The sequence below is a fragment of the Tenrec ecaudatus genome, chromosome 5 (assembly GCF_050624435.1).
Source record: "Tenrec ecaudatus isolate mTenEca1 chromosome 5, mTenEca1.hap1, whole genome shotgun sequence".
Classification (NCBI taxonomy): domain Eukaryota; kingdom Metazoa; phylum Chordata; class Mammalia; order Afrosoricida; family Tenrecidae; genus Tenrec; species Tenrec ecaudatus.
Window position 1 is genome coordinate 90,598,957 of NC_134534.1, and position 243,793 is coordinate 90,842,749.

General features: G+C 44.4%; 1 protein-coding gene, 1 non-coding gene and 1 pseudogene across 3 annotated transcripts; all 3 read right to left on the reverse strand.

Annotated features, from left to right (window-relative positions):
* Nucleotides 1-111,292: 111,292 nt before the first annotated feature.
* LOC142448845 (large ribosomal subunit protein uL13-like) lies at nucleotides 111,293-111,921 on the reverse strand (annotated as a pseudogene).
* Nucleotides 111,922-120,392: 8,471 nt separating this feature from the next.
* Nucleotides 120,393-234,399, reverse strand: PHF2 (PHD finger protein 2). 2 transcript variants are annotated; one of them, XM_075549739.1, is made up of 22 exons: nucleotides 234,122-234,399; nucleotides 161,585-161,670; nucleotides 159,839-159,953; nucleotides 154,711-154,871; nucleotides 148,285-148,426; nucleotides 147,327-147,513; nucleotides 146,297-146,459; nucleotides 145,135-145,222; nucleotides 144,570-144,676; nucleotides 143,198-143,289; nucleotides 142,018-142,107; nucleotides 141,421-141,786; nucleotides 140,708-140,827; nucleotides 139,899-140,017; nucleotides 137,561-137,739; nucleotides 137,350-137,420; nucleotides 135,788-135,948; nucleotides 126,935-127,206; nucleotides 124,825-124,920; nucleotides 124,173-124,282; nucleotides 123,070-123,463; nucleotides 120,393-122,348 (listed from the first exon to the last, which is right to left on the reverse strand). In XM_075549739.1, exons 1-22 carry the CDS (start codon nucleotides 234,217-234,219, stop codon nucleotides 122,260-122,262), a joined length of 3,306 nt encoding a protein of 1,101 aa, XP_075405854.1. In that variant the 5' UTR covers nucleotides 234,220-234,399; the 3' UTR covers nucleotides 120,393-122,259. The 2 variants fall into 2 exon arrangements, with proteins under 2 accessions (XP_075405854.1, XP_075405853.1); XM_075549738.1 differs by having other exon boundaries at nucleotides 135,788-135,951.
* LOC142449497 (U6 spliceosomal RNA) lies at nucleotides 207,629-207,733 on the reverse strand. Its single transcript, XR_012784657.1, has one exon. It is a non-coding gene; the product is annotated as a U6 spliceosomal RNA (small nuclear RNA).
* Nucleotides 234,400-243,793: the final 9,394 nt, after the last annotated feature.

The following is a 243,793-nucleotide window of genomic DNA, read 5'->3' on the forward strand; positions in this document are numbered from 1 at the left end:
TCTACAACACTCCCTCCACTTTCTCTATTGCCCCTCTGTCTCACCTCAAGAAATCCAGGGATGAGCTATACATCCTGTGACCATCTGCACCTGCGCCTCTACCTGGCCTCCTCCCACTGAAGCACATGGTGTTTCCAAGAAGGCCTTGCTCAGCAATGGTATCTCTGGGGCTGAACGCCATCCATCAAAGAGACTGGTCAACAATCAAGCACAATCAGGGGCTGCCCGGAAGGGATAAAAGCCCATGTCAATGAGGGTAACAGCTGGAAGCAGTCGGGCAGGGCCCCACCAGACAAGATAGATGGATCTCACTGGCCGCTTGACGTCCATGTTTACGGGACACCCAAATAGCCATCCATACCCCGAGACCATCACTCAGCCAAGCAAAGGTCCTTGACAAGTGCAGAGATTGTTTCACGGATGCAAGGCTGCAGCCCTTAGAGTGTTAGATTGTCAGGTAGGGAGGCCGTGCCCAAGCGGAATGACTAATGAGGTACCTAAGCCAAGGGAGGGTACAAGGCAGACATGACCCCCCGGCCAACAGGAAGGAAGAAGCGCTTGAATCCAGCGTTCCTCCAGCTGGGCCCTTCCAGACTTCCTGGGCTTCTTAGTACCTACACCTGACAGGTGGTTTTGCTAACAGGGGGTTCATCTGCCACTTAAAAAAAATAAAGTATTAAAAATATATATATATATATATATGGTTTGAGTGAAATTTTATATTTCCATTCAACAATTCATACACATTTTGTTTCATAACACCAGTTGTAAGTGCCTTAACGTAACAACATTCTTCTCCACTTCCTCTCTAGATGCTTGTGTGTGTGTGTGTGTGTGTGTGTGTGTGTGTGTTTCCTGCCCCTTCTTGTCTCCTGGGTTTGTCTCACTCTGTTTAAAGGCTCCCTCTGGCGCCCTCTGCCTTCATTCCCTTTCTCACCTCATGTTTTTCTGGGACTGGGGTTGTGGTGGCAGGGAAAACTCACTTTTATTTCTTTTATCTCCCTTTAATTGTCCTTCCTCCTTCCCTTCCTTCTTTTGTCATTCCTTCATTTTCCTTTTTCCTCCCTCTCTCTCTCGCCCCCTGTCTCTCATTCCCCTCTCTGCTCTTTACCCCTCTCTTATCTCCTTCTGCCCTTCCACCCACTTGACAGGTGAGTGTATTCCGTTGAGAAGCTGAGGTATGTGGAAAGGAGCCCTAAATCACTGTCTATGCGTAAAATAAAAAATTCAGAGGGGAAACATGAAAATGAAAACACATGCTCACATGACACCATGTTCATAGCACTATTCATAGTAGTAAAAAGTGACACAACTCAAACGGTTATCAATTCATGAAAAGATACCCACATTGTGTTATAGTCATGCCATGGACTATTATTAGGCAATTAAGAGGAAAGAGCTACTGAGTCCATACTGCAGTCTGGATAACCCTATACATTTTTTTTCTTTTTTAAAAACGTTTTATTAGGGGCTCATACAACTCTTATCACAGTCCATACATATACATACATCAATTGTATAAAGCACATCTGTACATTCTTTGCCCTAATCATTTTCTTTTCTTTCTTTCTTTTTTTTTCTTTTTCCCTTTTCTTTTTTTACATTTTATTAGGGACTCATACAACTCTTATCACAATCCATACATATACATACATCAATTGTATAAAGCACATCCATACATTCCCCGCCCCAATCATTCTCAAAGCATTTGCTCTCCCTCCACTTAAGCCCTTTGCATCAGGTCCTCTTTTTTTTCCCCCTCCCTCCCCGCTCCCCCCTCCCTCATGTGCCCTTTGTAATTTATACATCATTATTTTGTCATATCTTGCTCTATCCAGAGTCTCCCTTCCCCCCCTTCTCTGTCGTCCCTCTCCCAGGGAGGAGGTCACAAGTGGATCCCTGTAATCAGTTCCCCCTTTCCAACCCACTCACCCTACGCTCTCCCAGCATCACCCCTCACACCCTTGGTCCTGAAGGTATCGTCCACCCTGGGTTCCCTGTGCCTCCAGCCCTCATATGTACCAGTGTACAACCTCTGCCCTATCCAGCCCTGCAAGGTAGAATTCGTGTCATGGTAGTTGGGGGGAGGAAGCATCCAGGATCTGGGGGAAAGCTGTGCTCTTCGTCGGTACTACCTTGCACCCTGACTGACCCATCTCCTCTCCTAAGCCCCTCTATGAGGGGATCTCCAGTGGCCGACTCTTGGGCCTTGGGTCTCCACTCTGCACTTCCCCCTTCATTCAATGTGGTATATATATATACATATATATATGTATATATATATACACATACACACACATAATTTTTTTTGCATGATGCCTTATACCTGGTCCCTTTGACACCTCGTGATCGCACTGGCTGGTGTGCTTCTTCCATGTGGGCTTTTTTGCTTCTGAGCTAGATGGCCGCTTGTTTATCTTCAAGCCTTTAAAACGCCAGACACTATCTCTTTTGATAGCCGGGCACCATCCGCTTTCTTCGCCACATTTGCTTATGCACCCATTTGTCTTCAGCGGTCCTATCATGGAGGTGTGCAGCCAATCATATGATGATTTTTTGTTCTTTGGTGCCTGATAACTGATCCCTTTGGGACCACTTGCTCACTCAGGCTGGTGTGTTCTTCCATGTGGGCTTTGTTGCTTCTGAGCTAGATGGCCGCTTGTTTATCTTCAAGCCTTTAAGACCCCAGTGAAGAAAGCCACTCACAAAAATAATGTACGTTATACGATTCCACTTAAGTGAGACATCCACAATGAGAAAATCCATAAACATAGAAAATTGACTCCCGGTTACCAAAGACTGGAAGAGAAGGGCCTGATTGGGGTGATGAAAATGTTCCGGGGTTAGTGGTTGGTGATAGTCCTATGAATCCCCAAAGCCACTGAATGGTACAGTTTGAAAGGGCGATTTTCAGGATCTGTGAATTACGTCTCAGAGGTGTTCCAAAGAAAAAGCAATTGCTCAAGTTGACACTGGTCAGTGGCTCAAATAAGAGGCAGTGTCTTTCCTCCCTCAGGCCTGAAGTGGCCAGCAGGCAGGGTCCCGGGGGCAGTGCTGAGTCTTCTACCGTTTAGCTTCAAACTCTGCGGTCTTGGGGAATAATTAATGAGTGCTTGAAATTTGTAACAGAGGCTCCGCCCACTTGTGGTTAACAAATAAAGGGGGAATTACCAGCAGAACCTCGGATGAAAAGTGGAATTGGCATGCTTACTAATTGCAATGGAGACATTGAAACCAGCCCTCCGAGTGCTCATGTCCAAAAATTATTATGAAAGTACGAAGTAGTGTGCGTGGGGTGTGGCCGGCAGGGCTGCTTCATCTGGTGACACATCCTGAGGCGGCAGGGCCAATGGCCCCTTCCTATTTCCTCAGTCGGTTACCTAGGTGTAACACCAGCTTCGGCGCCACGATCTTCGTATCAAGAATACGCAGGAACAGGAGGAAGGCCAGGCCCCAGCACATCGGTCAGCCAAAGGTGGCCCCAGGAAGTGAAAACCACAGAGACTTCGAAACGGAGAGACAGACTGGAGAGACTTCAAAGCCCCTGGAAAGTTGCCCCTGGGGGCCCCTTGGCACCGGTTCCCCAAGTTCGCTGAGGCTGGGTGCTAGGGGGTGCTGAGGAGAAACGCAATTCTCTGTTCACAGAGTTTACTAGTCTGGCAACTTAAAGCTTGTCATGTATTTAGAATATCACCGGTTGTGACCGAGTCCATTTCCAATACCTGGTACCCTTGTGTGCCTGGACAGAACTGTGGTCCACGGCTTTCAATGCCTGCTTCTTCTTTTTTAAAATTAGAGTACTAGGGCGTTTTTCTGAGGTAGACTCGAATCTCTAACCTTCGGAGCTTTGCACGTTAACCCTGGATTTAGCCAAGAGGGGACTTGACCCAGAGAATTGTCTCCAAAAGTGATGGTGGAGTGAAGACAGGGGTGGGGTGGGGGGCAGGGGAGAGATCCCTTTGGGATGGGCCACAGCAAGAAGCCACCAACGACAAAGCTAGAGGAACAGAGAGGGGTGGCGGTGTTCCTAGAGCAAAGGGGCTGGGGCACCCCCAAAAGCTCCGCTATGCTGAGCAGAGGGTAAAGGGGGAAACATGTCGATTTTCCCTGCATGTTAGCTCCTGCCAATGCCTCTGGGCGGCTGATTCTGACAGCAAAGAAGAATGCAAAGGAGCCTAGGAAACCCCCGGACATCAGAGTGGGGCTCAAGGGATGGGCGACATGGCAGCCAGCTGAGGCAAGACAGGAGCAGCTTCTCAAATCACATCCCAAACGGAATGTGAACACACACGCACCCGCCTCGCCCTGGCATCTGTGTCCGGTGTGAGCGCACTGCCCCGACCCGTCTCTAACTTCACCCGCATGTTCTCAAACCACCAAGCCCTGGCAGTGTACTGTTTAAGAGCTCGGCTGCCAACCCAAAGGTTGGTGGTTCAAATCCACCAGTTGTTTTTGTCCCTGCAGCTGCGGCAAGCGGCTGCTCTGAAGAGTCACAGCATCCGAAAGCCTATGGAGGGTTTCTGCCCGGCCTTCGAGGCTCGCTGTGAGTTGGAATCCACTCAATGGCAGGGGTTTGGTTTGGTTCTGCTTACTTTTCAATAGGCAATGAATTCACTTCAAAGGAAACATCACCACCACAAGACCTTCCCATAAATCAATGGGGATCTAGGGAAATGAAGGCCAGAAAAACTAAACAATGGTATTGAGTTCAATCAGCTCCACTACAGGCTCCGAGGCTGAGGAACTGATGTGCGTCCCTGAGATGCTAAAGACCCGCACTGACAACAGCGGGCTCATCCTTGAGCGGCTGGGAAAGGAAATCTCTACGCCGCAGCCAGGTCCTCCCCACACAGTGTGACATATGCTGGGAGGCCTGTGAGAGAAGCGCTGGCATAGGGGAACAAGATCCGAGGAAGGTCACACAGAAGGTCATGGCCACTCAGGTCTGGGCTCCCAGAGGCCCCTCCAGGCTGCAGAGCAGCTTTGGATGTAAGCAACTTTTCTTTTTCTGCCTTTGGTCCACTCTCTGCTACCCTTCCTGAGAGTGTTAGCCTCTTGCAAGGGGACAAGGGTGTCCCTTGTGCAGTGGAATCTCAGTACTCTGTGCACACAGCTTCTATGGGGGCATTTTGTTGTGAAACCACCTTTGTTGTGAGTGTGCATTAACACCCCACCAGCAGCTGGGGGCTGGGGTGCTTTAAGCAGGTGTACCTTAATGTCAAGGGAGTCAAAAGTCTTTTCCAAAATAATCTCGCAGCTGTCAGTTTTGGGCCACCAGGCAGGCAGGCATTCCATTAGCAAAAGGCAGGTTATTTGCACTGATAGCTGCTGCTTGTATAAACAGAAGGCTTAAGGAGAGACGGGGCAGAGGACGAAGAAGCAGGAAGAAGGAGAATGAGGGGGCGAAGGAGGAGGAGGGGGAGGAGGCAAGCACCTTTCACACCTGGGCCCCGAGATTCCTCACAGGCAGTCACCTTAATGACCATTTTCATTCCAAAGATACACTCCAGGGTGTGTTCTGTGCTCTGCCCTGTGAGCACCTGGGCCATGAGGACCAAGGCCAGACCCCACTCGGAGTGTGGGCACAGGGAACATGCGTGTTGAGATGCTCAACTACTGTTGAGCTGTCAGTGCCCCAAGGCAGCCTCCTCTGGCCTTGGAGTGCCTCGAGCTTGGCAGCTTGGCCAGCCATGCCCTCAGTCTCCTTTCAACCCCCCCCACACACCTGCACCCCACTCTGGCCTCGAACGGGCTCCTACCCAGCCTGAGAACCCTTACCTTCTATCTCCTTACCAACCCCGTGGACAAAGATTTAGCTCAGTGGGTTCAGAAGGGGCAGCATCTCTGGACCCCCAATCTGGGCTCCCCCCCACACCTTCCTGGGAGTTTGTGTGATGCCTGTTTACCACCCTGTACTGCACACTTAATGAGGAGTGTCTTGAGGGCCTTTACGGATCTCTGCAACCCAAACATTGAGCGTGAATGCATCCTGAAAGGCTGTGAACCACTGTGAACTGTTTCAGTCATGGCCGAGCATGTTAAATGGGGATTGAGCCGAACAATAACCGAAATCAGGAAAAAAACAAAAACCTATGGGCCAAAGCCTTAGAATGAACGACAGAGACGAGCATAGTGAGTCCTTTAAGGAGCCTGATGTGAATGATGGGGTTCTCGCCAGAACTGCCGAGAGCAACACACATTCTAAGAGGCTCCGTCAGCTGCCATCTTTGAGTTCAAGACTGTCACTTCCAACTCTGCAAGAGCAAAGACTGGCTGCTGCCCTTGTTTTCTAAGAGGGGGAGAACCCGGTCTGGTTTTCACTGCAGTTCACTCACGTGCTTTCAGTTTGGGTCCATTCTGGGTTTGTTTCATCAGGTGTGACTGAAGCAGGAAAAGCAGAGAGCCCTGGTTTCTTGGACCAAGGAGTGGGCACAGGGGGCCTGCACCTGCCTCTTGGAGGAGCTCCTGGCTACTGTATCCCACTCGATTGCACAGGAAACCTGTGTCCATGGGGGCCTGCAAATTGCTCGTCCTGAGCAGGAAACAGAGGAATTTAGCATCCAGCTAAACTAATCCCTGCCCATCAGCCGCTTTGTAGTTATTTTCTGCCATGAGATGTTTGGTTTCTTCTCCAGCCACAATTAGGAGTCCAAAATAGTGCCTGGAGTCTTGCTTCCTTTTCCACTGGGTCCCCATCCGCTGGCCAGCCTGCACCTTATCTGACCGTGCTGCCCTGTGGAAGAAGAGCCCTGTGGCTCTCAGCAGTGGTTCCCCAAGGCAGGGAGCACTGGGAAAACACGAGTCAGTTCAGTTTGGGAAACACTTAAAAATCCCAGAAGAGCATGGAAATGGTCCCAAGAAGTCATTCTGCTAAGTTGCTCTAGCTTTGCTCACCCACTGTCTCCTGGTCCATTTAACGTGTGTGGCAGACCTTGGAGGCCAATCTCCAACAGCTAATCCTGTCCCTTCTACCCGATGACTGACCAAGAGCCAAGCCCTCGCTTGTAATTCAGTAGGGAACAGGGACAGTTCTAGTTAGGAGCTGAAAGAAAAACCTCCTGGGGAGGGAGTAGATGAAAGAGAGAAATAGAGAGACCTGTCCCAGGTGCAACCTCTGACTCTAGACACACACTCCACATCTCTGCCTTTGGATGTGGACCTATGCACACATGTCCAGCATGTTAGTGGCCACCTTGTAGCCATGTGGGCAAAGTACTGTATAGTCACTGGCCCAGCACCTCGACACGACATGGCCTCATAGTTTAAGCCAAGACTTGGTCATTTATAATATCTAAATGCACCCAAACTACCTCATTTATAAAATGGAAACCCTATGGAATGAGTCTTTGTTTTGGAAACCTTATGTTATGTGTCAGGCTCGTCTCTTTAGTTCACTTTGTCAACGTTTTTCGCTATGTGGCCCTATATAGACTCCCTTAACCCAGCACATCTGTGCACTCCCCCAAGATCCCCTCATTCCCTGACAAACCAGACTCCTACTACCCAGCCCACGGGGCCGATCAGATCACAGCGTAGGCTCAAATTCATAGCTCCCCCACAATGAGATGGAGATGTTTCAGGGGACCCACTAAGCTTTGGGTCTGGATCTTTGGAGAAAACAGCTGCATCCCTCCTAGTGCGCATCTCACATACCTCTGCCCCATGTCACCCATGTCAGCAAAGCCAGAACCCCCAAGGCCCACTCCTGTGGCCTGAGTTATTTTCCTCATAGCTCCGTTTCTTCTCTCTGAAATGAACCTGCTTGCCATTGAGATGCTTAGGTAGACTAGCAGCTCAGAGAGCCCCCTGCATGAGAAATGAGGGGTTCGCAGATAAATGTCAAACAATGCTGCTCCACCTCCGGTTCACTTCTCTGCCACCCCTTCCCCTCCCGAGAGAAGACAGAAAGGATTGGCGGGCTTTGAACACCTCTTGTGGATGAGACACTGACTGGCTTCATTTACAATTTGCAAGGCCCTCCCTGTATAAGAGCCCCTGACTCTCCAGGCTCTAGGTTACACAGCCTTGTTCAGGCACGTCATCTGCCAGAGCTGCTAGTGGGCCTACCCAGTCAGAACCAGCATCTGCCTACTGACACACTGGAGAGAAACAGCTATATCCTGGCAGCAGAGCTGACATGAGCTTTATCTCCAACATTCAGCATGAAGGAGACACAGAGGAAATCAGCATGGGACTTCACTTGTAAACTGTGCATCTCGCTATAGGAACGTGGAGGTGGAGGTGGAGGTGGGATGCCAGTGTTCATAAACTGAGCTGGAGAAGCCCGCCGTGGTCAGTGTGTGCTGTTAGCACCTTTCTGTGTCTGTGGAAGCTGGGGGTGGAGGCTCAGTGAGGCTTCTCAGTGTTAGCAGTGTCTCTTCTCTGGTCACCAAGGAGCAGAACAAAGTTGTTTCTTGGTGCCAGGCACCTTCGTGGTTGCAGGTGTCTGTAAGATGAGGCTGTCTGCCCCCTTCCCATTCCTTCCTTCCAGTTTCCATAAATGCAGCCTCCTTTCCACACCAAAAAGTTGAGTTTTAATCCCCCACTGGAGACAGCCTGGGCCAGCACTGCTATAAGCCCCACCTTTGGGACAAGGGTGGGGGAGAGTAGATGAGGCGCAGTCCCCTGCAGCGAGCAGAACAGCTACCTTCCTGAGGCACAGGACTGGGCAGTACCCATATTCCCTGTCCTCCCTAATCCCTACTCTGCTTTTCCCCACTCCTCGTGTCCCCTCTCCACTCCCTGCTCCCCGTGGCCCCTGCTTTGCAAATGGCTGTGCAGACTGCAGTGATGGATCGAAGCTCCATTAGCTGTGATTGCAGACATTCCTCCCTTCAGATAAGCAGAGGGCAGGCCTGGCCTGCCAGCCTGGTGGAGAAGGGCTCTTGACAGACAGGAGGTGAGAGGCCCGTGTGTGCAATAAAGAGAAAGAATGGCATGCCGACAGTTTTATGCTCTCCTCGAGGCCCCAGCTGCTCCGGGGTGGAAGAACCTGGTGTTTTTAATGAATGGCTCACGGAAGTAGATGATCTTAGGAGTTACCAAGGGGGAGAGGGAAGCAGGGCCTAGGGCAAAGCTCTTGAGCCCCTCTCTCCAGTGAGAGGGCAATCCCAAGCCTACTTTTAAAGGAGCTCTGGAGATAACTTTGACTAGTTGGTACCTGTCTGAGCCTTGTCTAAGGATGGGGTGGGGGTTGGGGGTGTTGAAGAGGCTGCCTGAGAAGTGGGGGGTCAGCTCTGGAGGCAAATTGGGGCCATCGGGCCAGCCCCAGCTTCCCATCTGAACTCCCCGCACAAGATGGTGGGTGACAACATGGGGCTACTCAGTTTGTCATAGAAATCAGCTTGTCCTCGGGGTTCTAGACTAGACCAATATGATGCACCCTTCTTACAGAGGCCCAGTGGCCAGGTGTGACTGACCTAGCTGTGACTAAAGAGATTCACACTTTGAAATGGTAGGCTCGGCAAATCCCCATTTGCCCTCAAAGGCTTTGGGATCAGTGAGGTCTCTCCCATCAGTTCTTCTAGCACATAGTAGGTACTCACTCAATTTCAGTTCTCTTCCTCGTCCTTTGTTCCTCCTCTCTCTTGTCAGGTCTACAGCATGACCAGGAATGGGATCTCCTCACCACAGACTGGAACAGGAATCTCAGAATGGCCTGAATTAAAACAAAACCAGGAAGAGGGAGAGGTGAATTAGAGTATAGAACTTCAACTTACAAAAGCCTGTGCAGATGCCTTTCTGCCAGGATACCGCATGTCTAGTCAGTACTTCCCCTTGGAGGAGTCACCCCTAATGTAAGGATTCTTCTTCAGAATTTTTTACCAAAACATTCGGTAATGGTAACGTTCACTCTCCTGGTCTCATGACAAAGGAGACGGTTTCTCATAAAGGCAATTAGCTGTGCATAAAGGCAATTAGCTGTGCATAAAGGCTATTTCTTCTTTCTCTTCCTGACTCCTTTGTTTCCCCATTGTTCCCAACAAACAGAGAATAATTTGTGTATCTTGGATAGCCACTTGCAAGCTTTGACTATCCCAGCACTACTGAGTTAGTTAGTTTATTGTGCCAACCTGGCCAATAAACACATGTGAGGTTAATTGAAGGGCAGAGGGATAAATGGCTCCGTGAGCCTCTCCTTTCTAGTTCTCGGGTCTCTTGCTTTCTGATGGTCTGACCGGGGTGCAGCTCCCTCAGCTGTTCCCAGCTTCAGCTTGCAAAGCTGACTTCCTGCAAGACATCCCCAAGGAGAAGCCACCTGGACCTACCCCGATGCAGCCCTGGGTGCTGGAGCACCTGTGTGGAGACCCCTGCCAGCACTGAGATGCTTACACATTCACTGACTCAGCCTTCCTCCTGCAGTCGGCATCATTGAGTCTGTTTTGTGAGATGGAGGGGGACTTTGTGGACTGGTGTCGGACATATGGGTTAATGTCGGACTTTTGGGCTTGGGCAGCACTGGGTTGGGATGTTTTCTTGATGCACATGTAACCTTTATATAAATCTCTCTCTTATATACGAGTTTCTGTGAATTTTTTTCTCTAAAATACCCAGACTAATATAACTACACAATGAACTTGGAAGTAGGACAGAAGCTCAACACATGTTATAATAGGCTCATTAACTAATGTCTTACAAACTCATCACCCTAAACTTACCACACCAAGAGATTCAAACTCTTAAGATTTGGGGTTTATATGTAAGCAAACAGTAATTGTTGTTATTATAAATATATTTATCCACAACTTTTGCCTGTTCAACTTTTTACAGTTATAATATAATATATAATAATTTATACACTAGCAGCACTAACAATAATCAGCTCTGCAATCCTACCCTTAATCAATGTGATTTTTTTCACTATCATAAACAAAAGGTCAGAAATACTGTATTTCCTGAATATAGTATGCCATACATATAATAAGAATTGTACACACAGGAAACTAATGCTGAGGGGGTTTGTAAGACCCCCCATATTATTAATATAAAATTATAGTGCCCTCCTCCCACTTTCTGTTTTCCCTTCCCCCTACTCATAGTAATCACTAATAAACTTTGATCGCTCTATATTTATCTTTCTATGTAGATGAAGGCATTTACCTATTTTATTCATCATAATGTTTTCAAACTTCATCCATATGATAGCATGTATCAAAATTATTTCTCTTACTGGCTGAATAGTCTCACATTGTATGTAAGTACAAAGTTTTGTCAATTCATCTGTTGATGGGAATTTAGATTGCTTCCGGCTTTGGGTTATTATGAATAATGCTACACTGAATATTGTTGTACAAATCTCTGAATCCCTAATTTCAAGTATTTTGGGTACACGGTTAGAGTGGACTTGCAGGGTCATAATATACTTCTGTCATTAGTGTTTTGAGAAACTGTTTCCACAATGGATAAGATACCACATTACATTAGCATGAAGAATGAATGCATAAAAGAAGACTTCAAAAAGTTTGTGGAAAAATATTAAAAGACTAAAATATAAGTGGCATTTCCCCACAAATTTATTGAAGCCCTTCGTTTTGCATTTTTGTTAGGTTCTGACTCATAGTCTCCCTATGTACAGCAGAAGGAAACTCTGCCTGGGGCTACACCAACTCATATTTGTTGCTGTGTTTTGCACCATTGTTGCTGACATGGTGTCAATCTACCGTCTTGACAATCTTCTTCTTTTTCCGTGACCTTCTATTTTACCAAGCATAACGTTCTCTTTCAGGGACTAGTCTCTCCTGATAACATGTCCAAAATATGTAAGATGCAGTCTTGCCAGCCTCACTTCTAAGGAGCATTCTGGCTATATTTTTTTCCAACTCGGATTTGTTCTGATAATCTATAGCACTTTTAATACAAGTGACCATTGGTGCGTAATGCACATGCATCGATTCTTCTTCAGTTTTCCGTATTCAATATCCAACTTTCACACGCATATGAGGTAATAAAAAACACCATGGCTTAAGATCAGGAGCACCTTCGTCTTGAAAGTGGAAACCTGCTCTTCAACACATTAAAGAGGGATTCTACAGCAGATTTGCTCAAGCAATCCTTTGATTTCTTGACTGCTGCTTCCATGAGCATTCATTGTGGATCCGAACAAGATGGAATCCTTGACAACCTCAAACTTTTCTCCATTTATTTTGATGCCTCGTGGTACAATAGTGAGAATTTTGGGTTTTTTACATTGAGTTGTAAGCCAGGATGAAGGCTACTGCCCATGGTCTTCATCAACAAGTGCTACAAGTCCTCCTCAGTTGCATCAAGCAAGGGTGTCTCACAAGGGTAGTCTTCCTCTAATCCTGATGTCACACGATTCTTCATATAGTCCAGCCTCTCTGATTATTTGCCCAGCACACAGATTAAATACGTGTGGTGAAAGGCCCAACCCTGACACACACCTTTCCTGATTTAACCTCACAGTATTTCGTTGTTCTAGTCACACGATTGATTGTCCCTTAGTCTAAGAGCAAATTCCACAACAACACAATCAAGTGTTCTGGTATTCCCATTGTTCTCAATGGTATTCGTTTTTGGTTATCCACACAGGTGAATGCTTTTGGCTAAACATGCAAGTAAACATTTTTCTAGTATTCTTTGCTTTCAGCCAAAGTCCATCTGATGTCAAGAATGATATCCCCCATTCCACAGCCTTTTCTGAATCTGGCTTGAATTTCGGGAAGCTCTGTGTCAATGTACTGCTTCAATTGTTATTTAAGTATCTTAAGCAAAATTTTACTTTCATGTGCACTTAATGATATTGTTCATTAATTTTTGCATTCGGTTAGGCCACTTTTCTCTGGAGTGAGTACAAATATGGATCTCTTTCCGTCAGTTAGCCAAGTAGCTGTCTGCTCAATTTCTCAACATAAATGAGTGAATATTTCCAGTGCTTCATCAGCTTGCTGAAACATTTCAATTGGTATTTTGTCAAATCTTAGAGCCGTGGGATAGTGGTTACACAGTGGGCAGCTAACCACAAGGTCAGCAGTTCAAAACTGCCAGACATTTAGTGGGAGAAAGACAGGGCTTTCTATTCACATGAAATACAGTCTGATAAATTCACCAGGGCTATTATACCCCATCCTATAGGCTCACTTTGGGTTGACATCAATTCAATGGCAGCGAGTTTTTATTTGTTTGTTTGTTTGTGGTTAATATCATTAGTGCAGCATGGACTTCTTCCTTCAGTATCATTGTTTCTTGATCTTAAATTGTTGAATGAAACTCAAAATAGACATGATTCCAAAAGGAAATCACCACAATGCATTATAATCAAACTTTCCAACATCAAAAAAAGGAAATAATCTTAAGACTAGCACAGGAAAAAAATCACATATAAAGGTAAACTGATTAGGATAAGTTCAGATATCTCTATTGAAACCATGCAGGCAAGAAGGCAATGTACTGATCTATTCAAAATTTTGAAAGAAAAAAACCTGCCACCCAAGAATCCTATATCCAGCAAAATTATCCCTCAAATATGACGGAGAAATAAAATCATTTTCAGATAAGGAAAAACTAAAGGAATTTGTAAAAACAAGCAAATTTACAAAAAACATAAAAAGGAGTTCTTTGGACAGAAAATCGATAACAATAGACAGTAAGCTAAAATTATTAGAAAGGACATTATTATGGAGAAACATATACTACTTAAGTAATACACAGGCAGAAACTGAAATATCCAAATTAAAATAAAGAATCGCAGATAACAATTCTGCAATGAGGGCCTCCCCTCAAGAACTCCCTCAATGCAGGAATACTTTCTTCTATTAAATTGGCATTCTATGATGCTCACCTTCCTGACACAACCGCTAAAGACAAAGCGGGTACATAAGCAAACATGGTGAAGAAAGCTGATGGTTCCTGGATATCAAAAGAAATAGCATCTGGGGTCTTAAAGGCTTGAAGGTAAACAAGTAGCCATCTAGCTCAGAAGCAACAAAGTTCACATGAAAGAAGCACACCAGCCTGTGTGATCACAAGGTGTCAATGGGATCAGTTATCAGGCATCAAAAGAACAAATAATCATATTGTGTGCTCACCTCCATGATACAATCACTGAAGACAAATGGGTACATAAGCAGATGTGGCCAAGAAAGCTGATGGTGCCTGGCTATCAAAATATATAGCATCTGCGGTCTTAAAGGTTTGAAGATAAACAAGCGACCATCTAGCTCAGAAGCAACAAAGCCCACGTGGAAGAAGCACACCAGCCTGTGTGATCATGAGGTATCAAAGGGATCAAGCATCAGGCATCATCAGAAGAAAAAAATTTTACAATAGTGAATGCGGGAGAGAGTGCGGAGTGGAGACCCAAAGCCCATTTGTAGGTCACTGGACATCCCCTTACAGAAGGGTCTCAGGGAGGAGACGAGCCAGTCAGGGTGTGATGTAGTAACGATGAAAAATACAACTTTCCTCTAGTTCCTAAATGCTTTCTCCACCCCCACCCCCACCCCCACTATCATGATCCGAATTCTACCTTGCAAGTCTGGCTAGACCAGAGGATGTACACTGGTACAGATAGGAACTGGAAAGCAGGGAATTCACAGAGGATGATCCCTTCAGGACCAGTGGTGTGAGTGGCGATACTGGGAGAGTAGAGGGAGGATGGGTCGGAAAGGGGGAACCGATTACAAGGATCTACATGTGACCTTCTCCCTGGGGGACAGACAACAGAAAAGTGGATGAAGGGAGACATCAGACAGGGCAAGATATGACAAAATAATAATTTATAAATTAACAAGGGTTCATGAGGGAAGGGGGAGCAGGGAGGGAGGGGAAAAAATGAGGAACTGATGCCAGGGGCTTAAGTGGAGAGCAAAAGTTTTGAGACTGATGAGGGCAAAGAATGTACAAATGTGCTTTACACAATTGATGGATGTATGGATTGTGATAAGAGTTGTATGAGCCTCTAATAAAATGATTAAAAAATAATACTTCTGCAATGAAGACCAAATAACCATCAGAGGGAGAAAATATATAATTAATAGTCAAATGGAGAAGCCATTGACCATTTGAAAAACACAATAAACTTTTGAATTTGGAAAGAAAAACACAAAAACAAATGATTCTCCAAAAAAAAAAAAGTTAAAAACTTAACGAAAAAAAATAAAGGAGAATCTCATAAGCAAGTTAACTAATAAGATAAAAACAAAACCAAAGTAAAGAAAGTATCAACAAGAATACATATCAACACAAGGAATACAACACAAAAAATGATCATGAAAGCAGAAACCAGTATTATGATAAAAATAGCCATATGCCAATAAAACCATACATATCAATAGCAACTGAAAGGAAATGGATTAACTTTATTAATTTATACCAATTAAGAGACAGACTAACAGATTGGATATGAAAACATGAACCTTTTATATGCTGCTTACAAAAAACAAACCTTAGCTATAAAGACAAACAGTCTAAAAATCAAAGGATGAAAAAAATATATATCAAGTTAATGACAGTCAAAAGAAAGGAAAATTTTAATTTCTGTCAAAATGGACATCTAAGTGAAAAAGTCAAAGAAAGTCACTATATAATTATGAAAGGTTTAATTGAACAAAAAGTATAACTATGATTAATATGTTTTAACCAAATGAAAGATATTCAAAGTACATTCATCAATTTTTTATAGAACTAATGAAGCAAATAGATCATAATGATAATATTAGAAAAATTCAACAGATAATTTTTGAGCAAAGATTGATCAGCTAGAAAGAAGATCAAAAAACATGCAGAAGAATTAATAACAGAATTAATCGACTTGATTTCTTAGATATTTACAGAGCACTTCACCCAAACAAAAGTACATTTTACATTCTTCTCTAGGTCATGTGGCACCTACTCCAGAATGGATCACAGTGTAGGCCATAAATCAAAATCAATAAATTAAAAAATTTTGAGATGCTGTAATCCATTTTTTCAGATCACGATGCCATAAAATTAAAAATCAACCATTGGGCCATCAACCCCCCAAAATCACAAACATGGGAATTGAATAACACTTTACTTAAAAAAAATTCACTTGGTAGTTGAAAGAATAATGAACACAATTTTTTAACATTTCTTGAAATAAATGAGACTGAAAATAAAACATATCAAAATATCTAGGAAGTGCCAAAAATTATAATCATAGGGCAGTTCATAACAATAACTGCATACATCAAAAGGGCAGAAAGAATTAAAATATAACCTTAACATGCCGTATGATTAGCATATCATCTACAACAATGGGGAAAAGACTGGCAAAATAAGCCTTCAGGCACTAGAAGAAAATAAATAATAAATATTAAGGGAAAAAAGAAATGAATCAAAAAATTAAAATTTATAGGAAAAATAAGACAAGAAGTTGATTCTTTGGAAATATTAACAAAATCAATAAACTACTGACAACCTAACAAAGAAAGAGAAAAAGCAAATTTTATGAGTAAGAAATGAAATGAGTGACAATGAAATAGAATCAACTTAGGTAAATAAAGCTACACGGTATTATGAAAACTTGTATTCCAACACACTTGAAAGACTAGAAGAAATGGATACATTTATAGAGACACATTATCTACCCAAATTACCACAGAGAGAAGTAGAAAATCTCAATAAGCTTATAACATGAGAAGAAATATCTGGTCATCAAATACAAAACAAAACCCAAAATCAAAAGGCCTGGGGCCAGATCATTGTCCTGGAGAATTTTACTAAACATTTAGGGAAAAGTTACCAATACTACATAAGCTATTTAGCAATATACAAACAGACAAGATAATACCAAACTCAAGCTATAAAGCAAGTATAACCCTGATATATAGGCCAGGTAAACACATCACCAGAATTAAAAATTATAAACCAATATTTCTGATGAATATAGATGCCAATGTTTTCAATAAAACTCTAGCTAACAGACTTCAACAATGCATCAAAAATAATACATCATGATTAAGTGGGATTCATACCAAATATGAAAATATTTTTAAAATCAATGCAATTCACTACATAAGCAAAATAAAGGATAAGAACTATATGAAGCATTAATTGATGCAAAAAAGGCCTTTGATAAAATTCAGCATCCAGTCTTGATAAAAACACTCATAAAAGAAGCATAGAAGGGAAATTACTCAACATAATAAAGGCATGTATGTGGAACCAGCAAACAACATCTCACTTAATGGAGAGAAATTGAAAGCATCCCCCCTCTAAATGGGAACCAGACAGGGATACCCTTTATAGACACTGTTAATATAGTCCTGAAAGTCTTAGCCAGCACTATGAGACATCAGAAAGATATTACAGAAGAAACAATACTTTATTTGCAGATAACATAGTCCTATGTATAGAAAATCTGAAAGATTCTATTAAAACCTTCTGGAACTAATTGAAAATGTTGGCATGGGCATATGTAAATATATTTTTATATAATGATAGGAAAATCGATCTATGGACATATATTTATATGTTGAGTATTAAGGTAGCAGATGGACAGTGGACCTCTACTCATGTACTCCCTCAACACAAGAACGCTTTGTTCTAATAACCCGGCATTCTGTGATGCTCACCTTCTCTAAACGATCGCTGAAGACAAAATGTGTGCATAAGCAAACGTGGTGAAGAAAGCTGATGGTGCCTGACTATCAGAATATATAACATCTGGGGTCTTAAAGTCTTGAAGATAAACAAGTAGCCATCTAGCAGAGAAGAAACAAGCCCACATGGAAGAAGCATATCAGCCTGTGTAATCAAGAGATATTGATTGGATCAGGTATTGGGCATCAAGGACCCAGAACAAAAAAACATATCAATGTGAATGAAGGGGAGTGAGGAGTGGAGACCCAATGCCCATCTGTATGGGACCTCCCCTTACAGAAGGGTCATAAGGAGGAGATAAGCCAGTCAGGGTGCAATATGGCACCATTGAAACATGCAACTTTCTTCTAGTTCTTTAAGGCTTCGTTCCCGGCAATTCTACCTTTCAAATATGACTAGACCAGAGCATGTACACTGGTTCAGATAAGAGCTCGTAACACAGGGATCAGGACAGACAAACCCCTCGGGACCAATAAAGAGAGTAGTGATACTAGGAGGGGAAGGGGAAGGTGTGGGGAGGAACGGGGAAATGATCACAATGATCTACATATAACCCCCTCCCGGGAGGGCAGACAGAGAAAAGGTGGGTGACGAGAGACAGCGGTCAGTGTAAGACATGAAAAAATGATCATTTATAAGTTATCGGGGGCTCATGTGGGAGGGAGGGTGGAAGAAGGGGCGAAACGAGTTGTTGCCAGGGGCTCAAGTAGAAAGAAAATGTTTTGAAGATGATGATGGCAACATATGTACAAGCGTTCTCGACACAATGGATGAATGGATGAATTGTGATAAGAGCTGTAACAGCCTCAAATAAAATGATTTTTTAAAGAAAAGAAAATATGACATTTATACACATCATAAGACTTCATCAAAAGAGTTCAAAGACAACTCACAGATTGGGGAAAAAAATTTTAGTACTGACACATCACATAAAGGGCTGATTTTTAAAATCTATAGAAAACTACAACACCTTAATAAGAAAAATTCAAATAACCCAACTAAAAGAGTGCCCAGTACATGAATATACAATTTACTCTAATGCACCCAATGGCCATGATGCCTAGGAAGATATGTTCACTTTCATTAGGAGTAAGAGAAACACACGTAAAAATGAGATATCACCTCATACCAACACCCGTGGGAAAATTAAGAGAAGAAAACAATAAATTCTGGAGAGGATGTAGAGAGGTTAGAACACATCCATTGTACAACCATTATGGAAATCAGTGTGGTGCTTCCCTAAACAAATGTAAATGCAATTACATTATGATCCTGCAATACTTCTTCTGAGTAGATACACTGAAGAAATAAAGACTACAACATGAACAGACCATACACACACCTAGGTTTATTGCAGCAATGTCCATAATAGCAAAAAATGGAAACAACCAAAAACTCTGAGAAATTACAGAGGAATGGATAACTAGATGCAGATACATTCATACAATAGATATTATTCATCAGTAAAAAGAGTGGCAACTCTCGAACTCTGCCAGGCATGGACAAAACTAGAGAACAATATGCTCAGCAAAGTTAGTCAACCTGACAAAGATAAATATTTAATAACACAATTATTATAATAAAAACTAAGAAAAAGAAAAGTGATTTGCACATCAAAGGCTAAGACTTTGGAGGCGATGAAGACACCAGGCAAAGCGACAGGGCAGAGGCAGGGGAAGAGATGGGGAAATTATGAGGGAGGGAGTACAGAAGGGAGGAGAAATATCGCACATTTATGGGGGTTTACCTGGATACTATATTTAATTGATTTGATGTCATGACCTGTACAATTACATAGAATATGTTTTTCTTTCAAATAAGTTAATAAAATAAATAGATAAATGAGCAAAGGTCAAAAAGAATCAGTGACGACTCACAGCCTTACTCACAGCCTCAAAAACACTCCCAACTCCTTAGGCTTCAGAGCTAATGGTCTGAGGGGCTATGAAAGCAGGAAAAGTAAACTGCAGTGGACTTGGATTCTTTAGTGACATAGGGATTGCACATTAAAGACTGGATTAATAAATGGGTAAATAAGATGGCTGAAAGTCGTCCAGTTCTTTGGGGCACAGTGACGCCGTGCCCTGCTTCTGTCATCTTTTTGATGCTTCCTGCGTCATTCAATGTTTTTACCTGGAGAACCTTTCATACTGCAACGCGAGACTTGAATTTTTATCAGGTCTTTCCTTCTGAGATATGCAGAGCATGTTTTTCCTGTTAAGCTTCTTAGCTCCATATTTCATTATGATATTTTGTCTTCTTGAGCTGCCCTTTGAAATTTTCCATTCAGCCCTTTCCATGATGGCTTACATTTACCTTAAAAGCAAATTTCACAATATCTTATCACATCCACTTTGATCTTGTCTTTCTTTCCTGGCTTTTTGCTTTCTTTATATACGATGTTGTTGATGTCATTTCACAACTTGCCAGGCCTTCTGCCATTAGTGCTCCATGAGTCAAATGCATCTTTGAGATGCTCTTGAAATTCAGGTGGGATATTCACAAGGTCATATTTTGGCTCTCATGGATTTGTTTTAAGTTCCTTCAACTTCAACCTGAACTTACATATGAGTAAGTTACATATATGGTCTGTTCCAGAGTTGACCCGAGCCTGGCTCTGGCTACTGACATTGAGCTTCCCCACCTCTTTCCCCATTCAGGCATCGGCAGTGCTTACTCCCAGCACCCGCCAGCCTGGGTCAGGTTTCCATCCGCCCATCATTAAGCAGATGTCAAACTCAATGGGGCAGTAGTAATTTGGACAATTACAGCCATTATTATTGCTTCCTTTCCTTAAACTGGAAACCCAAATTACTCACTTAAATACAACCACCGGTTGCTCCACACACCCTGGCACTGCAGGGGACATATGAAGGGAAGAATATGAGAGCCCGAGAGCCCATGTACGGTGGTCGTTTAGTGTTGAGCACCAACTGTGTGCCAAGTGCTGCGCTGAATTTAAGTTTTATAAAACTTCACTTATTCAGCTTATCAAGAACAACTGCTTGGGGTACCATTACAGTGACACTACTGCTACGACTGTCATTTTACAGAGGAAGAAACTGAAGTACAGAGATGCTAACTGACTTGAACAAGGTCACGGCACATCTATGGTGAGCTCAACCCTCCCAGGACCTTGCTGCAGCCAGAGCACACGGAAGGGCTGCCTTTTTGGTACTGGGAGTCCGAAATCTTTTCACTGATGACCACATTGTAAAGATGGGGAATGCAGGCTCAAGGAAGGCAGGGGGGAGGGGGTCAGCATTGCAATTCAATGCTGCAAGCATCAGGTGGGAGTTCAGATGATATGCTGAGGAGTCCAGGTGAGCTATAAAAAGTGAACAGGGGCCTGGGAGGGGATCATATATGAAGATGACCATATTGCAGCCTTGATAAATTAGAGGTGAATGTGGTGGAGGGTAGATAGCAGTTGTTGGTTGGACCTGGGATTCCGACAGGTGGGATTGAAGTCACATTCACCAGAGAGCAGCCCAACATTTTCCTCCTTGAAAGAGGTCCCCAGAGAGAATGCGAGAACCTCGGACTTTAATAACCTAGGCCGCATGCCGACCTCTTATGTGGGACCAGGGGACACTGGGAACTTCTCGGGGTCTGTAGTCCAGAAAAGAAGCTAAGGAGTGGAAAACATGTCACAAACACTAGCGCTGGTCACCATCGTCTGAGGGCCCGTGTCCCAAGTGCTATGCTGGGCAGTCCCTCTGCTAGCTCATCTAGCTGAGCCCCACACTGAGGCAGATGATAGATGCCTATTTTACAGCTGAGGAAAGCAAAAATCAGATAGTAATCATATTCTTAGAGTTCACACTGGAAATTTTCTCAAACAAAAGCATCTTTCTTTAATCCTAATTTGAATATTGTTGTAAACACGCGCGATTGATATTATTAATTACTTATATTTTTAGTGTTTAGTATTATTTGATAAACATCATTGCCTGTTTTTAATTCACTTGCCAAGCTTGAATTAACAAGCAGCATTAAATCAGGAAATCCACCGGGATCACCAACTCAATTATCTATCATGCACTTCACTGGAATGTGGCATGCTAGCAGAGAAAGCTTCAGAGGCCCAGAGCCTCAGTTTAAATCCTGGCTCTTCAATTACCAGTCATGTCATCCGGCTAGGTTTCTTTTATGACTCAGTTTTCTTCTTTATTAAATGACAATTATATTAATAGTACCTGCCTCAAAAAGTTATGAAATGAAAATGAAATTAGATATAGATGTATAAGTGGGCATAGATTAATAACACTTTGAACATAAAGGGAAATTATAACTCTTTGGATCATACAGGCCTGGATGTATTCCTGGTCCATCATTGGCCACATGTGTGACCCAAGGACCCATGGCACTTCTATGAAATAAATTACACACAGAAATAGCTCGTGATGCCCAGGCACTATGAATCCATGCATATCGTTATCCTCATTTACAGAAAAAGGAAACAGGGTGATAGGTGAGAAGTGACCGGACAAAGACTCAAAACTCATGGGTCTGAAACTTTCCATGTCATGGGTGGGAAACTAGTGCTGGGCTGAGAGTGGCAGCCTACAAGGTCAGTGAAGTCCTTACACATATTCCTACATCCTTCGTTGCCAACTGCACTGTACCGTGGACTCTCCCCAACACTTACGTATGAGGTCTGTTGTTGGTGTCCCGAGGGCCACCCCCAAGAGTACTTGTAATTAGACTCACAGGGGATATGGCCTGCAGGTAACAAGCACGGGGACATCTCGCAACTCCCAGAGGAGTTCCACCAGGAGGGAAGTGCTGCTCCCGCTGGAAGCCAGGGAAAAACAGCTTAAGAGTGAAACATACAAAATTTCTTAAAGATGGAGATGAGCAATGCCTGGTGACTGTTACTGACCATTGGCCAAAGGCCAGAGCCACTTCCGGGCACCCCTCCTCCCTGCCCAAGCTGTTCTTTCTCTGCTCCTGATCCAACATATCCAGCTAAGTATCTTGCTTCTCTGCCCTCTGGGGGCCCAGTATTGAGAGCAGAATACATGAGTGTGTCAGTTTACCCAAGTAATGTTTTTGTTGTTTTGTCATTTTCCTCCCTTCTTCCTTGTCAGGTGCCTCAAAGGACCAAGAATCTCCACCCTAAATGCAGTTTTATTTTATTTTAGGTTTCGTATTTTATTATGTTGGTTTCTGCCCCGCCCCCCGCACCCCCCCACCCCTCACACACTACGACTTTCCCTTCCCATGCAGCCCTGGTCCCTGCAGATGTACATGCTTCCCAGGCAGACATAGACATGACTGCAGATCTGGGTACACCCACCCAAAGCAGGCTTCACTTATTTTATAATCATGTTTTCTGTCTTTTCCCTGAGACCATAGACTGGACCACTTTCATGCTGCCATAGCAACAGAACTCACGAATATGTGTGTGTGTGTGTGTGTGTGTGTGTGTAAATCCTCTTTTTCTGGTTTGATTATTTGCTTACACTTTTCTCCTGACTCCAAACCATTATCTCTTTCTGTTCCTCCTCACACCTTTTCCTTGTGAGATATACTCCTAGGATACCTATTAATTATTATTACCCCCTTTTATATAGAATCACCATTTTTTTTTTTTTTTACAAATCTTTTGGTCTAGTCAAGCAGCCTATTGACTACTACTACTACTACTACTTTTATTTTTTTACTGTCTCTTTTTCTCTTCCTTCCCACTTACTCATCTCTCCTATTTTTCTCCATCTCCCCACCATAGGTTTCTGCCTCCTATTAGACCTCTCCCGCGTAACTTGATAGAGCCAACTATCCCTACACAAGCCAACAGCCCAATACCACTAATAGCTAGACCGTCATGTCACAGAAACATCAGTCAACTCCAGTACACCCCCAAAATTCAAGAAAAACAAACACAAACAACTGGAAATCATCCAAACCCAAAGGACTATGATCAAAAAGAGGCTCTGGAATTGCCTGAAATAGAATTCAGAAGAATGGTGTTTAAGCATCTTCAAGAGCTTTGAGGAATAATCATGAGAATACTGAAAGGAATTGAAATCCTAGAAGGCTTATTCCAAAGGAAATATCAGAAGATAAACAATAAATTGATACAATTAGACAACATAGTAAAAAACCTGAGTAACAGAATGTAAGAAAGGCAAAATCGAATCAGTAAGCTCATAGACAACTCTGATTTCAACAGATGAGAGAAACGATCATCAATAAAAGGAAAAGAATCCAAAGAAAATACGAGAATGATCTGCGTGATAGTTACGGGTTGGGTTTTTTTTTTTTTTAGTGCCAACAAGGCTCTTGTAGGAACATGTGGGCGGAGTTTAGCCTGTCAATTGGGGCTCAGCTTGATTGGAGGGTGACTGAGATAAACGGTTCTGCAAGACCAGCCTCTTCCTCTTTCTCTATGGTGATTGGACTAGTGTACTGCTACCTGAGTTAGCTGCTCTGCCTCAACCTATGGGTCAAGCCAACCTGTGGATCATGGTGGATCATGTCACTGTGCAGTGCATCCCTCCATCTAGAGGCTCCATCATGACCTGCGTGGCTGTGCTCTTGCTGTGCTACTGGCCTCTGCTATGCCTCAGCATCTCATCTTCCTGCTGTTACCTCCCCACCTCGCCATGCCTGCTGCCTGGGGGTCAACTCTGCTCATCTTGCCTGCAGGGATACTCTGTACCTCCTGCCAACCACTTCACTGTCTGCTTCCTTGACCTTGGACCAGCAGCTGGCCTGAGTAGGAAGAATTTTCAGTACATTAACTGTCCCATGAAACTGAGTTGGACTGAACTCTATACTGCTGTGTGGACTAATTAGTGGTTGTATTCCTTCTCACTATATAAACTTTATCTATCTATCTATATGCATATACATACACAGATCTATATAGATACACACACAGGTTTTTATATAAACTAAAAATCAAAAAATGGAGAAAATTAACCAAGTACTGGCAACATTAGGATAAACTTTAAGGCTAATAAAATTATAATAGATGAGAATGAACATTATACACTGATTAAAGAAACAGCAGAACAAGAAGACATAACCATAAAGTATATATATATATATATATATATATATATATATATATATATATATATATATACACATACAGACATGATCATAAGTGTCCTGGTTTTGTTTCTCTAGAGAACCCTGCCCAACACAATATGGAATAGTATCAAGAAAAACAATCTACATCTCATCAGTATCCTCGAACAAGAAGAAATAAAAATCTACAGAGAAAATAGTATGAGAATTCATGGGGGAAAAATTTCCCTATCATCACAAAGGAGGAGAAAATATTCAAGAAACCGAGAGAACTCCAAACAGGATAAATCTCTAAAGAAATTGACCCAACATACCATAGACAAACTTTCCTAATCAGAGAAAAGGAATAATATAGAAAGCAGCCAGGAGAAAAAAGAATCATCATCTACTAAGGAAAACTGTCAAAGGATAAGCTTATACTTCTAAGCACAAATTATACAGACACGAAGAAAATGTTTTTTTTAATATATCAATTATTGAAAGAAATTAAAAGGCCAACCATGAGCCTATATCCAGCAAAATTACCCTCAAATATGAATGAAAATAAAAGTATTTCCAGACAATGAATAACTAAAGGAATTCATAAAAACAAGACAAGCATTACCAAAAATATTAACAGGATCACAATGGATAGAGAATCAACAACAGCAAACAAACTTCAGAGGATCGTACAAGACAACACCATCGAGAAAACAATATAATGAAAGTAGCACACACCACAACTCGGGATAAGAGAATGAAGAAAGACACACACACACACACACACACACACACAGAAAAATGTGGAGAGGGGGAATGACACAACAAAATGACAGAACAACAAAACATAAAAAGTGGGAAAAAACAAATATGAATGCAACAAAATGACAGAAACCAACCTGCACATATCAATGGCTCTGAATGTACAGACTGGATAGGAAAACAACACCCATCAATATGCTGCCTATATGAGACACACCTTAAGCTCAAAGGCAAAAATAAACTAACAATCAAAGAATGGATAAAATTAATCAACTACTTGCAACATTAGGATAAACTTCAAGGCAAATAAAATGATGAGATGAGAATGAACATTATATAATGATTAAATAAACAACAGAACAAGAAGACATAACCATAATTATGAAAGACCCTCAAAATACATCAATCAAACCGACCACAATGATTGACACATAATCCCCCCCAGAGGGATAAACAACATAAATGTGGGTGAGGGGGAACAGCAGCCAGTGTAAGATATGAAATTAATAATAATTTATAATTTATCCATGGGTCACCAGGGTGGAAGTGGGAGGAGAGGGGGAAGGGGGGGGGGCTGGTATGAAGGGCTCAAAGAGAAAGTAAGTGTTTAGAAAATGATGATGGCAACATATGTACAAATATGCTTGATACAATAGATGTTTGCAATGTTATAAGAGCTGTAAGAGCCCCCCAAAATGCTTTTAAAAGCTACATCAATCAAACGCTTGCTGAAGAGATAGACAGCTTTATAATAATAATAGGATTATTATTCTGTTATACCAGAGTTGAAGAGATAAATAGATGGCTCTGCAATAATAACAATAAGATTATTATTCTAGTATATCACTTTAACATACCACTCTCAAAGAAAGGCATATCATCAAGAAAGAAATTCAATAAAAGAACAGAAAAGTTAAACACAATCAACTAGCTCAACCACCTAGAGATATACAGAACACTCAACATTACCATATGTTTTCTTCTCCGTTGTACATGGTATATACTATAGCCTATACCATAGGTTAGGCCACAAGCAAGCATTAATTTAAAAAAACACACATTGAGATCCTAAATAGACTTTCTAAGATCACAATACTATAAAACTGTAAAGCAATGAAAGAAAGAACAAGAACATAAACTCTTTGTTCTATTAAATTGGCATTCCATGATGCACACCTTCCCAACGTGATCGCTGAAGACAAATGTGTGCATAAGCAAATTTAGTGAAGAAAGCTGATGGAGCCCGGCTATCAAAAGATATAGCATCTGGGGTCTTAAAGGCTTTCAGGTAAACAAGCAGCCATTCAGCTTAGAAGCAACAAAGCTCACATGGAAGAAGCACACCAGCCTATGTGACCATGAAGTGTAGAAGGGACCAGGTATCAGGCATCAAAGAAAAAAAATCATATCAATGGGTGCCCACCTTCCTGATATCAATATGATCACTGAAGACAAATGGGTGCATAAGCAAATGTGGTGAAGAAAGCTGATGGTGCCAGGCTATCAAAAGATATAGCGTCTGGGGTCTTAAAGACTTAAAGTTAAACAAGCGGCCATCTAGCTCAGAAGCAGCAAAGCCCACATGAAAGAAGCACACCAGCCTGTGTGACCATAAGGTGTCAAAGGGATCAGGTATCAGGCATCAAAGAACAAAAAATTATATCATATCATATAATTGTAAAACAGAGTGGAGACCCAAAACCCATCTGTAGGCAACTGGACACCCCCTTACTGAAGGGTAGCGGGGAGGAGATGAGCCAGTCAGGGTGCAGTGTAGCATCAATGAAACATACAACTTTCCTTTAGTTCTGAAATGCTTCCTCTCCCCCCACTATCATGATCGCAATTCTACCTTACAAATCTGGCTAGACCAGAGGATATATATTGGTACAGATAGGAACTGGAAACACAGGGAATCCAGGACAGATGACCCCTTCAGGACCAATGGTAAGAGTGGTGATACCTGGAGGGTAGAGGGAAGGTGGGGTAGAAAGGGGAAACTGATTGCAAGGATCTACATATAACCTCATTCTTGGGGGATGGACAACAGAAAGTGGGTGAAGAGGGATATCATACAGTGTAAGATATGACAAAATAATAATAATTTATGAATTAGCAAAGGTTCATGAGTGAGGGTGGAGCTGGGAGGAAGGGGGAAATGAGGAGCTGATATTAAGAGCTCAAGTAGAAAGCAAATATTTTGAGAATGATGATGGCAGCAAATGTACAAATGTGCTTGACAAAATGAATGTATGTGTGGATTGTTATAAGAATTGTACGAGCCCCCCAAAACTGATTTTAAAAAAAGAAAGAACATAAACTCAAACAAATGGAGACTGGACAGTATGCTACTTAAAAGTGACAGAGTAATAGATTTAAAAAAGGAATAAAACTTTTGAATCCCATGAAAGAAACAAGAATGTTAGTACAACATACCCAAACCTTTGAGATACAGCAAAAGATCAGAGGGCAATTTATAGCAATCAATTCACACATGAACAAAGAGAAGAAATCTAAAATTAATACCTTAACCCAACACACCCAACAACTATAACAATACAAACTCTCCAACAACAGGAGAAAAGAAATGATGACAACTAGAGCAGAAAGAAATGAACTGGAAAACAGAAAACCAATGCGAAAAATAATGACAGAAACTTAGTTTTTGAAAGGATGAACAAAATTGACAAACTGCAGAAAACTTAACAAAGGAAAAGAGAAGATGGAGCATTTACAATAAGATGAAAATGGCAATATCACAACAGATACAAATGAAATAAAAAGAAAAATAACACACTACTATGCAGACTGTATTCCAATAAGTTTGATAATCTAGAAGACATAGACAAATACATGGAAATATACCATCTACCAAATTAACACAGATGGATATAGAAAGTCTTGGCATACACATGACCACTCTTAATCCACATCATGCTGGAAACCTTAGCCAGATCATAAGACAAAAAATAAAATAATAATTAAGGGAACACAAAGAAGTGAACTGCTCACTATTACAGATTATATATAGTTTTATCTGTAGAAAATGCTAAAGACTCCACAAAAAGACTACTAGAAATAATTGAAGTATTTGGTAATGTAGCAGGATATAAGAGTAACAAGCAGAAAGCAATTGGATTCCTGTATACCAGGGAAGAGAGCACTGATAGGGTATCAAGAAAACAATACTCTTTACAATTGCCACCCCAAAGGAATGAAATACTTAGAAATAAAGCTAACCAAATAAAAAAAAACTTCTGTACAAAGAAAACTACAGAACAATTATTATAAGATACCCACACAAATAGAAGAATATCCCATGACCATTTGTCTGTTAGTCTGCTTTACTGTGGTGACTTACATGTTGCTGTGATATTGGAAGCTATGTCATTGGTATTTCAAGTACCAAAATGAACAGTTTCAACAAAGCTTCCAGAATAAAAACAGACTATGAAGAAAGAATCGATTGTTCACTTCAGAGGAATTAGCCAATGAAAACCAACGGATAGCATCAAAACATTGACAGATACTAATAACCTCAATAAAAGAAGCAGAACAACGTTTAAAAAAAGGAGAGTCTAAAAAAGTCAATCAAATGAGAATTCAATTTATATATATTTGAAATTAAATTAATGAATCACATTAAATTGGAATTTATAAAATAGAAAAAAAATAGTGCCAGAAAATGAACCATTCAGGATGACTCTCTTGCACTGCCATCGAGTCAATGGTGGCTCAGAGAACTGTTCCTGTGAGTTTCTGAGATGGTAACTCTCCCCCCAATACATATCATTTTATCGGGGGCTCTTACAGCTCTTACACATTCCATATATCACTTGTATCAAGCATATTTGTACATATGTTGCCATCATCATTTCCAAGACAGTTTCTGCCTCTGTTAGTCTGGGTACATTAGAGAAACAAATCCACAGAAATTCATTTTATAAGAGAGAGTTTTATATAAAGGGTAAGTACAAATCATGAAAACATCCCAACCCAGTGCTGCCCAAGCCCACAAATCCAAAATTAACGCATTAACCCATATGCCCAACACCAATCCACAAAGTCCTCCTCCATCTTACGAAACACACATGCAGGAGGAAAGCCAAATCAGTGAATGTGTAAGCTTCTCAGCACTGGTAGGGGTCTCCACACGGGTGCTCCAGCACCCTGGGCTGCATTGGGGTAGGTCCATAACCTTGTGGCTTCTCCTTGGGGATGTCTTGCAGGAAGTGAGTCTTACCAGAGGAAGCAGGGAACTGACTAAAGCAGCTATGCCCTGGTCTGACCATCACAAAGCAAGAGACCCAAGAACTAGAAAGGCGAGGCTCACCTATCTCTCTGCCCTTCAATTAACCCCTTATGTGTTTATCAGCCAGGTTGGCACACTGCTTAAGCATTTGATATAAACTCCTCTTTTTTCCTCTCCCTCCCACACTCCTGCACACTTGATCAATTATATATTGTTATTTCATATCTTACACTGTCCTTTGTCTCCCTTCACCCACATTTCTGTTATTCATCCTCTTTGGAGCAGCAGGGGTGGGGTGGGGGTGGCAAGCACAATCTTCCTATGGGTTCCCCTTTTCTCACCTTTCTCCTTCTTTGACCCTCTCCCTACCCTCAGGATATTGCTACTCCCATTACTGTTCCTGAGGGATTTATCTCTCCTGAATTCCCTGTGTCTAGAGCTCTTATCTATATCAATGTAAGTTCTCCAGTCTAGCCAGATTTGTAAGTTAGAACTGGGTCATGGTAGTGGGAGGCAGGAAGTATTCAGGAACTAGAGGATTAATGTGTGACTTATCAGTGCTATACTACACCTTGGTTGATACCTGTTGCCTGATCCTGTTGACACTTCATGATCACACAGGCTGTGTGATCTTCCATGTGAGCTTATTTGCTTCTCTGTTAGATGGCTAACTGTAACTCTTTATGGGCATAGAAAAGCCTGATTTTCTCCCATGGAGCAGCTATGGTTTCAAATGACTGACCTTGCAGATCCGCCCAGTGCATAACCACTGTGCCACTAGAGCGCCTCTCAATTGGGATGGTACTGAAAATATACCTGAGGAAGAGCTACCTTCTCAAAGTAGAGTAAACCATACTGTGTGAGTGGAGTAAAGCCTTCAGAACCTTCATTTGCTGATGGGGCATGACTCAAAATGATAAGACACAGTTGCCAAAGTCAGTCAAAAAACAGAACTTGGAATGTATGAAATATGACTATATAAAAATTGAAAGTTGTAGAAAATTAAATGGAATCCATGAAATAATTCAATGGAATCCATGAAATTGTTATTCTAGTATCAGTGAACTGAAATGGACTGAATCAAAAAATCTTATGCTGGAATAAAGCAATCAAGAACAACTTTGCATTCATCATCAAAAGGTTAATTTTAGATCTATTTTGATGTTTTGAGAATGATGATGGCAACAAATGTACAAATGTGCTTGACACAGTGGATGTACGTATGGATTGTGATAAGAATTTTAAGAACCCCAAATAAAATAATTTTTTAAAAAAAGAAAATGTTTTTAAAATGATGATGGCCACATATGTAAAAATGTGCTTGACACAATGGATTGCAATAAGAACTGTAAGAACCCCCAATAAAATGATTATTTTAAAGAGAGAAAAAATATATATTTTGAAGTATAATGCTATCTATGAATAACTCTTTCCACATTCAAGGCAATCCAATCAAAACAATTTTACTCAAATTTATACACCAACCACCAAAGTCAGTAATGAAGTAGTTGAAGAACGCTACCAATTTCTTCCATCTAAATTGATCAAACATGTGATAAAGATGCATCGGTAATTATTGGAATTTGGAATGACAAAGTTGGAAACAAAGGGGAAGGAACAGTAGTTGGGAAATATGGCCTTGATAAAGCTGGACAAAGCTGGAGATCGCATGATAGAATTTTGCAAGAATGATGTCTTCATCACCAATACATTTTTTTCAACAAGAAAAAAGGTGACTATACACCTGAATTTCTCAAGATAGAAAACATAGAAATCAAATTGGCTATATCTTTGGGGAAAAACTATGTAGAAACTCAATATCAGCAGCTAAAACCAGAACAGCAGCTGATTGTGGAGCAGACCATCAATTGCTCATATGTAAGTACAGGTTGAAACTGAAAAAACTTTTTAAAAATCCACAGGAGCCAAAATACAACCTGGAATCTATCCAACCTAAATTGCGAGGACGTTTCAAGAAGAGATGTGACTCATTGAACACCAATAACAGAGTCCCTGATGAACTGTGGGACGTCATCAAGAACATCAGAAATGGACAACGTCATTAAAAAGACAAGAAAAAAATAAAGAGCAGGTGGATGTCAAAAGAAACTCTGAAACGTATCCTTGATCATAGTGTAGGTAAGGCATGTGGAGAAAAGTGTGGAGTAAAGGAGCTGAACAGAAAATATCAATGTGTAGCTTAAGAAAACCAATGCAAATCTTATAATGGAATGAGCAGTGACCTACAGTTAAAAAAACCAAAATGGCAGAACAAACTCAGCATATCTTAAACAAATAAGAAAACAAAAAGAAAGAATTCTATCCTCGAGTTACAACATTGGATGACTCAGGAAGTATCAAAAGAAGATTCCCTATACCTTAAAGAACAAGCCACCCTTCCGCCACTTCAAGGGGTAGAATATGACCAAGAACCAATGGTACTGAAGGATGAAAACTCAAGCTGAACCGAACCATTAGCCAAAAACAAGGCTCCAGGAATTGTTGGAATACCAATCCAAATGTTTCAATTAGCTGATGAAGCACTGGAAGCACTCACTCAGCTATGCCAGGAAATTCAGAAGACAGCTAGTTGGCCAACTGACTGGAGGAGAGTCATATCTATACCCATTATAAAGAAAGGTGACCCAACAGAATGTTCAAATTATAGAACAAGGTCAGTAATATCACATGCTTGTAAAATTTTGCTGAAGATCACCCAACAATAGCTGCAACAGTTCATTGACATGGAACTGCCAGAGGTTCAGGGAGGATGCAGAAGAGGATGTGAAACAGGGGGTATCATTGTTGATGTCAGATGGATCTTGGCTGAAAGTCAAGAATACCAGGAAGCAGAGAATACCAGAAAGATGTTTACTTTTGTTTTATTGACGATGCCAAGGCTCACATTGTGAGCATCATAACAAACTATGAATAGCCTTGAGAAAAATGGGAATCTCAGAGCACTACATTTTGCTCTTTCCAAACCTGTACATGGATCAAGAGGCAGTTGTGAGAACAGAATAAGAGAATATTGTGTAATTTTAAATCAATAAAAGTGTGCCTGGGTTGCATCTTCTCACCATACTTATTGTCTGTATGCTGAGCAAATCAACAGAGAAGCTGGATTATATGAAGGAGAATGTAGCATCAGGATTAGAGGGAGGCTTGCCTGAAATACACAGATGACACAACCTTGCTTCCTGAAATTGAAGAGGACTTGAAGCAAAGCACCTGTTGATGAATATCAAGGATTGCAACTCAATGTAAAGAAGACCAAAATCCTCACAACTGGACCAATAGGTAACTCCTGATAGATGGAGAAGAGTGACATTATCAAGGATTTTGTCTGGCTTGGATCCACAGTAAATGCTCATGGGAGCAGAAGTCAAGAGATAAAACAATGCATTATAGTGGGTAAACCTTATTTCATAGTGTTGAAAAGTGAGGATGTTACTTTGAGAACTAAAGTGCACCCGACCCAAGTCATGGTATTACGATTACCTCATATGCATGTGAAAGTTGGATATTGAACAATGAGGATTGAGGAAGAATTTATGAATTTGAATTATAGTGCTGGCAGAGAATATTTAAAGTACCATGGACTGCCAAAACCAAACAATTCTGTCATGGAAGAAGTACAGCCAGAATGCTCCTCAGAAGCAAGATGACGAGACTTTGTCTTACATACTTTGGACGGGTAGTTGTCAGGCTTCTGGTCTCTGGAAAAGGACACCATGCTTGGTAAATCAGTGGGGCAGTGAAATAGAGAAAACTCTTCAGCAAGATGGATTGACACAGCGGCTACACCGATGGGCTCAAACATAAGAACAATTGTGAGGATGGCACGGGACTGGGCAGTATCTCATTCTGTTGTACATAGGATTGCTGTGAGTAGGAAATGAGTCGATGACACCTAACAACAACATAGATAGGAAGACTTAACATTGTGAAAATTTAGATACTACCTAAAGCAATCTATACAATGCAATTCCAATCCAAATCCCAAGTTTCCTTAAAAGAATGTGAAAACTAATTACGAACTTCATATGTAGAATGAAAAGACCTAAGATAAGCAAGAAACTCATTTATAAAGACCAACAAAGTAGGAGATCTCACACTACTTGACCTCAAAACCTATTACAAAGCCACAGTAATCAATACAGCCCGGTACTCATACAATGATAGCTACATAGATCAGTGGAACAGGATAGAAAATCTAGAAATAAATGCATCTAGTGATAGGCAACTGATTTTCAACAAAGGACCAAAACATTAAACGGGAAAAGAATAGCCCCTACAACAAAGGGTGCTGGCAAAATTGACTGTCTTTCTGCAGAAGAATGAAACAGGCCCAGAACTCACTCCATATACAAAATCGATGGATCAAAGACATTCATGCAAACTCAGAGCTATAAGGATCATCAATTCAATAAGTGAGACAAACATAAGGGCCCTTCTAGACTGCACAGAAACACTAACAAATATAATAAAGGACTTGCATACAATAGAAGACAAAGTAGATGACTGGGACCTACTAAAAATACGATATTTATGTGCATTCAAAGACTTCATCAAAGAAGTAAAAAGAAAGCCTAGGAACTAAGGGAGGATATCTTTAGCAATAACACAAATGACAAGGGACTAGTTGCTAAATCTACAGGATTCTGCAACTCCTCAATTAGAAAAAAATCCAAATAATCCTCTTTAAAAGTGGGCAAAAGACACGAACAGACTTTCACCAAAAATAACACTGAAATGGCTAACAAACAGATGAAAACAATGTTCTTGGTTGCTATCCATTTGTGGTATGCAAATCAAAACAACTATAAGATATGGCATATCCCCAAGGATAGCCCAATTAAACAGAAGACAACAATAACAAATGCTGGACAAGGTGTGGCCGTGTAAACATGTACAACCACTGTGGAAAACACTATAAGTGGGAACAGAAATATCATACAACCCAGCAATACCTTGCTGGTTAATTACCCCAAAAGAGGTAAGAGATGCAATAGAAACAGACATATCCTCTTCCATTTTCATCATGGCACAGTCCACAATAGCAGGAAACTGTAAACAGCCCAAATGTCCATCAGGAGAAGATCCGATAAAGAAACTCTGCTACACACACACAGTGGAATACTATGATTTCCTAAAAAATACTAATGAAGTCACAAAGCACCTCATAACATGGGGCCTGAAAACTGCTATACTGCGTGAACTTCGTCAATCACACGAAGATCAATACTGCATGAGACCACTAATATAAGGATAAACAAGACGAAGGCAGGCTTCTGTTCTCAAGTCACGTAATCTTCACTGATCTTTCCTCCCATTGCCCAATGCTCATGATCCACAGAGCATCCCCTTCTCTGCACATCATCATAACCGCGTCAACAGAGCAGGCTTCACTCAGCCGGGGTCTGCTCTCATGTTGTGGGGAGAAGGAGAAGACAAATCAGTTCCTGCCATGTAACAGTGTTCTACAGTCAGCACAAATCGATACTCTTACAAGAGTGCTCCTGTGGGATCCAACAACCCTTGGTAGTTATACAATCTCAACTCAACTTGAGAGTATTATGAGTGAAGGGGTGGAGTTTAGCCTGTCAATCAGGTCATAGCCAATGATGCCTTTGTGTGGGCGTGGCCTCCCCCTGAGGATTTTGGGAACTTCCTCTTTTCTCCCTGGTGTTGGGCCAGACTCTTTCTCTGCCTTAGTCTTCCTGCTGACAAGCCACCTGGAGCCATGCTGATGGCAGCCAGAACACTGAAGGTACATCCACTGCCATTGGACCACAGGCTTTTCCACCCACCGGCCTGGGATCTTCCTGCATTTGGCATCATTGCATGTGCTGCGTGAGTCTGAAGAGGAGTGTATGGGCTAATATCAGACTTATGGGCTAACTTTTGGATCTGGACTGGGCTGGGATGATTTATTGATGCATAATTACCTCTTGATATAAAGTTCTCTCTTACATATATATTAGTGTCTCTAGATTTGTTTCTCTAGTCAACCCAGACTAACATATTAATGAAAACTCAAGTCCAGAAGTGAGGAGGGATGTATTTATCTCAGAGAAGATATATTCACTTTTGTTGGTGGGTAAACAAGATAGGGCATCCTGCCATTGGAAAAAAACACTTAACAATATTTATGTAGACCCCCAAGTGGAGATTATGCCCAGTATTATGTTCCAAATAGAGCATTTTTAACCTAGTTTCTACCCAACACTCAGTGACTCAGCCCATATGCTATAGACAACCATGACTTTAGACTGTTCTTTCAAGGTGTACAATATCCTTCAGAGGCCACACAGAAGGATCCAATTTGGAAACCCCACCAAGCAACTTGGACTTTACCTTAAACACACCTGTAGCAGATTAAAGGAATGAAATACTCCTTTGTACTCAAGGCAGAAACTCCCTATTGTGAGAAGAAGCAGATGACTACTATCTAAGATTATGGATTTGGAAGTTATTGGACTTTAGCTGAAATCTCTTGTTTTGAGAGTTTTCAATAAATGGCAACTCAAGACTACTAGTTACTTGCTATTTTCATACTTTCTTTACCTTTTTATATGTCCTAGTCTTGCAGAAATGGTACTACCATTGCGAATGAGCTTTATTGAAAGTTTTGCCCTGTCTCCAACCCAGATTTTCTTTGTAAATCAAGTCATCAAAGAAGTTTTTAATACATACAAGGTAGAAGTCTATGTATTTTAATCTGAAAAGGTGTCTTATACATGTACACTTTCCTTTTCTCAACAGTATTTTAAATTCCATACAATTGAGTAAATTAATACATACTATCCTAAATAGAATTACCATTTACTCCATAGGGAAGATTTTAATGTTACACAGTAAAATGATAACAATGTCTTTAATGTGGACCAGAATCATATATAAATTATAGATATATAATTATAATTTGAGCTCACATTCAGTCGTACCCCTAATTTAAGAATCATTAGTTCTTATGACACGACCCTACTCAATACTTGCCCTCATGAATACATAATGAATACATGAATACATAACTGACATATGGGTACTATATATAGCACAGTGTGGTGAAGAAACCAGATGGTGCCTGGTTACCAGAAAGAATAACATATGGCGTCTTAAAGACTTGTCTTAAACAAGTAAAACAGTCTAAGTGAGGTGTGAGCTAAATTCACTCGGTAGAAGCACATCAACCTGTGTGATCCAAGGATGGTGAATAATAAAATCCAAGACCATAGGAGGGAATCGTATAAGAGCTTAAATTTTGAGCAACCAGTTTTCAGAATGTATAGTTGACAGGGAAAGGTCCCAATGTGGGTTAACCCCACAGTAAATCCTCTCTGACCATGGACCAGGGGTGTAAATAACTGCTATCACATTGAGTGCATTGGAAAGTGAGTGCATCTGTAGTTATGTTAAAATCTAACACTGCCATTTGTTCTCCCTTTTGACACATTTTAAATTTGTTTTAGTTTGTATTATTCTCTGCTTTCTTTTCTATTGAGAATTTTCTTTGCTTTATTTTGTTATGGTTATTTTTTTCTTTTCATTTTTGCATGTTTTTATATGAAATTCATTACAGGTAAATACATAAAGGTAGTACATGAGTTAATGGTACCTGAATATATAAAGATAGCGATGAATTAATGGCAGGAGAGGTTGGAGGGAAATGAAGAACTAATAATAATGAGTACAAGGCAGAAGAAAATATTCTAAAATTTATTGTGTCTACTGGTTCTTTTTCGTATAGAGACCCCTGTGATATTTTGTTACTATCATTTAATATTTTGCCCATATTGCAACGTGAGACTTGAATTCTTTCCTTCAGTTTTTTCAGCTTCAGATATGGTGAGTATATTCTTCATTGTTGACCTTTAAATTCCAGGATTTTGTACATTTCATTATAATTCTTAACTTTGTCATCTCAAACTTCCCTTTGAGATATTCTATTCAGTTCTTTTACTACATCATTTTTCCATTTGCTCTGGCTAATCTATGTTCTCAAGCAAATTTCAGTCTTTTCGGACATCTACTTTGATCTTTTCTAGTTTCATATTTTTAAATTACTTTCTTCTGACTTCATGTAAGATTTCTTGATTTCATCCCACAGCACATCTTTAGTGTTCAATGAGTCAAATCTATTCTTGAGATGTTCTTGAAATTCAAGTGGAATATTCTGAAGGTCATATTTGACTCTGATGGATTTGTTTGAATTTTCTTACCTTCAATTTGAACTTACATATAAGAATTTATCTGTTTCACAGTCAGTCCTGACCTCAGTTTGCCTGAAAATACTGAATGTCATCATCTCTTTCCACAGATGTAATCAATTTTTTCCTGTGTATTCCATCTTGTGAGGTCCACGTGAATAGTCGCCAGTTATATTGTTGAAAGGGTATTTGCAGTGAAGAAGTCGTTGGTTTTGCAAAATTCTATCATGCGATCTCCAGTTTCATTTCTATCACCAAGGCTACATTTTCAACTACTGTTCCTTCCTCTTTGTTGCCAATTTTAACCATTATTCCAATTGCCAGTGAATATTAATGCATCCTGATTTTAAGTTTGATCAATTTCAGAATGAAGAAGTTGGCAGAATTCTTCAATTTCTTCATGTGCTTTCTGCATGAATTTGAATCATAGTTGTATTAACTGAATTTCCTTGCATGGGTATAGATATTATATAGATATTATCCTATCCCAGGCAGCATTGTACTTCAAGACAGATCTTGAAATATTCTTTCCATTTTTGATGATCTCCAATTCTCCTAGATTCGTACTTTGTGTATTCTACATTCTGATTATTAATAGATGTTGTAGCTGTTTTTTCTCATTTTGACTCATGCCCCATCAGGAAATGAAAGTCCTGAAGGCTTCACTTGATCTAGATGATTATGGTTGACTGCTTTGAGAAGGCAGCTCTTCCCCAATCATACTTTTGAGTGCCTTCCAATCTGTGGTGCTCGTCTTCAGGTACTATCTCTGACAATGTTCTGCTACTAATTCTAATGTTTTCAGTATATCTGATACAGTCCTCTGCTATTCATAAGGGTTTTCAGTGGCAAATTTCTCAGAATTGGACAGCTTATTCCTTCTCCGTATTTTGTTCTCCTTTTTTTTTTGGTTGCAATTCTTTTTATTGTAATTTATTCTTATTTGGGAGTTAATGCACATATCATATCATCCCATAGTTCAGTCATATCAAGCAAAATTGTGTAATTGCTACCACAATCAGTTTCCAAACATTCTTTTTCTTCCTGGACTCCTTGACCTCATCTCCCTTTACCTCCATAGTATGTTCTTAGTCTGGAAGCTCTCCTGAAACCTGTTGCCCTTGGGTGACCCTGATGGTATTTGTAACACCTGTAACATAGCTTCCAGCATCACAGCAGCCCAGAAGGTACCGCAAGGGAGTAAACTGGCAGTTAGTGGGGGCTGGGTTCTTTAGAGAAGGAAAGCCAATGAAGCTTATGCATGTGTGTCTTTGCAGACGTTTACATCGAGGCTCACACCACTGTAGAGGCAGGCAGGCAAGTTTCAAACTCATGGGTCACGTAGCATACTGGAGGCTTCTCCTGGTTTATGCAGAGCTGCAAGGATTAAGTCCAAGATCAGCACGTCAGAGAGCAGACTTCTGTCTACAGAGGAAAATGAATTTAAGGTTCATACATCAGATGGCAGGCTGCTGCTGACTGCCAGGATTGGCAGACACTATGGCAGGCTCAAGTCCCAAACACTGGAGGCCAGATGACAAGCCTGATGCAGGATCCAGAGTCAGCAAAAAACAAGCAAGGTTTTCCACGGCACCACATATATTGGAGACAGGCTATACCTCGAGGGAAAAATTACCCCTCATTATGGAGGTAATTATATTGTGTTAGAACTCATCATGGGGAAGTGCTAGATTTTAACAGCCAAAACACTGAGAATTTTAGCCCAGTCAAATTGACACAAAACCTTAATTATTAAAGGAATAAACATTTTGATTGATTTAGAGGTAAAAACATGCACTTTGGGGTTTCCTCAGAAGCATAAACAAAGCCAAAGATAACAGTGGAATTGTTTATTTGAGAGGTGATTCCAGAAAGCACCAAAAGGGAGGTAGGGAATTAAGGCAGGGAAGGGAAGATAGACAAAAAACATGTTGTCAAGCAAGTTACATTGTGGGAAATTGGCTTATTTCCAGTAGTGAACCTTGGAGCTAGTGTAGACCATGCTCCTTTGGTATCCAACCAATGGGCAAGAGAGTTGGGGTATTGCTCCACCAGTTGGCATCGGTCATTGTCAGCGACAGTCCTGAGATCCATTATTTCTCAGACACTTCGACCCTGCCTTGCACAGGCAGAACAAAGTACTTAGGCAGAGACACAGTGGCTGTAGTTGGTGTACCGTATATATTTGAGTATAAGCCGACCCGAATATTAGACGAGGTACCTAATTTTACCACAAAAACAAATAAAAAATGTGCTGAGAATCTTGGCTTATACCAGAGTACATACAGTATATACTAAAGTGGTAAGGTCTAAGGCAACGGAGGTAAACCTGAATGATGGGTTGGAGACAGACTGAAAGAGTTGAAAATGAAATAAAACATAAATATGATACTCTTCGCTTATTGGTGTTTATTTGGGAACTCCTCCTGAAGAGCAGACTAACTCTGCCCAGACTTTAATCGGCAGCAGAAGCAAAAGCCTCATTTTGAACCCCGACATCATCTACAGTATGAACTAAAAGCCCACAGAAAGCAGGTTAGCATCTCCATTTCATTTAATCCTCACAGAGACCTAGACACTGGTATCGTTTTCACCTTCTGTTCACAGATGAAGAAACAGAGGCTCAGAAAGCGGCAATGACGCATCTAGGTTTACACAGAGGACATGGGAGTCACACTTTGAAGACCATTCCACGTGCCACGAAAGCTTTTCCCCACTTGCCTCTGTCAACTCTCTCATCAGAGCAAACCCTCCATGCTGCCACTTTCCAAAAACGAATGTTAGAAAAGACTGTCGCTCCGATCCATTGGTATGTCTTATGAATTAACAACAATGTTCATGAGGTCGTGTCCATGGAGCTCTGAGGTTGGCTGTGTAAATATTTGGTCTTCGGGGCTCTCTTCGGCTGAGCTCCTCAGGGTGCTGATGTTAAACACACGCCTTCAGGAAAAATGCAATTGATTTCAGGAAGCCCCTAGATGCGGGCTCGCAGAGGGTGCCTGCTCAAGCTAATGTTTGACAACACAAAGCTCATTTTTCCTATGACTTTTTCTCATTTACAACAAGAAAGATCGCCCTGTGCTCAACAACACACATACTTGCCAATCATTAATATACAGGCATTTAAAAACATTTATGATCAGAAAGGTCTGTGTTTGCTCAGAGTTTTACGAAGTCAGGAGAGAGGGAGGGAGAGAGTGGGGACCGGGGGGCAGGAAATACCATGGGCAGAAGACAGAGGGCAGACTTGTTGCTGTGAGCTGTGGTGGTAATTCACCAATTAGCCTCACTCATAGTAACCCTCCTGGTGCCCAGAGGTGCAGACCCTGTCCACAGTTTGCCCATTCCAGGTCCAATATGAGGACTGTGGTCACCTTGGGTAAGTGCCTCCACCTCTCTAACTACAACTTGTGCACAAATAATACAGGGCATTAGATGAAGTTCTGATGGCAGGCACATGAGTAGTGGAGTGGAGTGGAATTTCTTCATGTGTCATTCTAGTTCCTGGGCCCACTCCATGTGTAGAACGATACACATAGGGTATGGGAAACAGCCACAGAAGGGATTGCTCCCTTTTCTTTACCACTTTCTTGCCTAGCTCATCAAAGGATGAGGCTTCTTTGAGGCAGAGCGGAGACAGAAAGCCCAGAATCATCAGAAGAATAGTTTCAAGATCAGTCTCAAGTAGTGGAGGGCAAGACGAGAGGTGCTAGATGCTCTGACAAGGTGACTCAGAGGAACAGCTCCCAAATAATGGGATATCTTCTCATCTGGATGGAGACTATGGGGCTGTGACACAGTGACAGGAAGACTTCCTGGTCCAATGACCACATGGCTAAATGGCTGCGGACTAAGAAAGGTGTATCTACTGGCATGACTGTGGAAAGGTGTTGCAGCGAATCAAAGACTATATTCTTACTGTTCACTGATCCTGGTTTGTCGTACGCTGTTAAGTCCTCTAAGAAACTCCTGGAGGACTATGTGTGAATTCTGTGCAGCCACTGCAACGAACTCTGAAACCCAGTATAGAAATAGAGTGCTCTGGGAAATGACTGGTATCAGAACAGGGTGAAGAAGGATCGAGGGGGAGGGGAGGTTTGACCCTGGCCTCAGGGCAATGGAGAACCCAGAGAAGGTAAGATATGGCCTCCTATGCTATTCACTGCAAGGATCAAGTGTCAACCTTACAAATAGCATCCGCTTATAATCACTTAAAAAAAAACCCTTGTGAGGCAGATGTCACCATTCTCTGTATGGAAAACTAAGCTCAGGGAGGCTTAGAAGCATGGCCAAGATCACACAGCTAGAAGGCAGCAACACTGGACTAGCCTTCAGTGGCACAATGACTACAGTATTCTGAAACCAGATCTGGTAGATAAGGGCAGCAATCTTCCTCTGTGGCAAACAGAGGGAACCCCAGCTGCATCTTGGGAAAAGGATGAAGCCACTCCTTCAATTAACCAATTGGACTTTGAGGAGAAGAGAGCTAGCGAGATGTGTACACATAAGAAGAAAAGTATGCCTATATGTCCCGGGATGGGAACTTAGACCATATTAGCATAAAAGGAAGAAAACTCCTGGAATTGGGAGCACTGGAAGACATTCCAGATTTTTCTCCTAAATTTATTTTTATTAATATCGACCTCATACAAACGGCACATGTTAGAAACCAAACCAAAATCATTGCTGTCAAATTGAATCTAACTCATGGCACCCCATCTGTTACAGAGTCACATCGGGCTACAGAAAGCTGTAGGGCTTTCCAAGGTGTGACCTTTCAGAAGCAGATTGATATGGCTTTCTTCCACAACATCATTGGGTAGATTCAAGCCACCAAGTCAAAGGCCAACCATTCATGCCACCCAGACAGTGGACATAAAAAATGGCCCAAAAGTTAAGCCCTGAGGCCCTACCCTTTAGCTTAAGCGTGAGACCTCTTAGGGCTTTCCTGGTCCCATCCCTGTCTTTTCACCCAGAGGAGTATCCTTTGTTTGGTAAATTCGAATATTCTGAAGAGTCTACACAGAAACTTCTGGAGCTAATCGAGAAATTTAGTAAAGTTTCAGGGTGTAAGGTCAGCAGACAAAAATAAACTGGGTTTCTATATATCAGCAATAAGAAGTTTGAAAGGGGGACTCGCAAAAACAATTCTATGTAAAATAGGGTCAAAGTGAAGAAAATGCTTAGGAATAAATCTAAACAGGAGCATGAAGACTTTTACAATAAAATTTATTAAACACTTATGGATGCTATTTAAGAAGATTTAAATATATGGAAAGGTGTCCCATTTTGTAGATTGTAAAACATAACATTGTTAAGATATCAATACTATACAAAGTATCATGTAACACAATCCTGATAGGTTTAACATGATAAACTTTAAACCAAAAATACCCCCGAAGTCTCTTAAAATCAAAAAATCCTTTTAGTTTAACCAGTAAAAAAAAAGTCTGCCTTGACATTACATTCTTTAAAGACTAATTATGCAGTATCAGATTAATAACAGCAACTCCAAAGACTAGAGTGGAACCTTGAAAGGCAGGGGATATTTGTTGATAGGGAGGAACAATCCGAGAAGGAGGGTGAGGAAAGTTGCATGACTAGAAGGACTTGGTCAGCGTCACTAAATGGCACAGGCAGAAACTGTAGAATTGGTGAAAACCAAGCCACGTGTCATATCATACAAGGAGCTAGATTACAACACAAGGTTAATTCTCAAACTAGAAATATATCTAATGTAAAAGTGAGAGCACTGATTGAAAAGAAGTAGAGCCTGAAACAAGATGGGGCATGATTGGTCCAACTGTGTGTGTTGATACTGCACTTGGGGTGGACCATTTTACAACCTGTTTAAAGTACGTAAGCAAAGTATGTAAGGTGCAGTCTCGCAATCCTGGCCCCTATGGAGCATTCTGGTAGTTCTTCTTCCAAGACATAGTGGTTTGTCCTTTTAGAAGTCAGTGGTATTTCCAATTGAGGTAGTTAGCTGATTGTGCCAACCTGGCCAATAAACACATGAGGGGTTAATTGAAGAGTGGAGGGATAAATGGCTGAGTGAGCCTTGCCTTTCTAGTTCTCGGGTCTCATGCTTTCTGATGGTCACACCAGGGTGCAGCTGCCTTAGCTAGTTCCCTGCTTCAGCTGGCAAGGCTCCCTTCCTGCAAGACATCCCTGAGGAGAAGCCACATGGACCTACCCCGATGCAGCCCTGGGTGCTGGAGCAGCCGTGTGGAGATCCCTGCCAGCGCTGAGATTCTTACACATTCACTGACTCAGCTTTCCTCCTGCAGTCGGCATCATTGCATCTGTTTTGTGAGATGGAGGAGGTCTTTGTGGATTGGTGTCAGACATATGGGTTAATAGGTTAATATTGGGCTTGTGGGCTTGGGCAGCACTGGGTTGGGATATTTTCTTGATGCGCACTTAATCTTTCTATAAAGCTCTCTCTTATACATGAGTTTCTGTGGATTTGTTTCTATAAAATATCCAGACTAACACACCAATATTCTTCTCCAGCACCTAAATTCGAAGGCATCGATTCTTCTTCAGTTTTTCTTATTCCACGTTCAACTTTCCCATGCATACGAAGCCAATGAAAATGCAATAACTTCAGTCAGGCACCTCTTAGTCCTCAAAGTAACATCCTTGCTTTGCTATACTCTGAGGTCTTATAAGGATAATTTACCTATAACTATACGTAAGAGTCCTCAAAGGTGAAGTCCAGATGGTGATCCAAGAAGAAGTGCACTACACTCCTAAAGAACTATTTTCTAATATTTACATACAGAAACCTGAAGAATACGTATGGGAATATTTACTAAGGGTGTGAGACAATGGTGCAAGGAACATAAGGTTGGATCTATCTGAGTTTAACAATATGGGTCCACTAAGTACAGATTCTTCATTCAGTGTTTCAGCTAGGCAGGTTAGGAGAAGACCTAATCATTCATTTGGTTGGTTTGCTGAAGCATGGGTTCTGAGATGGCCTATGCTAAGTCAAGTCGAAGCAGCTCGGTATACCATAAAAGAAAGCAACCAAAGGCTTACAGAAATTTACACGCTAGAGCGGATTTGTCAAGATAGACCCATAGACCCACAAATACAGTGTCTGAAGACACATCTTTCACCAAAACAGTTCGAATCAAACTTGTGAAGTGGGCCCCAGCATCTCTGAAGACTCCTGTGACTGCCATTTTATGTATCCGGGCTTGACAATGGGAACTGCCCTCGGTGAATTATGAAACCAGCGTGCTGCTGGGGCCCATGGGAGTAGGAAGCCAGTTGCAGCACTTGATTGACTGAGACAAGGTGCGTGTGGCTACTGTAATGGAGAGCAGAGTCAAGGTAGTAATCAGAAGAGCTTGACTTGCATGTGACTATTGGCACTGGCTGCTTAGGTAGGCTGTCCTAGTTGTGAAATAGATGGGAAGCCTACTACATATTTGCTTGACCTGTACAAGCAGAAAAATTCTAGATCCAGTGAATAACGGTCTGATTCAAGCCGCCAGAATCGTCACGGCCCCTCAATCAATTCCTAGACTTAAGCCAGTTTACAGACCCACACGTCCTTGAAGGAAGGGGCGGCTGGGCCCCTTTGAGGAAGGAATCCACTGCACTACCAGAGATTTATCTGTTTAGCTTTTCTCTTAGTATTTCCCAAAGGGATTTGTGACCTTTCACAAGAGTGACTGTTCATTGCAGAAAAGGAAATAATCAGACTTTCCAGGAGTATTAGACATTGGCATTAAACCCAGGCAACACAAAACATTTTGAAGGTCCACCCGTCAGAATAGAATAGACTTCGAAAGACACAATTACAGCACTGGAGAGATGGCAATACTTTGCAGATCCTTCAGGAAGTTGCATGTGCTCTAAGCCAGTAATTACTCCATGGTGCGGTGTTTCCACTAGGCAGGACTCATGGGTCCAGGAACCAAAGGATGGAAACAGGAAAGGTATCACTCACTATGATTCACAATGGCCCACCTGCAGCATTTGTATTTCCTTTCCCAATGACCTCATGCTCTTCAGGCTTATTTTACAGAACTGGCCGTCAAGACTTCCCTCTGGCCATGTTGGGCTCCTCGTCCTTTTGGACCACAGGTAAAGAAGGGTGTTATTGGATTGAGTGGTGTGATTGATCCTAAGTAGGAGGCCTGGTATTGCATTACAGAGGTAAATAGGAATAGGTCTGGTTCTCTCTTAGCACTACCGGATCATGTGATTAAAGTCAGTGGTAAAGTACCGCACACTAATTTGGGCAGGACTACTCATAGACCAGACTCTTCAGCAATGAAGGTTTGGGCCATCCTCCCAGGCAAAGAACCACAACCAACCAAGGTGCTCAGGGAGGGCAAGAGAAATGCAGAATGGGTAGTGGAAGAAGGCAGTTTTAAGGACCAGCTATTGCCAGGTGGCCAGCTGAAGATGTGAGGGCTGTACTTCTTATGAGTGCACCAGATATTTTTGTTTGGTTCACTTATAAAATAGGGTAATGTGGTTTTGCTTGTATGTGTTCTAGTTGTATCGTGTTAGCCATAAGCATGATTTTATTATTGTCTGTGGTTATTATGTATGGTAAAAACGTCATGTACAAGTGTCAAGTTGACAAGGGGTGGTCTGTGTTGGTTCAGCATTACCATATATACTCGAGTATAAGCTGATTCAAATAACAGCCAAGGCACCTAATTTTACCACAAATCCCGCATTAAAAATGTGCTGAAAAACTTGGCTTATACACGAGTATATTCGGTATGTCAACACTACACTCCTGGGTAAAGGTAGCGGCAGAGTTCAATCTATAAATTGGGTTGCAACCTAAGAGACCAAGCACAGTTGAATTCTCTTTGGCTCTTCTCCTTCTACTGGAGCTGAATCTTATGTTTGATTCCTTGATCTCTTATTGCATCACTTGCTGATCCCAGAAGCTGTCAGTTGATGACTAATGATGGATCCTTTTGACCAATTTCAGACCTCTGCATCCTCCAGCCTGTGCCCTCTGCTGTCTCTTAATAGTCATCTTGCTTCTTGTTCATCAGCTTACACAAGTCAAGGGAAGCCTGACTTGAACCAGACTGGACTTACTATTTCTACCCTTGTGGAAACCTTTTCTTGATATAAACATCTTTCTATATACAAATGCATACAAACATCACTGGCTTTGCTTCAGTAGAGAATCCAACCTAGCACATCAGGATACTGCTGATACATTATAAAACATAACTAGAGGATAAATGATAATTTATCACTTAAAATAAATGGGGGAGAAGGATGAAAATGGGAGAGAATTATTTAGAAAAATATGAGAAGGTGACCCTACTTGGAAATAGCTCATTCACTCATTCACTGCCATCCAGTAAATGCAGACTCATGGTGATCCTGTATGAGAGGGTAAAACTGCTCCCTGTGATTTTCCAAGATTGCGAATCTTTTCAAGGATAGAAGGCCTCGGGGGGATCCAATCTGACTGAGTAGTTGGAGTCCCTGTTAAACTCTCTCCAAAGAAACTTGCAAAAATAATGGGTAACTTTCTGCAGCCTGGGTTCTGGACCTCCTCTGAAGAATGAAAACCTCTAAGAGAGGAAGTCTCCCAAAGAATCCTACAAAACGCCTTGGGTTCTATACTACCTGACAGAATGCCTGCAGAGCCACCACTCTCCCGGCACTTCAGACTTCAGCAGTGAGTGCCTGGACTCCCTCCTCCTCACCCACTACTACTTAACACTTAATGGGGACTGGGGGTGGGTGGGGAACAGGTGTTACATCTCAACTTGGGCAAGAAGATTCAGAGACCTCCGTGCCCTGAGTCTAAGGGAGTCCAGAAACACTCATTGTATTCCAGCTGGATGGTGGAGATTTAGGTCAACTGTGGATTGGCTCCCAGCAGCTGGCTGGAACTCTTGGGGACTGGCCTGCAGAAGGCCTTCCCTGAAGCACCAGGGAGATGGGCAGACAGGTACAGAATTAGGTGGATGTAAGTTAGGGAGGAGAATCAGGACAATAGACACTGAGTGTTTCTCTGTGGACCTAGGATTCAAAATACTGACACATGTTTGCCTTTAGGCCCATACCCAAATAGAACCCGGGCCTTACTTTGATACAAGGGGTTACAAAAATAGCTCAGGGAAGGAGGCGTGCTGGTGGGGTTTTCAATCAGTCATTCCTCTCCCCCATCCTGTTGGTGCCTGGCACTCCCCGGAGACTTGAAAGCCCAGCTCTAAAGCAGGATTTTGATGGAGGCAATATTTCATAGTCTTCTGCCTTTGGCTCCTGTTGGGGGTAGGCTAATGCCAAACTGCTTGGCCACTGTGGTAGTTACATAATTTCATGTCAATTTAATAAATAAGTGTCGGATGGAGTCTAGCCTGTCAATCAGGTGACAGCTTGATGATGCTTCCTTTTGGGTGTGGCCTTCTCATAAGGATGCTGGGAACTTTCTCTTTCTCCATGGAGGTGGGCCACACTCTCTCTCTCTGCCTTTGTCTTTTTGTTGACAAGCATGCAGAGACTTGCTGAGCCCTGTGAGAGCCCCTCTCTCTGATTCACCTTCCTGCTGTGAGTCACTCAGAGAGCTGCCAGAGCCACACTGAAACCTGCAAGAGTCCTGGAGATGCTTCCACCACCACTGGATCCACAGGATTTTGCACCCATTGGCCTGTGATCTTCCTGCATTTTGCATCATTGCATGTGCTGCGTGAGTCTAAAGAGGACATATGGATGAGTATCAGACTTATGGACTTGGTCTGGACTGGGATGAGATATTTTTTAATATACAATAACTCTTTTATATAAAGTTCTTTCTCACACAAAAAATGTGTCCCTGGATTTGTTGTTATAGTTAATCAGGCACTGCCACCTTTCACTCTCTGAGTTCTACAATTAGTACATGAGAATTGGAGGAAAAAATTGATAGAAATACGGGGGGGGGGGCACAGAGGAGACTCTACAGGAGCTTAAGATGGCTCTACAAGACCAACCCAACAACATAAACAAAAAGCTAGAAATGATTCAACAATCAAGAGTCAGTTATCTCAAAGACAAATCTCTCAAGACCAAAATATAAGATAAAGCTAAAACAAAAAAAACCTGAAGAAAGTCTACACCTAAGGATTCCATGGGATGCTATCAAAAGGAATAACTTACATTTTATAGATATCACAGAACAGAAATAAATATTAACTGTAGAAAAATAGTTGATGAAGTATTAAAGAATTTTCTAATATAATGAAGAACACAAAATAACTATTCAAGAAGCCCAGAGATCTCCAAATGTAATTGATCCCCAAAGAAAATCACTGACACTTCAGAGTCAATCTTTCGTACATAAAAGAAAAGGAAACAATTCTGAGAACAGCATAGGGTGGTGTGATAGTCCGGGTAATTTAGAGAAACAAATCCACAGAAACACATGTATAAGAGAGAGTTTTATATAAAATGTAAGTGTGCATCAAGAAAACATCCCAACCCAGAGCTGCTCAAGCCCACAAGTCCAATATTAACCCGTTAACCCATATGTCTAACACCAATCCACAAAGTCCTCTTCCATCTCACAAAACAGATGCAATGATGCTGACTGCAGGAGGAAAGCCAATTCAGTGAATGCGTAAGCATCTAAGTGCTGGCAGGGGTCTCTACATGGCTGCTCCAGCACCCAGGGCTGCATCGAGGTAGGTCCATTAGGCTTCTTCTCAGAGATATCTTGTAGGAAGTGAGCCTTGCCAATTGAAGCAGGGGACTGGCTAAGGCAGCTGCACCCTGGTCCGACCATCAGAAAGCAAGAGACCTGAGAATTAGAAAGGTGAGGGGCTCACAGAGCCATTTATCTTTCTGCCCTTCAATTAACCCCACATGTGTTTATCGGCCAGGTTGGCACAATAAACTAACTACCTCAGGAGGGGGTGGGGGGAGAACAATCACATACAAAGGCCAACTAATAAGGGTAAGTCCAAATTTCTCTATCAAAACAATGCAAGCAACAGCTAATGTATTCAAATTTTGAAAGAAAAAAACTCCCAACCAAGAATCCTATACCCAGCAAAGTTTCCTTCAAATATGAAGGAGAAATGAAATCATTTTCAGGTAAGGAAAAAAATAATGTTATTTGTCAAAACAAGACCACCCTTACATAAAATAAATAAATAACAGGAGTTCTTTGCACAGAGAATCAATGAATTAAAATAAAAAGTCACAAATAAAATTTCTTCACTGAAGAGACACACACAAAACAAACAAACAAAACAAAAACAGAGGAAACAGAATACAAAATAAGTAGTCAAATGGATAAAATATCAAACTAGTCGCAAAAGACAAGCAACTTTTGAATTTGGAAAGAAAAGAAACGATCCTCAAAGAAAAAGTTAAAATATCTAAAAACAAAAAAGAAAGAAATCCTATAAGCAAGTTCAGCAGTAAGATAATGTGTTATACAAGGTTCTCTGGAGAAACAAACTAGGACACTTATGATTTTATAGATACATGATAGATAGATAGATAGATAGATAGATAGATAGATAGATAGATAGATAGATAGATAGTTAGATAGATAGCACAAAAGAATAGAGCAGTACAAAGGACTCAGTTCAACTCACTTCTGTAGAACAGTTAATATACGGGAAGTCCTTCAACTCGTGAGCACTTCTGGGTCCAAGGTCAAGGTATCAGAGAGCCGAGTCTTCCCCAAGGCAAGGCAGGCAGTTCAGCCACAGGCAGCACACAGCAGGATAGGTTACCAACAGTCAACAGCTCATGAGCTTAGTGAAGCAGGCCCAGATGGAATATCCAACTCAAACAATCAAGACGACAGGATCCAACAGCTTCAAGCTCAAGTGATGTATACCAGCATTATGGTGAAGTAGGTCTCGAAGGAACCTCAAGCTCTAGCTACACAATCCCTGGGTTGGCTGTCCCACAGGTAGTGTAGCTCGCAAGTTGAGGCAGAGAACTAGCTAAAGCAGCAGTACACTAGTCTGATCACCAGAGAACAAGAGAGAGGGGGGAGTGGGGTGGCGGGACTTACCAAGTCATTTATCTCTTTGCCTTCCAATAAAACTGTGACCTTATTCACCTCACATGTTCCTATGGACCAGGTTGGGACAATAAACCTATCTGTCATAGATAAAAACAAACAAAAAGCAATGGAAGTAATGACAAGAAAATCTATAAATAAGTGGACTACAACACAAAAAATGTCATAAATGATGACAATAAAATCATTCCTATAATAGTGTTGACTGTAAATGGATTGAATTCATCAGTTAAGAGACAAAGACTAACAGACAGGATAAGAAAACATGAGTCTTTAATATGCTGCTTACAGGAAATACACTGTAGTTATAAAGACAAATGTAGACTAAATACCAAAGGATGAAAACCAGGGGTCCTGACCCACTCATTGCATTCTAGTTGGATGGGGGAAATTTATGTCAAGCTACCAGCAGTCAAAAGGAAGCAGGAATAACAATATTACTCTCTGACAAAAAGATATAATAAGAGGCAAAGAATATCATTAGGTAATCACAAAAGTTTCAATTGAATAAGAAACTATAACCATAATAAAATATATTTGCCTTCAAAATGCATTAATCAATTTCTTACAGAAATGAAGAGACAAATAAATCATAAGACAATAGGAAATTAAACCACATCACCTATAGGCAAAGATTGATCAACTAGAAAGATCAACAAAGATCCAGAAGAACTAAACAGCAGAATTAATCACCTTGCTCTCACAGAACACTTCAACCAATAAAAAAATTTAACATTCTTTGCCCGTGCACAGGAACTTACGCCAGAATAGATCACATTTTATGCTACACAGCAAGCAGCGATAAGTCTTAAAACATTTAAATGCTACAAATCTTTATGTCACAATTCCTTAAAATTAGAAATCAATCATAACACAAACAACCCCAAATTGATCAACACTTTACTAAAGCAACACTGGGTAGTTGAGGAAAGAATACAATCAAGAAATTCCTGGAAACAAATGAGAATGAAAATACAACATTATCAAAATCTCTGGAACATGGCAAAAGCAGTGCTCAGAGGATAGTTTGTAGCAATAACTGCACACATCAAAAAAAGAAGAATCAATTGAAATACACACCTTAACACATCAACTACAACTGGAAAAAATACCAGAAACATAAACCATGAGACACTAGAAGAAAAGAAATAATAAAGATTAGATCAGATATAAATAGATAAAAAGAATTTTAAACTGTAGAAAAATTCAACAAAACAAGAAGCTGGTTCTTCAAAAAGATTAACAAAATTAACTATTGGCAAGCCTAATGAAAAGAATTTTTAAAGCAAATTTTACAAATGAGATATTAAATGGGTGATATTACAACTGAACCAATTGAGATAAAAAATAATCACACTGTATTATGAAAAATTGTATTGCAACAAAGTTGAAAATCTAGAAGTAATGAATAAATCTCTAGAGATACATTATCTACCTAAATTAGCACAGACTGATGCAGAAAATCTCCACAAGCCTATAACATGAAAATAAATAAATCTAGTCATTTTTTAAACACTCATCATCAAAAAGTCTGATCAAATGGTTTTACCAGCAAATTCTACCAAGCATTTAGAGAAGAATTAACACCAACCCTACATTAACTATCTCACAATATACAAACAGACAATGCCACCAAGTTCATTCTATGTAGCAAATATCACCCCCATACCTAAGCCAGGCAAAGATATCACCAGAATTGAAAATTATAGACTAATATCTCTGGAGAACATAGATGCCAGAACTTTCTACAAAACTCTATGCAAAGAATTCAACAAAACATAAAAATAAATAATAATAATGCATCATGATCAAGCGGGCTTTGTAGCAAATATGCAAAGATGGTTTAATAGTAGAAAAACAATGTAATCCACTAAATAAACAAAATGAAGGCCAAGAATCATAAGATTATATCAATTGATGCCAAAAAGACATTTAATAAAATTCAACATCCATTCTTGATTAAAAACACTCAAAAATAGGAATAAAAGGGCAGCATAATAAAGGGTAAATATGCAAAACCAATAGCCAGCATGGAGAGAAATTTAAAACACTCTCCCTTCAAAAAAGAATTAGACAAAGTCATCTTTATCACCACTCTTATTTAATATAGTATAGTCTTAGAAGTCTTAGCCACAGCTGTAAGACATCAGATAAATATATTAAAGAAGAAACAAATCTGTCTTTATTTGCAGATGATAACATCCTATATATAGAAAACCCCAAAGACTCAATTTAAAAATTACTAGAGTGAATTAAATATTTTGGCAGTGTAGTAGCCTATCAGATCAACATACAGAAATCAGTTGGATTCTTTTAAACTAAAACAGATGACACCAAAAGGAAATGAAAATAATAATACCGCTTACAACACCTACCCAAAAGATAAAATATCTATGAATAAATCTCTCCAGAGAAACAGAAACAAAAGACCTATACAAAGAAAATGATAAAACAATTCTATAAGAAACCAAACTAGACTTAACACAAATGGAACAATATCCCATATTCCTGGATAAGAAGACTACATATAGTGAAAATGTCACTATTGACAAAACACTTTATAAATTCATTGCAATCTGATCCAAATACAGCATAATTCTTCAAAGCAATGGAGAAATCCATCACAAAATGTATGTGGTCAAGAACAAAACCCAGGATAAACAAGATGCTCTTAAAAATAAAAATAAAACAAGAGATCTTCCATTCCCAGGCTTTAAAACCTATTATTTAGTCAAATGGTAATCAAAACATGGTACTAGTACAATGATAGACATGAAAACCAATGGGTTAGAATTGAGAATGGAGAAATACAACCATATCAGACACCTGATCTTTGGTAAAGGGCTAAAACACATTAATTGGGGACAGAGATAGCATTTCTAATAAATGTGGTTAGAAAATTTGGATCTTCACCTGCAAAAGAATGAAACAGGACCCATATCTCATATCATGTACAAACCAAACTTAAGATGGATAAAAGATATAGCACTGATGAAGAATACAGCTTTCCTCCAGTTCCTAAATGCTTCCTCCCCCCTCCCCCCACCCCCACCATGATCCAGATTCTACCTTGCAAGTCTGGATAGGGCAGAGGTTGTACACTGGTGCATATAGGAGCTGGAGGCACAGGGAATCCAGGGTGGATGATACCTTTAGGACCAGGGGTGTGAGGGGCGATACTGGGAAAGTAGAGGGTGAGTGGGTTGGAAAGGGGGAACCGATTACAAGGATCTACATGTAACCTCCTCCCTGGGGGACGGACAACAGAAAATGGGATGAAGGGAGATGCCGGATATGGCAAGATATGACAAAATAATAATTTATAAGTTATCAAGGGCTCATGAGGGAGGGGGGAGCAGGGAGGGAGGGGGAAAAAAGAGGACCTGATGCAAAGGGCTTAAGTGGAGAGCAAATGCTTCGAAAATTATGAGGGCAAAGAATGTACAGATGTGTTTTATACAATTGATGTATGCATATGTATGGATTGTGATAAGAGTTGTATGAGCCCCTAATAAAATGTTAAAAAAAAAAAAACAACAACAAAACTAAGGGAGGGCGGAAGTGGGAAGAAGGCCGATATATCTCTGGGAACACAGTCAATGTATGAATTGTTGAATTGAAAACCAATTTACTCTGTAATGTTTTAAATCATAAAAAAATGAAGACCTCATGCCTCATCAATGATTTCATGTAGGACAGTTACCATGTAGCTGTAATGTAACAAACTTTAACAAACTTAAAAAGAAGACTTAAACATAAACCCTAGAACAATAAAGATGATCAATAAAAAATAGGAACCAACATAAGATATAAATACACTGTTGAACATAATAAAAAAGATCCACACTATTGAAGACAAAATAGAGGATTGGGACCTCTATAAATACATCATTAATGGGCATTAAAAGACTTCAACAAATGAGTTCAAAGAAAACCCACAGATTGAGAAAAATAAACTTAGTAATGATATAGCAGATAAAGGGATAATTCAAAAATATAGAAAACTACAATACCTTTATAAGAAAAATATAAATAACCCAATTATAAGTGAATAATTTGGGGGAAATTTTGCTAAAGATGACACCAGGTAGCCATCAAACATAGAATAAATGTTTATTTTCATCAGTAATAAGAGAAATTCAAATGAAAGCAACAATGAGATACCACCTCACACTGATACTCTTAGAAAACCTAAAAAAAAATAAAGCACAAAATAATAAGTGTTGGTGAGAATGTGAATTGCTGGGGAGATTGCAAAATTATACAAGCACTGTGAAATCAGTGAGGTGCATTCTTAAGCAAATACAAATACCTTATGATCCTGAAATCTCTCTACTTGATATACACCCAAAGAAATAAAGAACAAAATATGAACAGACATATGAATACCTATGTTTATCTCAGCAAATTTTAAAATAGCAAAAAGGTAGATACAACCCAAAACTCCAACAATAGAGGAATGGATAAAACTCTAGTACATTCATACAGTGGGATATTATGCATCATTCAAAAACAATGGCAAGTCAGTTAAATATCCTAAGACATGGACAAACTTAGAGAACATTATGATCAGCAAAGTTAGTCAATCTCATAAAGATAAATATTTTATGATATCATTATTATTTTAAAAAGAAAGGAAGAAAAGTGATTTGCATGCCAAAGGATAAGAAGACTAAAGTGTGTGAGTTTGTCAGGGTGGGGGCAGGGAGAGGGAAATGGCAGGAAGCTATAGAGGTAGGAAGGAGAGTAGGTGGTGGTGAGTGGGAGGGGGGGGACGCGGGAGAATAGAAAGCCACATCTTTCTCCCACAGACCAGCTGACGGGTTTGAACTGCTGACCTTGTGCCCAACGTGTAACCCACTATTCCACCAGGGTTACTTGGAAGCAGCAGGTGTTCTAAATGGAGCCCTGCAATGGTACCATAAGCAGATCCAATCAAGTCATGGCAATGAGAAAACAAGGCTCTACTTTTCTTATTTTCTTTTTTGTAATAATCTAGGGTCGGAATGTTTTCTCTGGATCATGGCTTCATTCTTTGAAACCTTCTTTACATCCCAATCAAGCGGATACTTTGCTTCAAGCCTAGACTCTAAAGAGACCTGCATCTGATAGGCCCAGACTTCCTCATCACTACCGGCTTGCAGCAATGGCCTGAGTAGGTTCAGCTTTCCCAGAATCCCATCTTGCAAACAACGAATCTGAGTCTCAGTCATACAATAGCAATGGCTGGAGACTAGGCTATGACTTAACAGGCCACAGGGTGGAGTATTGGGGAGGTTTAGAGTGATCGCAGGAAGCTGAAATTGGGGTTCTGTGTCATTGTCTCCTGAAAGAGGCAGTGAGCATTGAACTCTCAGATCTCTGGTTGGTCCAAGTTCTGACTCAAAATATCACAACCCTCAAGTCAATACTGACTCACAGTTACCCCCTGTGGGGTTCTGAGACTGCAACTGTTTATGGGAGTAGAAAGCCCAATCTTTCTCCTGTGATCTTGAACTGCAGACCATAAGGATCGCATCCCAACACATAACCACTCCCCCACCAGGGATCCAGAAGTTCTGACTAAGTATTCAGTAAATATTGTTGGATCAGCAAGCAGATTTGTTTAATGTCTGTTTGGCGGTTGTCAGTATCTGGTTGTATGACATGAGAGTAGTCAGTAGCCCCCTGTGCCCTTAAGAGGGCTGCAGTTATGCAGTGAGGGTGACCTATGTGCTTCGGGGATGGGGTGACAGTGGAGGTCAGCCTCTTAATAGCTGGCATCCGTGGGAGTGCTCAGAGCATGACCTGAGCGTCACAGTGGGCAAGTAGCTAACTCATAGGGCTTGATCCCTACCCTTTCCAATGGAGGAGCCATCTGGTAGGTCTCCCGGCATCCAGGACAGGTATGTGGATCCGGTTATGAATCGCCTTGTGAAGGGGGAGCAGGAAGAAGAGCTATGGAGAGAAATCCTCTGGGGACTCAAGCATGAGGAGCCTGAAACTGGGGGGTCTGGAGACTTCGAGGAGCGAGGACTTCTGTGGAAACTGACAGGCCGTGCAAAAGGAGTGGTGACTGTGAGTAACTGAAGGGGACCAAGTGAAGCACAGGGTGTTCCCCACCCTGCCATCACCTGCCCCCCGCACCCTAAACACACACATGCTGCCGTCTGGTTGGAGCACCACTGTGCCAGGCTGTACTCAGGAAGGGTAGAGCCAGAAGTGCACAGAAATACCTGTCACAGCCAGGAGGAGGTGGGATGCCGTAAGGAGGGCTTCAGACCAGCACATGAATCTGACAGGTTGCCAAGGCCACAGGACACTGGGAAGGGGCCCTGACAGGGCACACATGGCCATAATCCTTATGGTGGGAGTGCCAGGAGAATGTAGCCAGACCAAAGCCTGCTCTGCCCTGAGGATGGCCATGGAAGCTTGGACCTGGCCATGGTACTGGCTCACTGGGCAACTCACCCTCACAGTGTTGTGAACTTGCCCAGGATTCCTGCCAGCCAGCCATGAAATCTTGAAGGGTTTAAAGCCTTAGCACAGAGGAGGTGCCCCTGCAGTAGTCATATCCCAACACAGGACTTACACTAGATCTTCAAAGCCATCGTCATCCTTCCCTGGACCTTAGAGTTGTCATATCAGGCACAGGTGACAAGACCCTCTGAGTGGGCCTACTGTGACAAGAATTAAAGCAGGTGATTGGTGTCCTGGTGATGGCACCATCACAAGGGCCTGCTGGGCTGCTCCCCAATTCCCAGTGCAATAACCCCCTGCCAGGTACTCCTAGGCCATTGGGGAACCCCTGAGTGCCCCACCTAGGGAATATCTTCATGCTCAGAGAAGAAGGCAGGGCTTGCAAGTGAGTCTGCTTTGGAGTCTCGATTCTGTAGCTCAGGCCACATGAGATTGCAACCACTGGATCTCTGAACATCATTTTCCAGAGGGATGTTTTCCTGGTTACAGGGAGGGCTGATCTCGGGTCCCATCTGCAGCCACTCTCATTTGCTTCCCCTGGACACGCACACCCACTAAGCCCTTCCCCCTGGTACCAGTCCGTGGTTCATGGTACAAATACTTTCTAACCTATCATTATTTCACAAGGCATTGTCCAGTATCCTGAGGCCAGAGAGATTATATCTTTGCACCAATCACCCAACCAGAATCTGGTCCTATCTTTGAACACTGGTCTTGGGAGTGGTTTTAGCAGTGTCTACGCTAGTTCTCTGAGACTGCAGCTGCAGGGGGACATCAGGGCAGCCTTGCCCAAGTCACACACATTCATCACATACCCCTAAATCAGCCTGAGTAGCCACCTTCTCCTCCAAGACTGGGTCCTTGGGCAGGACCATGAGTCATGGAAAGGAGGACCTTCCTAATTTCTATTCACGAGGGAAAGGGGAGCCTCAGGAGAAAGAGGGGCCTCTTGGGAGACAGAGACAGAAGAATGGACTGCTTTCTCTTGAGCTACAGGTCTAGGTGTGTATTCCCCAGGTGTTGGGACCAAATGCTACAAACAAGGGTTACTAAGACTCCCACCCAGAGGGGCACGGTGGGCTCCCCACAGCTGCTTCTCTCCATAGCAGTAAGCCTGGAATTTCAACTTCAGCATCATACCCAAGATGCCAAGACCCTTCCTTCTGGAGGAATCAGAGCTATGTGCATTGTTCTAGGGACTTACTTAGAGTGCAAGGTAGCATGGATGGAGGGGTTGGAAAGGAAGCAGGCATCCTTTCATCTCACCCACTGGATAACCATCACCAAACACTGCCTGTCTCTGCTCCTTTGTATTCTTAACAGGGCAGAGGATAACAAGACCCAATGCATTACAGGGGCCGTGCAAAAGCAGACTCACAAATAGGCATAATTCTGCCACCCATGCATGTGAACTCTTGGCACCAGCATGCTCTCTCCAGGTCTTTCCACCCAAATAGGTCTCTAAACCTCCGACTCCAAACTGATTATCCTTAACTTCGTGAAGAAGTCATAAAGCGTGGAGCATTCCCAATTATTTATTTTAGTTAGTAAAAATGCCTTGGAGCTTGCCAAGAACCATTTGACTTTAATTGGAAACTTTTGAGGCATTAAGAATGTGCTGAGGTTTAAAACGTGTATGAAGGATCTAGAATCATCGATCATGTGAGTGATGCTTTGGACCAGGTGGAACAGAGGCAACCTTTTAGTAAATCCACCTCCCTTAATAGGCTCATTTATAACTCTGTAGTGCTGAGCAGCATTTCTGTCCCAGAACTCTATGAGCACAACCAGACATTTAAAAGCAGCTAACATCTGGTGACTGTAAATGAGAAACCCAGGGGAGAAAAAAAACATGGTATAAACAGAAGGCAGCATGGGAAGGAGATTGGGACGTCCTTCATTTTGTGGTTAGGGCATGGGCAGGAAGCTAGAGGAGAGGCACCATCTGCAGTTTGTCTGAGAGAATCCATCCTAATAGCCTTATTCATAGAGGGCCTCTTGGGTGTCAGTTCTGGACAGGAAAGATCCCAGAAGAAAGCCACGCTCTCTGGCCCCATGTCATGATGTGGTCCCACTGGTCTCCACACAGACACTGTCCTCGCAATAGCTTTGCTTATGCTTTTCCGAAAGCTCATGGTGCCTGGCTATCAAAAGATATCGCATCTGGGGTCTTAAAGGCTTGAAGATAAACAAGCGGCCATCTAGCTGAGAAGCAACAAAGCCCACATGGAAGAAGCCCATCAGTCTGTGTGATCGTGAGGTGCTGAAGGGATCAGGTATCAGGCATCTAGGACACAGAACAAAATCATACCCAGACTCAAGATCCATCTGTGGACAATTAGACATTCCCTCACAGAGGGGTCACAGGGAAGAGATGAGCCAGTCAGGGTGCAGTAGAGCACTGATGAAACACACAACTTTCCTCTCATTCTTTGGTGCTTCCTTCCCCCCACTATCATGACCTCAATTCTACCCTACAAATCAGATTAGACCACAACATGCACACTGCTACAGATAAGAGATGGCAACACAGGGAATCCAGGATAGATTAACCTCTCGGATCCAACAAGGAGAGTAGAGATACAGGAGGATTAGGGGAGGGTGGGGGGAGAAACGGGAAATAGATCATAAGGATCAATCTTTATAAGCCCTTCCTAGGGGGGTGAATAACAGAAAAGTGGAGAGGGGCGACGGAGGATGATGTAAGATATGGAAATAATAATCTATAATTTATCAAGGGTTCGTGAGTGAGGACGGGCAGTACAGGGAAGGGGAAGAAATGAGGAGCTGATGATATCAGGGGCTCAAGTGGGAAAAGAATGCTTTGAAAATGATGATGGCAGCATATGTGCAAATGTGCTTGACATGCTGGATGAATGTATGGATTGTGATAAGAGATGTAAGAGCCCCCAATAAAAGTATTACAAAAGAAAAGAAAGCATACTCCATCTCTCTTTTTTAGTCTGTATTGGTTCTCCATTGCCGTGTAACAAGTTACCCCAAAACATAACAACTTGACATGACAGGCGTTTGTTACCATACCGTTTCTAGCCATCAGGATTCCCGGTGCAGCTTAGCTCAGATCACTCATGAAGTTGCAATTAATTGATCAGCTAGGGCTGCAGTTTCATCTGAAAGTTTAATTAGGACTGGAAAAACCGCTTCTACTCTCCCTCACACAGTTGCTGCAGGCCTGGGTTTATTGCCTGCTGTTAGCTGGAGACCTGCGCTCCTTCCAAGTGGCCTTCTCCATGGGCTGCCCGAGTGTCCTTCACAACATGGCAGCCGGCTTCCCTGGAGCAAAGCATCAAGAAGATGGAGGCAATCTTTTAGAACCTAATTTTGGAAGTAACCTGCCTCTGCCATATTCTGTAAGTCACACAGACAACTCTGGTACCTATGGGAGGAGACTGCACTAGAAAGGGAGGGGGTCATTGGGAACCATTTTATTGGTCCACGTTACTCTATTAAGGATGCAGTAAACAACAGAAAGTGGAAAGAGGGCTGTTACATTGTGGGGATTGCGATCAATACTATGAAGCAAGATGTATGTGAATTATTGAATGGAAAAACAATTTGCAAAAAAAAATGAAAAAAAAACCAATTTGCTCCGTAACCTTTCACCTAGATCACAATCCAAAATTGAAAAAGAAAACAATTGTAAGAGTAATCATGACAACCTAGATCTCAAGGACAGTGATCACTACCAATATGCACACAGATCTCTTTCAAGGAGTTTGAGAGAGAAACAGAAGTTGGATGATAGCCAAGTACAGTTAAAGCTAAGTAGACAGGGAAAAAGAAAACATAAGGGAAACAAATGGAGAGAGAGCAGATCATTTATGGACAAGGTCACTAGAGAATGCTTTCAGAGACAGGATCCACAGAAGAGTGTAATATCAGCCTGGTCAGGCAAAAAGGTCTACAACCCCTGACAGAATAAATGGAGACAACAACAACAAAAGCGGCCTGTTTTGTACAAGAAAGACTCTGGAATACACACTCTAGATCCTCTAAAGGAGAGGGTGGGATACACTTTTCTGAGAGTGAATAGTGAGCCATCTGGAGATAATTATAGATCAGGCGCAGACACCATAAACAATGTTATTGGGACACTAAAACTGTCAAAAACCAAACTCACTATCATTGATTCAATTCTGACTCAAAACAATCCTCCAGGACAGAGTAGAACTGCCCTTTGGGGTTTCCAGGATTGTGGACCTTTCTGGGAGAAGAACACTTCATCTTTCTCCCATCGAGCGGCTAGTGGGTTCCAAGGGCTGACCTTGCCTTTAGCAGTCAATGCATAACCCACCATGTCAACAGGGCTCCTTCACGGGACAATAACCCAAACATTAATAAAACATGTAAGGATGGCTGTAAAGGTTCCAGGTCAGAATTTCTGAACACAGATACATGCTGAGGTGGTGATGGGAGATGGGGGATAGGGAGTGGGGGTGAGGGGAGGAGATACTCAATCCAATTATTCTTTAGTGAGGGGAGGAGATACTCAATCCAATTATTCTTTAGGCCTCAGCAATTGTGGCTTCTTCAGGATTCATGTCTTTATATCCGGTCTAGGTCAGGTAACTCCAGTAGGCTCTTAGGCACCTGGAACTTCTTCCTGATACTATTCCATTTGTGATTAACTGCTCCCCCACCCGTCCCCACTCCCATATCTTTCTGCCTCACTTAATTGAAAGCTCTGTGAGACAGCTAAAGTTTATTGTGCCAACCTGGCCGATAAACACACGTGGGGTTAATTGAAGGGTGGAGCGATAAATGGCCAGGTGAGCCTCGCCTTTCGAGTTCTCGGGTCTCTTGCTTTGTGATGATCAGACCAAGCTGCAGCTGCCTTAGCCACTTTCCTGCTTCAGCTGGCAAGGTCATGTCTTGCAAGACATCCCCAAGGAGAAGTCGCATGTACCTACCCCGATGCAGCCCTGGGTGCTGGAGCAGCCGTGTGGAGACCCCTGCCAGTGCTGGGGTGCTTACACATTCACTGACTCAGCTTTCCTCTTGCAGTTGGTGTCATGGTGTGTGTTTTCTGAGGAGGAGGACTTTATGGATTGGTGTCAGACCTATGGGTTAATGTTGGACTTATGGGCTTGGGCAGCACTGGGTTAGAGTGTTTTCTTGATGTGCACTTAACCTTTATATAAAACTCTTTCTTGTACATGAGTTTCTGTGGATTTGTTTCTCTTAAGTCCCAGACTAACACACTCTGTAAGGTAAGGAAAGGCTTTCTCTTCTTTATCGCTTGCTTACTCTTCTCTCTGGTGACAAGCACTTGTCTGGCATAGAATCGGTGCTCAGTAATGCATGAGAGAACATACTACCTGTCTACTAGTTCCTAACACCTCTCCATTGCCAATAATTCTACTTGAGCTTTACAAATCATAAATTTTAGGCCCGGATAGCTGGTAGAATTCACCCAAGTAAGAATTCACAGTAACTGAGCAGCAGAACTGGAATTCCAACTCAGGTCTGTCACACTTCAAATGTGGGGCTTTTTCTGCAACACCACCGCTACCTGATAGAATGGGAATTCCGTTTCAGAAGTGTGTATAAGCCACGAGGAAGGCTCCGGAAAGGGGGATTTCTCACAGTAGAGTGTACGAGGGAGTGGTGACTGAGTCATGAGCCTTTATCCACGGGAATCCTTCACTAATCATGCCTGCCCCACCTGCTGAGCTCAGAGATCTAGTCCCTTTCTATCTATGTGGCTCAATCTTCAATTCAATAGAATTTTCTTTACTCCTCAAAACAGAAGACCAGGCCAGAAGAGAGACAATAAATTTTGTAGTTGTTCAGGAATGACAACAGAAACACAAATACAGAGACTCAACTTTACTCATAGATATGCGTTTACATTCAGTTGGGTGCATGAGCAGAGTAAACTTCCTAGTCTCTAGTGCAGCTAAGCAGGGCAACATAGAATGTCAGCAGACCTGTCATGTGAAATGACATGGAGGTGACTTAAGAGTATGAGCCATCCTTTGCCCCCTTGTACTAACTCCAGCTTGCTGGAATGCTAGAGATCAAAAAGCAATCTCTAACCAGGTCTAGTTGTGTGCTGTGCATGGCTGAGCAGAAAGAGCTAGAATCTCTGGTGGTCATGGTGCCGCCATACTCAACCCAAACTGGCTAGCTCTGAACTTTCCATATGAGCGAGATATATGCATCCATTGCTCTTAATCAATAGGGATTTGGGTATACCTGCCAATTGTAGATTTGTCTTTATCCAGTGATCTTTTATCAGATACCCACATCCTCACACTGCTCTGAACACTCTGCGAACTGTGTAGGAACCACTGACATGAAGCCTTAACTGTAGTTTTGATGCCCTCTCGCCGCCATTCTGGCTGGAAACAAGGACTGGACAGAGGGGGCTTGTGTCAGCCCTATTGGTTGGCTCCCATCTCATCTCTATCTCCTCTTCCCAGGATTCAGTGGCTCCTCTTACATCATGATTGTTATTGTTGCTTGGTGTCATGGAGTCATTTCTGATTGACAGGGGAAGGAAACAGTGCCCAGGTCTGTGCCGTCCTCACAATTGCACTTATGTTTGAGCCCATTGTTGAAGCCCCTGTGTCCGTCTGTCTTGCTGAGGGCCTTCCTCTTTTGCACTGCCCCTCTCTTCTGCCAAGCATGGTGTCCTTCTTCATAGACTGATCTCTCCTGAAAACATGTCCAAGTATGTGAGATGAAGTCTCACCATCCTTGCTTCTAAGGAGCATGCTGGCTTTACTTCTAAAAAAGATATTTTTGGTCATTTTGATAGTCTATGGTACTTTCACCAACACCGTAGTTCAAACATGTTGATTCTTCTTCGGTTTTCTTTATTGAGTGTGCCACTTTCACATGCATTTGGGGCCATGGTCTAGGTCAGGCGCACATTAGTGCTCAAAGCAACAGCCTTGCTTTTCAACACTTTAAAGGGGTTTCATGCAGAAGATTTACCAATGCAATACATAAATTGATCTCTCTCTCCCTCTTTTGGAATAGGATTACAGGGAAGCAAATATCATATTCTTTCAGAGTTGGCAGGCACAAATTGAAGTTAAGATAGGATGGGGGCAAGTAATTTATTAAGTCTAAGTGTTCAATGAGTAGTGGTTACAGATTGAGCTGCTAACTTCAAGGTGAGCAGTTCGAAACTGCTCCACAAGAGAAAGACAGGGCTTTCTACTCTCTAAAGAGTTAGTCCTGGAGTGCATAAGCTAATGGGGTGGGAAAAAAAACTGATGGTGCCCGGTTATTACAAGGTATAGTGTCTGGGGTCTGAAAGGCTTAAAGTTAAACAAGAGGCCATCTAGTAGGGAAGGAACAAAGCCCACATGGAAGAAGCACGCCAACCCATGTGATCACAAAGTGTGGAAGGGATCCAGTATCAGGCATCAGAAGACCCAAAACAAACAACCATGTTGATTCAAACAAGAGGGGTTGGAATGAAGATCCAAAGCCCATCTGTACACAATTAGATATTCCCTCACAGACAGGTCACAAAGAAGGGACGAGCCAGCCAGGGTGTAATAAAGCACCAACGAAGTGCACAACATTCGTCTACTTTTACTCCTCCCCTCCCACCCCATTCTAGCTTACAAATCTGGCTAGACAAGAGCATGTACACTGCTAGAGATAAGAGCTCTCGACACACAGAATGCAGGACCAATAATGAGAGCAGTGATACCATGAGGGTAGGAGGAAGGTGGGGGATGAAGGAGGAGGAACCGATCGCAATGATCGTACACCCCCCTACCCCAACCCAGGGGGACCAACAACTGAAACATGGGTGAGACAGTGGACGGTGTAAAATATGAAAATAAAAAGAATTTATAAATTATCAAAGGTGGGAGGAGGGAGGGAGGGAGGGGAGAAAATAGGGTTCAAGTAAAAGAAAATGTTTTGGAAATGAGGATGGCATCATATAGATAAATGTGCTTGACACAATGGATGTATGGATTGTTATAAGAGCTGTAAGAACCCCCAATAAAATGATTTATTAAAATAAAAATTTAAATAAATAAAATCTGGAAAAGAAAAAAAGAAAGAGTACTGGAAACCCACAGGGTCAATTCTAACCTGTCCTATAGGGTCGCTAAGACTCAACGGCAGGGTTTTTCAGGTGAAAATGAGGTCAGAAGTTCTTACAGCTTTTAGGTTGGGGTGGATTGAAGTAATACACATGAGGTACTTAGTATCCTAGTCAGTGCTACACTATATAATGTTGCTTCCTCAGTGCTTTCTTGTCTCAAAATACACCAAACCTGGGAAGGGGCTGGAGGGAGGCTGGGCCAGGAAAAAGCATGCCTTGAATGCTTTACACTTGAATGCCTTGAACCCTTGACAGAGAGCTTGTCTTTCCACTGGGAAGGCCACGGAACTGCAGGGCGTGGGGAGTGTTGGGGTGGGGGGGTCATCTGACCCCGTACTCGCTGGGAGCCCCAACTCGTGGTGTTCCCCTACTCCCTTCCCTGCATGTCCTCATGCCCCACCACCTCCAGCTTCTCCCCCCACACCTCCCCCAGCAACCTGGCACTACAGGCTCAAGGACATCAAGGTACCAAGACTCAACCAAGACAGCTGACAACAATCTAGAGAGCAGTCCACCCCAGGGGTCCCCTCCCCCGCGGCAGAGCATGTACCACAACTGCTCGATTGATCTCTTGGCTGCTGATTCCATGAGTATTGATTGTGAATCCAAGCAAGACAAACTCCGTGACAACTTTCTCCATTTATCATGATGTCACCTATTGGTCCAGGTGTGAGGACTTTGGTCCTCTTTACATGGCATTGTAATCCATTCTGAAGACTGTAATCTTTGATCTTCAGCAGAAATTGCTTCTAGTCCTTGTCTCTGTCAGCAAGCAAGGTTGTGCCATCTACATATTCCAAATTGTTAATAAGCCTTCTTCCAACCCTGCTGCCACATTCTTTTTTTTTTTTTTTAACAATTTATTGGGGCTGATACAATTCTTTACACAGTTCATACATATACATACATCAATTGTATAAAGCACATCTGTACAGTCTTTGCCCTAATCATTTTTTTTCTCTTTTCTTCTTTTACATTTTATTAGGGACTCCAACAACTCTTACCACAATCCATACATATACGTACATCAATTGTATAAAGCACATCCATACATTCCCTGCCCCAATCATTCTCAAGGCATTTGCTCTCCACTTAAGCCCCTTGCATCAGGTCCTCTTTTTTTCCCCTTCCTCCCCATTCCCCCCTCCCTCATATGCCCTTGGTAATTCATACCTCGTTATTTTGTCATATATTGCCCTATTCGGGGTCTCCCTTCCCCCCTTCTCTGCTGTCCCTCTCCCAGGGAAGAGGTCACATGTGGATCCTTGTAATCAGTTCCCCCTTTCCAACCCACTCACCCTCCACTCTCCCAGCATCGTCCCTCACACCCTTGGTCCTGAAGGTATCATCCACCCTGGATTCCCTGTACCTCCAACCCTCATATGTACCAGTGTACAGCCTCTGTCCTATCCAGCCCTGCAAGGTAGAATTCGGATCATGGTAGTTGGGGGGAGGAAGCATCCAGGATCTGGGGGAAAGCTGTGTTCTTCATCAATACTACCTCATACCCTAGTTAACCCACCTCCTCTCCTAAGCCCCTCTATGAGGGGATCTCCATTGGCCGACACTTGGGCCTTGGGTCTCCACTCTGCACTTCCCCCTTCATTTAATATAATATATATATACACATACATATATACATATACACATATATACACATACATACACACACATATCTTTTTTTTTTTTTGCATGATGCCTTATATCTGGTCCCTTGGGCACCTCGTGATCGCACTGGCCGGTGTGCTTCTTCCATGTGGGCTTATTTGTTTCTGAGCGAGATGGCCGCTTGTTCACCTTCAAGCCTTTAAGACCCCAGACACTATCTCTTTTGATAGCCGGGCACCATCAGCTTTCTTCACCACATTTGCTTGTGCACCCATTTGTCTTCAGCGATCCTATCATGGAGGTGTGCAGTCAATGATATGATTTTTTGTTCTTTGATGCCTGGTAACTGATCCCTTTGGGACCACTCGATCACACAGGCTGGTGTGTTCTTCCATGTGGACTTTGTTGCTTCTGAGCTAGATGGCCGCTTGTTTATCTTCAAGCCTTTAAGACCCCTGTCACTATCTCTTTTGATAGCCGGGCACCATCAGCTTTCTTCACCACATTTACTTGTTCACACACTTTGGCTCCAGCCGTTGTGTCGGGAGAGTGAGCATCATAGAGTTCCAATTTAATAAAAGAAGGTATTCATGCATAGAGGGAGTGTTTGAGTAGAGGCCCAAGGTCCTTCCGCCACCTTAATACTTGACCTATAAATATCGACACAAAGATCTATTTCCCCAACCTCCTATATATATATGCATGTACATGTCTTTGTCTAGACCTCCATGAATGCCCTTTGACTCCTAGCTCTTTCCTCCATCTCCCTTGACCTTCCTCCTGCCCTACTACCATGCTTCATCGCCCCCTGGGCTAGAGTATACCTCTTCTCTAAGCAACCTTACCCTTGATCATTTCCCATCAGGCCTGCCACTCCCCCTTCTCTACCCTTTGGGGTCCCATGTTTTTCCCTTGTCCCTGGGTTTGTTAACACCACTTCCTTACCCCCCCTACCCCCCACCCCAAGTCCCCCCGGAACTGTCGGTCCCGTTGTTTTTCATCCAGATAGTTCATCCAGCCTGTCCTATTCAGACAGACCTGTGGGGTCACTAACATGCACGAAAACTAGACAGAGGAACACAAAGCGACAGTATACAACCAGACAACAATACAACCAAAACAAACCACTGAAAAAGAACAGAACCAAAACAGTTCACAAGAGAAAAGCTTGTAGTTAGTTCAGGGATCTTTGCTGGCCCTTAGGAGCGTTTTCCAGTCCAGTCTGTTGGGGCACCACGCCCTGGCCCCAAAGTCCGCTTTCAGCATTCCCTGGGGACCTTGCCACTCCATTCCCTTGCTGTTCCGCTGCACTCCCCCAGTGCATTGCCTCGGTGTGGTGGGATCAGGTCAGGTGCAATTCCCACACTGTGTCTCCGGTGCTGTCCCCTGTATCGCCCTTAGTCACTGAGGGGCATCATGTCTCATAGTAGGGCCAGCCATGTTGTTCTCTCTGTGGACTGACTGCTCTACTCAGGAACATCATCATCACGGCCTGGTGGGCCAGGCTGTGCTCCACTCTCTCCTCCTGCCCCTTCATCTGCTCCCGTGTGCTCTGATCAAATATGTCCATCTCCCATAGCTGCAGGGTCAATGTCGTCCTTTGGAACAAGTTCTTTTCGGGGGAGGGGCAGGAATCCACTTAATTTATGGTGCTGGGGCCAGCCTCCCAGACCTCTCCACCGGTTCCGTCCTCCACGCTGGGATATTGCATTCACACCTTGCGACACTGGGTTGAAGTCTGGTCCCACTTTCCCTGTGGAGATATAAACCATACCCTCCCCTTGGGTGGATTAATGCCCCATTTCTGTCATGCTGATTGTACTTACCTCAGGGGACTCATGTTGTACCTGTCCCTTTGGGAGTGGCTTACCTCGCTTAACATAATTCCTTCCAGCTCTTCCCATGAAATAACGTGTTTCATGTGCTCATCGGTGCTTTTTAGTGCTGCATAATACTCCATTGTGTGTATGTGCCAAAGTTTGCTAATCCACTCGTCTATCGATGGAAACTTAGGCTGTTTCCAAGTCTTTGCTATTGTGAATTGTGCCGCAATAAACATTGGAGCGCATATGACTGGTCGTGTTTTATTTGCTGCTTCAACCGGGTATATGCCCAGTAGAGGGATGGCTGGGTCGTAAGGTAGATCAATTTCCATTTTCTTTAGGTATCGCCAGATTGCTTTCCACAGTGTCTGTACAAATCTGCACGACCACCAGCAGTGGAGGAGGGTTCCTATTTCACCACAGCCCCTCCAACACTTGTTGCTCTCTGATTTACTGATCTGAGCTATCCTGAGGGGTGTTAGGTGGTATCTCATGGTTGTTTTGATTTGCATTTCTCTTATGGCAAGGGACTTCGAGCACTTTCTCATATATTTATTGGCCATATTGATCTCCTCTCTAGTGAAAGTTCTTCTCATTTCTTTTGCCCACTTCCTTAGGGGGTTAACTGTTTTCCTCTTTTTGCAGGTCATGATGGTGTTGTAGATTTTAGTTATGAGCCCTTTGTCTGACGTGTCATTACTAAAAATCTTCTCCCAGTCTGTGGGTTGCCTTGTCACCCTCTTGGCAAAGTCTTTCGAGGTGCACAGATGTTTTATTCTTATTAGATCCCATTTGTCGATTTCCAGATCACCTGTGTGTGTCCCCTTCCCTGTTGCAGTGAGCCTATGTGCTCCCTGGGCCAGTGCTCTGAGGTTAGTCCCGATTCCCTCCTTAATGGTCCTGATGGTTTGGGGTTTGACTTCTAGATCTGTGATCCACCTTGAGTGTATTCTTGTGCATGGGGTGAGGTAGACGTCTTGTTTCAACTTTCTACATGTGGATATCCATTGTTTCCAGCACCACTTATTAAAGAGGGCATCTGCTTCCCACTTGACGTTTTTGGGACCCTTGTCGAAGATCAGTTGTCTATATGCTGATGATTTTACTCCTGGGCTTTCTATTCTTTTCCACTGGTCTGAGTGTCTATCATTGTGCCAGTACCATGCTGTTTTGACCACTGTAGCTGTGTAGTAGGCATTAAAATCAGGTAGGGCGAGTCCTCCAATTGTGTCCTTCTTCTTGAGGAGTTCTCTGCTAATTCTGGGTTTCTTCCCTCTCCATATGAAGTTGGTGGTCAGTTTTTCCAATTCTTTGAAGAAGGTTGATGGTAATTGGATTGGTATAGCATTGAACTTGTAGAGTGCTTTAGGAAGAACTGTCATCTTTACTATGTTCAGCCTACCTAACCATGAGCAGGGGAGCTTCATCCATTTGTGAAGGTCAGTTTTGGTTTCCTGTAATAGGGTTTTATAATTATGCTTATATAGGTCTTTAGTATTTTTTGTTAAGTATATTCCTAGGTATTTCAGTTTGTTCTTGGCTACTGTGAAGGGTACTTCCCTCTTAATCGCCTCTTCCATGGCCCTGTCCGATGTGTATAGAAACCCTACCGACTTCTGTTTATTGATCTTGTATCCTGCTACTCTTCCGTATTCCTCTATTGCTGTAAGTATTCCCACTGTGGAGTTTTGGGGGTCTTCAATGTATAGGATCATGTCATCTGCAAATAACGATAGTTTCACCTCCTCCTCTCCCAACTGGATCCCTTTGATGTCCTTCCGCTGTCTTATGTTGTTAGCCAGAACCTCCAAAACGATATTGAATAGAAGAGGGGACAAGGGGCATCCTTGTCTTGTACCCTTTTTCAATGGTATTGTTCTTGTCTTTTCTCCATTGACTATGATGTTGGCTGTTGGTCTTTCATAGATAGCTTGTATGAGCTTGAGGAACTTACCTTCCAATCCTATCTTCATGAGTGTTTTGATTAGGAATGGATGCTGGATGTTGTCAAATGCTTTTTCTGCATCTATGGATATTATCATATGGTTTTTATCCTTTTTCTTCTCGATGTGGTGAATGATATTGATGGATTTTCGGATGTTAAACCATCCCTGCATCGCTGGGATGAATCCTACTTGGTCGTGGTGAATGATATGTTTGATGTTCCTTTGTATTCTATTGGCCAATATTTTGTTAAGGATTTTTGCATCTATGTTCATTAGAGATATTGGTCTATAATTCTCTACGCTTGTGGGGTCTTTTCCCTGTTTGGGTATCAAAGTAATGCTGGCTTCGTAAAATGAGTTTGGGAGCTTGCCGTTCTTTTCTATGTTATGGAATACTTTGTGGAGGATCGGTGTCAGCTCTTCCCTGAATGTTTGGTAAAATTCTGCTGTGTAGCCATCTGGCCCTGGGGCCTTTTTCCTTGGTAGGTTTTTGATGACACTCTCTATTTCTTCCTTCGCTATGGGTTTGTTGAGGTTCTTGATCTCTGTCTCAGATAATCTAGGGATAGATTGTTTTTCTAAATATTTATCCATGTCTTCCAGGTTTCTGAATTCATTAGAATACAAACCTTCATAGTACTTTGTGATTATCCTTTTTATCTCATTGGGGTCTGTTGTTATTGCCCCCGATTCATCCCTCATCCTGGCTATTGATGATTGTTCCTTTCTATCTTTGGTAAGCTTTGCCAGGGGAGTGTCAATTTTATTAATTCGTTCATAAAACCAGCTTTTAGTTGCGTTAATCCTTTGCATTGTTCTTTTGTCTTCCCACTGGTTTAACTCCGCCCTGATTTTTATTATTTCTTTTCTCTTGCTATTGGAGGGGTAGTTCTGTTGACTCTGTTCTAGTTGTTGGAGGTTTTGTGTTAACATATCTGTCATACGCCTTTCTTCTTTTTTCATGTATGCATTCAGTGATATCAAGCTACCTCTGATAACTGCCTTTGCAGTGTCCCATAAGTTTTGATATGTTGTATGCTCGTTCTCATTAGTTTCTAGAAATTTCCTGATATCCTCTCTGATCTGGACCTTAACCCATTCATGTCGCAGGAGATCGTTGTTTATTCTCCAATTGGTGGCCCTTGCTTTTCTGGGTGCCCTTCTATTAATCTCCAGCTTTATGGCATGGTGGTCTGAGAAAGACGTCTGGATAATATCTATGTGTTTGAATTTACTCAGGCTGGCCTTGTGCCCCAGCATGTGATCTATTCTTGAGAAAGATCCGTGTGGATTGGAGAAGAATGTGAAACCTTTTGCTTTTGGATGAAAGGCTCTATAGATGTCTATCAGGCCCTGTTGCCTAATTACATTGTTTAGCTCTCTGGCCTCTTTGCTGAGCTTCTTTCCCTGTGACCTGTCTTTCTCTGATAGTGGAGTGTTGAAGTCCCCCACTATTATTGTTGTTTCCGTGATTTCTTCTGTCATTTTTTTAATAGTTTGTTTGACGAAATTTGCCGCACCATTATTAGGTGCGTAAATATTCAGTATGCTTATTGCTTCCTGGTTTACTGAGCCTTTGAGCATTATGTAATGTCCCTCTTTGTCTCTTTTTATGTTTTGGATCTTGAGATCCATTTTGTCGGAGATTAAGATAGCCACTCCTGCCTTCTTGGAGTTACCATTTGCTTGGTAAACTTTCTGCCAGCCCTTTATTCTCAGCATATGCTTGTCTGCTTGCTTAAGGTGTGTCTCTTGCAGGCAGCAGATTGATGGGTTATGTTTTCTAATCCAATCCTCCAGCCTCTTTCTTTTAACATATGAATTGAGCCCATTTGTATTCAAAGTGATTATTACAATCTCTGGCTTCATGGTTGCCATATTCTGTTTTGTGTTTTGGGTCTTTGCCTATCTTCCTTCATATCAGTGTACTGCGTTTGAGTGGAGGGTTTCTATCCTGTCCTCTTTTCCATCTGAGACCGTGTTGTCCTGGTACGTGTTGCTGGCATGTTGGCTTCTAGATGGAGATGGGATATATGGTGGTCTCCTGGAGGTTCTAGTTGGAGCTTGATCTTCTGGCCATAGTGAGTCAGCCAGTATGTTCTGCAGGGTCGGGTGACTTGCAGTATATTTTTTGAGTTCTTCCTTGTCCTGGAAGACCCTTATCTTACCCTCTATCTTAATGGATAACTTGGCAGGGTATAGGATTCTGGGGGAGGCATTTTTATCTTTCAGAATTTGGAAGATGCTACTCCATTCTCTCCTCCTCTTCATGGTTTCAGCTGATAAGTCTGAGCATACCCTTACCTGCGCTCCTTTGTATGTGACTGTCTTCCTTTCTCTTGATGCTCGTAGAATTTTCTCTTTTTCCTCTAAGTTGGATAATTTTACAATTATATGCCTTGGCGTGTTCTTCTTGGTGTTTAGCTTAGCCGGCGTCCTCTCTGCTTCCTGTATGAGAGTCGGATTCTCCTTTGTTAGGTTGGGGAAATTTTCTTCCAGGAATTCCTTTGCTATCTTGGCGGTCGATTTGTGTGTTATGTTGTGTTCCGGTAGACCAATTATTCGAATATTATTCCTCTTCATAGCATCTGTCATTGATCTCAGGCTGTCTTCTGTTTCTTTAATTTTCCTATCTGATTGTTTTTCTCGCTTGCTTCGTTTGTTTTGAGCGTCCTCGAGTTCACTGATACGGTTCTCAGCCTCCTCAAGCCTAGATATAGCTTCTGTGACCTTTTGTGTGGCCTCTGCTACCTCCTCTGTTAGTTTCTGCAGTTCCTTTTGGTGGATAGTATTCATCCCCTCTATTGTGGACTTCATCCCCTCTATTGTGCATTTCATCCCTTCTATCGTTGCATCCTTATTTTGGTTTTCTTCTCTTAGCTCCTGTATTACTGCAAGCAGAGTTCTGAAGATTTCCTTTTGTGGCTGATCTATATCTGTTTCTTCTATGAGTGACGTTAGGTCTGTTAAAGTGCCTCGTTTTTCTGATTTTTTTGTTGGGAGTGATGTGGTCTGTTGATTTTTCCTTGATCCTTTAATAGGCCCCATGCTTCTGGGAGACAGGAGTAACCTTATTGTGTGGAGGCTCAGGCCACTGTGCCGTCTCCTGGGGTGGCTGGGGCTGCGGCAGGCTTAGGGCTGGCACTGGGGACCCAACAGGGCCCCAGGTGGTGAGAGCTGGCTGGAGCTCACTGAGGGCTCCTCAGGGACTGCAAAGCCGAGACTGCAGGTGGAGTGTTTGATCTGCCCGGGCTGTGAGCGGGCCCCTTGGATAGCTGTGCAGGCAGCTGCGGGACACTGCAGGGAACAATGGTGTTCGCTCTCCGCCCTTTTGGCGCGAAACCGCAGGGGGTAATGGCGCCGGCAAAGGAGGCTTGGCGCGAAACCTCAGGGGGCAATGGCGCCCTTCCTCTGCTCAGGCTCAGAGTCGCGGCCGCCGGGGTCCCCGCAGCACCCTGGGGAGGGCACCTACTCTTGTGCCTTGCGCAGGGGGGGCCCTTGGTGGGCAGACTCAGCAGCGCGGGGCGCGGCGCTCCGCGGAAGCTCAGGGTCCGGGACAGGCGCGGGTTGGGCTATGGCTCCTGTTGGCGGGAAGTGCTCAGCGCAGGGTCCCCGCCAGGAGTGGAGCTGGCGCTAGGCTGCCAGGGGCTGGCGGGGGCGGGCGGGGGTGGGAGGCCAGCGCACGGAGGGCAGGTGGAGAGGTCCGCGGCAGCGGTGTGGGTGGATGGTCCCCCGTGGGGGTCGCCAGACAACCCGCGGGTCCGCTCCCCTGAGCTTGGATGAATGGAGGGAGGGACGTGGGCCCGAGGGCAGATCACTGCCCTGTGGGGAGAGGGGAACTGCGGGAGAGGAAAGCTTCTCTCCCAGTGGGGATCCGCGATAGGGAGTGGGGAGTGGGCCGCTGGAGTAGGCAGGGCAGGCAAGTGGCTCTGGGGTAGGCGCCGGGTTTGGGGATGGAGCCTAAGCCGGTCGCCAGTGAGCTCACGGCAGCTTAGTGGCCAGAGATGTCCCACTAGTCCGGTCCTCTTTCACCTAGACCCCTGCTCCGGACAAATACGTGGGGTAGGACTGGGGTGCTGACCCAGGGGGATATTTCACTCACCAGACTCTTACTATTCAGCTACCTGGTCGCCAATCCCGCTTTGTTTGGAGGAGCTCTCAGAGTATGCGGGTGTCCCTGTCGGCCATCTTCCCCCTCTCCCCGAGTCGCCACATTCTTCTTCATCTGATTCAACTTCTCCTATGATTTGCTCAGCACAGACTGAATAAGTATGGCGACAGACTACAACTCTTGTGTACACCTGTCCTGGTGTGAAAGCACGCAGTATTCCCTTGTTCTAGTCTCACAACTGCCTCTTGATCTCTGTACAAGTGCTGAATGAGCACAGTGAAGGATTCCAGGATTTCTATTCTTCTCAAGGTTACCCATAGTGTGGTATGGTCCACACAGTTGAATGCCTTTGTATAGTCAATAAAACACAAGTAAACATCTTTCTGGTATTCGCTGCTTTCAGTCAAGATCCATCTGACATAGCTCTTATTCCACATCATCTTGTGAATCCCACCTGTACTGCTGCAACCGTTGTTGGATCATCTTCAGCAAAATTTTACTTGCCTGTGATATCAATGATTTTGTTCTATAATATGAGTATTTGTTGGGTCACCTTTTGGGGAAGAATATAAACATGGATCTCTTCCAGTCAGTTGGCCAAGTGACTGACTTCCTAATTTCCTGGCATAGATGAGTGAGTGCTTCCAGTGCTTCATCGGCGTGTTGAAACATTTCAGTTGGTGTTCCATCAATTCCTGGAGCCTTGTTTTGGCTAATGCCTTCAGTGCAGCTTGAGCGTCTTCCTGCAGCGCCACTGGTTCCTGGTCATGTGCTCCCTCTTGAAATGGTTGACTGTTGGCTAGTTCTGTGTATTCTGTTAACCTCTTTTATGCTTCCTGCATCATTCAATACTTTACCTATAATCATTCTTGAATTTTTCTTGAGTTCCTTCAGTTTAAGATAGGCTAAACATGTTCTTCCTTTTTAAATTATCATCTACTTAATTCCCCCCAATGATTTTATTGCAATAAAATTCCCATATAATGCACTTCCATAGTTCAGTCGTATTTAAAAAGAGTTGTCTGTACATCATCATAATCAGTCCCAGTGCATCTTCCCTCTTCCGGTAGTCAACATTTGCTCCACCATTTCCCTAACCTCCCGCTCCCCAAATCCTTGACAAGCCATTAGATCAATTATTGTCTCTATGCCTCCACCACTCTGTGCTTTATATACTGGGAAACATAACAGGAATGAAAATATCACTGGCAATATTAATTGTGAAGAGAACATAAACTTTATGCTCAAGAAGCCAAAAACAACACTAAAAAAAGTATAGACCTATGTGCCTCATGCATATGAATGCAAAAATTCTTAACAAATTCCTAGCCACAATATATCTAAAAAAATAATACATCATGATCAAGTGGAATTCGTGTCAGTTATATAATACTAGAAACACTCATCATAATCCACCACACAAATAAAACAAAATAATAGTACCCCATGATCATACAGAAAAAATACTCAACAAAATAAGAATAGAAGGAAATTCCTCCTTGTAACTAAGGGCAGATACACAAAACCAATGGCCAGTACTGGAAGCCTTGCCCTTACTAATGAGAACCAGACAAGGATGCCTTTAAAAAAATCATTTTATTGGGGCTCATACAACTCTTATCGCAATCCATACATACATCAATTATGTAAAGCACCCTTACACATTTGTTGCCCTCATCATTCTCAAAATTCTCCTTCCACTTGGCTTCCTGTAATCAGCTCATTTTCCTTTTTCTCTCTCCCTCTCCCTCCCCGATCCCCCTCCCTTACGAACCCTTAATCATTTATAAATTATTATTTTATCTTATCTTACACTGCCCAGCATCTCCCTTCCCCCACTTTCCGGTTGCCCATCCCCCAGAGAGGAGGTTATATGTAGATCCCCGAGATTGGTTCCCCCTTTCTACCCTCCCTTCCCTCCTGGTATCGCTACTCTCACCATTGATCCTGAGGTGTTCATCTGTCCTAGATTCCCTGTTTCCAGATCCCAACTGTACCGCTGTGAGGATGCCTTTTTTTTTTTTATCACGTCTCTTATTTAATATTGTACTGGAAGCCTTAGACAAGAAAGGAACATTAAAAGCATACAAATGGGCAAAGATAAAGCAAAATTATTTGTGTGAACATATAAAATAGATCTATAAGTGAAAAAGGAAGCTCCATTGGCATCGTGAGTTATGCATTGGACTGCTAACTGCAACATCAGCAATTCAAGATGTTCTGTTATCATCCTTTTAAGTTTATTGTCCAGGATTTCATTTTACTTGGGTCCACAATCAATGTTCATGGAAGCAGCAGTCAAGAAATCATATTGGTCTGTTGCACTATGCAAAAGTGTTATAACAATCCAGCTACACACTCCCAGGGCTACTGAATACAGACTGAATGGGAAAAGCAGAACAGGAGCAACTTGCCATGGGGCATGGCGATAGTCCTCTGCTTGAACATGACTAGTCTAGATGCACCCTGGTGAGGGGGCATTGTTTCTGTTCTTGGTCAGAAAGGGGGATCAAATAATAATGTACTACAATTTAATATGCCCACATTTGTCACAGTCTACTTTAAAATGTTATCTGTCTGATAGCAACACTATTCACATCCCTCAACTATGGTCAGAGAAGACTTATTGGAAGTTTAATCCACATGGAGACCCTGAAAATGGATTTTAGACTTTTGTCTTCCATAACCTTCTGCAAACCGAGTGTTCACAATTTAAGTACTGATACCATGTCCCTCTTTCAGATTTGGATTTTATTATTTACAATCCTTGGATCACACAGACTTCTTCCATGTGGACTTAGTTCATGTCTCACTTAGATGGCTGCTTGTTTGACCACAAGTCTTTAAGACTCCAGGCCTGTTTCTTTATGATAGCTGGACATCATCTGCTTTCTTCATCACACTGTACTCTAGCACCCACATCTTTGGAGGTCTCTTCATAAGAGTTAGCATTGAGGGGGGCCTGGTTTAAGAACTGGTTGTCCTTAGATGGGGGCTGGAATTAAGTGCAAGCCCCAAATTCCTTTATATGTCTGTGGCTTATCTAGGTCTCTGGTTGACTTTGGAGACAGCATTATCATTTGGGGGCATAGGCAATTCTATTGGTAGTGTCATCAATTTAGCCAATAATATGGTATTTAAAACACTGTAGATAAAAAAGTTGTACAAGTATAGGCTGACTTTATATTGCAATAGCTTAATTGTTGACTTAAACAAATTAAAACTGCCATTTGAAAGAACTCAAGGGAAAATTTAAGCCTTGGGTTTCAATATTGAAAGATTCTAAGGGCAAAATATTGAATAATACAGGACGCATCAAAAGAAGATGGGGAAGAAATACACAGGTTCACTTTAACAAATACAAAGATTCACAAAAACAATTAGTTGGCATTTATTTCAAGAGTAGCATATGAGCAAATGCCAATGGTAATGAAAGAAGAAATCTAAGAGATACTGAAAGAATTAGGCAAAAAAGGCTTCAGAAATCAGTGACGAGCCAATCAAAATGTTTCAAAAAGTTGATAGAGCACTGAAAGTACTCATCTGTTTATGCTAGGAAATTAAGAATGCAGCTACTTCAACTTGCTGGAAGAGATCCATATTTGTGCCCTATCATAGAAAGTTCACCCAACAGAATTCTCCAATTAAAGAACAATATCACTGATATCACGTGCAAGTAAAATCTGCTGATGATTTCTAACAGTGTCGCAGGACATCGACAGGGACCTGCCAGAGGTTCAGAAGAGGATGTGGAACAAGGGATGTCCCTGCTGGTGTCAGAGCATCTTGACTGAAAACAAGGAGTACCTGAAAGATGTTTATTTACGTTTATTTGACTGTGCAAAGGCATTTGACTATGTGGATCCTAACAAACTACAGCTAGCCTTGAGCAGAATGGGAAGTCCAAAACACTTCATTGTACCCATGTGGAACTTGAACATTGGTCAAGATGCAGCTGTATGAACAGAGAAAGGGGATATCAAATGGTTTAAATTAAGAAAGGTGCACATTAGGGCTATATCCTCTCACCAAATTACTCAATCTGTATGCTGCGCAAATAATAAGAGAAGCCTGGATTATGTGAAGAAGAAAGCAGCATTAGGATAGAAGGAAGGCTTAGTAACAACCTGCGATAAGCAGATGACACACCTTGCTTGCTGAAAGTGAGGAGGACTTGAAGCACTTGCTGATGAAGATCAAGGATTGCAGCCTTCAGTATGGATTATAACTCAATGTAAATAAAACCAGAGTCCTCATAACTGGACCAGTAGGCAACATCCTGGTAAATGGAGAAAAGTTTGACGTGGTCAAGGGTTTTGTCTTGCTTGGATCCACAATCAATGCCCATGGAAGCAGCCGTCAAAAGAACAAGCTAAGCATTGCGATGGTAAATGTGCTGACGAAGACATCTTTACTGTGTTGAAAAGTAAAGAGTTACCTTGAGGATGAAGGTGCACCTGACCTAAGCCATGGTACTTTCAATTGCCTCGTCTACATGTGCAAGTTGGACATTGACTAAGGTAGACCAGATGATTATGGAACACCGATTTGAATTATGGTACTAATGAAGAATATTGAAAGCATTGTGGATTTCCAAAAGAACAAAAAAAATTCTGCCTTGGAAGGAGTACAGCTAGAATACTCCTTGGGTCAAAGGTGGTGACGCTTTGTCTTCCGTACTGTGGATATGCTGTTAGGAGAGACCAGTCTCTGCACAAGGACGTCATACTTGGTAACGTAGTGAGGCAGTGCGAAAGAGGAAGAAGATGGATTGACACAGTGGCTTCATCAATCAGCTGAATCATAAGAACAATTGTGGAACGTCACAGGACCAAACAGTGCTTTGTTCTGTCGCTATGAGGTAGATGAACTAACTGGACAACATCTAACAATAGCATCAACAACAAACACACAGATCAAAAGCATAAGTGACTACACAATTTACACAAATAATGGGGGTTGGTGATAAGGCCAAGCTTCGAATAACACTTTCACAAAGCCAGAACCATTCCTACCATATTAACACATATGATAAGAAAGTCACCAGGGCCTTGAAATAGTGAGTACATTGTGTCCCCAGACCACTATTCATTGGGCAGGAGCTCCAAACCAAAGTCTAGTGACTACCAATTCCACGTGCTTCTTCTTACACCGGAGCATGTCAGTCTTACGTCCCAGAGAGTTCTGTTAAAGTCTTTTACTTCATTGACTCCCTTTGCTTTAGCTACTCTACATTCACAGCACATTTTAGAGTCTCTTCTGATGTCCCCATTGGTCTTTGCCTTTTTCCTGTCTTTATCCTACTCGGTTCCTTAAATCTGCTGCAGGTGAGTGTGGGGAAACCCATTTCACTTAGTGGCATTTCTGCATGGAGTCATTCCGGTGTGGCCTGTGAAGGATGCTGTGCACCTCAAAAGGTAAGAGTCGAAAGGCCCAGTAGTCAGTAGCACATGTCCTAGGTCCCCAAGGACTGGGGAGCAACTAGGTCAAAAGTGTCCATGAGGAACATGGTACCAGGGATATTCTCCCTTCAGGTTCTCTGTTGGTACTGATAAGTGGTTTTGCTGTATTTTCTCATCGGAGGCTGCTCCTCTCCGTCCCCCTCCCCCCCCCCACACCAAACAGAAATGCAGTTGCCTTCTTTGAAACATACATACCCCCTCCTCCGCCTCCCCATTTGACTTGAATTCCCAGTAAGCTTCGCTCATGCCTCTTATCGGAGTTTCTGCTGATTTAGCGCAGTGCTGTCTGGCAGCAACGGAAAGCTCTTCTCTTCACCCCAGCTGAGGTGAAGTCTCCGCTGTTGAAGTGGTTTTCAAAATTTACACTTAAAGAGGGTGATATACAACTCATAGGCACTAGGCAGGCTGTCTACCTCATAGCCTGGTAGACTGGCTCAGATTATGTGGCCGGAGAGCAGAGGCCCGCTTTGGTGTTTGTCCTCAGAATAGTAGACTCATTCAATATTTGTCATTTTTGTAATTAACTAATTTCACTCAGCATGACTACATCTTCTGTCGATGCTTCCCACATCCTTCCATAGTTTACCTATAGAACTCTTCCCCATTGGGACTCCAGACTTGAATTGTTTTAGCAGTTAGCTTGAGAAATGCTTTGTGACTTTCCACCTCCAATTCCTTATGCGTTTCATTATGGCCCTTACTTAATCTTCGTGTGCTGCCCTTAGAAATTCTCCGTTAAACTCTTTTACTCCACTGACTCCCTTTGCTTTAGCTACTCTACATTAAACAGCAGGCTCTACAGTCTCTTCTGACATCCATCCACCTTGGTCTTTGCCTTTCCCCCCTGACTTTGTAATGTAGGATGTTCTTGGTGTCCTCTAATAACTCATCAGATCTTCGATCATTAGTGTTCAATGTGTCATGCCTGGTCTTGAGCTGGTCTCTGAATCCAGGTGGGACAGACTCAAGACCTTTTTTAGCTCTTGTGGACTTGTTTTCATTTTATTTTGCTTCTACCTGAACTTACATACCAGGCAATGGGCCCTGGCCTTGTTTTGGCTGATGATATTGAGCTTCTCCATTGTCTTTTCCAATAAATGTAGTCAATTTGATTTCTGCACATCTATCTGGTGAGATCAATGTGTATAGTGTCAATTTATGTTTTTGAAAAAGATATTTGCATTGAAGAAGTCACTGGTCTCGAAAAATTCTGCCTTGAGATCTCTAGCTGTATTGTTATCACTAAGAACATATTCCCCAACTATGGGTTTTTCCTCTTTGTTGCCAATGATGGTGGTCAGGTTTTTGTGTGTGTGTCAATATGGCACCTGAAAGAAGCTTTGGGTGGAGTCTAGCATACCAATCAGGTTTCAATCTGGCGATGTACCTTCGAAGTATCAGAAGATGCTGTGGAGGCCTATCCGCCCCTGTTTCTCTCTTTCCTTCTTGGCTGCACTGGTGTGCTGACTGATCCAGCCATATCACCTTGCCACACTGAGCTGATTGCCTATGGTCTGCCTCACATCGTCACACCATGAGGACTAGGCGATGCTTTGCCACCCACAGTACTTGTCTCCACGACACTTCTCCATACCTCACCCTACTACCTCCTGCTTTGGTCTTAAGTGCTAGTCGTTGAATAGTTGGAAAGACCTTCAGTATATTAACTGACCCACAAAAGTGAGTCAGGCGAAGCTTTTGGGGTTGCTTTGCTGTTATAATTCCCTTGCACAATATAAACATAAATGTATATATGTTTATAAACATATATGTATATATGTTAAACATATGTATATATGTTTATACACACACACACACATAAGTGTCCTGGTGTTGCTTCTCTAGAGAACCCAGCCTAATATACCCAATATCACATTCCAATCACCAGTAACTATCAATGCATCTGTATGGTATGCTTGATCCATTTCAGACTGAAAAAGTTGGTAGAATTCTTGCATTTCTTCATCGCTGGCTTTAGTCCTTGGGGGTGATTGTATTAACTGGACTTCCTGCAAATAATTTTTTAAAAACCTCCTGCCATAGAGTCCATTACAACACACACTGCTCCTGTAGTACACAGTACGACTGTCCCTCCGGTTAGCAGGGAGTAGCCACCTCATCCTTCTGCCACTGGGCCACCACTGGGTGCTACCCTCTGACTTTTCCACCAGTAGCTCCACTGTGCAGTGCACTGTGTCACCAGGGCTGCTCTTAAGCACACCGTTCGTATCCCATCACCAACAGCATTTGCCTTGGAGAGAGAGCGTTGTCATGTTAATGTTGACAACGAATGCGGCACCATACCTTTTCCACTTGTCATTCCTGGCATAAAAAACCAATTCAAAATAACCAATACCCGTCCACTTCAATCCACTCATTCTAGGATATCAATCGTTAGGCATTTCATTTCATTTTTGTCAAGTTTCCATTTTTCTACATTTATAGTTTACACAATCCACATTCCAATTTTTAGTGCATGCCTGCAGCTGTTTCTTATTATTTTGAGTGGTGCCATATCAGCAAGTGAAGGTCCACAGACTTTAGTCCATCCACATCTCTACTCTGAGGAGGCAGCTCTTCCCCCATCATACATACACTGAGTGCCAACCAGCATGAGGGACCCATCTCCCAGGACTTTACCGGATGTTCTGCTGATATGTGTGTACTTGTCGGTGGCTAGTCCCTCAGAAGCCAGAAGGCTATTACTGCTTCTTCCTAGTCTGTTTTTAGAAAGCTCCACTGAAACACGTTCACCATGAGTGACCCAACTGACATGTGAAGGACCAGTGGCACAGCTTCCAGCATCATGCCAACACCCAAGTCACATCAATACGACAGATGCGGTGGAGTAAAAACAATACCCAGGTCTACTGAGGGAACAATAAGACTAGGGAGGCATGCGTACCTTGGAATAATCAACTATTGTAGTAGTTCTCAACCTTCCTAATACAATGACCCTTTAATACAGTTCCTCATGTTGTGGTGACCCCCAACCAGAAAATCATTTTCATTGCTATGTCATAGCTGTAATTTTGATACTGTTATGAATTAGGTGACCCCTGTGAAAGGGCCGTTGGACCCCCAAAGGCGTCACGACCCACAGGTTGAGAACCGCTGAACTATTGAGGTAAAACGGGCAACATCGGTCCAATGGCAAAATTCAGATGCCATGAAGGGGCCGGAAAAAAGAGAAAAAAGACGGGAACTTGGAAGAAGTGAAATGAGTGAAATTATCTTGTGGGGATTGCAGTCAATGACATAAAAAATATATGTATGAATTATTGAATGAAAAATGGATTTACTCCGTAAGTCTTCATTCAATTAACAGTGATACATTTTGTTTTGTTTTTAAATAGAAGAAAATCTTCAGGATCTAGGATCCAGCAGAGTTCTTAAACTTAAGATTAAAATAATGATTCACACGTCAAATAGATGGATTAGAGCCCGTGAAATGAAAATATTATGCTCTTTGACAGATCCTGTTAAGAGAATTAAATGATAAGGGAATGGCTGGTAGAAAATATTTGAAAACCATATATTTGACAAAGGTTTGGTATCTCAAATATATAAAGAACTCTCCAAATTCAACTATTAAATCTAACAAAAAAATTAGAAAATGAGTGAAATAAATAAAGACATTTCACTGAATATAATATTTAGATGAAAAATTTAGCACATAGAAAGATACTCATCATCATTAGTCATCAGGAAAATGCATATGAAGACTGTAATTAAATCAATATGTACCTATCAAAATAGCTAAAGTAAAAAGTGCCAAGAGGAAATGATACCGAGGCTGGCAAGAAAGGGGTTACTTATACTTTGTTGGTGGTAATGCAAAGTAGTGTACATACTATGGAAAATGTTTTAGCAGTGTCTTTCAAGGTAAGCAGTTTGAATCTACTATCCACTTCATAAGAGAAAAATGAGGCTTTCTGCTCCCTTGAAGTCTTACAGCCCTGAAAACCCACAGGAGTAGTCCTACCCTGCCCCATAGGGTTCCTGTGAGTTTGGGGTGTTTTTTTAAATCATTTTATTGGGGGCTCGTACAACTCTTATTACAATCCATACGTACATCCATTGTGTCAAACACATTTGTTGCCCTCATCATTCCCCAAACATTTGCATTCTACTTGAGCCCTTGGCACTAGCTGCTCATTTTTCCCCTCCCTCCCAGCTCCCTCCTCCCTCATGAACCCTTGATGAATATAAATTATTATTATTTTGTCATATCTTACACTGTCCGACATCTCCCTTCACCCACTTTTCTGTTGTCTGTCCCCCAGGGAGGAGGTTATATGAAGATCCTTGTAATTGGTTCCTCTTTCTACCCCACCTTCACTCCACCCTCCCAGTATCACCACTCACACCACTGGTCCTGAAGGGATCATCTGTCCTGGATTCCCCGTGTTTCCAGTTCCTATCTGTACCAGTGTACATCCTCTGGTCTAGCCAGATTTGCAAGGTAGAATTGGGATCATGATAGTGGGTGGGGGGGGGGAGGAAGCATTTAGGAACTAGAGGAAGGTTATATGTTTCATCGTTGCTACACTGCACCCTGACTGGCTCATCTCCTCTCCTGGTCTTTCTTTCTTTTTTGAGTTTGGGTTTTCAAACATGCACTTGAATGTTCCTAACCGCTCTATTTGTAATAGACTTAAACTGGAAACATTGTAGACATTCTTCAGTAGGTGAATAGTTGAACAAACTGCTTATTCGTAAATACCATGGAATGGATGGATATGTTGCTAGGTGCCACCGACTTGGTGCCCACTGCCCAGTCCTGCACCATCCTAACAATTGTTATGCTTGAGCCTATCGCTGCTGCCACTGTGTCAATCCATCTCCTCCAGAGCCTTCCTCATTTTTCTGCCCTTCTCCTGAAAACATGTCTGTGGTTTAAAGTCAGCAAAGATGTGTATTAGGATTGTATCCTTTCACCAGAACCTGGATTATATGAAGAAAAATGTGTCATCAGGACTGTAAGACCAAAATAACACAACCTTGCTTCCTCAGAGTGAGGATTTGAACCATTGCTGATGCAGATTGTGATGGTTAGGAATCAGGTCAAGTAGACATTTCTGGGCAAGGTGGGGAGAGCTCAATCTATCAACTCTACTGCAGCATGATAACACCTCCTGCTGTCATTGGGAGGGTGTAGGAGGCGTGGTATGGCTTGATGAAGGGTAATGTAACTGAGAGGAATTACTGAAACCCCAATGAAGGCTGAGCATGAGAGTGGGACCAGAGGAAAGTAACAGGAAATAGAGGGAAGAACGAGAAGTGTACAGGTATGTGAATATATTTGTATATGATGTTGGGGAAATAGATCTATGTGCATACATTTATAGGTTTAGTATTAAGGTAGCAGATGGACATTGGGCTTCCATCCAAGTACTCCCTCAATGTAAGAACACTTTGTTCTATTAGACTGGCATTCCATGATGCTCACCTTCCCAACAGGATCGCTGAAGACACAGCAGGTGCATAAGCGAATGTGGTGAAGAAAGCTGATGGTACCCAGTTATCAAAAGATACAGCGTCTGGGGTCTTAAAGGCTTGAAGATAAACAAGTGGCCATGTAGCTCAGAAGCAACAATGCTCACATAGAAGAAGCACACCAGCCTGTGTTATCACAAGGTGTCAATGAGGTCAGGGATCAGGCATCAAAGAACAAAAAAATCATATCATCGTGAATGAGGGGGAGTGCAGAGTGGGGACCCAAAGCCATCTGTAGGCAACTGGGCATCCCCTTACAGAAGGGTCGCGGGGAGACGAGCCAGTCGGGGTGCAGTATAGAAATGATGAAACATACAACTTTCTTCTAGTTCCTAAATGCTTCTCCACACACACACACACACACACACACACACACACACACACACACCACACACACATATTATCATGATCCCAACTCTACCTTACAAGTCTGGCTAGACCAGAGGATGTACATTGGTACAGATAGGAACTGGAAACACAGGGAATCCAGGACAGATGAGCCCCTCAGGACCAGTGGTGAGAGTGGCAATATCAGGAGGGTGGAGGGAAGGTGGGATAGAATGGGGGAACTGATTACAAGGGTCTTCATATAACCCCTCCCTAGGGGACAGACAAAAGAAAAGTGGGTGAAGGGAGATGTCAGACAAAATAATAAACATTTATAATTATTATTTATAAGTTATAAATTTAAAAATTATAAATCATCAGGGGTTTGCAAGGGAGTGGGGGCGGGGAGGAAGGGGAAAAACAAGGAGCTGATATCAAGGGCTCAAGTAGAAAGCAAATGTTTTGAGAATGATGATGGCAACAAATGTACAAATGTGCTGGACACAATGGATGTATGTATGGATTGTGATAAGAGTTGTACAAGGCTCCAATAAAGTGATTTTTAAAAAGGAAAGAGAGAGAGAGAGACCAAGCTGTCATCTTCTCTTTGACCGTTTGCCTCTGCTGGAATGGAATCCTGCTACTGGTTCCTCCATCTCCTGTTGTGTTACCTGCCAATCCCAAGCAGGCACCAGTGGACTACTAACTGTGGGTTCACTCAGCTATCTTTGGACCTCTGCATCCATTATTAACCTGTGCCCCACTACGGCCTCCGCTTCATCATCTTGCTTCTTTTTTATCAGCTTTCTTGAGTCAGGAGAATCCTGACTTAAACCAGACTGGACTTACCTATTTCTACAACCATGTAAGCCATTTTGGGGGTATAAATCTCTTTCTATATACAACACATACAAGTGTCTGTGGTTTTGCTTCTCTAGAGAACCCAACCTAACAGAAAGATCAAGGACTGCAACCTTTAGAATGGATTACAACTCAACATAAAGAAAACCCAAATCCTCTCAATTGGACCAACAGACATCAGGATAGACAGAGTCCACAACCAACATGGATGGAAGCAGCAGCCAGGAAATCAAAGGATGTATTGCTTTGGGGAGATATGTTGCACAAGACCTCTATGAAGTGTTTAAGAGCAAGGGTTGTATTTCATGTATTTTTGAGGACTATGTTGCACTTGACCCAAGCTATGGTATTTTTATTTGCCTCATATGCAGATGATGGGAGAAAGGTGGGGCTTTCTACTCTGATAAAGAGTTACAGTCTCAGGGATCCATGGATAGTTCTACCCTGCTCGATCAGTGTCGCTCTGAGTAGGCAGTGAGTCTGTGAGCGTGTGAAAGCTGGACATTGAATAAGGAAGACCAAAGAAGAACGATGCATTTGAATCATGCTCTGAATTATTCTGCAATAGAAGAATACAGAAAATACCGTGGACTGCCAGAAGAGGGAATGGCTCTGTTTTGGAAGAGGTACATACTCCTTGCTTCCTTCATTTTTCAATATTTTGCCCATAGAATCCTTCAATATATCGACTCAAGCCTCGAATTTTTTCTTCATTTCTTTCAGCTTGAGATAGACTGAGCATGGTCTTCCTTTTTGTTCTCTAGGTCTTTGCGTATTTCATTACAATACTTTGTCTTCTCAAGCTGTCCTTTGAAATTTTCCATTTAACTCTTTTATTTTAACATTTGCTCTAGTTCATCTATGATCAAAATCAAGTTTCATAGTCTTATCTGACATCTACTTTGATTTTTTTCTTTTTCTTGCCTTTAACGGCCTTTTGCTTCTTTCATGTGTGATGATCTTGATGCCCTTCCACAGCTCATCAGGCCTCTGTCATTTGTGCTCAGTGAGTCCAATCTATTCCTGAGATGTTCCGGAAACTCAAGGAGGGTATATTCCAAGTTGCAGTTTTTAATGCTTAAAATTTTACTTCAATACAACTTTACATTATGTATTGTAACAACCAATTTTCAATATTTCATCATATTTCCCTTCATTTGACAAAATATTGTCAAATATCATTTCCAAGTCATATTTTAACTCTTGTGAACTTAAATTTTTTGTCTTAAACATTAACCTGGACTTACATACAAGCAATTGATGGTCTGTTCCACAGTCTGTCCCTGGCCTCATTTTTTACTGTTCATACCATGCTTCTCCATTGTATTTTCCCACTGATGTAGTCAATTTGATTCCTGTGTATTCCACTTAGTGAAATCCAGGTACATAGTTGTCATTTATGTTGAAAAGAGATATTTGCAATGAGGAAACCACTAGTCATACAAAATTCCGTCATGTCATCTCCAGCGCCATTTCCATCAGCAAGGCCATAGTTTCCAACTACAGTTCCTCTTTGGATGGACACTACACTCAGCAATAAAATGGGCCATGCTATGGATGCGCACATAAAAGGAGCTGTGGCTAAGTGGAAAAGGCCCATCCCGAAAGCTTGCACACAGTATTATCCCATTTAGGAAATGACAACATTAAGTAAATGGACACCGGGTTAGTGGTTGCCAGAGTCCGTGATGAGGTGGGGCGAGAGAATGTCTATAAAGCGTGAGGGATCTTCGTGGTGATGAAATTGTTCTCCATCAGTGTTTAACTCCTGCCCATGATATTTTAACAAGTTTTCCACAGCTGCTACTATTGGGGAAAACTTGGTGAAGGAGACATGAAATATTTTTGATGTTATTTATTTATTTTACAATTATGTGGGGACCCTGGTAGAAGAGTGGCTACGCGCCTGGTTGCTAACCACAAGGTCAGCCCACTGTTTGAACCCGCCAGTCGCTCCTCGGGAGAAAGAGTTGGCTTTCGAGTCCCAGAGTCTCAGAAACCCACCAGGGCAGTTCTACTCTGTCGTGTCTGGTCTCCGAGTCAGAACTGACTGCGTGGCAGGAAGTGAGAGCAGGAGATGTGAGCCTGTCTTATCTCAGAACTAACATGCTACCCTGACAGCTTCTTCCTGCAGGATGACAGCACGCGGCAGTGCCCTCCAGGGTTGGCTTGTTCTTCTCTTCCACCCTTTAGAGCCCAGAACAATCTTGGGGTGGGAGGAGCTCAAGCTTCTCAAGTCCCATGGCTGATGGCAGAGGATCCGAAGTTTGAACCCTGTCCATGTGCTGTGAGAGACCGGGCCCTTCCTTTCAGACCCATGATCCCCATTACAAATGGGCAGAGAATCCAGTCGGAATATCAGGTCTGGCTCTGAGCTGAAGCCAAAGTCCCCAGGGAAGCCACGTGGTGATGGCCATATTTGAGAGGCTGTGAGGTTGACAGTGGTGGTGTGGTTGCACGTTGTGCTGTTAACCCCAAGGTCAGCAGTTTGAAACCACCAGCTGTTTGGTGGGAGACAAATGGGGCTTTCTAATTCTGTAAAGAGTTATAGTCTCAGAAACCCACAGGAGCATTTGCTCTCAGTCCTATAGGGTCTCTATGAGTCAGAATAGACTCGATGGAGGGAGGAGAGGAAGAGGAGGAGCAGGAGAAGTAGGAGGAGGAAGAGATAGAGACAGAGCCAGAGAGAGAGAGAGAGAGAGAGAGAGAGAGAGAGAGAGAGAGAGAGAGAGAGAGAGAGAGAGAGAGAGAGAGAATGAGGTCAACTCAGCTTCAGGAAGGACAAAATTCCTCTGGCCAGCAGGCAGTAGAACACAGCCAAGACCCAGGCACCAAAAGCTTGTCATCCATGCAAGGTTTTTGATTTTCCTGGGAGCATGATTTAAGAGTGATGGGGAAACTCAGAGTGACCATAAAACCCATAGGCCCGAGATCCCCTCATAGAGGGGTTTAGGAGAGGAGATGGGTTAATTAGGGTGCGAGGTAGTACTGATGAAGAACACAGCTTTCCCCCAGATCCTGCATGCTTCCTCCCCCCAACTACCATGATCCAAATTCTACTTTGCAGGGCTGGATAGGGCAGAGGCTGTTCACTGGTACATATGAGGGCTGGAGGTACAGGGAATCCAGGGTGGATGATACCTTCAGGACCAAGGGTGTGAGGGGTGATGCTGGGAGAGTGGAGGGTGAGTGGGTTGGAAAGGGGGAACTGATTACAAGGATCCACATGTGACCTCTTCCCTGGGGGGGGGGGACAGCAGAGAAGGGGGGGAAGGGAGACTCCGGATAGGGCAAGATATGACAAAATAACAATGTATAAATTACCAAGGGCACATGAGGGAGGGGGGAAAGGGGAGGGAGGGGAAAAAAAAAGAGGACCTGATGCAAAGGGCTTAAGTGGAGAGCAAATGCTTTGAGAATGATTGGGGCAGGGAATGTATGAATGTGCTTTATACAATTGATGTATGTATATGTATGGATTGTGATAAGAGTTGTATGAGTCCCTAATAAAATGTGAAAAAAGAAAAGAGGAGAAAAAATGATTAGGGCAAAGACTGTACAGATGTGCTTTATACAATTGATGTATGTATATGTATGAACTGTGATAAGAATTGTATAAGCCCCAATAAATTGTTAAAAAAAAAAACAAAAACCCATAGGCCCCAGCAAATGCCAATGTCCACATAGCCAGAGTGAGCGCCTGAGTTCAGGAAGTGGCCCCAGCCTTTATAACCATTTGTTGCCACATGGAACTAGCGTGGCCAGACCTCCCAATGTTCAATAAAATCTAAAGATCTGGACGTTTGTGTGAAACCACCTGTATCAGTCAGACTCGTCTAGGTTATGCCACAGTAACAAACAACCTCCAGGCCTCAGCAGCTTAAAATAACAAAATGTTTTCCTTGCTTATGCATTCTATGCAAAGTGTTCAGCAGGGGATGTGTTGACCATCACAGCCATTCGCTGCGATTAAGGTTTTATGTCACTTATTTGAGGCAGGGACATTAACTGAAGGAACACTTCACATCTCAGGTGTCCCATGGCAAAAAGGAGAGCACTATCGAGGGCCGTTCCATGTTCCCTCTTGACAGGGACACAGCTGTCTGCTCACAAGAAGTTGTCAGGCTCTTCAGAGTCCCATGCATCCACGAGGGCAGCAAGTCCAATCTTGCAATGGCTGCTGAGGGAGGGATTCTCAACCTCGTTCACAAAAGTAACACCCTACCTCCTGATTTGTAAATGTTGGTAACTGATCTAAAAATATTTTAAATTCATCTGTAGGTTAAACAGAAGCTGGTGTAAGAACGATGTGGCCGAAGGGGGCAGTGTTTTGCTCTGGGAGGTAGCCTGGGTAACTAGACCTGATGAGCCAGGCACGATCAGAAAGAAAGGTAGGCAGATTCCGGCTCAAGGGCAGGTCTACTCTGATGTGGATACCTGGCCTTTTCTAGCCACTGTTCACCCCTCCCACACTGCTTGAGTTCAGGAAGCCCATGTGACCGGTCCTCCAGAGATCGGCAGGGTTCAACGTGCACGGCTCGATCACGTGTCCAGCCTATGGCATGCTGAGAACATCAGCTGGGACAGATGCTGGCATCAGTTAGCTCACCCACAGCCTCTGCAGGAACCCTTCAAGACCACAGGAGAGGGAGCCCAGGGGAAGCGAATCAAGCCCATGCCCCTTTTGTCCCTAGCTCCAGGCTTACTGCCCTTGACTTCCTTGCCACAGATCATGCAGAGCAGACAGACCTTAGATAGAGGTCCGATCCAGGGTTCTGCTAGGCTGAGGTGGCCAGAGACACCTCCTGGGCTAGACCCTGCCCTTAACTTAGCCCTTTGCAGTACTCGGACTTCCCCCACACCCTCGCTTCTGCCCGCCAACGTCCCATCATCATTGTGGGAAGTTGCCCTCTTCACGGAGCACTTCCTGGTCCCTGACCAGGTTGCACCCCCTCCGGATGCTCTCGGGCTCCTCAGTCCATCCTCAGTCCCTCTTGCTGGTGGCAGTTTGCCCTTTCTGCCGGTGGGAACTCCATTGTGTCTCTCTCCTCCCCTGCCATGAGGAGACACCTTACCCCGAGGACAGACACTCCGGAAATCATTTTTGGAAGAAACAAGTAAATGAGGACGTTTGATCCCAAGTTAGAGCTCACAGTAATTACCGTCAGCACTTACTGAACATTCAGCTCTTGCCAAGTACTGGCCAACACCTACTGTCTCCTTTTATGGCGTTTCCTGTATTCCAGAAATGACTCTTCCTCAAGCTTCACAACAGTCCTCTGAGGTAGGTATAATTGGCATCAACACTCCAATGTTATAGCTGGGGACTCTGAGGCACGGAAATGTAAGTGATGAACCTACCCAAAGGCCCCAGCCTGGTCCTGACCCTCACCTGTCTTCTTCCCCTTTCCAGGTGCACACACCGGGCTCTGGAGAAGCAGGGGCTTGGCCAAGGTTGCCTCTTTCCACAATGGACTAGTTCCTTGTCTTGGGGCCACATCCCTCCCCAGCTGTCCAGGCCTTTTCCTGATCATGGTCCAGAGTTCTCCCCGAGGCCTGGTGTCCTTCTGCCCTCTCTCCAAAGCTTCTGATGACCTGGGCCTCCCACTATTGTCTTGAGAAGTCCCACGTCTCCCTGCCTGTCCTATAGATTTCCATCGCACACTCCAGCACCTGAACAAAGGCTATGCTGGACACACTGCCTCCTTTCTTGTGCATCATGCCGAGAGAAGCCTCTGTCCCATTTTACCCAGTTGGGCCACTAGGGCCACAGAGCTGGGCCATGTGGAAGCCGCACTTAAACCAAGCCTCGGTGCTGAACTGCTGCCCAAAGAGTTGCTTGTCCAGCTCCCAGAAGTCCCAGTCCCCACACAGGATGGCTCACTGGACAGGAGAGGTGAGTACATACCTATTAGAGCTATTTTGCAAGTAATATTTTTATCAATCCAGAGTCGTTGTAGAAAGTACAGAAAATATCGTTAGTGAAACAAAAGGACAATGTTACCGGTTTTTTTTTTCAGAAAACGCCCACTGTTAACCAGCGTGTGATTCCTTGCTGGGACATCCACACTGTTCCTCCACCCTTGCAATTCACACTCCTGAGTCACAGCTTTCTTGATGAGGCCTACAAAGATGGAGCCAACCCTTCTGACGAACATCTAGCAAAGCTTCCTGGGGCCTTTTCTCAGACAAAGGACCCACGTGAACACTCCGACCAGACGGCAACTACTCCCCAGGGCTGCAAATGCAGAAGGCCCCATCCCAGCACTGTACCCCCAGTGCACGCCTGCCCCTCCACCCTCTCTATCTAGGCCAGCCGCCAGGTCCAGCTGCCCACGCAGGTGCCCAGGGTCACCCAGCCTGCTCCTCCAGTGGCTCCCAAGTCAACTCGAGGATGTGCGACCGGTTTGCGGGGCGGGGTGGGGTGGGGTGTTTGAATTTCACTTGGCAAACTCTAGCGAGACTGACAAAAACATTCACATCAAAATCTTTCTGGTGCAAAATGTCAAAGGCATTTGAATTTGGCCGGTGTGTTTTTTTTTTTCTTCTTCTTTTTCCCTTTCTCTACCCACAACCTTGTCCTGACTTAGGGGGTAGGGATGCGAGATAGAGTCCAGATGTTGGTGGGAATCAGGTTTAGGGAGGGGGGTTGTTTTGTTTCGTTTCATTTCCCTCCCCCAGGCCCCTCTGGCCGGAGAAGTGCAGGAATCAATGGCCGCTGTGTGCGCGCCTGAGCACAAAAGGCCTGGATGCCGGAGCGTCAGCCAGCAGCATCAGGCTCGAAGGAAGCACCCATGGCCTGGAGTCTGCCCCCTAACCCCAGGGTCTAGGGTAATTGCCTGCAGAGGTGGCCCATGGCCTGGTGGACCGTAATGATTTAGGCAGGATCTATTTCACTTCAAGCCTTCTCTGCAGTGAAGAGGCCTAATCGAAAGTAATCTGAAAATTAGAGAAAATAAAAACCATGCCCATCATTACATAAACACCCATTTCCTCACATCGCTGCTCGGAATCACCTCATGCCGAAGCCAGGTGACGCTTCTCTAATGGCCCTGCCGGAGCCCTGGGACCCTTTTGATCAGGCTTAAGCGGTCAAGGTCCCCCGTGGGTACAATCTCACCAACAAGGAAGAGAGGTGAGACAGGGAGGAGGAGGAGGAGGAAGAGACGGGCTAGCAGTGCCTGCCACCATGGGCCTGACCTTGGCCTTTACAGACGCTAGGTCTCTGTGAGGTCAAACTGCAGACCTCACCATGTGTCCTGAACGTGAATGTGCCCTGATGGAGACCCCGTCCGAAGGGGCTTTGAAGGGTCTCAGTGCATGGTTTGCTGCAACCTGCACGGCCCTAATGAGAGGCCCCTGAGGACCTGTCTGATGGCAGCCCTCTACTCCTACTTCCCCCAGACACTCCAAGCTGGGTCTCTCTCCAGGGCCTTTGCACATGCCACGGCCACTGGCTGGGATTGTCTGCCCTGGATCTGCACACGGCCCAGCTCGTCGCTCCACTGTGGTTTCTGGAGAAAAGTAACTTTTCCAGTGACACTTGCCCAGAGTCCCTCCTGGTTGGAGCACATCTCCACCTGCACCCCTTCCCTCACCCACCTGCAGACCTCGCGCTTCCCACTGGTTTCCTATCAGGGATACACCGACGGTGAGTTCAAGGACGCAGGAACCATGCCTATTGTGTGCTCTCAAAATAGATACGTATTCAACAGTAGAAAGCAATGGTTTAAAAGAGGCTTGGCTCCAGGGAGGCCTGGAGTCAGGTCTTGTCTGTAACAGCCACCTGGATGTGACCTGCAGCATATGTGGCTCCTGGCCTGGTGCTCCAGAGCAGTGCTCTCTGACTCACAGGTACCGCGCAGAGGCGGGAAGGAGTGAGCAAGGCTCTTATTACCCTGAATGTAGCGATCTTCAGCACGACTGCACGTGCTTTGATCTTGCTCCCATCGAGGCCTGGCACCTAGGCCGCATCCCGTTGAGCGTGGAGGGGCTGTGACTGTTTCGGTGCAATGTGGTTTCTGAATGAGGTCACAAAAGGGCGTGCGGCATGGGCTTTGTGCACCAGAACACTTATGGTACAGCACTGGGCCCCCGTGGAGAAAGGCCACCACCCTGAGACCACCTTACTGTGAGGGAGCACAACCCGCTTGGAGATGACATAACAGCCCAGTTGGGCCCAGCCTGGGAGTCATCTGAGCCCATTCACCTTGCTGGGCCAACCTAGTGCTGGAAACACGACGAGGACCAAGATTCCCACCTTAAGAAGATGACTCATTCACTGTGGGTCCGATAGCAGACATTGCAGGCACCCACTTCCGTCAGACTGCTCAGCACCCACAGATTCAACCAGCTCTGGCTTGACTTGCAGCCCCAGCACCTGGGATTTTGTACAGGAGGACCTCCTCCAGCGACCGGATCCCCTGGGATAGGCATGCCCTGGGAACAGCCTTGTTCCGGGACTGACAGCAGGGGTGGACACCCTCTAGCTCCCCCTCCCTCCTGAGACAACAGAGGTTGGCATTCCACAAGAACTCCCAGGTCCCCAGGGTGGTGACTGTCTTTCCAACAGCTCCTTTGCTCAGCGCTTCTCCTTCCTTTTTGCTCTCAATCTACCCATTGCGCCAGGGTCTGTTTCCAAGGAGGCCCATGCTCACTGGACTCCCTCCTCATAGGCCACTAGAGGTCCAGGAGGCTAGCTTGCTGCTTCCCAAGTCTTGTGTGGCTCAAACGACACGCACTCAAGTCTGTGCTTAACCAAGAGAGGGGCAGAGTGGAACAAAGAGCCAAACGCACCGCCATTGAGTCAGTACTGATTCACAGAGACCCGGGACAGGGAGCACTGCCCCTGAAGGTTGCTGAGACCATAACTCTTTACGGGAGGAGAAAGACCTGTTCTTTCTCCTGAGGAGCAGCAGATGGTTTTGAACTGCCAACCTCAGGCAAATTATACCCCAGCTCATTACCCTGACGCCACCCGGGCTAGTCATCCCATGTTTCTGCCACAGGGGTCCAAGAGCCCAATCTTCTTCCTCAACACTGATGGCTCATTTTCTGTCCCCAGAGAGTTATCTCTCTGCCTGTCCTCGGTCAATCCCACAGGAGCAAAAAGTACCCTGGAGGGGCAGGTTCTGTCCCTGGGTGTCTGGGAAGGAGAGGCAGGAGGACAGAGGAGCCCAGTGTGGTGGGGACCAATAAGGTGGCCCATGGTTCAGGTGAGTGCTCCCCAACTATGGAAACCCCCGAGCTGGGCTAGGGACTCCTCTGGGCTCTTCAGCCCTGGGCACTAAGTGGCCCCTGAATTTCTTGGTAAGCCCCCCATACCAGGCCAGGGACCAACTTTGTAACTGGTAAGCACGTCAACCCACTTAGGACCTGGCTCCCAGCAATTGCTGGGTTGAGTGAGGACATGGAAGAAAGAGGTGCTGCATCTCTGGATGCACTGCTTTGAATCAGGGCATGTGAATTCTTCTAGTACGCTACCAGTGGGACCATGTGGAGGACTGGGCCCCTAGGTGCCACCAGAGTACACCCATTCAGGTCGCCTCCATCCCTTTGAAATATCATCCATGGGAGCTCCCCTCCTCTGGCCCAGATGGGCATCTGACAGGCCCTTTCTGTCCTAGAGGACATGAGCCTGCCTACAGGACTCTCAGAGCCAGCTCAGGAGCCAGCGGTAGGCCTCCAGACAAAGGGCAGGGGTCGCTACCTCGAGGACAAGGTGGCAGGCCGTCCTGGCTCTCTACTTGCCCCTTGATGCTCTCAGCGGCTCAAGGGAGAGGTAACAGGGCCTCCACCTAGAGGGGCCGTAAGTGCTGATCCCCACGGTGTTCTATTTGCAGATGTTAACATTGCCGTCTGGGGCCTGGGCAATGTACTTTGCACACCCCAGGCTAGCAGACCAGGGCAGGGTGTGGGAGGACAGGCCTGGTCTGAGGACAAAATCGACACCCTGTGCCAGCCTCCAGGGGCCCTCTGAGCTCCCTCTCCTTCCCTCCACGGGGCTGACCTCCTAGCCCCAAAAGCAAGGTCCTGAGGTCCCTCCCAAGTTCCCACAGAGGGCCTCTCAGGGGGGTTGAAGCGAGGAGGTAACAACTTCCCAGTTCTCTTCAAGAAAAGGCTCCTCACAGACCCCCCTCCCTGCTAGACCCTTTCCCACGGACACGGCGGGCCTGAGCGTTCCGTGCACGTGGACAGGGCTCGTGTCCTTTCTGTCCACTCTCGATCTGGCTGTGGAATTTCCCATCGCGGGTGTCTGGCGACTTGGGTTAGAACGTCCACCTAAACATCCTGCTACGCAGGCAAATATTTCCCTTTCTTCCAAGATCACCTGTTGCGCGTACACACACACACACACACACACACACTCACACACACACACACACACACACAATGTGACAAAGCCTGGGGTTGGTGGGTGTCCTGGGAGGCTGCAGCATGTGCCCAGGGGCGGCCGAGGCAGCCTGGAGTGTGGCCGGGGAAGGATCCGGGCGGTGTGGCCTCGGGAAAGAGCGGCGGCAGGACAGAGACGGGAACAGTCAAGACTCTGGGGCTGCAGTGGGCAGTGGTGTGTGTGTGTGGGGGGAGGGGGGGGGCTCCAGGAGGGTCTGAACTGAGTCAGGAAACGTATCCCAAGGAAGACTGTTGAGGTCAGATTAAGGATGAAAAAGAATTAGCAGAAGGGATGAGAAAGGGTTTATGGGACAGGACAACCAAAGGCCTGCGCAGCCGGAAGGTAGCAGCCGGCTTCCTTTCCCCAGAGTGCAAGTCCCTTCCAGAAGCCTGGCCTGCTTGCTTGGTTTGGGAGCCTGGTTGGCAGCGTCAAGACCACTGAGGCTTTGGGTGGTGGGTGCCACACGACTGGGAGAGACTCCCCGGGCCATGCCCGTGTTTACCCGCAGTAGTCCAGGAGGAAATTGCATGTGAAAGCCTTGGAGTGGAGATGGTGTTTTGTTGCAATTATCCATAAGCCTAGTGTTTACATGGGGGTTTTACAGAGAATTCAAAGCATATCTTCCTGTTGCTTTGGCAGCAAAGGCATATCAAATGAGTGTTCAAAAGGACCGAACCACTTACGTAAAAATAAAAACCAAATGGCTGAGTAATTTCCACCAGAGAAAAACTTACTCTCACAATTGCATGGTCTATTTAGCATGCTTTCATAAAACCTTTTAACGAATCAGTCTTGAGCCCTTGTGAACAAGGCCTACTCCACCTGTCGGGCTTGGGTTTCCAAACATAGGTATAGCAGCTTCCAAGATTGGATGCAGGCTGCTTTATCCTGCTCAGAGCACAATCTAGAGCACCCTCACAGACAGGTTCTGGGGAAGTGATGGGCAGAGAGTCTTTTCCCTTGTGGAAACCCGAGAGGAGAAAGGTGTTTTCTAGAAAGAGAAGAGCAGGCCAGTTATGGAAGATGGGGCCCACAGGAGGCCCTACTTAGCTCGTGGTATCCGGAAAAGCTGGTAGTGGAAATGCCTCAGCGAGACACTGGAAGAGAAAAGTCCATCTAGACGAGAGGGGCAGGCAGGGCCTCTTGACTGGGGAGCTTGAGCAAAGGCCGGGCAGGAGTTGGCAGAGGGTCCATAGCAATGGGCATATTATCCAGAGAAGGAGAAAAAGAGGGAGCAATGCGCGTGCAGGGAAAAGATTCCGTTCTGGAAGATGGCTGCCTGGGTCACGCCATGCTATCACAGGTATTAATGGGGTTGGACTTTAGCCTTAGGTAAGGGGGAGGCTCAGCGTGTATTTTTGTTGTGTTTTAAGGTAAACTTATTGAGGTATGGTGTACATACCATGAAATTCACCCATCTTAAATGCATGGATTTATTTGGACTATCCCCACAGTGAACATATAGATCATTTCCATTATTCTGAAAATCTCCCTTCATGTGCCTTTTAGCAGATCCCCACACAGCCCTGCGCACTGCTCTTGGATAGAGAGTTTGTCGCTATTGGGTTGGTTTTGCCTGTTCAAGAACTTGACCTAAATGAAATAATCCCACACACACTGTTTATGTTGAGTTTCTTTCACTCTGCATAGTGATTTTGAGATCCATACCTATCACTGAATATATCATTCTTTCCTATTGTTCAGTAGTATTCCTAGGTGGCACAAACAGTTAAGCCCTGGACTACTAACCACGAGGTTGGTGGTTCAAACCCATCCAGTTATACCTCAGAGAAAAAGCCAGGTGGTCTGCTTCTGAAACCTGATGGAACACTGTTCTATTCTATGGCAGACTCAAGGGCAACTCTTTTGCTTAATTTTCATATTTCATGGTATGATTGCTCCAAGGTTTGTTATTCATTTCTTTATTCTTGTGTTTGGGATGTTTCCACTAAAGTATATTATACATCAAGCTGCTATTGACATTCAGTTGCAAGTTTTTGTGTGGACATGGGCTACCGTTTATTTTGAGTAAATAAGAGTGACTTGTCAGTATATGTTGAAGTTAAATGTTTTACAAAGTCGGGTCCTTTTTATACTACCATTTACAGTGTATGAGAATTCCAGCTACTCTGGAGTTTCTTCAATACGTGGTATTGTCAGTCATTTTAATCTTAGCTGCACTATAGATCCGCTGTTGCTGTTAGGTGCTATTGAGTTCGTTCCGATTCAGCAAGCGCATGCACGACAGCACAAAACACTGCCCAGTCCTGCACCATCCTCACCACTGTGGCATTTGAATCCGTTGTTGCAGCCGTTGTGTCGATCCATCTCATTGAGGGTCTTCTTGTTTTTCACTGCTCATCTACTTCATACATGCCCTTGTCTCAATTATTAACGGATATTTGCAGCTGTTTGCTCTCTTTTTTCCATTGTGTTCTATCAATAAGTGAGGGTCTTGAAAAGTTTAATCTATTGCTTTGCGCTGTCCTCAAGGAAGACTCTGCTTTGAGGAGGCAGCTCTTCCCCGGTCGCATTCTGACAGCCTTTTAACCCGAGGGACTTAGCTTCTGACACCGTAGCGGATGATGCTCTACGGCGATCCATACTGTTTTCAGTAATGAAATCCATACTGTTTTCAGAGGTGAACGCCTATTCCTTCTTCCTAGGCTATTCTTCATCTGGAAGCTATTTGGCATCCCTTCCAGCATCGCAACAACATGCAAGCCAAGAGAGTGAAACAAATTGACAGATGAATGGGATATGTAAGGAGTAGTATCTCATTTGGGTTCTACTTTGCAGTTTCTTCATAAATAACGTTAAGGATATTGTAATGCATCATTTGGCCATTTGGATCTATTCTTTACTGAAAAGCTCTTGCCCATTTCTATTGGGCTGTTTACTTTCTTCTTAAGGCAGAAGACTCTGGACGACAGGAGAACATAAACCCCACTCCCTCGAACGGCTTGTTTGACATGCCCCATAGCCTTATATTATTGTCCCGGCCGTCCCTTCCTTAACTACTGGCCAGAAGTAGATCAGATTGATTGAGACCATTTTCGCTGCTGTACCGGTAGTTTGCGTATCCTTATCTACTGTCCCACAGCTGGTTCTGAATCACAGGGTCCCTATCTAGAATTCCCCAGGCTGGGGCTCTTTAAGAGAGGAGCTAGCCTCCTTTTCTCCTGCAGAGCTGTTGGCGAATTAGCAGCCCCATCTCACTGAGCTGTGCCACCAGGCTGCTGTAGACATATTAAATCCTCATCCATATTAACCATCCTGTCTCTGGGCAGAGCTCAGCCCCCATGCTGCAAACATGGGACATATGACATCATCGAGGCTCCCGTTATTATGCCTGCTTGACACGCGTTATGAGTGAAGATGTTGTTGATTAAATAAGCATGGCCTCCTTGTTTGCAAACCCTTTAGGACCAGTTTTCCCCCTGGACACTCTTGAAGCCACAGTCCCCGCGGGGACCTTTTCTTGGACAACAAAATAAAGTCACTTTTTAATTCTCCCAGCTCGACCATTTGTTTACGGGCTGAGAGGAAGCACACTGAGCAAGACGTGGAGTTTTCAGCAATGAATGCTGGCCACCAGCCAGCTGTCACTCACTCAGTTCCGGAGGGACAGAGTAACCCATTGGTGCCTGACATCCGGCACTACTAGGAGATGTCTCCCAGAGTCCTTGGAGAAATCCTGGAGATCCCCTGTCTCTAACCCAAAGGTGACTCTGGGAAGACCCAGCAGAAAGCCACCTGGCTGGTCTGACAGATGAATCCCAGCCAACCAAGGTCAACCGCCCTTTTATGAAAATCCCAAGCCCTGAGCTCATAGGTCACTGCCAGACATCTAAGAAGGAGGGGGTGGTGGCGGTGAGACCTCAGGACTCCCACCTTTGCTGTGGTGTAGACCCCCCTGGGGGCCTGTCCCTCCTGTATCCTCATTGTCTGTCATAATAAACCTGCTGTGCAGCCTGCCACCTCCTCTACCTGTTCTTTGTGTCTTGGGGCTGCCGCCATGCCCTGCTCCTGAGGGCAAGCTGCCGGCGCCAGGATCAGAGGGAGATACAAAACAAGCTCGAGGTGTTTTCCAGGAAAGAGATTCAAACATCCTCAGCGAGGAGCAATTTAAATCCTATGTCATGCCTTCAAAGGGCTCCAAGAAACAGAAGCAATTAGGTTGGAGGTATTCGCTACACGCTTGCATCAATGTCAGCCGTTAGCGATCTGGGTATCCCACATGGGACTCCATCGTGCAGCCCATTAGGGTGCATTCTGAAGAACTGGCCTCACTTAGCAGCACCGGCGAGCCACCATACCCACTTGGGAGTGACAAAGGGTGGCCTAAAACCAGGACCCCACGCTTTCATGGTGTGGATTCCAGACAAAACTTGTAGAAACAGTGTAAACATTCAGTGCGAAACAAACCCGAGAGAGGGAAGTCAAAGTGCTGGTCTTACCCTCTAATCTGGAGGGGGACGACTCAGCTCCAGGGCTAAATGCGAACCGGCTGCAGTCTCACCACCCTGACGGCAACAGGGCAAAGAAGTTCCCCCCCCGCCTGCCCCCCCCTCCGCCTACCCCCTCTCCCCCGCGCACACATGTCCCCTCTGTTGCCTGAGGCCATTTCCACAGGCCCGTGGCCGCTGGCCTTATCCTCTGACTTATCCGACCCTTAATCACCAGTGTGCCTGCCATCCCACACACGCGGCAGAAGGGTTTTCAGAAACAACGGTTTGGCCAATATAACAAACATCAGACGGGGGAACACAGCTCTCAGAAAGCGTATGTTTCCGAGAAGAGTAGTCTGAGGCTTGATGTGCACCTGGCTCTCGCTGGAGACACCAGAATGGTCTGGGTGCACCAGCTGTTCACAGTCAGTGATCTTTACAGCTGGAAAAACAATAGCCCTGGATAGAGAGAGGATCCTAAGCAAGTGGAGAATCATTTCACTGCCATCCTCCACACTCCGCCCCAGCGGGCAGATTGCCAAGCTCTGAGTGATGGGTTTCTTACCGCAAAAGGACAAATGAACCTTCCCTATCATAAAGAATGCTTGGCAGAGGGCACAAGAGATGCCGCCTATGAAGTGCCTGACAACCACCAACAAAAAACTGAAGGAGCTGAGTAAAATATATAGACTAAATATGATGGGTTAAGTTTATGTCAACAAGGCACACCTGGGTGAAGGTAAACGTGGAAGCTAACCTGTCAATCAGCAGCCTGAGGACGCCTGCGTGGGAATGTGGCTTTGGGTATAAGAGAGAAATCTAGGCAGATCCAAGCTTGTGTTCCCCTTCGCCTTCAGTTAGATCTGGATCTTGGGTCTAGCTCGTAGATCTCCCATTGTGTTGCCTGCCACGCCCAGGAGCCATCGGCAGACTGCCAACCTTGAGCTCACTGGCACCACTGCATGCACAGCCTGCGCCCCTGCCGCTTCTTCATTCTGCTCCCTGTCCATCAGCTTCCCGAACTGCACAGGTCAGAGACGCCTTCAGCCTGCACTTGACATACAAACTCGAACCGGACTGCACATGCCCACTTTGACAACCGTGAATGCATTTCTTGATATATACATATATGTGCATATATACGTACATATGTTAAGAGCAATCAATGTCGTGTCAAAGACTCATAACAAACCTGTGTACAAGAAAATGAAACCCTGCCTGGCCCTGCACTATCCTCACGGCTGTGTTGTGTTTCGGCCCATGGTCGCAGCCTCTGTGTCTGGCCATCTCATCAAGGGCCCTCCTCTAGTTAGCTGCCCCTTCATTTGACCAAGCATGATGTCCTTCTCCAGGGACATGATGTCCTTCTCCCCTAATAACATGTCCAAAGTATGTGCATATCTCTACACACACAAATGTCACTGATTTTGCGTCTCTAGAGAACCCAACCTAACACAGTAAATACCGCAGAGTCAAATGCCGCTGTCAGTGTTTAGAGCACATTAATGTAGTCTTTGTGGATCTGGACCCAGAGAGCCCAAGACAATACCTAGATAATCAGCATGATCCTTACAGATCAAAACGCTGCGGATAATAGGAAAATAGCTCCTATAGGTAGATGCAGGAGCGGAGTTCAGAATTTCTCCACTGGTAGAACTAGCATCTCAAATCTACTCCAATCAAGAGAAAGAATAGAAGCAAACAAATAACTTACCATTGATGCCAGGCAACCTGCCTGGAGGGTGCCCTGCAGGCCAAAAGTTAACCTTTGAGAGACCAAGGGCGGAAGAGAAAACTGAAGTCACATGAACACGGCAGGTGTCATTCAAGCCCAGATAGAGATCCATGCACCTGGTGCAAAGAAAAAGGAATGGAAAAGGGACCATCCAAAGTTCCAGGCAAAAGAGTAGGAAAAGAGAGCAGCCACCTAGTGCCCAGTCAAGCCACTGGAAAATAAGCCAGGTTGAGGGAGACCAGAGGGCGGTCTTCCCCCAGCGCTTCTGACTGCAGTGAAGGGGGAAGGAAAGCCCGTGCCTTGTTTCCTCTGCACAGAAGTCACTCACTGCCATCCTCAGCTGCGCTGGCAATGCTAGGGGCTGGGTAGCCGAAGGATAAGCCCAAACCAGGCACAAGTCATCTGCTGGGGTTCAAAATCAAACCCTGGGAGTGTGTGACCCGCTGCCAGAAGGAAACGATGCCTTGTTCTGAACGGCTGCTCCCACGACAAGGAAGCAACCGAGGGGTTTCCTGGGGATGGCCAGCCGCGGGCACCTGTGGATCATAAACTGGACTCGGTGCCAAGCCCCTTTCCAGGGTATCAAAGGGAGAGACACGGGCCACTTGAGCTGGACAAGTCTTAGCTGAGCAGTCAGGGTCCACCAGAGAAAAGAAAAAAAGAATGACTGACCTGAGCATGGACGATTTTTATCCAATTAAAACGAATGCATCCCATCCATGGGCGTGCCTAGTCCAAAGAAAGATGGCCCCGGGGAAGGTGGAAATCATAAGAAAATCATTAATATTACATGCAAGTAATTGGATAATTACTGCTGAGGATAATTCTGAAAGTGTTGAAGCAGGACCTTGATAGGGTTGCTGTTAGGTGTCGCCCGTTCAGTTCCAAATGACAGGGGCACAAAGGGAAATTAAACACTACCTGATTGTGTGCCATCATTACAATGGTTATTTTGAACCCATTGTTGGAACCACTGTTTCAACAAATCCCACTGAGAGCCTTCCTCTTGACCACGGCACTAAAGACGGTCTACAGATAACAGGCTCTCCTTTGCTGAGGGATCCGCCCCTAAAAACCATATAAACAGCAGCAGAACGGGCTGAGATACCGTGCCAGAAGATGAACCCCTGGCTCCACGTCCTCTTCTGAACCAGGCTTGAGCCGCTGGCAGCTCCCTGAACATACTGCTGCCACCATTGTCGGATGATCTTCAGAAAAAAGCATACTTGCATACAATAGCAATGACTCTGTGCTATATAACGTGTGCATTCTGTTGGGTCACTTTTGATTGAAATGGATGCAAAGATGGGTATCTTCCAGTCGGTTGGCCAGGTGTCTGCCTTCCAAACGTCTTGTCATTAACTAGTGAGCGCTTCCAGTACTTCATGCGCTTATAGAACATTTCAACTGGAATTCCATCCAATGCTGGAGCCTTGTTTTTGTCTAATGCTTTCGGTGCAGCTTGGACTTCTTCCTTCGTGCCATTGGTTCTTGGTCAAATGCTATCTCTTGCAACGGTTGAATGTGGACTGGTTCTTTTTGGTACCGTGACTCTGTGCGTTCTTTCCCTCTTCTTTCGATGCTTCCTATATCATCCAGTATTTTGCCCACGGAGTCTTTCAACATTGCAGTTCGAGGTTTGAATTTTTCTTGAGTTCGTTCCATTTAAGACATGGTGAGCACGCTCTTCCATTTGGTTGTCTAACTGCAGGTTTTTTATAGCTCATTAAAATATTTTACTTTGTTTCTTGAAATGTGTGTTCAGTGTTTGCACTCCATCATTGCTCCCATTTGCCCTCGCTACTCTGTGATCAAGAGCACACTTCAGAGTTTCTTCTGACACCCATGTTGATCTTTGCTTTCTCTTCTGCCTCTTTAAAAAAAATTATTAGGGGCTCATACAACTCTTATCACAATCCATACATACATCAATTGTGTAAAGCACATTTGTGCATTCATTGCCCTCCTCATTCTCAAAACATTTGCTCTCCATCTCCCCTGCCTCTTAATGACCTTTCACTTTCTTTATGTATTATGTTCTTGTTGTCATCACCCAGCTCAGCATGTCTTCTGTCATTAGTGTTCAATGAGTCAAGTCTGATCTTGAGTTATTCTCAAAATTCAGGTGGGATAGGTCATATTTTGACTCTTATGAACTTATTTTAATTTTCTTCAGATTTATCCTAAACTCACATAGAAACAATCGATGGTCTGTTCCACAGCAGACCCTGGTCTGGTTTTAGTTGCTGAGAGGAAACGGCTCCACTGTATCTATCTTATCACGGATGTAGGCAATTTGGTTTCTCTGTATTCCATCTGGAGAAGTCAAAATGTATAGTTGACTTTTGTGTTGTTGAAAAAGCGGTATTTGCTATGAACAAGTCATGGGTTTTGCAAAATTCTGTCATGGGATCTCCTGCTGCATTTCTGTCACCAAGGCCATGTTTTCCAGCTACTGTGCCTTCCTCTTTGTTTCCCATTTTTCCATCCCAATCACAAATAATCATCATTGCATCTTGATTGTATATTTGATCAATGTTGGACTAAAGACATTAGAATTCTTCAATTTTGTCATTACTCACATTTGTGTTTGGTGCATACATTTGGATAATGGTGGTATTGCGTAGATTCTCTTGAAGGCAGAGAGATAGAATCTATCACAGGCAGCACTGTACTTCAAGACTGATCTTGAACTGTCCTTTTTGACAATGAATGTGCTGCCAATCTTCTTTACTGGGTCATTATGGCATCGTAACCATATGGTTTTCTGATTCAAAATGGCCAATAACAGTCAATTTCAGCCTGTCAGAATAGCAATCTTTATTATGCATTCCATTTTGGAAGACTTCCAATGTTCCTAGATTCATACTTCATAGATTCCAAGTTCTGGTTATCTGCAGGATTTGGCAGTTGTTTCTTCTTACCCTTGAGACGTGCCCCATCAGCACATGTAGATTCCAAAGACGCCACTCCCACAAGCTTTCCTCCATTCTTTTCACCGTGGTCAACTCTACTTTGAGAAATGCAGCATACATGAATTCACAGAACCAGCGGATTAATGGTTTCTGATGAGGACGGCAAGGGAGGTGGGAGGGAAATGGGGAGCCAATAACAAGGAGTGCAAAAACTAAGAACATGTTCTAAAATGGATGTGGTGATGATTTAACAACTGCTTTTTAGTATGACTGGAGTATGGAATTATATAATGTGTTGAATTATATGTCAATATAATTAAAATTAAAAAATTTTAAAAACTGTTTAATGTTTTTCAGCTTTATCATAGACTTACATAGAGGCAATTGATGGTCTGTTCCACATCAGACCCTGGCCTGGTTTAAGCTGCTGAGAGAAAACTTCTCCATTGTATCTTGTCACAGATGTAGTCAATTCAATTTCTCTGTTTAAAAGTTTGTGGAAAAAATGGAATAGAAAGATATTGGAATTTTTTCTCTCACAAACTTAGTAAGTTCTCTCATATAAGGACCATGTAATACTACATTTGTGTGTTTTTCTTGGCCAGTCAACTAGTTTCCATACATTTTAATTTCACATATAATATGACATTTACATTAAATGCCCTGCCATTATTTTAAACATTCTATTTTTTAAGAAATTTGAATAACATAAAAGGAAATTATGAAGAATACACAGAGTCGCTGTACCAAAAAGAACTAGTCCACCTTCAATCATTTCAGGAGGCTGCCCATGAGTAAGAACCAATGGCGCTGAAGGAAGAAGTCCAAGCTGCTCTGAAGGCATGAGCCAAAGACAAGGCTCCAGGAATTGATGGGACACCAACTGAAATGTTTCAACAACAGCAAATACTATGCATTAGCTGGAATTTACACTTGGTCTGGAGGGCACAGTCTAGCAGAAAAGAAAAATGAGCCAGCCAGACCTCAAAATGATATACAACTAACGTGCTGAGACAGAAACTAGTCTAAAGTTTTGATGATGGCCCTTCTGAAGCTAGACCAGTGTCCCAAGGGGGGAGAGAGAGAGAGAGAGAGAGAGAGAGAGAAAGAGAGATAGAGAGAGGAGCCTTTTTGACACAGGCACCCAATTTTGATTAACCTAGATATAAGTTTACATTTCAATCTGCATAACTCTGTCACCAGTGACTTACAAATGAGAAAGTCCGTGCAGTCTCTTGGCAACTTGATCTTGATCTTCTCTCCACAGATACCGCTTCAGCCAGAGCCTCCCTGAGCTAAAGGTTCCACTCCACCCTTTCCAGGCTGGTGCCTGGGTGCTGTCAAAGCCTGGAGACTGGAACCCCTTCAAGAAAAACGAACGGGAACATTAACAGCCTCGAGGTTTGATTCCCCACCCTCAAGTGACGATGCACTTGCTGGTGCTCAGAGACCCAACAGAATGGGGAGAACTGGATGTGGGAACCTGTCAAACACCTTAAATACTTGTTTTCTAGACTCGTTCTCCCATAGATGAGCCTCCCCAGGGAGTCTGGATTTTCCTCTGCATTCTCTTTTTCAGTTGCTCTCATCTTTCCATAGACAGGTTGGCTTCCAAAATGAGTGATTAACCTCAACAACAGCACCTCCTTTGTAAGAGCATATCTTCAAACAAGACAGAAGCAATGGCCCCTCGTTTTGTTAGCACATCTGCTTCTCACTAGGTAGGTCATTTGTTGCTGCTGTAGGTAAGTACCGGCAGCTTGTTGTTCCTAAGCACAGCAGAATGAATCACTGGTAAGCAAGGCCCAGCAGACTCCTAGAGTGTCCTAGACCACTGTTTAGTTTCAGAGATAAAGTGTTTGCAACAGCGAACACCTCCTGACGTGTGTACGTCAACACCTCTCAAAGCCGAGCAAACTTGACAAGTAATTGACAAAAGAGTAACTGGACAAGACCTAGACCTAGAAGCAGCAATTTCTCAGTGGGATGGATTATATCCATAATTTCCAGCTTCACTTGTCTTTGGCTTTTGGTAACTCGACTAATTTTTATTTTGCTACTGTGTTGATTTCTGTGTTAGACAGGGTTCTCTAGAGCAACAAAACCAGAATGCTAATAATTATATATATATTTATACAGATAGCTAGATGTATAACATAAGAAATAAACAGTTAATGAAATTATAAAGCAGTACAAATGGCTCAGGGCAACTCACCCCGTGAGACAGTTGTGAGACACTGGCAGTCCTTCAAGTCTTGAGGACCGCCCGGTAGTCCTCTGTAGAGCAATTCAGGCTCTCCGGGCACAGGCATCAAACAGCAAGGCAGGTCACCAACAGTCAGCCAGATGACAGGGTCCGACAGTCCCCAGCTCAAGAGATGTAAATTCCAATGGTGTGGCAAAGCAGGTCTTGAAGGAACCTCAAATTATAGTGACACAGGCCACGGGTTAGGTGTCCCACAGGTAGTGCAGCTTGCAAATGGAGGCACAGAACAAGCAAGGCAGCCGCACACTGGTCCGATGATCAAAGAGCAAGAGACAAGGGAGGTGAGGCTTGCTGAACCATTTATCTCTCCGCCCTTCAATTAATCCCACATGTGTTTATCGGCCAGGATGGCACAATAAACTTCCTCAATTCCTATTATACTTGCTTAAGTGTTAAATCAGATTTATATCTTCCCACCTTTCAGCTATTAATATGACGATAGGAAAGCTGAATTCTGATGGAGGGAAAAACCTCACTGCCTGCTGAGTCTGACGGCTAGTCACCAAAGCAGGCTGCTTTATAAAGCAATTCAAGCCTTAGTTTCCAAAGCACAGTGGTTTAGAGCAAACATTTAGCTATAATTGGCCAATGTTTAAAAAAAAGGAAGGAACCAGGCAGAAGGCTCTGGGTAGCAGGAAAAAATAAATTCCCCTACATCAGTATGTTTGACACACACCATAGCTTTATATTAATGCTCTGCCCCTCCTTTCCTTAACTGCTTCCCAGAACTAGATTAAATAAGCTGGGACTGGTTTAGGTGTCACCTTGACAGTCTGAACAACACAGCCCTCTAAATATTTCATACGTATTAATCACCTTGCTTCTGGGCAGAGTTCAGCCACCATTGTTCAATCATGTGATGCAAGAAATCGTACATCTCCATTTATTGCATCTGTGTAACATGCTCATACATTAAGATATTCAGAACAACCCCTGATCGGTCTTAGAGACACAGTCTCGGCCATTGCGTAACACCATGGCTGCAACAATGGGCTCAAGAAGGGTTGTGAGAATGGTGGGGGGTCAGATGGGGTTTCCTTTCACTGGACACAGTGTTGCTACGAGTAGGAGCCAGCTTGACAGCACCTAACAACAATGCCCCAGACCTAACCCTCACCCCGTGGACAGAAAATGAACTGATGATGGACTAAAGAGCTAAATGTACAACCCAGAATTTTTTTTCCCAGGATACATTATGTTTATTTATTTACAGGGTTTGTTTTTTTTTCATTTCTGCAGGTTCTGGAAAATAACATAAATCAGCTTTTTACTTTAAAAAAAAAAAGTCATCCCTGAGGAAGCAGGATGGGGAGGAAGGTGTGGTTAGGAGTTACTAAGAATTTTTTAAAAATCATTTTATTGTGGGCTCATACAACTCTTACCACAATCCATCCATCCATCCATTGTGTCTAGCATATTTGTACATTTGTTGCCCTCATCATTCTCAAAATATTTGCTGTCTACTTGAGTCCTTGGTATCAGCTGCTCATTTATTCCTCTCCCTCCCTGTTTCCCCCTCCCTCATGAACGCTTGATAATTTAGAAATTATTTTTTTTATCATAGCTTACACTGTCCGACATCTTCCTTCACCCACCTTTCTGTTGTCCATACCCCAGGGAGGACGTTATATGTAGATCCTTATAATTAGTTTCCCCTTTCTACCCCACCTTCCCTCTACTCTACTGGTATCACCACTCTCACCACTGGTCTTGAAGGGATCATCTGTCTTGGAGTCTCTGTGTTTCCAGTTCCTATCTGTACCAGTGTACATCCTCTGGTCTAGCCAGATTTGTAAGGTAGAATTGGGATCATGATAGCGGGGTTGTAGGGTTGTGGGAAGCTTTTAAGAACTGGAGGAAAGTTTTGTGTTTCATTGATGCTACACTGCACCCTGACTGGCTCTTCTCCTCCCCGTGACCGTTCTGGAAAGGGATGTCCAGTTGCCTACAGATGAGCCTTGGGTCCCCAATCTGCTTTCCCCCTCATTCACAATGATATGATTTTTTGTTCTTTGATGTCTGATACCTCATCCCTTCTACACCTCGTGATCACACAGGCTAGTGTGTATCTTCTATGTGGGCTTTGTTGCTTCTGGGCTACATGGTAACTTAGTTACTTTCAAGCCTTGAAGACTTCAAACGTTATATCTTTTGATGGCTGGGCACCATCAGCATTCTTCACCATATTTGCTTATGCACCCGCTTTGTCTTCAGCAATCGTATCGGGAAGGTGAGCATCATGGAATGTCAGTTTAATAGAACAAAGTGTTCTTGCATTGAGGGAGTACGTGAGTGGAGGCCCAATGTCCATCTGCTACCTTTATACTAAACCTATAGATATATGCACATAGATCTATTTCCCTATCATCATATATAAATTATTTACATATGTACATGCCTGTATTTAGACCTCTGTAAATGCCCTTTGCCTCCTTGTTCTTTCCTCTATTTCCTTTTTGTTGTTGTTGTTGAAGGACTGTCTTTATTGGGCTCAGACCAGGAGTCCATGGGTCTTTAGAACCTCTGTGTACTTGTTGCTCTTTGTCTCCAAGTTCTTCTCGGCCTGTTTCCTCAGCCTCATGAGCTGCTTCTTCTTCCTGTGATGGATCTTGGCCTTCTCTTTCCTCTTCTCCTCCGGGGTTGCTGTCACCGCCTGGTACTTCCAGCCCACCTCATGGGCTAGTCGGCCCAGGTAAGCAAACTTGCGTGTGGGCTTCAGTCCCACCACCTTGAGGGCAGCAGGGACCACCATCCGCTTTTTCTTTTCATAGGGGGGCGGGATCCCATCAAACACTTTGAGCCGGTCCAGGGCAGCCTGGCCCCGCTTGGTCTTGAGGGGCAGCATGCCTCGCACATTTCTCCAGAAGATGCGGCGTGGGGCCCGGCAGTGATAGGGGCCGCAGGAGGGGTTGGTGTCCATGCGTTTCCTGAGGAAAGCCATGTACTTCAATTTGTTTCTGTAGAAGTTTCCTGAAATGTTGATGCCCTCACAGCGCACCACCACCACCTTGCGGCCCAGCAGCACTTGCTTGGCCACAATGGCCGCCAGCCAGCCGGCCCAGGAGATGGCCACGGCCATCGAGCACCAGGACCTGCCCCTCCGCCATCTTCGGCAGTCGCCTGGGAAAAAGCTCCTCTATTTCCTTTTACTTTCCTCTTGTCCCACTATCATGCTCAGCCTTCATTTGGGTGTCAGTGATTCCTCTCAGTTACATTACACTTGATCAATCCCTACCAGGCCTCCCACACCCTCCTCACCACCAACTTTGGATCACTTGTTGTTCTCTTGTCCCTGGGTTGGTTAACATCACTTCCTTGCCCCCACATCCCACTCTCCCATGTCCCCCCTCCCCCAGAACCATCAGTCCCGTTGTTTTCTTCGCCCCTTTGTTTATCCAGCCTATCTTATCTAGATAGACCTGCAGAGATAATAATATGCACATAAAAGCAAGATAGCACTGCACAAAGCGATACAGAAAAACAAAACAATGACAGCAATAACAACAAAAAACTCAATGACACATAAAATGAAACACAAAAGCAAAACAAAACTAAAAAGAAAAGTCTGTAAATAGTTCAAGATCTGTTGGCCTTTAGGAGTGTTTTCCCGTCAGGTCTTATGGGGTACCATGCCCTGGCCCCAAAGTCTATTTTTGGTATTCCCTCGGGACTTCCTTGCTCTGCCCCCCTTGCTGTTCTGTTGCATGCTCAATTGGGTCGGGCACAGTTCCCACCATGTGTCTCCAGTGTTGTTGCCTGTAGGGCTATGGGTCAGTGAGAGAAGTTGTGTTTCATAGTGAGGCCGGTCAAATGGTCCTCTCTGTGTATTGGCTGCTCTGAGCGGGGCTATTGTCCTCAGGGTTTGGTGGGCCAGGGTGTGCTCCACTCCCTTCCTCCCCCTTCATTTGCGTCTGCTTCCATCTGGGGCTGGGAGGTCGGTTCCTTTCCCCCACCAGAAGGTCTCCTGTTGTTCTCTGAGGCACACCCTTCCAGGGTGGTGGGCAGGCTGGTTCTGGTTGGGGCCAGCCCTGTAGTCCAGTCTTTTCATGGAGTCCTCCATGTGTTACCTTGCCCTCCTGGTTTGGTGCGTCATGGTGGGGTCTGTATGCACGTTCCAATTCTGTGGAGACACAACCAATACTCTCCCTCTGGGTGGGTTAGTACTCTGTTCCCGCCATGTCATCATCTCAGTTTCTCCCCACCCCCACTCGCTTTCCTCCTTCCCTTTCCTCTTCTTCATGTTGGAGTCACATGGACCTCCCTGGGTTTGGTCTGACCTTCCCCCCCCCCCCCCCCCGTCTGCCTAGACTTCCACCCGTGTATTGTGAGATAAGTGTCTATTCTTCTAGTCCTGCCAGGCTGATTGTACCTATCTCAGGGGACTCAGACAACCCACAACTTTAAAGCCACCAATGAGAAACTTAAAGGCCCGGTTTCAGGGCATAGACATACTATCAAATGCGATGGAACCATGCATAGCATATGACAAAATAGATGACTAGGACCTACAGAATGCTCAAATTATAGAACAATATCATCGATCAACACACGAGTGTAAAATTTTGCTGAAGGTCATTCAGCAACACACTGATAGGGAGCAGCCAGAGGTCCAGGCTGGATTCAGAACCAAGGCTATCATTGCTGTCGTCAGATGGCTCTTGGCTGAAAGCAGAGAATACCAGAAAGATGTTTGCTTGCTCTTTATCGACTATGCCAAGACATTTGACTATGTGGATCTTAGCGGACTATGGATAACCTTGAGAAGACTGGGCATTGCAGAACACTCTAATGGGCTTATCCCAAACTTGTTTATGAATCAAGAGACGATTGTGAGAACAGAACACGGGAATGCCGCACGGGTTAAAATCAGGAGCGTTGTGCGTCAGATCTGTCTCCTCTCAGCATACTTACGCAGTCTGTACACTGAGCAAATCATCAGAGAAGCTGGATGATAAGAGGGAGAAGGTGGCGTCAGCATCAGAGGAAGGCTTATGAACAACCGGCAGGATGCAGATGACTGCATTCGGGTCGCCTTCCTTCGACACTGGCCTGAAGCTACGTGAGTCTGAGCTGGGCTGCGATGCCTTCCTGATGGAAAATCACGTCTTGGTCTAAAGTTCTTCCTTGTACATCTATGGCTGTCACTGTTTGTTGCTGTTGTTTTAAGACAACCCAGCCTAACACAGTCATGCTGGCAGTGCTACCAGGCAGGCAGGGGTGAGAGTATCACATGGCTTATTCCTGTCACCATCTCTACCCCAAGGAAGTTGTCCAAAACCATTTTAATCCATGCCAGGAGAATGTCCATCTTCCCTGCATGTGTTAGGCCCCGCCCTGCGGGCCACGGTTCCCCTACCACCCTCCAGGGGCAAGTTGAGGCTCAGCAGCACAGAGTCAGGAAAGGACCATGACAAGTTGCCCCTGCCCTAGCCATCAGTCCTTGGGGTTCCTTATCCAGCACTGGCTGCCCCACATTCAGAATGGGGCATACCCTCTCTCTTGATCCGCTGTTTGGTAAACACAGTTTGTAGGGGCAAGAAGTGATTCCAGCTTTGAAATAACACTGGCTGGGAGGTGGGGCCATGCTGGCTGGGCCGGCAGTGGACAATTAATGGCCAGGAGGCTGCTCTGGGGCTGGGCCAGGGCCCAGCCGTGGCCGAGTGTTTACATGCACACTAGTCTGTTTGGGGCCTGCAAATCCGTGTCAGATGTTAATGGAAAAGCATCATTTTTTCTGCTGCGGTGGCACCTCTGTCACTGTTTGGATGAGACAGCCAGTGGACTCAGTCTAGGAAGGGCCTCTTGTCTGGTGGCTGACAGGGCCAGAGCTTTATAGAGGCCATTTGTCAGGCTTCCTGAAAGCTTGGCCTATGCTCTCCTCTGCTAGCCCCTCTCCCGCTGGCCTCCGTCTGCCCAAGGTCCAATGACCATAACCGGGCTCTCCGGCTGCCCTGTCCACCAAGCTGGGAAAGTGTCACAGCTTGAGTTAGCCCGCTGATGTGGAAGTCTCTCTCTCTCTCTCTCTCTCTCTCTCTCTCTCTCTCTCTCTCTCTCTCTCTCTCTCTCTCTCTCTCACACACACACACACACACACACACACACACACACACGAGGATCTTCGTGAAACAATGAAGAAAAAAACCACACTGTAAGATTCATTACCTTCGGTGCAGTTGAACACATGCTGGGACACCTTGTGGGCACACCTGGCCACCCGCCTCAGATCAGGCCTCCATCCTCAGCCCTGAAGCCTGGCGGTAGCCCAGGAACATGTGGCCTGCCTGACACTGCGCCGGTGTCCTGAACCAACTGTACGCATGGGTGCGCCATTCTTTGCAGAGCGCCACAGCTCCGGCCCGGGATATATTTGAGATGACAGAGGGCAGAGCCCCGGGGTTGGAGCACATCTCACACCCCAGGGCCCTCGGAAGAAGTGACCAGAGGTGGGACAGATCACACATCAAACCAGGCCTCTGGGGAGGCTGGCGGGAGGGGAGAAGCCATCCAGACTTCGTGGTGCTCACCCAGCAGAAGGAGAGGCAACGAGGCCCAGGGGAGGAAGGGAGTAGGGGCCTTGCTTGGAACACCTGTGCAGAGTCTGGCCATCACCTGCCGAGATCACACAGGCAAGCTAGGCTAGGGACTGCCCAGGGCGTCTCTGGCCAGAGACCCATCTCCAGAAGTCAGATTACTTGGACTGAAGACCTGAGGGACAGGGCCTCACCTCAACCCTGGCCCTACCAGTCACACCCCATTACTCCCATCCTGCCTCCCAATGACCCCAGATACTCAGTGGTAGCTGCCGCCTCAGGACCTTTACTCTAGCTGTTCCTCTGTCTAGAACACCCTCCCCTCAGGCCTGTTCACAGCTCCTCACAGACCACTGCCTCAGACGCCTCCCAGCCCAGACTGGCCAATGGATACCCTCACTCACACTCCCAAACCCCACGGGCAGGTTTGAGACCAATAGAGTGACTTATATGTGAGCACACACAGTAGGTGCTCAGGAATGTGGAGGTGACAGCACCTTGTCTGAAGGCAGAGTGCAGAGTGGGTCCGATGGAATGTTTTGGATCATCATCCTGAATGGGAATGATTATGAAGGGGACAAGACTTTGTAAGAGCCAGGAAGCAGGCTGCATTTGTAAAGCAGTGACATCATTTTTGTTGGCCCTGCGTGTGAACCTCCTGATACTTTCTCTTTCCCCGTGCCTCCCTCCACAGTCCCTGTAGCAGCTCAGAGAGGCCAGAGACTCTATCGTCGGAGAAGGAAATGTCTGACCACGTCTTAACGTCTCACTTTCATCAATACTAGCTAACATCACAGCTCCTCACCACACATGAGGGGTGAGTCAGTTACATGGTTGACCAAAAACAGCAAGCTAATTTTAACTTGATAATTTTTTCTGGCTTGTGAATGATGTCAACACCCACGTGACCCCTGGCAGCAGACAGGTTCCCGGCCCTGCTCGACGGCCATATGTCCTAGAGAAAGGAGGCTTGTCCTGTCATGAACCCGCATCTTCTTACTAAGAGCTATGTGGTTGGATCTGGGCTGGCTCTAGTGCTTTTAAAGAAACTTGTAGTCTCCCTGTTGCCTGACCTGGCACTCTTGCCCAATTCCTGCTCCCCATTTTCTTCTCCTGTGTAGCTCCAGCCCCGCCCTAGATGTAAGGATACCGCTTCATATCCCATGGGCCTTCACATCTCCCCTCACCAGCTGTGACTCTATCACTGGCCTGTTTCAGGAGTGCTTGTGAAGCTCAATCGCCTGATGTGATCCTGCCGGTGCCTTCATTCTCAGCCCCAATGACATATGCATAACTGGTTTCTACCTGCGGTTATGTGCCCTTCATCCCTCAGCCACCGATCAGTCCATACTCTGATCAGTCCATACTCCGTGTGGTGCTCCCTCCCCGCCTCTAGCGCCCATCAATTGGCCAAGTACTGAACGGAGAGCTGCCCTGGGTTCTTGGGCATCTTGGTGTTCCTGGCCCTTGTCTGCCCCCTAGTGGTTACTCTGAGCATTGCCCTACTGACACATTAATATTCCAAGCCATGGAAATTAATCAGGTCCTTTTTCTACAACTGCAGGTTTGGACAGAAGAGTCTGAGCACCTAAACAGGAGTTGCTGTGGGAAGTGGATTCGAATTCTGAAGTTCTAATACCAAAACCATTGTGAGATGATGATAACAAAGATAATGGAGCGAAAGGCAAGGAACAGAGGGAGTGCTCAGGGGAGAGGCTTTGCCCCTCCACGCAAAATAACCACAGGCCCTGTCCTGAGCCAGTGCCAGCCACACCCAAAGCTGCTTCTGTGAGGCCTGGTCATCCCCCAGTCACTCTCAGTCTGGTTGTTGGCTTGTGCCTGGCCATTGGCTCAGTCCTGGGCCCGGGCACACCTGGAAGTGTGTCAATCCCTGCCAGTACCGTCTATGGTGGAAGGATCAGGTGGCAGGTGGTCCCCAAGCTGCCAGGCCTGTGCCTGAACCCGCCACTGCTGTACCAGCAAAGGGGCTCAAGGGGAGTCAGCCCCTCTTCAGAGCCTTGTTCTCAGCATGTGGATTGAAATGTCACCTTCCTCTTGAGTTGGATTTCGTCTTGGTGGGAGGTTCCACGGATGGTATTCAACCTCCGGCCCAACTCTGGAGTTCAGCTGAACGTCAGAGACCTGGGTAATAGATTGTGTTCACTTGTCCCGGGTTAATTGGACAGGCCCCTGACTGAACGTGCTGCGTTGTTAGGGACATTTCCAGAATCCAAGGCTTACCATAAAAGTCCACAGTATTTTGCTATTGCAAAGTCTGCTGCTGGTCAAGTCTAGGGCAGCATTCTTATTCAAGGGTTCAAGTTGTTGCTCCCAAGACTACCAGGGCTGTCACCTGGGGGAAGGTAGCACTGGATGGTGGTATACTAGCTCCTGAATGTCCCAGATTGTCACAGCTCATTGGTTACAACTAGCCATTACTATCTAAGGGCCAGCGCAGGGTTGAGCAATGATGGTGAATGTGGTGGTTAAGGCTGTATGTCAACTCGACAGAGCCGATTCTCAGTGGGTCGACATAGATCTCATATGATGGGATCACCTTCATGATGAGATCTGTTATGAGCAGCCAATCAATTGAGTTTCTCCCTAGGCAGGATCTGTCCTGCCTCCATTTTAATGTGAATGCTCTTCTTTTTGCTGGGACTGGAATCTAGCCCATCATCTGACTACTGGTTCTTTGGGCTTGAGCCAACTACTTGCCCTATTGCCTGCTGATCCTGGGAGTTATCAGCAGCCTGACATTTTACCTGCTAACCTCTGATTGATTTTCCTTTAAAGCCAGCAGCATGCCATCTGATTTGTCTATCTTGGGTTCATCAATCCTTGCAGTTATGTGTCAGGAGGCTTTCTCTCTCTCTCTCTCTCACACACACACACACACACTCCTAGAGGCCAGGCTTCCCTGGCACTGTGGTTAGAATGTCAGCTGGGGCCGTCTTGGAGCACTCCCGGGTACATCTTCTGCACCTTATGGGGTTGCCATAGCTTGAAATCTGGCCCCGAGACCCAGGAGGAGCCATTGGTGCTGTCCATCTGGAGCTGCCTCTGCTGGGCCGAGGGGAGGGGAGCGTGTCCCTGGTGCTTTAGGCACTAGAGGAGATGAAAGCACACAGAGGTTTGGGCTGAGACTATGATTGTCTAAAAAGCGAGCAGACTTCTGGTAGTGGGAACGAGGAGGCCAAGTCAAGCCAAGACATTCCTGCAGACCTCCCTTGTACCTGGCCCACCTGCTTGTCCTGAGCAGGGACGAGGAGCGTCGGCCTCCGTCTGTCCACCTACTGGTGAGGGTCAGGTCTTTGGGCCTGCTTCTGTGCCCTGGTCCTTTCTGCTAGGCCACTCACTGAGTGTGACTCAACATGGACGGCGGAGGGGCGAGGACTCCAGGAAGGAAGACTATTGGGAGGGTCCTGGGATCTTCGCCCTGGAGTCAGCTGGGACCTCTTACCACAGGTGGCCACCAGCTGCGCGGCACACCTCGTGGAGGCCTCACCCTAGAGGGCACAGCCCCAGCCCAACTGCAGGCACAGGACCCAGCTGGGGAGAGCAGGGCACACATTCAGGTCACCAATTTGCCAAGAGACACAAAAAGGCAGCAGAGCTAGCTCAGTAAGGGTGAGCCGGGCAGTGTCCGGGTTTTCCCTCCTGTCCTCGACTGGGCCCTCACCTCTGACATGTTCTTGAGGTCTCGGTTCTGACTGGGGATGGGGGTAGGTCTCAGTGAAGATCCTGACAACTTGGCTACAAGGACACTGAGCGCTCAGTAAGAGAGAGCATGGTGGGGGCTTGGAGGTCGTCTAGAGGGACTATTCTGGGGCTACCACTCTAGTGCATCCTGTGGACCTCAGGGTGGTGACCCCAGAAGAAAGCCCCTGGATAGATCTGAGTAGGCATAGATGCCTGTCCTGGGGAGCTGCGCACCACGGCAATGTCAGGGACACTGGGCAACCAGGGCAGCATGGACCCAGGACGCCCCCTCATGGCAACTGCCTCCTAGACAGGGAGCCGACCACATATAACCTCAGTTCCAGACCTGGAAGGGCCCCTCCTGGGGCTCAGTCTCATTGGAGGAGTATCCAACAGGGCAGCAAAGAAACTAATACTCAGAGAAAAAGAGGCCTGTCCACTGGCGTCCCATGGTGCGTTATGAATGACCATCCCAAAACCAGACCAGACTTCGGGTAGTGGAAGGCCAAGCCGAGCCGAAGCATTCCCAGAGGCCTCAGAACTCGCCCTCCCCCTCCCGCTTGCCCTCAGAAGGACGGGAACCTTGGGCAGCAGTCGGGGGCACTGCTCCCACAAGAGGTCTCCAGGTTTGATCACGTGTCCCCAGAAGGGCTCTACCCACGTCTGCTCCCAAACTGGATACCTCTGGGTCATTGCTTAGCAGCAGTGTCCTTGGGGAACTTTCAGCTCGAGATGACTGAGGAGCCACCCCTGCTTACCCCCACCCTCCCATCACATGACGGGCCAGTCTCCGTGGTGCTAACCTAATTAACAATCTTGTCTAGGCCCCGCTCTGCACCAAACGGCTGCTTTCAGCAGTGAACTAGTTGTCGGTGATGCCTGTTCCCACTCACCATGGACAGTCCGCGAGTCTGCGCTCAGTATCCCTCTTCACACCTTAGCGTCACCCCAGGACCTCTGTAAAAGGAGTTTGTTCTTGTTTTCGTGACCTCTACACTTGCTGAGTGACAAGTGTCTTCTCCATGCCAGCCTGCCCTGGGTGCACACAGGAGTGCCCACTGAGCCAGACCATACCTGTCAGTTAGGGGAGGCCTGTGGTCTCAATGTTCCCAGGTTCTGAACTCTGGGGCCGAATAAGTCTTCGTCTGTCCCTGCAGCCCGCGGGCTGCTCCAGCTTTAGGTGTGGGGTCCTGCATGCACTGGGGTAGCGTGGTGCCAGTGGGCAAGGCCGCACTTTGCCCATCATTCACCGATGGCCCTGGGGTGCCCATCAACTGAAGGTCGGTTCATTTACCCCTCCACCATTCTCACCTTCAGGGTGAATGACACAAATGACATAAACATGGTTCTGTACAAAACCTGAAATATTTTTACTTTTTTAAAACTTTGATCTAAAGTTGTCTTAGACCTCATGGACTCAATACAAGAGTAATATGAATTGGGAAATAAACCACTTGAACAGCCACAATAAACTTTGTTAGAAATGTACATGTTGCCAAAATAATAATAATAATAAAATTAAAATAAAAAAAGAGAGCGAACAGCTTGATGCCCAGGTTAAGTTATATAAATGTTCAACAAGGACAGGGGCAAAGGAACTTTAGAAATGTCGGTTCTGAGTAAGTCTAGGATCCCATGAGGCTCTTCCTCTCCCGGCCTCATGGCTCTTGGGACCATGTCCCTCATAACAGGACAAACAGGAGTTAATAAGGCCTCCACGAAGCTGTTTCTTGTGGATGTAACATCCAGGTAATGGGTATATAAACAAAGCTCTTAAGAAATGTACAAATATAAAAAGCTACAAACATTAATAAATTACATCATCACAAAACACAGAAACACTTCACAAGGTGCTAGTAAAATAATTGTATCCCCAACCCCCTCATCATACAAGAAGGAAAACAAAGAGCTGGTATTAAAGTTGAAGACTCATCTTCAAAATGTGTCTGCAATACATCTTTTGTGTGTGATTTGCTTCTGTGGAGACAGAGGATAAGGCTGCACAGATATTACTTGTTTTTCAGGCAATACCTTAGTTCCTAAAAGGAAAACTAATAAAAAGAAGGGGGGGAAAAAGCACTGGAACCCAATTGTTTTATAATACTTGGCAAAAAACTCGTATAAATGTTAATGAAGGAATCTATAGAAAGAAATTTCTAAAGATACTTTTACTCTTATAAAAAAGAAGTTATTTAAAAAGCTATTTACATGCTACATTCTATGAAAAATATGCTTCAGGAAATACATCTAAAATTAAAATTCAGGATTGCCTGAGAAACAAATCCAGCCTCTCTGCGCCAATGGGTGGACATACCTTTCAGGTATGGTCCGTGCACTTGACACCAGATGCCAGCACGCAGAGACAGAGCAGTATCTAGTCCTTTTGTCCTCAGCCCACCCTATCTGCCGTCCTGGCTATGCCAGCCCCAGGGTGGGGGTACCACGGCTGAGAAGTGCTTCTCCAGGAGTGCGCCTCACCAGGCTGGGTCAGGCCCACCCATGTGGCTTAGCCCGGGCCCCCTGGACCCCTAGAAATGGCTGAGCCCGTACCCTTCCTAAGACCTATACAGGCGCTCTTGACCACTAACACTGCAACCTGGCCACTGGTCCTGGTGCCCTTGTGCTTTCCCCGAGAAATGCTCCTGTGCATTCGGGCCAGGACTCCACTATCCTTCCTGCCCCACCTGCTGGGAGGATGCTGAGCCTCCACCCCACCCCCCATCAAGCCTAATTCTCTCTGGGCCTGTCTGAGAGTCACTCAGGAGGAGAAGGGGGCATCTTCACACGCCTCTCTCTGATGTCCTTTGTTGCATTTAAGCCTCTGGAGGCCACCAGGCTGTGGCCAGCCCAGACTCTGGGCCTGGGGAGCTTGGGCTCACACAGCCTTCTCGAAGGCCTCGTGCTTCTACACGGTTGCAGGAGCCCTGCAAGCACACCCTCACTCAAGGGGGGCCCAGAGACTGTTCTGAACCTGGAATGGCTCTCAAACCAACAGGTGTCTTTTGGGGAGCTGGTCACTGGATATAGGGTGCCTCTATTCAAAACAAGGGGCCGCTGTGCTCTGCAGACTCCTCCTGCTCCAGGTACAAACACTTTGTGTGTGGGGTGGTGGCCAAGAATAAGCGAGACCCTCCCTGGGTGAGGTGGTGCAGCCACAGTCCGAGGAGGGCGCTCCGGGGGAGTCCAGAGCGGAGCAGAAGAATCCTGGCTTTCCAAATTTTAAAGGAGCAGTTTTCCATTCCGATGGATTTTCAAAATTTTCCCAAGCCTTTGCTTGGCAGTGGCCATGCCTTTTTTTGTACGTTTACCTAAAATAAATGGGCAGGAGAAGGGACATTAAAAACAAGGTGAGTATGAGGCAGCATGCCAGGAGCATCTAACCCTGCCAAGGCCCTCGAGGGTCCCAGTCTGCCTCAGAAATCACACACCATTTACAAAGCATCTAGCTCATTGGCTAAACTGAATGGGGCAGTGGAGCTAGGGCCTGGCCGATAATGTGCACAAGCACAGGGGCCCCAGGGGCCCCAACCACAGGCCAGGGTTGCGGGCCAGGGTCCTGACTCCAGGACACCACCATCCTCGCGATGTGAGCCTGCCGTCCCACCTGCTGTAACAAAGCAGCACCTCAAGCCACTGCAAGTCAGCTGTCTGACCTCCCGCTTCATGTAGAACTATCCACCTTGCAGCCCAGTCGACAAGGCCCCTCTCAGCCTCACCCCACAGAATGCAATCATCCCCTGTCCCCGAGAGACCTGCCCGCATGCCAGGACCCATCGTGAAGAGAGGCTTCTGAGGAACTGGACCGAGGTCCATGGTGATCGGAAAAGCCCTTTCTCACGCCCAAGCCCAGTACTGCGTCTCGGTAGCTCCAGCAACAGGGTGCTGTCTACACACCAGCTGGTGGCACCCTGTGCGGGCTCCTCTAAAAGGCAGCAGTGGGGAAAGGGGGCCTTATCCCCCACTCTCCTGCCCCAACACTGTGACCTACGAACAGAACCCCATCTGAACCTGCACCCCGCAGGCACTCACCTTTGGCAGCAGTGTTGTTGGGAGACGAGGCGGAAGAGCGCCTCTGCGTGAGGAAGACCCCTGGGGCCATGGGCTGGGAGCCACGGCCAGCTGGGGCTCCTGCAAACGTACCCACGCCCACCGTGTACTCGTGGTCGGCCAGGCTGCTGCTGGGCACCTCTGGCAGGGGCTCAGGCGAGCTACTCTCTTGAGAGGCCTGGCTGCTAGCCGTGCTGGTACTGGCTGGTGTGGTGGAAACCAAAGAGGCCGAGGTGGAGGCTGAGGAGGTGGAGGCTGAGGTGGTGGAGGCTGAGGAGGTAGTGCTGGCAGGGGTGGTAGAGGAGGTGGAGTGGGCAGTGGTAGTTGGAGTCAGCTTCTTTTTGGTGCTCTTTTTCTTCCTGTTTTTCTGCTCCTCCTTTGAACAAAGCAGAGCTATGACCCATGCCCGCTGGATTCTCCGAGGCCACAGCCTCCAACGAGCCTCTGCTGTGGGGAGTTCCCCATGGGGAGCACAAGCAAGGGTGCTCCCTGGCTGAACAACAGCTCAGGGTCTCGTCCCAAGGCAGCACGGAGCTTGCAGACGACCGAAGGGGCTGGCACTCCTGTGTGCTCTTCCTATCTGCTCTGGGCACAAACGGTGCCACAACACAATGCTGTCATCACTTGACAATGGCAGGGCGGGGTTCGGGGGGGGGGGAGGTCACCATGAAGCTTACCCTAAAAGATGGGCATATAATACAGGTACTCCACCATTCTGTGCCCCTGTAACTCTCAAAGGAGATGTCCCCGCATGACTATTAGCGGCCTGAGATGTAAACAAGATACAGACCATTTGGGCCCCCAGGGGTCAGTGAGGACTAGAGGTGACATGGGATGGCCACTCTTCCACACCCTAAGTGGACAACACTTAACTGGGAGCAAATGGGTGTCTGCACAAAGGTACATTCCAGTACCCAGATACGGTTCCTGGCTTCCAAGCCACCCTTACAAGTGTTCACGGTGAAGAGTGCCATGCCACTGGCTGTGTTGGAGGACCTCAGCTCTTCCCATAAGGCTAGTGTGCCTGGCACGCTCCAAGCCCATGACCTCCAGGGACCCAGGGCTGACGGGCCTGCCCTCCTCACCTGCTGGGAAAGCTTGGCCGCAGCAGCCGCTAGTCCAGTCTCAATGGAGGCCACTCTGGTCCCCTCACGCACAGGTCTGTCCTGTCGTGGCACTGATGGGCCAACCCTGGCTGTATGGAGAGAAGGATCAGCCACCACAGGCCATCCCTGTTGGGCTGCCCAAGCTTGCTGGGGCGGAGCTCCTTCCCGGCCCTGCCCGAGTCGTCCGGGAGCCTCATGTTTCCTGGAGCTTAAGCCTCTTACAACAGGGGCTGTAAGGTGGCAACCTGAAGCAGGAAACAGAGATCCTAGGACTACCACCTCCCCCACCCCAAAATCAGAGGTCAAGTCTGGGTGGGGCGTTTATGTGGACTGAGGCCCCTGATCTGCTGCTTGCCCACCTGCCCTAGGCAGACCCTAAACAGTCAACAGGGACATGGAGAGAAACCAGACAAGGGGCACTGTCCCGACCCAGGGGAGAGGACCGGGGAGGATGAGACGAGGCCTCTTCCCCAGGGTTGGTTGAAAAGAGCCGCACGGCAACTGCACTCGAGGCCGCACAGGATGCTGCTCACGGGGTGGTCTACTGCAAGGCTTCCTTCTCAGAAATGCAGTTCCAGACTGGCTCCCCAGTGGCCCACTGACCTGTTTTAAAGGAGGAGGGCAGGCCTACCTGTGGGGCTATAAGGCGCGTCGTCTGAGCCTTTCCTTTTCTTCGACCGGGACTTGAAGACAGGGTTGTCTTCGTCCGACTCCAAGGAGGGATAAACTAAAGGGAGGAAAGGGAAGGAAAGGCCAGCAGAGCTCAGGGCAGGGCCAAGGGGGCGATCCCATCAGCAAGGAAAGTGGATAGACGGGTGCAACCTCTCAACCTGTGGTGAGGGGAGTGCAAGGGAGTCTCTTAAGGTGAAACGAAGTTCAGAGACAAGGATTTGCCAGACAGACTAGGCTCTAAGACTGTCTGAATCACTCAGTCTGACATTTGCCTGTAGAGACCATGAAGCCCTTGCTCTGGTCTACTCCACCAGAGCCTGGCTCGGGCTCTGGGCCCCAGTCTAGCCGTGGCACTGCTCTGGCTTCCTGCTCCCAGCCCAGATGCAGGTAAGGCTATTGAGCAAAGACTTCGCCAAGTGGTGTCCTCACCCACAGCTGCTCAGCACAGTCCAGGAGCCTGCAGGCCCCAGTGTAGCTGCAGCAGATAACCGCAGGACAGCAGGAGCCGGCCCCATCCAACAAGGGTATCTGGGCTCCCAGCAAGGTGAACAATCAATGACCCTTGGGAACATGTCTCAGAGAGCCCCATCCTGCAGACTGGCTGCCAGAAGAACCTGCTCCCAAACCCATCCCCACTCTGTGACCCAGCTCACTTGCTGGGCTGCTCCAACATCCCTCATCCGTGCTAGAGGGGAGGGGCACTGAATCTCTATGGGCTGCCAAAGCCCAAATCCCACAATCTACAGTTCTGGGGGAGCCTAGCAGGGACCAACATCCTGCCCCTAGGAAGCAGGGTCCTCCTGTACTGTTACTGTGCTTACAACCCTCAGAGCCCAAATCTGTCCTCCAGATGTGAGCAGCCAGCCCAGCCAGCACATCAGGGCCACAAGAACAGTAGCACACACGGTGCTCTCGATTACCGCCCTCCAGATCCCCACACAATTGCCCTTCATCATATAAAGCTACTATAAAGGAAAGCCTTCGTAAGTGCTTGCATGCACTGCAAAGAAAAGGACAGTGAGCCTGGGCCAGCACACATCTGGCCGCAGGTTGCATGAACGTCCCTGGGCAATGAGCCGAGTAGAGAGCGGACAGAGTCCTGCTCTCGGGACTGGAGAAAGGTCCCATGTTTAGATCCTCTCAATAGAACCCACCCAGTAGTTCCTTCAGTGCTCTGGCCTGAGCCTGAAACTGCTCAACTGGGAGAGGCTCTGGGCAGCAGGTGAGTTGAAAACTAGAAGCTGACCCAGTTATTAACTCACTGCCCGACTTCATAAGCTGGTTATAGAGTCCCCCTGGGTCTCAGTTTACCCATCCACAGAGACAGGGTAGATATAAGGATCTCAAAAGTCCCTGTTAGGACTATGGAAAATAGTGTACAGCTCCTCAAAGAGGTAAATACACATTACCTAGCAATTTCACTTCTAGGTACACATTAAAAAAACCCTGAAAATGTATAAGCACATAAGACCTGCACATAAATGTTCATAACGTTATCCAGAATCATCTTAAAATTGGGGGGAAATGTCTAAAAAGAGATATTGTATATATTCGAGTATAAGTCGACCTGAATATCAGCCAAGGCACCTATTTTATCACAGAAACTGCAAAAAAAATGTGCTGAAAAACTCGGCTTAGACATAAGTATACACGGTAACTAGATAAACATAAAATGGCCCATCCGTGTAAAGGAACATAACTCAGCCACAAAAGGACTGAGGTGCTGACGCAAGCCATGGCATGGGTAGACCTGGAAACATGACTCACTAAAGAACGCGAAAAATGGGCCAATTCATCAAAGTAGACCACAAGATTGGTGGGTTTCAAGTGGCTAGGGCAGACAACAGGAGTGACAGCTAATGTGCATGGGGTCTGCTTTAGGGGAGATGAAAAGGTGTAGGAACGAGACAGAGGTGATGGCTCTACAACCACATGACTACATACAATAAATCAAGTGCACATCAAACCCCTAACGTGATCCATTCCAGGAGAGGTCTCAGTGCGAGCTCTGGCCACGTGGAGGAGGCAAGGGGCAGGCAGAGGGCAGGCAGAGGGCAGGCGGCACTCACCATAGTCGGAGTCCTTAAAGCAGGCATCTAGGTGGTCTTGCTCCTCATACTCCTCCAGGTCCAAACTGTTCTTGGTGGCCCTCTTCAACAGCCGCTTTCCTGCACCTTTGCTGCTGCCCCCATTCTTTCGGGTACCGTGGGCCACTAGGGAGTTGCCCTTGGCCTGACCAGGGCCCCAGGCTGTCTGCAGGCAGGAGTCAGAGGCCTGCAGATTGGCCATAGACAGCATCCCCTGGATGGCTTCCTGCGTGCTGGGTGAGGCTGGGGGCTGGCTGGGGGCAGAGACAGGCATTAGGCTTGTGACTCCTGTAGGGGATCATGCTAACAACTGCCCGGGATATCCAGGCCACCTCCCCTACCACTGGGCTCAGGCCAGAGGCTAAAATTGGGTTGGGAGCCTGGGACAAAAAGAGTCACAGCCCCATATTGCTGGCCCACCACCTGGATGCCCAGTCACATCCGGTCCTACCCTGTGAAGTCTCTAGCTTTGAGTCTATCCCAAGTAGCCCTAGGCTGCTGCCCACACTCCACACAGCTCGTGGTGGCCCAAGCCATGTGCCCAGTACCACTCCCGTCTCACGACAGCTCACTAACACTTGCTGACATGTTACAAAACTCCCGAGGGAAAAAAATCTACCCAAACAAAGCCTTTAATAACCTATTTTTTTTCTTCCGAACTGCATTCTTTCCCCCTGTGTTATCCTCCCTGCCCGCCTTTCTCCTTCTTCCTCTTTTGTTTTGTGGCTTCTATCATTCCTTTTTGGCAGCACGTGACAGACTCACCCACCCCATCGTGGCCCAGCATCCCTCCCCACATGCACAGTGACCAGTTGCATCGCAATGTCAATCTGAGTACACATGGATAAACGAGAAAAACAGGCGCAACACCCCAACCCAAAGGAATTTTCTGAAGAAAAAAATTCTTGAACTATTAGGAAAAAATTCAGAAGAATGGTGTTCAGGTACTTTACTGAATAGAGAAAAAATATCAAGAGAGCAACTGAAAAAAAAGTATAAATTCAGAAGATGAAAACTATAATAATGGAATTAGGTAACACTTTAAAAGAGCACAGAAATAGGAATGAATGAATGGAAAGCTGAATTAATAAGCTGGAAGACAAATTGCTCCGCTCCAATCTACAAAAAGTGGATCAACAAAGGAGTAAAGGCTAACGAAGAATGCCTAAGAATTATGTGGCACACTATAAAAAGGAACAGTTTATGTCTTATTGGGATTTCAGAACAGGAAGGAAAAACACCATGTAAAATATCCACTGCTGGAATAAAACTCCCTTAATACCTTAAAATAGATTATTATCCAAACAGGACAGAGATCCCAAACGAAAACTATCATGACATAGTATAGCCAAGCTTCCCAATATCAAGGGCAAGGAGAAAATCCTGAGAGCTACTAGGGGAAGAGAACAGTTACCTACAAAAGAACAAAGAATAGCTTGAAATTTTCAGTAGAAAACATGAAGGTATGGGGGCAATGGAACGACAAGAAAGAAACAAACAAAAACTGCTAGGAATCTGATAGCTAGCAAAATCGATCCTAAAATATTGGGGGCGGGGCGAGAATAAGGTATTTTCATATAGAAAAATTAATATAACTGCACTCTGGCTCGTCCCCTCCCTGTGCCCCTTCTGTAAGAGGATGTCCAATTGTCTACAGATGGGCTCTGGGTCTCCACTCTGCATTCCCCCTCATTCATATTGACATGATTTTTTGTTCTGGGTCTTTGAGGCCTTATACCTGATCCCATAATCAGGCTGGTGTGCTTCTTCCATGTGGACATTGTTGCTTCTCACCTAGATGGCTGCTTGTTTATCTTCAAGCCTTTAAGACCCCAGACACTATATCTTTTGATAGCTGGACAACATCAGCTTTCTTCACCACATTTGCTATGCACACATTTTGTCTTCAGTGATCATGTCGGGAAGGTGAGCATCAAGGAATGCCAGGTTATTAGAACAAAGTGTTCTTGCGATGAGGGAGTACTTGAACGGAGAGAGACCCAATGTTTGCCTGCTACCTTGATACTTAACATATAAATACATGTACATAGATCTATTTCCCTATTGTTATATGTAAATATATTTACATATGTACATGCCTATATTCAGACTTCTAAATGCCTGTTGCTTCCTAGTTCTTTCCTCTATTTCTTTCCTCTTGTTCCACTGTCATGTCCGGCCTTCACTCGAGTGTCAGTGAAAAAGGCAAGATGGACGGACACAGCAGCTCCGACGATGGGTTCAAGCAGAAGAACGCGTGTGAGGGCGGCGCAGGGCGGGCGGAGCTCCTCTGTTAATGCAGGGTCCCAATGAGTCAGAAGGGGCCCAGTGGCACCACTCAGCAACACCACTGCCCGTTCTTGATAAAAATACTCAATAAAATAGGAGCAGATGGAAAATCTCTCAACCCAATAAAACCAACAGCCAACCTCTTGCTTACCAGGGAGAAATGGAAAGCATTTCTTTTGCAAGCAGGAAGCAGACAAGGATGCCTCTTATGCAATACTGTCCCAGAAGTGCTAACAAGAGCTATTAGACGACAACAAGAACTCAACAGCATCCAAATAGGCAAAGAAGTGAAACCCTCAAGACTCAAGGTAAAAAATGTTGGGAACAATCAAATGATTCAGCAACATGGCAAGATAAAAGACTGACATACAAACATATCAAATGAAAGAAGTACCATCAAAATGCTCCTTAGAGGCAAAGATGACAAGATTTCTTCTCACTAGCGAAGAGAATGCTGAAAAAGAAATCAAGGAAACAATACCATTTAAAACAACCACATAAAAAATTTAATACTTAGGAATGAGTCTAACCAGAGAAATAGAACACGTTACAAAGAAAACTACAAAACACTGCTATAAGAAATCAAAAGACACCTATGTTCATGGATAATTAATATTGTGAAATTGATGGTACTACTTAAATCAATCTGTGAATACAACACAATCTCCCCTGCCCCCCGCTCCCCACCACCATGAAATTCTGATCCAGATGCCAATAGCAGTTTAAAAGAAACGGAGAGACTAACTGCTAACTTTTTATGGAGAGGAAAGAGACTTGGGGTAAGGAGAACGCTACCGAGGGAGAAGAACAAAGTCGGAAGGTCCGCACTCCCTGCCAACCTTAGTATCTATTACACAGGCAAAGCAGGCTGTTTCCAAACAGCGGGACCCTGGTACAGTTACACAGGTCCACAGAACAGAGGAACCATATAGAAAAAAACTCATCTGCATACAAACAACTGGTGCTCGACAAAGGGCCACAAAGCATTACATGGGGGAAGAGATAGCCTCTTTAACAAATGTGCCTGGCAAAATCAGATCTCCATCTGCAGGAGAGTGAAACAGGCCCCATAGTCACCCCATATACAAAAGTCAACTCAGGATGGATCAAAGCCCTAAATGTAAATCCCAAAGCTATAAAAACGATCAGTGAGAAAATAGGAAAAAACGTAAGGACCCTATTGTAGGAAACAGATACATTATTAAATAACAAAGGAAACACACACAGTGGAAGACAAGCAAGATGACTGGCACTGACTGAAAATAAGATACTCATGTGCATCAAAAGACATCATCAAAAGAGTTAAAAGAAAACCCACTGAGTGGGATGAAAGTTTTGGCAATGACACAATGAACAAGATATCTTTAAAATCTACAGAAAACGGCAACACCTCAATAAGAAAAAAAGGAAATAATCCAATTAAAAATGGACAAAGGACATGAAAAGACAGTTCATCAAAGATGACATCCAAAAGCCAACAAACATATGAAGAAATGCTCATGATTCTTGGCCATCTGGGAGATGTAATCAAAGTAATGATGAGATAAACACCTTGCACTAACGATAGCCAAGTTACAAAAAACAAAACATAACAACAAATGCTAGAGAGCATGTGGAAAGATTGAACTCCTTGGATCCTGCTGGTGGGAATGTCAAAATGTGAAACCACTGTGGAAATCTCAAACATCCAAGAATAGAAATTCCATATGACCCATCAAACACCATCCTAAAGAAGTGCAAGGCATACCAGGAACAGCCACGGACACAGCCATGTTCACCGCAGCACTTCCACGCTAGCAAGAGGATGGAAAACAACCTAAATGCCGATCAGAAGAACAGACACACTCTGATACAGACACATACTCACATGGCACACACCACTGAAAAATAATCATGTGCCCATGAAGCACCTGGTAACCTGGATCGACTGTCAGTCACAAAAGGACAACTGTAATATGAGATCACTTCTATACAGGAAAGAGGGGAAAAAAACAACAAAAAACAAGACAAAGTCTTTCACACCCAAAGAAACAGACTTAGAAGGTTACCAAGTGGGGGAGGGCAAGAGAAGAGAAACCAAGAGGGGTGGGGTGTCTTATAAACTAAAGGGGGATTAGATAAGTAACATAAATTGTTGAATTCAAGATTGATGCTGTAGAATGTAAAACCCCACCTAATTCACAATTCTGAAAGGGGGTGGGGGAAGAGGGAGATGGAGTAGAGAAATACAAAGGCAGGAGGAGAGGGGAAAAGGGAAGGGGGGCCAGGGAAAGAAGAGGATGGCAGGGGGCAGGATTTACATCTCTCCTGCTTGAGAACCAAGAAATGAACTCAATCTGGAGGCACCTATTCCACGCGTTCTCACCTTCGACCATTCATCCCTCAGTGCTTCCCCCCATGCTGCCTTCCACTGGCCTCTCCCTCCTCCCAGTCCTGTTGGCAGAGGCTTCCAGGAAGCCCCTACCCTCTGCTCCATGGTCTGGCCTGGATGACCAGGTATAGCAGGACAGCAACACATTTCTCTGCAAAGCACAGATGCGCCGACTGAGAGTGAAAAGAGGGCTGGCGGACTGAGTGTCTGCATAATCAGTCCAGTCTTACTCTTGCCTAAGGCCCTAAGTCACACCTAACCCTGACGACAGGACAGCATTCACCCTGGTCCTTGCTTTCAAGTACTCCTTGGCCTGGGCTGGGGCCCCGAGTCCACTTCCTTCCTCCTCTACCTGATCACTGGAGGCAGGGCCTCCTCTTCATCAACAAGCCCTCCCAATCTTATCACTCTGCTAGTGTGGTTACCAGTTACCATGTGTTTGTGATGGTTTACAAATTTCTACCGTGCTCCATTCATCGAGAAAACATGCTTCTGTAAGTCCAAAGAAAGACTTCAGGGTGGTGGCTGCCATTATCCTGAAAGTTCTTTGAGCAGGGATACCCTCCCCTGCTTCCCCAAATACCAGAATGAGAGCAAAACACCTGCCCCTCTGGACAAAGCATTCCCAGGTGGCTCAGTCATCCCATACTCCTCCCTTACCCTCACCCTTGGCACAGACAGCTCTCTCCAAGTCAGCTGTCATCACACATAGCTTTCAAGGCCCGAGGAAGTGGGTATGTGCGAGTGCCTGCAGCCTGAGATCAGATGAAGTCTTAGGACTGCTGGTGGGCCAGCCCGGAGTTTGAGCGGAGGCCAGGATCCATGCGCCCGCAGGTTGGGTGGGTGAGCTTACACCAGGACCACATGGTTGGCTGAGGCACAGCTTCCTCAACTGCAGCAAGAAGGGTGGGGGTGGGGGTAATCTCTGAGGTCAGTATCCACAGGTTAACCAGTCAGCAAGGAAAGGAAAACTTTCACCCCCCAATTAGCATTCCAAATCTTCTCTTCCCTCCAGCAGTAAACTAAACCAACCATGTCCAAGAAATTAACAGCTTTTTCTCCAGGTTTTCATTTCAACTGTTTTGTTAACCAGTGAATCTTTGCAACAGTGCAAACGGACCATCAAAAAGCGACTGGCCTCCGTACCAGGTGGGAGGGGCACAGGAAGCAGTGGGGAGAGGGACAGTGAGTGTGAACGGCAGGCTCAAGGGTTTGCAGAGCCGCTCTGCCACCGACGCAGGAGCTGACGATTCCACGTGTCTCACTCTCGGGTGTCTTCCAGCCCTCCCCACTGAGAAACCTAAAACCAAATATATAGCCATCAAGTTGATTCTGACTAGCAACCCAATACTTAATCCACTGCAGCACGGGCCCCTCTCCACGGAGGGCAGGACCCAAGAGTGGGGCTACAAGTCACAACACCTCTGGGACCCCAGAATAAGTCTCCTTGCCATCCCTGGTTCTCAGTGGCCACCTGGCCAGTCCTCCAACCCACTTTCATGAGCTAAGGGCCCTAGGACCACCTGGTCCCTGACCGCGTCAAGGGGGTCCTTCAAGGGATTGAGCTACATAGGGAGTCATAAACAGTCAAAGGAGGTGTCAGCTACCACATAGTTCTTCCTATGACCTCTTTCCTGACCCACCTCTGGCTTCAAAAAAGAGCCCCAGTACCAGCAACAGCCCCCTCTGAAGAGGCTGGAGCAGGCAGGACTGGCGCATGCGGCACACCTCCATCTTGAGGAGGCCCAGTATAGACTACACCAGACCTGGGGAACAGTCAGTGAGCTGTGCCCTGTTCCCACAGTTCAACCCTACAGCTCTGCAAATGCTGCTGCATTTTACTCTTTAACAAGAAAGCACCACACTGCTGTCTGTGAATGCAACACTGCATACAAAATCGTCATTTATTGAAGGAAAGACAGTCATTGGGTCTGCCAAGGCTCTTTTCAATCAAGCTCTTAATTCTCCTGACAAAGCCCTACTTTTGAGTGGGCCTCTTTGGGGGCCCCCCATTGTCCCTGAGCACTACCATCTCCCTACCTCGACACCATGCCATCATAAACTGGGCTTCATGCTGTGCCATAGATGGTACTGGCCTTCAATTTTGAGTTTAGAAACCGTGGAGGCTTGGTAGGGGACAGAGGAGGACAGATCTGGAAGACAGAGCCATGACCAGACAAGGCCAAAGGGTCCTCTGCCCCCGCCCTTTCTAACACAATACACCGAGACTGAAGAGGCTGCTTCTGCCCACCCGGCAGCCTCCTGCAGCTTCCGACGAGAGACAGCCTGGTCAACTAGGTTCTCCCCTCTGCTGGGATGTCCTGCCTGGAAGCCTGCCACCTCCAGGGTCCCTCCTAGCTCAGTTCAGGCAGAGCCTCCTCCTGGAGCTCCCTCCTATTCTCCCACCCCAGGGCTAACCCCGTGACTTCACTAAGGGGATCTCATGCCCATGGGGCAGGGGCTCTCCCTCACAGCCCAGCCTCTGAGGGCTGCACCCCTTCATGGTCAGGGAATGCCTCTTTCAGAATCATGGGAAGGGGCCAATGGGGAGCATAGCAAAGCTCAGTCTCTGGGATCAGACACAGGGAGATTCTGGCCCTGGCTCTAGCACACTGTGGCCTTGGGCAAGGCACCCAAACAGATCATAGTCTCCCCATCTAAGCAGTGGGACTCTGTTCCAGTCAAAGGACTAGAGGAAATTGTGGCTAGGGTGAGAGAGCCGGAGGGATTGTCATTTCTCATCGGCACTGGTAGAGGGCAGGGAGGTCTTGCCCTACCCCCTCTGCTGTCAGAGTCATATGCATGTACAAAGCTTATCAAGGTTTCTTCTTGAAGGAAAAAAACTTATCCCATTGCTTAAAACAAAACTAAAAGCCTACAATTTAGAATTTAATCAAGGGCCCATCATGAGAGAAATGAGCAAAGCTCACACAGGCTTAACCCAGTTCTCTCAGAACAGATGACAGGGGCTGGGCAAGCTGGGGATGATCAGACCCACATCTTCAGTGCTCACCCACAGCGGAAGTCCCACTCACACTCCGAACCAGGGCTTCGAGGCAAAACAACAGCCACAGAGCAGAGGGCTTTCGTGACCAGTCTAATGGCGGTGTCGGTCCAAGGGCACAGGGCACTCTCCCTGGCCCCAAGCCCATGGTCGGTGCTCCCCTCTAGCTAGCTCAAAGCTGAGCGACACAGTCTATGTGAGGGCGAGGAGCGGCAGGCATTACTTCCCAGGACTGGGGTACTTGGAGTGATCACTCACAGAGGTCCGGTCACCTCTCCTCTCTCTCACAGCTTGGGCTTTGAACCCACAAATCTAGTCACAATTCCTTGGAACCAAAATAAAAAGGCCCTTTGAGGGCCACAGATCTTATTTCAAGGTATAGTCTAGCTTGGCTCCAAATGTCCCATATTTGGCTGTTGATTAGGGACATTCACAAGGAAGAGGCTTGATTCTGCACTCTCTGGAAGGCAGAGAAGCCACTCTTCATGGTCTGAGAGACCCTGAGCCCTCTGGGCCCCATCAGAACTAAACATTCTACTGTAGTAAGATGTAATTAACCCAGAACCCGAGCACACAGTGGGATGTTCCTCGTGTTGTTTTAAAGGAACCTAGTTAGTGAAGAGGAAGGAAGAACCCAGAGACACCTGCCAGGAACCCCTGCCCACCCTCCCTTCTACTGTGCCCTGCCTCAGACATGGCAACCCCTCGGGCTCCTTCCATTGCTCCGCAAGGAATTGCCCCTTAATCCTGCCCCTTTGGGCGCCACCTCTACATCCTGAGGCCCGGAGCACAACAGGGAAGAGCTTGGTGGAAGAGCAGGGTCACTCTTCCCAAACCCTCACCTGCTCAGGTCCAGCACTGAGTACAGGCTCGCTCTGCCCTTCACAGAGGACATGCCCATGTTCCAAGCCCAGCCACATGCTCCACTGGCAGGAGCCCCTAAACCTGTGCCCGCCTGCTGATAGCTGGTAGGAATTCCCTAACTTAGGAGGTACCCAGCAGCTCATGGCCTATCCTCAACATGCCCTCCCCTCCCCACACCTATGCCTACCTCAGCCAACAGTCACCTCTACTCATGCCACCCAGTGAAGGGAAAGACAGGCAAGAAGGGTGCCATGTGAAGGGCAGCAGCCTACCGAACCATGGAGCCAGGCTTCCATACGGGATCTACCTGTTGGGGTTGTACTCGAGCCCGCCGACCTCCTCGCTGGCCTGGAGCAGGTCAAGGATGCCTGTGGCTGAGCTCCCACTCTCCTCCCTGGCCTTTGCACTGCGGCTGGGCTTGGCGTCCGTGTCAATGTGCAGAGAATCTTCGTCTGAGGAGTCGTCACTCTGCTGGGGGCAGGGGGGGGAGGGGCAAACAGGTATTTGTGAATTTTTAAAGAAACACTGTTGGGTGCTGATGCTGAGTGTGGTGGGTCAGGCCATGGGCCAGAGGTGATCACAGGGATGGCCAAGGACGAGGCCAGAGAGAGCCACATTCTCACACCTGTGTTGTTCATAGCTGAGGGGCCCTGAGTTCAAAGAAGCGCTCACATTGTGTGTTGCTATTGTTGTTAGCCACTGCCTTGGTGATGCCCCAACACACAACACAACACAATGTTGCCCGGTCCTATGGCATTCCCATGATCAATGGTCTATCAGACCATTATCCATCAGGTTCTTCTTGTCTGATTGTTCTGGAAGTCAATCACATCTTACTTAATCTGGAAGCTCCAGTGAAACTGGTTCAATACCACTGCAGCATGCAAGCCTCCATGAGGTGCAGAGTCCCAATGAGTAACATAAACCAAGAGAAGCTGATGTGTGTGGGTGGAAAGGGAGCGGAATGTCCCCCAAGGCCCCTCAGAAAAGCCCTAAGGTCTGAAGATCTTCATTTGACAACCCCTCCTTCAAGAGCATCCACATATAGCCCCTTCCCTGGGGACGGACAGCCGAAAAGTGGGTGAAGGTAGACGTCGGACAGTTTAAGACATGATGAAATAATAATAATTTATAAATTATCAAGGTCTTATGAAGGAGGGAGGGAGTGGAGAGGGAGGGGGAAAATGAGCTGATACCAAGGGCTCAAGTAGAAAGCAAATGTTTTGAGAATGATGATGGCAACAAATATACAAATGTGCTTGACACAATGGATGGATGAATGGATGGATGGATTGTGCTAAGAGTTGTATGAGACCCTAATAAAATGATTTTTTAAAAAGAATCGCAGGTCATTTTCCTTCCAGGGCTTCTCAGGGAATGTGATCCCCAGACCAGGGACAGCAGTTTTTGCCCTGGCCTTCTGAAAGACAGACAGTCCCCAAGTCTCAGATCAGAAGTCAGGCCTCGATTGCAAGACCCCACCAATACGTCTAACCCCTGCTTTCCCTTTAGCCTCCATCCCGTGGGCAAGCTTTCTTACTACATCACAGACTGTGATGTTTGCATCTCCATGGACTCAGCAGCCTCAGTGGTGTCTGGTAGGCCTGCCACACTGTCCCAAGCACGCCCACCCCAGTTACCCAGGCTTGTAATGACGAAAACCCAAAGGGACACACAGGGTGACGAGGCTATCCATGCACAACCCAGAACTGTGTGCCGTGGCCCTCTCCCTCCCCCACCACATGACACATCAGTAACCCAGAACACCCAGCCAGAGATGCTGAGGCAAGGCCCCAGCCTGGGGAAGGCTGAGGGGTAGGTGCCTGGAGAGGCCTCGAGGAGCACTCCCCCCTGTGGACAGTGACCCACCTTGTAAAACATTGAGTCAAGCTTTGGCTTCTTAACGGGTACGTGGAACATCTCTTTCTTATCCAATAAAACTGAAACAAGAGCAGACAGAAACCTAGCGGCACTACACGGGAAAGTGCACGGGTGTGCCAGGAGCCTCACTGCCACACCGGCCCCCGCACTAATTCCTTTTCAATGGGCCGGGCACAACACCAACGGGGGCAAAACTCACAAGATAAGTCCCTCTTGGAAGTGGTCCTCTTCCTCCTGATGGGGAACTCATCGATCTTCAGCTCCCCGTCGTCGGACACATACTCGTACTCGTCCCGCACCGGCTTGGGCTTGTCCTCTTTGAAGTTCTGCAGGGCCCCAAACACGCCAGGGCTCGTCTGTGGTTTGAGGCCCTTGGAGCTAAGGCAGCAAAGGTCAGCTGGGGTCATTCAGATGTCATCTTGTCTGACCCTGGCTCATGAGGCCAGGCAATGTACCTCTCGGGGAGGGAAAGGCCATGGCCCGAGGCCGATGGGGAACCAGGGCAGGGTCCGGACTCCCCGAGGCTGAGATCCCCCTCTCCAGTACTGCAGCCCCAGGTGAGGACAAGATACAACTCAGGTAGAGCCTGCCTGTGCTGGCTAGGAGCGTGAGCAAGGGTCCTACCAACTGTTGGGGACCTGGGAGGCCCAGTGAGGCTAGGTGTGTGCTGACATCAGACCAAATGGCTAGAGTGAACATGCATGGGTTTTCCTGTAGTTATTCTGGAAAACCACATCCAGAACCAGTGCAGACAATCCTTCCTGAGGAAGAGCACGCCAGGGCTTGAAGGAGCCCCTCCTACACATGCTCCGGTCAGGAATGACAATGGGCCCTCCTGGGCAGCCTGTCACATGGCTTCCTTCTCTTCTCCAGAGGATGGCAGAGCACAGCGATATTCTGGGGTTTCAAATGGGGATGGCCCTAGAGCTGAACAAGAAATGAGGGACAAAGTCTGAAGAGGGTGCTGGGCTGAGCTGCCTCCAACACTCTCAAAGAGAAGGCCCAAGGCAGGTATTGCCACACTACAGTCATGAGAAATAGGAGTAACACATGACATGCACATGTATGTATATATTGCTAGACTGGCTTTCTTGCCTCTCCTCTCTTTTCTAGGCTCGCTACGGCACAGTGTTAACGGATACGGTTCACAGGCTCCTCAGCGCCTAGGCACTGAGATTCAGGGACATCCAGGCTAAACCTCTGAAGTCAGCAACAATAGCTATGGGTGCAATACAGGCCACTTGCCTCAGTCTACCGTCTGCTCAGGCAAATGGGGGTGGGTGTTCTCCACCTTTCACTCTCAACCAGGACACAGGTGCTCATCCAATCTTCTTAGAGAAGAGGACACTGAGACCCTGTCAGATCCATGCTTGTCCACTACAGAGAGGGGCTGTAATCTTCTACCTCTGGTGTGTCTGAGCACTAACCCCTTCCAAAGCATGGCGTCCTGATGCCTGCTTGGCGGGCTGCAGTGCCAGCCAGGTCTGCACTCCTCCTAGCCGGTAGCTGCAATGTACTTGTGAACAGACACAGGCCCATCCTATTGCTTCTCATCTTCTTGGAGGACTTGCCCACTCACAGGCCCTTCACAGCCCCTTCCTCTTTTTAGAGCCTAAGGCTGCTGGCCTTGCCAGGACTGCCAGACCACACATGCGTGCAAGAGCTCTCAGGCTAGGACCTCCAGCCCCGACACCTTTTACCCTTTCAATGTTTGACACCTCCTCTAGGAAACCCTTCCTGATTTCTAGATAAGTCAGTTATGGACACAGGTTCCAGGGGCTGAGGACACCTGCCATCAACACTTTACAGGGTGGGTGAGAGCAGTGGTTCAAAACCAGCCCTCCCCACTAACCATAGGACTCCAACCCCCACTCAGTTCATAACTCCAGAGTCCATGAATGCTTCACCCTCTCTCCTGGCCCCGGCTATACCATGCTTCATCCCCCAGGGTTTGTCCACACGCCTACACTCTCCAGACCATTTGCTTTACGAGGTCTACCTGATCTATGTGCCCAACACAGTGTAGCTTTCAGTGACTACCAGCTGACACAGGAATGGGGGATCTCATCAAAGAATGCCTCTATAAAGATGTGTGTCAACCAGTCGCTGTGTGTGTATGCACAGCACGTAGGTTTAATGTATGTGTGTGTGATATGTACAGACATTTGTGGGGAGAGGTGCGTACATATGGAGGATGTGTGTGTTGTATGTAGTATGTGCAGTGTGGTGTTCAGTTTGATATGTGAGATTAGCAAGGAGTGTGGTATGTAGACATGTGGACTATGTATGGGTGTGTGTGTGTGTGTGTGTGCAAATGGTGGTAAGGAGTACCTGTGATACATGCATGGAGTATGTGTGCATGATGTATAGGTGTGAGTATGGTAATGGTATGTGTGATATGTACACAGTATGAATGTGGTATTTGCATATACCATATGCATATATGCGGTATGTGGTATGTGTTCAAGGTGTATTTGAGGTATGAGTGTACAATGTATGTATAGTGTGCATCTTTCCTTAGGCACCCATTTACATACCCCAGGAGTTTCTTGTTACAGAAGGAAAAGGAAAATTTGTTGTCCTTGCTTCCTGACAGAGGAGACTTCTCCAGTTTCTGCTCCTCCTCCATCTTCAGCAAGGAGTCTGGCTTGCTGTTCTAAAAAGTAATAACAGGAACATCACTGAGCCCCACACTAGGAGGCCAGGTGGAGCCTTGGCTGGGGCTCAGAGAAACGCCAGGAGAGTATATGTGAGACTCAGACATACTCCCAAGCTTCCACCTCTCTCACACCCCCTTATTTCTCATGGGCAAAGGCAATGAGCCAGGCTACCCTGGATGCACCCAGAATACCTCTCAGGAAGGTTCCTATGAGGGGTCTGTGTATACCTACCTCCCCTCACCCAGTAGCCACACAACAGCCCCAGGAACTGTCACCCAACATAGTGTGAGCTTAGCCAGGGAGGCCGAGGTTTAAGGTAAGTTCCCATCAACTTAGCCGAATCGGCATGCTCAACATCTCAATGCTGTGATGCCTTCATGCAGAACCCAGGGTAAAGCACAACCCACCAGGAGGCATCCTGCCCCACACACACCATCACTGACCCACCTCACATGTATGTGAGATCCATACACACACTGGCACACTCCCAATCTTCCACCCCGCCCACCTCCCTTCCCACAGACTGCACACAGTCAGACACACCACCTCAAACCTACCTTTCCACCCTCCCTCACCCCTGCCTTCCCTCATCAATACCCCTTTCTAATGAGTGTGGAGTCATCTGCATGTGTGTACCCACAGATGCACAAGTGTGCATGAACACACACAGACATTGCACGCTTCACCTTGTACTTCCACTTGGCCTCCGACTTGCTTTTGGTTTGTTCTCGTATTTCCAACCTGTCCACGTCATTTTGCTTATTAGTCAGATCCTTATTTGGCACACTGAGGACACTCTTGGCCACCTAAAGAACACAGCAACCATAGCACAGAGGTGGACACAAGGAGCGTGGCTCTCTCCCATTCGAATATCATGTTCGGTCATTCACCCTCCTTGGCTTGAGAAACAGAAAGCAATATGCTCACTGCAGCCAGTCCCAGGGGAGGTGATAACAGCTTCCTCCCAGCAAGCTTCTATCTGGAGTATTGCAACCATCTTGGTTGTCTCAGCCCTGAGGCCTCTTCCAAAGTCACATGCTCTTTGTCCTTGACTACTGTGAAGACTAAGCTGAGTAACCCCTCCCAGACCACCACCCATCCACCTCCTACAGTGCTCTCCGGCCTGACGGTCCATGTTGGCCAAGTCACTTGTGTCTCTCCTCAGTACGCACTGCTTTGCAGCACACTGGAGCTAGAGAGGATCTCCCCTGAGATGGGTCTTGATGTAGGTTCATCTACAAAGGCAGGGTGAATCTCTGTAGGTAGAACGTATCCCCCAAAGTCTCTTCTGACTCCCACACCACCTCAAACCCTCTCACCCTATTTGCATTTCAGGGGGCTGCACCCAATTTCCTTCCCTGCTTGTCTTAAGCACCTGGAAGCCCCGCCTGGCACTCACCTTGCCCTTCTTGGGTGTCTCAATCTTGGTCAGGGCCTCCTTTGTGTGGGCCTCAAGCAAGTCCAAGTTGGGGATGGTGGGGGAGCCTGTTTCTCTGCACTTCTTCCCTTTCTTCTTGCTGCTGTCAATCCTCAGTGTCTTGGGGGGTTTTGAGGGCTTGGAGAGCTTTGGGGGCTTGGGGATCTTGGATGGTTTGGGCATCTTCACAGTTTTGGGAGTCTTTTTTTTAGATACTTTTTCCAAGAGAGACTGAGATGGGGTGGTCTCGATGGGAGATGGGGGCTCTTCTTTTTCTCTGTCCACTTCACAAACTTCATCTGAGGACACCACAGCAGTCACTTCGGGTCGGGCAGCTTTGGAGGTGTTCTGGGGGTGGGCAGAGAGTCAGCTCCTCTCTCTCTGCCCACCCGGCCTGGTCTCAGGCATAGCCCGTGCACACCTGTACTGTACACCACAGCTGGGAGATGCTGCTGAGGGCATGGTGGGAAGGGTTAGTCTTGGCAGTAGGGACTCCCTGAGCTGGGACAATGGGACACAGCAAGACCTTCCCCTCTCCCCCACCCCAATCCTGGGATTACCACCCAAGAAGGGCCCTACCTCGCTGAGCCTGATCTCTTTGGCAAGGTCTTTGATGAGCTGAGAAGGCTTGAAGTGCTCTGGGAGCTCATCCTCGTGCTCCGCCAAAGCCTGGAACACACCCAGTGCAGTGAACCCTGTGAGCCCATGTGAGTGCCCATGCCCGCCAGGCCACACCCTCCTGAGAGCCCATCATGCCTGCCCACGTACCCACTGCAGCGCCATCTCAGGAAGGACCAGAGCAGCCCTGGATAAGCCCTCAGAAAGCCCACTCCTCCTCAAACAGTCATGGGGCAGGCACTCGGATCACAGTGTCAAAGTGAGAAATGGAGCCAGAGAGCTTCCGAAACTAGCCCAAGGTCACACAGCTGGTGAGGATACAGCAGAATTCTAGCCTCAAAACTTGGCCTACCTGGGGCCTATATGTTCAGCTCCTGAGAAGGGACTCAGGACTTACTGGACTGTAAGTGGTTAAGGCCCAATCAACTTCAGCCCAGGCTGGGTTCTGTTTCTCATAGCAAGATAGAGACACCACAATCCTGGCCCAGGCTGCCAATGCTCTTCCATCTCCTCAGTGAAAGCATCCTTACACTGACTGTGAACATGGCCTGAGCTGCCCCTCTGTGCCACCCCCACCCCACCCCACAAGGAGCAGGGCCAGACACTGTGGAGAAGGTACTGCTGTGACTATGTGCTGTAATTGGGGAAACTGAGGCCCAGGGCATGAGGCTTATACCGCTCCCACAGAAAGGTGTGGAGCAGAGGTCAGCCCTGTGCCTTTTTATTAGGCATGAGCTCATTGCACCTGGCTATGTGGCTGAGATAAAACGGGATGGAACTTCGGGCTGCTTTAGGACATGGGCCCAGGAGAGGGATGGTGGCTGCAGGCACTCAGACCTAGGGGAGGAGGAGGCACTACCTGCCCTGCCCACCACAGAAGGGTAACCAGGTGTTTTCCTCTATCACGGCCCCTCAACCTGGTGACCAGGGATCCCTGGGCTGGCTCTTGTCCTTCGCCCACCCTTAACTAGAAAGGAAACCCACTCCCAATCTGGGGTGAATGGGCACCAGGTACATGCATTTCACCTGGGTAAAGAGGCCCTCTGCCAACTCCATGTAGCAGTAGTACCCATCCAATGGACTGACCCAGTCTCCAAACTCCTCAGTCCTCACTTCTCTGCCTTGCCGCCACTTCTCCTACCTGTTTCCTAGTCCATGCTCTGAAAGCACCATTGAGAATTTTAGCTCCTTGAATTAAATGAGGAGGCAGCTGCTTCCCAGATTTGTGAGAACCTAGGGAAAGAGGGAAAGGAATAGGTAACTTAGGGAACCTTGTCCACCTCCTAGCCCCACCCGTGTAGCCTGAGGCTACTTCACACCCAATCCAGCAGGCAGCCCAGCCCTTGGTGGCAGCTGTAGCAGCAGCCAGAGTCTCTACTGGCCTGGAGGCACCTGGCTTGTCAGCAACCCCAACAGACTTAAACCCAAGGAATTACCTGGCAGTGGGGCCTCAGTCCCCAAAAGGCACCACCCCCAGCCCCAGGCTCTCCTTTCAGGAGGACCTCCATGTAGCCCAGCTCCTCATCTACAGGCCAGGACCCAGCTCAGGGCTCCTGATTTTAAGGAGATGCAATGATCAATAAAAAACCTGGCCAGCTGGGATTATAGAACATTTTCAGCTTTCTCATCTCAAACTGGACTCGAAGCACATGATTCCCTATTTTAAAAGTCTCACTTTCTTATGTTTAATCAGGAATATAAAAGCAATTTTCATGGAAAGCCACCATGAAAAAAGAAATTAAAAATGAAAGCAGAAATCCTCTAGCCAGTTTCCTTCATGCTGCTGTGAAATATGTAAAGAGGAGCACCAGGCAACTGGGCCAAGCGCTGCTGACTGCCAACAGACTGGCCAGAGAAGCCAGCCAGGGCAGGGCCCGAGACACACTGCAAGCATCTCCTCCTGTGAGCCTTACAAGGAGACACCCTGGTACACGCACACAAGCACACCACACTGGCACATGTGTACTTATGCACCGTTGCAGGCATGAGACACACTCAAAGGTACAGACCTCTCTCCTCTTTCCTGTTCTACAGAGGGAGCATGAAGAGCGTGCTTTGGCTGGTTGTTACAGAGCCAACGTATACCCTAAATCTCTTAGCCTCAGAATGCCTGGCATTTGCTTTTCTGAGAGGGCAAAATGGACATCATTACTTAATTTCCACAGGCATAAGGCAGAAAGAAGATTTGGATGTCGTGACACTCAGCCCCTTTCCTTACTAAAACCCTAGACAGCCTCTTGATGCAAAAGAGGCCACTCAAACAAAGCCACACAAAGCGCAACCCACTGTCTGCCAGGCACCAACAGGTAAACAACGGTCCAGGCCGGGGGCAAGACCTTCTCAAGGTCTCACACTAGTAAAAGAAGGAGGTCCCACTCCAACTCCCGGCCAACCCTGCAGCAAAGGCAGAACTAGGATCCTCCCACCTGCAGAGTTCTAGTGCCCGCAGCATGCATGCGTGCACACGTGCACACACACACACACACACATACACACGTGCGGCTAACTGCTACCTTTGAACGTCTCGAGCAGATGCTTCCCCATGTACCAGCAGGCAGTTTCAAAGTTTGGAAACTGAGTCAGGCTGCCAAGTTTCAATCTTCTTTCCACTTCATATGCTCTGCAAGCCATAGCAAAGGATATTCAGTGCAATGATAAGTAGCCTAGCAAGGTCAGAGTAGCCCCGACCATGCTCAGGCGTCTGACTAGCAGAAGGGACCAGAGTCCTCTGGGGAAGGCCACTGAGGTCAGGACTCCAAGTCAACCTTTACTAGAGAGAAATGCCCATGCCTGGAAAAGGAGGGAAGCACCAGCTAATTTCCCCCCAATCCCTAAAGTACCACCCTGGCCATCCCAAAGCTAGGTCCCTCTAGGTAGTCAGTGGGCCTCCTGCAGTCAAGGGAGCCCAAATCCTTCTTTCCCCAAGGAGCACACTGAGGTTTCAAACCAATGGGCCACACCCAAGGCCACCCACGTGAGGCAGGGCAGGACTCGGGTGCAGGTGCCCATCACACTGACCCAGAGGGGGAGACCTGCCCAGCAGAGCCCAGGAAGCAGGTGTGGCACTGGCGGCACTACCTCATCTGCGTCTCCACGCTTAGGCTGTGGAGGAAGTGTCCTGCAAAGGCCAGGCAGTCAACAGGTGTGAGTGTGGCGTAGATCCAGCCTAGGAAAGAGAAATGCTGCTAGGTCCCAGCATTCCTTGGTGACCCTTGAGCAGGTGCCTAGGAGCTCTCAATCCCATCCTGCTCTCCGTACAAAGTGAGGTGGACCTTCCAGGCAGGAGAGGTCCTTAGAACAGGCACAGACTGTTCAATCCAGTTCCTGTAGGACATGGGCAGGGAAACTGAGGCCTGGGGAAGGGCGAGGATTAGGAGAAGAATGAGTCTTTGTCCTCAGTCTCTAGATAATCTGTCCTCCCTGACACAGGGTTGAGAAGAAGGACAAGGTAGCAGCAGCTGCATCTCCCAGGAAGGCTGCAATTCACCCTGGATTATCCACAGAGGAGGAGCCAGGGGCTCAGACTCTGGGACCTTCAGCTTTTCAAGGAGAAAGTTGTGGTTAAGAGAAAGGCAAAGGAAGGAAGAGAGAAGAAAGGAAGGAGGAAGGGGCTTGATTTCAAATGGAATACAACAGACATGATAATGAGAAAAGTCCAGGGGATTGCTATCCCTATGCCTGCTTTAAGGATGATGACGATATAGTAACTGTTACTTCAAAGGAGAAGCCTTGTGAAGTTAGACAGGGACATCTGTAGAAAGGAAGCAAATACAATGTCAAATTCATATCATCATTGGGGCAGTGGGATGTGGGCAAGTGGGAAGCTTCTATCACATTTTGTCATGCTTTCTTTCTCTGTGTCTAAAATACCCTTGCGTGAACATCCACACAGTGAGCACTCTTATCCCCTCTCTTGCCTCTGTGGCTCACAGGCACCTAAGCTCACTGCATACTTGGAATGGCGAGTGGACAACAGCGGTGTGCCCACATTATGGCAGAGCAGGGCAGCACCTAGAATGATTCTCTGCCAGATCTGGCCACGGGAGACTGAGCAGCAAGTTCCTGCCAAGCCCAGGCAAGTCAGGAAGCAAGCAGGTGGGGCAGGGGATCATCCTCAGGGCAGAGGCGAAAGGAGCCAGCTTCCAGGTGAGGGACACAGGAAGCCCCAGCACAAGCCTGTGGAGGACACGTGATATGGGGAAACAGAACAGCCAGAGATGGGAGGCTGAATCGTGCCCACCTGATGGGATGAAGAGTGTCTGGCCCTGTTTTAGGGTGCACTTGTAGCATTTGTCCACCTGGTCAGCAAAGAACATCTCACTGTGGTTGGAGGCTGACTGCCAACGCTCATATAGGGAGAGATTAGCCAAGGCTGGCTTGATGAGATAGAATATCTTCTCACCCTGTGAAGAAAGAGAGGCCACTGTGGGGGTAAGCAGAGCCTACCATACCCCAAAGGGGGTACAGAGTCAATCACATCATAGGAGTTGATGGGAGGTACAAAGTCTGCCATACCCCCGGGTCCTGAGGTACAGAGTCCATCATGTCCTGGGGACCCTGGGCACAAAGTCTACCACACCCAAGGGATCCTGAAGGTACAGAGCCCACCCTGCCCCTAAGATTGTGGAGGAAGGGCCTCGGGAAGGATTCCACCTTGTAATTTAGTCCTGGCCCTGGCCCAGGCCCATCTTTCCTTACATAAAATAGGGTCACATGTGCTATGCAATTCAGAAGTCTAGATACTAGGAAGGTTGTCAGTGGGATCTGGAGCCCAGCCTATCATCCCCCATAGCCATCTGTCTGCAGCACTACAAACAGACATTTGGAACAAGGGGAAAACTAGGCTGTTGAGTGGGTTACACATAGAACTCAACTTTTCTGACTGCTTAGGTCTCAGGCAAGGCTGGAATCACAGCCATTTCTTGACCCCACCTGGCCCCACATAGAGTTCTCTGCTTCAGGAAATCTCAACACCTCTACCACTGTGGGCATAAGTCACATGAACATGATGCATGAGGGCTTCCTCCAGGTTATTTGATGAGCTCTAATCTGACCAGGAAAAGGAAATGGTGTGCACATCACAGATCTAGGAGGCACCACCCCTCCACCCAGAAAAGGTCTTCACTGCCAGAATCTCACCCGGTCCCTCCTGTGGAAGGGTGGTATGTGGATTTGGGCCCATGCACTGTTTGGCAGACCTGGGGGCCCAGGGGCTCCAGGCTAGCTGGCTTGGCACTGTGGGCAAGGGAGAGCGAGCCACTGGCACCCACCTTGAGCACGTGGTACCAGGCAGAAGCACCCCCAGAGTCGATGTGAAAGTCGGTGTAGCTGTCCTTCACACAGATGAGACAGTACTTGGTCACTTTGGGTTTGGCCAGCAAGGCATCATCGGGCCAGTAGTTCTCTACCCAGGACAGCTTTTTCACAATGTCAGGTGGCTCCACAAAGCTGGACATTCTGGTGGCGGGGAGAGGAGCAGGATCAGTGCAGTCAGCGCCGTCACTTACTGGGTGAGAAAGTGGGGTGGGAGGTACTCCACAAGCCCCTCCTCAACTTAAGTCCACACTGGGAGGAGGTAATGTTGCTCCCAGTTTACAATTGGGCACTGACGTTAGAGGACGGGAATGCGCCAGGGACACTGCGGAATGGCAGCAGTAGTAGGTGTCCAATACTGGTTGCCACGCACAAAGGGGGGACAAGGAGAGGGCCAGGGTCCCTGACCCTGGGCCCCTCCCAGAATGAAATAGCCTTCCCTGGAGAATTAGAAACCGCGGTCCCAGTCGGCCCTCTTGATGAGGGAAATGAAGCAACAGGTGCTCAGTAGAGACATTTCTCCAGTGCCACCCAGACCTCCTAGTGTCCCCTGCTTTTTAGAGCCGCAGCAAGGAGCCTGCCATGCCCCATCATATCCCACCAATCCCAAGGATGATCAAAAGGAAAAGGCAGCCTTTGATCCAATTAAAATGCAAAGTCTAGGATTACATGCAAAATACTGCATCCAAACCGCCAAGCCCAGGCTCCCCTGTGGTGGCCACTCCGAAGTTCGACCCCAGGCAGGTGTGCTGGCACCTCAGCTGTCCCCTAAGAAGCTGCTGTCATGTCTACTTGGACAAGGAAGGTCCTATCTGTCCCCTGGTTTCAGGGTCTTACTCGCAGACCTTCTCTTTGTCCATGGCCTTCACCTGATCCCTCCCCTCCAGTGTATCCTAGTGCCCCTTGGCCACTCACCTAGTGTCAGAGAACTCAAGATTGGTGACATTGAGGACCCGCTTCCGGTTGGTGCTGTAATAGTAGTCCACAAACTCCTTCAGCTTCATCTTGCAATCCTTCTGCTTAGTGACATCCGTCACGTCCACGCTCCTCTCTGGGCCTGGAGAGGCCAGGCAGGAGGAGGTAAGCCTCACCTAGGGAGGAGTACCAGACCCCAGCAAGGCTGTGCCCCTGTCACCTGAGAACACGTGTGCACACTCATGTCCTCATGCCCTCCCACCATCACTCATACACTCATACTCATGCTCTCACCCCCTCACACTACACCCCCCCCCCCCAACACACACACATTCTCTCATGTCCTCACACACTCTCAGCTGTCCTCACATCGTGACAGCAATGCTGAGGGACTGGCCCAGAGTCTGAGGTTCTGGGTTCGACCCTCTGGTTCTTTACTCACTGATGCTTCCATGGGTTGGTAAGGTAAATATGACCTTCCTTGGATGATCCTGAGAGACTGGGACTTTATATCTGAGTCACCTGAGTCATGGGGCACTTAGGGATGATGCTCAGATGAAAACATAGGACTCTCATTTAACGTGAATTGCAGATAAACCAAGGATATTTTCATTAGTGTGTGTCTGCCTACAAGTTTCAGGATAACCAAATAAATGTGGAGGAAATTTCTAAGAGTTAAAGAATATAAAATTCACTTTGTTGTGATTTCCAATGGTTGGTCAGACTGTCAGGAGTAAGGCCGATAGGGAATGTTCTGTGTACAGAGAAGGTTGGACCAGCAGGGCCTCATGACAGTGACTACCACCAAATTTTAAATGTGGGCGCAACAACCTTGCTTCTGCAACAAATACAAAGGAAAAAAAAGGTAAAGGCAGGGAGACTGAAACAATAAAACAAACTGAAGACACAGAAAAGCCAAATGTACTGTATGGGTCTTGTTTAGATTCTGAATCAAACAGCCAAATGTACAAACATATTTTTGTAGCCATTGGGGAGAACCTGAGTGTGAGACGAGCTTAAGAAATCATTACTAATATTGTAGAGTGTAATGATGAAGTTTTATGCTCTGTAAAAACCATCTGGCTGGATGGTTTTTAGAGACTTTATGGGTAAGATCAGAGATTTATTGTAAAATACATTAGATGAGGAAAGTAGGGACCAACAGAGAGCAGATGAGCTGGGTGGAGGGCTGTAGAGGCCAGGCTGGGGCAAATAGGTCACTGTTTGTATCAGTGTGTGTGTGTGTGTGTGTGTGTGTGTGAAAGTGTTCACGGTTAAAAATTAAAAGTAGGCAGTAAAAGAGACTTCCAAGCCATATAAAAAATGAAACTATGCTGTATGATATTGTCAGCATAGATAACATTGTCAGCATAGATAACATTGTCAGCATAGATAACATTGTCAGCATAGATAACATAATAGATTTGTCAAAAATCAAAAGACTGTCCAACAGAAAGAGTGAACCTTAAATGGAAAACTACTCATCATTAAAGAATAATGAGGGCTATCCCCCCACAGAGGGGTCACAGGGAAGGGATGAGTCAACAAGAGTGCAGTAAAGCACCGATGAAACTCCCAATAGTCCTCTGGTTCTTTAAGGCTTCCTCATCCCCACCACCATGACTGAAGTGATGCCTCCCACTTTGGACTACAGCGGAGCATGTACACAGCCGTAGAGAAAGATAAGAGCTCAGAACATGTCAGCATGGAGTAGGGAACCAGTGGAGATGTCTGAGGGGCCGGTCCCAATTCCAACTCCATGGACAGCTGCCCCTCCCCCCAGAAGAATTTATTTCAGAGGACAGCACTAAAGCTGCAGCTCAAGGAGAGGGACTGTCTGATCAGAGCACACGAGAGCAAATGAAGGGGAGGAAGAGAGAGTGGAGCACAACCTGGCCCACCAAGCCTTGAAGATGATATTCCCGCTCAGAGCAGACAATCCACAGAGAAGACCATATGGCCTGGCCCCACTATGAGACACGATATCCCTCACTGACCAACAGGGGACAACACTGGAGCCACGGTGTGGGAACTGCACCCAGTCTGATCCCACCACACTAAGACAAAACAGTAAGGGTGTGGAACAGAACAGCAAGGGGAACAGAGCAACAAAGTCCCCAGGGAATAACAAAAACAGACTTTAGGGCCAGGGCTTGGTGCCCCATCAAACTCGACCAGAAAACACTCCTAAAGGCCAATAAACAGTCCTTGAACTAACTGTAAGCTTTTCTTTGTTGTTGTGTTATGGTTATTTTTTTTTTTGTCATTGGCTTTTTGTTTTTGTTGTTTTGTTTCTTTTGTTGCTTGGTTTTGCTCTGTCTTGTTTTGGTGCATGTTATTATCTCCGCAGATTTGTCTCAATAAGATAGGTTGGATGAACAATCTGGAGGAGAACACAATGGGACTAACAGTTCTGAGGGGACATGGGAGAGGGAGAGGTGGGGGGTAAGGAAGTGGTGTGAACAAATCCAGGGACAAGGGAACAACAAGTGATCCAAATTGCTGGTGAGGAGGGTGTAAGAGGTCTGCTAGGGCAGGATCAAGGGTAATGTAACCAAGAGGAATTACTGAAACCCAAATGAAGACTGAGCATGATAGTGGGACAAGAGGAAAGTCAAAGGAAAAAGAGGAAAGAGCTGGGAGGCAAAAGGCATTTATAGTGGTCTAAATAAAGTCATGTACATATGTAAATATATCTATATTTATATTTAATAAATTTATATATTACATTTAATAAATTTATCTATGTGCATAAATTTGTAGGTTTAGTATTAAGGTAGCAGATGGACATTGGGTCTCCACTCAAGTACTCCCTCAATGCAAGAATACTTTGCTCTATTAAATTGGCATTCCTGACACAATCGCTGAAAACAAAGCGGGTACATAAGCAAATGTGGTGAAGAAAGCTGATGGAGCCCGGGTATCAAAAGATATAGTGTCTAGGGTCATAAGGACTTGAAGGTAAAGAAGCAGCCATCTAGCTCAGAAGTAACAAAGCCCACATGGAAGAAGCACACCAGCTGTGTGATCACAAGGAATCAGTTATCAGGTATCAAAGAACAAAAAATCATTTCATTGTGCGCTCACCTCCCAGATATGATCACTGAAAACAAAGGGGTGAATAAGCAAATGTGGTGAAGAAAGCTAATGGTGCCCAGCTATCAAGAGTTATAACGTCTGGGGTCTTAAAGGCTTGAAGGTAAACAAGCAGCCCTCTAGCTCAGAAGCAACAAAGCCCACATGGAAGAAGCACACCAGCCTGTGTGATCACGAGGTGTCGAAGGCATGAGGTATTAGGCATCAAAGAACAAAAAATCGTATCAGTGTGAATGAGGGGGAATGCAGAATGGGCACCCAACCCCATCTGTCAGCAACTGGACATCCCCTTACGGAAGGGTCCCAGGGAGGAGTCAGGGTGCAGCACAGCAATGATGAAACATACAACTTTCCTCTAGTTCTTAAATGCTTCCTCCCCACCCCTTATCATGATCTCAATTCTACCTTATAAATCCGGCTAGACCAGAGGATGTACACTGGTACAGATAAGAACTGGAAACACAGGGAATCCAAAGAATGATCCTTGCAGGACCAGTGGTGAGAGTGGTGATACCAGGAGGGTGGAGGGAGAGTGGGGTAGAGAGGGGGAACTGATTATAGGGATCTACATATAACCTCCTCTCTGGAGGACAGACAACAGAAAAGTGGGTGAAGAGAGACATCGGACAGTGTAAGATATGACAAAATAATAATTTATAAATTTACAAGGGTTCATGAGGGAAGGGGAAGCGGGGAGGGGGGTTAAAAATGAGGAGCTGATGCCAGGGGCTTACGTGGAGAGCAAATGTTTTGAGAATGATGAGGGTAATGAATGTAAAATTTGCTTTATACAATTGATGTGTGTATGGATTATGATGAGTTGTATGAACCCCCAATAAAATGATTTTTTAAAAGAGATAAGAGCTCAGGATACACGCAACCCAGGAGCAGGAATGAGAAGAGAGATACCAGATGGGAAGGGTGAAGGGGGGGAGGAGGAGAAGAAGGGGAAACTGTTCGACACACAACCATACACTCTCCAGGAGAAAGAACAACAGAAACCATGGGGGAAGGGAGACAGTGGCTGGTGTGAGATATGGAAATAATAATTTTTAATCTATCAAGGGGTCATGAGGGTTGGGGGTGGGCGGAGGGGGGAAAAAAGAGGAGCTGATACCAAGGGCTCAATAGAAAGTAACTTTCTGGAAAAGAATGATGGCAACATATGTACAAATATGCTTATGCAATTGATGTACGGCTTGTAATAAGCATTGTAAATCAATAAAATGATTTTAAAAAATAATGAGGAGGGCATTAAAATAGCAATGCCTATTTTCTGAAAATCCTGGGTCAGCATTCACTGAACTGGGGGTTACCATATATTTTTATGCTCTCCTTGCTTTCTTATGACATGTATTAGCCTGGTAGGTGTGGTTCTGCCTTCGTGAATAAGTTTTATTGAAAGTTTTGGCCTATCATCAATCATATTGTTTGTGTAAATAGTAATTTACACAAATCGTCCAATAATTTGTCCAGATATTTAAAGTTTTATCTGTTCGAGCCAAAAATGATGATTTGATAATGTAAATACCCTCTGAATTCTCTCCCTCCCCCCCACACACATTTTACAAAGGAAAACCAAAAAAAGTAAAACAAAATTGAGGCTAAAAAAAGAAAAAGTGAGCCCCTATGCAAACTATGGACTTTATTTTAGTGCATCGATAATGGTTCCTTAATTAAAATCACTGTACCATGGAGACTTTCACATTAATAATGTAAGAAACCATGGGAGGATGGGCATCTGGGAGTTCTTTATTTTTGCACAATTTTTCAGTAAACTTAAAATTGCTCTAAAAAATTAAGTCTGTTATAAAGAAATATAAATAATTAAATTAATTAATCAAAATATTAGAAGCCTGGAGTTACCACTTCCTGTATGGAGAAAGTGAATTCCTTTCTATGGCCAAAGGTAGGGACAGGTCCTACCTGCTCCTCATAGATATGAGCCACATTTCTGAATATGATGCTGTTCATAAATAGTGTTTTATTTATTATGTTAATGAAGCTATGCCACTATAGGATGGACCCTAAACACTTCTGAGTTATTAAAAAGAGCAGAATGGACACAGGGACAGGCACAGGGAGAAGCGGGAGCGGAAGAGAGAAACAGAAAGATGCAAGTAGTCCTTGACTTATGATATATGCAAGTTATAATGTATATCTTATTGCTAGATGATATATACCATATACAATGTTTCAGTATACAATTTGCTTTTGCCATAATTCTCAAATGTTCACTCCTTGATGTTCAAAGACTGAATATAAGAAATTAATAATACAAGTCAATAATGAAAACTTTAAGAAAGGTATTCTACCGACATAAGTAAATTATTGACACCAGTCAATAATGTAAGCTGAAAGGAAAAAAAAAGGTATTCCACTTATATCAGAATCAATTTATGACATAGTCATTGGAGGGGAGCACCACGGTAAATTAGGATTTATTTAGGCTAGATTGAAATGGACAAGGAAACACACACACACACACACACACACACACACACACACACACGCACACACCTTTATAGCTGCACCCTGAATTCGGACACCTAGTCCCCTGAATGATGAGAATCTCTGCTCAACAGCACTAGGTAATAAAGCCTCCAATGTCAGTCGAGGCCGGCCTCCCCAGAGGCCCAGTTTGCTCCACTGTGAACATCAGCCTAGGGCGCGGGTCTGAGAGCCATCTTTGTAGACATTTTCCTCTCCCTCACAGCCTTGCAGACTTCTCCTGTGAGTACCTGATCGACAATGAGGGTGGCAGGGTAGACCAGATGGCCATTGGTCTACCTGTCACATGAGGCACCCTAGCACACAGGCCCTCTTCCTTCCAGAAATGCCCTGGGCCACATGGAGGCACAGGCAGGCATTGTCCCAGGCTTGCTCCTAGAATCCTGGTTGGCCCAGAAAGACTGTGCTCCAGAAAAGGTGCCTTGACATGGAGGAAGACAAGTTCCACTCGTCAGCCACAGGACAGATAGGGAGCCAGTACAGTGGAGCCTGTCCTAACACAAAGGGAGATGGCCGAAATCTCTACAGGTTCCTGGCATGATAGTTCAGTACAGGCCCAATTATAGGGAGTTCTACAGGTGGAAGAATCTAGGGAGTCTCCAGTGAAGCCCTCCACATTAAAGTTAGTGCAACTAAAGGAGAGGTGGGGCTCACCAGTGCCACACATGGTTCATGGGGTGCAGAGTCTGAGAAGCTGAATGCTTTGCACAAAACCCAAGTGTCCTGTCCTGAACCTTCACAGCAAGGATCCTGGTACACCTCAGGGAATGTGGGTGTAGGGCTTGAATGTCCGTTTACAGGGCCAGGAAGGGCACTTACCAACATAGTTCTCCACATCGCTGACATAGAAGGTCGGGGCTGGCACAGCGAGACCCAGCCCATCTTTTTTGGGGACTAGGATGGGCTCAGTGAAGCCATGCTCCTCCATGTAGCCCACTGTGAGCTGGCTGCCTGGCACTCGGACTACCACATCCTCTGAGCTGTGGGGAAAGCACAAGTTAGAGTGATGATCAGAGCTAACTTATACACCACATTTGGGTGTACTTTTCAATCACTACAACAGGTAGTGAAGTGACCCAAGGATATGTTGGGTACAACAGACACCAGAATCTATACTCCTGACCACACCTGCTCACAGCACTACAGTCCAGAAATCCGAGAGCTTCAGAAGACCAGTCCTCAGTAGTCTGGGACACAGGTGCCACAGCACAGATCTGGCCCTGACCCTGAACCTTCACAGTTGGGGTGTGTAGAGGTAGTGATACAAAGTCCAACACACTCAAGGTCCAGGCATCTGGCTGTGGCTCACTGTGAGTCAATGATGGAGCAAGACTCAACTGTGATTCTCAGCATAGCACAAAGACAGGAGGAAAAAAAAGATCGGAAGCAAAGCATAACAGAGGAGACAGAGAAAGTTGGAGAAGGCAGAAAGAAGTCTTTCCCCATTCTGTTTGTCCTCTCCAGCCCCAAGTTAATAATGAACAAGCTCTGACCTATGCTATATCCAGGCTGTGTCCAAGAAGTGAGGACCTAGCAAGTGTGGAAAATCCTTTTGAAGTTCACTAAGATAAGCAGGCTCTTTCTAGAGAGAACCCATCAATTAGCTAGTACCAAAGAGATTCAGAACACTAGAGTTACAAAAGGGAAGGGCATCTGGGCCTTGGAGCACTTTGATCTGGGAGCTCCCACAACACAGTTGTGAAGTGACTTCACACACTGGTCACTGCACCCTGAGGCCGGCACCGTCATTATTGTGGCCATCCGATAGACAGTGGACCTAGGTCCCTGTGTGTGCCAGCAGCAAGATTATGCCGAGTATTGCCTCTGGTCCTATACCTTGAGCCCAGATTCCTCAGTGGAGCCAGAGCCTTCTCTAGCCCATCCACAACGATCACTAAACTTGGATTAAGCCCCTCATGCCCCTCTTCCTACCAGGACTAAGGCACAGACTTTGCAAAATCCCTTCAGCTGGAGAGTAAGGGTCACGAGGTCAACTGGTAACCCCAGTGGAACTGCTGTAGAAGAAGGGCATCCCCGAAGGGAAAGCCTCAAGGCCACTGACTGTACAGATCCTTTCCACGGAGGCCCACCAGTGTCAAGACTGGGAGGGAGGCTAGTACTGAGCCATGTGAATGTGCAGCCCTGCCTCACTCTGCTTATCCCCAAATCTCTGCCTATCCCCCAGGAAAGCGACAGGGGGAGGGCATCCTTCAGGCTAGCTGCAGGCTCTTCATAGGCCAGTCCCCTGGCTGAGTGTTCAGTGAAGGCCCTCTAGGTGAGTGAGTCATGGTCCATCCTCTATCTGATAGTGCTTGCTACTGCCAGGGAACAGAACAGGTAAGAGAGCCCCACATGGAAAGGATATCACAGGGTACCAGCCCTTTTCAGAAACCATTCTGGGGTAGGGAACACAGAGGGGCTGTGTTCATTACCTATTTAGTGTTGAGTACCTATGACCAGTGCCATCGGCAGAACAGTAGGATTCAATGGGCAGAGAGCCATGTAAGTTGGGTAATTCAGGGGACTTCCAAGGAGGTCCAGCTAAAGCTAAGCCCGGAGGAAGAAGAGTAGGAGCTAGAGGGGAAAAGAGTGCTCTTGGCAGCAGAAAAATCCAGTGAAGTGGGAGAGATATGGACATGGTTGAGGAACTAGAGGGAGCCAGGGTATAAGAGAGTAGAGAAAAAAGAGTAAGGAGGAGCTTTGGAGCAGGTTAAGCAGGCGGCAAGCAACCTGACATGCATGTTAAGAGGTTCTGTCTGATGTTGTATGGAGAAAAAATTGTAGCCAGCCTCGCGGGGACCAAGTAGTCCATTGGGGAGGTGGCTCAGCCATGCTGGTGGTCAGACTAGGAGAGGGAGAAGAAGAATCATGTTATGCAAGGCAATAGATCCAGCAGGAGCAAGAGAAAAGGTGGAGGCAAAGTTGACACCTAATCATTTGGTGTAAGAGACGGAGGCAACAGTCATTTATAGAGGGCAGGAGGAGAGACAGGAGTGGGGAACAGTGGAGGAGGGAGGTAGAGTAAGAGCTTTGCTTGGGGCATATTTGGTCAGAGTTCTCTACTGGAATACACAGGTGAGGAGCAAAGAAGAACTATAGACTAGTAAAAGAGCAGCTAAGTAAATGGATGGCGTGTGAGACAAGGGAGGTGGATGTGAAGTCTGATTGTGGGGGACAAGACCAGAGTCTACAACAAGAGATCAGGGAGAACTGTCAGGAGCAAAAGTCAGATGAGAGGAACACCAGGAGAACATGGTATCATCACCTCCAAGAAAAGAGGACTCAGAATAAAAGGACAAAAGAAAAGGACTGGATGTATAGGTTACAGTCAAATTTTGTCAAGGGCTGAATATGTGTTTAATGATCTCCATAAACAACTACCTCCTTTGCCGTGACACCAGAAGAAAAGGATGGTGCCTGGTTACCAACAATGAACACTGAGGATCAATAATTCTACAGAAAAACCCTAAAGACAAATAGAAAAATAGGCAACAGAGTATCAAATTTGCATGGAATCTAGACTCTGGGAGCCATTGAAGCTGGATGACCCTGGAAACTCTTGCCTTGAGCAAATCTCTAAATCTGGAACCAAAGCTATCTCTGGAAGTCATTATTGAACCAAATAATAGCTTTAACTTAATCTGCACTAAGCTCATTTATTTTTAAAGAATTATCTATATGTGATCAAATTGACAAAAGCAACTTAAGAAGAAAGATGAGAAGCTTAAGGGGGCCATGAGTTAATATTCTTGGTGAAAAGCCATTTGGGAAAGGTGGCACAACTTACAGAATGTAACCAATGTCACAGAGTTGTTCATGTAGAGATGGTTGAAATGGTGCATAATTTGTTACATATATTTTCACAAACATAAATAAATAAATTATAAAGGGTGGGTATTAAAGAGTGTTTGTTGTGCTTGACAACATGGTAGTAAGGATAAACCAGAAAGGGCAGATTAAAGGTGAGAAGGAAGAAAGACTGTGCGCAGCCACCTCCTTTCTGAGATGCTCAAAGAGCATTAAGATAATGCATTGTTACAGAGGGAAGCCACAGGGAGTTTTCCATTTACTGGGGATACTGGTAAAAAGTCGCCCTGATTAATCAGATTCCTAGACTCTCATATTGCTGGCAAGAGTTCCAAATTCGCACTAGATGCATGAATCCCAGAATTGGATCTGTGAAACCCAGCAAAAGCCACACTGCAGGAACTCCTGTAAAGAGTTCCAGTCTTAGAAAGTCACAGGGGCAGGCAGTTCTCCCCTGTCCGATAGGGTTGCTGGGAGTCGCATTGGCTCAAAGACAGTGAGTTTTGGTTTTTGAGTGGGAACACCTGACACTGCTAGGGCTTTATCCGTTCTCATGGAAAATAACCCCGCTGAGGACCAACTCCGCACACGAGCAAGTGAGCCACCAGAAAGGAGGCTCTGAGCAAAAATCAGGTGTGGGGAGAGTTAATTCTAAGAACGGAGGATAAGAGAACAATGTAAGTAGAGTTTTTAAGCCAAAGGTATTAAACACATTCAGAGATAACTGGAGGACTTAGGCAAAGGACAAGGCAGTATGAAAAGAGAACAGGCAACACTGAAAAAGAATTTAGAAATTCTAGAAGTGAATAATTCATGATTGAAACAAAACTCAATAGTTTATTACATGGTAGCAAGTTAAAACAATGGCGAATTTGATGAAATATTTGAAAGACAGAATGGGGAAGTGTGATGAAAAGAGAAAATAGAATTTTCTCTTCATTCTTCATAATTGAAACATGACTCCTTAGAAAAAGAAGACCAAAGTAGGAGGAATCACATTTGCCAATTTCAAACTCGCTGCAAAGTTTCAGTAATCAAGACTGTACGATACTGGTACAAGGAAAAACACCTATTGATTAACAGTTCTAATTGAGAATAGAACTGAGATTACAGGAATAAACTCTGACATTTATAGTCAACTTATTTTAAACAAGAGTGGCAATTCAATTCAATGGGGCAAGAATAGCATCTTCAACGTATGATGTAGGAACAACTGGATCTCTAAATGCAATAGAATAGAACCTTTCATATCACACGCAAAAATTAACCCAAAATGGATCAAAGACTTAACTGTCGAAGGTAAAAGTATAAAATCCTTAGAAGAAAAGATGGGAGTAAATCTTCATGAGTTCAGATTTGGCAATGGATTCTTAGATATGACACCAAAAGTACAAGCAGCCAAGAAAAACATTGGACTGCATCAAAATTAAAAACATATGTTTCAAAGGGCACTATCAAGAAAGGTAGTAAGACAACCCACAGCATGGAAGAAAACATCTGATAAGCGACTAGTATCTAGATTATGCAAAATAATCCAATTCAAGATCAAACTCACTACCATGGCGTTGATTCCAACTCACAGTGACCCTGTAGAATAGAGGAGAGCTGCTCCTTGGAGTTTCTTTATGGGAGCAAGCAGCTTCCTCGTTCTCCTGTGAAGTGGCTGGGAAGTATGAACCACTGACTTGGTGGTTAGCAGTCTGCCACTTAATGCACTGTATCACCAGGGTTCCTCATCCCAATTCATGGGAGGGAGTTCAAGCTAAACTTGCGGTTTCACAGCCAACGGGCTGTGCTGAGGGGGTGCTCTGAGATAGCAGCTGCTCAGCAAAAGATTCAAGGGCAGAGGCCAACAGGACAGGACAATGAAGTCCTTTTTTCCTACTCCTCTGCCCAAGGATAAAATTTCTCCAATAATATTCTTCCCAGAGGCAGTATTGTAAAGAAGGTCTCTTATAAGAAGTGGTAATATCGACAATGGGAATGTGATGCTGCCTCTGGAAGATACGGGCTCCCACCTCCTCTGCCCTCTGCTTGCCTCAGGCAGGCTCTCCTAGAGCCCTGGATCCCTCTTCAGCCATGGGCCCTCTGGGTGGACAAGCAGTGGCCTTTTGGGCCCTCCCCATGCCAGGCTGCCCACCTAGGGAAGGTCCGGCTCCGCAGTTCCTTAATGAAAAGCTGGCTCCCATTCTGCACAGGCTTGACATCAGGCATTGGTCCCTGCTCATGTTTGTGCCAGCTCCGCTTCTTTTTCACTGTAGAGAGAAGGGGTCAGTCACCATACCCTCCCTCTGGAGAACCAGGCAGCCAGAATGCAGACCCACAAAGTCGTGGGTTGGTGTCTATGGATACAACAGGGCTCAGAACCTCCTCACAGGCAAACTTGAGGTCCTTCTGGAGATGAGATCCCTACCACCTAGCACGTCCCTAGCTCTATCACCTGCCCTCCACCTCTAAGGGTAGTCTCTTATCCCCATCCTCTCACCACCTTTCTGAACTCAACTCATAGTACCACTGTCTAATACAACTGGCCCAGAATCTGGAAGTCTCCAAGGACCCCTCCCATTCAGGCACCTAGACTGTTGAAATCTCCATAGAGCCACCTCTTGAAAAAATCTCTAGCCAAGGTCCTAACATCGCTGCTCATAACCTAGACTGCCACCACTCTCCTAATTGAGCTGACTGCTGCTATCCCGTCACCCTTAGCTTCATCTTCCAGGACAGTGAGTCCTATCACCGCCATAACTGAGAGCTACTGCCCCTAGGCCCAGAGTTCACAGAGCTAAGAACGCCTGGTTTATTCCTTCGTTCTCCCCTCCCTCTCCAATTAGCACTCTTTCTGGACCTTACACACATTCTCTCTTGCCCATACCCTGGCACCCACTGCACCCCCAGGCACACTTCCAAATGTCCTCTGGGCCCAGCTCCAACACCCTGCCTTTCAAGGAAATTCTGTTAGTGATAACTCCCAGCATACTCCATACTACGGACCTCCCAATACATATATACAAGCATGCATACACATGCACCACACATGCACACAAATGCACCATATACATGCATGCATGTATATGCATGCACAGATGGGCACATACATGCACACCCCCACACAGGGTTGTGTGCTCTGCAAAGGGAAGGGATGACTTCTTTTTCTGTGATCTCTGTCCCCCTCTAGCCTGTTGCTTAGTCCTGAGTAGACACATAGTTGTGAGGGAAGGGCACAGCCATGGTCAGATACACCTTCTTGGACTTGCCCTGAGGGATCTGGAAATGGGTTCATCCTGTGAAACACTGAGATTCGGATCCAAGATCAGAATTAGAAGGGGCTCCTCCAGGTGCCTGGTAGTCAGTCGGGGCCTAATACTAGTGGCTCTCCCTCAAGTAAGGGCTAGCATGCAATACAGGGTAGGATGGCTAGTGGTAGGGAAACCAGTCCTCCAAACCTCCAGGGCTTTGAAGATGGAAGAACTGATGCTGGACAGTGGTGTCCCTGGAGAAGCTGGGGAGTTTCCTCACTGCCCTCGGCTGAGGGGCCTTCATTCCAAATTGACTTCTCCTTTCAGGAAGGAGGGACCCTTCCTGGTTTCCCCATGAAGTTAAAGATTCACAGTCACAGCCTAGTATTTTTGTTTGTAAGAACCTCTGATCTCCATGAGCAAGATGTGAGTGAGTAGCATGGAAACAATAAGATCCAAAGAGTCAGATAGAGAATCAGGATGCTTCGGGAAGCACTTGACTAGTCCCTAAGGCCTGACCCTGGCTCTACCAGTTTCTAGCCAAGTGGCCTTAAGCAAGTCTTGACACTCCTGTCTGTCATACAGAGACACAAGTGTCAGTGGCCGGTACTTCCCACTTCGGCCAGGAGCAGTGGGAACTCCTTACTTACAGGTTGACTTCCCGTGGGTTTTCTCACAGTTCGGGCAATGGTATATGTCAATGTCTGGTGCCTCTTCCTCTTCTACCCCAACACAGCTGAAATGAGACAAAACAGACACCCATCACTCACATATCAGCAACCCCAGAGCCTTTCTATCTGCTCAGCTCTGGAAACTTGCTAAGTCTAGAAGGACACAAGGCCTGGACAACCAAGCACAGAAGGGCACAGCATGAGATGGGGATGTGCCCTGGGCCAACAGGGACCAGAAGAGTTCTAGGAGTCTACGTGGAAGACATTTCACCAAACTAGGTCGGGGCAAGGAGGCGGGGAACTCAGGGAGTACCCACAGAAGCAGGTGGGGGCAAAGTGGCAGGGCTCCAAGACCTACCCATAGGAGAGGCAATAGAGACAGGGCAAGCCAGATGCTGGGGGCTGGCTCTGAGCACACTGCGTCATGAGATTCTCTTGGGCGAGATCCTTCCTTGACTTTTCTCCACACACCAGGAAGTGTGGGCACCCAGGGAGAAATCACAAAACCCAGAACTGAAAGAATCTTTGGTTCCACCTCATCTACCGCCCTCCCCCCGCCCCCCGCACTTCCTTTACAGATAGGAAAATGAGGTCCAGAGAGGGGAATTGTGCCCAAGGCCTCAGAGCAAATGAGTGGAGGAGCTGGATTTCCCAATTGCCACAACTGAGTTCCTGTGGCCTCGCTATCATTTTATAGTACACACACACCCCATTGCCGTCTCCCCCCCCAGTTCCCCAGACACTCCATGGGTTCCCAGCTACATGTTTTGCCAGGCTTCTGCCATTCTTGTAGGAGTAAGCTCCCATTCAACTCATCTTCAGAGGGCCAGGGCCAAGGCCCATACCTAGAACCAAAGTCTACCAGAAGACACAATCAGGACCCTGAGGAGGCTAGTTTCCATAGCACTGTGCAAGGCCACACTGACCCTAGAGCACAGGATAGAGCTTTCCTCGCATAAAACCCAAATCTAAAAAAAACAAACAAAAAACCCAAATCTCAGACCCAGACCAATGCAAGGAATGACAACAACAAGCTCTGATGGACATGACACACATGCTAAAGAAACTTCTCTAGAACAAGCCCAGTCCAATGAAATTATCGTGTTCCACTCTGGTGATGTGTGCCACTGTTTATTAGAAGTGAAAGAACAGCTACTATTTATAACAAATACAAGGGCCTATTTAAGAAATAAGGATCCTTGGAGACTCTCTGAGTTAGGTATTGGACTGATAACTGCAAAATCAGTTCAAACCCACAAGTTTTTCCTTGAGAGAAAGACGAGACTGTCTCCTCCTATATAGTCTTGGAAATTCTATATAAGGTATGCATGGGGATCGAATGCCAAAGTGGGTTTGGATTTTGGTTATACAAGAGGAATGAACGCAATAGATAAAGGACAACTACATAAACAGAAAAATGTAGTGAACAAATTGAAAGTGTTTAGCCTTCTAATGAGAAAGTAAATGTGGATAAAACTGACAATAAATACAAATGGACATTTCCCTAGAGCCGCTCCAGAATTCTGATGTTGGGATATTTTAGGTGGCCAGCTTTTGGAGGTTGTTTGTACTCTGACTCAGGACACACTGTATAGAATCACCCCCCAAATAAAAGTAAATCACCATTTCCAGAAATGCTGTCAGTCACATTTTAGCCTAAGAGTTTTCTTCCTTTGTTTTATGTAAAGGGAGCTGACATGGATTTTATACTTATTAAAAATTGGTAAGCTTCAAAACCTAGTTTTTGGCGAGAGATTCATGGATATGATGCTAAACAGTAACAACAAAAGACAAGACAGGAACTTATCAGACTTAATGTAAATACTTTTGTGGATCAAAGAGCTTTATCAACAAAGTGAAAAGGGAATCTATAGTGAGGGAGAAAATATTTGGGTATTAAGTGAAATGGCTTCAAAATGTTCATGAAAAACTACAGTTAAAAGACAGTGAGATTTCCCCACAGACTTTCTGAAGCCCCCAGTAAATCTGATAAGGATTTAGGATAAAAAATTCCTATAACTCAACAATAAAAAAGACCAGGTCATTAAAAAATGGGTCAAATGTTTATTTAAATCCTTTAGACACTTTTTAATTAATTTATTTGTTTTGGTGTTGTTATTGTTTAAGAGTTCTTCATGTATTATGGATACTAAACCTTTATTCCAAACATCATTTTCTCCCAATATGAAGATCTTCCCTTCACTTTGTTCATAAAGTTATTTGATGAGCAAGAAAAAAGAAAAGGGTGATGGTGGTGCAAGCAAAGGATTTGAACAAAGAATACTATTTTTAAAAGTCAGTAAGCACCACTAGTCATTTAAAAACACAAACAGCTGCCTATGATTCAATTCCAACTCATGGTAACTGATTGTATTTCAAAGCAGAACTAAGCCATCAATGGGCTGATCTTTCAAAAGTAGATTGCCAGTCTTCTTTCCAACTCGAAGGAGATAAGAAGTTCTATAACATGACACACCCGTGTAACCTGGGAGGGCTTTTTATTATAACATTTTAAAACCTATATAAATGTTGGAAGATTAGTAAAATAAATATTATATTCCTTTCAGGCTCATTCTCCACTTGTTAACCTTTTGCCTCATTTGTTTTATCTCTTGTGTTCTTTTGGAAATGTACGAATCAGTTACAGACATCAAAACCCGTCCCATAACATGGCAACCTGCATCTCCTGAGAACAAGGATATCTTCCATGATAACCACAATACCAACACCCAAGAGCATGGACATTCATGAAATATATTCTCTAATGAATATATAGACTGATGTATTCAGATGTTCAGTTGTATTTGATATCACATTCAACTTGGTGGTCAGGTCTCTGATTCTTCCATCTCTCGTGCGCAGGTGTGGAGGTTCAAGCAGATGACCCATGTGGGTCTGTCTGGGTTCCCTTAGTCAGATTCAGGTACTGTTGACTTTTTTCTTTGAGTGTATAATATGAGGATTGTGCAAGTGATGCATGACCTTCCACGTGCCTGTTCATTGGGAGCCAGTCAGCTGATTCCAGTCCCTAGGGTACTGTGTGTCTAGCAGAGTAGAGTGCTCTGCTACCAGGTACTGGGCTGTGATTCTGAGAGGGGTCACTGCTCCTGAATGGCCCTACCCATGGCCTCATATCAGGGGATGACTCTGCCATGATCAGTTAAGACATTAAGTTTTCCCCTTCATAATACTGTATGCCCTGGGAAGGTCTTGGAAACCTGGGATTCTACTTTCCTCCCAGACATCCTGTCTCAACCTTCAGTACTCTATTGGTGTCTTAAGACAAGCTATGGATATACTGTGAAGAACACATTCTTGGTAAACCAGAATTGGAGTTACTTGATGGCTGAAGCCCCAGGGAATCAGGTGTGTGTGTCCCTGGTGAGCCTAACACTCTATGAACAAGACACGCACCAGCCATTTCCCTCTCAGGGCGGGAAAAACCTTCAGTTCCCTGAACTCACAGCTACCTCACCTGAAAGACTCCATGAAGATGTGGCACAAGGGAACGAGGACAAACCAGAAATGTAATAGCAAGATCAAATGATAACAGGACCCAGTGTCTGATATTTCTCATATAAACTTGAAATAATACATCTGTGATAAAAGTTGTACGAGTGCCCAATAAAATGATTAAAAAGAAAAGAAATAATACATCCGTAAGAAGCATCGGTTGAAGTGTAGTGCTGGCAAAGAATGTTCAAAGTACCATGGACTGCCAAGAGAACAAACCAATCTGTTTTGGAAGAAGTACAGCCAGCATGCCCGTGAGAGACAAGCATGGTAAGACTTCATCTCATGTAGTTCGGACATGATGCCAAGAGAGACCCAGTCCCTGGAGGAGGACATCATACTTGGTACAACAGAAGGACAGTAAAAAAGAGCAAGCCCCTTGACAAGATGGACTGACACCACAGCTGCATCAATGGACTCACACATAAGAACAAGTGTGAGGATGGTGCAGGGCTGAGCAGTGTTTTGTTCTGCTGTACACAGGGTCCCTATGGGTTGGAACCCACTCAACAGCACCTAACTACAACAACAAGGAGCAGCCCTGGTAACATAGTGGCTACGTGTTAGGCTATTAACTGCAAGGTCAACACTTCAAAATCACCAGCCGCTCCATAGGAGAAAGATGCAGCTTTCTACTCCCTTGAAGAGTTAGTCTCAGAAACCCATAGCGGCAATTCAACTCCATCCTTGTAGGGTCGCTATGGGTTGGAACTGACTCCATGATAGTGAGTTTGGTTCTCTGGAAGGAACAACCCTAATGGCATAGTGGGTTATGAGTTCGGTTGCTATCTGCAAAATCTGCAAGTTGAAGCTACCAGCCACTCCCCAGGAGAAAGAGGACGTTTTCTGTTTCCATAAGGATTTACAGCATCAGAAACCCACAAGGGCAAGTTCTACCCTGTCCTATTGGGTCGCTATGAGTACGAATGCACTCAATGGGAATGAGTTTGATGTTTTCTGAAAGGCTATCTTATTAAAATCTTACTTCTAAGATTATTTAAAAGAATAGCACTTCAAGCAGATGTTCGTATCGAGGGGGATAAACACCCCAGACCATTTGCCTTCCGTATGTGAAGTTCCTTTAGGCTCTGTACCAATACAGCTGTGCCCCCTGGACAAGAGGTGGCGATCGGGGTAAGGAACATGTGGAGCCCTCTCCAGTGGCTTATGAGTGCTCACCACAGCCCACCTCCTGAACATAAAACCCAAACAACTCAGAATAATGGACCAGCTGTATAATTTATCTAAGAAACATTAACACCAAACTAAACACCACCTTTCAGATATGTCACATCCACCTGAAGGAAACCTCGTCCTATTCCTGATGTGTAAACTAAGGGCACATTGCACAATAAGACCTTTTGGGCGGGAGTGGGTGGAGAATAAAAGCTTTGTCCGTTTGACAAGTACTTTAAATCATGACTAAGTAGATGTACAGAAAAGTATATGCACATACTTGTTCTTAAATACACAAAAGGAGGTTCAATATCACTGATATATATATATATATATGGCACTAGGATTGTCTACTCAGACAGGCAGAGTGTGTGTGATGTGCATTTGTATTGGCGGAACTGCAGACAAACAAGTTTTCTCATATAGTCTAGGTGGAGACATAAACTGGTACAATCTCGTAGATGGTAGCTACTGACAACTTATGCATACAACTTTGTGTGTAATCCACTTCTCTGGAAAAGGACATCATGCTCAATAAAACAGAAAGTCAACAGAATGAGGGAAAGCCTCAATAACATGGATGAATACAACAGTCGTAACAATGGAGTCAAATATGAGGGGTGCCCCCCGAAAACTGGTTTTTCCCCCAAAGCTATGTATTTAATTTTATTTTTACATAACAACCATATCACCTTCAAAGTACTCTCTATTATATTTAAGACATTTGTCAAATCTGCAGTTCCATTCTTGGAAATATTTTTCAAACTCGTCTGTTTGAATGCTGACAGTACCTCCCTTGTGTTTTTCTTCTCCTCTTCTACGTTGTCAAATAGCTGTCCTTTCATATCCCTCTTCCTTCTCGGAAACAAAAAGAAGTCCCACGGAGCAAGGTTCAGTGAGTCACAAGTATGGGGCAAGAGAGGCATGCTGAGGTTTGGGTTTTTTTGCTAAAAGCTGGCACACTGAGATGGCTACGTTAGTATAGACATTGTCATGGTGGTAAAACCAGTCCCATATCTGCGTTACGCTATCTTTTCAGAACCTCTAAATGGAAAGCTTGATTAACAGTCTAAACTGGTGGAACAAACCCCAAATGCACTACGAGTACACATTTTCATCCGGTCCAGGGAAGCTGATGGACATCCACAATGAGGTTTGTCATCAATCGACATTTCATGTTTTTCGAAACAAGAAAACTACTTGTAAGTTTTTCCCATAGCGCTGTCCTTGTAAGCTGTGTTCATCATCACAACAGAGTCTGCAGCATTTTTTCTGAGCAAGAAACAAAATTCACAACTACTCACTGTTCTCTTAAATCAGCCATCACAAAAAACAAGGTTTGAGCAAAACTGCTTTTACGAAAAAGATTCACTGTGACCAGAGAGAAGCTTCCCAGGTGATGTCACTGGGTGCACTACCTCAGAGCAAGTTGCTCAAAGCTTGCTTAGCGGGAAAAATGCGTACTACGAAAGCTCTGCCCAGCAGAGCTTTTTGTCCCTTTTGGGGGCACAGGCCCTTGTATAGCAGCAACCATGAAAGGAGCACAGGACGAGGCAACACTTCATTCCATCATCTACAAGATAACCTTGAGCACCAGCTGACTTGGTGGCACCAAACAACAAATAACAAGAAAGGAACACACATGGCTGTGACCCTGATTTGGACTTGGCCTCCAGAACTGTGAGAAAATAAATGGATGTTCTTTAAAGCCATCCATTTGGGGCATCTGTGTTGCAGTAGCACTAGGACACTAAGGTATCACCAGTGGAGCATTTTATACCCAACCAAATGCACTGATGATTGTGTGTGTGTGTGTGTGTGTGTATGTGTGGTGTGTGTGTGTGTGTTGCATTTGTGTTATACTGTAAAACTAGCACATCCAGGGCACGTCAGTATCCACAGGGAAACAATAAGCAGGAAAAATGTTAACATACACTGATGTCACATCACTTCTGGGTGGTACCTAAAGGGCATAGTTTTACTCTTAAAATTCTTTTCTATACTTCCTAAAATGTCTAAAATATGTATGGACTACTTTTGCAATCAGAGATATAAGAAACAAACATCATAGATGACTCATGGGAATGAGGACATATGGCAATTATCATTAAAATGTAAAATATATGTTCATGTTTAGGCCCCAAAATCTATTCCAGGAATCTGTCCCATAGCAAGAAAAACTCCTGCATGCATCACATACTTGGATGCTGAATTCGGCTTTATTTATAGCACCAAAACCATAAAGAATCTAAATACTGTCAACAGTAGGTGACTGAAAAAATTGTGTCACTGGTGAAAAGCAGTATCCTCTCCAAACAAAGACAAGACAGATAGTAAGAAGTCCCCGAGTCACTTTTAGAGCTTGTCTAGAGCTGTGAGACACATGACTTGCTCGTTCCCTTTTAAGATCTGAGTACAGAGACCTAGGGCACCCATGCTGCCGGAGGAGGCTGTTAAAAGACGAGGGTTTCCGTGATCTACAAGTTATTTCTCATCTTTACAGGACCAGTCTAGTCTTCCTTAATCTTTTGGGGAAATTAGTTCCCAGCAACTCGCACTGCTATTGTTATTATTAAGAGCTCCAATTATAAGTCAATGCTGACTCATATACAACATGGTCCTGGGTCATTTTCACAACCATCCCTTGAACCACTGTTTAAGTCCACTGTTACAGCCATGTGTGTCTGAGTGCCTTATAACCCCAGGGAATACTCATCCAGCATTATATTGGACAATGTTCTGTGCTGATCCATAGGTTTCACTGCCTAATTTCCTGAAGTAGACCACCAGGGCTTTCTTCACAGTCTGGAAGTTCTGCTGTAATCAGCGCACTGAAGGTGACCATGTGGCATTTGAAATATCGACGGCAGAGCTTCCAGCATCTTAGTAACACACAAGCCACCACAGTATAATCAACTACTTCCGGATTAGAGAAAAGGCAGACTTTCAGCCATCTTCATTGGCCCGTGAGTACGATGCCACTCCTTTATTATCTAGGGGCAGCTGGTGGCTCTGCGTGGACAGCAGACCTCTTGCCTGCTTGGTGCAGGTGTCCTCATTTCCTGGCAAAGGCGGTCTTCCAAGCAATGTTGTTCTTCCCTTTTTACTTCTTCCTTCAGTGTCCCCACCCCCACCCCACTATGCAACACGTGCATATGATGCTACATTTTGAAATCAACAAACTACAAAGAAAAATCTTAGGCATGTGTCCTGTGCTTCCTTACAGACACATCCAAGGAAACATGTGGCGCTAGCATGGGCCACCTGGTGGGCATGCCGAGGTACAAGATTACAAAAATTATCACAGTGCGGAAGTCCCATAACAGAACGGCTAACTGAAAATGAGTATAAGCTGTTCTATCTTAAATATTACTTAGAATAAATAAAAGCATGGGCTAGAATCAGAAAATGACTGACTGGGTCATTAGATTATGAAGTATGCTTTTTAACTTTAGATCTCCTAAGGAACTGCTGTCTCTCTAAATGTAAAAGCAAGGCCTCTGGTGCTCACGGCCTCTCCTGCTCTGCAGTACCAGAGACTTTGCTTTTACATTTACAGAGAAAGGTGGATCTCCAGGGAGCCCATGAAACCTGACACTAACTGTGTGTGTTGCCAGTTAGAAGGGCCAAGCAGGCTTTTCCTCCCATGGACACTTAGTGGTCAGGGCTCTTGGAGGAAAGGGCAAGAGGGATTCCTGGAGCAGACACACTAGCTAAGGCTAGGCTGGTCCTTCCCGCTCCTGGCCCCGATGACACACTGACACACATCGCAGCTATATGAGAGCCAGCCATTCCTTTTTATGCTGTCCACGTTAGCACCCCCCTGGCCCTGGAAATTCAAAAGGCACTCAACAGACACTTATCTCTCCATTACACACCCCTCCCTACAGAGCTCTGAGATTTGCAAGGCACCTAGTCATAGGTGCTAGAAATAGAAAGCTTCACAACCCTGTGCAGCCTCACTAGCCTGTCATAGTGGGAAATAGATGGATGACAATACTTGAACTCTAAGCTTCCACAGAAAAGATAAAGTAAACAAACATTAGGGAGAAAAAGAGACCAAACAAACACAGTGAACAAAAAGGCAACCAATAAGCCACTGGCACAGAGCAATTGTGACTTAGAGCAAGCAGCATTGCGATTGGAGAAGAACACAGATAACCTGCCTCCGAGCACCCCAGGACTGTATCAGTACCCACATCCTGATTAGCAATCAGAGAAGTATGGTCTCCCTGCTTACCTTGCATAAGCTCCCAGTGACCCAGAGGGGCAAGGGGCAGCCACCTTCACCCCTACCCACCTACCGGCTGCCAGTCAAACCTTATTCCCCACTGCCAATGCTATGCCACTTCTTTTTCTTTGTTTTTCTTTTTAACTCCTCCCACTCTCTCTTTTTTTAACCTTTGCCCCAGCATTCTCAAATGGTAGTGCTCACTCATGCACCTCCCCACAGAGCAGTGCATACTCTTGCGAAGTAAGTTCAAAGTTCCTGTTGCAGCCTTGTTTGTTGGTGTGTTAGGCAGGGTTGTCTAGAGAAACAAATCCAGTGACACTCATCTATGTATAAGAAATAGTTTTATATCAAACAGTAATTATACATCTAGAAGGCATCCCAGCCATATAGTTGAGAAGCAACAAAGCCCACATGGAAGAACCCACCACCCTTGGTGGTCATGAGGTGTTGATGGGATCAGGTATCAGGCTTCAAAGACCTAGAACAAAAAACCATATCATTGTGAATGAGGGGGAGTGCGGAGTGGAGACGCAAAGTCCATCTGTAGACAACTGGACATCCCCTCACCCAAGGGTCACAAGGAAGAGACAAGCCAGTCAGGATGCAGTATAGCACCGATGAAACATACAACTTTCCTCTAGCTCTGTAATGCTTCCCCCCCCCCCACTACTATCTTGACCCTAATTCTACCTTACAAATCCAGCTAGACCAGAGCATGTACATAGATAGGTACAGATAAGAGCTGGAAACACAGGGAATACAGGGCAGATACACTCCCCAGGACCAATATTAAGAGTAGCAATACTGGGAGGGGAAGGGAAAGGTGGGAGTAAAAGGGGGGCACTGATCACAATGATCTACATATAACCCCCTCCCAGGGATATGGACAACACAAAAGTGGGGAAAGGGAGACATTAGTCAGTGTAAGACATGAATTTTTTTTTTAAGTTATCAAGGGTTCAAGAGGAAGGGAGGGTGGGGGAAAGAGGAAAAGAAAAATGAGGAGTTGATACCAAGGGCTCAAGTAAAAAGAAAATGTTTTGAAAATGATGGCAACAAATGTACAAATGTGCTTGACACAATGGATGCATGTAAAGATTGTGATAAGAGCTGTAAGAGCTCCCAATAAAAAAAATTTTTTTAAAGGTAAATCAAGGAGCAGGAAGATTACAGGCCAACGGTGCAATGTTACATGGATCCAAAGTTGGTGGAAGCATGGTAGGGCACCAACAGCTCTCAGGATTGGTGGCAGAGTCACAGCAAGCAGGAAGGTGAGAGGGAGGTTCTTAGGTTTCCTGCTTATAAGAGGGCCTCGCAGGAGGTGCCATCGGGCTGTGACCAGATCAATAAGATGGATTCTACCCCTACACTTTCAAACATCTTCAAGTTGACATAAAATCATCTGCCACAGTTGGTTAGCACTTTCAGCAATACTGTACTGCCGGTCTCTCTCCCCCCCCCCTTTTCCTTCTTAGTCCTCCCCTTTATCTTGTTTTTCTCTTTTCTTCTTCAATTCCTTTTTCCTCCTCCATTTATATTCTTGACCTTGCAGAAAAGATACCCACATACACTTCATGTCTGTAATGTCTGTATTAAGAAGTACCCATTGTACCCCTGAAATGGGTGGTGGGATGTACTTCTGCATAGTGCATTCTATTCTCCTGCTGTGGCCTTGTTCGATGACTAACACTTGTACCAGTCTGTGGTACAATTGTAAAATCTTTTAAATTTTCTTTTTAGTTCTTCATTTGTCATCATCCCTTGTTATTTTTCTGATTTAAATTTTTTCTTGTTCTTACCCATCCTTTAAAATAAAAAAAACCCAGAGAAGGTTCCCCACCTCCAGTCACCTCTGCAGTTATTAGCACCCACCCAACTTATCATGTGCAGAGATTTGCATTCCCACGAAGTATCACATTCCTGCTGTAACCATGTTTAGTTGGTGCTTGTGTCGATGTTTCCCCTCCTCTTTTCCTCATCTTTTATCCGTCTTTTTGGCTCTTCTTTCCCTCCTCCTGGCACTTCTTCGGTGTTTTTCTTTTTGTCTTCATCTCCTGATTCTATTTTTTCTGTATTTCCCCCCAGCTGTGAGGTGCCAACAAGCCTACCCAACTATCCTCACCACACGTCATGCCCCATTCTCTAGACAAGTGCTACCACCTGCTCCAGCACCACATGATTGATGACAGATGGCATCTAACACCCACCCAGCCTTCATCAGATGCGCTGCAAGACCAGCATTCAAAAACTGACACCCGCATACCTACTTGCTACCAAATTGACCTTGAAAGAGGTGGTGGGCAACACAGTGCTGCCAAACTAGTAAAAGAGTAGCACCTTTACTGCCTTGTTTAGATACAATAAACAAAACATAAAAATTAAGTGAAGCAAACCAACATAGGATCAACAAATTAATATGATACCTACCACCAAGTCTTGAACAAAAGATGACTTCAAATCATGAATGCTATAACTCATTTGTGAATGACTGCTAGCCTTCTGGGTATAAAGTAAGCCATCTCAGAAGCAGAAGGGGGTGGGTGGGACCCACTACTAGCAATAGCTAGGAGTGCAGTGGATCCTTTGGACCCCAAGATTCCTTGTTCAGTGAACTCCTTGATCCACAACACAACTTTGACACGAGAAGAGTAACAGAGCAGCAGCAGCAGAACCAGCAGTCAGAGCATGAGGCAGAGTGGTGAGCGTCCCAGCTCATGGAGCTAGGAAATCTGAGTGTTTAGACTGAGGTGCCTCTGGACACTTAGTTCTGGGAGCTGCATTTTCTGGCACTAGAGCTGAGTGCCTTTGGGATGAGGGTTACTGGACTGGGGAGTTGGGTTTGTTGAATCATGAAGCTTTTGAGTTAAAACCTACAGTGTGGAATGGCATGCCCTTTTGAGCATTCATTGGCAGACATATAACGAATTTGTAACATGTCCTGATTGAATAATTGTATCTTGGAGCATTTCTCACCTGAACTGTAACCTGTTAACTACCATAATAATCATAGTCATTATCTGTGAGTTCTGTGTATTCCCTGCAATGAATATAGAACCTAGCTAGAAAGTGGAGTGAGTTATGGGAGACAGAGTAATAAACAGTAGAGAGTCCAGTTTGAGACAGCACAACCCTGAAAGAAAAATATTTCAACAAAAAGATCTATATCCAACAAAACTGTCCCTTAAATTATGAAATTACAACATTCCCAGAAAAATAGAAATTAAGATAAGTTGTAAAAACCAGATCAACATTACAAGAAATGGGGAGGGTAAATCAGAATTCTGATTCATAAGCAACCCTACAGGACAAGGTAGAATTACCCCTATGAGTGTATAAGACTATAACTCTTTACAGGTGTAGAGAGCCTCGTCTTTTTTCCTGGACACATGACAATATCACCCAGAAATCAACACAGATCTAAAAGTATCAAAAACAATGCAAAACAACAATACTGAAGATAAGGAACCTGAAATGACAACTGCAAAGCAAAAAGAGGAAATGAATGTAGTTACTCGCTTCCAAATTAAGAGGAAGTTAAAATAATATAAAGATAGGACTGAATGTTTTAAACTTGGTGATATAATTAATTAGAAAGTAACCTTGAATAACATTACAAATCTTCTCACTGGAATAAAAGAACAAAATCATGAAATATCAGGAAAAACTAAAACAGCAGCAACAAAAGAAAATCCATAAGCAAAAAGAACTCTGCACAGAGGATCAAACACACACACACACACACACACACACAAATTAGCAGCAATAAGATCATACCTATCAATAATTACACTGAACATAAACTGATTAAGTGCATCAAGAGAGAGAAAATAGCAGAATGAATTAGGAAACAAGAACCAACAAGATGCTGTCTATGCAAGACATATGTTAGACACACATAAATAAGCTAAAATCAAAAGATGGAAGGAAAACCATAATGCAAAAGTAATGAAAAGGGGAATATGATTCCTGATAAAATACAATTTAAGGCAAAAATCGGTAAGAGAAATTATATACTGATCAGTGGGTTAATCAACAAAAGAACATAATCACAATAAATAACTATATAACCAGACAGCTTGATTCAATATAATCATGTAGTAAGAGGCTCTGTGAAACACTCTTCAAAGAAAATTTTTGAAAAAGTGGAGACTCAGGAACTTGAGTTGTGGACCTCCCTCAAGGAGCAGAAATCTCTACCAATTACACCCTGGTCACAGAACCCTCAAAAAAGTGGCAGACTCTATGCTGCCCAGACAGAACTCCTGCAGAGCTGCTCTCCCTCCAGCTCTCCAGTCCTGGGGAAGAGAAAGGAAAAGGCGAACCCATGCCCTCTGTCTACACCCAGCCCTAGTCAGCAGCATGGAGGAAGCCAGTGTTTCTCCCCAACACACTGGAGGAGAAGACTGATTCTGCGCTGGGAGGGGCAAAGGTGGTTGAACACAAGGGGAAAATGTACAGGTTGCCACAGTCCGGGGCTGACAGGGTCACAGCCTGGATTACTGCATTCTGCCTGAATAGGGGAGATTCAGAACAGCCCAGAGTCTGACTCAATGCCCGGCTGGACTTTGGCCACACTTCCCAGCAATACCAGGGGATGAGCCAGCCCTTGGCAAGTACACAATTAGGTGGGCTTATGTTGAGGGGAGAAATCAGCCTGGGAGAGTTTAAACGGCATCCCTCTGTAACCTGGGATCTGTCAGCCTACACCCAAAGTGACCCTGCGTCCTCCTCTGACACACATAGTGAGTGACTACATCTTGGGGGCGGGGAGTGGGGGAGCAGGCAGTATCTTGGAGAGTCTCTGCTCTCTCTTTCCCTTCAGTGTTATTGTGTGATCTTCCGCCAGCATTAAATGACGACTTGGGAGTCAGTCTTGAAATCAGGATTGTGATGGGGGCAGTATTTAATTGATTCCTGTCCTGCCTTTGACTCCTGCTTGGGATAGACTAGGGCCAAACTACCTGGCCACCCTTGATGCTTGAGGATCCACACAGGTGCTTAAGGAGTGCTGTTAGGCCAGAGACAAATATAAAGAGAATGCCATACTCGGAGGCAGCATTTCACTTTTTGTGCTTATGAGTGAACTAGGAATAGCTCAGCTGAGTGAAATACATGCAGGTGTGGATGCTAAGGAGCTCTTGGGGTGGGAAAAAACTTTAGCTCTTCCAGTGACAGAGTTAGGTAAATTATCTTCAGCTGTTTTAAAGTAATTGAGGAAATACTCGAGACACAGGGAAAAAGCAGGAGAAAAGATACAGGACCTCAAGAAAGTACTACAAGACCAATTTGACAAAAGAAACGAAAAAAAAAAAAACCAACCCAAAAAACTCCAGAGTAATTCAGGAACTCCAATTAGAAATTCAAAAGGAAAACACTAAAATATTTTAACTAGCTAACACCTTGAAAGAACAAAACAGAAAAATAAAAACCATGGAAACACAAACCAGTAATCTCAAAGACAAAGATTTCAAAACCAAAATACAAAAGATCAGGCTATTAAAAAAAAAAAGACGAAAAGAGCTGAAGAAAACCTAAGAATTCTACTGGACATTTTCATAAGGGATAACTTACCTTTGATAAACACTCCAACAGAAAGAAGAAATACTAAGCAAAGACAAAATAATTGAAGAAATATTAAAAGAAAATTTCCCTAGTATTATGACAGACCAGGAAATAACTATCCAAGAGGCCCAGAGAACCCCAAACAGAATTAATCCCCAAAGAAAATCACTCCAACACATCATAGTCAAAATTTCTAACATCAAAGTAAAGGAAAGAATCCTAAGCGTAACAAAGAAAAAAAGAATCATCACTCATAAAGGTGAACCAATCAGAATAAGCTCAGATTTTTCAATGGAAACTATTCAAGCAAGAAGACAATGGATTGATATATTCAAAATTTTGATATAAAAGAATTGACAAGAATTCTATGTCCAATGAAATTATCCCTCAAATGTGAGGGAGAAATCAAATCAGACAAGGAAAAACTAAGGAATTTGCAAAAGCAAGATCAGTCTTATAAAAATACTAGAGTTTTTTGTTAAGAAAACAATAAAAAAGAACCAAACTTCAAAGAAAATGGTAAAATTTAAAAGAGGAAACAATAAAATCCTGTTAAATTTTAAGATAAAAACCAAAAAAAGTAAAGTAAAAATTGAAGCGAAATCCATAAACAAAAGGAAAGCAATACAGAAAATTATGAACAATTGAAAGTAATAGCCAAAGAACAACAATGACAGCAATAAAACCATACTTATCAATAAAACATTAAATATACAGGAATTAAACTCACTAGTCACTAACAGAAGGGTTAAGAAAATATAAGCCATTAATATGCTGCTTAACACTAGGCTTACAGACATCTATCTCTACAAACATCAAATTGACGCTTGAAAGAAACTGTACAGTTTCTTTAAAAACCAACTTGTTTAAAGACAACATATGAAATCCAGAAGTGATGAACTTACAGGACAGCAAATAGAATAAGGGTTTTGGTGGGGGTGGGTTGTGGGGGTTGTTACTAGAAGGAGACTGTGTCAAGGAATCCAGGAAGGAAAAGAGCATTTGGAAACTGCTTGTAGGAGAAATTGTACAGTAAGTTTGACATGATTCAACTGTGGAATGATATATTTAAAATAAATAAATATTAACTTATAAATGAAACTATACATTTATATAAAATATAATATTTTACATTAGATAATATGTGTGATACTGGGCTCAACCTATCATAAGGGTTGTTTGGGTCAGTAGTCTGACAATTTCCACTGCATTGTTTGTCTTTACATTTGATGATTACTTTCTAAGAATTTTACTACATTTATATTTAGAACTAATGTAATGCTTTCATGAATGAAACTTATTTACTGGGATTAATAATCAATTTACATTTGTGGCAAATTAACATGTATTTGTAGAGATAGGTATACCACAAAGAGAATTTTGAGATTAGATAAGGCTTAGAGAAAAATGAATTTGGACATATATTTGTCTCATTAAATGGATGAAAGTCAGCATTAATGGTAGGCTATAAATGGTTTCTGTAATTTTTGTTGAGGAAATCAAAATAAATCAAAACAACACATCTTGTAAATATAAGTGTTAAAAGAAACATACCTTAGATACAAAGGTAAAAATAGACTAAAAGTCAAAGGATGGGAGAAAAAATCTAACAACTAATAGTAGTCAGGGGGAAGCAGTATTATTAATATTAATTTCTGAGAAAACATATCAAAGTAAATGCCATCATGAGAAGCAAAGAAGGGGACTACATAATGATGAAGGCTACAATTGAGCAAGACATGGCCACAATAAAAATGGATGTTCACAATAAAACACCTTGAAAAATATTAAACAAACTGTTATAGAACTGAAGAAACCAAGAGACCATAATACAACAATATTAGACTTCAATACATCATTTTCAAGCAATGACAGATCAACTAGAAAGAAAATTAACAAAGATACAGAACTAAACAATACAATTAACCAACTTGATTTCTTAAACATATACAGAAAGAGCACTTCATTCAAGAAAACTACAATATACAGAGATTTTTTTTTCCAGTGCACATGGAACATACTCCAGGATAGATCAGATTTTAAGCCATAAAGCAAACTTCAATAAGTTAAAAAACACTGAGACACAACAAACCATTTTCTCAGCTCACAAGGCTATAAAATTAGAAGTCAACCTTAGGGCTATCAACCAAAAAAATCAGTTACATGAAAACTGAACAGCACACTTTGCTTGATACAATGTTTTACTTGGTAGCAACACTTTACTTGGTAAAAAAACCCTTGGTAATTGAAAAGAACAGAGCACATTTATAAAATTCCTCGAAGCAATTGAGAACAAAAACACAACATACCAAATCTCTGGGAAGCAGCAAAAGTAGTGTTCATAGGGCAATAAATTTACACATTAAAAAAAAGGTTAATGTAAACACCTTAACACATTAGCTACAAATAGAACAAGATCACTAAAACAAACTCTCAGACCCCAGAGGATGCAATAAAGATTACAGCAGAAATAAATTCATCAGGGAAAAAAAATTAAAAACAATTTTAATGAAAGGTAAGAAGTTGGTTCTTTGAAAGAATTAACAAAATTGATAAACCAAGTGGTCAACCTGTGAATAAAGGAAAAGGAATAAAAACAAGTATTACAAATAAGAAATTACACAGGTGACATCACAACAGAAACAACAGAAATAAAAAAGATTATGAAAATGGTATGAAAAACATTATGAAAAATCATATTCAATGGATTTGAAAACCTACAAGAAATGATTATATTTATAGAAATACATTACTACCTAAACTAACACAGACTGATGAAGAAAATCTCAATATACCTACAAGAATAAATATATCTGGTCATTAAAATAATCCCAAATTTGAAGTTTGGCACCAGATAGTAGTACTAGGAAATTCTATCAAGCCTTAGAAAAGAGCACCAATCTTAATGTGAACTATTTCAGTTTTTACCAAACTCATTTTATAAATATACTATATTACCAAATATATTATTATATTGCCAAACTCATTTTATGAATCAAGTATAACCCAGGTACCTAAGCCAGGCAAAGACATTACTGGAATTGAAGATTATAAAACAATATCACTTATAGATGACAAATTTCAACAAAATTATAGCCAATAGAATTCAATGAAACTTTAAAAATATATATACATCATGATCAATGGAACTCATACTAGGTTTGTAAAAATGCTTCAATATTAATAAAACAGTCAATGCAATCCACTACATAAACAAAATAAAGTAAAAGAGCCATGTGATATATCAAGTGATGCAGAAAAGGCATTTGATTAAAATCAGCATCCACTCTTGGTAAAAAACACTTAATAAAATAGGAATGGAAGGGAAATTCCTCAACATAATAAAGGTCATATATCCAAAAGCAGTGGCTACTATCTCACTTAATGTAGATAAATTAAAAACATTTCCCTTCCCAATACCAACAAGAACCAGGCAGAATTGCCCTTTTATCATTATTCTTATTGAATATAGTCATGGAAGTTCTAGACAGACTTTTAAGACATTAAGAAGATATTAAAGGCATCCAAATTGGCAAAGAAAAAACGAAACTCTATTTGTGGATGTCTTAAATCCTATATATTAAAAAAAACTCCAAAGATTCAATAAAACTGCTTTAACTAAAAGAAAAATCTGGCAATGTAGCAGGCTATAAGATCAAATATAAAAATCAATTGCATTCTTGTTATAACAAAGAGTACTCCAAAAAGAAAATTAAAGGAACAATACCACTTACAATAACTAACTGGAGGATAAATTACTTAGGAATAAACTAATCAGAGAAAAACAATACTTACACAAACAAAACCATAAAATAATTCCACAAGAAACCAAAAGAGATGTACACGAATGGAAGAATGTCTCATGACTGTGGATAAGAAAACTTAACATTGTGAAAATATCAATATTACTTAAAGCAGTCTTTGTAATTACAATCCAAGTATCAGCACAATTATACATAGAAATAGAAAAACTAATCACCAACTTTATATGGAAAGAAAGAAACCCAGGATAAAATAAAAACACTATTAAAAAACAAAGTAGAAGGGCTTTCATGCCTAGATATCAAAACCTATTATCCACGCATGGTAATAATAAACATCTTTTATTATTATATTAGAGAAGTAGGCCACTGGATTAGAACAGAGAACCCAGAAAGACAATCAAGCACCTACAAATACCTGATTTTTGACAAAGGACTAAAATACATTAAATGGGGAAGACATAGCCTTTTCAACAAATGGTACTGGGGAAAAAATGGATCTTCACATGCAAAAAAATGTAACGGGATCCGTACTTCATACTATGTACAAAAAATGAACTCAAGATGGATTAAAACCCTAAGTATAAACCCTACAACCATAAGATTTATCAGTGAAAAAATAGAGACAAACTTAAGGTCCCTAATGCAGGCATAAGCACACTACCAACATTAATGGTGAAACACACACACTGTGGAAGACAAAATTAAGGACTAGGACCTTCTGAAGTACATGAAAAGACTTCATCAAAAGCAAAAAGAGAGAACTCTAGAATGAGGGAGAAAAAAAATGACCAGTGATACATCAGATAAAGGGCTAATTTCAAGACTATAAAAAATTCAAGATTTTAATAAGAAAACCAAAAAAAGGGAAAAAAGAAAACCACAAATACCCCAAACAGCTGATACAAGACATGAATACTTTACTAAATATGACATCCAGGCAGTCAATAATCATGTGAAAATATATTCAAATTCATTATTTATAAGAGAGGTACCAATTAACATGGGACAACATGGGACATCAACTGACACTCTTAGTAACTTTTTAAAATCAGAAAATAATGCTGGAAAGGATGTTCATTACTGGTGGGACTGCAGAATTGTAAAACTGTGGAAAGCAGTAGGGTGCTTCCTTAAACAAATGCATACACAAATGCCTTCCAATCCAGAAATCTCTGTACTTGGCATATTCCCTAAAGAAATGAAGAGCTAAACATGAACTGACATATATACATCTATGGTTACTGTAGCAGCTTCTATAGTAGCAAAATGATAGACTTGAAAACCCCATCTGTGCTGGACTGCATAAACAAACTCTAGTGTGGAACATTATATGAACTTAAAACACTAGTATGAGTCTGTCAATTACCTCATGATATGAACAAAATTAGAGGACATTATTCGAAAAAGTTAATCCCATAGAGATAAATATTTCATGACACCATTATAATAAAGGAGAAATGGTTTTCACATCAAAGGAAAAGACTAGAAGATTATGACAAGGTCAGGCATGACAGACGAGGGTTAAGAGGAAAGCAAGATGGGGGAGAAAAAGGAAGAACTACATTCAGGTGGGGGAAGTTTACTGGGAAACTGTCACTGTTTATATAAGATGGGCTGTGTAACTAATTAATAGTTTGGTTTTCTTTGTATGTGTTATGGTCCACAAATAAAAGGGAAAAAAATAAAAGTGAATAAAATGTAAAACAGAGACAATCTCCTAAGCAACTACTGGAGCGGTTCTGATAGGAGGAATATATGGAACTTCCTGGAAGCCAGAAATGCAGCTCAGAGCTACCTAGAACAACGTTTCTTAAGGTTGGAGAGCAGTACAGTCTGGAGACAGAATCCCCCCGACCACTGGCTAGCAGCAGGATCCCCTCTCAGAGCCCCACTTCTACCAGACACAGCTGATTTTTCCCAGCCCCCACGGCAACCCAACCAACCACATTTATTAACTTGCTGGCCTCGAGGGGATAGCAGATTGCACGGGCAGATGGGTGTAGACATAATCAGGACCCTAGCTCAATTCTTCACCTTTTAAAAAATTCCCTCTTCCTTTCCTGCTTTGATCTCCAGTGTCTTCCTCCCCTACACTTTCCCCACTTCTCCCACTCAGAACACATGGACACAAAACACTACCGCAACAGAAAGAATCCCTACCCACATGGAGGTTTTATTTTTTACTTTATTATATTTGGGGTTTGCTTGTTTTTTTACTTTTTATCTATACTCTTATTCAAAATATGCTCTTACATATTTTGCTCTCCCTCTCCCTTCCTTTTCCAGTGCAACCTTACCTTCCTGATAATAATGGTGTCTCCCAGGAAGAAACAGGCAGCCAAAAAATTTTGGCATACTCACCCAAACAAGGGATTTTTGTTTAACCCACTGAGTGCACAGACACGCCCACATTCACATTGCCATAACAAGGAAAATTAGTGTCCACACCAGTCTTCTATATGTTTGTCCCTCATCTACCTACACATTCACCTATTCTCTCAATCTGCTCTCACTCTTTCCTAGTAAAATATATTTCCATGTAACTTATTAATGCTGATTAACTGCTTAAAATATTTCCCATCATTTTATAAATTATTTGTAAATCTACACAACTGATTATTACTATAATTATTTTAATTTTATTCTATTGCTTCTTACTTTCTTGACTTACTCATCTCTCTCTCTCCTCCTTTCTCCATTTCACCACCAGAGATTTTTCAACTTCTATTACACATCTCCCATGTAACTAGAAAGGACCAACTACCACTGCAGGACCCACAAGTTCACACTGCTAATAGCTGTACCACAATGCCCAGGAAACAGCAATTAATAAGAGTAAGTAAAACTTTCTAAACAAACACTAAACCCCCCAAATTACCCCAATCCAATGGAGTACTATGAAGTGGCCATCATGGAAACAGAAACAGAACTCAGAATAATGATGTTTTGTTTCTACATAGAGAGATGTGAGGAACACTTCTGAGAACAATCGAAGAAAATGAAAAACTAAAATTCTTACACCAAAAGTAATCCCAGAAGATAAACAATGAAATAACAGAATTGGGAAATGCTGTAAACGTCCTGATGAATAGAATGGAAAAAGAATCTCAAATGAGTGAGCGTGAAGAGTGAACTTGAAGACTGATTACACTGACTACACGTGACAAGAGAAACACTAAACAAAAACAGTCACGGAATCAGAAAAACCCGAGAAAGATGTGGGGCACTATCAAGAAAAACAACCAACATCTTGTCAGGATCCCAGAGCAAAAAGAAACAAAAAAATCTACAGAGAAAATAGTCTAAGATATCATGGAAGAACATTTGCCCAACATCATACAAGAGGAGGAATAACTATTCAAGAAGCTGAGAGAACCCCAGAAGAAAAACATCATGACATATTGTAATAAAACAATTCAAGTTCAAGGCCAAGGAGAGAATCCTAAGGGCAAGTAGAAAAAGGAGCACGCACAGTATGTTTTCTAGAATAAATCACATGTAAGAACATAAAGCAAACCTCAAGAAATTCAAAACCAGTGAGATCCCCCCATCACACTACTATAAAATTATTTAAAAATTAACATTAGGAAGAACAGAAAGACAAACACGGGGAGGCAGAATAACACACTACTTAAAAATGACTGATTAATAGATCAATTAAAATGTAATTTTAAAAGTCCTTGAAATAAACAAACAAAAAAATGATAACATATCCTACCTGACCATTGGGACATAGCAAAAACAGTTATCAGAGGGCAAGTTATAGCTATCAACATGCATGAAAAAGGAGGAGAGATCCCAAAAACAACACCTCCAAAAACTAGACCAGGCATCCTCAAACTATGGCCCACGGGCCACATGCGGCCCGCCAAGGACATTTATCCAGCCTGCTGGGTGTTTTTGTCCCATTTGTTTTTTTTACTTCAAAATAAGATATGTGCAATGTGCATAGGAATTTGTTCATAGTTTTTTTTTAAATTATAGTCCAGCCCTCCAACGGGTCTAAGGGACAGTGAACTGGCCCCTGTTTAAAAAGTGTGAGGACCCCTGCACTAGAACATGGACAAAATAAACCCTCAAACTGAAGAAAATAAATAATAAAGATTAGAGCATAAGTAAACAAATTGGAAAACAGAAAAGCCAATGGAAATATCAACAAAACAAGAAAATAGTTTTTTAAAAGGATTAACAAAGTTGACAAACTGGTGGCAAACTTAACAAAGGAAAAGTAGGAGAAGCAAAAATTTAGAATTAAGAGATGAAAAAGGTGACATCAAAATAATTTCAAATGAAATAAAAGCAATAATACAGTACTATGAAAGACTATATCCACAAGTTTGATAATCAAGAAGAAATGAACAAATACCTAGAAATATGGTATCTACCCACAATAACACAAGATGTAGAAAACCTGGACGAGTTGATAACAAAAGAAGAAATAGAGAAGGTTATCAAAAACCTTCCAACCAAGAAAATCCCAGAATCAGTTGCTTTCACAGGGCAATTCTACCAAGTATTGAAGGAAGAGCTGTCAGCAATTCTACACAGACTATTCCAGAATATAGAAGGGGACAGCAAACTCTCAAACTCATTCTATGAAGCCAGCATAGCCCTAATACCAAAAACCAGGCAAAGATTCCACAAAGACAGAAAACTACAGACCAATATCCCTCATGAACATAGAAGCAACACTGCTCAACAAAATTCTGGTCAATAGAATCCAACAATATAACAATAACAACTAAAAATTCATTGTGACTAAGTAGGATTCATAACACAGATGCAAAGAGCATTCAACCTTCTAAAAAACAATCAACCAAAGAAACAAGACAAAGAATTACATGATCATGACAGTAGATGCAGAAAAAGAACCTGACAATATTCAATACCCATTTCTAACAATACCACTCAATGAATTAGGATTCAAAGGGAAATTCATCAAAATAAAGGTCATATATAAAAAAATGATCAATATTGCCCTCAATGAGTTAAAACTGAAACCATTTACCCTGTAAATAGAAACTAGACAGAGGCGCTCCTTTATCACTACTCTTATTCAACAATGTGCTGGAAGTCTTAGCCAGAACCATTAAACAAGAAGAAATCAAGGGGACACAAGTGTGCAAAGAGGAAGCAAAGCTCGTTATTTGCAGACCATATGATTTTATATAGATTTTACAGAGACCTAACCCCCAAAAACTCTACAAAAAGATGGTTGGAAACAATAAAGTATCTATTAGAGTAGCAAAATACAAAGTTAACAAGCAGAAATAAATCAGATTCCTGCACATGAGCAAAGAGAATCCAGAAAAAGTCCAAAAAAACAGTACTTTTAAAAATAGCTACACAGAAGATGAAATACTTAAGAATGAATCTAGAGAAACAAAAGACCTATACAAAAAAAACTACAAAGATTATTACACGAAACCAAAAACACCTACATAAATGGAAGAATGGGATAGCTAGTGTTAATGGGTAGGAACACTTCTTAATATTGTGAAAATGTCAATACTACCTAATGCAATCTACAAATACAATGAAATTCTGATCCAAATCCCAACTTTATTCTTTAAAGAAATAGAAAAACTAATTACCAATAGCAGAAAGGAAAGAGGCCCAAGATAAGCAAAGGAATTCTCAAAAAGAACAAAGTAGGAGGTCTAGCATTACTAATCTCAAAACCTTTACATAGTTACATAGCCAAAACAGCCTAGCACTGGTTTAATGACAGATCCATCGAACAATGGAACAGAATTGAAAACAAGTCAGGAAAGAAAAAAAAAAATCCACCTACAGGCAACTGATTTTCCACAAAGGACCAAAAAACAAATGGGAAAGAGACACCCTCTTCAACAAATGGTGCTAGAAAATTTGGATCTCCATCTGCAGAAGAATGACTCATACTTAGCCCCATACACAAAAACAAACTCAAGATGGATTAGAGACCTAAGTACAAACTCCAGAGCTATTAGGATCACTAATGATAAAAAAAGGGACAAACTTAGAGGTTCTAATGTTCGAATGCAGGATATGCATGGACTATCAAATATAATAAAGGAAACACACACACACAAAGGAAAACAAAATAGATGGCTAGGACTTAATTAAAAAAAAGCGGGGGTGGGGTGAACGACACTTATGCACACCAAAATACTTCATAAAAAAGTAAAAGGAGAGCGCTTGAATTGGAAAAATGTCTTTAGCAATAACACAATGGAAAATGAACTAATTACTAAAATCTATAGAATCCTGCAACACCTCAATAAGGAAAAAAAACCCAAATAATCCAATTAAAAAGTGGGCAGAGAACATGAATAGATAAGTCATCAAGGACAACACTCAAATAACTAACAAACACACCAGGAATGCTCACGACTCTTAGCCATCTGGGATGTGCAAACAAAAGCAATGATGAGATCTCTCACCTTACACTCACAAAGATACTCCCATTTTACAGAAAGAAACAGAGAACAACAAATACTGGCGAAGGTGCAGAGAGACTGGAATTCATACACTGCTGATGGGCTTGGAAATGTGTATTGCCATTATGTAAATCGATATGGCAATATATAAAACAACTGGGAATCGAAATACCGTAAGTTACCCCATATATTGCTGGGCATATACCCCAAAGAATTAAGAGACAGAATATGAACAGATGCATGCTCTTCCACGTTCATTGCAGCACAATTCACAATAGCAAGATGCTGGTAACAGCCCAAAAGTTCATCAGAAGAATGGACAAAGAAACTCTGATACATACACACAATGGGATTTTATGCATCCATTTAAAAAAACAGCGATGAAACCATGAAACACTTTATGATATGGAGAGACCTGAAAACCATTATACTGTGTGAAGTCAGTCAACACAAAAAGACACATCTTGTGAGTCTGCTACTATAAAGATAAAAACTAAGATGAAGGCGGTCTTCTGCTCTCAAATCACGTAATCTTCTAATTCTGCTTCCCAAGCAATGAAGCAGAGAGAATGCAAACCATCCATCACCCCCTCTAAATGGTCATCTTAAAAACCGCTTTGACAGAGGGTACTGCACCCCAGCTAGGATCAGTTTTTCAAGATAGTCGGTTTGCTAGTTATTGCCATACAGCACTGAGCTAAGATCACCCCAAGTCGATATACCCTCCTACAAGAGTGGTAAGAGGACCTTCCTGGAAATTCAAGTCAAGATGGAGGGAGGGAGGTACTTATGTTACAGAGAAGGCAGTTACATTTTTACTGGTGGGTAAACTGAGAGGAGCTACCTCTCCTCCGAAAACACTTAACAATAGAGCCCAGAGAAGAATATTGCCTGGCACTATATTCTTAAGTGGACATTTTGGACCCAGATTTTATCCAGTTCTTGGTGACCCATGTCTTCCTCGTGCTACGGACTAGTGGGCTTTTGGCAGTGCATGGCATCCTTTATAGGCCATACCAGAAGGATTCAATGCAGAAAGAGTGAACTGGGATTTACCTCAAACTTACCTTTAACACACTTATGGGACCAACATACTCCCTGGGGCTTAAAGCGGAAATTCTCTAGTTTGAAGACGCTATGAACTACATACATTGCTAGCCGCCCTGGTAGCCTAGTCGTTATGAATTAGGTGGCAATCTCCACAGGAGAGAGGCAGGGTTTTTTACTCCCATCAAGAATTAGTCTTGGAAACTGGCCAGTTCTACCCTGCCCTGTAGAGTCACTATGAGTCAGCATCAATCAGCTTGATGGCAGTGATTATTTTATTGAGAGATGACAATGGTGGATGCCCAAATTCCATTTGTAGGGTCCACACATAGATTAAGCGTTAGGTGAATCCCCTCTGACCACAGTCAATGGATGTGAATAGCCTGGTAATCAGACAGAGAGCATTGTAAATTGTTTATGGCAGATATATATATATATATAAAGGTTAAAATGCAATATCTTTGTATTTGAGCTCCTTTTTGACCCATTTTAGAGTTGTTTCCATTTAAAAAAAAAAGTGAAGGGGAAATACACATGGATGAAGCCTCTGGTGAACACCATCGGACCACAGACCAGGATTATGAATAACCTTGTTAACACAAAGTACATTGGAAAGTGGGTTGTTACAGACACAATTTGGTTAAAATATAATACTATATCATATGATCTCCCGTTTGTCTCATTTTAAACTTATTCTAGTTTTAATTTTTCCTGCTATCTTTTCCATTGAGGTTTTTGTTTTATTTTGTTATTGTTGTGTATTTTTCTGTATATGAAATCCAGGATAGGTAAATCTATAGATGGTAACTGGATTAATGTTTTTTTGGGAGTATAGCTGGGGAGCTAATGACAGTGAGTACAAGAAAAATGAAAATGTTCTAAAATTGTGGTAATTACTGTACAACTTTCTAATATGATTAGAGAATTGAATGATAAGATATGTGAATTAATGTCAATGAAACTTTTTAAGTCTTGAGCAATATGATAAACTAGATGTTTTAGGTCAGACTTTTGGAGACCATTAAGTGTTTCTGTGTTGCAGTGTCACCACCAGTGAGAACATGAGACTTTTATCTGCCGCCCTGCCCTCACCATACTCCACTGCGATCTGCAATCCAGAAAGGGTTCTTGATCAAACTGGTCGTTTACTTCTTTGTTGCTTTTCTTTTCAAATGTATGTTGCTTCCAAGCTGCACTCCTACATTACATGGCTTTAAAAATAGTGGTCCTCCTGTGAGCCTTTCACAATCGGCATGGCTACAAACCAGTTTCTCCCCCAGACAAGCTTGTGATAGGGAACATCTCTTTAAAACTTACAGATGCTTTAAAGACATTTTAACAGGTTTCATTCTTCCTTGATTGAATCGTGGGATCCAGCTTTGCAGACGACATCTCCAAGCCTCCGGATACTGTGTGGTTCTCCAGCTGTGTACCTAGCTCCCTCTTTTCAAGGTTAGCAACTTCTCTCCTCACATTTGGCTTCTTCTACATTTCTTTGCTTCCCATTCTGGCAACATTCCCATTTTACTTTCTCCATTTGCTTCAATGTAACAGCTTCAGCTGTCTGTACTGTTTGCCTTCCTTGTGGCATTGCTTGCATTTCTCACATCCAGTGTCTCTTCTCTTCCCTCAGGTTCCAAAGATATGCACCTCCAGAAGTTAAGGAAACGTAATCTAGCATAACTCTAGCCTCTTCTAACACAAATAGCAAGTGACTTGGTAGTAGAGGGGGAAGATAAGTGGAGCACAAACATGTTTAGGGCAGTGAGATGATTCGGCATGGTACTAGAATGGTGGACACATGAGTTATGCATTTATCAAAAACCTTAGGCCTGTACAACACAAGAATGGCCTTTAATAGAAGTTACGGACTTCAGTTAATAATAATGTATCCATCTTGGATCATTCATTGTAACAAATGTACCACCCCAATTCATGAAGCAAGTATAAGTCAGATACCACAAACAAGCAAATAAAATATACTAGCAAAACACACACACACACACACACACACACACATCTAATCAATTCTGACTCATAGTGACCCAAGAAAACATAGTAGCTTCATCTTCTTCCATGGAGCAGCTGGTAGTTTTGAATTCCTGTTTGAGATTAGCAGCATAACTTGTTACCAGGAGTCTCTTGTGGCAACGGCAGGTAAGCATTGCTAACCAAAAAATTGGCAGTTCAAACCATCAGCCACTCTGTAGAAAAAAGATAAAACTTCTTTGCTCCCTTAAAGATTTATAGCCTCACAAGAACTATGAGTTGGAATGAACTTGATAGTAGTGTAGTGTGTGTGTGTAGAAAAATTAATACACCTAAGACACAAACATTTTCAACAAAATCTTACCCAATAGGATACACGATGTATAAAGATAAATGAGTAAATACATCACGACCAAGTGGAACTCATGCCAGTTATTATTCAAGGATCACTCAATAGTTAAAACATTCAATGTAATTCACCATACAAATAAAACTAAGGAGAAAAAAAGCAGGCAAATACATGACCATGTCTATGCAGAAAGAATATTTGATAAAATCCAATACCAATTATTATACAAAAACTAAGCCAAATAGGAATAGAAAGAAATTTCTCAACACACTTAAGGGCACATACACAAAACCAGTGGCCAACATTACTCTCATTTGACAGAAATTGAAAACATTCCCCTTGTAAACAAGAACAGATAAGGGTGCCTTCTATCACCACTCCTATTCAATATTGCATTGGAAGTCCTAGTCAAAGCAATAAGGCAAGAAAAATAAATAAAATGCATCTGAACAGTAAAGAATAAGGAAAAGTATGTCTGTGTGCAAATGAACTGATCTTGTACATAAAAAAATTCAGAGGCTCAATAAGAAAATTACTGGAATTAAATGTTCTGAAATTGATTGTGGTAATGATTATACATACAATTCTTCTTACCATGATTGAATTGTATGATGTGGATTATGTACCAATGGAACTGGCGGGGAAAGATGAAAGAAAGAAAATTACTGGAACTAATTAGAAGATTCAGGAAAGTGGCAGTGTACAAGAACTCAATGTAAAGAAAACCAAAATCTCACCACTGGACTACTAGGTAACTTCATGATCACCAGAGAAGAGACTGCAGTTGTCAAGGATCTTATTTTTCTTGGATCCACAATCAATGCTCATGGAAGCAACAATCAAGAGATCCAAGGACACATTACACTGGGTAAATCTCCTGCCCAAAACACCTTTAAAGTGTTGAAAAGCAAGGATGTTACTTTGAGGACTAATGTGCACCTGACCCAAGCCATCATACTTTCAATTGCCCCATAAGCATGTGAAAGTTGGACACTGCATAAAAAGACCAAAGAAGAATGGATGCATTAGAGTTAGGGTGCTGGGGAAGAATCGTGAAAGTACATGGACTGCCCAGAGAACAAATCTATCCTAGAAGTACAGCCAGAAGGCTCCTTAGAGCCAAGGATGGTGAGACTTCATGCCATGTACTTTGGATGTGCTGCCATGAAAGACCAGTCACTAAGAAGGGTATCATGCTTGGTAAGATAGCAGGGCGGTGAAAAAGAGGAAGCCCTTCACCAAGATGGACTGGCACAGTGGCTACAGCAATGGGCTCAAATACAAGAACAATTGTGAAGATGGAACAGGACTGAGCAATGTTTCATTCTGTTATACACAGGGTCACAATGCATTGGAACTGACCCAATGGTACCTAGCAATAACAACATGATTATAATAATACTTGTTCTTCTTTCCTTATGATTTGTTGTGGTTAAATTGTGTCCCACAAAAGTATGCGTGAACTTGGCTAAACCATGAGTCTTGATATTATAATTATTCTCCATTTTGTGATCTGATGTAATTATGTGGTACAAATCCTAACCTCCATATCGATAGGGCAGGATTAGGGACAGTTACATTAATAAGGTAGGTAAGGTATACGCTATAGGATTAGGTTGTTTCTTGAGTCAATCTCTTTTGAAACAGAGATTAAGCAAATGAGCAGAGATCAGAGAGACTGAAAAAGAAGATCCAGGGGTGGAGCATATCGTTTGGACAGACAGTCCTTGTGTTAGGAACCTCACAGAACCAAGAAATACACAGAGAACTGTGTGCTGCATCTAGAGCTGGCACTCTGAATACAGACTTCTAATCTCCTAACCTGTGAGAAAATAAATTTGATAATAAAGTCAAAGAAAGAAAGAAAAGAAATGAGTCCCCAGCTCACAAGAGGCTTGTAAAATACAGCACTACATCCTTCTTGGTTAGCAAGCAACCACTGACCTATTTAAATACCAGAATCTTGAATCATCTAATAAAATACATGAAATCTGTATCAAATTCTGAAATTAATCCCAGGTGGTACAAATGGTTAGATGATAAATGACTAATCAAAATGCTGATGGTTCAAGTCCATTCAAAGGAGCTTGAAAGACAGGTGTGGCAATGTGCTTCTGAAAAGACACAGCCTTTAAAGTCCAATGGGTATAGTTTTATTCTGCAACACGTAGAGTTATGGTGAGTCAGAATCAACTCAAAGGTTTGTTTTAATTTTAAAATAATTTAAGGAGAAAAAAGAGAAGATACAAAAATGGGAAACACTAGAAAAAAGTGATCAAATTTGAAAAAGAAATCATACTTTCAGAAATAAAAAAATCTTAAAATTTAAAACTCAAGGAACAGTTAAACAATAAATGCTCCTAAAGGCCAACAAATAATCCTTCAACTACAAGCATTTCTTTCTTATTTTGTTTATTGTCATTGGTTTGTTGTTGTTGTTTTGTTGTATATTGTTGGTTTTGCTCTGTCTTGTTTTTGTGCATGTTATTATCTCCGTAGGTCTGTCTAAATAAGATAGGCTGGAGGAACAATCGAGGAGAAAACAACGGGACCGACAGTTCTGGGGGGACATGGGAGAGGGGGAGGTGGAGGAAAGGTAGTGGTGTGAACAAACCCAGGTACAAGGGAACAACAAGTGATCCAAATTGTTGGTGAGGAGGGTGTGGGAGGCCTGGTAGGGCACGATCAAGGATAAGGTAACCAGGAGGAATTGCTGAAACCCTGGTGGGAATGAGCATGATAGAGGGACAGGAGGAAAGTCAAAGGAAATAGAGGAAAGAGCTGAGAGGCAAAAGGCATTTATGGAGGTCTAGATAAAGACATGTACACATGCAAATAAATTTATATGTGAGGAAGGGGAAATAAATCTATGTGTACATACTGATAGGTTTAGTATTAAGGTAGCAGATGGACATTGGGCCTCCACTAAAGCACTCCCTCAATGCAAGAATACTTTCTTCTATCAAATTGGCATTCTATGATGCTCACCTTTCTGACACAACCGCTGAAGACAAAGCGAGTGAATAAGCAAATGTGGTGAAGACAGCTGACGGAGCCCAGCTATCAAAAGATATAGTGTCTGGGATCTTAAATTCTTGAAGGTAAACAAGCGACCATCTAGCTCAGAGGCAACAAAGCCCATATGGAAGAAGCCCACCAGCCTATGTAATCACGAGGTGTGGAAGGGATCAGTTATCAGGCATCAAAGAACAAAAAATCATATCATTGGTTGCTCATCTCCATGATATGATTGCTGAAGACAAATGGGTGCATAAGCAAATCTGGCAAAAAAGCTGATGGTGCCCGGCTATCAAAAGATATAGCATCTGGGGTCTTAAAGGCTTGAAGGTAAACAAGCAGCCATCTAGCTCAGAAGCAACCAAAGCCCACGTGGTAGAAGCACACCAGCCTGTGCGATCATAAGGTGTTGAAGAGATCAGGTATAAGGCATCAACAAAACAAAAAACCTTATCATAGTGAATGAGGGAGAAAGTGCAGAGTGGCAACGCAAAGCCCATTTGTAGCCACTGGACATCCCCTTACAGAAGGGTCTCGGAGGAGACGAGCCAGTCAGGGTGCGATATAGCAATGATGAAACATACAACTTTCCTCTAGTTCCTAAATGCTTCCTCCTCCCCCCTCTCCCCCCATTATCATGATCCCAATTCTACCTTGCAAGTCTAGCTAGACCAAAGGATGTACACTGGTACAGATAGGAACTGGAAACACAGGGAATCCAGGGTGGATGATACCTTCAGGACCAGTGGTGTGAGTAGCAATACTGGGAGGGTAGAGGGAAGGTGGATTAGAAAGGGGCAACTGATTACAAGGATCTACATTTGACCTCCCCCCAGGGGACAGACAACAGAAAAGTAGGTGAAAGGAGACATCAGACAAGGCAAGATATGACCAAATAATAATTTATAAATTATCAAGGGTTCATGAGGATGGGGGAGTGGGGAGGGAGGGGAAAATGAGGACCTGATGCCAAGGGCTTAAGTGGAGAGCAGATGCTTTGAGAATGATGAGGGCAATGAATGTACAAATGTGCTTTACACAATTGATGTATGTATGGATCGTGATAAGAGTTGTATGAGCCTCTAATAAAATGATTAAAAAAACAATGAATGAAGCACATTTGTTTAATAATTCCATCAAGTTCGGAGAATTGGGGAGCTTAAAAGAAAAAAAACTGAAGAAATTACCCAAAATATAGCACAAAGACAAAGAGATGTAAAAAATGTGAAAGAGTAGTCATGAAAGAGAATGAGAAGGTCCAACATAAGAACGCAGAATTCCAGAAGATGAGAAAGAATGGGTGAAAGGCCAAGAGATGTTGTTTTAAATAGATGCAAGATTCAATCCCAAGCAGGAGGCAGATAAATAGCTAGAGAAGCACATCCCTCCATCTCCATGGCCACAGAACAATCCTCCACATGAGAAAATTTATGTACCAACTCAGGCCATCCACCTCATTTTCAATAACCCTCCTCTCATCAATTCCTCTCTTGGACAAAACCAATGATGCCATTCATTTCCACTTAGGGTGCCAGCTGTTTCTCATATGGATAATTTTGGGATCATTCTTCTGATTACATAGGTAAGCCTAACACTTCAACGAAATTTTAATATAAAACGTATTATTATCCCTTCCTGACACATTGTTTGGTACTGTGGCTTTCCCTGGCTCTGGCCCACTTCCTCGGCTCCATGGAGACACTCCTGGCATCAGTAAGCAGGGGCCAGAAGCAAATCACCTTGCCCAAATGCTAAAAATATTATTGAAGGAATCCAAGCTATACACATTTTATGTCATTATCTGGCTAGTTTCGCCTCTTTACATTAGCCAATAAAGATATGGAAAAGAAAAATACTAGACTTACATTGGCTCAATTTTTACCAATCAGAATCAATCTGCATAATAAGCCAATGCCTCACAAATACAACTGTGGTAATACCTATTATTCCTTCTCTCAATCAGGCTGACATAAACTTTATTTTATAAAGTGAAGTCACTCACAACTCCCCGTCTGCCATGTGGGGCACTCATCAGTGGAGGCACTTAAGCAGTTACCCACCTCCCCGGCTCAAGGTCCCTAGGCTACATCTAGCTAAACAAGTGAAGGACACGGCTCTAGGAAACAGGGCGGCTGCATCCAAACGGGGGCAGTTGATGACAAAGCTGTGACCCATAAACATGTGACTGTAAATATTCAGAGAGAAGTAGAATACTTTTCCTTGTTAAAAAAAATCTCTCCTAAGGCTCCTAGGTACTTCCAGGACAAAGTATTTCAAACTCTTCTACCACCAACAGCATACCAGAACAACTGCAAGGTGACGGTAGAAGTAATTCAGTCCCGTCTCATAAATCCCAGGTGCAATAGGAGGACTGGTGGCATAGTGGATTACCCTTTGGCCTGCTAACCACAAGGTCAGCAGTCTGATATCACCAGTCACTTTTCAGAAAAAAAGGTGAGGCTTCTTGCTCCTGTAAAGTCTCAGAAATCCACAGGGGCAGTTCTATCCTATTTCACAGGGTCACTATGATTTGGAAATGATTCCATGGCAGTGAGTTTGGTTTCGTTTTGGGACCCTCGAATGTAGGGAGATGAACACAGGCAGCAGATTCAGCACCCCAGGTGGGTTGGGGAAGTGGTACTACATTCCCCAAAGTTGGCAACACCCCCCTCCCCCAACAGAGTTCCCTGAGACAGTTCAGCTGCTCCTTGTTGCAGCACTGACCTGAAAAGATGCTGAGTTTGTAGGGGCAGAGGGCTCCCAGGGTTAGAAGGCTCTTGTTTTTCTTGTTGTTGGGTTTATTTTGTAGCCTGATTCCCCTTTCTGCTTCTGAGATGGCTCATTAAAAACACAGGAAGGCAAAAGTGACTAATTGCTTTGTTAGACTTAACAAGTTTTTCTCAATCACAAGTAACCTTTTTGATAATCATTCACAACTGAATTATACAATCTTATCAGTGTCTTCCTTCACCTTCTCTTACCCATACCCATCAGTTTGAGTGTACTGGGATCCTGGGTCAAGAGCCAGGGACAGAAACCTATCACATCCAAGGACAGACAGAACCAAAAGCTAGAACACCTGACAGAGCAGTGGTTTTCCTCACCCCTGCGGCCAGTAGAACTGAGGGCCTTTGGGCAGGAGATTTGCTTAGAGAATGAGGTGCCTCCAGACAATGCAGGATATATTTGCTAACTCAAAAACCTGGAGCTGACTGTGTGCTGGGCTTGGTGCCAGAGAAGTGCCCGCAGCTTGAGCACCATGTAGACAGCACTCCCGGAGGCGCCTCCTCCCTGAGACTCCTTGCACCTCTTCAGCTCAAAGCAAAGGCCCACCTGGCTTGAGCTCTCTGAGATGACCAAGCAGACTGACTATGACCTGGAGACCAGTGTGAACAAAGCAGAGTCTACCCTCGCCGAGCTTAGCAAGCACTTCTCATTCCTGCAAGGTGTCATCAAGGCCCGGTGCCTGACCACACAGGTGGCAGAGCAAGCCAGAAAACAAACTGGCAGCAAGAAAAGCCCCAGTGATGACTGCAAATAAATTTTAAAATAATGGAAGTTTCCCACAAATTTTTGAAGTCCCCTGTATATCACACAACTTTTGCCTGCTCAGTTACGTACAGGGTTAAGCCTTATTGTCAGCAATTACAAATACCTGTTTGCAAGTGTACCATTCCACAATGAATGTAGTTTTCCCATAACCCCTATCCTCCACCCCCCACTTTCTCTATACCGACCCTAGTAACCACTAATAAAACTTTGATATCTATTAAAAACAAAAACCTGGAGCTGAGAGCCTCAAGCAGAGTAGGGTTCCAGTTGCACCCCATCGACACTACTAAATGAGCCTCGTAACATGTGCCATTGTCAAGGGAGGTCAAGGAGCTGTGTAGCTAGGTCAGAGAGAAGTGTGCCTGCCACAGTGGGCAGGCTGTCCTACCTGAGCAACTGTATCCCGAGCATTCCCGGTCTTGAAGTCTAACTTCTCTAATAAACGCCACAACCTTTAGTTCTAGCTTCCAGTTCCACGTGGCCATTACAACAGATTATCAAACCCAGCAGAGATGTGAAGTTTCGTGGGAGGAGCGGTTGATGTCAGAATAGATTACAAGAAAGATCGGGGTTAGAGGCACATTGGATCTCTGTCTTGTGGCAAGTGACCTTGGGAGATGGGTTCTCCTTCTCCCTACTGAGTTGGAGGAGGTCAGATGTGGCCCCACCCTGGGTCAGCTGCACCTGACATAATGCTCTGCTGTCAACATCTTGAAACCGTAAGCATTAAACAATTCTAGACTTAAATCTTGATGCCGTGCCTCAGAGATGCAGCCTGATGGAACAATGGAACACGGATGAGCACTCACAAGAGCATGTCCACTTCTGGTCCTTGCAATCCTGTTCATACAAGACATATATAATGCCCACAAACACAAAGTCCAGGAACCATGCTATGTGGGCGCCCCTGACTTAACATGAATACAAGGTGGTACATAGACAACCAAGAAACGGGGATGGGCATTGACAGAACTGAGAGGATGTGAATTTGGTGTTGTCATGGACTGGATTCTGCTTCCCAAAATTTATGTGTTACAAAGCAGAGTGGGTTACTCATTGGGCTGCTAACCACAAGCTCAGCAGTTTAAAACCACCAGTTGCTCCACTGGAGAGAGATGAAATTTTATACTCCCATAAAGACTTAGTCTTATAAATCTACAGGGGCAATTCTATTCTGGCCTATGTGTCAGAGCTGACTCAAAGGCAGTGAGTTTGGTGTCTTACTTTTTGTAGCCATAATCCCATTAGGGAATGGGTTATATTTGTTGTGTTAATAATACAAAATTAGTGTAGATATAAGGTTAAACACAACCTAGCAAGCAGAGATGGAGAAAGATGCCAAGCTACATGAGGATTACCCAAGAGCAGAAGATAAGAAGAGACAAGGACCATCCTCAAGAGCCAACAGCGAGAGAAAAACTTTTCCCTGTGGCTGGCACCCTTAATTCTAGCTCCCCAAACAGTGAAAACATAAATTTGCTTATTAAAACCACCTGTTTGTGATGTTTTTATTATAGCAGCACTGGATAGATAAGACAAATGCCAGCCAGAATTTCCAACACAGAGAGAAGGTCTGCTAAGAAATGTAAACAACCTAGGAGCCCCATCCTGTGCAAAACCCTGTGTGAGCCATCACTTACTCTGAAAATAATGACAGAGGAGTAAAGGGTGCCTGGCCACCACAGCTCCTTTTTTGGTCAGTCAGTCTCTCTTCACTACCCAGTAAGCCAAGTGGGAGAGGGCAGAAGCAGGATGTGTATGTCAAGAAGTGGAAGTCAAAACCAGATGAGTTGATTGTATGCAGGGTTTTCAGTGGTGTTTGAGGGGGAGAGATGTACTCCTGTGTTACATAAAATTAAATAATCTTAAGTAACTTAGTTACTTAAGATTAAAATTAAATTCTAAAGCCAAGCCCTTAGAAATCAGACCTCACTTACCCTCTTGCCAACAGCTGGGACTAGTTCTTAGGCTAGTCTCTAATCTTGTCCCAGGCCTGAAGAGGCTCAGGAGAAAGGCACTCACCTGGCTAAGCAACTGTGCACACCAGACACTGTAGTGCTGCTGTCCTTCCCCCACTTCATCTTCATCCAGCCCAGGATGAGAAGCCCACCCAACGGCACCGTATCCCATGTGGGGGCTCTGGTATAATTCTTAGTCCTGCAGGGTGCTCCAATGAATCCCAAAGAAAACTGGAGCACCGGTGGCACAAATGGTTCTTAGGTTGCAAGGCCATATGACAATACAAACCCCCAAAGCAGAGTAGGGGCAAAGGGACTCCAGGCTGGCCTGGGTTACCTGCCAAGTCTGTGAGAAGCAGGGAGAGGAACTAGTGAGAACACACTGTAGTCTTCCTGTGGTGTGAAATAGAGAGGGGTGTCAGAGGGACACCTACCTGCCACAGGAGGTTCCTACCTTCTGGGTTCCCAGAATGGGGAGACAACAAGCGCCTTTCGTTCCCTGGGGATGGGAGGGATTTGAATTTTTGGATCAGAGTCCAGGGGAAAAGGGATGTTCTTCTAAAAATTCTCCAGACATTAGTCATATGGCAGCTGAGTGATTCGCAAATGGCAGGAACAGGTGGAAAGGGTTTCAATAGCAAGATGATGGAAATGCCCAACGAACCCAAGAGTAGATTCAAGCCAATGGGGTTTGGGTTCCGATTCTAGACAGTGGGGCTGTCATGAAGTATATCCTCTGGAAAACGCCAAAATACTCTACCCACCCTGTTTATTAACAACCTGCGATAAGCAGATGACACAACTTTGCTTGCTGAAAGTGAAGAGGACTTGAAACACTTACTGATGAAGATCAAAGACTGCAGCCTTCATTATGGGTTACAACTCAATATAAAAAATGTAAACAGGGAGCAAACCGGGAGGAAGAGAGAGTGGAGCACATTCTGGCCCACCAGGCCTGGAGGATGATATCCCAGCTCCGAACAGCCAATGCACAGAGTGGACCACATGGCTGATCCCACTAAGAGACACGACCTCTGTCGCTGACTCATGACCCTATGGGGGACAACACTGGAGACTCAGTGTCGGGATTGGCCCGGACTAATCCTGCAAAACACTAAAGGCGTGTGGCAGAGCAACAGGGGGAGCAGAGCAGGAAGCTCCCGAGGGAGTGCAAAGGATAGACTTTGGGGCCAGAGCATGGGGATCAAACTTGACTGGAGGACACACCAAGAGGTCAAAAATCAGACCTTGATCTATTTACAGGTTTTTCTTTCTTTTTAAAATTTTTAACAAAATTTTCTTTTTCTTTTTTAAAAAAATTAATGTATTGGGTCCTTGGTTTTCTTTTTTGTTGCCATCATTGTGTTCTCTTTTGTTGCTTTGTCTTGTTATGCCTTGTTTTTTGGGTGCATATTATTACTCTGCAGATCTATCTAGATAAGATAGGCTGGATGAACAGTCTAGAGGAGAAAACAATGGGACCCATGGTTCTGAGGGACATGTGAGACAGAGAGGCAGAGGTAAGGAGGTAGTGTTGACCAACCCAGAGGCAAGGGAGAGGCCTGGTAATGGCAATGTAACTGAGAGAAATTACTGAAACCCAAATGAAGGCTAAGCACGATAGTGGGACAAGAGGAAAGTAAAAGGAAATAAAGGAAAGAACTAGGAGGCAAAGGATATTTATAGAGGTCTAAATAGAGGCATGTACATAAGTAAATATATTTACATAGGATGGTAGAGAAATAGATCTATGTGCACATATTTATAGGTTTAGTATTAAGGCAGCAGATGGACCTTGGGCCTCCACTCAAGTACTTACTCAATGAAAGAAACACCTTGTTCTATTAAATTGGCATTCCATGATGCACACCTTCCTGACACGATCGCTGAAGACAAATGTGTGCATAAGCAAATGTGGTGAAGAAAGTTGATGGTGCCCAGCTATTAAAAGATACAGCATCTGGGGTCTTAAAGGCTTGCAGGTAAACAAGCGACCATCTAGTTCAGAAGCAACAAAGCCCACCTGGAAGAAGCATACCAACCTGTATGATCACAAGGTGTCAAAAGGATCAGGTCTCAGGCATCAAAGAACAAAAAATCGTATCCTTGTAAATGAGGATGAGTGTAGAATAGAGACCCAAAGCCCATCTGTAGGCAACTGGACACTCCCTTACTGAAGCGGGGAGGAGATGAGCCAGTCAGGTTGCAGGGTAGCAACGATGAAACATACAACTTTCCTCTAGTTCTTAAATGCTTCCTCCTCCCCCAATATCATGATCCCAATTCTACCTTACAAATCTGGCTAGACCAGAGGATGTACACAGGTACAGATAGGAACTGGAAATACAGGGAATCCAGGACAGATAACCCCTTCAGGACCAGTGGTAAGAGTGGTGATACCTGGAGGGTGGAGGGAAGGTGGGGTAGAAAGGGGAAACCGATTACAAGGATCTACATATAATCTCCTCCCTGGGGGATGGACAACAGAAAAGTGGGTGAAGGGAGACATCGGACAGTGTAAGATATGACAAAATAATAACAATTTATAAATTATCAAGGGTTCATGACGGAGGGGGGAGTGAGGAGAAAGGGGGCAAAATGAGGAGCTAATATTAAGGGCTCAAGTAGAAAGCAAATGTTTTGAGAATTATGATGGCAACAAATGTACAAATGTCCTTGACACAATGGATGTATGGATTGTGATAAGAATTGTATGAGCCCCCAATAAAATGATTTTTTTTAAAAAGAAAAAAATGTAAACAAACAAAACTCACTGCCATTGAAGTTATGCTGACTCATAGTGACCCTACAGGACAGGATAAAACTTCCCCTGTGAGTTTCTGAGAAAGACTATAATTGTTAACAGTGGTAGACCGCTAGTAGTTTTGAACTGTTGACCTTGCAGATCACAGTCCAATGCATAACCACTGCATCACAACTGAACCAAGAGGTAACAACAGCCTGATAAATGGAGAAAGACCTAAGTCTGTCTTACAGGGATCCACAATCAGTGTTGATAGGAGCAACAATCAAGAGATCAAATTACACATTATATTGGGTAAATCTGCTGTGAAGACTTCTCAACAGCGTTGAAAGGTAAAGAGGTTACTGTGGGAACAAAGGTAGCCTCACACAAGCCATAGTATTTTTAACTATGTTATATGCATGTGAAGGTTAGGCACTGAATAAGAAAGAGTGACAAAGCATTTGAATATTTGAATTATGGTGCTGGTAAAGAATATTGAAAGTACCATGAACATAAAAAAGAACAAACAAATCTATCTTGGAAAAACTATAGCCAGAATGTTCCTTAAAAGCAAGGATGGCAAGACTTCATCTCAGATCTTTGGGCCATGTTGTCAAGAGAGACTGTCCACGAAGGAGACCATCATGCCACTCTCCCCTGCTCCTTCCAAGCTCAAGTGCTCCCTGGCTCACCAGGAGTGATAACACAGCAAGACTGATCCCAGAGTACCTGCCACACTTTCATACCCCTTTTTTGTTTCTTTTGAGACTTGGCAGTACTACTGAGATCCAAAGGTACAAATTCCTCCACCTGCACAGCAGTGGTCATTCTGTGGTGGCTTGCATGTGGCCGTGACAGATTACAGCAGAGCGTACAGACTAAGAGTCAAAACAAAGGCCTGTCTAGCTACATTTGAAAATTAGCCAAGGGGTCACAACAGAACATTGCAGAACAATTGAAACGAGGCAGTAGCACATGCCATTCTGTTGTACAGGACACCATGAGCTGCAGTCAACTCAATTACAGGTGTCTGTGGCACAATTTCCCTTATTCTGGGCAGAATGCACAGAGACATGGCCTTAATCGGTATCACTTCTAGAGAGAAAGCCTCCTGGCATACCCAGAAGACTAGAGAAGTCAGAAAAAAATACCCTAAGAACCTAGCCTCTCACTTCTACCAGGAGCCCAATTCTTCCCACAATGAAACACGGTCCACCACGGTAACAAACAGCATTCAAGAAGCACAGATTTTAGTTCTAGAAAACATCTTCAATTTGATCCTCGCAGACACTGCAGGTCCTCTCCCTCTGCACACCAACAAGAAGTCATCAGGTCTTACCCGGTGTCAGGCTCAGGGGTGGGTCTGAGCAAGGTAGGGAGCACAGGGGCCCCACAAAGGGCTAGATCTTCGTGTAACTGTCTTTGCACTGACACTCAGCATTATCAGCTCCACATCCTCTCTGAGAGCAGAATTTGTGCAGTTCCTTCCCATTCCTGGGTGTGGGGGACCCTAACAGAAACAGAGAAGCCTCCCTGTCACTCAGTAGGCATCCAGAAATCCTGATCCTGCACTCAAGTCAGCTGCTCACTACAGCAGATGGGAAGGGTGGACAGAGACAACACATAAATGAGAAACCAGGAAAATTTCAATCTTGCGGACAATCTAACAAGAGAACAAATAAAATAAAAATTAGTTGCCACACTAAAATAGTATAGTATTGCCCAGCACCTGTGAAATAGGTGAAAACAAAAGCCAGTAGAATGCTTACAAATTAAGCCATTCGGTGAAATATAGAAACTGGATTAATGTAAGAATGCTGGCTTTGTGTTTAATGACATAAGAACTCAAACCTCATTGCCATCAATTACATACATCTTTGGAAATTCTGGTCTAGCTCCTTTCAGACTACTCATCCTGCCAGTCACTCCGAGATCAAAGCACATTTGTTGACGTACAAAATGACAAAGGGTTATGTCCACAGTGGGTACACACTGACAGTCCTGTTAGCCTTGTTCATGAAAGATGTGTGAAACTGCATGCTGCCTTCACCAAGACATGCACCCAAGTCTTCACGGGGCATTCCAAAGCTGAGCTTTCGTCCATGAACGTCCTTCCACACAATGCATATGGTCAGAAAATATTTTCTGTGATTCCACAACCTAAATTTCTCAAGGCTTCTAATTTCAAAATTATTTGCTGTTAATCCTAAAGTAGAACCCACTGAAAGTGTTTCCTCATATTTTAACCTTAAATTACCCGTATCCTCTACTTTTCTAGGTTGCAAGGCCATATGGCAATGTGAAACAACAAAGCAGAGTAGGGGCCCGGCCATCCCAGGGGCAGAGGAACCCTTATCTTTGCACTCAGGCCAAAAATGTGGGATTCCATGAGGAATGTGGTTACTCCAGCGAGGGGGGTGCTGACAGCTAGGTGGCTCTGAAGCACTGGAGAGTAGTGCTGCTCCAGTTCCACCCCTACTCCCTGCAGAGTTGCTGAAGGAGGGGCAGAGCCCTGATGGGCTTCAAAACCCTACAGTCTCTCAGCAAAGGCCTTGCAGCTCTTACCATTTCTAGCAGCTCCAAAAAGCAAAACACCCAGCATCCCATCATACTCTGAGACTATCAGTATCATTGGTGACCAGGGGGTCAAGAAGGTGCTGGACAATCAAGATAGACTGTGGAGCTGCAGGGCTGTGTATGGGGGTGGTGGTGGTGGTGGTGGTGTGTGTGTGTAGGGAGGGAGGAAGGCAGAAAGAAACCTCCATGGGGTGGCAATCTACAGGTAGGTTCACAGTAGTGTATGAGGCCAGTCCTCAGCTGTGACATGCAGGCCATGTGGTATGAGACACTGACAATGTAAAAAACTAGATGAGAGGTGTATGGAAACTTTGAGGACTTCTACCACTATGCTTTAAATGTTTAAATTCTAAAATAAAAATGCTAATTAAAAAAATATAAGCAAATGTACCTAACCTCACATTTTGCTAGGAGGGGCTGGCTAGCAAGTAGGTGTGAATCAGACTGGTGTACAGGTGTAGGTACAAGAACTCTGGGCCAGCCTAGAAATCGGCTAGGCTTGAAGCACATGCAGAGAGCAAAAGGGGATAGGAATGGCAAGCTTGCATGCAGGCTACCTTGAACCACTCCTTCTAGAGCAGCGGTTCTCAACCTGTGGGTCGAGACCCCTTTCAGGGGTCGAGCAACCCTTTCACAGGGTTCGTCCAATTCATAACAGTAGCAAAATTGTGATTATGAAGCAGCAACGAAAACAATTTTAAGGTTGGGGGTCACCACCACATGAGGAACTGTATGAATGGGTTGCGGCATTAGGAAGGTTGAGAACCACTGTTCTAGAGGCTGCCATAATTTGGAAACTGGGTGCTACTGGCATCTAGTGGGTAGGGCGTGTGGCACTGACCCCTCAGGCCAGAGATATTGCTCATCAACGTATAATGCATAAAACAGCCCCCACAATGCAAAATGAACCAGGCCAAATGTCTGTCATGCTGAGGCTGAGAATTGTGACCTAACATGAAGGTTACTTCTTTAGACAGTCAGTCGCTAGCTAGGGGCCAGTCTCAATTATCAGACATTATTATTTTTTTATAAATCTTTTTATTGGGGCTCATACAACTCTTATCACAATCCATACATACATCAATTGAGAAAAGCACCCTTATACATTCGTTGCCCTCATTCTCAAAATTCACCTTCCACTTGGGTTCCTGGAATCAGCTCAATTTCCTTTTTTTCTCTCCCTCCTCCCTCCCCACTCTCCCCTTTCCCCCACACCCTTAATAGTTTATAGATAATTATTTTATCTTGTCTTACACTGCCCAGCGTCTCCCCTCACCCACCTTCCCATTGCCCATCTCCCAGAGAGCAGGTTACACATAGATCCCAAGATCAGTTCTCCCTTTCTACACCCCCTTCCCTCCCAGTGTCGCCACTCCCACCACTGGTTCTGAGGGGTTCATCCATCCTAGATTCCCTGTGTTTTCAGATCCCTACAGGTCTGCAAGGTAGAATTGGGGTCATGATAATTGGAAGGGGAGGAAGTGTTCAAGAACTAGAGGAAGGTTTTGAGTTTCATTGTTGCTACACTGAACCCTGAGTGACTCATCTCCTCCCCACTACCCCTCTGCAAGGGATGTCCAGCTGTCCCCATCACACACTCCCCCTCATTCACGGTGATGTGATTTTTTCCCCCCTGACTTTGTTGTTTGAGACCTGGTCCCCTCTGCCCTTCACGATAACCCATGTTGGTGTGCTGCTTCCGTATGGGCTTTGTTGCTTCTGGGCTAGATGGCCGCTTGTTTACTTTTAAGCCTTTAAGTCCCGGGATGCTATATCTCTCAATAGCCGGACATCATCAGCCTTCTTCACCACACTTGCTTATGCACATATTCGTCTTCAGCATTTATGTGAGGAAGGTGATCACACAATGATTGCTTTTGTTTCAGAAATTATTTTCTTAAACGGAACCCAAATCTGCCTGCTTAAAGTGTTTCCCTTTTCCACATTTTAATTTTGCATCTAGGTCACTCCAGACTTTAGAGTTGGTATGGATGTTTGGAGTCTGGGAATAGGCTGTACTTCTACAGGCAGATGAGGCCCTAGTCTCTGGTTCCCTGCGTACACTTTCACTTGGAGTTAGAGGGCCAGTGGGCTATGGAAGGACCAGGTAGGCAATCACATGCACTGAACAACTGGGGAACGGAGGTGACCCTGATCCCAGGACAAAAACACATCATCCTATAACAAAATCTGTAGACCCAAAAACGAGGTCCCACTGTCTCACTCGCTCCAGAATTTTCCTCACCTCCCTTCCATTCATGTAAATTCTATCTGACACAATAGGCACTGCCTTCTGCATCACTTCAGGCACTGCCTTCTGCATCTGTGCAGAACACAGATGGCAGAGTCTGTGGAACAGTGGCTGTCAAGGACTTGAGCTTTCCTTCAAGGATTCCCTTCAAGCCCATTTGCTCTGTGATTTCCAAAGAGAGTGATTTGCTATACTTATCTTTAAGAGTGATTATTTTTCTGGCTTGGGAAATCATTTCCAAGAATACTTGCTCTTATTAGCTGCTTTCAACTTAGCCCCAGACACCATATACAATAGAGATTGGACCATTTCAATTCACAGATTTTTTCATTGGTGGAATTTTGGAAGTAGATCTCTAGAACTTTCTTCCTAATCCATCTTAGTCTAGAAGTACCACCGAAACCTGTTCAGTATCAGAACAACACGTGAGGTTCTAGTGACAGATGGATGGTGGCTGGGCATGAAGCGCATTAGCCAAGAATGGAACCTGGACAAAGGGTGAGAATTATTTAATCACAATTGCCTTGTGTTAGACTGGGCTCTCTAGAGAAGTAGAAACAGTGAATCTCATATACACATTTCTTTATATATATAAAGAAGTGAATTTATATGAAGAAAATAGCTCACACAAAGGTAGTAGCAGGTAAGTCCAGTCCATTTCAAGTTCATGGGTCAGATGTTAAGCTGGAGGGTTCTCCTGACTTATATAGCTATGGGGCCTGACAAATCTGTAAACAGGAAAATGAACCAGGAAGACCACAGGCTGACATGTCAGCAGGCCAGGCTGGCAGCTGCAGAACTGAATGCATCCAAGGCCGGCAGGTTGGATGGCAGGTCACTGAAAGCTCTCAGGATCAGGATGTTGGCAGGATGTTGGCTCAAGTCCAAAGAACCAGAACATGGCAAACCAGATGTAGGACACAGACCCAGCAGAAAAAGTGATGAAGATCTCCACAATATCTATTTACACATCAAATAATCCACACGCTTGGGGAAATATCAGGGCTGTGGCATGAATAAAGTGTTGAACTTCAGCCTGCACACAACTGCATGTCTGCTCACAGCAGATGCCATCATGGCGTTGATTACATTATGATAGATCACATTGTGGGAGAGGCTTCAACTGCCGAGCTACTGAGAATCCTGACCAAGCCAAGTTGACACAAAATCTAACTATCACATGCCCCCTCCAAAAAAATAAACGAGGGACCCACATTGACACAGTCTCTCATGCATTTACAAACCTCATGCCTCAAAGGAATCTGTGCTCACACAATGGTGCCCCCGTTACACTGCAGCATCCTCAGCTTTCACAGAGCACCAGAAGGCACCACAAGAGAAAGGATGGTATCCCACTCTACAAAGAAAGGGAAGTGAGCTGTCACAAGTCACACAGGCCACCCCATCTGTTGGGTATCAGCTAGAGAGAAAGCACCTGTCCTTTGAGGTGAGACTCAACCTACCCTCTCCTGAAATACTCAAGCGTCCAGAATTATAATCCTACACCTGGCCGACTGGGGAAGTTGCAGCACAGAGGAGGGAAAAACATGATAGGGAATGGCTGCTCCCAGACTCCCAAACCCACACTGCTCTCACAGCTCCCAGTCCACTTCCACTGAGCACATCTCTCTGTCTAACTCCAAGTGGAGCCCCACCCCAAAGCCATCTCTCTATTGAGGATCAGGGGCCAAAACTCTCATGTTTACCGAGGGGGCAGGCTGCACCACTGTCCGTCTGGAGTAAGGCATGGCAGGGCAGGATGGGAAATGATACTAAGGACCTGAAAGCCAGGAAAGGCAAGTTTTATGTAAACTCTGCTTTAAATGTTAGCAACCAATTTGTTAGTTTGTTTCTGTTTTTTTTTTTTTAATATGGAGTGCTTCACGAATTTTCATGTCATCCTTGCACAGGGGCCATGCTAATCTTGTCTGTATCATTCCGTTTTTAGTATATGCGTTGCCGAAGTAAGCATTGTTCGTTTCACTTTGTTTTACATTATCTAAACAGCTCGTGGGCAGTGCAGACTCCACAAACATTGGGTGGAGAGGTTTTTTCAGGCCAGTGTCCTTCCATGGAACCCTCTACCAGCAAGGACTCTATTCAGCCCAGGTAGGAGGAAGATAAGACAATATTCAAGCCGTATAGGTGACAGACTTATATTGCAGGCCCCTGACTGTAAGCACTATTCCCTCAGGCTCTCCAGATTCAGAAATGTTATGGGTCCAAGGCTGGCCTGACCTCATGTGTGAAAGAGTTTGTACTCAGCCATAGCCAGGAATATCATCAAGGTCTTTGAAACAAGAAGAGACTGCCCACACCTGCCCCATCTGCATTTTTCTGGGCCAAATGTGGCACTGACCCGCAAGGCCTACACAGAGCTAGCTACAAGAAGAAAGTAGTCACACTGGGAAAATGTTTCCAAATGCCAGGCACAGATTGTAGTAGGCACTTCCACTCCTAACCCTACCACCAGGGGTTCAAAGTAAAGAAATCTGTCCAAGAGCTTTCACTACAGAGGCTGAGAAGTTAGCCATGCCTAGGAAGAAAGAGCTCATGGACACTCTCTTCAAGCTGGGTTCTCTAGAGCAGCAAAATCAGTGAAACATGCTTGTGTATATATAGATTTATCTGAAGGAAATGGCTTACACCGTTATGGAGGCTGGCATGTTTCCAAGTCTGTGGATTAGATGTCAGGCTAGAGGTTTCTCCTGACTCACAAAGCTACAGGGACTGACAAACCGAAGATCAGGTCAGAAGGCAGGGTGTTGACTGCAGAGGTAAATGAATCCAGACAGGTTGGTAAGATGGAAGACTGTTTATGAAACCCAGGGTTGGCAGGTACTAGGGCATACTGCTGGTTCAAGGTCAAAGAACGAGAGCTCAGATAATATGCCAGATGCAGGATCCAGACACAGTAAAAAAGCAAGCAAGCTTTGCCAGAACATCCACATATATTGGAAACAGGACATATCTGCTTCCTTTCAATTGACTGGCTGATCATAGCAAATCTCAACGTGAAGGTGATTATTTGATATCAGATCATCAAGGGGAATGACTGTATCATAACTGCCAAACCACTGAGACTCACACCCTAGTTAAATCACCATGCAGCCTTAACCATCACAGGCACCAATGGCAACTAAGTCTCAAGTTTAACACATTAAACCAACAGGACACCTCAGTGTAGACCCACTGACTCACTTTAGACTGGGTGATGCGCAGCCCCACCCACAGGTCTTGGAAGCTCTCACAACACCCCTCCTTGATCCGCCACCGCAAGCCTTGGCTACCCAAAGATGGGGTAGATCTGTCTATAGTTTCTAGATCTTTTCAGGATGCCGCTCTGTACCAGACTACAGTTCTCCTGAAACTAAAACCAAGCTAAGTGATACCCCTACCAAGGGAAGTCATGATAAGGCAGGCCCTGGACATGAAATGAGTCCCTCTACTCCCCTATGAACGCTTAGATTTGTACAAATGTTCCCAGGAAGTACTTGCCAACCGCAGCATCCTGTGGGCCCAGTTTTCCCACAGATGCCACCAGAACCTGCCTGGTGGAGTTCTCCTAGGAGACAGTAGAGAGAGGCAGTCACCTGATGACAACTCAACGTTCAATGAGTCCTATGGCTTGTCCAGACTGTCTGGAGGTGTGCCCACTAAGTCTAACTAAGACCTTCATCCTTGAAGAGCCTCTTAGGCTAAACCAAAACAAAACAAAAACCCCGACTCACTGGCATGAAGTTGATTCCAAATTGAAACAGCCTTATAGGATAGGGTAGAACTGCCCCTGTGGGTTTTTGAGGATGTAACTTTTTTTTTTTTTTTTGGAGGACCAATGGTTTCAAACTGCTGATCTTTTGATTAGCAGCCCAATGCTTAACATTCATGCCACAAACAGATCCCTCAAACTCGCAACCATGATAGTCAAACACAAAACCATACACTCCTTCCCAGCCACCCTGGCCCACAGGCCTGAGAGTGAATTACAAAGGGCTTACCATGGACTAGGAGCCCTATACTCATTTGGTGATGTGACCACCCCTAACCAAGCATCCTCAGCAGCAACTTCATCAGCCACCTTGTGAAGGGAGGGAGGCTAGGCTCAGTCAACAGTGGTTCAGTTCAGGTGACGACATGAGCAGCTTGGCCACCCTCCCCTCTCTGCTCTCACTTCCTGGATCTATGAACCCCTAAGTCCCAACCCCAGTGTGAACTCTGACACCAAGAATTCTGAGTCCTGGCCTTTACCCTTGAGTTGCCAGGTCCTGAGCCAATTATCCCCCTTGACTTTACCCTACACTTCAACCTGGGAGGAGTGTGGGGACAGCAGAGCATGCCAGTCCATCTCCCAGCCACAGCTAGACACAGGTGGTTCACAAGGGTTGCATCCACAAGTCTCTCCACAAGCACTCTGGCTCTCGGGTCCTGAAGAAGAACCACATCAACATTCCCTCCAGAGTTTCCCTGTAAAATCCCCATGCACCCTGGACCAAAGTGGTCCCTGCATATGTTCCTCCATAGCTAGACACTTCATCCTTCTCACATTGACACTTCATGTCCTGTTCTGGGCCTAATGGCCCCTCCTAGCTCCACCAGTTTGATAGTGCTTCCCACTCCATACCAGCCCCTGCCAGCCTCATAACATTGTTCATCCTGGCCTCAACTGGATTTTGCTGGCCTTGGGCAAGCTAGTCTATTTCCTGTTTCCTTCTACATCTAATAGGATAAATCAGGGATGCATAGAAGAAGCCAATGAGGAGATATCCTCCCCACTGCCAAGTGCTCCTGAGAGTACTTGCTGACCCCATCCCACACAGTCTGATGGATACACCTCACCATGGCTTCCTCAATGGTGAAGGGCATGGTTAAGATGGGGCAGAACAAGAGGGAAAAGAAGATGGAGAGCTGGTAATACAAGTATAGCTCTCACATAGTGACAAGCATAGGATCTGATACAGAGCAAGACCTCGTAAATACTTATAGTTGAAAAGAAAAACAGATGTGTGAGTACCAAGAGCATATGTGAGTGAAAGGAGATGGATCCCTGCATCCATGTGCATCTAAAGATTCAGGGTCACTACAAGGATAAAGGCACCAGCAAGGAAATACCTGAAAAAGAAATTTTAAAATAAGATAAAAATAATAAAATACCAAGATGTAAATTTTAACAAGGAAATGAAAGATCTGTACACTGAAAGCTATAAAGCAATGCTAAAAGGAGTTAAAGAAGGCTTAACAAGACAGTATTCCTCAAAACAATCTTCAAATTCAACACAATTCTTATCAAGATTTCAAAAGCCATTTTTTGCAGAAATGAAAGAGCCAATCCTCAAATTCAAGCATCCTCAAACAGCCAATGAAATCTTGAAAAAGAAGAACAATTCAGGGAGACTCATACTTCCTGATCTCAAAAATATAATGTACAGCTAGAGTGATCAAAATAGCATGCTGTTGCTGTCATGAAGTTGATTGCAACTCACAGTGCTCCTATAAAATGGAGTAGAACTGCCCCTAGGGTTTCCAAGAGCATCATCTTTATGGAAGCAGATCACCACATCGTTCTCATCTTCCTCATGGCTGGTGGGTCACAATTATCACCCTTTTGGTTAGCAGCCAAATGCACCAACAGTGCACCACCTGGGCTCTTTGGTACTAATATATGGAGATCCCTATAGGACAAAAGAACAGAACTGAGAGTCTAGAAATGAATCTGTACATGTATGACCAATTTTCAGCAAGGACACTCTATCCATGCAGAAGAATAAGGTTGGAACTATACCTCATATGGTGTTTTAAAATTAACTCAGAATGGAACAAGAACCTCTATGTGAGAACTAAAGCATAAAACTCAGAATGAAATAGGCGTAATGATTTGGATTTGGCAATTTTTTTACATGACACCAAAACTATGAATAACAAAAGAATAGATCAACTGGGCTTCATTATAAATAAAACCATTTTGTATCAAAGGTATAAAGAAAATGGAAAGACAATCCAGAGAATGGGAGAACATATTTGGGAACTATGTATCTGATAAAGGTTTAATATTCAGGATATATAAAGAACTCTAATAACTAAACAATAAACAATCTAACTAATAAAGGGAAGCAGACTAAAATAGATAATTCTCCAGAGAAATTATACAAATGGCCATTAAATATATGAAAAGACGCTTAGTATCATTAGTTACTACGCAAATGCAAATAAAACTCACAATGAGTTACCACTTCAAACCTACTGACACACTGCCAATCAAATCTGATTCCACTCAAAGAGAACTTACAGAAGAGAGTGACCTTGCCCTGTGGGGTTCCCAAAGCTGTCAATCGTTATGGAAGCAGACTGCCACATCCCTTCCCTGTGAAGTTGCTGTTAGGGGCAAAGCTCCAACCTTTCAGTGAGCAGCCAAGCACTTACCCACTGAGCACCCAAAGCGCCTTCACATTCCCTCAAAAAACTCTAAAACTAAACTCACGGCCATCGAGTAGATTCTAACTCGTAGCCCTTCTGCAGGACAAGGTAGAACAACCCCTGTGGGTTTCTGAGACTGTCAACTCTTTAAGGGAGTAGAAAGCCTCATCATGCTCCCACTGAGCAGCAAAAGGTTTTTGAATTGCTAACCTTATGTCCACTCCTTATCTGTCGGTTTGTCCAACTGTGGTGGCTGGTGTATTGCTGTGATGCCATAGTGCCGGCAGCTACGTCACTGCCAGCAGGGCCTCCCAAAAGTGAACAGGTTTTGGAAAGTTTCCCGGCTAAGAACAGACTATGAAGAAATATGTTGTCCAATTCAAAGGAAGTAGTTGCTGAAAACATTATGCATAGTTTTAAAACTTTATATGATACCGAAGTCCTAATAAATGGAAGCAGAACACTGTCAGAGACATTGTCAGAGCTCGGGACCCTCTGTTTGTAAGGCACTCGAAGTACGATTGAGGAGAAACTGGTTTTTTAAAGGAGAGTAGCCCATGGTGATGTGAATGGAGTAAAACAGAGTGGGGCCTTTGGAATCATTATTTGTTGATGGGGCACGACTCAAGGAAAGGAGAAACAGCTGCAATAATCTGCTAATGACAGAAGCTTGAAATGTGCAAAGTATGAATCTAGGAAAACTGGAAGTCATCACATATGAAATGGAACGCAGAAAGATTGATATCCTAAGCATTTGTAAGCTGAAATGAATTGGTATTGACCATTTTGAATCAGAAAATCATGTTTTACTATCCAGGGGATAACACAATCAAGAGAATCGGTGTGGCATTGTTTGTTTTGTCCAAAAGGGCATTGCAAAATCTATTGTGGAGTACAATGCTATCTGTGATAGGATTATATCTACCTGCCTTCAAGGAAATCTAATCAATACAAGTACTATTCTAATTACGCATCAACTAGTTATAAAGAAATTGAAGAATTCTACCAACATCAGCTGCCTAAAATTGATCAAACATGGTATCAAGATTCATTGATAATGTTTAGTGATTGGAATGAAAAATTTGGAAGCAAAGAGGAAGGAACAGTACTTGGAAAATATGGTCTTAACAATAGAAACCAAGCTGGAGATCACATGATAGAATTCTGCAGTCCTAATGACTTATTCATAGCAAATACACAGAAATCAGATTGACTACATTTGTGGCATGAGACGATACAGAATCTCTATATCAGCAGCTAAAAGCAGGCGAGGCCCAACTGTGGAGAAGACCACCCATTTCTCGTATGTAAATTCAGGTTGAAGTGGAAGAAAATTAAAGCGAGTCCATAGACCCAAATACAACATGGAGTATATCCCACCTGAGTTTTGTTAAGCACATCTCAAGGACAGATTTGCTACACTGAACACTAACGACAGAAGACCTGGTGAGCTGTTAGGTGATATCATGAACATCATTCATGAAGCAAAAGGTCGTTAAAAAGACAGGAAAAGAAAACTTGCTCTTATTTGTGGAGTGGCTAAGGAAAACATAAGAGATGATGCAAAGCGCTGAACAGAAAACTCCAAAGGGCAACTCAAGTAAACAGTCAAATATTACAATGATATGCACAAAAACCTAGAGTTAGAAAAACAAAAAGGAAGAACACACTCAACATATCTTAAACTGAAAGAACTCTAGAAAAAATTCAAGCCTTGAGTTACAATCTTAAAAGATTTCATGGGCAAAATATTGAATGATGCAAACAGCATTAAAAAAAAGATGGAAATACTACGCAGAGTCATAGTACCAAAAATAAACTAGTTAACATCCCCCTATTTCAGGAAGTAACATATGAGCAAGAACCATTGGTGCTGAAGGAAGAAGTTCAAGCTGCACTAAAAGGATTAGCCAAAAACAAATCTCAAAAACAAAGTTTCCAGGAATTGATGGAATACCAATTGAAATGTTTCAACAAGCACTGGAAGCACTCATTCATCTATGCCAGGAAATCTGGAAGACAGCTAGTTGACTAACTGACTGGAAGAGATCCATATTTGCTCCCATTACAAAAGAAAAGTGACCCAACTGAATGCTCAAATTATAGAACACAATCATTAATAGCACATGCAAGTAAAATTTTACTGAAGATCATCCAACAGTGGTTGTAGCAATACAATGAGGCTCAGACAGGATTCAGAAGAGGACTTGGAACATGGGATTTCATTGCCAATGTCAGAAGGATCTTGGCTGAAGGCAAAGAATACCAGAAAGATGTTTACTTGTGTTTTATAGTTAATTTTACATTACTATGTACTTCAATTTTAAAAAAAAAGCTACAAAGTTGTTTTCTCTACTGCCAGAGCAAATTCCACAAATACCTTCAGTTCCTATGCTTTGAGATCACAAGTCACTGACTATACTTTATGAGTGTATAAATAGGCTCTGTGGACAATCCACCTCTTTGGGGTCTCTAAGAAGGAAGTAAAGAGATGCTGCCCCTTGGCATAGGTGTCAAGCCCCATCCTGGAGGGCCCACACATAGAGAAGCCCACTCACCAGAAAGCCATTAAGTCAAGAACCAAGGTGGAAAGAGAAAAGTAATAGATATGGAGATTGACAGTGTGATGGGACGAACCTGATAACTTCCTGTAAGCAACAGGTAGGGATGTGTCTGATGGAGAAGACAACCACCATATGCAGAGACACAGGGATGGCAGTACAGGCTGCATGGTGAGTTATACAGTAATGCTACAATGGTTGTAACCATTTTCTCAGTCTAGATCACCTTTTTGCAACTGTGGATACAAATGAAAGAAATCAATCACCAAAGGACAAATATTGTATGAGACCAACATTATAAAGAGTCAAGAAGAGGTTTTCATACATGAAGGAATATTTTATTGACAGTTACCAGGGGTGGGACAAAAGAGGAGGGTGTATCACTAACTAGAGTTTAGCTACAGACTAACTTGGGTAAATTGGGAAGCAATATACAAAAAAAAAAAAAGAAACAGAAATCAACTGAAAATGAAGATAAAAGAAGACACTGCGAAGAGTTCACGAGTTAAAGGCAACAGAGGTAACCACTATTATATACATAATCCTGTAATACCAATAATATACAAATGAGGACAAAGAGACAAATATGCTGAACAAGTGTATATAGGTTTGACAATCAAGATATGTGTTTACTTATAAACATATCCAAGAATATAGTAGAGCATATAGGGACAAAGTTACTAAAACTTCTTAGCAGTAGCCAAATACTTTGGGAGAATGAGACCTGAATCATGGTTTGGAGGCTCAAGACCAGAGTCAAGTGCCACCAAGATCTTTGTGGACAAAGTTCTATATCCTACTTTAGTGAGTAGTGAGTGGAGTCTTAAAAGCTAATGAGCAGCCATCTACATTAAAAGGTACATCTGTTGGTCTCTCTCCATCCAGAGCAAAGGAGATGGATGAAAATAAGAAGCATTAGTTATTAGTTCAATGCTATAGGCTCTCAAACTTATTTGGCCTACTGACACTTCTCAGAAAAAAGAAAATCACTCAGTACCCCCATGGGGAATAAAAACTGTACTATAGCCCATAACCTAGGGTAAAACATAGGCATCTGCTTGTACACCCTCTCTGGGTCATTCCCCCGGGAGTAGTTTCTCCCATATTGGCAAACACTGGACTAAGGGATCCACTAACCTCAGCCTCCTCCTAAGATAAGATGATCTAGATGGTACCTGGCTACCACTACAGACAGCTCTGAGAGCGGTCACATTAGGATGTTGTGGGCAGAGTGGGAGAGAAACTGAAAAAAATTTCAAAATAATAAGAAGGACCAGGTTTATTGGTGAGATGCTGGCAAAATTCTCTAGATTATGGCCTTTAAGTACCTTTAGACCTGAAAATGATTTCACCCCCATGACTCAATTTTCAGCCAAACAATAAACAGGCCAATAAAGTGGTCAGTAACACCAGGAAGGAACACACTACATAAAATAATTAATATTTGTAATCAAAAGCAGAACCCTGATAGCGTAGTGATTGTGCCTTAGGCTGCTAACTGCAAGGTCAGACTCTTTGGCAGAAAGACGAGGCTTCATGCTCCCATAAAAGGTTACAGTTTTGGAAAGCCACTGGGAGAGACCTATATGTTAGCTATGAGTTGACTCCAGGGCAATGAGTTTGGGTTTGATGAACAAAATGATAGTATTTGCCCAAGGAAAAAGTCCAGAAGTCAAGAAGAGTTAGAAGGAAGAGGAACGGAAGTAGTAAACACAGAAAAGAAGCAGAGATAAGTGAAGTTACATTGTGGGGATTACAACCAATAACAAGGAACAAAATGTATATAAAGTACAAAATGGAAAATGGACATGCTCTTTAAAAATTCAGTCAAAGCCCCCAATAAAATTTTTTTAAAATCTTCATCCAATTCACAAAAGCTTTTTAAAAGAAAAAAGAAACCCTCATCAATATCACCTGGACATTGTTTGATATATTGTGAAAGATGAGACCACAGGTTTAGCGCAAGCCCTGTGGGTTTCCAAGCCTGTAAGTGTTTACAAGAGAAGACAGTCCCATCTCTCTCCGGAGGAGCTGTTGTTGGTTTTGAACTGCCAACCATGCAGATCACAGCCCAAAGCATAAACACTACCCCGAAAGGCACTCAAAATACAACTGGGGGAAGAGCTGCCTCCTCATAATAGAGTAACCTTAATGTTGTGTGGATGGCTTCCAATACCTACATTTGTCCATGTGGCAAAACTCAAAATGAGAAGAAATAGCGGCAAACACCCAATGTGGAATATACCATATATGAATCTAGAGATATTAGAAATTATTACAAACAAAATAAAATTCATAAAGATATATTTCATTTTCAGTACTGATGAGTTGAAATGGTCAGGAATTGGTCATTTTGAATAGGACAAACATAAGGTCTACAGGAATGGCAGATTGAAGAGTAATGATATTGCATCATTGTCAAAAAGAACATTTCAATAGCTATCCTTAAGTACAAGACTGTCCGTGACAGGATACTATCCATATTCCCACAAAGGAGACCAGTTAATAAACCACTTATTCAAATTTATGCACCAACTGCTGAAGTCAAAGATGAAGAATTGAAGATTTTTCACCAACTTCTGCACTCTGAAATGGATAAGATACGCAATCAAGATGCACTGATAATTACTAGTGATTCAATAATAGAAATGACAACTAAACCTCTTTTGCATCCTTGCCAGTCCAGATAGCCTGTTCTTGTTGGGTCTTTCTAACTTCAGGCTTCTGATTCCTCTAGGCCAGCAAGATACGCGTCAGCTGCAGCCCACTGGTAATTGACTGCGCAGCAGGTTCTTTTCCTTTGAATTGTTTCTGATTGACCTTTTGTTTGCTTCCATCTGTACAGGCGAGTCCAGTTGATCTGCCAAAGGTTCCTCTTGGAAAGTAACACTGATTCAAATTTTACTGTAAGAAACGGAAAACCTTCCCATTGGTCCAGTGTCTCGGATAAACCTTATACCCACTGAAACTGCACATATTCTACTTCCTTTTGATTGAGATTTTTCTATGTTATGTCTAGTCATTGTTGTTGGATTTTTTCTTTTGTTTCTTTTTTGCTTCCTGTTTGTGTTTTGTATGATTTTCTGTATATGTAATCGAGATAGGTAAATCTATAGAGGCAGTAGCTGGATAAGCAAGTGCGTAGGGGCATCAGAGGGGAGGATGTGGGGAATGGAGAGTTAACCACAATGAGCAAAAAAAAAAAAATCTTCTCAAATTGATTGTGGAGATAAATGAACAAATCTTGCTAGCATGAGTAATCTGTATGATATGTGAAATATAAAGCCAATAAGACTATTTAGAAAAACGTTAAACTCTTTTTTTTGGTTTTACACAATTTACTCAGACTGTAACTACCATATATAGTCGTGTATAAGCTGAGTTCTTCAGCACAAAAAATAAGCTGAAAAACTGGGGTTCGGCTTATACACGGGTCAGTGGTACCCCAACAAGGTGTAACATCTCGCTGGGCCCCTGCCCCCCCCCTACCCCCGAGGTAACGGGATGAGCACCCGTTATCTCGTGGGTGATTGCCATTTCTCAGCTGTTCGTTCAGGGCTTTGAATGTTTGTTTACTCACATCTAACCAATCAGAGCCGTCCTATGACGTGTATCTTTGAATAGGCCTTTTAAAGATCATGTGCGAAGGATGTGGCATGAATGGATGTCATCTGGTCAAGTCCAACTAACAAAAGGAGGAAATCTCATAAAGCCTGACATACAGTTAATAGCAAAGTGGGTTCGAGATGCATGGGAAGGCATTCCAGAAGACTGGTGCGACGTGCCTTCCAGAAATGCAGTATTAGTAATGCTATGGATGGCAGTGAAGACTGCGCTTTGTATGAAAATGACAGCAGTGGTGGTGATTACGGCGATCTCAGTGAGGACAGCGTCTATAATGACCTCACACCAGCTGAAGCTCTGCATTGGGATACAGATGATGATGAGGAAGAATCCACTTTTGAAGGATTTTAACTCTTTACATTTTAGCTTGGTTGCTGATTGAGCTCAGGGAATAGTACCCTTAGAGTATCATTGTTGATACCTTATTGTTTTTGTTGAACCTATTTTCCACTTACTATGTTGGTTTACTAATGTTAAATGACTTGCTGTCCTTTTATTTAAAATAAATATTTAAATACATTACCCCACTGATGTCTCAATTTTTAGTAATTTTATTTTCATTTGTTATGATTATTGAAACTTACCAATAGCTTCTGCATTTTCCACCCTAGGCTTATGCTCCAGTCAATCCGTTTTCTGGTTTCCCAGGTAATAATTACCGTATATACTCGAATATAAGCCGACCCGAGTATATACCAAGGTACCTAATTATTACCTGGGAAACCAGAAAAACTGATTGACTCGAGTATAAGCCTAGGGTGGGAAATACAGGATGTGAATTAACACAGAGACCAGAGGGGAGAGACGGAGCGCAGCCACAGACACATCCTTACCAGTTCAGCTGCCGGCATAAGTGAATCAGTACAGGTGCTTCTGCGAATTGGAGCCGTCACATCATAGGACGGCTCTGATTGGTTAGATGTGAGTAAACAAACATTCAAAGGCCTGCAGTGTCAGCGGGGCTTTGACTGAACAGCGGAGGAATGGCAATCACCCACGAGATGTTACACCTCGCTGGGGTACCACTGACCTGTGTATAAGACGAACCCCAGTTTTTCAGCATGTTTTTTGTGCTGAAAAACTCGGCTTATACATGAGTATATACGGTAGGTACCTTGGCTTATACTCAGGTCGGTTTATATTTGAGTATATATGGTATATGGCTAAGGAAATTAAAACTATCAGAATAAATGATCTACAGCAAATAAATATGAACACTAAACTTGTTAGAAAAATAATAAGTTTGGATTTTTCTATGGAAACCATGCAAGGAAGGAGAAAGCAGATTGATATATTCAAAGCTTTAAACTGCTGACCTTGTGTTTATTAGCCCAAATATAACAAGGTAATGGCAGTCAGAAAAAAGGCAGTTATTGCAACATTAATTTCTAAAAAAAATACATCAATGTAAAAGCCATGACAAAGAAGGTCATTATATAATGGTGAAAGCCACAATTAAACAAGAAGACAACTATAATAAACATCTACACACCTAATTAAAGACCCTAACATTACATTAATCAAAGTCATAACATAACTATGCACCCAATGAAACATCTATGCACCCAATGAAAGACTATCCAAATTCATCAATCATATTGATAGAGCTGAAGAGACAAATAGGCGGTAAGACAATAAGAGTAGGAGATTTTAATACATCACTTTTGAGCACAGACAGATCAGCTGGAAAGAAAATCAACAAAGATACGGAAGAACTAAATAACAGAATTTACCAACTACTTGATTTCTTAGGCATAAACAAAACACTTCACCCAACAACAAAACAATATATTTTTCCAGTACTTTTGGAACATATTCCAGAATAGATTATATCTTAGGTCATAAAGCAAACATCAATAAAGTTTAAAGCATCAAGATACTGCAAGCCATCTTTTCAGATCACAATGACACAAAATGAGAAATCAACAATGGGAAGATCAAGCAAAAAAATTAATCAATTATATGGAAACTGGACAACACTTTACTTAAAAACTGCTGGGGAATTGAAGGAATAAAGTGTGCAATTACAACTTTTCTTGAAACAAATAAGAATAAAACCAGAACATACCAAAATCTTTGGGACATAGTAAAAGTGGTTCTCAGAGGGCAATTTATAGTAACAAATACACACATTAAAAAGATGTAAAATAAGCACCTTAACATCTACAACAACTAGAACAAGACCAGAAAAACAAATCCTCAGTCACCAGAAAAATAATAAATACTAGTGAGAAATAAATTCCTCACAATTTAAAAAGAGGAGGGGGGAAAAAATCAGAAGTTGGTTTATCTAATTAAAGAATTAACAAAATTGATAAACTACTGGCAATTCTAACTAAAGACTATAAGGAGAAAAGGCAAATTTTACATATAAGAAATGAAACATATCAAAAACTGCAATATAAACAATTATAGAATATAATTTAAAAATTGTATTTCAACAAATTTGAAAAATTAAAAGAAATGGCCAAAATCTAGAAACACATTACCTACCTAAATTAAGACAGACTAATGTAGAAAACCTTAACACACCTAGAACAAAATATATAGATCGTGCAATTAAAAATACCCCAACATCAAAAAGTCTAGGACCGGATAGTTTTACAGTGAAATTCTGTCAAACATTTCAATGAAAATCAACACCAAATCGAGATAAGCAATTCCAGAAAAAGACACTATATTACTGAACTCATTTTATGAAGCAATAATAACTCTAATACAAAAATTAGGCAAAATCATCCCCAGGATAGAAAACTACAGAACAATATCCCCTATGAATACAGATGCCAAATTTTTCAACAAAATGCTAGCTAACAGATTTCAAAGAACTTTTTAAAAATAATGTATTATTAAAAAAAAATAATAATGTATTATTATCAAGTGAGATTCATACCAGGCTTAGAGGGATGGTTCAACATTAGAAAAACAATCAATGTAATCCAACATATAAATAAAATGATAAGAACCACATGATCATACTCATCAACACAGAAAAGGAATTCAATAAAACTCCACATCCATTCTTGATGAACACACTCAACAAAATAGGAGTAAACAAGAAATGCTTCAATATAACAAAAGTCATATATGCAATCAAGGGCCAGCATTTCATGTAACGGAGAGAATTGGGTAAGAGCCAGAGTTGACCTTCATGATCACTCTAACTTGGTATAATCCTGGAAGTCTTCCCAGAGGCGTAAAACAGCAAAAAGATATTAAAGGCACACAAATTGACAAAGAAGAAGCAAAACTCTATTTGTAGACAACATGAAATTATATACAGAGAAGCCCAGAGTCAATACCAAAAAAAATTGCTGTAAATAATTTGAAAAATGGAGCAACATAAATGTAGATTCTTGTATAAGGAACAGGACTCTGAAAGGAAAATTGAAAGAATAATATCATTCACAATAAGCACCCAAATGATAAAACACTTAGTCATGAATCTGACCAGAAAAAGAAAACACTTAAACGAAGAAAATTATAAAACACTTCTACAAGAAAGCAAGAGATTTACATAAATGGAAGAATGCCTCATGTTGTTGGATAAGACTGTTTGTTGTTGTTGTGGTGGTGGTTGTTCATGGATAAGACTGGCTGTTGTTGTTGCTGTTGTTGTTAGCTTCCACCAAGTTGGCTCTTACCCATAGCGATCCTATGCGCAACAGAACGAAACGCTGCACGGTCCTGTGCCATCCTCACAATTGTTCCTATGGCTGAGCCCACTGATGCGGCCGCTGTGTTGAGGGCCATCTCGTTGAGGGCCTCCCTCGTTTTGCCACCCTTCCTCTTTGCCAACCATGATGTCCTTCTCCAGGGGCTGGTCTCTCCTGACAACATGTCCAAAACATGTAAGACGAAGGCTTGCCATCCTTGCCTTTAAGGAGCACTCTGGCCTTCTAATACAGATCGGTTTCTCCTTTTAGCAGTTCATGGGACTTTCAATATTCTTCTCCAGCCCCACAATTTGAAAGCACCGATTCTTCTACTAAGAAGACTTAATATAGTGAAAATGTCAATATTACTGAAAGCACTCAAAAAATTAAATGCACTTCTGATCCATATCTCAACACATTTCTTTAAAGAAATGGAAAAACTAATCACCAATTTTATATGGAAAGGAAAAAAACCCCAAAATAAGCATTACTGAAAAACAAAAACAAAGTAGGAGGCCTCTCACTCCCCAATTTCAAAATATATTATACAACTAAAGTAATAAAAACAAATTAGTATTGGTACAATGATACATACTTAAGCCAATGGATCAGAATAGAGAGTCTGGAAATACAACTAAGGATCTACAAATATCTGATTTTTGATAAAGAACTAAAATACATTAAATGCAAAAAAGGTAGTCTTTTCAACGGTGCTAGAAAAATTGGATATCCATCTACAAAAAATAAAATACAACCCATACCTCATACCACATATTAAACAAATTCAAAATAAATTTGACAAATATAAACCCCATGACTATAGTTATCACTAATGAAAAAAATGGGGGCAAACTTAACGGCCCTAATATAAGACATAAATGCACCATCAAAAGTAATTTTAAAATACCCACACTACAAAAGACAAAATACAGAACTGGGATCTCCTAAAAATATGACATTTATGTACCTCAAAAGACTTCATCAAAACAAAGGAGAAAAAATGAACCCACAGATATATCATTGGGTAAAGGACTAATATAAAAAGCTATGGTAAACTGCTATGCAAACACCAATGAAAAAATGGACCGAGACCATGAATAGACAATTCCGTAATGATGACAACCAGGAGGCCAACAATCAATCATATGAAGAAATGCTTATGATTATTGGCTATACAAGAAATACAAATTAAAACAACAAAGAGACACCAACTCTCATCAATACTGATTACAAAATTTAAAAATATAAAAACCAAAATTATATATGCAGAATTATAATGCCACTTTGGAAAAGAGAATGGCAGTTCTTAAACAAATGGGAATAGAAATACCATATGTATAGCCCTACAATCTCTCTACTCGGTATTTGCCCAAAGAATTAAAACACAAAATACAAACAGATATGGTCACACCCATATCTATTGCAACACTTTCTATACTAACAACAACAACAACAATAAAGGGAAACAACCAGAAAAGCTCATCAGTGGAAGAATGGATAAACTCTGGTACATACACATACATACACACAATGGCATATATCTTCTTTAAAAAGTAACAATAAAACTTTCAAATACCTCATGCTGTGGATTAATTTGGAAGACAAAGACAAATACCTCATGGCACCATTATTGTAAAGGGAAAAAGATAAGGAGAAATTATGTTGTTAGCCTAAGAAATAGACTGAAGGCTCAAAGAGTGAATGGAAGGGTGGGAGGGGGTAAAGAAGAAGGAGAACAGGAAAGGGTCACATGGGTGGGACACTGTCACTGCTTTAATAAGATGGGCTTCTTTTATATGACTTTACCTTATTTGTGTATCATAACTCACTCCAAAAACATGGCATTCTTGAGGGGTGTCCAATGGAAAGGGGTCTAGAATCACCATACAGTTAGTACCTCAACGCACCACTCAAAGTGACATGACAGATTTTGATCTGTTGAGCAGGGTCTGCGCTTGGAAGAATTGATCCAGGAAGTCTGCCCAGCACCAATCGCCATCCGTAGGGTAAATACAGCACAATGAAATAGGGGTGGAACTGGGCGTGTTCTGTACTCACAGACAGTGCTCTGAGGGCTGTGTCACGGGGACAAGTAAAGACGTGAGCCGTGCAATCGCCTTATACCCCAGGAGTATGATTGATAAAATGCTGTACTTTTTCTGGTTTTATGGGTTTTTGCTTTCCTGTCTTTAGCTGGGCTTTTTGTTTTTCTGTTTGTTTGCTTGTTGGTTTGTTGCTATTGCTGATGTAATTGGTCTTATGGGTTTTGATTTTGTCATAACATGACCACCAAAGTAAATTTGAGTCATGCATAACCCAGACAGGCAGATGGATTCTGGGCTCGACACACCTTCACGAAATGATCACTGAAGATAAGGGTGCTGCAGCAAAGTGTGGTGAAAAAAGCAGATGGTGAACGGCTACAATTAGGAATAGTGTCTGGGGTGTTAAAGACTTGTATGCAAACAAGCAACCATCTAAATGAGGAGTCAACTAGGCCCTCATGGAAGAAGCACACCTGCTTGTTAGATCCAAAAATGACAAAAACAAATTTCAAATATGATGAAGAGAAAAGTCTGAGAGCTTCAATTATGAACACCCAATTTGTAGAAGGCCATGGAAAACAGTGGGAGCCCAACTCTAGCAGCAGATTAAGCCACTGGCAGATCCCCTCTAGCCACAGGCAAGGATCTCAAAGAGCCTTACCATCAGATAGGGATCATTGTAATAATCTTGAATTATGCTGGCTCAAATATGATACTTGGCCAGTTGATCCCCCCTCTTGACCTAACCTGAATTTTTTCTAGGTGCAAGTATAACTTGCTTGTTACATGACAAAAAATTTCTTCCCTGGCTTTTTAAAATATTAATGGTGGTCTTTTCTTTCTTACTCATTATTTCTATTTTTACCTTTAGATAATTATTATTTTATCCTTATCACTTTATTTCAGTTTTGCTTTTGTTGTTTCTGTTGGGTTTTGTAGTCTGTGAAGCACAGGAGTGGCTGCATAGAGATGATGACTGATGCAAGTATTTATGGGGATGAAGGCATGGGGAGTGGGAGATAGGGACGGTGAGGGGATTTCCGGAGTGAACAATGAATGCTGGAGTGGGGAGGGGGCACTAGAACTGATTGTGGTTACACAGCTCACTTTAAAGGCGATTTAACCTTGAAAAACAAAGTTCTAAAGTTGAATGTGGAAATGATTGTAAAATTCTTTTTGATATGATTGAACTAGTGAATTGTATGATATGTGGATCATGTGCCAATAAAACTGTGAAAAGCAAAAGAACATGCCTATTGGACAGGGTAGAACTGCTCCTGTGAGTTTCTGAGACTGTAACTCGTTGCGGCAGTATAAAGTCCCACATTTCTCCTGAAGAACAGCTAGCAGTTTCAAACTAGTGACCTTGCAGTTACCATCCCAATGCATAACCACTAAGCCACCATGACTCCTTGTGTGTGTTCTACTCCACAAATGAGAGAGAGAGAGATCATAGTCTTGAAAACCCTCGTTTTCTTACTCATCAGATCTTAACATTGATCTGAGTAGTTACAAAAAGCAGAAAAGTAAAATTGAAACTGACTTCAATGCTTTGGTGGCACATGGGCTACTTTCAAACAAAACAGAAAAGAAATGAAAAAGAAAGGCAGCATCAAGATTAGGAGCAAAACTCATCAACAATCTGCAATATGCAGATTCTTTAAAAACGGAAACTCACTGCCATCTAGTCAATTCTGACTCAGTGAGACCCTATAAGACAGAGTAGAACTGCCCTGTGAGTTTCCAGGACTGGAATTCTTTACAGGCGCAGAAAATCTCATCTTTCTTCTATGGAACAGCTGGTAGTTTCAAACTGCTGGTCCTGTAGTTAATATGCAGATTACTCAACCTCATTTACCAAAAATGAATAAGAAGACTTGATCAAAGATCAATATAGATTATATCTCCACATAATGAAAACCTAAATCTTCAATACTGGACCAATAAGCAGTATCATGATAAAAGGAGAAAAGATTGATGTTGTCAAGGATTACATTTTGCTTGGATCCATAATCACCTCTCATGAAAGCAACAGTCAAGAAATCTTAGGATATGTTGCACTGAGAAAATCTGCTGCAAAAGATCTCTTTAAGATATGTCTTTTACTCACCCAATATGCACGCAAGGATTCCTGGTGGGGTAGTGGTTACATGTTGGGCTGCAAACCACAAGGTATGCGGCTCAAAACCACCAGATGCCCCTCAGGAGAAAGACAGGCTTTCTACTCCCATAAAGAGTTACCGTCTCTGAAACCCACAGGGCAGTTCTATCCTGACCTATGAGTCAGAACTGACTCCTTGTCAGTAAAAGTGTGCATATAAAAACTGGACAACAAATAAGAAAGATTGAAGAAGAATTGATGTATTTGAATATTGAATATACCAAGGACGCCCAGAAAAATTAGCAAATCTGTCTTGGAAGAAAAAGAAGAGTCAGCCAGCATGCTCCTTAGAAGCAAGGTGACAATACTTTGTCTCCAGTGCTTTGGACATGTTTTGGATAATGGTAGGAGGAATCATTAACAGAAGGCTAATATGCACGGTAAAGTAGAGGGTCACTGAAAAAGAGGGAGCCCCTCAACGTGATGGACTGACATAGTAGATGAAACACTTAAGTTCAAAAACAGCAAAAGTTGTGAGGATGGTGCAGTACTGGGCAATGTTTTCATTTTGTTGTACATGGAATTAGAACAAAGACAAACACTTCACAGCTATGTGCCCATGTTTATGGCTACCTCTTCCAGATGTTTAGGGATCAGAGGTTCTAGGATTTACAGATTGTCAGCTTTAATTATCCAGATTTTAGTTTTGAAAGTTTGGCATCTGGCAGGTCCCTATTTCCTTTCCTAGTGCGTGATCACACATATGAAGGGGCTTTTAAGTTTGTGGAAAGTGCAATAGAAAGATATAGAAGTCCCCCTTGAAGAAATATACGCACACATACATATAAACATGCACACACAGTCATGCATCCATATAAACACATGTACAAACACATTTATATACACACACCATTCTTACATACTCAGGTTGGTCAATGACTGGCCAGAACTGCTAAGCACTGGCTCAGAGCCCCATTCAATGCCACTGGGTATCTGTGAGGTCTGAGGATTCCCATAATTGGCTTTTGTCCCAAGGAGCTGTGGGTTGGGTGGGATGGAAGCACACAAAAGTCAATGCAGTCGAAGGTGCTTCCCTGACAGCGAGGACACAGAGGCTCGAATGGACACAATTGGGAGGGATTCATTCAAGGCACAGATTAACTCTATGTGCAGAACGTTTCCAGAATCCAATCCCTTCCCCGACCTCATTGACATCCCTTCCCTCTGGCCGCCATCCTTGTCCTCAACTGTGCCCATAACAGCCAGACCCAAGCCTGACCATGACCCATATGCCCCCAATCTGATGTCCCTGCCATCTGTTCTCTCTCCCTCACAGTATATATAGAGCACTGAGTTTCATTTATACGAGGCCTTTCTAGCCCTGACTTTGTAATTCTGCCAGAAATCAACAAACAGTCTGCCCTGGGACTGATCTATTTTGCTCAGCTTGCCAGGATTGGTCCTTTCACTAGTTGAAAAGGTGGTAGGTAAATCCACTCCTAATAAGATTCAGCAATTTACAGGGAGTAGTCAATGTGCAGTCTTGCTGAGAGGACCATGCCTTGAAATTATATAAGCAGCCAACCCCACAGAGGTTTTCAACCTCATACAGGTTTTGAAAGAGGTGAGAGAAACCTCAAGACCAAAAAGAGTCTGTTGTAGACCTGGAGCACCTTCATGGAAAACCTCCTAAAAGAGCCACAATATGGGTTCAGGACTGAGACAGTGAAGACAGTAAACAATAAGCCCCAAAGAGCCGAATGGCAGGGACTTCCACTGAGAGCCTCGGACGCCCTCGTGGCAGAGTGCAGAAAAGCTAGATGACTGAAAAGGCCCTGCATAGCTAAGTAGGCTATTATACTGGCTATGAGGTAGGCCAGATTTGGGGGTAAGGGGGGGAGAGTGATGGCAGAGAGTCCTGACAGCAAAAAGGCCAAATAAAAGAAAGCAGAGAACAAATAGGGCTAAACTGGCTGCTACACCAGGCATGAACTAGGTCTAGGAGCCAGTTAGTAGCAGAAAAGTCCGACAGCAGCTAGCAGATAAGAGAACTGTCCACCTTGAAAGGTGTCCTGCACTGAAGAAGGAAGGGGTGTGCTCTCCACTTTGGTGGAGCCTTCTAGATCTTGTGAAGGTATTTTCTGACCTTGATCCAACTGTTCCTATTACTTCCAAGTTTATCTTAGTTCTCAGTTGCAGCCTGTTATGGCCATAATAAGTCACATAACTGTTGGATCTGTTCTGTTTGGCCAGTAGAACAAATTATAGAACCCAACAAAGCAGTAGAGAATACCACGGTCCTGATGGTTGAAGTCCAAAATGGTGAAGTTAGAGAGTGGAGATATAGCTGACCTGCACCTACCTCATAGGTGCAACCTTGGGACTGACCAGGAATCTTTTCCTTCATGAAGTTAGGCAATTCCTTTCACCACATTACAGTATGTTACTCATATCTCATGATGCTGCTGTGAAACTCTCTAATCAAGTTCCCTAGGAGAAACCCACAAACTGACAAGGAGTCTATTCTGTTACCAACATTGAGCCTCACACAGAATAGATGAGCAATGAGTATTCACTGAGAAACAAAGGAAACTTTTGTCACTGAAGGTATTTGCACATCAACTCAGGTTGTAAACCCTTTAAAATCAATTTTACCAAAAGTCTTGAAAATCCAATAGAAGCAGACAGGACCATAGGACCAGCCCCACCATGAGACACGACATCCCTCAATAACCCATAGCGCTTCCAGGGACAACACTAGAGGCACAGCGTAGGAATTGTGCCCAATCTGACGGTACCACACCAGGGCAAAGCACTAAGGTGTGCAACAAAGCAGCAAGGGGAGCAAAGCAATGAAGTCCCTGGGGGAATATTAAAAATAGACCTTGGGGCCAGGGTGTGGCACCCTCTCAGACACTCCTAAAGGTCAATGGACAGACCCTTGAACATCTATCTATAGGCTTTTCTTTTTCTGATGGTTTTTGTTGTTTTGTTTTGCTCTTGTGTTGTTTTGGTTTTGTGCTTACTATTGTCTCTGCATGTCTATCTGGATAAGATAGGCTGGATAAACAATCCAGAGGAGAAAAAAAAAAACAGGACCAATGGTTCCTGGCTGACAAAAGGGGGGCGGGCAGGGGAAAGGAAATGGGTGTTAACAAACCCAGGGACAAGGGAACAACAAGTGAGCTAAAATCAATGGCGAGGAGGGCATAGGATGCCTGGTAGGGCTTGCTCAAGGGCAGTGTAACTGAGAGGAATTACTGAAACCCAAATGAAGACCAAAAATGATAGTGGAACAAGAGGAAAGTAAAAGGAAATAGAGGAACTAGAAGGCAATGGGCATTTACAGAGGTCTAAAAACAGGCATATACATATGTAAATATATTTTATATAATAGGGAAATAGATCTGTGTACATATATTTATAGGTTTAGTATTAGGTAGCCGATGGACATTGGGCCTCTACTCAAGTATTTCCTTAATGCCAGAACACTTTGTTCTAATAACCTGGCATTCTGTGATGCTCACCTTCCCAACATGATTGCTGAAGGCAAAATGTGTGCATAAGCAAATGTGGTGAAGAAAGCTGATGGTGACCAGCTATCAAAAGATATAGTGTCTAAGATCTTAAAGGCTTGAAGATGAACAAGCAGCCATCTAGCTGAAAAGCAACATAGCCTACATGGAAGAAGCATACCAGCCTGTGTGATCATGAGTTGTCAATGGGATCAGGTCATCAAAGACCTAGAACAAAAATCATATCATTGTGAATGAGGGGGAGCACAGAGTAGAGACCCAAAGCTCATCTGTAGACAACTGGACACCCTTACAGAAGGGTCACAAGGAAGAGTCGAGGTAGTCAGGCGTGGCTGCAGTATAGCACAGATGAAACATACACCATTCCTCTAGTTCTTTAAGGCTTCCTCTCCCCACCCCCACTATCATGACCCCAATTCTACCTTTCAAATCCGACGAGACCAGAGCATGTACACGGGTACAGATAAGAGATTGGAAACACAGGGATTCCAGGGCAGAAAAATCCCTCAGGACCAATATTGAGAGTAGCGATACTGGGAGGGGAAGGAGATGGTGGGAGGAGAAAGGGGGAAAGAATCACAAGGATCTCTACATATAATCCCCTCCCAGGGGGACACAACAGAAAAGTGGGTGAAGGAGACATCAGTCAGTGCAAGACATGAAAAGATAATAATAATTTATAAATTATCAAGGGTTCGTGAGGAAGAGAGGGTGTGGGATGGAAAGGAGTTGATACCAAGGGCTCAAGTAGAAAAAAAATGTTTTGAAAATGATGATGGCAACAAATGTATAAATTGACTTGACACAATGGAGGGATGTATGGATTGTAATAAGAGTTGTTACAATAAAATGATTTAAAAAGAGAGCTTGAGAGTCCAGTAGAAAATGAGTGCCAAGTAGCTAAGATTTAAACTGTTCTACTTTCATGGAATCATTCCTATTCACCAAACATATAAATTCCTCGAATTAGGCCCGTGGCCGGTTATAGAAGGTCAGTAACCAAGAACCATTCTAAAATCAGCTCTACAGGTAAAGAGCACAACACGGAGCCCAGTTTCCTTCTTCGGAGACACAACAAGGCACAAGATGTGTTTGGCCCAGGAGCTTTGCACAAGGATGGCAGGTCCCTAACCAATAGCAAGGCCATGAACCTTGAGAGGGAATAGATCCCTCCAGCTTCTGCCTCTCAGGACCTGCCACAAAAGTTACCCTTTCTGGATCAAAGTCCACTTTCCCAAGCCTGCACTATTTATTGAAGGCTGGCTGGTCTGAGCATTTGTTGGCCCCAGGTGTAGCCAGGTAAGGAGGACTCTTGCATGAATTAAGCGATGAAGCAACTGAGGCAAAGCCCTCTCATGCAGGGGAGGAGGGGGGAGTCATGCATCCTACTCTAGGGCCAGACACTTGTTCAGGGAATGAGCTTTGAAGGAACCCACTGTCAGCTCACACCACCAGAGTGGTGTGAAAATAGGTGGAAGGGGATGCTTTTAGGACTTCCTGCTGAGGGCAGGCATCCTAGAAGCTCGCTCTGCCCTCCAAAAGGGGCTGTTCCCCTCACATTCTCAGCTGCAGACAGCTCTAGCAAAACCTGGCCACTGGGAGAGGGGGTAGCCCTCAGGATCATCACTTCCCGCTCTCCCTAAAACAACTTGCAAGAGGCATGTGGACATGGACAGGTGCATTGCTGAAACAATATGTGTTTATTTTTATAGTGATTGTCTATGGTAAGTCATACTAATTTTTTTATTTCAGGGAATGATGAAAAGTTTGCTTAGAAAAACCTCACAACAGGAATAAGGACACATGACAATAAAATGCAATATGGGATCCTGAAAGGGTTTTAAGAGGAAAACATAGTTACATTCATTTTAATAAAATCTTTATCTAAATGATTTATTTCTGGAATTTGGCCAGTCAAACGAGTCATAGTTTTGATAATGGCACCAGGTTTTGTCAAGATCATTAGCATTAGAATGTGGATAAAAGACATAGGGAAACTGGACTATTTTTGAAACTCTTCTGCTAAGACTAAAATGATTTCAAAATAGGGGTTTTAAATATTAAGATTTAGAAGAATGAGCGGAAACATTAAAGCATATGAAAAGGTAGCCGCACAGGTGTTGTGCACATCTGGCAATAATCCACAGGCCCTCCAGGAATCCAGAGTTTGAGAAGCTCATACTTTCATTTACAGGACTCTTCTCCCCATTACTGTCCCTGTCCTGATTTACACAAGGGGAAGAGTTGCCAGCAAGCTTTCTGACCTCAGGCTCCACTTTGAAAAAGTGACATTTGACCAGGTATATGAGAAACTGTCTCTGAGAGCAGAGGAGAAACATATCCCCCCCCGCCCCCCCCCCCCCGCTTAGATACCAGGATCATCCCCTGGTGAAACTGTTCTATAACTAATTAAATATGTTTTGATCAAATCCAAGCCATCGATAGTACATAAAAATTTAGAAGATATAGTCACTCCCATAACGTAATCTTTAAGGAATCAAGACACATCACACCTCCCTGTCTCTGCCTGGTCCAATAGAGCAAATAAAACCAGACTATTCCCAGGCACTCTCTCCTTCCCCAACCCTCAAGTACTTTAGTACCTTGGACAATTCATCTCAGAGTGGGCCTCCCATTCCCAACTCCGTTAAGAACGTCTGCTTGCTTAGAAAGAAACTTTCCCATCTTCTTCAGCATGGGCACTAGGAAGTCTACGCGAGGGGCCTGTTTGTAGGGCCGGGCCCCTCGGGCCACTTCGGGTCAGAAGCATCCTCAAGGACCTAACAGGCTCATCTCTGATCCAGCGAGGCTTCCAAGAGAGCAGTTATGGCTGTGCATATGGGCACTGATCTGGGCAGAGCCCACACTCAAAATTCAGTCACCACTCTTCAGGTGACCTCCACCATCCTGCCCATCCTAGGGAGGCAGCAGGGTGTCCTCACTGAGTGTCCAACCACTGTCCTTGTTTCAGCAGGGGGCCAGGCCCAAAGCAGGGCTGAAAAGTGGGTCCTGCCACACCTTAGTCACCTGTTTCCCTCACAGTGAACTGGGAAGGCTAGATAGAATACAAGTGCAGTCTACTTTAGGAGCTACTGGCCAATCTTGGAGACCCATGTTTAAAGCTAGCAGGAGCATCTCCTCCTGGCAGGATGGATCAGAGATCTCACCACTGTCTTGTCCCTTTCCCCCTCGTCCTGCTCCTGGGGTCCGAAATGACAGCCCCAGAGTGGCCAGCTCTGTCTGGCCAGCCCTGCTGAGTCCTTCCTGGGCCCAAATAGCCCACGGGCAAAGTTGGATGCAAGAAAACCTGTTGGAGCAGTTTGGGTGCAGTGTCACCTCCTCTTCCTCCTTCTCCCTTGCCGTCTGGGTAGAAAGGGGCCTAGGCTTTTGAAAACTAGGCGTGTTGCCAGGTCAAGGCCAAAAGAGCTGGGCGTTCAGTCTCTCCTTCACCTGCCCCCACCGCACTCCTCCTTCGAGATAAAAAGATCGAGACAAAACCCGAATGTCCTTCTCTGAAACAGAGAAGAGGAATGGAGGCAAAGTGGCGGCAGCGGCAGCGGCAAACCAGCACCACCGCTCACGCAGACCAAATCTGTCACCAACATCCCTGACCCTGACGGCAGTGTGTCCGGTCTCCCACCGACCCAGAAACCCAGGTCCCGGGAGCTCACAGGCCTGGCGGAGGGTGGGCGCGCCCCCCCTCGGACCCCCTGCACTCTGCTCCGCTGCTAGGAGCTGCACGGGGCTGGCAGCGCGTCCGCTTCCTCCAGCCCAGGCCGGCCCGACCGAGCCCTCGCGGGGAAAGTTCCTGCAACTTCACAGGAAGAAGCGACAGCACCGGGAGCGGGAGCTGCTGGGCCCGGGCCTGGGCCTGGGGCCCAGGCGCCCGGACCGCCGCAGCCTGCTGCGTCCAGCGGCTCCCGGGCCGGCCCGGCCGATCCGCCGACACCCCCAACTTAGAGTCGGGCGCCGTGCTGGGCTGCGGCCCTGGCCGCTCGGCCCCGGCTGGCCTGCAGACGGAGAGCGACGCCCGGGCTCCCGGCCCGGGTCGCGGAGCTCCGGGCCTCGGCTTTTGTGCGCGATCGCCCAGGGTCGCCCGCCCAGGCTCCGCTCGGGTGCGACGCCCAGCCCCGGGGCCCAGCGGCGGCCGCGTCCCCCGCCCCACGCCCCCGGCACAAAAGGTGGCGCGGCCTGACCGACAGCGCCAGCGGCCCCGGGCGCCTCCCACCCCCAGCTGCAGGCGAGCAGCCCGGGCACCGGCCGCCGCTGCCATTGCTCGCGGCGTCCCCGGGCAGGGCCTGCGGGGCAGGCGCAGGCAGCCGCGGACGCGAAGCGGGTCCGCGCGGGGGCTGGCTTGGGGCCGGGCCGGGCCTGGCGGCAGGCACCGCACGGGCCCAGGCGGGGACGCCATGCCGTCGGCTCACCTGCCGTGGAACCAGTCCTTGCAGGCGTCGCACTCGATCATGAAGCGGGTAACGTCGTAGGGGAGTCGGCAGATGCAGTACACAGGCACCGTCGCCATGTTAGCTGCGCCGCGCCGCCGCCTCCGGCTCGCTTCGCCGCCGCCGTGCTCAGCGCCGCGGGCAGCGGCCTCGGGCCCAGGTCGGCCGCGGCGGGCGGGCGGGCAAACGGGCGGGAGATGAGGGCCGGAGCGCCGCCTCAGCCGCCGCCGCGGCCGCTCAGGCGGGTGCCGCCGCCGCCGCCGCCGCCGCGCTGGGAGGGAGGGCGGGCGGGTGGACGCTGCCGACAAACAGGCTCCCGCCCGGCGCGGGGCGCCAGAGGCCACACAATGCCGCCGCGCCGAGCCCGCGCGGCTCCGGCGGGGCTGCTCGGGGGCGCAGTGGCGGGAGCCCAGGGCCGGCGGGGCGGGGGCGCCGGGCGCGAGTGTGCGCGGGGAGACGGGGCTGCGCGCGGAGACACAAAAGGGAGAAGGACACGCGGGGGCGGCCCCGTCGGCGGCAGGGAACCGCGGCCCCGCCGAAGGGACCCCCCGGTCGCCGCGCGGCCTCTACGTCAGCGGCCCTGGTGGCGCCGCCTCCGCGCCCCGCCCGGACCTCCCCGGTTCCGCTCCGGCCCAGGCTCGCGCGGCTCCCAGGCCCGGGCCACCGAACGGGCCGGGAGCGCGAACCGGAAGCGGCGGCGGCGGGCGCCAGAGCCCGCCGAGCCCCGGGAACGGTGGGCCGCGGAGCCCGGCTCGGGCGGCTGGGCGGGACTGGGTCGGCGGTTCGGCCACCCAGCCCATACCAACGTCGGGGCCTTAACTCTGTGGCTGCGCGGCGACCGGAGACCGGCCAGGGCCACGCAGGGGAGTGCCCTGGTCGGGAGCCTGCCGCCCCCTGCCCTCCTGCCCGTTCCGGCCGGTGCCTGGCTCAGAGCCTCCCGTGGGCGCCGTCCTCGCCCCCGTTCCCGATTGCAGACGGCCTGCTCTCCCTCCCGCGACCCCAGCCCCAGGCCGTCACCCTCTGGGGCCGCAGCCCAGGCCTGCAGTGGGATCCCGGATGCTCAGCCTGCGCGCAGAGGACCAGAATCTGGGTCCCCTGGAGAGCGCATTCGCCTGGGGTCCACTCACTTAAGAGGGACTGAGCCCCTGGAAGGAGTCTCTCCAGAACTCCCGGGACCTGACCGGGAACCTATGAAATGAATGAAAGCAGTCCGTCTCTCAGAAAACCCTGCCTGGTGGCAGCAAGGGTGTGAGATTGGGAGCGATGCTGTTGGGGCTGCCCTGGCACCAGCAGCAGCAGCTGAAGCCCTGAAAATGGTCCCCGAGGCCACCTCTGATGTTGGACCTTGAAAGGCCCCCAACTTTGAGGGATCTTAGGCCCCTCCCCCTCTTGCATCTGTAGGGACCCAAGCTATTGGGCCACTCACTACTGCAGGGCTGCAGAGGTGTTAATGAGAAAACTGCCCTGCTGACCTCTAACCCCTGTGCTTCATGTCCCCAGCGTACCCCATTCCCCATCAGCACAATCGGCATAATGCTAGGTGTGCCGGTAAACATAGAATTCCAGATTCTCCAGAAGAAAAGTGCCTTGAAGGCCACCAGGTGAAGCCACCCCCACCGGCATCTGACCAAAATTCCTTGATTACACACCCCTCCAGAAAAAAAACAAAAACTGCCATAGAGTCAGTGCTGACTCATATCAACCCCCTGTGGGTTTCAGAGACTGTAACTGTCCTGGCGTGGAATGCCCGCAGAGCTGCTGGTAGTTTTCAACTGCCGACCAAGTGATCACAGCCCAACACTAACCACTCGGGCTCTTTTCCCCTTCAGAGGGATTGGCAATTCAAATTCAATGACAGCCTGCCCTCTTACTGAGTCTGAATCTACTCTACATTATTTGCCACCCACCTCCAACCACCGCCCAGCAGGTTCAAGGAAGTGTCCTTCTTTAGGGGTCTGGCCTGGGTGGCGGTTGCTTGAGGCAAATGAGGAAGTGAGATCCCTACCCTACACCTCAGGGAACTGTTCATTCTGGAGTAAGGGCGCCTTGCCTTAAAGTGGTTCACCTCCTGAGGGCAGCTCTGATGATCCTTTACATACAAAGGTTCTGGGAAAAAATTGCAAATGAAGCTGTCATTCACAATCAACATCTTGTTGTGAATTAGTGCAGATGGGGATCTCAGCAGAAGTGGCAGGAGAGAGACTGAAGAGAGGTGCTGAAGGGGAGTGGGAAGGTAGGCCTCGGCAGCAAAACAGAGACAATGGAAATGTGCAGATTTGTAGTGGGACACTAATCTAGAATGTTCTGGGGGCAATTTGGGTGTAGGGAGGCACTCTGGATGGCAAGTCAATTCTACTTCCTTATAAATAAATAATAATAGTTGACAATGCCTACTAATTCTTTATAAGGATTTGCGAGTGTTAAATATCATATTTGTAAAGTACTTAGCATATTACCTGGATCGTGGTAGCTATCATTACACAGTCAACACTCACTTCCTGTTAGGGAGACATTATTGCATGATTTTACAGAAGTGAAAACGGGTTTAAATGCCTAGCCAGAGGGTTGAGTGGTTCAACGGAGGAGTGAAGAACTCGACTTCTCCCATATGTGGGTCTGTGCTGTGTGCCTTGGCACTGTGATCATTGCCCTTTTACCCTCCCCCCAAACCAAACAGGCCCTGACCTCTGCAGTGCCTCTCTGTTCACCGGGCCCACCCCCATCCCATGCCCACTCTCTGATGGGCTTCTGGCCTTCAGCCATGACCACCTGTAGTTACTGCTATACTTGATGTTGAGGGTCTGTCACATTATTCAAATACTTTCAGCCTTTCGCTAGCAGTCAAATAGATCAAGGATTCTAGGGACTCCACACCCTGTTTCTGTCTGATTCCTCCCATGATCCCAGTGTTCTCCCTCTCCCAAGAAAACCTTTCTTTTCTCTGCCTCCTTCCATCCCTGCCATCTCTCTCCTTGCCTCATTTACTTAACATATATTTATTGAGCATCTACTGAATATGTATGCCAGACAGTGTTAGCGGAGTCCGTGTGTTGTGGAATATGCCTTCTCATGGGCCAAGTGGAGGAGGAGGAGGACACAGTGCTATGTTAAAGGCTGGCACACAAGAGAGAGTATGGAATGCAGTAAGGGTTAGTCAGAACCCTGACCCCCCCCGACCCACCAAAGGGACCTGGGGAGAGCAACCACAGGCCTGAGACAGCATAGAAGGCCAGAAAGTAAGCAAGCTCTTTCATGCCTGGCATTCAGAGGGAGGAAACCGGGTGCAAGCCAATGCAGTTTAGATTTCAGAACTGCAGCTTTCTCTTTAGTCTACTGTGCTTGAACTCTCACATCCTGTCTCATGCTCAGGGGCTTTTCTCTTGTTCCTTTGCTTCTACATTTGCTGCCCAAATCCTCCCGCTCTTCAGGGGAAGCTTAAATCCCATATTCAGTGGTCTACAAGTACCAAGACCGCATCACAGATTCCCCAGTGACTTGGCATGACGCAGGTATAAATCAGGTGGCTCATAGCTGTCCTGTCCCCTCCAGCTCCAACAGGAGACCTCGACACACTATTGAAAACCTCTTGGACACAGATGTCTCTTCACAGGCACACATCCACTCATTTGTTCAGCAGATTGGACTGAAGGCCAGGTGCAAGTTCACAAGGAAGACACGTGGCAACTTCTGGAAGCTCATATGGCAGCCTCGGACACAAGTACTTAATCGCCTTTACATTGTAGTAAATGCTACCAGGACCCGGTGAGACCTGAAGAAGCATGTGATGGCTGGTAGAGAAGGGTAGGGGGGGGGGGGTCAGAGAAAGCCCCCGAGTGAATTACTAGGTAAAAATAATTTTTAAGACTGGATACATCAATCAGATACCATGAACTGAAATAAAATGGGCCCTGCAAATGGAAGTGGTTTTGATGGCCTCCCATGTCGGGCAGTGCCATGCGGTGGCTTTGGGAATGGGGTCTGCAGAGCCTGTCCTCCAGCGCCAAAGACCGGGATTGTGTTTGGGAGCATGGCGCGGCAGGAAGGCAGAGGCAGTGCCAGGGAAGACGCCCCTGTAGGAGATAGCTTGTTACTCCAGAGATAGCTCAGCTGCCAGGAAACTGATTCTAAGTGGCCTTCTGGAACACCGCCTCACAGAGGTGGCTTTAACTTTTGCTGAAAGTTCAGAGTTCCTGGAGGTAACCATTCACCATGGAGTAGTGGTGTACATGTTGGTGGGGGTGAATGCACAGCCAGTAATGGGACAGGCATTCTGGGCAGAGAAGCTGCTGTGATACTTTGGTGGGGGAGACCAGAGAGAGCTTGGCACAAGGTATACACCTTATATTTTTATGACAGATGAGTTCATTAGTGCAAAGAAAATCCTAAGAGTGGATTCAAGTTGATCCCATCCACAATTCCTTTCCAGAATGTACCACATTCCATAGGGAACTTCTTAAATACTCTGGGTTTTTCTGGTTGAGATTCCAAGTATGTCATTCTTGTGTTCTTGTTTACATCTGGAGGCTTGGGATATGTGGAAAGAGACCAGATATTTTATGGCCCAACTGTGACATTTTCTTAGAATACTCACTGCCATCAAGTCGATGCCAACTCAGTGACCCTCTATGACAGGGTAGAACTGCCCCTGTGAGTTTCCGAGACTTTTCCAGTAGAAAGACTTGTCTTTGTCTCAAGGAGTGGCTGGTTTCAAATCGCTGAACTTGCAGTTAGCAGCCCAATGTGAAACCACTAGGCCAAGGATACTGTTAATAACACACTAGGGACAAACAGGCAGAGAATAATGCTCCGTGACTCATGGGTTGGTCTATAGAGTGGACATGTGCACACTGAAATGCACACCATCGAGGATGTCTCTGGTAGGAGCACCTGCCATTGTGATAAGCTGATATATTGATAGGCCAGGGTGCCAGGCACTGTTGGGCACATCTCACTAGGCTGCCCTGATGGGTCTTCCAGGGTTTAGAGGTTTTGACATCTCCCTTCTACCCACACCCCACATAAATTTCAATTACTCTGCACTTTTCCTTCATAGAATTTATTGCAATTGTATTTTTTAACTTTAATTTCTGTGGGCCCATTTGTGCTTATGTGCTCTTATTATGGTAAACCTCTTTAGGGGGTTGAGGGGGTAGTGCGTTTCTATTTTATTCACAACTGTATCTTCAGCAGTGCCACACTGCCTGCCCTTGGTAGAGCTCTTCAGAAAAGATGGGGGACCCAGGAGGCTGTATGAGATCATTGGAGGCCTTATTTAAAATGCAGAGTTTGGGGGACATTTGTTTAGACCCCTTGGCCAAATATCAACATAGGCCCCTTAGCCAGAGAATCCCCAAGTGACTCATTCCAGAGAGGACCTTCCATGTTCTGGTTAGCCAGGGTCACTCCCATCACTGTGTAAGGTGTGAAGGACAAACAAGGTATGTGCGCAACACGGAGGCAAGTCATACCTGTGAAGAGTCAGAGTCTGCTGATGATGGTCCTGCTGTGGATTCAAATACCTGCACAGCATGCTGGCTCCAATCAGGAGTTAAGGAGGTGCAAATGCAAAGCCTCTCTTTGTGGGAGCCATGAAAGGTCACCTATGGCCTGTGCTGTCATGGGGCCTACTTTTACCATGTGTGACAGGATGGAGGTCATTAGGACAGCACAAAGTGAGCTGATGGATGACAAGCTCAGCAGCAAAGAACCATTCTCTTGGGATGCAATGGTCACCAGCAATAAATTCATATGTTGAGTTGGCTTCAACTCCATGTGAATGAGATTGCCTGGTCTATAATCTTTGACATGTTTGAGCCCATTGTTGTGGCTATTTGTTTGTTTTTAATGACCCTCTACCAACCAGGATGTCCTTCAAAAGGATTGAGAGTTAAACAAAACAGGGAGAGCCATTCCGAAGGGTGTTCTCCATAATGAAAGAATATGCACCATAATCTCTACCCCAGAAAGGGCAAGAGCACACTTGTTTTGAGGTGGAAGGAAGCTCCCAGGGTAGAAGTGAGTCCCAGGAGGCCAAGTACACAGAGATTGCTCCACTCAGATGCCAAGAGCAACTCTGAGGGACACGCTCTGAACATGTGAGGGACAGGACTTGAGTCTGCACTCCTACAATTAATAACATGGATGTTGACAAGATTATGAAGACCACTCTTAAGGTAGATGTTGATTTTTGATGCCATAAAAGTGTCCTGAGGAACATTAAAAAGGTTTTATCAATTAAAAGGTGAAGAAATTAAACACAAGAGGGAAAATGTTCTCTAAAAAAAATTTAAAATAAAGATTAAAATGAGAAACCTAATTTTGTCTGTCACTACAAACTGTTGTCATTTGTTTTAGACACATCAGCCATGATTGTTGATACACCAGTGGGGCAGATTGGTTCTCAAACCTGAGGGGGTTGATGTGTGAGGCGGCCAATCTTCATCCTCTTCCTCTGGGGAATCTCGGCCAGTTCATTCTAATACACTCTGCTCAGAAGTACCCTGGGGCTCAGAATTAGAAGTGGAAGGCCCCTGCAGCCACTCTGCAGAAGCCAACGGATTTGACCGAAAGCCTTCAGCAGGGAACATCACACAAAGGTGCTCTAACTTGGCTGTTACCTGTATTCCTTGGGTTTCTCCCCACTCCCAGTCTTTCCATGTAGTCTGAGACTACTTTCTGGATCTCACTGCTAGGTCTCCGCCAGGATGCACTACCGCCGAGACTTCTCCCCAGTCACTACCCATATTCCATTTTCTCTTTTCCAATCTAGAATGTTCATACAGGTGTTCTTCCCCTCTAAAATTTGAATACACAAGGGGGAGTCTGTGACTATCTACACAGGTCACTTTGGGCTTGCTCAAAGGAGACATTCCATCTGCAGGATGGAGTTAATACAAGGGCCCGATGATGTCATCCATGACAGTGCTACATGAATTACTGGCTCAGCACTAGTGGAGTCTACATGACTAGAGTAGAGCATGTAATATGAAATGTTATGAGGAAAAAGTGACAGAATACTTATGTGAAACAAGATTATTTTCTGGAAAAGAACGCACACATTGCAAAGGAAAAAGAAAAATGCAGACTTCTAACCAGCGGGCATCTCAGGTTCGAGTGACTGGTTAAAAATTTTTCTCATTGTGGTTATATTTTTAAAACTCATAGCAAACATTACTTTTGAAATGAAGAAGTAATTACTTTTCAAAGTCAAGCTTTTTTATTTCTTCCATTTGAAATAGGCAATGACATCCTTGACCTGAAATTCTTTATCACAGATCTTAACAACCACAACCAACCACTTTACAAGCGTTTCCCTCCGTCAGTTTTGCAGAAGCCAGCATACTCCCCGGGTTTCTTGCGATCATCACCTGTATTCAAGGTGACGTGGGGTTCAGCATCAACTTTCCTAACATAGGCTCATCACAGTTGGATGCAAGCACACAACGCCTATGGTTTTGTTCCACCTGCGAAACGCCTGTGGATAGTAGCAGTCAAGCTGGGAGAGAGTAACTTGCCCAAGAACGCAGCGCTGCCAGGAGCAAGGCTAACACGAGAGTCTAGGCCCTGAACGCAGCCATCTATCCGTTAGTTTATTCAGGCTATCCCAGCAATTCTAGTGATGTGGGCTGAATGGCCTGGGTGTCCTTAGAACTGTGGTAGCATTAACTTTCCAAGGTATCCCTAGGATTGTGGGGTTCTCAGCCTCCTGTGGGCCCACAATCACCTGAAATCCACTCCTGCCTCTCTTCTTTCCGAAGTAGGCACCAACCGCACAGATCCCCAGGAGCAGCATGGAAGACAAGCCCTGAAACTGGAAAGTCTGGATTCCAGATCTGGTCCACAAAACTGAGCACACTTGAACACCGCACTTTCCTTAGGCCCTCGAACCTCAACTGTAGCATTTCGAACTGCGTGCAAGGAACAGGAAAAGGAAAGCAGCCTTTCCACTGGGACTTTATTAACCAGAAATCCACCTCTCCTTCCCTGTTCAAGCCAAAAGGATTAACTTGCTGGTTGTCAAGCAGGGTAGACTGCTTCAGCATCAAACTTGGAAACTTGTGGGGTATTTTGGATTGGCACTACTAGCATCTGATGAGTGTGTACCATATCAAGCCTACAGTCATCAGGTCAATTGACTCATCATGACCCTATAGGATAAGCGACACTGGGTTAGTGGAACTGCCCCTTTTAGGTTTTTGAGATTTGTAAATCGCTATAGAAGTAGGTATCTTCATCTTTCTTCCGAGAGTAGGGGTCAAAGTTGCTAAAGTGAGTCCTCTGGGGCACATACCACGTGTTTGGTATTGAATTAAACCTATGATTTATAACATTAACTTTTTAATCAGTCCTTCCTCGAATGCTGTATTTTAACCCTTCCCTGGCCTCCCTTTGCCTGCTCATCACACAAACCAGGGGCTCAGCAGGTGCTTGAGACACTCAACAGTTCGTGTGTGGGCAGACTGTTGGCTACAAAGACCAAGAGGCGGTACAGGAGGCTGTTCAACAGCAGCTCCATCACACCAAAAGGCACCCTTACCTCACCTTCGAGTGCTAAGAGAGGGGCACTGAGAAAAACCTTTGGGGAAATGAAAATGACTTACCAGAGCAGAATTTAGGGAGGCTTAGAGAAGCATGAGAGAATGGTGGTCTTTTTTCTCTAAAGTTCTACAGCCACATCCTGTAGACGAAGGGATTACATCTACTGTGTCTCTACACAAGACATGTCTAACTAACTTCACTGCTAGTATCAGGAGATTGCTTAGGGCAAGAACACTTGTCAGTACTGGGTGCCAGACCTGCCCTTCAGACCCACCAAGGAACCTCACAGTCATCCACGAACATGCTCACCTGTAACGTGTAGCTTATGTCTAGGTGAAGTACACTGATTTAGAAATGGGACTTGATGGAGAACCGATCCATTAACACTCAGTAAATGATTTTGTTGTCGTTATGCCTTCAATATTACAGCCTGCAGTATGGATTACAACTCAATGTAAGGAAGACCAAAATCCTCACAACTGGACCAATAGGTAACATCATGATAAATGGGGAAAAGACCGACGTTATCGAGGAGTTCATCTTGGTTGGAACCACCATCAATGCTTATGAAAGCAGAAGTCAAGAGATCAAACAATGCACTGCAAATTTGCTGCATGAGACCTCTTTAACATGTTGAAAAGCAAGCATGTTATTTTGAGAACTGAGGTGTGCTTGACCCCCAAGTCATGGTCTTTTCAGTTGCTTCATATACTTGGGAGAGTTAGACACAGAACAAGGAAGACCGAAGAATTGATGCACTGGAATTATGTTGCTGGCAAAGAATAAAGTACGATGGGCTGTCACAAGAACAAATAAATTTGTCGTGGAAGAAATATATCCAGACTCTTCCTTAGAAGCACAGCGAGACTTCTCCCTCACTTTGGACTAGAGAAGGAGATCACGCTTGGTAAAGAAGGCCGGATTAACACAGTTGCTGCGACAATGAGCGCCAATGTAAGAGCATCCTCATGGTGGCACAGGACCAGCCAGTGTTCTGCTCTGTTGTTCATGGGGCAGCTATGAGTCAGAACTAAAATTATGCCTTTGGAAAATTATGCTGGTAATAAAAGCTATGAAGCCTGAAAGATAACTGAGTGTTGACTCGATCCATGCTAT

Excerpts from the sequence above, each read along its gene's own strand:
- PHF2 (XM_075549738.1), bottom strand. The coding sequence starts at position 234,219 with ATGGCGACGGTGCCTGTGTACTGCATCTGCCGACTCCCCTACGACGTT. Across the intron at positions 143,290-144,569 it reads TCTGCTCGAGACGTTCAAAG|GTTCTCACAAATCTGGGAAG; the intron begins GTAGCAGTTAGC and ends CTCTTTCCCTAG. Across the intron at positions 124,921-126,934 it reads CTTTAAGGACTCCGACTATG|TTTATCCCTCCTTGGAGTCG; the intron begins GTGAGTGCCGCC and ends TCCTCCCTTTAG.